Source organism: Salvelinus alpinus, chromosome 3 (genome assembly GCF_045679555.1).
Source record: "Salvelinus alpinus chromosome 3, SLU_Salpinus.1, whole genome shotgun sequence".
Lineage (NCBI taxonomy): Eukaryota > Metazoa > Chordata > Actinopteri > Salmoniformes > Salmonidae > Salvelinus > Salvelinus alpinus.
The window spans coordinates 32,967,762-33,256,119 of NC_092088.1; the positions used below are offsets into that span (position 1 = coordinate 32,967,762).

Here is a 288,358-nt window from a genome sequence, read left to right on the forward strand (position 1 = left end):
TCTGTACAGCACTTTGAGATATCAGCTGATGTAAGAAGGGCTACATAAATAAATTTGATTTGATATTGTGTAGAGCTTATTTATATATTTTGTGATATGAATACCGAATATGTCTACTTCACCATCAGCCCATTTTATAGGTAAGCTGCAAGGTAATGTAAACATTTTTAAGGATCCAATACATAATAATTAGGTTTAAGTCCAGAGAGTCCAGAAAAGTTATCTACATCTTCAATGAGACATTGCAGGGATCTAGCTTGCGGACTTAACATAAAACTTGAGTCATAGGCATACATGGACACCTTTGTTTTAAGCCTTGGATTTCTATTCCTCTAATGTTGTTATTGGATCTGATTTTAATAGCTAGCATTTCGATGGCCATAACGAATAGATATGGTGACAGCGGACACCATTGTTTAACTCCTCTTGACAATTCAGAACTCTCTGAGTGTAACGATCGTCCTGGGAAGAAGGTGACCAAAACGCAGCGTGGTAAGTGTTCATGTTATAATTTAATTGAAACTGAACACTAAACAAAATAACAACGAGGAAGAACGAAAACGAAACAGTTCTGTCAGGAATATTGTTGTCTCTGATTGAGAACAAAACAGAAAACAACTACCCACAAACACAGGTGGGAAAAGGCTACCTAAGTATGGTTCTCAATCAGAGACAACGATAGACAGCTGCCTCTGATTGAGTACCACACCCGGCCAAACACATAGAACTAGACAACATAGAACACAACATAGAATGCCCACCCCAACTCATGCCCTGACCAACCAAAATAGACATAAAAAGGATCTCTAAGGTCAGGGCGTGACACTGAGAAGTAGCCGTTATTTACTATTATACACCTGTGGTTGCTATACACTATTTTTTACCCATTTTATAAGAGAATTACCGAAACTGAAAAGAATCCAGGCATTTATAAATAAAATCCAGTCTGACTTTATCAAATGCCTTTTCAAAATCCGCTATAAACACCATTCCTGGCTTCTTATATGTTTCATGATGTTCTATTATTTCTAGTAGTTGTCGTATATTATCTCCAATGTATCGTCTGATCAGGATGAACAATATCTGGTAAAACCCTTTAATTCGGAGTGCTATGCATTTTGCTATGCATTTTGCTAGTATTTTTGCATCACAACATTGAAGTGTAAGGGGCCTCCAGTTTTTTAGATAGACCGGATCTTTATATTTGCCATCTGGGTCTTGTTTTAATAATAGAAAAATCAGACCTTCCTGCTGAGTACCTGACAGACTACCATTTCTATAGGAGTAGTTAAAACAATCTAAAAATGGTGCTTTTAGTATATCAAAAAATACTTGATATACCTCTACCGGTATGCCATCAAGCCCTGGGTTTTTTCCAGACTGAAAGGATTTAATAGCCTCAAAAAGTTCTTCCTCGGGGGCGGAGCTAGCATGTTGGAGTGAACGGCTGCGTGTGAGAGGCTCCTGCAACTTCTTTGCGAAATAATCTAACTTAACCTACTTTATGATACTTTTTACAACAAACGTTTCTTTCTAATACAACATCGTAACTTTCTGTGTAAAAATGCCGAGTAATAAGCGACCAAAGGACAATAAATCCACATCGGAGGCCTACTCCACACCAAACAACGAGACAGACATGGCGGAAGGCACAGGCAACAACGTGACACTTAAAGAACTTACCCAGGCTTTGGGAGAACTACGTGTTGCTTTAGCTGAGGATCTTAAGGCTACTATTGCTGAACTGGACACCAAAATCGAGGGCACCATTCGAGCGGTCGCTTCGCAGGGCCAGAGTATTGTGGACCTTGAGAGGGCTTCTGAATTCAGCGCTAGTAGGATCGACGAGTTAGAGAAGCTGTGCTCGTCACTACAGGGTACTGTGCAGAGGCTTTCTGTGAAAGTGGTCGACCTGGAGGGCCGTTCCAGACGTAATAACCTTCGCGTTGTTGGTCTGGCAGAGGGGGTAGAGGCGGGCTCTCGCCCCACCGACTTCTTCGCCAAGCTATTGAAGGATGCAATGGGATCGGACGTTTTGGCTTCGGACCCCCAGCTGGACCGTGCACATCGCGCCCCTGTCCCAGTGCCTGGACCGGGTCAACGCCCTCGCCCAGTAATCATCTGTTGTCACAGTTTCAAGACCAAGGATCTTATCCTGCGCGAGGCCCGAATGAGGGGCAACCTGTTACATAAAGGGCACCCCTTCCGTGTCTATGATGATTATGCGCCCGATGTGGCAAAGGACCGTGGCGGCTACAGAGATGTCATGGCCAAACTCTACAAACTCCATCTTCGCCCAGCCTTGCTCTTCCCTGCAAGACTAAGAATTACCCCGCCCTCCGGTGAGAAGATTTGGCTCTCCTCGGTTTTGGACGCAGAGAAGTTTATCCGGGAACATACGCCAATCCCCCGTACAGGTTAGAGTGCCTTGTCATTGTGTGTTAGGGTCTGCTCATGGAATCGAATCCATACTAAACCATAATGGGTGAAACCGTATTGAACGGTCTCAACAAGGGCTACCGAACATGTAAGATGCTGTGGAGGGCGGTCTTGGCTCTCAATTAAAGTCACTTTCATTCTGGCTGTGTTCAGAGCGATGCCTATTTAGGATGCCTTCCAGGTTTGATCATTGACACTTTCGGATGAATGTACTTATATTCCCCCCATTTTTTTTTTTTGTTTTTTTTTGTTTCGTCATTTATTTTTTAATTCTTACATTTATTGTTATTACAATACCATTTATTTAAAGCTTGCAGGGGACTGGGGGTGATGGTGGGGAAGGGGCAGACACAGACACCTGGATAGCAAGTTGATGTTTTGTGCCGTTCTGCCTTTGATATAGCCGAGGGCCGCTCTCCCGATTAGATCCCTACCAGCCCTCTGTAGTGTCTAGGTAGGTGTGCGTACATATAATTATTATTTGTACTTTATAATTATTTTCTCTTAGCATTTTACTATTATGTATGTGTATATTTTAAATTAGTGTAGATTATTACTCTGGGGCATGAATGTTTCTGTATGTATGGGTATGTATGTGTATATGCGCATATGTATATATGTATGGGTGTGTGTGTGTGTATATGTATATATATATTTTTTTAAATATATACCTTTATATGTATTTTTTGGGGATGTGTGTGTATGTGTTTGTATGTATGTATGTGTGTGTGTGTATGTGTATGTATATATATATATATGTGTGTATATGTATGTATGTATGTATGTATATGTGTATGTGTATGTATATATATATATATATATATATGTATATGGGTAAGTATGTGTATGTGTGTGTATGTATACATGTATATAACCTTTTTATTTATTTATTTTCTGACTGGGGGATACGTTTAATTTAGAAAAATTCTTGTTTCCGATCTAACCCACAATATGTAAATGTACGGCTGTCTAAGTTGGTTGCTGATGGTTCATGTTTAGACCGGCAGTGCTTAGCAAAATAATCTTGTGATGCTATATCTTGCTTATCTCAGGGATAGATAGACCCAAGATGCCGCTTAAGTGCGCAATATGTTTAGGTTGCAACTTATTCTCTTTAGGTTTATTAGATGCTAATTGGACACTTTATTCGCGGGAGCCTCCTCAGTTCATATGTTAGTAGAAGTTCTAGGATAGTGAGAGGTGAACGTACAGTTGGGATTTTATTTTTGTTTCACCTCTTGTTCGAGGTCGCGCCGTGCTTTTTTGGCATCGGCCAGACAATGTGTTTATTATTTTTATTTTTATTTTATTTTCTCTCCTATTTGTGTATGTCTGTTAAAGGTGGGTTGATCGGGGGGGTAAATAGTGGGGAAAGTAGGGGAACAGGGTGGGAAGTAAAGGGGCTTGCAGGGGGGGAGGGGCTGGTTGGATACTGCTCGGGTGTAGCTGCTACATATGCTGATCGTGATGGTTTGGTGCGCTTTCTTACCTTTTTATTGAGTTACAAGTTATGCAGGCCACCATAGGAACTACAAATGAGAGGGGGGCGGGGCTCACATTCACTTCCTGGAATGTCAAGGGCTTAAACGAACCAATTAAGAGAGGCAAGGTCCTAGCCCACTTGAAAGCACTCTCGTCTGATATCATATTTTTGCAAGAAACCCATCTGAAAAATAATTCTCACAGCAGACTTAAATGTAGGTGGGTGGGGCAAGTGTATCACTCTAACTTCTCTGCCAAAACGAGAGGCACAGCGATTCTGGTACGGAAAGGAATTCCCTTTCTACATAAAACCACTATTGTGGATAAAGAGGGTCGTTATGTGATCGTAATAGGAGAGATCCACTCTACTTCTGTAACTCTACTAAATATCTATGGGCCAAACATTGATAACCCCTCTTTTTTCAAAAGAGTCCTTGCCCTGATTCCAGATATCTCCCATACTAACCTGATCATTGGAGGGGACCTTAACTGCGTGCTAGACCAATATTTGGACAGATCCTCTACCCGGCGAACCCCCACCTCCTATTCAAGTGAATTCTTGAATACCTACATAAAGAATTCTAACTTATTTGATATATGGAGGATCACTAACCCTACGGGTAGGGAATACTCCTTTCACTCTCATGTTCACAATGTTTATACTCGAATTGACTACTTTTTGGTTGATGCTAAACTACTCCCCTATACCTGTAATGTGAAGTATCATGATATTATAATCTCGGACCACAGTCCACTCACCTTCTCCCTGAGATTGGGTGACATGGTACCAAACGAGAGGGTCTGGAGGTTAAATCCTCAGCTCCTCACAGAACCAACATTCTGTGAACATCTTAAAGACCAAATAACATTTTTCTTTGACACCAACGACAACACAGAGACTTCCCCAGCATTACTGTGGGAAACACTTAAGGCTTATTTGAGAGGCTGTATCATCTCCTATCAGACTGCCAGGAGTAGGCAAAACAAGGGAAAATTGGTAGAACTGGAGAGACAAATTCACTTACTGGATAGGGAGAATGCTAGACATCCATCTATGGAGAAACATAAAAAAATTACCTCTTTAAAATTTGAATATAATCAGACTCTCTCAGCTAAAATTGCTAAATCTTTTCTCTACGCCAAGCAAAAATATTTTGAGTTTGGTGACAAACCACACAAATTACTCGCCAGACAACTTCGAAAAATTGTGAGTGACCGAATGATTCACAAAGTTAAATCTGCATCTGGGGAATTACTCTCTTCCCCCAAAGACATCAATGACAGATTCCGTCAGTTTTATGAGACTCTATATACATCTAAAGCCGATTCTAACCCCTTAATTATGCAAAACTTTTTGGATGACTGTGATCTTCCTGCCCTGAACCAGGAAGATTCTAACTTCCTGAATAAGGAAATATCTCTTGAAGAAATTCGAGAAACAATCAAAACTCTAAAGAGTGGCAAGATCCCGGGCCCAGATGGATACCCGGGTGAATTCTATAAAACATTCAGCAACATGCTCTCTCCCTACCTGCACAAAATGTTGGTTCAGTCCAGAGAGGATGGAGCTCTCCCATCTACTTTGGATGAAGCATTCATTACAGTTATACATAAGAAGGGTAAAGATCCGGAAGAGGTAGGGTCGTACAGACCAATATCCCTCCTCAATACAGACCAAAAGATTTTAGCAAAAACCCTGGCTAACAGGCTTAGCACTTTAATTGGCAAACTGGTCCATTCGGACCAGACCGGCTTTATCCCGAACAGAAACTCATTCTTCAATCTCAGGCGCCTCTTCAACATTATGTATTCTCAGAGGTTACCAAACGTAGACCTTGCCGTTATATCTCTTGACGCCGAGAAGGCTTTTGACCAAGTTGAGTGGTCCTATCTATTCAAAGTCCTACAGAAATTTAATATTGGAGATGGGTTCATAAATTGGATCCAGCTTTTATATAGGAACCCCTGTGCGAGAATACTCACTAACCAATCATTGTCGCCCCGATTTAACCTCTACAGAGGGACAAGGCAGGGTTGTGCGCTGTCGCCTATGCTCTTCGCCCTAATCATTGAACCTCTCGCTCAGACGATTAGATCTGATGCAGCAATACACGGCTATAATACTAAAGATACTCTAAATAAGATTTCCCTATACGCAGATGACATTCTCCTCTATGTAACAGAACCCCAAGCTAGTATTCCAGCTATCCTTGATGTGATTAATTTGTTTGGTACCTTCTCGGGATACAGAATAAATTGGAACAAGAGTGAATTAATGCCCATACGGTTACAAAACACCTCCTGGCTAGAACATCTTCCACTTAAGTTATCTTCAGAAAAATTTACCTATCTAGGAATTGTAGTTACCAAACAATATTCCTTACTATTTAAAGAGAATTTCCCCTCGCTGATGCAAAAACTAAAGACAAACATACAATTTTGGAGAACTCTCCCAATTTCTCTGCTCGGAAGAATTAATGCCATTAAAATGGTCTTCCTCCCACAACTGCTCTACCTATACCAGAACATCCCAGTATTCATACCTAAATCCTTTCATAAACAACTGGACTCAATTATCAATCCTTTCATCTGGGATTATAAAACACACAGGATAGGTAAAAAACACCTCTGCAAATCCAAGATGGAAGGAGGATTGTCTCTCCCAAATTTTATATTTTATTATTGGGCCGCTAACCTCCGTGCGGTTACGTTTTTGCTGGATGACGCACGTCCGTCACCCACCTGGCTTAGTATGGAGCGGGAGGAGTGTCACCCCTTCTCTATTGGTGCTGTGATTTTGTCGCCTGTCAATCTGGAGAGGTCACTTTATCGTAACAATCCTATTATACATTGCACAGTCCGAATCTGGAAGCAAATTAAAACCCACTTTGAGCTTAGACCAATGTCATTCATGCTCCCTGTTGCCAGGAACCCCTCCTTTGCCCCCTCCAACCTTGATAACACCTTTGAGCAATGGGGAGAGTTGGGGATAAGTACCATAGGGGATTTATATATAGAAGGGACCTTTGCTTCCTTTGAGTTGCTGAGGGAAACTTATAATCTTCCCAGAAGTAACTTTTTCAGATACCTACAAATCAGAGACTATGTTAGGAAACACCTCCCAACATTTGGGAACGCTAAGCCTTCCATGTTTGACGGATGCATAAAAACATCCCCCACCGCAGACAAACTGATATCTCGTTTATATGATTCTTTTCAATCGGTTAGCACACCCTCTACAGATGCCATTAAGGCAAAATGGGAGGAAGAACTAGGGACTGACATTTCGATGGCAGACTGGGAAGATAGCTTGGAGTATATCCACACCTGCTCCATTAACTCCAGACATCGGCTCATACAATTCAAGGTATTACACAGATTACACTATTCCAAAACCAAACTGCATAGGATATTTCCTGATACATCCCCTATGTGTGATAAATGTCAGGCTGCACAGGGTACACTTCTCCACTGCTTTGCCCTATGCTCTAGCTTGCATGGTTACTGGTGTGGAATTTTTAGGATCCTCTCTGAAGTTCTGGAGACTTCAATTGACCCAGACCCGCTTCTGATAATCCTGGGAGTGTCTGATTCCCTAATCGGACTAACCAACCCCCAAAAACAACTCATCTCTTACAGTCTCATTTCGGCAAAAAAACTAATCTTGTTGTTCTGGAAAAAGAGGGAAGCGCCCACTACCAAATTATGGCTCAGCGAATTGGCAAACACTGTACACTTAGAAAGGATTAGATATATTCTGAACAATAAATTATTAACATTTGATCAGATCTGGCAGCCTTTCCTCTCTTACTTGGACCATTCGGCGCTGTGAATTTGTACTTTTTAACGCACTCTCCATTGTAATATTTTAATCCACCTCTGGGCAGCACGTGCTGGCACCGCCACCCGAGCAGCGGGGAGGGGTATAAGGGGAAGGGATAAAGGGGGGGAGGGATAAAGGGGGGGAATAAGGGGGGGGTGACACCCACCCTCTTTCTTTCTACCTGTCCTTGTTTTGTATGTCTTGTTTTGTAATAATTGTTTTGTACCCAGAACTCTGGATCTTTTTATTTCTGTCTGCTCTTTTATGTTTAGTTAAAAATTGTATACCTGCCTTTCATACCTATACACCATGCCTGTGTGTGTTCAATAAAAAATATTTGAACAAAAAAGTTCTTCCTCTGTAATTTGGCCTTCGCACTGATCTTTCTGTACATTTGTTAATTTTCAATTTTTTCCATTATTTTGAAAGAATTCCTTACCGTAATCTTCATTCAGTGAGAGAGGATGAGACGGAAAAGAGAACATCTGTAAGGTATTGGGTGTCGGGAGTGTGAAGTCAGGCGCAGGAAAACAGACAGTTCAATATAATGCTCCTTTAATGCATTCACGGTGAACCACGGCCACCCCACTAAACACTGGGTGCTCAAAATAAACTGCCCCAGACACGGGGAACGAAAACAGCCCAGCACTATACACGAACATAAACAAACATGTACGTCTGAAACAAACACCAGGCTTACAATAATCAATCCCGCACAAAGAAACGGGTGGGCCGGCTGACTAATAAAGCCCAACTAATTACAACAAACTCAAAACAGGTGTAATCAATAAACACATAAAGAGGGGGAGAAAAGAATCAGTGGCAGCTAATAGGCCGGTGACGACGACCGCCGAGCGCCACCCGAACGGGAAGGGGAGCCTGCTTCGGTCGGAGTCGTGACAACATCTGTCACGTTCTGACCATAGTTCTTTTGTGTTTTCTTTGTTTTAGTGTTGGTCAGGACGTGGGCTGAGTGGGCATTCTATGTTGTGTGTCTAGTTTTCTGTTTCTATGTTTGGCCTGATATGGTTCTCAATCAGAGGCAGGTGTTAGTCATTGTCTCTGATTGGGAACCATATTTAGGTAGCCTGTTTTGTGTTGGGTTTTGTGGGTGGTTGTCTTCTGTCTTTGTGTCTATGCACCAGATAGGACTGTTTCGGTTTTTCACATTTGTTGTTTTTGTATTTTGTAGTGTTCACGTTTATTGTCGTTATTAAACATGATGAACACTAACCACGCTGCGCTTTGGTCCTCTCCTTCGTCCACAGAAGAAAGCCGTTACAGAACCACCCACCAAAAAAGGACCAAGCAGCGTGGTAACAGGCAGCAGCAGCAGCAGCAGCAGCAGCGATGTCAGGTCTCCTGGACATGGGAAGACGTTCTGGACGGAAAGGGTTGCTACACATGGGAGGAGATCCTGGCTGGAAGGGATCGCCTTCCATGGGAACAGTTGGAGGCAGTCAGGAGAGCGGAGGTAGCAGCTAAAGGGAGCCAGCGCTTTGAGGGAACATGTCTGGCAAGGAAGCCCGAGAGGCAGCCCCAAAAATGTATTGGGGGGGGCACACGGGGAATGTGGCGAAGTCAGGTAGGAGACCTGCGCAAGCTCCCCGTGCTTACCGTAAGGAGCAGAGGATGGAATCAGAGCAGTCGGCGAAATTGAGGTATGAGTCGGAGAATGTTGAGGAGTTATTGGACAGATTGGAGGAGAGTGAATGGAGGGGAGATTATAAGACATTCGAGGAGTTGTTGATAAAATTGGAGGAGAGTGAAGAGAGAGAGCTGTTGATTTGGCGTAGTATGCACGTCATTCGCCCTAAGGAGCGTGTTAGCTGTGTGATGCCACATGTGTCAGTTCATAGTGCTCATCCTGAAGCATGTGTTGAAGTTCCGGAGCAATTGATGCCGGCTATACACACCAGGTCTCCAGAGTACCTTCACAACCCGGGGTGTTCTGTTCCTGCTCCCCGCACTCGCCCAGAGGTGCGTGTTACCAGTCCGGTACCACCAGTTCCGGCACCACGCACCAGGCCTACTGTGTGCCTCCAGAGTCCAGTGTGCCCTGTTCCTCCTCCCCGCACTCGCCCAGTGGTGCGTGTCCCCAGTCCGGTACCACCAGTTCCGGCACCACGCACCAAGCCTCCTGTGCGTCTCCAGAGCCCTGTACGCCCTGTTCCTGCTCCCCGCACTCGCCCAGTGGTGCGTGTTCCCAGCCCGGTACCACCAGTTCCGGCACCACGCACCAGGCCTACTGTGCGCCTCAGCAGGCCAGAGTCTGCCGTCTGCCCAGCGCCGCCTGCGCTGCCCGTCTGCCCAGCGCCGCCTGCGCTGCCCGTCTGCCCAGCACCGCCTGCGCTGCCCGTGTGCCCAGCGCCGCCTGCGCTGCCCGTCTGCCCAGCGCCGCCTGAGCCGCCCGTCTGCCCAGCGCCATCTGAGCCGCCCGTCTGCCCAGCGCCATCTGAGCTGCCCGTCTGCCCAGCGCCATCTGAGCCGCCCGTCTGCCCAGCGCCATCTGAGCCGCCCGTCTGCCCAGCTCCATCTGAGCCGCCCGTCTGTCCAGCGCCATCTGAGCCGCCCGCCAGTCAGGAGCTGCCGGAGCCGCCCGCCAGTCAGGAGCTGCCGGAGCCGCCCGCCAGTCAGGAGTTGCCGGAGCCGCCCGCCAGTCAGGAGCTGCCGGAGCCGCCCGCCAGTCAGGTGCTGCCGGAGCCGCCCGCCAGTCAGGAGCTGCCGGAGCCGCCCGCCAGTCAGGAGCTGCATGAGCTGCCCTTCAGTCATGAGCTGCCCTTCAGTCATGAGCTGCCCTTCAGTCATGAGCTGCCCTACAGTCCGGAGCTGCCTTTCAGTCCGGAGCTGCCTTTCAGTCTGGAGCTGCCCTTCAGTCCGGAGCTATCTCTCAGTCCGGAGCTATCTCTCAGTCCTGGGCTATCTCTCAGTCCTGGGCTATCTCTCAGTCCTGAGCTACCTCTCAGTCATGAGCTACCTCTCAGTCATGAGCTACCTCTCAGTCATGAGCTACCCCTCAGTCATGAGCTACCCCTCAGTTCGGAGCTGCCCCTCAGTCCGGAGGAGTTTCCTCAGTCCAGAGGCGCCCCTCAGTCCAGAGGCGCTCGTCAGTCCGGTGGGGCCCTTTATTAGGGTTCCCAGGCCAGGGTCGGCGGCGAGTGTCGCCTCTCAAAGGACGTCAGTGAAGCGGACAAAGACTATGGTGGAGTGGGGTCCACGTCCAGCGCCAGAGCCGCCATCGCGGACAGATGCCCACCCAGACCCTCCCCTATAGGTTCAGGTTTTGTGGCCGGAGTCCGCACCTTGGAGGGGGGGGGGGGGGGGGGGGTTTGGTACTGTCACGTTCTGACCATAGTTCTTTTGTGTTTTCTTTGTTTTAGTGTTGGTCAGGACGTGAGCTGAGTGGGCATTCTATGTTGTGTGTCTAGTTTTCCGTTTCTATGTTTGGACTGATATGGTTCTCAATCAGAGGCAGGTGTTAGTCATTGTCTCTGATTGGGAACCATATTTAGGAAGCCTGTTTTGTGTTGGGTTTTGTGGGTGGTTGTCTTCTGTCTTTGTGTCTATGCACCAGATAGGACTGTTTCGGTTTTTCACATTTGTTGTTTTTGTATTTTGTAGTGTTCACATTTATTGTCGTTATTAAACATGATGAACACTAACTACGCTGCGCTTTGGTCCTCTCCTTCGTCCACAGAAGAAAGCCGTTACAACATCTGCCTAAAATATTTAGATCCCTCTTTTAAAATATAATTCGGAGAATCATAGATGACTCCGTCTTCAGTAATGAGTTTCTACAAATTATTTTTGTTAGCGTTCCTGTATTGGAGATTCAGGAAGAATTTTGCGCATTTTTCTCCATATTCCATCCAATTTGCTTTATTTTTGTAATAGATTACATTAGATCATTCTTGAATAAGTTCCTCAAGTTCTTTTTTTAACTTATTTTGTATCTCTGTAGTATCTTTTTTATTGCTATCTACCTGTACTATTAGTTCATCGATTTCCCTTGTTAGTCTTGTTTGCTGAACCTATATTATACTGGAAAAATTCAGTTATAAATGATTTTGTCTTAGTTAAAAATAAGTTGTTCTCCAGTAAACTTTGATTAAATTTCCAATATCCCCGTCCATGTGGAAAATCTATAAGAGTTATGTCAATGCCAATTAGATTATGATCCGATCGCATTCTGTCTCCTATTAAAACTTTTTTAACCTTTGTAGACAGTACAGTGTCCTGTTGCGCTCTCTGATGACGTCTCTTTCTCGTAATGTCAACGCTAACGTTCCACCTTCTCTTCTTTAAAGACATATTGGGTTGGCTTGAAAGCAATTATGTTTGCAAAAACCCAGACAGACATGGAAACAGATTACTGACGTTAGTTTACCATACAACTGGTTAACAGTTTTGCGGAGGAAGTCCCTTTCTTCTTCCAAAGCCTCCATTTTGATCTTCATCTTCAGTATCTAAATGTTCATCTTTTCAGTTGTATGGTCAGAGGGACTTGACACAGACACAAAAAAATCAAACAAAGGGTATTTGTCAAAACTTTATAAGATATTCTACAGAACAATTGTTTAAAGACGGCATTAAACAATGCAAACACATTGACCAAAAGATGAGGCAGGACTTGGTTGTCCTAGGGAGGGAGTCTGACCTCCTTGTTCTAAAGGGAGAAACAAAGAGAACAGTCAAGCTAATGTCAGCCAACAGATGATTGGTTACAGCAGGGATTCCCAACCACAAGTCTGTGGACCCTCCTGCCCATTTTATAGTTTATAGCCTGGCTGATGCACAGATCGGTGATACACACAAACAGGTCAGATAGCCATTCTTTCCTAAGCAATATTCAAAACTAGAACCTAAAAGGGTTCTTCGGCTGTCCCCATAGGAAAACCCTTTGAAGAACCCTTTTTGGTTCCAGATATAACCCTTTTTGGTAACCTAATAGGGTTCTACCTGGAACCAAAAAGGGTTCTCCTAACCTTTTTTCTGAGTGTAGGCAAACAGTGTTTTATGCTACATTACATAAATCTTATTAATTATAATGTAATAATAGATAAGGTATATATATACAGCATAAAACCTTATAAAGCACACCAAAGATATGTGACACTCAGTTGAACTCCTTTTCAGGTCTCCCAAAATTGTGAATTTTTTTTAAGAAAAATTGTTTTTGAAAAGTTTTACCTTCCTTTACTTTTGTGTCTCTCTGTTGACAGTATACCTATTAGGTTGAATTAATTCAACAATTTCATATCAACAGCCTAAGCCAGGTTAACTTCTAACGAGTCAGAAACCCGGATCCGGGAGCACCCCCCACCCCCCACCAGTAAAAAAGCTGAATAGCATAGCTAGCATAGCGTCACAAGTAAATAGTAGCATCTAAATATCATTCAATCACAAGTCCAAGATACCAGATGAAAGATCCACTTCTTGTGAATCCAGCAATCATTTCTGATTTTTAAAATGTTTTACAGGGAAGACACAATATGTAAATCTATTAGCTAACCACGTTAGCAAAAGACACCATTTTTCTTTGTCCACCATTTTTTCTCTCCACCAGTAGCTATCACCAATTCGGCCAAATAAAGATATTGATAGCCACTAACCAAGAAAAAACCTCATCAGATGACAGTCTGATAACATATTTATTGTATAGGATAGTTTTTGTTAGAAAAATGTGCATATTTCAGGTAGAAATCATAGTTTACAATTGCACCCACCATCACAACTCGACTAGAATAAATACAGAGAGCAACGTGTATTACCAATTTACTCATCATAAAACATTTCATAAAAATAGACAAAGCATAGCAATGGAAAGACACAGATCTTGTGAATTCAGACAATATTTCAGATTTTCTAAGCGTTTTACAGCGAAAACACAATAAATCGTTATATTAGCATACCACATGTGCAAACGTTACCCCAGCATGAATCAAAGGCAAGGGGAGCGATAACGTTATGATCACCAAAATATATTAATTTTTTCACTAACCTTCTCAGAATTCTTCCGATGACACTCCTGTAACATCATATTACAAAATACATATAGAGTTTGTTCGAAAATGTGCATATTTAGCCACAAAAAAACGTGGTTATACAATGAGAATACTAGCAAAACTGCCCTGAAAATGTCGGGCGCTATATTTGAGAGTGATCTAGTCTAATCGATAGCTAATCATAAACTTGACAAAAAAATACAGGGTTGACAGGAATCGAAAGACAAATTAGTTCTTAATGCAATCGCTGACTTACATTTGTAAAATTATCCTTACTGTGCAATACCGGGTCCGCCAAGCGAAGCTACACATAACAAAATGGCGACATATGCGTTTAAAATTTTTCTACAGAACAGCGATTTATCATCATAAATAGTTCTTACTGTGAGCTGTTCTTCCATCAGTATCTTGGGCAATGTATCCTTTCTTGGGTCTAATCTTCTTTTGGTCGAAAGCTGTCCTCTTGTCCGTCGAAATGCCCACTAACGTTCGACCGGGACCCCGAAACGTGCCCGGTGCTTCAATGTGCATCACAAAGCAATGCCTCAAAATCGCACTAAACGGATATAAATTGCTATAAAACGGTTTAAATTAACTACCTTATGATGTTTTTAACACCTATAACGAGTAAAAACATGACCGGCGATATATAAGTGGCTAAACCAACGCTTGGAAAGAGAGAGAGTCCGACGTCCATCTTGCGTGAGGCGCAGCAGGAAAAGAACGGTACATCCGGTCTTTTCTGTTTTATACTGGCCCTGATTGCGCAATCGACTCCATTCAAATTGTCACCTCTTACTGACATCTAGAGGAAGGCATGGGCAGTGTTTGTATCCTCATAGGATTTACAGGGACTTTAAAACTGACCTGGGACCAGAGGCCAAAATGTCTGAAATCTCACTCCATATCAGGAAAAGTGCTGTAGAATGAGTTCTGTTTCACTCAGAGACATAATTCAAACGGCTATAGAAACTAGAGAGTGTTTTCTATCCAATAATAACTATAATATGCATATTGTACGAGCAAGAATTGAGTATGAGGCAGTTTAATTTGGAGACGATAAATGCTAATGTTGAAACAGCACCCCCTATATTGAGAAAAGGTTATAATGTCTTTTATTTTTTTCACAAATATCATTTGCAAGCTTTGTAAATAGCCACTAGTGACTAGTCCACATTACATGGTAGGATAAATCAATCAATAGCAGTTTTCTGCACATTTTCTACTGCGCGCATGTAACGCTCTAGGTGTCGGGGTGTGTGTGGAATCAGACGCAGGAACAGCAGAGCTTCAATACGTTGAGTTTAATTCCCAACCCGTAAACCAACAATGTCCAAACCGGACTACTGGGTGTCAAATAAACACCTGTCTTCAAACATGAAGACAAAACCATTACACAAACACGAACCACTCCCGAAATCCAAAGAAACAGACGAACAATCCCGCACAAAGAAGCAGACAGGCTAGCTGACTAATAAAGCCACCCTGATTGCCAATTCCCTCAAACCAGGTGATACACATAAACACATAAGGAGGGGGAGGAAAAAGAGTCAGTAGCAGCTAGTAGGCCGGTGACGACGACCGCCGAGCGCCACCCGAACGGGAAGGAGAGCCTGCCTCGGTTGAAGTCGTGACAGTACCCCCCCTCTGACGCGCGGCTCCCGCAGCGCGCCGACACCGGCCTCGAGGTCGACCCGGAGGACGAGGCGCAGGGCGCTCCGGATGGAGGCGATGGAAAACCTTTACCATAGATGGATCCAACATGTCCTCCACTGGTACCCAGCACCTCTCCTCCGGACCGTACCCCTCCCAGTCCACGAGGTACTGCAGGCCCCTCGCCCGGCGTCTCGAGTCCAGAATGGCCCGTATCGTGTACGCCGGGGACCCCTCGATGTCCAGAGGGGGAGGAGGGACCTCCGGTACCTCACCGTCCTGCAGGGGACCAGCTACCACCGGCCTGAGGAGAGACACATGAAACGAGGGGTTAATACGATAATAGGAAGGGAGTTTTAATCGATAACACACCTCGTTTATTCTCCTCAGGACTTTGAATGGCCCTACACACTGCGGCCTCAGCTTCCGGCAGGGCAAGCGGAGGGGTAGGTTTCGGGTCGAGAGCCAGACCCTTTCCCCCGGTACAAACACGGGGGCCTCACTGCGGTGGCGGTCAGCGCTCCTCTTCTGCCTTCCAGTAGCTTGTTGAAGGGACTCCCGGACGGCCCTTCAGGTCTCCTTGGAGCGCTGTACCCACTCCTCCACCGCAGGAGCCTCGGTCTGGCTCGGATGCCATGGTGCCAGGACCGGCTGGTACCCCAACACACACTGAAAGGGGGACACATTAGTAGAGGAGTGGCATAGTGAGTTCTGGGCCATCTCAGCCCAGGGAATGTATCTCGCCCACTCCCCTGGCCGGTCCTGACAATACGACCGCAGAAACCTACCCACCTCCTGGTTCACTCTCTCCACCTGCCCATTACTCTCGGGGTGATACCCGGAAGTCAGGCTGACCGTGACCCCCAGACGCTCCATGAACGCCCTCCACACTCGGGACGTGAACTGGGGGCCCCGATCAGAAACAATATCCTCCGGCACCCCGTAGTGCCGGAAGACGTGAGTGAATAAGGCCTCCGCAGTCTGTAGGGCAGTAGGGATACCGGGCAACGGGAGGAGACGGCAGGACTTAGAAAACCGATCCACAATTACCAGAACCGTAGTGTCTCCCTGAGAGGGAGGCAGATCGGTCAGGAAGTCTACAGACAGATGAGACCATGGCCGTTGTGGAACGGGGAGGGGTTGCAACTTCCCTCGAGGAAGGTGCCTAGGAGCCTTACTCTGAGCGCATACCGAACAGGAGGAGACATAAACCCTAACGTCTCGAGCTAAGGTAGGCCACCAATACCTCCCCCGAAGGCTCCCCACTGTCCTCGTCACCCCAGGGTGACCCGAGGAGGGTAGGACATGAGCCCACCGAATCAGGCGGTCCCGAACACCAAGCGGTACGTACTTACGGCCCGCCGGACACTGAGGAGGCGCGGGTTCCGCCCGTAGCGCCCGCTCGATGTCCGAGTCCACCTCCCATACCACTGGCGCGATCAGCCTCGAGGCGGGGATGATGGGAGTGGGTTCAGTGGTCCTCTCCTCCGTGTCGTAAAGGCGGGACAGTGCGTCTGCCTTTACGTTTTTTGAACCGGGTCTACAGGACAACGTGTACCTAAACCGGGTGAAAAACATGGCCCACCTTGCCTGACGTGGGTTCAGTCTCCGAGCTGCCCGAATATACTCCAGATTCTGGTGGTCGGTCCAGATGAGAAAAGGGTGCTTAGCCCCCTCAAGCCAGTGTCTCCACACCTTCAGAGCCCTGACCACCGCTAACAACTCCCGATCCCCCACATCATAGTTACGCTCCGCTGCACTGAGCTTACTAGAGAAGAAAGCGCAGGGGCGGAGTTTTGGTGGCGCACCCGACGCTGTGATAGCACGGCACCCACCCCAGCCTCGGAAGCGTCCACCTCCACTATGAATGCTAAAGAGGGATCCGGATGCGCTAACACGGGAGCCTCCGTGAACAGAGCCTTCAACCTGTTGAAAGCTCCGTCCGCCGGCGCTGACCACCGCAACCTCACCGGACCCCCCCTCAGCAGTGAGGTAATGGGAGCCGCTACCTGGCCAAAACCCCGGATAAATCTCCGGTAGTAGTTGGCAAAACCCCAAAAACGCTGCACCTCTTTTACCGTGGTCGGAGTCGGCCAATTACGCACGGCCTTTATGCGGTCACTCTCCACCACCACCCCCGAGGTGGAAATGCGATAACCCAGGAAGGAGACGGCTTGTTTGGAAAACACACACTTCTCAGCCTTGACGTATAAGTCATGCTCCAGCAGTCTGCCAAGCACTTTGCGCACTAGAGATACATGCGCGGCGTGAGTAGTTGAGTAGATCAGAATGTCATCGATATACACAACTACCCCCTGCCCGTGCAGGTCCCTGAGAATGTCGTCTACAAAGGATTGGAACACGGCTGGAGCATTCTTTAACCCATACGGCATGACGCAGTACTCATAGTGGCCCGATGTGGTACTAAATGCGGTTTTCCACTCGTCTCCCTCCCGAATACGCACCAGGCTGTACGCGCTCCTGAGGTCCAGTTTTGTAAAGAACTGCGCTCCGTGAAATGATTCCACCGCCGAAGCGATGAGAGGTAGTGGGTAACTAAACCCCACCGTGATGGCATTTAGACCTCTATAATCAATACACGGACGCAAACCTCCCTCCTTTTTCTTCACAAAAAAGAAACTCGAGGAGACGGGTGAGATGGAGGGCCGAATGTACCCCTGTCCCAGAGATTCCGTGACATATGTCTCCATAGCCAACGTCTCCTCTTGGGACAAAGGGTACACGTGACTCTTAGGAAGCGCAGCGTTAACCTGGAGATCTATCGCACAATCCCTACCCGGTCGATGTGGTGGTAATTTCATCGCTTTCTTTTTACAGAAAGCGATTGCCAAATCGGCATACTCGGGGGGAATGCGCACCGTGGAACCCTGGTCTGGACTCTCCACCGACGTGGCACCAATGGAAACTCCCAGACACCTTCCAGAACACTCCTCTGACCACCCCTGGAGAACCCCCTGTCTCCACGAAATATTGGGATTGTGCCGGGCCAACCAGGGAATATCCAGCACCACTGGAAACGCAGGCGAATCGATAATGTATAGACTGATACGTTCCCTATGATTCCCCTGCGTCACCATGTCCAGGGGAACTGTGGCCTCCCTGACCACCCCTGACCCTAATGGCCGGCTATCTAGGGAGTGCACGGGAAAGGGAGAATCTATCGGCACAAGCGGAACGCCCAACTCTCGGGCGAGTCCGCGATCCATAAAGTTCCCAGCTGCACCTGAATCGACTAGTGCCCTATGCTGAGAAGAGGGGAAAAAATCAAGGAAAAAAATTGAGACAAACATGTGACCGACAGGAGGTTCTGAGTGAGTTTGGTGCTGACTCACCTGGGGTGATCGAGAAGCGTCCCGCCTGACATCTCGACTCCCAGACAGACCCCCCCAGCACCGATCGGCCGTGTGTCCTCTCCGACCACAGTTGGTGCAGGGGAGGCCTCGTCCTCCGATACCCCTAGGCGCGGCCCCTCCCAACTCCATCGGGATGGGAGCCGGGGCGCTGGGTGGTGGAACGCACAGGACCCTCTCCGAACGCCCGCGGGCAGCCAGCAGATTGTCCAGTCGGATGGACATATCGATAAGCTCATCCAACGACAGAGCGATGTCCCGACACGCTAGCTCCCTACGGACGTCCTCCCGGAGACTACACCGGTAGTGGTCAATAAGGGCCCTGTCGTTCCACCCTGATCCCGCGGCCAAGGTCCGGAACTCCAGCGCGAAATCCTGTGCGCTCCTCCTCTCCTGCCTTAGATGAAATAGTCTCTCACCCGCCGCTCGGCCGTCTGTGGGGTGGTCGAACACGGCACGAAAACGACGGGTAAACTCCGGGTAGTACTCCTTCGCGGAGTCCGGGCCATTCCAGACTGCGTTGGCCCACTCCAGAGCACGACCCGTTAGGCAGGAGACGAGGACACTCACCCTCTCCGCTCCCGAGGGAGTGGGGCGAACAGTGGCCAGGTATAGCTCCAGTTGGAGTAAAAACCCCTGACAACCTGCCGCTGTTCCATCATAATCCCTCGGGAGCGTAAGACGGAGCGCGCTGGAGCCGGGGGATGGAGAATCCTGGGGAGGGGGAGCCGAAGGTGGAGAGAGGAGCCCACTCCTCTCCCATCGCTCCATTCTCTCCATCATTTGGTCCATGGCGGATCCGATCCGATGGAGGACGGTGGTGTGGTGGAGAACCCGTTCCTCCATCGATGGGAGAGGGTTAGCTGCTGCTCCTGCTGACTCCATGATGGTGCGGGATTCTGTAACGCTCTAGGTGTCGGGGTGTGTGTGGAATCAGACGCAGGAACAGCAGAGCTTCAATACGTTGAGTTTAATTCCCAACCCGTAAACCAACAATGTCCAAACCGGACTACTGGGTGTCAAATAAACACCTGTCTTCAAACATGAAGACAAAACCATTACACAAACACGAACCACTCCCGAAATCCAAAGAAACAGACGAACAATCCCGCACAAAGAAGCAGACAGGCTGGCTGACTAATAAAGCCACCCTGATTGCCAATTCCCTCAAACCAGGTGATACACATAAACACATAAGGAGGGGGAGGAAAAAGAGTCAGTAGCAGCTAGTAGGCCGGTGACGACGACCGCCGAGCGCCACCCGAACGGGAAGGAGAGCCTGCCTCGGTTGAAGTCGTGACAGCGCATCCTTCTCCGACATGCTCACATGAGCAAAACCACATTAAATTATTTCTACAACTTTTCCATCAAATACAATTTAACGAAAAAAAAACAACTAAATAATAACCCACGAAACTCAATTACGGCATTGTTTGTCACAGGTTATAAAAAAACGGCAAGAATTTGCATAACTCATCTGACAAATGGCAAAATTGCCATACCTGATCATTCTGTAAAAGTAGATGCTTTCACTGTGCCGAGGTGTGTGATGTGGGGTATAAGGAAGTGATACTGTAAATCACTAACTGTAAAAAGGTGGCACCAGGGAAAGGCAGAGTTACTGGTTATTTATTAATTCAGTTTCTTTCGAAACACACACATACTCAGAACCTGTCTGGAGGGAGGTGTATCAGGGGAATGTCAACGTGTAACATGAGAAGGCATACGGTAATCGACTAATTCAATTTCCGTAAAGTACATAACCTAAGAGACAGCTGACCGAGGCAAATCCCCAGTTGGTTAGGCCCACCTGTGGCCTAATTCCAAAACATCTTGTGAAGTTCCCAGTCTGTCAAAGGGCTCATAAACGCAGTGGCATTCAGATGCACGTGGCACTGCTGTTCCTGTCACTGCCCATATGCCCTCATTCCAGGTTAGCCTACTGTTAATCAACCTGGTTAGACTGATGCCCTTTGGAGTGCCATGTTGGGGTACCATACACTGTATGGATAAGCTTATTGGGTGGGTGAAGGGTGGGGTTGTCAATGGGATTTGATCATGTCAGTCTGAATCAGGCTTTGTGAAGGAAAAAGAGGCAGCTGTACATTTGGCATGTCTTTACTGGTTGCACATTCACACACCATTTGCAGCATGTGTGTACGCAATTCACTACGGCTGTCATTGTCAGCATATAGGCCTATAATTGGAACATCCTGGCATCGACATAACTCTCATACTCAGATGGACAGGCTCACACACACACACACACACACACACACACACACACACACACACACACACACACACACACACACACACACACACACACACACACACACACACACACACACACACACACACACACACACACACACACACACACACACACACACACACACACACACACACACACACACACACACATAGTGCTGTACACCAGATGCACACCACACACACACATTTTCAGACCTCTTACACTGGATGTATTGCTGAGTGTGAGTCGAGAATGATATGCTCCCCGTGAAACACAGACATAGTGTGAAATGTTGTAGTTATTTTGCTCACTGCCATTTGCTCATGCAAAATGTCACCCAAAGTGTAATTTTACTCTAAGTGTCCTAAATATTGATTTCATAACACATTAAATAGAATAACCATTGTGCATTCTTAGAATTCCTGGTCCAGCTCTAAATGACGTTCAGCTTATAAAGGCTTAAAAAAACGTCATAATGCCTTCATAAAGCACTACATAAATGTGTTACAAAGCATCTTTAACCGTATGTCATGCTATATTAAGGGTTCATAAATGTGGCATAACTGTGTGACATAATCATCAATGTCAAATATGATATAAACATGTGCTTTATAAAGGGTTGTGCTGAAGGATGGCATATGTTCTGAAGTGATGTCATGTTAGTCACATTACACCCAATCTCGTTCTCAGACAATTCCTCCCAAATGCAAGGTTGGTCTGATGGACCAACGCATAAAAGTTGGCCTTCATTAGTTAGGGTTATGTTTAAAATAACATTTTAAGAAGATGAATAGTGGAAATTGGCAGGATTTAGCAATAATTATGACTTTTTGACTGTGTTAAGTAGTGACGATGTCAAATCCTATAGAATTCTATGGTCCCTCCCACTAAGGCCAATTTTGAATAGCCTGGGGACAACAATACAACTAGAAACACTTACCTTGAAGAAAGCCCCCAACCTATAAGAAATTGAAAGTTGCTTTCTTCCCGGAACCAAGTTACATTTTTTTCAGTACACAAACACACAAATAACAAAAACAAGCCATAATGAATCTCAAATATAGAATATATTTTGATTTGTTTTCAATGTTTTGGTTACTACTGTAACCAAAATCATGTACTACGGTACATGTACAGTACATTTACAATGTAGAAACAAAGAAAAGCCCTTGAATGAGTAGGTGTGTCCAAACTTTGGACTGCCTTATATCATATGATGCTGTACTTTATTTAACCTTTATTTAACTAGGCAAGTCAGTTCAGAACAAATCATTATTTACAATGACAGCCTACCAGGGAACAGTGGGTAATCTGCCTTGTTCGGGGGCAGAATGACATATTTCTACCTTGTCAGCTTGGGGATTCGATCCAGGAACACTTTTGGTTACTGGCCCAATGCTCTAGGCCACTAGGCTACCTGCAACCCCAACAAGTCAGACCCATTTGGTCATTCATAACGCACACATAAAGGCTTAACGATTTAAACACGAATGTATTAACACAGTGCATTATCACTAACAGATAAAATAAATAAACATTAAACACATGTTTAAACCATACATTTCCATTTATACTTCCGGATCACAGAATTTCTGACATTTTCGAAATAAAAGTGCCCCACGTAATAGTAGAGAAGTGTCAATAACCAAAATAATTGTCTAAACATTAATAATGATTCACATCTGTTCATATTTAAGTGACATTTGCATTAAATTTAAAACATGTTCCGAGGTCAAATAAATGCCCCCGATGCTAATCACTGTACAGTATATGGAATACATTTTGATTTAGAGCAAGAACTACTGTGGGAGCCGCAGTAAAAGTATTAAAGGGATTATTCAATAGGGTAATAGAATGTATATATGGTGTCATTTCATGGGGTACGGAGTGATGCTGGCCTTTTACTCCACCCATTACATTTACTCCACCCATTACACCACCCATTACTAACTGCAGTACAGAAAATCCACTAACCAAACAATAGTCCAGGGCATGCTCACTGATTAAAAGGGCAAATACACCAAATAAATTAACTTCTCACATTTTTCCCAGACCTCAAAAGTCATCCCCTTATGCGTTTTAAGCATTATTGTGAACACAGCACATCTAAATGCTGTTGTTGTTCAATAAAAAAAGTTTGACTTTTGACAACACTTTAGAGTGGGGGAAGTTGAGGTCAGGCCCAATACTGACTATGCACCCAATAGGGAAAGAGATTGGGCCATCCTAGAAGTGGTTTAGTGAAATATAATATAATATATAACATTTTGCAGATGCTTTTTTCCAAAGGGACTGTGTGAATACATTTTTACGTATGGGTGGTCCCGGGAATCAAACCCAATATCCTGGTGATGCAATGCTCTACCAAGATGCATGACAGGGTTATACATGCTTTGTGAAGCCTCAATTTAATATGATTTATAAGTTCTAGAATTAAGCTGTGCTTACGCCACCCTTTTTTAAAGAACAGGTTTATGTCATATTTGACATAGTGGATTTTGTCACATTTGACACTGGTGGTTAAGTCACACAGTTATGCCACATTTATGAACCCTTTATAAAGCATGACGTAGAGTTATAGATTATTTGTAACACATGCATGTTGTGTTTATGAAGGCTTTAGGAAGCCTTTATAAGCTGCACGTTATTTAAAGCGAGACTGAATTCCTTAGAAAGCCGTTATAAACATGGAGAGCTCAATATTAAAGAGTCTCTTACACTGGTGTTAAAGATGCTGACATATGCCTATACAAACTGACACTCAATTACTCAAACCACACACACTGGCCTGACAAGTGACACCCACACACAAACAAAAGCCTCAAAGGGTTCAGGGGCAGGTAGATATAAATAGTGCTCCTCTTGACGGCTCAGTCACTGGAGGACAGAGCAATCCACGCTCTCTTGTGACCCAGCCCCCTGATCCTTCCAGAGTGCTCGGGAAGTCACCCTTGTGTCTGACCCCAGAGCTGACATTTACGCTCCCTAACCCATACACGGAACAAGGCACATGCTTCTCAGGGTATGAGTACAGTGGGGTGGGGGAGGGATAGATGCCATGCTCCCTCCAACCAACTCCCCCAACTACCATGCCTTGGCATCAGATACAGGGGTATAAAAGCTTGGGTAATAATACTTCTGCTGGTAAGTTGCAGTTATCCTTTTCTGGGGAAGAGGGATAGGAGATACAGAAGGAAGGAGGACAGACAGTCATACATACAGGAGTTTGTCATGAAGGGCCATACGCAAGTAAATCCTTTGTAAATCAGTTGTTCCTCAAAAGAAAAGTACACCATTGGTTTGATTAAAGGAACAATATTTTTTCTGTTTTCTGCTTCTTCAACCTTCTCTTGTTTTATCACTTTATATGTCCTATCTCTTTGCTGCTTTTCACTCTTTCACAGGAAACACTTGTGAAACATCAACGGCACCTACAGAGGCAAAGGGATGTTGTCGCATACAGGATGAAGAAGTTGGCAGCTAAGCAGGTTGACTTTACAGTAAGTCAATGATTGTCTGGTGAATGTCTCTCGACAGATGCTTGAAGAACACTTGTTGGCATCCTATTCTATTTCATTTAGATTCAGAGCTGGGGTGAGTTCCATTGCAATTCATTCCAATAATTTTTATGGAACATTATGTCTGAGGGATAAGGAGTTTTGGGAGATGGTGAAATAGACCTACAAATGCGTTGAATTGCAGCAATGGTTTTAAAGGATTTCCAAAGACGTCATAGTCACTTGCCACTGTGAATCTGTATCTTTAAAAATTGTATTTCCATTGGACTGCTGTCAAATGTAGTCTAATTATGATTGTTTTTTCAAACTGCTAATTCTGATCATTTCACATGACCACTCCCCCACTTCAGAAGAAGACCAATGCACTGAAGGAGAAGATTAAGAAGAAGTATGAGGACATGAAGAGGGTTCTGGATGAGGACCTGCGAATCACGCTGACCCAGCTGGACATGGAGTATCAAGCCACAGAGTGCACCATTGAGGACAGAATAGAGCGCTGCTACCACCTCAGTCAGGAACTTGACCAGGAGATAGCCCAGATCAGCACCCAAATGGAGAAAGAGCAGTCAGACGACAAGGTGAAGGCCGTCTGAACATAACATAGGGACATTCTAATTTGACTCACGTGCCTGTAACTTTCACATAAAGAGTGTGACAGCAAGTTATGCACACTTACTTCAAGTTTGGATTTGGCCCATAGAAGCAGGGTTGGAGTCGTTTCTGAATTCAATTGCTGATCAAATTCAATTATTGATTTAAATTCTTATTAAATAGTCCCCAGGTTGCAGAATAGAAATTCCAGTATAGGAAACAGAATATAATTACACGAAGAAGCTTTCACCCTACATGAATGTTATGTTCGTACGAAGTCCTGATATTCATATTCGACCTACCTTGCAAAATCTAAAAGTTATGCTAGGACGCTACAATCTACATGGGTGTCAATGGAGAGGCTAATTTAGTCCAACAAATGAAACAAATATTTGATAGCACTTTATAATATCTTCACATAATAAAGCACTTAAAATGGATAGGTAAATAGTTTATTCATATTTTAGGAATCATTACCCCCACATTTGTAAATGTTAGTAACCTGGTTATTCAAACCTTTATAAACAACTTTTAAAGTATTTAATAAGTTGTATAACATAGGTCTTTAAAAAACATTTACTAATCATTAGTTACATATTTTTGTGTGGCCCTATCTAAAGTGTGGGATATTTATACTTTATAAATACTTTTTGTGTGACGATTGTAATTTCTCACAAAAAGCTGGACATGCCATTGGTAGATCTCAGCAGTACAGGATGCTCCTTAAGGTCTCAAAATGGCCCCTAGAACATACCAATGGTTAACCTTTTTCTGCCTGTCCGTTCGAAAATCAGAAACATGTTTCCAGTGGTTGTCACATCAATATCTCTGTGCTGCAATCACCAAATTGTTCATAAAACCCCTCTTTTGATAGGTTAAATTATGCATTAATAATATATGATTGGAGGTTAAATTATGCATTAATAATATATGATTGGTTTAGGGGTTAAGGGGCGGGAATTAGCCTCAACACGAATATTGCTCATTTGAGGCTGCTGCCACAGGGAGGCGCTTCTCCCCCCCTTCGATTTGACTTTGGCAGCTCCATCATTCAAATGTGGACAAAAATATTAAGGTAAGAAACTGTATGTAATTCGTTTTTATGTTAGTAATGATAATATTTACATTTTAGTCTGTTTTTTCAGATTGATTAGATGAGTCTGTGAAATGAACTTTTGATGCCTGGTGAGCTAACTATCTTTACCAAGCCAAGTAGTAGAATCAGCTTGAATATGAGTTGACAATTTCTGAGGTAAAAGTTAATATTATCTGATCAATGACATCGATATTTTTTTAAGTACATGAAATGCTTTAAGAAGCTTTGTGAAATCTTCTCAGATAATGGTAGCTATGTAGCTAGATTGCCAGCTAGCCACCTAACTAGCTATGATGGTTAGCTAGCCTGTGTTGTTCAAGTCAGTCACCCAAAACAAAGCAAGGTAGCCTACTTGATGTTAATGTTTACTTTGATAACTACAAAATAAAATGCATTTGTCAATAGGTGTTAGAGCTAGAAACTAACTGGCTAGTGATTATACAGTACCTTCAGAAATTATTCAGATCCCTTGAGTTTTTCCACATTTAGGTTACAGCCTAACTTTTTTAACATTTCTAAAAAACCTGTTTTCACTTTGTCATTATGAGGTGTAGATTGCTGAGGAATTAAAAATAAATCTATTTTAGAATACGTCTGTAATGTAACAACATTTGGAAAATGTCCAGGTGTCTGAATACTTTCTGAAGGCACTGTATTGTGTCCATAGCTAGCCTGCTAAAAGGGAAAGTGTTGCTGTGAAGAAAAATTGGATGAGCACATTTTAATAGTCATCCCCTGCTGGCTGTATATCATTAGGTGTCTGTTTATCTGTGATATGAATCCTATAAAATATTAAGCCTTCTGGCTGTTGATTCCAAGAATTAATGTAATGTTATAGCCTAAACCTACTTATAATAGCTTAGAAATAATGGCTTTGGTGGTCAGCTTGGTAACTAAATGTTCCTGGTCTAGCTGGTTTGTGACTGCTACTTATACATACATTATCATATTATTTCAGTTATGGACTATCAGATATACAATTATATGGCATGTTTTCTCAAATGTTATAGTGAAAACCTTTGTATAATAACATGAAACATTGTCACCATGCAATTGATAACTTGTGGATACAATATTCAATTTCATTGATGATTCCCTTTTTTATGTACTGAAGTGTATTCTGAATATAACTTTATGTCAATCTCACTCTATTCTTTGGAGGGGTTGTCACTGATTTACATTTGAAATGTTAATGTTCATTGTTTGAGTTTTAGAAATGGACAGCAGAGACCATTACCAGCGGATATTACAGTCCCTGTCCATGAGGATGAGGACACTGACGGCAGATGAACTACGGGTCATTGCTTCGGGAATGCCTGCAGGATGAGGAGGACCATGAAGGCACGGCTTTCTTAGAGGAAGATGCCCATGATGCTGAGCTACTCAGTGAAGAGGAGAATGAAGAAAATGAGATCAAGAATTCAGAGGAAGTTGAGGAGGCCTCTCAGCCAAGCTCTTCAACTGGAAGGTAACTATAAAATGTGTTACTGATATGTATTATCAGGCCTTTATACAGTGCCTTCAGAAAGTATTCACACCCCTTGACCTTTTCACACCCCTTGACCTTTTGTTGTGTTACAGCCTGAATTGAAAAATAGCAATTAAATAGATATTTTGAGGGTCACTGGCCTACACACAATACCCCATAATGTCAAAGTGGAATTCTGTTTTTCAAAATTGTTACAAATGTTTAAAAAAATTATGCTTAAATATCTTGAGACAATAAGTACTCAACACCTTTGTTCTGGCAAGTCTCAATCAGTTCAGGAGTAAAAATGTGCTTAACAAGTCACATAATAAGTTGGACTCACTCTGTGTGCAATATTATTGATTTAAATTATTTTTTGAATGACTACCTCATCTCTGTACCCCACACATACAATTATCTTTAAGGTCCCTCAGTCGAGCAGTGAATTTCAACCACAAAGACAAGGGAGGTTTTCCAATACCTCGCAAAGAAGGGCAACTATTGCTAGATGGGTAAAAATAAAAAAGCTGACATTGAATATCCCTTTGTGCATGCTGATTAAACTTTGAATGGTTTATCAATACACCCAGTCACTACAAAGATACAGGCATCCTTCCTAACTCAGTTGCCAGAGAGGAAGGAAACCGCTCAGGGATTTCACCATGACGCAATGGTGACTTTAAAACAGTTACAGAGTTTAATGGCTGTGATGGGAGAAAACTCAAGATGGATCAACAACATTGTAGTTACTCCACAATTCTAACCTAATTGACAGTGAAAAGAAGGAAGTCTGTACAGAATAAAAGTATTTCAAAACATGCATCCTGTTTACAACAACGCACTAAAGTAGTACTGCAAAAAAAATGGCAAAGCAATTAACTTTTTGTTCTGAATACAAATTGTTATGTTTGGGGCAAATCCAATACAACACATTACTGAGTGCCATATTTCCAAGCTTAGTGGTGGCTACACCATATTATGGGTATGCTTGTAATTATTAAGGACTGGGGAGTTTTTCAGGATAAAAAAATAAATGGAATGGGTAAAGCACAGGTAAAATCCTATAGGAAAACCTGGTTCAGTCTGTGTTTCACCACACTGACTTATTGTCCTGCTGAAAGGCACCTTTCAGCAGGACAATAACTTCAAAAACAAGGCCAAATCTACACTGGAGTTGCTTTCCAAGAAGACAGTGAATGTTCCTGAGTGGCCGAGTTACGGTTTGGAATGAAATCTACTTGAAAATCTATGGCAAGACCTGCAAATGATTGCAATGATGAACAACCAATTTGACAGAGTTTTAAGAATTATTAAAAGAATAAATCGGCAAATGTTGCACAATCAAGGTGTGGAAAGCTCTTAGAGACTTACCCAGAAAGACTCGCAGCTGTAAAGTCGCTGCCAAAGATCAACTCAAACTGGACCCTAAACTCATCGAGATGGAGAGGGCGCATAGGAATGGCTCGTTCTTCCTGATGGACTGCCCAGTTCTATAGTGGTGAAACTGCTCGGGTTCAAAGACAAGGAGATTTTCAGGAGAGTCAAGTGTCTGAAGGGAACCAAAATCTTCATCAATGAAGACTTTCCCAAAAATGTGTGCCTCAAAAGAAAGGAACTGCTGCCATAATGAAAAAAGGCAACATCGCATACCTGAAGTATGATCTGCTGTGGATAAAATATTTACTGCCCTTAGTGGCGCAGTGGTCTAAGGCACTGCAGCTCAGTGCTAGTGGTGTCACTACAGACCCTGGTTTGATTCCAGGCTGTATCACAACCGGCTGTGATTGGGAGTCCCATTGGGCGGCGCACAATTGGCCCAGCATTGTTAGGGTTTGGCATATTTTTAGATTAATCCAAAGCGTTTGGCACAGTTAATTTAAATTGCATTATTATGGTTTTCACGATTATACATATAATTGCTTATATAGTTAGGTTTTTGATAGACAACAACTTGTTCATGCAAACGGCTGTGCATCTACCAGGGCCAAGATATCCTGTGGTGTGCCACAAGGTTTGATAATTGGACCTTTGTTATTCTTAATCTATATCAATGACCTTTCTGCTGTGTCTTCTACCATATTTCACATTCTCTTTGCTGATGATACTAATTTGATTTTATCACGCAATAATTATGATTCACTAATTAATGAAACCACCTCAGGTATGGCCAAATTTTTCAATGGTTCAAGATAAACAAATCATCTTTAAATGTAAAAAAGATTCACGTTTTGTCACACCCTGAACATAGTAAGCTGTTGTTCTCTATGTTTGTTGGGGCGTGATGGTGACTTGGGTGGGTTATCTAGGTGAATTTGTATGTCTATGGTGGCCTGATATGGTTCCCAATCAGAGGCAGCTGTTTATCGTTGTCTCTGATTGGGGATCATATTTAGGCAGCCATTTCCCTTTTGTGTTTGTGGGATCTTGTCTATGTTTAGTTGCCTGTCTGCACTATTTGTATAGCGTTTTGTTAGTTGATTTTGTTGTTTTTGTTCAGTGTTCATTCATTAAAGAGAATGTACGCATACCACGCTGCACCTTGGTCTCTCTCATACGACGATTGTGACAGAAGATCCCACCAAAATTGGACCAAGCAGTGTGTACAGGAGGAGTGGACTTGGGAGGAGATCCTGGATGGAAAAGGACCCTGGGCGCAGGCCGGGGAGTATCGCCATCCTAAGGAGGAGATAGAGGCAGCAAAAGCAGAATGGCGACGATACGAGGAGATAGCTCAACGGACCAAGCACGAGAGGCAACCCCAATAAAAATGTTGGGGGGGGGCACATGGAGCAGTTGGCGGAGCCGAGGAGTGAACCAGAGCCAGTCAGGGAGTTGAATGAGGAGCTCGACGCAAGATTCCGGAGAGAGGTGCTGGCATTGAGAGCGCTGCAGAGCGGGTGTGCTGAGGTGCGTGTCATCAGCCCGGTGCCACGCATCAGGTCTCCAGTGCGCCTCCACAGTCCAGTACGTCCTGTGCCTCCTCCCCGCACTCGCTCTGAGGTGCGTGTAATCAGCCCGGTGCCACCGGTACCGGTCCCACGCATCAGGCCTCCAGTGCGCCTCCACAGTCCAGAGCTTCCGACGACAGTTCCCAGTCCAGAGCATCCGGCGACAGTTCCCAGTCCAACTTACCTACCTTCTCCATTTTCCACTTGCCTCCTCCATTTGTGTAGTGCTGCAATCAGTTGGTTGTAAGTTTGGATTGAGCAGATATTCTCATATATTTTCGCTAACTGCATATGTGACATAACTCCTCCGTTTGTATTTATAATATCATTAATAAATCTAATACAATTGTACTTTTTTTAACATGAAGTATGTTTTTTTATTAATCAGTATATTTGTGTTTAATCATAACATTTGTTGAAATCTTTTCTGGAGGATAAAACTGAAATTGTAACCAGCTTTGCATGGCTTGTTTAAAAAGGCAATACTTTCAACAAAATTTCTTTTTCAATTAGTCGGAAATGAGAAGTTGTAATCTGTACGAAGGCAAAAGGCCATTTTTGAATGAAGAATGGACCTTAATAATCTACTGGAGAGCCATTTGGGGTTTAAGTATAATGTATGTATGAGTGAAGCGTTGAGTGAGAGGTTTAAAGCTTAAATATTAAATAATTTTAGCCCCCCAAACTCATATTCATTATATAAATAGGCACATTTAATTTTGTCTGGCTTAGCATTCCAAATAAGACTGCGCAAGGATCCAGATTGTGGACTAGTCATCGGCATACATTGACACTTCTGTTTTTATCCCCTGGATTTCTAACCCCTTGATGTTCTTGTTGGATCTCATTTTAATATCTAGCATTTCAATGGCCATAATAAATAGATATGAAGACAACAGACAGTCTTGTTTTACTCTTCTTAAAAGCTCAATACTTTCTGAGTAACCATTATTTACTACAGTGGCTTGCGAAAGTATTCACCCCCTTGGAATTGTTTATTTTTTTTGCCTTACAACCTGCAATTAAAATTGATTTGTTGGGGGTTTGTATAATTTGATTTACACAACATGCCTACCACTTTGAAGATGCAAAATATGTTATATTGTTATACAAACAAGAAATAAGAAAACAGAAAACTTGAGTGTGCATAACTGTTCACCCCCCCAAAGTCAATACTTTGTAGATCCACCTTTTGCACCAATTACAGCTGCAAGTCTCTTGGGGTATGTCTCTATATCCTTGGTACATCTAGCCACTGGGATTTTTGCCCATTCTTCAATGCAAAATTGCTCCAGCTCCTTCAAGTTGGATGGGTTCCGCTGGTGTACAGCAATCTTTAAGTCATACCACAGATTCTCAATTGGATTGAGGTCTGGGCTTTGACTAGGCCATTCCAAGACATTTAAATGTTTTCCCTTAAACCACTCGAGTGTTTGTTTAGCAGTATGCTTAGAATTATTGTCCTGCTGAAAGGTGAACCTCCATCCCAGTCTCAAATCTCTGGAAGACAAACAGGTTTGTCTCAAGACTTTCCCTGTATTTAGTGTCATCCATCATTCCTTCAATTCTAACCAGTTTCTCAGTCCCTGCCAATGAAAAACATCCCCACAGCATGATGCTGCCACCATCATGCTTCACTGTGGGGAAGGTGCTCTCGGGGTGATGAGAGGTGTTGGGTTTGTGCCAGACACACCATTTTCCTTGATGGCCAAAAAGCTACATTTTAGTCTCATCTGACCAGAGTAACTTCTTCCATATGTTTGGGGAGTCTCCCACATGCCTTTTGGCGAACACAAAACATGTTTGCTTATTTCTTTCTTTAAGCAATGTCATTTTGTCTGGACACTCTTCCGTAAAGCCCAGCTCTGTGGAGTGTATGGCTTAAAGTGGTTCTATGGACAGACACTCCAATTTCCGCTGTGAAACTTTGCAGCTCTTTCGGGTTATCTTTGGTCTCTTTGTTGCCTCTCTGATTAATGCCTTCCTTGCCTGGTCCGGGAGTTTTGGTGGGCGGCCCTCTCTTGGCAGGTTTGTTGTGGTGCCATATTCTTTCAAAAAAAAATTATATTGGATTTAACGGTGCTCTGTGGGATGTTCAAAGTTTCTGATATTTTTTATAACCCAACCCTGATCTGTACTTCTCCACAACTTTGTCCCTGACCTGTTTGGAGAGCTCCTGTTTGGAGAGATCTTATTTAGGGGCTTCATAGCAAAGGAGGGTGAATACATATGCATGCACCACTTTTCTGTTTTTAATTTTTTACTTGTATTTTTTGAAACAAGTAATTTTTTTCATTTCACTTCACCAATTTGGACTATTTTGTGTATGTCCATTACATGAAATCCAAATGAAAATATATTTAAATTACAGGTTGTAATGCAACAAAATATGAAAAACGTGAAGGGCGATGAATGCTTTTGCAAGGTACTGGTTTTTACATCTGGGGTGGCTGTACATACAGTGTTTGTCAGAAGTTTACATACACCTTAAAATGACTTGTGCATGACACAAGTAATTTCTCCAACAATTGTTTACAGACAGATTATTTCACTTATAATTCACTGTATCTCAATTCCAGTGGGTCAGAAGTTTACATACACTAACTGTTGACTGTACCTTTAAACAGCTTGGAAAATTCCAGAAAATGATGTCATGGCTTTAGAAGCTTCTGAAATGCTAATTAACATCATTTTAGTCAATTGGAGGTGTACCTGTGGATGTATTTCAAGGCCTACCTTCAAACTCAGTGCCTCTATGCTTAACATCATGGGAAAATCAAAAGAAATCAGCCAAGAAAAATAATTGTAGACCTCCACAAGTCTGGTTCATCCTTGGGAGCAATTTCCAAATGCCTGAAGGTGCCATGTTCATCCGTACAAACAATCGTACGCAAGTATTAACTCCATTGGACCACGCAGCCGTCATACCGCTCAGGAAGGAGACGCGTTCTGTCTCCTAGAAATGAACATGCTTTGGTGCGAAAAGTGCAAATCAATCCCAGAACAACAGCAAAGGACCTTGTGAAGATGCCGGAGGAAACAGGTACAGAAGAATCTATATCCACAGTAAAACGAGTCCTATATCGACATAAGCTGAAAGGCCACTCAGCAAGGTAGAAGCCACTGCTCCAAAATTGCCATAAAAAAGCCAGACTACGGTTTGCAACTGCACATGGGGACAAAGATTGTACTTTTTGGAGAAATGTCCTCTGGTCTGATGAAACGAAAATGTAACTGTTTGGCCATAATGACCATCATTATGTTTGGAGGAAAAAGGGGGAGGCTTGTAAGCCAAAGAACACTATCCCAACCGTGAAGCACGAGGGTGGCAGCATCATGTTGTGGGAGTGATTTCCTGCAGGAGGGACTGGTGCACTTCACAAAATAGAATTATGAAAAATTATGTGGATATATTGAAGCAACATCTCAAGACATCAGTCAGGAAGTTAAAGCTTGGTCGCAAATGGGTCTTCCAAATAGACAATGACCCCAAGCATACTTCCAAAGTTGTGGAAAAATGGCTTAAGGACAACAAAGTCAAGGTATTCGAGTGGCCATCACAAAGCCCTGACCTCAATCCTATAGAAAATTTGTGGGCAGAACTGAAAAAGCGTGTGCGAGGAAGGAGGCCTACAAACCTGACTCAGTTACACCAGCTCTGTCAGGAGGAATGGGCCAACATTTACCCAATTTATTGTGGGAAGCTTGTGGAAGGCTACCCGAAACGTTTGACCCAAGTTAAACAATTTAAAGGCAATGCTACCAAATACTAATATAGTGTATGTATACTTCTGACCCACTGGGAATGTGATGAAATAAATAAAAGCTGAAATAAATAATTCTCTCTACTATTATTCTGACATTTCACATTCTTAAAATAAAGTGGTAATCCTAACTGACCTAAGACAGGGAATTTTTACTCTGATTAAATGTCAGGAATTGTGAAAAACTGAGTTTAAATGTATTTGTTAAAGGTGTATGTAAACTTCCGACTTCAACTATATCTCACTTGGTCAGGGTTTTTCAACATCCATATACCCATTAGTTCTAATGTATCCATGATCTTTGTTATCTTCTTAAATCTTCTTTTAGCCATGTAAAAATGTATATTTTTTTATGATCTGCTTATGCTAAGCAATTATAACTTGCTATACTTACTTACCATAATGATACCCAAGTTTCAATTAAACTTACCACAACCAATGTTTTTAAACTTACCATTAAAAAGCACCATGATGATTAAGTGTCCATATAGCTTTACTAGAATAACTTGCACTGTTAAGCATACTGTATCTGCAACTTTGTAAACCTCCAATTGTCCTAATATTCCACCCACTAAAACCTCCCCGAATATCTAGGTCTGTTGTCACTAAGACCATCAGACCATCTCCCCGACTCATGATGCACCTTTGCGTCCTAAGGCAAACCCTTGGTCGCCAATTGGCGTTGGCCAGAGGGAAATATGGGCAGTCCTATGATAACATAAATATCTATGAGGATGCTTAAAAAGAGCTAACCAAATATCATGGAAAACAGTCAGAAAAAAATAAATAGTAACAATAATAGAAAATATTTATATAAATAATAACAGCACAATGCATGCTCATATTTGAAAGTCATCTCAGCCCAGCCTGCTCAGTTCATTGGATTCAATTGTTTGACTTTTTTTTTTAAACCTAAACAACCTAAATATGTCACAAGACCAGTCCTTTTTTAAATGTTCATTACAAGCAAGACATATTTCATGCAGTCCTCATTATATCCTGTTGTATTCCGACAAGAAGGGAAGATGGAAAAGGAACATAGATTCTAATGGCCACTAATGATTGCAAGTAAAAATACGTCTTAGGCATCACATTATATCCTGTTGTATTCCTGTTGTATCGTGCCATGGCTGTGCCAGAGCCGACTGCAAGCCAACCCCGGGCACTCCCTTATGGGAAGGCATACCCAAGTTTAACTCACAATCGATTCCGACACAGCCACGGCACGACAGCCAAGAACACTTGCAGTACTGACAATCCAGAGTGAGGAAAACTGTAAAACCAACCCTCTCTCCACCCACACACATTTAGTTTTTATTCCAGGGTCACCTCAGCGGTTTTACACCTTGTCCTATATCATTACTATCAAGGATATAAAAAGGTAGCATAAATAGCTTATATAGAAATATATAATATACCTTTCTCTCGCTTGGAGAAGTGCTTCCATAAGCCAATTTTTGTATTAGTTCTACCGTTAACTTTAATCACTTTATCCCAGTGTTAACCAGCCCGCCAAACACTAGAGACAACAACCCTAATCCATCAATACCTAATCCATCCATTTGCCGGTGTGTATTGGAAGAATAATCATCCTGTACATGTTTTATGTTGAGATAAATTTTTTAAATGTAAAAGGGTAGTACCAATTATTTTAGGATCGTATAGGCCTATTCCAATAAAGGACATAGGCAGGTTTTAATTAGATAATCCTTTATCCTAGCCCTATAATTAATCTATTCATATTTATGAAGTTTTATCTTAAAAGCTAATTGTTCCGATTCACATCGGCAAAAAGGTGCCGCACCATATAACAGCTTTTAAGTCATAATATACCCTCATATTAAACAAAAAAAAACGACCTTGGCATTTCTAAATGTACAATCTTCAAATTAAATACCTAAAAAATTATAAAGGAAAAAAAAGGTCAGCCTTACCCATCCTCGCCTTCCCCTAAATCAAAACCTAATATTACGTCCATATAGTCCAAAGTTCCATATTGCCTGAATAGAAAAAGGATAAGTTCATCATACCCATTCTGCATTACCATAAATCCAACCTTATTCTAAGTCCACATAGTCCATGGTTCCTAACTGCATGAATAAAAAAATATATATTAAAAAGGCATTCATGCAAAAAAAGTTTTTGTAAAAATCAAATGAATCCATATTTGTACTGTGTAATGCGGTGCAAATATGTATCAGGGACTACTTCAACAGGAGATGGCTATCGCTCACAGCCACGTTGTAATCTTTGACTCCTTGAACATTTGGTTGTTTACATATAATTTATCGACCACAAGACAAACATGCTCTGCTCTGAGCCTTTTGAAAATGGGGTACAGGTCACATCGTCTCTCCACTATTTCATGAAATTGTTCATTATTAGAGAATGGGGTTTTCTTCAATTCCATACCCTGTTTGTAACAATTTTCATTTTGTAGTGGGTTAGCATAGTTACGATCGGACAGGGCCTTCCCTCTGCACTGCCACCGAATGGTGAGCTCTTTGAAAATCATTTGTTTCCACCTGTTCGTACGTCATCTTGAGATTGCTTTTCATGAACACCTTGACTTTTTCCTCCATTGACTGATAGTTTTCATTTTCATCCTCCTTTATTCCCATTATAACAATATTATTTTTCATACTTCTGCACTTTAGATCAAGTAATTCGGCTTTCATTGTTTTATTTTCATACTGTAGCCTCTCTGTAGTGTCATTTAGGGAGTCCACGGTAGTTTTCAAAATCGTATTTTCCGCTTGTATTTCTTCCATCATTTTACTACTGTAATGCATTCCTTTGGCCTCAACCTTCCCCAGTAGCCCAGGCAATAGATCCAGTTTGTTTCACTGATCGCTCTGTCCATAGAACCACTTTAAGGTGTACACTCCACAGAGCTGGGCTTTATGGAGTGTCCAGACAAAAAGCCATTGCTTAAAGAAAAAAATAAGCAAACACGTTTGGTGTTCGCCAAAAGGCATGTGAGAGACTCCCCAAACATATGGAAGAAGGTACTCTGGTCAGATGAGACTAAAATTGAGCTTTTTGCCCATCAAGGAAAAGGCTATGTCTGGCACAAACCCAACACCTCCATCACCCCGAGAACACCATCCCCACAGTGAAGCATGGTGGCAGCATCATGCTGTGGGGATGTTTTTCATCGGCAGGGACTGAGAAACTGGTTAGAATTGAAGGAATGATGGATGACACTAAATACAGGGAAAGTTTTGAGACAAACGTGTTTGTCTTCCAGAGATTTGAGACTGGGATGGAGGTTCACCTTCCAGCAGGACAATAATCCTAAGCATACTGCTAAAGCAACACTCGAGTGTTTAAGGGAAAACATTTAAATGTCTTGGAATGGCCTAATCAAAGCCCAGACCTCAATCCAATTGAGAATCTGTGGTATGACTTAAAGATTGCTGTACACCAGCGGAACCCATCATACTTGAAGGCGCTGGAGCAATTTTGCCTTGAAGAATGGGCAAAAATTCCAGTGACTAGATGTGCCAAGCTTATAGAGACATACCCCAAGAGACTTGGAGCTGTAATTGGTGCAAAAGGTGGCTCTACAAAGTATTGACTTTGTGGGGGTGAATAGTTATGCACGCTCAAGTTTTCTGTTTTTTTGTCTTATTTCTTGTTTGTTTCACAATAAAACATATTTTGCATCTTCAAAGTGGTAGGCAGGTTGTGTAAATCAAATGATACAAACCCCCCAAAAAACAATTTTAATTCCAGGTTGTAAGGCAACAAAATAGGAAAAATTCCAAGGGGGGTGAATACTTTCACAAGCCACTGTAACTGCCCCACACAAAGTAATACGTTTGATTAGTAGTCTATCAAAGTAATCAGACCAATTATTTCACTAAATGTAACTTTCACTATATGTAACTGCTTTGCTTTAAATAGTGAAATAAAACTTTTTAAACTTCTTCAATTTCCACCAAAATACTTTGAAAGAGCTAAAGCAAGCCCCACAACTTTACTTGTAAAAGTTACCATCTAGTTATTATAATTATTAATTATAATGTTATTCATATTGTAATAATTATTTCCTACTTTTTAGGTGAGACTTGCAAAGCAAAAGGTCTGACTTTAAATCTTCGTCATACTTCTGACTTTTTATTATTATTATTTAGCACGCTACTCATCTTACACCGTTTAAGCTAGAAATGCTGTTCGAACTTTAAAACGTGTACACTGGTCAGGACCAGTGTGCTAACATATAACTTTTTAAAATCTTTTATAGTTTTTAAGTTATACATTTTTTGGTCCTTCTTTTTGTCCTCCATCGACATCCTGGCATTTCCTCAACATTCTAAAGGCCACATTATGACATCATAATTTAAACTTTCCATTAACTGTAAATGCAACAATGCAACTTTTGACACAAATCAGCTACTTTGTCCATTTGGCCAACAATTTAGACAATCAACTGTCATTTTGACCACTCCCCCAACAAGACAGACAAAAACCTAGAGTGTATGGAATATTCATCTAATTCTCTGCTTTTCAAATCTGAAAGCAGATTAGGAATACATTCTACCAATCAATAGATATAGCTGTTTTAGTAAACCATCAACTGCTCTTTATAGATGCAAGTCATGTCAGAAGCTAGCAGATTCATGACAACAACAAACAAACATGTATTTAACTCGGCAAGTCAGTTAAGAACAAATTCTTATTTACAATGACGGCCCACACCGGCCAAACCCGGACGACGCTGGGCCAATTGTGCTCCACCCTATGGGACTCCCAATCACGGCCGGTTGTGATACAGCCTGGAATCGAACCAGGGTGTCTGTAGTGACATCTCAAGCACTGAGATGCAGTGCCTTAGACTGCTGCAGTGACATCTCAAGCACTGAGATGCTGCACCACTCGGGAGACTTACCAACAACAGCTGCAAGTTTTGAAGTTCACTTTCCTTGCTTTGTCTAAAAAAGTTTTGTAGGTGAGAGTGCAGTATTTGTTTAGTTTCAAAGCACTAATGTTTGTTAGCAAGTTTCTCACACTGGCTTTAGCCATGAAGGGAGCAGTCCTGCCAAGGCAACTGTTGCCTAGAAACAACTGCCTCGGACAACAACTGCCACGATCACTTCTGATTGCACTTCTTTCAGTTTTCGCACGCAACAACTGCAGTTTAGACACTGACCACAACCACACAACTACTGAAACACACAACTAGTGACCACAACCACAGCACTACTGAGCACAACTATTAACCACAACAACACAACTACAGACCATAACTAAAGACCACAATGACTGACTACAACTACTGATCACAACTCCTCACCACAACTACTGACCACAACCACACAACTACTAACCACAAGAACACAACTACAGACCATAACTAATGACCACAATGACTGACCCCAACTACGTACCACAACCACACAACTACTGACCATGACCACACAACTACTGACCACAAGCACACAACTACTGACTACAACTACTGACCACAACAACAGAACTACATACCATTACTACTGACCACAACTAATGACCACAACAACTGAGGACACCTACTGACCATGCAACTATGAACCATACAACTACTGAACACAACCACAAAACTACTGACAGACCACACCTACTGACCACAACAGACCACAACTACTTGGTGTAAGATGTGTTAGCTGGGGCTGGGGCAAAAGTGTGTTACCAATCAGGCCACAGAGTACTGGAGTTTCCCATCCCTGGTCTACAGTGTCACCTGAAATGTAATTTTAGGAGTGCCTATCTTTGTGGTAAGCCTACCGTTTGTAAAACACAAAAAGAAAGATGGCCGGTCCGGACCAAAAAAAGACGTCGGCGTCGGTCCGTGCTTACTGGGGTGTAGCCAACCAGGTCACCCGCAATGGAATTTTATGATTGCCCATCCATGTGGTAGACCCACAGTTTGCTAAACAGGCCGTTGCATTGGCTTTATTAGTCCTGATTCCAGTGACTAATCAATTTGGCTATTTAAGGTCTGAATATCAGCTACCCAACTTTATCAGGAAGAGTTATCCAGAGCCTATTTGCAATGTGTTCACGCAGCGGGAAATACAGAAGTATTGTATTTTCGTTATGATCAGCTCATAAAATTGTATTGATACAAACTGGAAACCACTGATCATTTAGTACATGGGATGAAACTCCTGGACAGCAGTTGTGAGTAGCCTGACTGTTCATTCCATATTGTCCATTTTACTTTGACCTGTCCTGTTTTTGGGATATGTGACTTGTTTCAGGAAACTAGGCGTATGTCGTACATCACTACTTCACAGGAGAGCCATTTGAACATTTTTATCAATGTTTTTTGGCAGAAAAGCCTTCTGGAACATGTGAACTTTCATGTGCCTTAATAACAAACTTGTATGCCATCTGTAAACACAAATATATATTTTTTAATTACGAGCCTAGTTGGTTTAGCAACAGAAAAAGTCAGCAACCTTCCCGCTAGCCATAATTGACTGAGATAATGAGTGGGCTGGACATGCCGAGAGATGAGTTCGGATTGGTCTGCCATGTAGCTCGCTTCTGTCTATAACATGAGCTGGTCAGTATGTGTAGGTAATCATTTCTAACTCTGCTTTTTTGAAAGATATCAGGTAGTAGAACTGCATAAGAGTTGCTCTCCACTTTTTCGAGGACCGAGTTTTGAAATCAGTGTTATTTGAATTTGATAGCTAAGGAGATGGAGAAAATTCTGGCCTTTGATTGTAAATATGCAGACGGAGTCGAAAAGAGAACACACAGAAGGCTGTTGTATAAAACGTCTCCGGATTACATCTTCAAACTAAGGGCAACCATGACATCCGTGACAGAGAGGGAGAAGCGAAGCGTCCATCCATGTATAGTTGTATGTATGTTTCTAGCTAAGATAGTCTAGCTAGAAACATATTCAGATATTACATGTTTCTAATTTAGTCAGAAAGTTGTTTTAATTTCAAGTTAAAGTGTACTGTTAGCTAGCTAGCTAACGTTAGCTGGCTGGCTCACTAGCTAACGTTATATGTATGATCTGTTATACACAGTTATATATATTATTCATATATCAGAGTCATTTGCATTGCTAGTTATAGCCTAATGTTAGCTAGCTAACATTGAACCTGGTTGGTTAGCTACCTGCAGATTCATGCAGGGTAGTAATGTTATGGGTTGTTATGTTATGGTTCATTGTTTAGCTAGCTACCTACATGTCTAAAAAAAAAAGACTACACTATGCAACTAACCATTTCAATAGAATGTTAATAATTTCATTGCAATAACTGTCGATAGACACAGCTGGTAAATTACTGACGAATTAACGAACGCTCAACACCCTTTGAATATGGCAGGTGTCAGTAAACGTTGGCAAAAAAGCGTAATTAAATTGTTGTCTGCAGGACAGTTGCAGTAACCAACTCTCTGGAAAACATAAAAACAGTCAAATGGTCAGAGTGAGCTGTTCTCTCATTTGTGTCGGGATGTAGCTAACAAGGTAGCCAACCATAGCCAGTTACCTTGGGTGCTTGACTGCTGTTAGGTCAGAACGCTCGGATCAACCCTACTCCTCGGCCAGAAAGTCCAGTGTGCGCTCTGAACGCTCCGAAAGCGAAAGACTCTGAATTTACAAACTGACAATCTGACAACACTCTGAGTTTATGAACGCCCAGTGCGCTCTCTGAGCACACTCTGGCACTCGAGATGAAATGTACAAACACACACGTAGTATAAACCAGCCTTTAGTCTTGAAGTCTTTGGTTGCTTAATAGATGGCCTCACTCTGAATCCTTAAATAGATGGGTGGGGATAAGGCTTCAGAGGGTGTGAACGATCCTGAATGAGTGTAGACACAGAAGAGCACTCAAGTAGGTGTACCAAAACATTCAAGGGCCATTTCCTCAAGAGTGAGATTACAAGTTTATCAACTTTCAAAGCAGATTTACTTTCCCATTGTTCCTCAACTCTAATGTATGATATACTATTTTCTAGCTCTGTTTGCTACATAAGACCGAATCGAGACGGTTGGTCACATATTGCTAAAGGCCTGTTTTGTCTGCATGCTGTTGTTCACTGATTGATTTGCAGCACTCCTGAGACGATCCACGGCCCGGAACCTCCTGAAACGGTCCACTGTCCGGAACCTCCTGAGACGGTCCGCTGTCCGGAACCTCCTGAGACGGTCCGCTGTCCGGAATCTCCTGAGACGGTCCGCAGTCCGGAATCTCCTGAGACGGTCCGCAGTCCGGAACCTCCTGAGACGGTCCGCAGTCCGGAACCTCCTGAGACGGTCCGCAGTCCGGAACCTCCTGAGACGGTCCGCAGTCCGGAACCTCCTGAGACGGTCCGCAGTCCGGAACCTCCTGAGACGGTCCGCAGTCCGGAACCTCCTGAGACGGTCCGGAGTCTCTGGCGACGTTCCGCGGTCCGGAGTCACCGGCGGCGGTCCGGAGCCTCCGGCGGCGGTCTGCGGTCCGGAGCCTCTGGCAATGATCCACGGTCCGGAGTCTCCGGCGACGATCCACGGTCCGGTTCCACGGAAGCGGAGGGATCAGCTTGCGGAGCGGGGGCTACGTCCCGAACCGTAGCCGCCACCGAGGACAGATGCCCACCCGGACCCTCCCCTATAGAGTCAGGTTTTGCGGCCGCACCTTTGGGGGGTGGGTACTGTCACGCCCTGACCTTAGAGAGCCTTTTTATTTCTCTATTTGGTTAGGTCAGGGTGTGATTTGGTTGGGCATTCTAGTTTGTATATTTCTTTGTTGGCCGGGTATGGTTCCCAATCAGAGACAGCTGTCTATCGTTGTCTCTGATTGGGGATCATACTTAGGCAGACTTTTTCCCCACCTTAGTTTGTGGGATCTTGATTTTGTTAGTTGCTGTATAGCCTGCAGAACTTTACGTTCGTTTTGTATATTGTTGGTTTTTGGTGTTCATTTTAAATTAAAGTAAGATGTTCGCCTACCACGCTGCACCTTGATCCAATCCATCTTTCAACGAGTGTGAGAAGGAGATTAACTTTTTATGATCTTTCTCCATTTCTTTGCTCTGATAGCCATGAGCCTGCAACTCTCATCTCTCCAGTTTTGCACTTTGTAATCTATTTCCTTAGAATCATAGCCGTGCGAACTGTTCCGGAGGAGCTGTATCACCCCTAATAAATTTGCCAAAGTTATAGAATTACTGCTATCTGTTCAGAAAGAAATGAAATAATTTAGAATAGCCTACTACACCATGAGAAGGCCTATAATTTAGCCACAGAGGATCGATCAATCTCTCTTTAAAAAAATAATCTGTCTCATAACCCCTTACATCCATGTGTTTCAAATCTCCTTTAACGTTGGTGGCAGCTCAGTTGCCACTAGTTTTAGTTTTACAAAACACTTCATTTTAACAAAGAATTAGCACACAATACAGAGGATGTTTAAGAAAATACAGTACATTGAACATAAGTGACTTTTCCACCAAAACCAAAGTGTGGATTGCAGTCACTTAGAGCAGTCTAATCTCGGCTAACACAGAACTAAAATATTGCGTAATTTGTTCAGCTGCGTGATTACATTTTGGGTCCATAGGTGTTAGAAATTGGGAGTTCCGGTTTGCGAAGTCTTCATCCTTAGGAAAATGATGCTCTTCCTCATGTCCTTGCAACAGTTATTTCACAACAGTTTTTGTGAATAAAATGTTCTATATGTCCCCTTTGATACTGTCCCCATTGATACATTTTAGGCTATTTTGAGATCTTAAGGTACACCAGGTACTGCTGGAAAGTCTACCAATGGCATATGCATCTTTTTGTGAGAAATTACACTGGTCACTGAAAATATTTATAAAGTATTTATAAAGTATAAATAGCCCACACTTTTGATGAGGCCACACAAAAAGATTTAAATCATTATATTAGTACATGATTTATAAGAACCTACATCTTATGAATGGAGTAATGATTAAGTTATTATATAAAGTGCTACCAAATATTGTATCTAAAAACTACTTACAAAAATCTGTAGTTAATAAATGATTCCAGTGGTTGATGTTCAGGCAGAAGTTAAATGTGGGCCCTTATGCTTTGTCATCATTGTTAGTGAATGAGTGTAAATGTCTGGAAAATCACAAGCTATATAATGGAAAATCACATATATATTAGTGAATGCTACCAAAGTGCTACCAAAATGGGGACCTAAAGCTAGCTGACAAGCTAGCTAAAGGATGGCAGTAGTGGCGGATGTTGCTGTGTGCTCATTGAATGGCAAGGCAAGGGAAGCACATATCATGTTTTAAATGTCCTTCTTACTGGTGGGAGCTAGCATTCCGGTAGAATTGGGAACCAGCATGGATCCTATTTGGTAGATTTGATTGAATCTGGATGCAATAAACCAATATAACTTTCAGATTGATTACGATTTGATCTCTGGCCTCTAACTGCTTTGTAATCTCCATACAGGATGTGGAAACGGAGAGAAGGTATGTATCAGGAAACACATTTTTTGGTTACAATTTGGAACTTTTATGAACACCTCTTTCCATGACATAGACTGACCAGGTGAATCCAGGTGAATGCTATGATCCCTTATTGATGGCACATTTTAAAGCCTTGAGAAAATTGAAACATGGATTGCGTATGTGTGCCATTCAAAGGGTTAATTAATGGGCAAGACAAAAGATTTAAGTGCCTTTGAACTGGGTATGGTAGTAGGTGCCATGCGCACCGGTTTGTGTCAAGAACACAACCATGGGAAGCATTGGAGTCAACGCTTTCGACCCCTTGTAGAGTCCATGCCCCGACGAATTGAGACTGTTCTGATGTATTTGATAACATTGCACCTATTCCGCTCCATCCATTACCATAAGCCCAATTAAGGTGCCACCAACATCCTATGGAATATTTTTTGGAATGTTTGTTTCAAATCGCCTCTGTGTTTTTATTTTATCTGAGCAGCAGCTACTTTAAAAGTAATGCATATGCAGAACATTATATGGTTGTTTAGCTATGGGGAAGAGGCGTCCTGTGTGACGGGGTGGGACAATCTAGTCAATTTATTAATAGTGTGTACACTATTTATAATGTATTGTATATTTTATATTGTATTGTATATCTTAATGATCCTGACCAAGTATCGGCCATCTTGAGTGAAAATTGATACATAAAAGGAAACAACCTATAATAAAACTTCTCATAAGACATTGTAAAGGCTCTAATCTTGGCAACCCAGAACCAAATCTTGCATGAGCACTGGTTCTAGGATGTTGAGATTGGTGCAGGCGGCAGAACCAGGGCGGATCTTCTTAATGCTTACTTACTTATATTGCTTGTTTACTGTGCTTATTCATGAAAGTTATCATAACGTGTTACCCATTTTTCTGTTAGTGTTGTTTGCTGTGTGAGTATGACATCACATTTTATGTATGTTTTTGCATGTGTACCACAATGGTCAAATAAACCTACATCTAAGAGTAGCTGTGTGTGTATGTACCAATTCCTCTGCTTCCTTGTCTCCAGAATAGCAGAGACGATGAAGGCTACGGATCCAGAATTGCTTCAGGTGGATGAATTTAAGAATGAACAGCTCTTGAGTTTAACCATCAACCTCCTGCTTTTCATCCGGTCCCAGGTTCCTGTCACCAAGAAACTATTTCAGAGCTGTGAGTTCAATATCAATTTATTTAAAGATCCTGTGCAATCACTTTTATTACATTAAGTGTTCATTAAGCCACAAGATAAAGATTTATAAACACTTTTCAAAATATATTTTCCTCCAAAATAGATTTACAATCTGAAAACATTTTTTTAACTGAAATGAATTGATTGCTTTTACGCTGGGAAAGTGGGAGGATATTGTCCAGGACCACAGCTGTGGTTCATTCACTTTTTCAGCCATGCTGTTGGCACCTAAACATCGTAAATGAGTGTACTAACCATCAAACATTGTTGTGGAATGTTGTAATTCACGTTGGCGTCAGCAATGTTTTTTGGACATGATTTTTCCCCAAAATAATTTAACTAGCTTTATCCTCGTATTTTGGTCGTTTGGGGAGCTTTGAGTTGTCGCGTGTATTACGGTTGTTGTAGTCGGACAAAACAAGTATGTAATGGATATGGGCAATTGTCCTGATACTATAAGAATCCTAGTATTTTTTGTTATTATCAGGGAAAAAAGTAATTTCCATGTGCCAGTGCAAATCTTTCAATCAAGTGCGAGGTGCTACGTGGTCTAAGTAACTCAATTGTCTAGTTTGCCTGTCTGTAAAAAGATCCTGTTGCACTGAATGGATAGAGAAGTGTCTCCTCTCATATTTCAGCCTGTCATTTAGATTGCTACTGCCTCCTGTAAGCCTGCTACTATGATAAAACAGGACGTTTGCTAGCATAGTATCTAACAAGCGTGGTGAGGGTAGGGAAAAAACTTAATTTACCCCAAAATTTGGTTATTTTGACCCAGCAGTGGATTGCTTTTTACTCTTTTGCTGGGTTATTGTTATTCGTGTATTTTTGACCCAGCGGTGTGGTTATTTCTTACTTTATTGCTGGTATAAAAAAAAAGTGAGTCTAGATTTTCTAAAGGTAGCAATCCGTCTAACAACAACAATCAATTTTAGAACATTACTACACAGTCTATGAAATTCTTAAATTGACATATGGCCAAGCATGACAAATTGTAGATAAAATGTAGAGGTGATTGTCAGTTTCCTCTACAGTCTCATTCTGAACGTCGCATAATATGGGATTCTGCACGGACCCGGGTCCCACCAATGAGTTCGTACCACACCAATCTTAGTTGATTATTTATTTACTAGAAAGCTAAAATGATGATAAAAGATACACATACACAAAAACACAGTCTAGGCTATTGATTAGAACTTAGTATAACGGGCCAACACACCAAAATGGGGATTTAAAAGAGGGAGAAAAAGAGAAAGTACACGAGAGAAATATACATTTGGGTGCATTTGTCAGCTTATTTTAATCCTAGCCTTGCCCCGAACTGCTGCTCTTATGGGTCAGAATATAATGATGTAATTACGTGTTGGAGGTCTCAGAGGGGAAGCTCCGCGTGAGTCTTCTTTGAGGCTTCTCAAGGACGCACTTCTCCGGCGCAACTCTCTGGTTGTCCTCACGATGTCAGTGTCCTTTTGGCTTAGTGGTCTGATTCCTCACCCTTGCTCTGGAATGGGTCTTCTGATGACAGACAGCTCTGTAGCTCAGAGCTCACAGCGTAGGAATGAAACAGTGTAGATACCACGATTCGATGGAGAGTGGAGGCTAGGTGGTCCAGCTTGAATTCACCCGCTTAGACACAGCTACTCATCCGTAGCATGGGTAGAAAAAAGAGTTATTTGTCCTTGTGTTGCGTTTTGTGTTCGTTGACTTTTTAGACCATGGCTGCAGCTCGGGTCACTTAGTCTGATATGTTAATTCTTAACTCACATGTCTTATAGCCTCGGGTCAGAAGTGGGCGTAACCGCCTTTAGGGCAATTCTCTGGGCGTACCAAGTTAAGAGCCAAGGTCTAGATTTTACTCAAATCCAATTTTAGACAACTAACTTGACATTTTCCACACAACGTACAATGTATAAACATCAAACATATCCCAGGAAAACTCTTAAAGTTACAATGTTTTCGTAATAACGTCATCTATTAACCTTTAATAACAAAACAAAAATGACATACATTTTCATATTCCATCTATCGTCATGACCACCATTGTGGCTGACGGAAACCATTGTTCTAAAGTCCCTTTATTGCATGTTTAATGTTCTGTGGCTGGTTCTCCATAGTGAGACGACAAAGGAATGTTGTCTGTGGCCTAAGATTTACCATGGGCGTGAGGGATCATAAAACCCCCACATCTTCAGAACCCTAGATCTCTCCTCCTCTGTTGGGGGTGAGAGAATCTGTAGGGTTGTGGTCTCCTGTAACCTGACCTGATCAGGACAGTCATGACAGGGCAGACAAAATGGATAAAAGTGGATTAACATTTGAGACACTACTAATTTCTATATGTAGCTTCCTGAACTCGGCACACTGGGGGTGGGAGAAACACTCTCATGACCATGTCCTGTTTGTATCTGGGCAGTCGGGGACAAAGGCATAACGTTAACACAGTTTAAGTGGAGAGTCAAACTGGATAGCCTAAACTTGGATGTACAATTTAGACACTCCTTTCATTTCAATATAATGTTAAAGTAACTGTCTCCATCCAGACTGAGACTAGCTAGCCAGCTTACTAGCTAACTCAGAAACAATTAGGCTATAAAATCCACCATAAAAACATGAGTTATAAGCTTGCCAACTAGCTACAACCATGTTAAATTAACTCAGAGACAGGGAATAGGCCTAGCTAGCTTAATATAATATATAGCTAGCTAGCCAAACCGTATGAGAAACCTATTTAGAGCTAGTTAGCTAGCTAGCTAAACTATCTAGCTAAGTTTGCTAGCTAGCTTGCTCGATAAGATTATCTAACATTGTCAATGACTGATATAATATTTAATTATGATTATTTAATCTGAATGGATAATTAGTAATGTTAGCTTGCTAGTTTTTTACTCACTGTTTTTGGTCAGCCACAATGCCTTGCTCAGTTGTCTGTCGAAAACTAATTCCACTCAGCACCGGTGTTGTGCTGAAAATCTCCCCCCTGACGGAATTCTCCCCCCCACCTTCTAATTTCCTTAATTTGTGGCTAAAGTCAAATACATTCTGTGGCACACATCAGAGTCAAATACTTTCTATAGAACAAACTTTGTCAGGATAGGCAGCCAAAATTAATAATGAATGTATGTGTCTTATATTAAACATAGAGGGAGCAAAATGTTGGCAAGCAATACACATTTCAGAACAACTATGGCTGAATTATTATCCTTATACTTTCAAAAATACTAGTCGAATAAGACTTGGGAGAGATGACAAATTTTGAGATTTATTTAAAGACTAATTGTCAGATGTGTGCGTACTGGTAGCGAAGTCAGGTGCAGGAGAGCAGAGATTTGTGAACAGGCGCACACTTTATTTAGGCAAAAGTGCAAAACGCGCAAAATAGTCACAAGAATTATGTTTAACAATAAACATCTTCGTGAAAAATAACACGGAAAAACAAGCCAGTCTGGCGCGTGAACAATACACACGTAACACAGACAATCTTACACCAAGACATGATGGGGAACAGAGGAATAAATACATGTAGATTGGCACGGGGCGCCCCCATGTGTGGACGGGCGCGGTCAGTGAAGAGGGGGTTCGCCCATGGCGCCATACAAGGTAGATCCACCATATTCACTTGAAACAAATAGCCAAACCGAAAACTGCAGACAAAAATACTTTCTGCTGCTAAGATCAGTGAAATGTTAGCTAAACGGACAACGGAGTGAAGAGTAGACATCTCAACTAGCAAGCAAGTCACAGCAATGAACGCGAAGGGGGGGGAGAATTCTGTCAGGGGGGAGATTTTTGGCCGACGAGATTAGGTAAATTGAGAAAACACTGTCTTTAACCTCAATGTCAATTTCTTTTTACATTGCATTGCTGTTTTTAGCTGTAAAGATTATGTATTTGGGATGTTTTCAGTGTATTTTGAACGCTTTAGACAATGTGATTAATCACAAGGGGAAAAAAGTGTGCACTAAAATTACAAAAAGTGAACTTGAGTTAACTGATTAACTTGGACAGCCCTAGTTTGTTTGTATTTCCTTTGTCTGGTTCCTTTGCTCCTGCTTTGATTGTGTAATTGCTTGGTCTTATAATGCTTTTTACCACAAATTTGAAAATGTTCTAATCTGAGAATCCTGAAATGCTGGGAATCCTGAGATTCATGTTCATTCCGGAAATGGTATTTAAAACCATAATGTAGCGATCTTCGCTATATGAGCCCAGTACAGTTCCCACCAAGTGGTTTAATCCTATTGGTGTGATGCCTATGGTATTTGCTTTTCATGCCAGCGACCCTGCCCTGCCGCTTTCCTGCCCTGCCGTTTGCTACATTGGTGTCTGAAGTGGGATGGTGGCTGTGAGGCAATTGGAATGCACAGCCCAGATGTGTGAGGAGGCTGAGTAGTCTAAGCAAAGGGACATACAGTGGGGAGAAGAAGTATTTGATACACTGACGATTTTGCAGGTTTTCCTACTTACAAAGCATGTAGAGGTCTGTAATTTTTATCATAGGTACACTTCAACTGTGAGAGACGGAATCTAAAACAAAAATCCAGAAAATCACATTGTATGATTTTTAAGTAATTAATTTGCATTTTATTGCATGACATAAGTATTTGATCATTTACATTTACATTTACATCACCTACCAACCAGTAAGAATTACGGCTCTCACAGACCTGTTAGTTTTTCTTTAAGAAGCCCTCCTGTTCTCCACTCATTACCTGTATTAATATGTATTTAATTGCTCAATTTATGTGTGTTTTACTTAGATGCCTCTGACGTTGTACTTGACCCTACCACTGCCCACCCGAAACTTATAATTTCCCCTAAGGGTGACTTGGCAGAGTACACGGACACCTGGCAAGAAGTCCCAGAGAACCCCTCACGCTTCGACACCACCCTCAACGTCATCAGCCGGCAGGGCTTCCGAGAGGGACGTCACTACTGGGAGGTACAGGTAAGTGGGAAGACCTACTGGGAGATAGGTCTCACCTACCCAAGCATCCCACGCAAGGGCCGCGAGGAGGACTGCTGGCTGGGCCGTGGAGATGAGTCTTGGGCAATGGAGTTCTTTAATGGGGACTACACAGCATGGCATGACAGGGTGGCCCATGCGCTCCCTGTGGTGGCCGGACAGCACTTCACTCGCATCGGTATTTACTCCAGCTTCCCCGGGGGCCTGGTGTGCTTCCTGGGGGCCGACACCATGACCCCTCTCCACTGTTTCTATGTCGCCACCTTCACCAATGTCCTCCACCAGGCTGTGTGCCCCGGGCACGACAATCAGGGGTCCAACTGGAAGCCCCTTAAGATTTGCGATGCCTCACGCTCTGCCCCTACCCTCTGATGGAGGACAAATGCCAAGGGTGGAGGGAATGGGGGTGGTATATAACTTTTGTCATGTGTTTTTTTTTGTGTTATGAACCATGCACACCAAGTCAGATTATTTTTCTGCACACCTGGCCTAACTGTCTGGTGCTGCAATCTTATGTCCGCTTCCAATCCAAACAAGTTTGTGTATGTGTAAAAAAAATCGTATAAAAATTTCCAGGAGCATGAAACATCCACCTAATGTTGAAACATTTGTTTCTACACCCTTCGGACTTTGTGTGCAGGCCCTTAGGCAAAGTTTTCATTTAGCTAAATTGATTTATTGTAAATCCAGGATTAGCATGTGTATGCAACGTCTGTACGACAAAAATAACACACTATTCGTTTTACAATACAATTCTTCATGTTTAATACAATGAAGTAGTGTTGTCACGACTTCTGCCGAAGTCGAAGCCTCTCCTTGTTCGGGCGGTGCTCGGCGGTCGACGTCACCGGTCTTCTAGCCATCATTGATCCATTTTTCATTTTCCATTAGTTTTGTCTTGTCTTCCTACACACCTGGTTTCAATCCCATTCATTACCTGTTGTGTATTTAACCCTCTGTTTCCCCTCATGTCTTTGTCAGAGATTGTTTTATGTTCAGTATTCGTGTTGTATTTGGTGCGCAACGGGTCCTCGTACCCACTTTGTTTCATTGTATTTCATGGTTTTGGAGTTATGTGTTTTAAGTTAATAAACTACTCCCTTCCACCAAGTTTTGATTCTCCTGCGGCTGACTTCCCTGCCACCTATACACACGACTGTGACAAGTGTTTACATAGTCATTCCTTTGATGTGAAGTAATTTAAACATTGTGTTGCCCCAGATTCAAAAGGAGCCATTAGTAAATTCACAATATTTCATTTTTTAGGGAATTTGTCTTCCTTTTCTATATAATAATTTTTCCATTTTTCTTTTCAAAATATATTCCTGAGTACAATAGCATTTAAACCTGGAAAGCATTTAAAATATGATTTCCCCCTTCAATTCCATTCCAAAACAAGTGGAGCAAACACTCCTTTTAGTACAGGTTGGGCACCACATCGCTGATTCATGTGTCGAGAGGATTCAAGGGTGCCATCTGTGTGATTGAAAGGTATGTGTTGAATGGGTAACATGTCTACTCGGTTGCCACAGTTCACTACTGTGGCTTATAGAATTATTTTGTAATCATGAAAAAATAAAATAAGTTGCCGACCCAGCAAATGTTCTGGGTCGGTAAAATAACATATATTTCACACAGCCTGTCGACAAAGATCCGATCAAATGTGATATGAAGAAGAGGCAAGTATCACCACCAACACATGAACGCAGAAATGAATTTGGAGAGATTGTTTTGTGCTCAGCTACGCTACACGTGCAAAACTGCATTCTCGCCCAAATGGCACAGTGTCCCACTGTGCCTGAATCATCCCTGAATTTTTAGACCGCTAGGTCAGTGTGTGGATTAGTCAGTCTCGTCAGTTAGTCGGTCTGTCAGTCTGTGGTGGTCATTGGCGGTCAGTTGAAATGCAGTTATTTTGTCAGCATGGAGACTACGCAGGGGATCTGCTTTTTCTCGCTGAATCATGGGTCCCCGGAGCAGGACTCGAAGCTGGTGGCCACCATGTAGTTGACACGTGTGAGGATCTGCATGATCTCCAGCTGCTTGCCAAACTCATTGAGGACATTGCAGAGTGCCTGAACAAACCAGGAGCCGCGCCCAGGGTTCCTCCACGAGTAGTACCCTACTCTCTCCAATTGGCACTGATGTCAGCACACGCGCACACACACACACACACACACACACACACACACACACACACACACACACACACACACACACACACACACACACACACACACACACACACACACACACACACACACACACACACACACACTCTACAAGCACACACACAACCACGTTTCCAGCCAGAGTTTTAATGCGAGTAAAGTCATAACATTTAAAAAGAATCATGACAGCTGTGATGGAAACAGGATTTTTTGTACAATTTTATAAATGCAGACAGATAATTTGATTGTTCGTCATGGTGGGATCTTTTTGTGTCAGTAAAATGTATTCTTTATGCGCGAATATGGCTATAATAGCCATCATATCAAAGTAAATGTGGAGTCACGTGATGATATGGTGTGTGGTTCTACGACTCAGGAAATCATGCATTTTATTAGGCTACAGAAGAAATAAAATATTATGAACTTCACAGGGTGGTGAAAGTGCACGGTGATGAGCTTGATACTCCTTTCCAATAAATATTGAGGGTCTTATTCTGGTGACATGATGAGTGATGCTTGACTGCCACTTGACAAATAATAATATTCTCGCTCTTATTCATAATGATCTCATCATGAAGACTAGCCTACCTGCACTGTATCTATGAGCTGTTGGCTAGACCGCAGGAGCCAAGACCAGAGTAGGCACATTTGCTATTTAACACAGCTGTTTTTTTGACAAAACTATTGGTAGAGTTGAAAATGCGTTTGAAACACATTGAACTTATTCAGTACATGAAAACTTAAGCAAATTGATTGATTTTATATCTGAAAAAAGTCAGTTTGGTGAAAACACACCACTGGTGGGAAAATTTGAACATTTTGTTTATGCAGATTTGAGAACTGTATGTTGTGTTAGGTTTCTACTGTAGCTCACTGTATGTATGGAGTAGAGGTCGACCGATTATGATTTTTCAACACCGATACCGATTATTGGAGGACAAAAAAAGCCGATACCGATTAATCGGACGATTTATTAGAATTTTTTTTTTTATATATATATCATACACACACACATTTTTGTAATAATGACAATTGCAACAATACTGAATGAACAATGAACACTTTTATTTTAACTTAATATAATACATAAATACACACACACACAGCTCTGAAGTGACAATGATACTGAAGAGTCTACTTAGGAGACAAATACTCTCAACTGTTTGAATAAGAATAGAGTTTAAGTTACTTGTGATGAATGTTGAAAACAAAAACTTTAATTTCTATATGCAGGAAATCCTATTTTAATAATGGGCATGGTAAGAATTGACAACCAAAGTGCGAGTTATAATTCCCATGACACCTTCTAGCAAAATCTGAAAAGCGGTTCCTTCATTTATTCCATAGGATATTTTTAGATTCACTTAAAATAAGGTCTGTGTTTCGTGTAGGCTTACACCACCGTGCCAATTTTATAACTGTGTAGATATCCATAGGACAAGGTAACTCTGATCAATATTGGCTAAATATAAGCGAAGATAAAAAAAATTGTAGAGTGGATTTATGAAAATATGTTGACAAACGTTACCTTATCCTAGTGAGATTTACACGGGTATCAAAACGTTGAGGCGGTTTAAGCCTGCACGAAACACAGACCTTATTTGAAGTAGATCAAGACATTCTCTATGGAAGACATGAACGGTAAAATAATGAAGGAACCCCTTTCAAGTTCAGCGGCAAGTTATTACAGGAATTATAACGCGTCGACTATTTCTCTCTAAACCATATACCTTTGACTAATCCGGAAACTATCACCTCGAAAACAAAAAGTTTATTCCGTTCCGTATTTTATCTAACGGGTGGCATCCATGAGTCTAAATATTCCTGTAACATTGCACAACCTTCAATGTTGTCATAATTACGTAAAATTCTGGCAAATTAGTTCGCAAAGAGCCAGGCGGCCCAAACTGTTGCATATACCCTGACTCTGCGTGCAATGAACGCAAGAGAAATGACACAATTTCACCTGGTTAATATTGCCTGCTAACCTGGATTTATTTTAGCTAAATATGCAGGTTTAAAAATATATACTTGTGTATTGATTTTAAGAAAAGCATTGATGTTTATGGTTAAGTACACATTGGAGCAATGACAGTCATTGATTGATTGTTTTTTATAAGATAAGTTTAATGCTAGCTAGCAACTTAGCTTACTGCATTCGCTAACAGGCAGGCTCCTCGTGGAGTACAATGTAATCAGGTGTTAGAGCATTGGACTAGTTAACTGTTGCAAGATTAGATCCCCCGAGCTGACAAGGTAAAAAATCTGTCGTTCTGCCCCTGAACGGGCAGAACGTTCCTAGGCCGTCATTGAAAATAAGAATGTGTTCTTAACTGACTTGCCTAGTTAAATAAAGATTAAATAAAGGTAAAAAAATAAATCGGCGCCCAAAAATACCGATTTCCGATTGTTATGAAAACGTGAAATCGGCCCGATTAATCGGCCATTCCGATTAATCGGTCGACCTCTAGTATGGAGCATACTATATTTGTGTGTATTCCTTATAACAGTGGACATGCAAGGTACTAATTTCATAACTTTTATGGTGTTCTACTCAATTGTGCTTATGTAGCTAGCCATATTCTATTATATCTGTAAAACAATGCTAATTGCTTCAGAGAAGTATTGGCTTGTGTTGTCTTTTGAAGATATCATGGCCCTATGACCATGGCTTGTTTTCATTTGGCCTGTTTAGCATAGCTCAGTTCTTCCCTGCCCTGCCCCCTTGTGGAGCTCAACAGTTACTGTTTCTTACTGTTAAATAACTCATATTTGTGATTATGTCAAGGCAATTTATTATTTTTATAGCAGTGTTATTATGTTCTTTGTTATATTGTTTTATTGCTATATCCTGATATTGTATTCTAATGACTAATAATTCCTCTTTATACTGTACATTCAGAAACCATAATTTGCCAATATCTTAACTGGAACTGGACATCATTCGAACTGATGATTGATGCCAGCTTTTGTATGCTAGTGTACACTCCTTAACAGTTTTACTGGATGAAAACACAGCAAGAAAACATATAGGCCTACATGTAATAATCGTCTATTTTATTGAAGTATTGGTGGTGGTTGAACAACAAAAACTTGTTTTACTGGAGGGAAAAAAGCTGCAGGAAAAGACTGACAACTTATGAATATGCATAACCCATATTCATGCAGTGATTGAACAACAACTGCATTTCCAACCCCCCACCTATAAAGGCATAAGATCATGGCAGGTCACCTGTCAAGTCAGTCAGTCAGTAATTGCTGCAGATGTGCTCAATAGTGCTTGAGCATGTGGTATTCCCAAAGCATGGTGAAACACATAGAGGTGTGTCACAAGCTAAACACATGTACTTTGTCAACCTCCTCTGCTTCCTTCTCTTGGTGCCAGACAGGCAGACTTTGCAGTGACAATTCTGTGCAGTGAGGCGTAGGGGATTGTCTGCAGCAGGACGGCACCTAGTGGATGAACGCCGAGGGGTGTGGTGCTCCTCCAGCAGCTCTCTCATTAGGTTTTCTCTGTACTTTTGGTATGTAATTACTTTACCTATGGGAGAGAGGGAGTGGGGAGGATGAATGAGGGGAGATGATGATGAGGCAGTGGGTAGGTGGGTGAGATATTGTCAATATAATTGCATAATGGAACGGTATGTGATTTTTATGTGAAATGTACGTTCAATTACAAAAAAGACATTGTTCGGTAATCATCTCACCTGTTAGTTGGCGGTGAACTATGTGGCCATTTAGGGCAGCAGTGTCGATAACATGGAAAAAAATATTATTGTAGTACTTGGTCGTTTTCTGAGCGCATTCCACAAAGCTGTTTATCATGTCCACCTTATCCACTGTCCCCATTTTGAGGTTATAGTCAAGCACACAGTCTGGTTTGATCTTTCTTTCTTCCATCAAGTGGTCCACCTTCCCTGTGGCCGACATGGTTGCTGTATGGACAGTGGAGAGGACATGGACGTCTTGTTTGTCATGCCACTTTACTGCCAGCTGTTGACAGTTTTCCTTGAACTCCACCTCCTCTCTCTGCATCTTCCTGCATCCGAATGCCGGCATCCCCTTCCTGTTTGACCTGACTGTGCCACAGGCCCCTCTGCAGGTAGCTAACCAACCAGGTTCAATGTTAGCTAGCTAACATTAGGCTATAACTAGCAATGGAAATGGCTCTGAGATACAAATAATATTATTACACAGATCATAGCTAGCTAACAGTACTCTTTAACTTGAAATTAAAATTACTTTCTGACTAAATTAGAAATGTGTAATATCTGAAAATGTAGCTAGCTAGACTCTCTTACTCGTATACATGGATGGACGCTTCTCCCTCTTTGTCACGGATGTGATGATTGCCCTTATTTTGAAGATTTATTTCAGAGACAGGTGTTTTATACAACAGCCTTCTGTGTGTTCTCTTTCCGACTCTGTCTGCATATTTGCAATGAAACACCAGAATTTTCTCCATCTCCTTAGCTATCATACTCTAATTCCACTGAATTCTCCAGAAAGTGGAGAGCAGCACTTATGCAATTCTACTATGTGATATCTTTTTTTTTTTAAGCAGCGTTAGAAAGGATTACCTACACATACTGACCAGCTCATGCTATGGACAAAAGCGTGCTACATGGCAGACCAATCCGAACTCATCTCTCGGCATGTCCAGCCCATCCATTATCTCAGTCAATCATGGATAGCGGGAAGGTTACCTAAGTGTATGTAAACTTCCGACTTCAATTGTATGTTCGACAATTTAACTTGAATGAGACAATTATATCCAGTCAGTTGAGATTTGCTGGATATCATAAATATGGCCCGTAGTTACACTAAAATAACACGTTTTGCCCTTACATCGAATACTTTCTTTAAAAAAAAAATAATACTTACGATTCTTCACCACTAGAGGTCACTGATTGCACAAAGCTGAACTCGAACGAGATTACAGAGGGGCGGGATTTCCATCGCCCAAGACGGAGGAATTTCAACATGACACAGGAAAAACAAAATGAATGCTTTCCCTTGGTTAGCTTTATCATCTCGTGCACAGCTAGCTGTTCTTATACTGTTCCAAGCACACAACAGGATCATTTACACTACGGGAAGGGGTTTACTATTGACGTCTCACATTCAACCCATTCGGCATTTTCTTTGCTAGCACTATATTACCGCAAAGCACGGTAACATAAAAAGAGATACGCCTGTGGCCAACCCACGCTGTCTAAGCGCGATAGACGATACACGTCTGGCATAATGGACTATATCTGAAATTTAACAACTCATACTACTCTGACGTCATCAGATACACCACACCGGGGACAACTTCTATGGTTACACAGACACAACAAAATCCTGCCTATGGCTCTATTCGTATACAACGCAGTCTGTTTGCCTAGTAATTTATATATATACTTAATACAACAGTAACGTCTCGTTCTATCTTAGACTCCTCGCACAGGGGCATCAATTATGTCATGATGTGACGATCATTAAAGTGAAGACTGTTATATTATCAAATCAATTCTCTATGTGTAATTATTACGTGATTAAACTAATCATGTAAACATTAATTACCTAGGAAGTCGGGGCACCACAGGAAACTTGTTTAATGTAACTCTTCATATATTTTCATATTTTATTGATTATAGTCAATTAATGTATTATTACCTCATCAGTCCTTCTGAACGTTGTAATTCTTTATAGTCTGCACGAACCATACTTTATTGATGAATCAGGAATACACAAATAGGCTCAATTATTTATTTACTAATTAATTAAACAATTACAGAATATACAAATACATACTAACATTATACAGTAAATAGTCTCTAGAAGACTAACAAAACAGGACAGTTTGGTTATAACACCATGGCGATTTCAGAGAGAGGACAGGGGAGGAATGGAGACAAAGAAGTTACTCTATCGGACATTGGGAAATACAAAATCTTAAGCACTCCAATAACCGCTCATTTGGTAAAAGGAATGCAATTTACATATTTACGATTGAGCTGTCATTGATCGTCCAAATCCTTTGGTCACGGAGATGTTGAGTGTACGACTCTGGTTCGACCACCAGAGATTGCCATGTCCTTATACACCTCAGTCTGCTGGTAGTAGATACTGATAAAATCTGTCCAGACCTACAGAGGCAAATTTGCCCTTCAAATCTGCATCACACTGCAAATCAATTATCTCTAGCTGAATTTCGACCGGCAGATCAGAAGCTTTAACTGTGAAAGGTGAGCGAAAAACTGAAAATTCTGTCTCAAGTTCACCAAATACCTGAAAACGTTTCTCAAACTCCCGCAGTAGTCCTGCAATTTTGTCTTTGTACCGTTTCATGTCCGCATCAGGTCTGGTCACACACACATCTCTCAGACAGGGGAAATGAGCAGGGTTGCCATTTGCCAGTTGCATCTCCCACAAAGTCAGCTTCAACTTAAATGCATGTATGTTGTCAGAAAACTGTGTGACAACTTTTTTGCGGCCTTGCAACATTTTGTTCAGATTGTTCAAGTGTTCAGTAATATCAACCAAGAATGCAAGGTCCCGTAGCCATTCCTGAGATTGTAATTCCAACACCGGTTTTCCTTTTTTCTCCATGAACTGTCCGATTTCCTCTCGTAGATCAAAGAAATGCCTCAGCACAGCGCCTCGGCTTAACCATCTCACTTCAGTGTGGTATGGCAGGCTGTGGGTAATGTTGCTGTCGCTGAGAAGTTTGTCAAACTGACGATGGTTCAGACCTCTGGACCGGATGAAATTTACAGTGCGAACAACCACCTCCATGACGTGGTCCATTTTCAGCGACTTGCAACACAATGCCTCCTGGTGCAAAATACAGTGAAATGTCCAGAAACGATCTCCTCCATTAAGGGCTTGAACTTTGTCTTTGAACTTTGTCGCGACACCTGCTTTCTTTCCGACCATGGATGGCGCGCCGTCTGTAGCCAGGCTGACAGCGCGGGACCAGTCCACTCCAACTCTGTCCAATGCAGCAACGACAGAGCCGAAAATGTCCACGGCTGTTGTGGTGTCCATCATTGGCACCAACTCAAGAAACTCTTCAGTAACAGTCAATGTCTCATCAACTCCTCGAATAAATATGGCCAGTTGGGCCACGTCTGTGATGTCAGTGCTCTCGTCAATTGCCACGGAAAATGCAATAAATGACTTGACTCTCTGTTTCAATTGACTGTCTAAATCTGCCGATAGTTCCGAAATCCTCTCTGCTATAGTATTCCTCGTCAGGCTAATATTGGCAAAAGCTTGTCGCTTCTCGGCACATACAAGTTCAGCCGCCTTCATCATGCATCGTTTAACAAAGTCACCGTCGGAATACGGCTTCGATGCTAATGCTATTTCGCTAGCAATTAGGTAGCTGGCTTTTACCGCTGCTTCACTGACTTCTCGGCTCTGGATGAAAGTTGACTGCTGTTTCCTCAGACCCGCCAGCAATTCGTTAATCTTATCTCTTCTCAGTTGTCCTTGCAAGCCGTCATATTTTTCGCTGTGATGAGTCTCGTAGTGGCGTCGAATATTATATTCCTTCAATACCGAAACTTGTTGCAAACACACCAAGCACGAAGGTTTTCCGTGCATCTCTGTAAATAAATAGGACGTGGTCCATTTTTCTTTGAAAATTCTACACTCCTTATCTACTTTTCTCCGTTTGGATAACGACATTTTGGCTAATGAGGTATTAAGGTATTAACAACGTCGTAACAAGCAGCAGATGGCGCATTGATACCGTCTGCTGTTTTCAGTCTGTCTCAGTGATGCAGCTTGTCTTCTACTCTGATGGAAAGAGTGCGCCCCTTAGCGGATAATCCATGAATTGCAGCGAATTAAAAATATTAATTCCATGTCTTTTATGCATTTTTTCCACTTTCAAATTATCCTGCGGGCCTGATCGAACCTCCTTGGGGGCCGGTTCCGGCCCGCGGGCCGTATGTTTGACACCCCTGGTCTATAGAGTGGTAGATTTCTTAACCATTTGTAACGTATTCAGCTGGCGCTGCACGTAACTGGTCTAATATGTTAATTATTCAGCAAGACCTTTTACACACTTGGGGGAAAAGGGCGTTCCATTACGTTTGGCATAATGTCTGTGCACACGTGGGCGTGGTTACTGACTGGGAAACTTTACATGAAAAACCACTTTCTCATTTAGAAGACTTAAGTCACAGTTCTATCTTTTCAAAAGTATTCTGATACTTAATCATTCATTTTATACAACATGCAGATGCAAACCTCATAATTGAGAAGAGTAGATAAACAGAGATACAGTTATGTGGTTCTACTGTCTTTCATGATGTCACAACATAAAAAAACGAATTCGACACAAGGGTTATTTTAGTCTCCAATGACCATTTCCAGCATTGCCCAAAATATAAATATTGTTTCATTCTCCATTTTTGGGATGTTGGAGTCTTGGTGGGAAAAGATCCTTTGTTCTACTGGGAAATCTCTGTAACAAAAAGGCTGTTTCCCCACCACTACTGCCTGGCAAGGAAAGGTATTTCCGACCATCATAAAACTGGCCAACAGCCCCAGGAGAGGTTGGGGGTGGGGTTCAGTTCTTTGCCTAGCCGGCATCTTTAATCTCCAGCACAGGACTGGCAAGTCATGACACCTCTCAACTACACCATTTTTCAATTCTTCATCAACCCACAGGGATTTAACAGTTTTTACAGTAATTTTCTTAATGGGTGCATGCTTATTAGTATCTGGGATATGCAATTTCATAAATGTGTCAAGTGCAGCGGCTGGTTGCCCGTCATTACACACCACGGACCAAGAAATATTATTCACATCAACAACATCACTGCAAAAAGTCAGCTCTTAAGAAAAAAAAATAAAAAAAAGCAATAAAATGAGGAGAATATGATTTAAAATAAGCAAAATGATCTGCCAACAGAACAGGAAAATTTCACTTGCCAAGATTTTTTAAAACAAGTAAAAATATCTATTCTCAAAGAACGCACAGATATCTTATAACTAGTACGGCCAGACTAAAAACAAGTAATTTGTCTGGATACAATAGAAAAAATGTAAAAATAATTTTTCAACATGTAGGAAAATGTGGATACATTTAGCAAATGCTAGTGCCATCATCTTGAAATAAGGCTATATGTTTAGTAAATATATCTTAAAACCAGTACAGCAACACTAAAAACAAGTACATTTGTCTAGACACAATTTGCTCTATGTTGGAAAATGTGCTTAAATTTGCTATTGCAATCGTCTTGAAATAAGGCCATATACCCTGGAATTAACAGAAAAATAGCATATTGTGCATAAAATAAGTAATCCTGACTAAGATAAATGTACTTGTACTAACAAGGCACAGTTTTATGGAGTGCTCAAAAAGGTAATGAAGCCACCGCTGCTGGATAAAGGTAATTACTGGCTCTGTTGACAATGGAGAATCCCATGAAAGTATTCATATTTGTTTAAATAACTGGCTGCAGTAAATCAAATGAGACTATTTTAGTTTTTAACAGTGAAGCACTCAATCGCCTTGATGAAGGCTTTACCAGACATGTTCCCATCCCCTGTGGCTCCAACAAAGAAGTTAGGACATGCAAGTGAGGCTATGCTTCACATCCTTGAGGTAAGAAATGTGTGCATGTATTAGAATGTTCATATTACTTGACCATAACATACAAAAGCAGTGTGAATAGTTTTTGTGGTCATATTTGTTTTTCTCTTCGTGTTTGTGTCAGTCTGCAGAAGATCCCAACATCTTTCTTCAGGCAAGACCACTCTTCAGCCCTGTCGTGATCGTCTGCAAAACCAACTGCAATCTGGCCATTGGAACCATGCCTGTGGTGACCTTCCCAAAAGAGAACATCTATGCAAGTGTGACGTATCTCATGGCGTGTTATTACGCCTTTCACCTCACATATCCTAAGTTCATTGCGACACTCCTCTCTGTGCTGCAGACAGAAGTCCTCTCGGACCCCATCCAAGACCGGGACATGACTTCTTCATATAAAAAGGCTATGGCCGAGTGGAAAAAGTTCATTACTGACTAGGGTTGCACAATAAAAAATAAATAAAAATCCGGTCCCGATAACAGAACTGTGTGTATCGACCGATCCGAGAACCGATCCGATAACCTTAATAAATAGACAGGGCGTTTGTTGTTTTTTACAAGGTCCCCCAGCGGGTCTTCAGTTCAGGTACGAAGCGGGAGTTCCCTCGATCGAGGTTCCGCCGGAGTTCATCCATAACCTGACACACACAGACAGACAAAGACAGAGAGAGTCTTACACTATCTAGCTGGAGGCGTAGGAAGCATTAGTCTGGTTACTACCAGACTGAATTCTCGCGAGCTCACTGTTTTACATTTGCCCGAAGTAGTTTACCCCCGTCCCTGCTATGGCTTCTCACGCTGCTCAGGTCTGGTGTTAACCAGGCTAAGAAAGCATAGGCCTACTTAAAATGAATACATTTGCTTACATGATCCAGTTCTCTGAAGCAGGGATACGCTTGAAGTATCTTGGTAGGCCCGTCCTGCTCCTTAGTAGCATCAGAGTCGATGAAGGCCCGTCTTGCTTGAGGTCCAGGAGCTGGGAAACATCCTTCTGGTTGGGTCTGGCCTTGGTTTTGTACATCTCCTGTAGAATTTTATAATGTCTCGCCTGGTTCTGTAGGCTCTCAGTAGTTTCTGATGCCAGAAAACATAACAAACCCGACCAATTAACATTTAAAAATGTAGACTGAAATTAAGACCAATGTTTCCGCTGGTACTACCACCCCAAACCTCTCATTCCACAGGAAACACTGAAGACTAAATAGTCACTTTGTTTCTAGTCCCTCGTTTAGAGTAGTAGTAGAAGTTGCATTTACTATCCACTATCCACTATTTAAATGTGTGTACTTACCACCCAACTGTTCAACCTCTGGGGTGCTGCATCTAGATTGTGGGGATCTCTCCAAGATCAAAGTTGAGGAGGTGGACTCGTCAGTCTCATCAGTGGACATCTCCTGGCTGCTCTGAAAGTTAAGGCTTCGTGGCCTCTTTCTTGAAGGGGTCGCTCCCTGCTTCTTTTTGGCGGTTGTCACACTGAATCCTTTTCAAAAGCTGCTTCTTCACAGATTCCTAACAAGCAACAAATTGTTTGTGTTATAAATCACATTTAACAAAATCAAATCCAGAAATGAAACGATACAAGCAGACACATGTTTCCATGATTGATCTGGATGAAGCACATCCCTCCTATTTTGAGTGTCAGATGTTTGCACTTTGGCTGCCAGGTATCCAACAGTGCTGTGTTTGGAAACATGTGTTGAATACCTGAGTAGTGACTTACCCACTCAGCTCCACTGGTTGCAGATCTGTCCCACAGCATTGGGTAGTAGTCTATGAAACGCTTCGCCATTACAGTGAGTTCACGGCTGCATGGATACTGGAAGTCATCCCCTGCCGCTCTCTTAATGGAAATCATGCTTGTTACTGTATTCCTGATTAATCAACAGCGAAGATCTTTGGAAAGGATATAGTCTCCTTCTTGTCCAGCACGCTGTTTTTCAAAAAAGGTACTTTTTGATTGCTCCAACTCTGTGTCTGTGTATAAGACATACTGTTGGCTGACAAGCTGTACGGTTCTGGTGGCACCATGTTGGTCTCTTGGGTTTGGAGAGGGGTGGGGGGATGGAGAGTGGAAGGGGGTAGAGGAGGAGGGAAAGGGCAGCCGAGCGGAAATGGAGGAAAACTCGCCTCCCTGCGGACCTGGCATCCTTTCACTCCCTCCTCTCTACATTTTCCTCTTCTGTCTCTGCTGCTAAAGCCACTTTCTACCACTCTAAATTCCAAGCATCTGCCTCTAACCCTAGGAAGCTCTTTGCCACCTTCTCCTCCCTCCTGAATCCTCCTCCCCCTCCCCCCCCTCCTCCCTCTCTGCAGACGACTTCGTCAACCATTTTGAAAAGAAGGTCGACGACATCCGATCCTCGTTTGCTAAGTCAAACGACACCGCTGGTTCTGCTCACACTGCCCTACCCTGTGCTTTGACCTCTTTCTCCCCTCTCTCTCCAGATGAAATCTCGCGTCTTGTGACGGCCGGCCGCCCAACAACCTGCCCGCTTGACCCTATCCCCTCCTCTCTTCTCCAGACCATTTCCGGAGACCTTCTCCCTTACCTCACCTCGCTCATCAACTCATCCTTGACCGCTGGCTACGTCCCTTCCGTCTTCAAGAGAGCGAGAGTTGCACCCCTTCTGAAAAAACCTACACTCGATCCCTCCGATGTCAACAACTACAGACCAGTATCCCTTCTTTCTTTTCTCTCCAAAACTCTTGAACGTGCCGTCCTTGGCCAGCTCTCCTGCTATCTCTCTCAGAATGACCTTCTTGATCCAAATCAGTCAGGTTTCAAGACTAGTCACTCAACTGAGACTGCTCTTCTCTGTATCACGGAGGCGCTCCGCACTGCTAAAGCTAACTCTCTCTCCTCTGCTCTCATCCTTCTAGACCTATCGGCTGCCTTCGATACTGTGAACCATCAGATCCTCCTCTCCACCCTCTCCGAGTTGGGCATCTCCGGCGCGGCCCACGCTTGGATTGCGTCCTACCTGACAGGTCGCTCCTACCAGGTGGCGTGGCGAGAATCTGTCTCCTCACCACGCGCTCTCACCACTGGTGTCCCCCAGGGCTCTGTTCTAGGCCCTCTCCTATTCTCGCTATACACCAAGTCACTTGGCTCTGTCATAACCTCACATGGTCTCTCCTATCACTGCTATGCAGACGACACACAATTAATCTTCTCCTTTCCCCCTTCTGATGACCAGGTGGCGAATCGCATCTCTGCATGTCTGGCAGACATATCAGTGTGGATGGCGGATCACCACCTCAAGCTGAACCTCGGCAAGACGGAGCTGCTCTTCCTCCCGGGGAAGGACTGCCCGTTCCATGATCTCGCCATCACGGTTGACAACTCCATTGTGTCCTCCTCCCAGAGCGCTAAGAACCTTGGCGTGATCCTGGACAACACCCTGTCGTTCTCAACTAACATCAAGGCGGTGGCCCGTTCCTGTAGGTTCATGCTCTACAACATCCGCAGAGTACGACCCTGCCTCACACAGGAAGCGGCGCAGGTCCTAATCCAGGCACTTGTCATCTCCCGTCTGGATTACTGCAACTCGCTGTTGGCTGGGCTCCCTGCCTGTGCCATTAAACCCCTACAACTCATCCAGAACGCCGCAGCCCGTCTGGTGTTCAACCTTCCCAAGTTCTCTCACGTCACCCCGCTCCTCCGCTCTCTCCACTGGCTTCCAGTTGAAGCTCGCATCCGCTACAAGACCATGGTGCTTGCCTACGGAGCTGTGAGGGGAACGGCACCTCAGTACCTTCAGGCTCTGATCAGGCCCTACACCCAAACAAGGGCTCTGCGTTCATCCACCTCTGGCCTGCTCGCCTCCCTACCACTGAGGAAGTACAGTTCCCGCTCAGCCCAGTCAAAACTGTTCGCTGCTCTGGCACCCCAATGGTGGAACAAACTCCCTCACAACGCCAGGACAGCGGAGTCAATCACCACCTTCCGGAGACACCTGAAACCCCACCTCTTCAAGGAATACCTAGGATAAAGCAATCCTTCTGCCCCCCCCCCCCCCTTAAAAGATTTAGATGCACTATTGTAAAGTGGCTGTTCCACTGGATGTCATTAGGTGAATGCACCAATTTGTAAGTCGCTCTGGATAAGAGCGTCTGCTAAATGACTTAAATGTAATGTAATGAAAGGGGGTGGTAGTGGGACTGAAATAACAGGTCCCAGAGGAGGTGCCTGGTCTACACAGGTCTGATTCTTGACCCTGTATAAGACATACATTTATTCAATGGTAATTATAAAGGCAAAGAACACCACAATGTAACAACAACCTAACAGCAAACACCAAAACAACTACATCTTTAGATACATGTATTGTAATGATGGCCAGGAAATGCTTCTTTGATAACAGGAAACACTGCCTGCATGGTTAGATTAAATGTCTCCCAAATGTCAAAATCTAACATTACCTCATTTTCACCATGGGAAAATCTCCAAATGGTTCTCCTTCTGAAGAAGTGCTCTGGCCCGGGAAAGAGATCAAGTAAATCCTCCTTAGAGAGGCTGGGAAGCATGTCTGCGCTTATATTAGCAGCTGAAAAACACATTTAACCACTTGGTAAATAGTTGTCAGGTTGATATAGGTTATGAGACATTAGCATACTGTCTGTCTTCCCTTTCCAGTTAATGCAGGAATGATTTACCAAGCTAGCTAATGTTAGCTAACAAAATTAGATTACCGGTATATCATTAACGTTGACGTTAATTACTTTAAACCAAAAGATAGTGCAAGCTAACGTTAACGCTAAATTGTCACCCATATTGAAAATCTTAGTTACGTTAATCTTTGCTTGCCTAGCTGAGATTGTAGATAATGACTGACACCGTCGATAATTGAGCTTCGCCGTCTTTTGGCCCTTTCTATTTATTTTCTATTGTCAATAGAAAGGGCGCCAAAGACGGTGAAGCGAAATAATCGTTTTATTTACACCTTATTAACACTATTTCTGGCAATAAAGCCCTATCAATCTAACCAAAGTTCTAGTGTTTTCAATGAATGGCCGTTCGTGCAGTTATTAACTGCTAACAGATAACGTTATCTAGTTAAAATTAGCATGCTAACTTGGTTTACCAACTTTCCAATTCAAATGAACGTTAGCTAAAATTAGCTTGCTAAGGAGAAAGGTAGACGGGTATAAACAAATTAACATTACCTTTCAATACTGCGTTTGATATATGATCCATGCCAGGATATGTGTCATCCATTCCATCTTCATTCATGGTTTTGCTAGATGACTCAAAGATTTGGACCACCTTTGACTTTTTTTTTTATAGGCCTCCCTTATGTAGCTAGATAATGTGATGAACATATGTCACTTAAGTAATATCACACAAGAGGGAGTGCTGAATATCAGCACGGCTGTGATTCGGTCGTACGTACGAGGCTGCAGGCCGAGTGCGGAAGAGAATAATATTCAGTATAACAGCACGACCTCGAGTGTGATACTGCTTCTTTACAACAGTTCTTCAAGCGCCATTTATTAGCTAACAGTAATAAGCGGCAAAATATTATGATTTATTTAATCATTTATTTGGCTCTGCCAACACACATAGTTCCACAACTGGACTGGGACTGGACTGTTGCGAAGCACCACATAAACATTTTCCTGCACACTAGCTTGCTACTTTGTGTAGGTCTACACGTTACCGTCCTGACGACCATTCATAATTTAACTCAAATGTTATTTGTGGAAATATGTTCATCTCTGCGATGCGAAGTTTGTTACAATCTAAGATAGATAACGATCGTTAATGTTATTAACGGTTATTAGAACACCTGTAAAGCGGAGTGATACGTGTATAGTTTAATGTCCCAGTGCTGTTCTCTACTCCAATACTTGGTCGTATTATAAATACTTGTGAACATCATTTTCAGTTCTTTCCGGCCTTTTCATCGAAAGCAGTGGGAACGTTTTACTTGCGTTTGCTTTTAGTAATGTTTAAGATGCTTTGGCGGTGCGTTATCTGCTGCCTTTTTATGACTTTTCATTGAAACTGTTATTGAGCCAATAGATTGCACAGTCACAGCTCTGCGTTCTGGTTGCTCGGATACACAGAGGAATATAGAGTGTACAATTCCTTATATCATCATGTAAAGAGAAGACACCTTCAACACCTACTTGAAGGCACCCGACCAGGTGAACAGCCATCGGAGAAAAGCCAAGTACCACCGGAACAAGTAAGTAGCTAGCTAGAATTTGTTTTTGTTTTCTGGATGTTAAAAAATGATTTAATGAATGGACGATACACGGACCAAAGTCATACTGTCCATAGGCTATTCGATAATTTTAGTTATAATGACTCTTATGGCTAAAGCTGGGTTAATGTGAAAAGAATCAATGATAAATGGGAACAAAACACTTAAATAGCTCTATTGGTGAAACTATATACAATTTCAAATAATAATCTGTTTCTTTGATATGTGGTACACAGGACAACATTCAACCCGATCAGCTTCTAGCTAACTCCAGCATCACTGATCAGCAACTCCATACACCTGACTCAGATGAAGGGCAAAGGGGCATTGACCAACATGGAGCTGTCACAGTGCAACAAGTAAGTTACTCTGTTGGTGGTAATCTACTGAAATTGACCATATTTTTTTAAGTACTTGGCTATACTAATAGCATTCATAGTCCTGTCACAAACATTATACTTGTCATGAACTAGTAATGTCCAGCCTGCACTTGCATTCCATTTGGTCATTATCTGTCAGGATACTGCATTCAATGTCAACTTTTTATTAGGATCTGACAACATATGCCACTGCTTTTGTGATAAATGCCAGAGCCAAGCATCGTCTCTCATAGGTAAGATGCTTTTTCTGAACAGAGCACAGCATTTGGTTAGTTACATTATGCAGAGCATTTTGTAATGGTTCAGTGATGGTTGAGTTAATTCTTAGTGCTAGGTTGTCCGCCTTACTATTGTTGATCCCTTATGTCCTTATGTTAATGAATATGTATAAGTATACATGATGGTGTGTTCCAACCTCCATGATTGATGACATCTCTCTCTCTCTCTCTCTCTCTCTCTCTGTCTCTCTCTCTGTCTCTCTCTCTGTCTCTTTCTGTCTCTCTCTCTCTCTCTCTCATTTTCAGAAAGGTGTAAATGACATTGGTGCTGGGGTACAGCAGTACCAGTCATATTACTGGACAACCTATTGGACAACCTCAGGAAGCAGATGGAGGGAGTGCTAAAGAAGCATTCAGAAAGCACATCAGGTCTACTTGAAAAAGATGCAATGGATATATGTGACAATTTCATTGGGCCTTTTGCTGGCGTTGCAACAACATTTAGACAGGACAGTGTTATTAAGAAGCAGTTTAGCTGTTTGGACGCAGAGGAAATTCCAATTGCTTAAACCTCGTGGCTTCCCCCTCTCTCTCACTCTGTCCTACACTCAGGTTCTGTTATCTCAGGCAATAAATTCCTGGCGCAGACTTTCTCCCCCTGGTAATACAGAGAGAGAGACCACAGAGAGAACACCATAGACCACAGAGGGATTTCACTTGGCCAAACTCCTAAATCCCCAACATGGGAGTTTTAAACAATATGTCCACCTTTGAGAGTGTGGAAATGGTCCGTGTACACTAAAGGGACAGTTATGTTGAGTGTGTTTCATTTGGTGACCTAATGAAGGACAGGAAACACGCATAACTATATCTCTGAATGTGTAAATTTCTCAATTATGGGGTTTGCATCTAATTCTTGTATAAAATAATTGAGTAAAGATTCAACTATTTGTGAAATGATGTAATGTGATGTTAACCTTTTAATTTGAGAGAATTGAATTCTCTGTAAAGTTTCACTAGTCGCGGCCACGCCCCCGTGAGCACAGACATGATCTGGCATCATGAACCTCACTTTTCTATAGTAACGAATAAAACCCACTCCTGAGAAAATCCTCTTCAGACCACGCATACCTCAGTGTAAGCTGAGGTGGCACAGGTTTGAGTACCAAGACTAAGCAAAACCACAGCTGGAGCTGTGATTGCGAATAGTTGAGTACCAAAACTAGAAAACTATACCACGTGGAGCATTGGCTACACGGCTGGAAATGGTTCAACTCTGAGACTATCGATCCCTACAGAATAAGAGCAAATCTTAGATACTAATTACTAGTCTGCAGCTAGAAATGATGTAAACCTGGGATGCGAATACCGACAACCGCCGAAACATCTACTCTTAGAACAATGGACGCCTGACATATTCATAACAACAGACACTATCAGGAGCCGCCGATAGACCTACAACCACTCTCCGATGAACCGACTCCAGCAGACGGACTGACGATTCCAACAGAGAAGATCACAATGACATATGGGCGTAAATATATTTATTGCAATTATTCCCGAATGAGTTGAGAACACCACTCTTTGTAGCCTGGGTCGGTTGTTGGTATTCAGGTACTAAAGCGTCTAGGGTGAAAAAGTTTAATGAAAAAAGTTGAGCGAGGAAAAAACTAAGACATTGGTAAATGTGTTAAATTGCAGACTTTTTAAAATTTAAACGGTTATTAAAAGTAAAAAAAGAAAAGTTTGGCAGGTAGCCAATTTGCAACAGATAAGCCAGATAGGCCTATCTGGATTTTATGATTATAATGGTCATAAGGCTTCTTGACAGTGTCATAAAGTGTATCTTCAAAATACAATGGGGGGGAAAAAACAGCAACAACAAGGTGGCGACACGCATCTCTGCATGCCTTGCAGACAGCTCAGCTTGGCTGTCAGCCCACCACTTCAAGCTAAACCTCGACAAAACAGAGCTGCTCTTCCTCCCAGGAAGGCCTGCTCACTCCAAAACTGCTGCATCACTGTTGACAACTCCACGGTGTTCCCCTCCCAAAGTGCAAAGAACCTTGGCATCATCCTGGACAACACCCTGTCATTCTCTGCAAACATCAAAGTAGTGACTCGCTCCTGCAGGTTCATGCTCTACATCCCTCAAACTCAAATCTAGACCTTGAAGCCAGTTCCACTGCTTGTTTTCATTGTTCCCCTCTAATCAGGGACAGATATAGGCCAGGCACCACCTGGTGTGTGCAATTAATTATCAGGTAGCACAGACAACCAGCAGGCTCCAGATCTCGTAGGGTAAGATTTTAATACATCTGCTCCACAACATCAATAGAGTATGACCTTTCCTCGCACAGGAAGTGGCGCAGGTCCTAATCCAGGCACTTATCAGCTCCCGTCTAGACTAGTGCGCCTCTGTTGGCTGGGCCATCAAACCCCTGCAACTTATCCAGAATGCCGCAGTCCGCCTGGTGTTCAACCTTCCTAAGTTCTCCCATGTCCACCCGCATCATCTTCAAGACCCTGGTGCCTGCCTATGGAGCAACAAGGGGAACTGACCCTCCATACCTTCAGGCTATGCTCAAACTTTATATCCCTACCCGATCACTCCGTTTTTCAACAGGACAATGACCCAACACTCCTCCAGTCTGTATAAGGGCTATTTTACCAAGACGGCGAGTGATGGCGTGCTGCATCAGATGACCTGGCCTTCACAATCCCCGGACCTCAACCAAATTGAGATGGTTTTGGATGAGTCGGACCACAGAGTGAAGGAAAAGCAGCCAACAAGTGCTCAGCATATGTGGGAACTCCTTCAAGACTGTTGGAACACATCCCAGGTGAAGCTGGTTGAGAGAATGCCAAGAGTGTGCAAAGGGTGGCTATTTGAAGAATCTCAAATATAAAATATATTTTGATTTGTTTAACACTTTTTTGGTTACTACATGATTCCATATGTGTTATTTCATAGTTTTGATGTATTCACTAATATTCTACAATGTAGAAAATAGTAAAAAATTAAGAACAACCCTTGAATGAGTAGGTGTTCTAAAACTTTGACCAGAAGTGTAGCTGAATAAAATAGAAATTATATTTTCTCCAAATTATTTCCAAGGAAGTGCGCACATGCAGCTATTCTGAGTTGAGCAGTTAACAAAGAAACAGGTCCTTCTATATGCTTAATTTAGAGTTATTTATGCAACTTTAGTTGTGATAGAAACGTTGGGCTGTTCTTCCAATGTATGTCACCTTCCGCTCACCTGCAGCTAAGAGTTAGAATATCTCCCCCTAGTGGTAGTGCTAAGTATACAAGTATATTAAAGCAAATAAATAATATTTTTGTGAACAAACTTTGATTCCAAAATATGGAAATGTTTAGAATCTATAGCAGGACATTGTTGTTGTAAGGTTAATAATATAAGCCAGATAGACCTATCACGTACATGACTATACTGTATGCCAGTCATAAGTCCCAAAGAAGATGTTTTGTCCTGCTCCTGCATTCATCCCAGTCATCAGTGACAGAGCATTGGGCTAGGCACATATTTGACATCAATGTCTGTACAATTTCAACAGTAATAAAATGGCTATTTTATTTTATTTTTATATAACATACTATTAAGTAGAATGGAATGGGTTGCCTTGTGTTGTAGGATTTGTCGGCTTTGATACTCTTATGTAGGTGTCATAACCAGCCATAACATTTTACAATATGTCACAACACGCCTAAATATTTGTCATGACAGTGTTATAACAATGTTATGACAGATTATGTCAGCTGTTATGACATGGTTTATGACCGTGTCATAAAGTGTTACCCATATATTTTATATAGGGTATATTTTTTTCACATCTTTGATGTACACAAGTATTTTGGTGAGTTGATCCTCTGTTGCAGCACCATCAATAACAGTTCAGATGCATGTTTATTCTAACACATCGTTTTTGTACCGTGCATAGAACTGCTGCGATTAAGCATTACATTTGTTATTACTTGAGTAGATGCTGAGAAAAAAAAAATAAATCTCAGTAAATGCATTCTGCTTTAATATTGTCAAAAGGTCTATGTCATCGTTATTGAACATATTCAGTAGGTCCCATATGAAGAGTTTAATTCCAAAATGCTATATATACATTTTATGACATTTCTGTAAATTAGCTTTTATTGATTAAAGAACTTATGAAAGAGATTGGTGTGTTTTTCACCATCGAATCCGCTACAAGACCATGGTGCTTGCCTACGGAGCTGTGAGGGGAACGGCACCTCCGTACCTTCAGGCTCTGATCAGGCCCTACACCCAAACAAGGGCACTGCGTTCATCCACCTCTGGCCTGCTCGCCTCCCTACCTCTGAGGAAGTACAGTTCCTGCTCAGCCCAGTCAAAACTGTTCGCTGCTCTGGCACCCCAATGGTGGAACAAACTCCCTCACGACGCCAGGTCAGCGGAGTCAATCACCACCTTCCGGAGACACCTGAAACCCCACCTCTTTAAGGAATACCTAGGATAGGATAAAGTAATCCTTCTAACCCCCCCCCCTTAAAAGAGTTAGATGCACTATTGTAAAGTGGTTGTTCCACTGGATATCATAAGGTGAATGCACCAATTTGTAAGTCGCTCTGGATAAGAGCGTCTGCTAAATGACTTAAATGTAAATGTAAATGTAATGTAAATGAATCATGGCATAGGTTTGTTCAATGACAGACATGTATTTGTTTGAAATGTATCACTTGATAGTTTCTTTTCAGACATTTCAATATACTTTGTATCCCTCATTTACCCAAGTGTTTCCATTATTTTGGCAGTTTCCCGCCTCACTATCAGAGGAATAAATAGTACTGCTAGATTTAACACAGTCAAATGTGAGAAATAACGACATTTTTAATAAAGAACTGTACAAATGCTACAATTGTGAGGTCAATATTTTTTTTGACTATTCTAAACAATGAATCAACACAGTAATATGAGATCTGTATGTAAAATATTTACATTTGACATTTGTCATTTAGCAGATGCTCTTATCCAGAGCGACTTACAGTGAATGCATTCATCTTAAGATAGCTAGAGGAGACAACCACATACCAGTCAAATATACGGGATATGAACATTCCATTCCAGCTAAACAATGTATATCTAGAGTTTTGCAACAAAACCCATTTTAATAAACATAACATCTATGAAATGGAAATCAGAGAACAGTAATATTTTACATACACCTGAAGGTACCCATAAGCAATCAGTTCTGATGAAAAAAGACAAATGTGAAAAATGTGTGGATATAGCGTTGGATATAGCTCTTCATATATACCCTTACATATGTATGTACCTTATAACAATAAGCATTTGTGCCAAGGTTCAGTGATTGTCATTGAAGTTGGTGCCAGATGATTTGGGATTCTATGCTGGGGATGTTGGCCTGTGTCAGGATGCTGACGTTGGTCTGTCGATCCTCCCTCCTGTATCTTCCTTAAGATCTTTTGCTGCTGACACTCCAGTTTTTGAAGGTGCCCTTCTGTATGTCACCCATGTCTCACAGCCGTTGAGATGGTTGGTATTATGACAGCCTTTTACACTATGAGTTTTGTGTTGGTCCTGAGGTCATGTTTTTTTAACACATGCTTTGTCAGTTTTCCAAAGGCTGTGCTGATGCAGCATCTCCTGTGCTGTATTTCTTCCTCAATGGTGACTTGTTGAGGAGAGATGGCTGCCGTGGTAAGCAAAGTGTTCCACATTGTCAAGTGGTTCACTAGCAGTCACCTACTGTCAGATGTGATGGTTGTCCTGGGGCAGGCTGGGGGAGCACCTTTTTTTCTGTATTTTCAGGTTGAGTCCCAGACTCTTTGGTGATTGTTTTGAGCTTGTCAGGGCACCCAAGGATTTCTCAGAGCACATCTCAACTGATTGAATCAAAGGCTTTGGTCAGGTCGATCAATGCCACGTACAGTTCCTGATAGGTTTTTTTCTTCAATTAACAGACGCTTTTATCCAAAGCGACTTACAGGAACAATTGGGGGTAAGTGCCTTGCTCAAGGGCTCATTGGCAGATGTTTCACCTAGTCGGCTCAGGGATTTGAACCGGCGACCATTCCGTTACTGGCCCAACGCTCTTAAGCGTTAGGCTAGCTGTTCTTGTCTCACAGCAAAGATCATTGTGCCTCGTGAAGGTTTCCCGGAGAGTGTTATCAGCATAGGATGCGATCAAGTACAGTCAGATCCCAAATTATTGGCACCCTTGATAAAGATTAGCAAAAAAGACTGTAAAAGAAATAATATAAATACGGATCTACATTGTTTGCAACAACAACAAATAGAAAATTTGATTCGTTTATACTAATACAATTGCTCAGAGAAATATATTTTGCAGTCAATTAACCATTTCTTTGTGGATTTTGATATGTGCTTGGGGTTATTGTATTGCTGGAAGATCCACTTGCAGCCAAGTTTCGGACGAGGCAACCAGGTTTTTGGCTAAAATGTCCTGGTACTTGGTAAAGTTCATCATGCCGTTGACACCAGGACCAGTGGTCGCCATTGGACTCTGGAGCAGTGAAAACGCATTCTCTGGAGTGATGAATCACGCTTCACCATCTGGCAGTCCGACGGACGAATCTGAGTTTGGCGGATGCCAGGAGAATGCTACCTTCCCGAATTCATAGTGTCAACTGTAAAGTTTGGTGGAGGAATAATAGTCTGGGGCTGTTTTCACGGTTCGGGCTAGGCCCCTTATTTCCAGTTAAGGGAAATCTTGACGCTACAACATACAATGACATTCTAGATTATTCTGTGCTTCCAACTTTGTGACAACAGTTTGGTGAAGGCCCTTTCCTGTTTCAGCATGACAATGCCCCCATGCACAAAGCAAGGTGGTTTGTCGAGATCGGTGTGGAAGAACTTGACGGGCCTGCACAGAGCACTGACCTCAACCCCATCGAACACCTTTGGGATGAATTGGAAAGCCGACTGCGAGCCAGGCCTAATCGCCCAACATCAGTGCCCATCCTCACTAATGCTCTTGTGGCTGAATGGAGCAAGTCCACCCAGCAATGCACCAATATCTAGTGGAAAGCCTTCCCAGAAGAGTGGAGGCTGTTGATTGATTTTGGATTGAGATGTTCAACGAGCAGGTGTCCACGTACTTTTGATCATGTAGTGTATCTGTGCTATCGTGGCGGTCACGCAATTGCATTCAGCCAAGAGTCGTTCACAATCTAGTCCAGTTGCGGCCCAAACTAATCCTTCTTCAAAGTTATCAATAAATAATAATATTTGTATGCCTAGCAATCACAAATGTACATTGTTTGAAGCACACTTGTATAAGTCTCAGTCACAATTGACAGCTCCAATAAGCCCCCTATGGTGAACGAGAGGCTTGAAAAATCGTTAGTTAGTTCATCATTTGCCTGTAGGGGTCCTGCGTACTCTGGGCATTACTGAATCAAATGAAATAAAGAAGTTGAAATATTTTGACTGAACAAGTTAAAGATGCACTTTGCAGAAATCGCTATGCAATTTCCTGGTTGCTAAAATTCTAATAGTTGGCCTAATTTCAGTTTATGTTATGAAACAAGCAAGTCTAGTGTAGAGAATCATTGTACCATCTAAATTGCTGTGAAATAACTTTTCCATACCTAAAATATTGGTGGTGTAAGCTGGTGTACAAAAACGAAAGTAGAAGATGCAAAAACAAAACCTGAGAACATGAAGCAAAGAAATAGCTCTGTCTACCCCTTCTTAGACTTGCTTTTAATGAGAATGACAGATCTATAACACACATTTATATGTGAATTTGGTCAGGTTGTCCAAAAAGTTACATATTGCAGCTTTAAAAAGTCAGTAAAAAGAGCCAAACTTCCCTTCACTAATTTCCACAGTGATTTTCACATGTTGCTTGCAAACGTATTTACAACACTGAAATTAAACATTTGTATACAAAAAAATATTGGTTGAAGCTGGTGTACAAAAACGAAAGTAAAAGATGCAAAAAAGAAACTTAAAACAGGAAGCAAAGAAATAGCTTCTTAGACTTGCTTTGAATGAGAATGACAAATCTATAACCAGTAGTGTAAAGTACTTAAGTAAAATTACTTTGAAGTACTACTTAATTCGTTTTGGGGGTATCTGTACTTTACATTACTATTTGTATTTTTGCTAACTTTCTGTACTACATTCCTAAAGAAAATAATGTACTTTTTACTCCATAAATTTTCCCTGACACCAAGAAGTACTCGTTACATTTTGACAGGAAAATGGTCCAATTCACAAACTTATCAAGAAAATATCCCTGGTCATCCCTACTGCCTCTCATCTGGCGGACTCACTAAACACAAATGCTTTTATTGTAAAGGATGTCTGAGTATTGGAGTGTGCCCCTGGCTATCAGTCAATAAAAATAGTGCCATCTGGTTTGCTTAATATAAGGAATTTGAAATGTTTTTTCTTTTGATACTTAAGTACATCTTAGCAATACCATTGACTTTTGATACTTAAGTATATTTAAAACCAAATAATTTTAGACTTTTACTCAAGTAGTATTTTACAGGGTGACTTTCATTTTTACTTGAGTCATTTTCTGTTAAGATATCTTTACTTTTACTCAAGCATGACAATTGAGTATTTTTTACACCACTGTCTATAACCTACATTTCTATGTGAATTTGGTCGAGTCCCCCAAACAGTTACATATTGCAGCTTTAAAAAGTCAGTAAAAGGAGCTGAACTTCCCTTCACTAATTTCCACAGTGATTTTCACATGTTGCTTCCAAACTTATTACAACGATGAAATGAAACATTTGTTCACAAAAAATATTGTCCTCACATATTAGCATAATTTTTTATATTGTAAATCATAGGAATTAGCCGACTTGAGTGTAGTATTCCTTTAATTAACTAAAGCTAGTATCACATTATAAGATATCATATTTCATAAAACCAATTATTTCAACAATTCATCTTTATTTTTATCTTTAAATAATTGTTTATCTTTATAGTATTGAAATGATGTGCTATGCTGCTATATAGATATTTTTGCACATCATATTATTGCCTCTAAAATGTATACGACTTCAATGACTAATACATAAAGTAAAGCATTCACCACCTTTTATTGTTGATTCATTTCATGAAATTACTGGAAATCAATGTATTTTTTTTACTCAAAATGTGAACACGAAAACTGTCCTTAAAAATCACAAAATTATAGAGCTCATACAGTACAAATCATGAGTAAATCAGGCTTACAAAATAGGTGTATCTTTAAGTGACATTTATTACACATTGTCAATCGTTCCCTCTGCGTGGACATGTGGGTGTGTTCTTTGTTTATCTCACACCCATGTCTCATCTTGGGCCCAGGTTTAGGGGGACCTTAGCTGAGAAGAGGTTTTTCTTGCTGTGGTGGGACTGTGTCAGATTTGTGTCTTTTGGTGCCACTTTCAGGTAAAAGTGCAACTGTAATGAGTAAGAAAATAGAACATTGAGTTTGAGGGACAGACTTGCAAAACCGAATGAAATTAAAGACATCCTCCGGAACTTTGACAACTAGTAAGTTTTTTTTTAAACCTCCCGCTTTGGTCTGGATGTGTCAATGTGTAGTTCATACATGCATAATCTATGAGCAGAATTACTGTTTTACCTCAATTAGCCACAAAATCCCAGGTTTGAAAGTTACTGTTCACTGGAAGCTGTGCAGCGCAATTTTCCCTACATTTTCCTCCACATGGGCCAGCCCCCTAGCAATTCATTTTCTAGCCAATGAGCTTCAGCCCCATGCCATTTGAGTGACAGCTAGCAAGATGCCCACACAGCAGAGTCAGACAGAGAGATCAATGACGTGGTGCACATATCTGCAAATATGTGATGTAGTACGCAATTTTTGGTGACCATTTTTGACTTGTGAGTTATACTTTCAGATCTACTGGCTAAAAAGTGTACAAAAGTACAGGAGGAACTCTTTAAACAAAAATTGTTTTAAGGCTGATATCATGCCTAACATTTGAATAAACTCTCATTCTCCTCTCACACAGTCTCACCTGTATAGCCTCAGCAGGTCCCACTGTCACCGTGCTGGTAGAGGGCAAGTATCCTGATGCTGATGCTGTCACAGTGTAGGTGCCTGGTAACAGCAATCTGAAGTAATCTCCATCCACACCTCAAAGACAACATACAAGTAACATAGGTTCAGTGTACACTCCTGAAAAATACAACAGCTTGTGGCTGCCATGACAGCCTGAGCTAAGGGTATGGCCACATTGAGATTTTGTGTACAAAAATTGTGGATGAAACCAATGCTTTTTCAATGGCAATCATCTGTCAACGGAGATGATTGTCCGACAATGTCTGCAACTCATCTGCAAAAATTGAGATAAGCTGAACTTTTGACAGACAATGATATACATCATATACTGTACACGATTTCATCGGTGTTCATGAATCTCAGTATGGCAATTAAAAATAATTAGGTCCTACTTGAATTTGTCCTCAAAAGATGTGGTTATTATGGAGAATGCCCTGTTAGAACAAAAGTAGTGTAGACACTGCATGTTTACTCAAAATCTTTACTCCATATTCGGGTGGTAGCTCGCGTTCGCTCACGAAAGCCTGGGGAAGTTCATAATGGAAAAGTATGAAAGGAGTGCATATTGCCAGTGGCTCTTAGCGAGTGGTTGTGCGTGGAAACTATTTTTCAAAAACAGCCACCCTGTCCATCCCTCGTCCTCCGCAAATTATCATTCTAGAGTAAGCAACTTGACTGTGCTAGGATAGCTAGAATGCTTCTTATTTATTTTTACATTTGGAAATTGTTTTTAATTTTATATAATTTGGTAAAACGCCGCACTCTAAAAAAATTTGCGTTAAAAACAAGCCAAGTTGGGATATTTGGTAACCCAGCGCTAGATAAATATTGGACAGAACACACGCTGGGTTAGTTTGACCTAGCCAGTTGGGTTGTGTGAATAACCCAACATTTTGGGTTGTTGGGATTATACAAACATGGGTTAATATAACCATCATTTGTTTTTTTCCACTTTCATGCTGGGTTAGCATGAAATAATCCTTAGATTATTTTCAGGAGGCCAAAAAAATATGCAGACAATTACATTGATAGAAGCCACAATCTATCTGAAATATTAAAATTGATCTACCCCCTCCAAAAAAACATATTTTATACAGTACCAGTCAAAAGTTTGGACACACCTACTCATTCAAGAGTTTTTTCTTTATTTTGTACTATTTTCTACATTGTAGAATAATATTGAAGACATAAAACTATGTAGTAACCAAAAAAGTGTTAAACAAATGAAAATATATTTTATATTCTTCAAAGTAGCCACCTTTTGCCTTGATGACAGCTTTGCACACTCTTGGCATTCTCTCAACCAGCTTTAGCTGGAATGAGTTCCCACATATGCTGAGCACTTGTTGGCTGCTTTTCCGTCACTCTGTGGTTCAACTCATCCAAAACCACCTCAATTGGGCTGAGGTTGGGTGATTATGGAGGCCAGGTCATCTGATGCTGTAACGGTTTTCTTCTTGGGATGAAGGAGAGGACCAAAATGCAGCGTAGCCAGTGCTCAACATGTTTAATTAAACAATAACCGTGAACACTTAACAAATAACAAAATAACAAACCGTGAAAACCGAGACAGACCTATCTGGTGCAGAACACAAACACAGAGACAGGTAACAAACACCCACAAAAGCCTACTGCCTATGGCTACCTTAAATATGGCTCCCAATCAGAGACAAATGAATGACAGCTGTCTCTGATTGAGACCCAATCTAGGCAGCCATAGACATAACTAGACAACCTAACAAACACTATCCCATACACATACAACACCCATAGACTAACCAAACACATACAACATACAATGCCCACCCCAACTCACGCCCTGACCAACTAAACATAATCAAAATAACATAAAAATAGGTCAGGAACGTGACAGATGCAGCACTCTCCTTGGTCAAATAGCTCTTACACAGACTGGAGGTGTGTTTTGGGTCATTGTCCTGTTGAAAAACAAATGATAGTCCCACTTAGCGCAAACCAGATGGGATTGTGTATCAGATGGGACTGTGTATCGCTGCAGAATGATGTGGTAGCCATGCTGGTTAAGTGTGCATTGACTTCTAAATATATCACCTACAGCGTCACCAGCTAAGCACCCCCACACCATCACACCTCCTCTATGCTTCACGGTGGGAACCACACATGTGGAGATCATCTGTTCACCTACTCTGCGTCTCACAAAGACACGGTGGTTGGAACCAAAAATCTCAAATTAGGACTCATCAGACCAAAGGACAGATTTCCACCGGTCTAATGTCCATTGCTCATGTTTCGTGGCCCAATCAAGTCTCTTATTATTATTATTGGTGTAGTGGTTTCTTTGCAGCAATTCGACCATGACGGACTGACTCACAGTCCAGACAGCTGATTTTGAGATCTGTCTTTTACTTGAACTCTGTGAAGCATTTATTTGTCCCGCAATTTCTGAGACTGGTAACTCTAATGACCTTTACCTCTGCAGTAGAGGTAACTCTGGGTCTTCCTTTCCTGTGGCGGTCCTCATGAGAGCCAGTTTCATCATAGCGCTTGATGGTTTTTGCGAATGCACTTGAAGAAACTTTCAAAGTACTTTGAAGTTTCCGGATTGACTGACCTTCGTGTCTTAAAGTAACGATGGACTGTCGTTTCTCTTTGCCTATTTTAGTTGTATTTGCCATAATATGCACTTGGTATTTTACCAAATAGGGCTATATTCTGTATACTATCCCTACACAACTGATTGGCTCAAACGCAAGAAATTCCACAAATGACCTTTTAACAAGGCACACCTGTTAACTGAAATGCATTCCAGGTGACTACCTCATGAAGCTAGTTGAGAGAATGCTAATAGTGTGCAAAGCTGTCATCAAGGCAAAGGGTGGCTACTTTGAAGAATGTAAAATATATTTTATTTGTTTATTAACACTTTTTTTGGTTACTACTTAATTCCATATGTGTTATTTCATAGATTTGAGGTCTTCATTATTAAACTACTATATATATACACAGTACCAGTCAAAAGTTTGGACACACCTACTCATTTCAGGGTTTTTGTATATTTTTGATATTTTCTACATAGTAGGGCATCTATAAGCCTCATGAAGCTTCTAAACTATCAGTGTTCAAGAATAACATGTGATAACTATACAGCAAAACAGATGAACAGGAATGACGTTTACTCTCACAGGTGGCCAGAAATAACTACCCGCTGGATCATATCTCAATAACTCAGCATCAATAACCCAACCTGGCTCTTTTTAAATAAAACATCCCAACTAAGTGGCCCAATGCTTGCATGTGAGTAGCAGTTATTGGCTGTTACGTTTCGAATTTCTGCCTTTGTTTGAAGGTGCTTATCTTGTTATGGCTTTTGGGGGCAGTATTTTGACATCTGGATGAGAAGCATGCCCAAAGTAAACTGCCTGTTACTCAGGTCCAGAAGCTAGGATTTGCATATTATTGGTAGATTTGGATAGAAAACACTCTAAAGTTTCCAAAATTGTTAAAATAATGTATGTGAGTATAACAGAACTGATATGGCAGGTGAAAACCTGAAGAAAATCCATCCAGGAAGTGGGATATTTTTTATGTGTGTAGTTTTCAATTGAATGCCTAAACAGTATGTGTTGGGTTAGGACCCAGCTTGCAGTTCCTATGGCTTCCATAGATGTCAACAGTCTTTAGACATTGTTTCAGGCTTGACTTCTGAAAAATGAGACCATTTTCTAAGTGGACTGTAGAATGAACCAGAGCTAGTTTGCGCGTATGACCGATTGCGCGCCCTTCGTTCTTTTTCCTTTCTATTGAATACGCTATTGTCCGGTTGAAATATTATCGATTATTTAGACAATAGACAACCTGAGGATTAATTCTAAACATTATTTGACATGTTTCAACGAACTTTACCGGTACTATTAGGATGTATTCGTCTGCATGTTGTGACCGCCATTGAGCCAGTGGATTACTGAAGAAAACGCACCAAGATAACTGAGTTATTGGGAAATAAAGAGGGACTTTATCAAACAAAACAAACATTTATTGTGTAACAGGGACTCTTGTGACTGCAACCATATGAAGATCATCAAAGGTAAGTGATTCATTTTATCGCTATTTCTGACTTTCGTGACTCCTCTACTTGGCTTGAAAATGTTTGTATGCTTTTGTATGCGGGGAGCTGTTCTCAGATAATCGCATGGTATGCTTTCGCTGTAAAGCCTTTTTGAAATCTGACACAGGAGCTGGATTAATTAACAAGAAGTTTATCTTTAAGCTGATGTATAACACTTGTAACTTTTATGAATGTTTATTATGAGTATTTCTGTATTTTGAATTTGGCGCTCTGCAATTTCACCGGCTGTTTTGGAGGTGGGTCGCTAGCGGAATGCCTGCGCCAGAGAGGTTATTCCGGTTGTTGGGAGTGGCAAATGCATTTTCTTTTTCATTTGCATGAATATATGCACATAACATAAATGGGATCATCATCAAACTGTGGGATGTGACAACTAATGGGGAATTTTGTTCCGGTACGCTGATCTTTTGTCTCTGATCATTTGGACAAATCACGGTTTTGCTGGTGGTCGCATCTTTGGAATTTCGGAAGTGGAGGGGACATTTGGCCTATATACTTTCCCGAAACTTGCAGAGGCAGATCCTCGTTCTAGTATATTTTCTCACACAACTTCCCCAGAACGTAATCGAGCATCTGACACAAATACGAGATTTTAATTCAGGGTTTTCAAATTTAACACCTCACCTACGTGTGTGTGTGCTAGTTATTTATTTACCACAGTGCAGAACCTAGCATACACTCTTAGAACAAAAATATAAATGCAACATATAACAATTTCAACTATTTTACTTAGTTACAGTTCATATAAGGAAGTCAGTCAATTTAAATTAATTAATTAGGCCCTAATCTATGGATTTCACGAGACTGGGAATACAGATATGCATCTGTTGGTCACAGATACCTTACAAAAAAGGTAGGGGTGTTGATTGGCAAACCAGTCAGTATCTGGTTTGACCACCATTTGCCTCGTGCAGCGCGACACATCTCCTTCTCATAGAGTTGATCAGGCTGTTGATTGTGGCCTGTGGAATGTTGTCCCACTCCTCTTCAATGGCTTTGCGAAGTCACTGGATTTTGGTGGGAACTGAAACACGCTGTCTTAAACGTCGATCCAGAGCATCGCAAACATGTTCAATGGGTGACATGTCTGGTGTTTGTATGCAGGCCATGGAAGAACAGGGACATCTTCAGCTTCCAGGAATTGTGTACAGATCCTTGCGACATGGGGCCATTAATTATTATGCTGAAACACGAGGTGCTGAATGGCACGAAGGGGTCTCAGGATCTCGTCACGATATCTCTATGCATTCAAATTGCCATAAAAAAATGCAATCGTGTTCATTGTCCATAGCTTATGCCTGCCCATACCAGAACCCCACTGCTACCATGGGCCACTCTGTTCACAGAGTTGATATCAGCAAACCATAAACACTGTCTGCTATCTGCCCTGTACAGTTGAAACCGGGATTCATCCGTGAAGAGCACAGTTCTCCAGCGTGCCTGTAGGCATCGAAGGAGAGCGTTTGCCCACTGAAGTTGGTTACGACACCGAACTACAGTCAGGTCAAGACCATGGTGAGGACGACAAGCATGCAGATGAGCTACCCTGAGACAGTTTCTGAAGGTTTTTGCAGAAATTCTTCGGTTGTGCAAACCCACAGTTTCATCAGCTGTCCAGGTGGCTGGTGTCAGACGACCCTGCAGGTGAAGAAGCCGGATGTGCATATCCTGGGCTGGCGTGGTTTACACGTGGTCTGCAGATGTGAGGCTGATTGGACGTATTGCCACATTCTCTAAAACGACATTGGTGACGGTAGAGAAATTAACATTAAATTCTCTGACAACAGCTCTGATGAACATTCCTGCAGTCAGCATGCCAACTGCATGCTGCCTCAAAATCTGTGGCAATGTGTTGTGTGACAAAACTACACATTTTAGAGTGGCCTTTTATTGTCCCCAGCACAAGGTTCACCTGTGTAAGTATCATGCTGTTTAATCAGCTTCTTGATATGCCACACCTGTCAGGTGGATGGAATACCTTGGCAAATGAGAAAGGTGCTCCAAAGCTTTTTACTGTCATTCTTTATATCATTTATCTTTGTTTCATAGTATATATATTTTTTTTTTTAGCTTAGTCACAAGCTTTCTTAATTTGCAGTACGTTTGCCAATCAGTTGGGCTGCCAGACTTACTTGCCATACTTTTTACCTCATCCTTCTCAACCAGACAATTTTTTAATTCCTCATCAATCCACAGGGATTTAACAGTTTTTACAGTCATTTTCTTCATGAGCGCATGCTTATTAGTGACTGGAATAAGCAATTTCATAAATGTGTCAAGTGCAGCGTCTGGTTGCACCTCATAATTCACCACAGACCAGTGGGGATGGTGTCGCGGGGTGATGAGACATAGCATTTTCCTTCATGGCCAAAAAGCTCAACTTTAGTCTTATCTGACCAGAGTACCTTCTTCCATATGTTGGGGGAGTTTCCAACATGCCTTTTTGCTTATTTTTTTCTTTAAGCAATGGCTTTTTTTCTGGCCACTCTTCCGTAAAGCCCAGCTCTGTGGAGTGTACGGCTTAAAGTGGTCCTATGGACAGATACTCCAATCTCCGCTGTGGAGCTTTGCAGCTCCTTCAGGGTTATCTTTGGTCTCTTTGTTGCCTCTCTGATTAATGCCTTCCTTGCCTGGTCCATGAGTTTTGGTGGGCGGCCCTCTCTTGTCAGGTTTGTTGTGATGCCATATTCTTTCAATTTTTTATAATGGATTTAATGGTGCTCCATGGGTGGTGCTCCATGAGTTATAACCCAATCCTGATCTCACATAGCGTTTTTCTTGATGGCCAAAAAGCTTAACTTTCGTCTCATCTGACCAGAGTACCTTCTTCCGTTGGTCTTCATGGTGCCGCTTGCTTGGTGGTGCCCCTTGCTTAGTGGTGTTGCAGACTCTGGGGCCTTTCAGAACAGGTGTATATATATACTGAGATCATGTGACAGATCATGTGACACTTAGATTGCACACAAGTGGACTTTATTTAACCAATTATGTGACTTCTGAAGGTAACTGGTTGCACCAGATCTTATTTAGGGGCTTCATAGCAAAGGGGGTGAATACATATGCACGCAACCACTTTTCCGTTTTTGAATTTTTAAAACAAGTTATTTTTTTCATTTCACTTCACCAATTTGGACTATTTTGTGTATGTACATTACATGAAATCCAAATAAAAATCTGTTGAAATTACAGCTTGTAATGCAACAAAATAGGAAAAAGTCCAAGGAGGATAAATACTTTTGCAAGGCACTGTAGGAAACAATTTTAATACTTGTAACATTAATCTCTAAGCTGATGACACAGTTTTGTATTCCTGTGCCACCTCAGTGCAGCAGTCCATTTGTGAACTTCTGCATGACTTTGATTCAATTCAGAAATCATTTACAGATCTTATTCAAATAAAATAAAATGTAATTTGTCACATGCACCGAATACAACAGGTGTACAGTGAAATGCTTACTTAGAAGCCCTTAAAGATATACTTCTCCTTAATGCAACCGCTGTGTCAGATTTTTAAAAAATGCTTTACGGAAAAAGCACACCATGCAGTAATCTGAGTACAGCGCTGAGGCACCAAAACAAGCCATACAGATACCCGCCATGTTGTGGAGTCAACAGAAGTCAGAAATAGCATTATAAATATTCACTTACCTTTTATGATCTTGATCGGAATGCACTCCCAGGAATCCCAGTTCCTCAATAAATGTTTGTTTTGTTCGATAAAGTCCATGATTTATGTCCAAATACCTCCTTTTTGTTTGCGCGTTTAGTTCACAAATCCAAATTCAAGAGGCACAGGCACTTAGTCCAGACAAAAAGTTAAAAAAAGTTATATTACAGTTTGTAGAAACATGTCAAACGATGTATAGAATCAATCTTTAGGATGTTTTTAACATCAATATTCAATAATGTTTCAACCGGACAATTCCTTTGTCTTTAGAAATGAAAAGGAACAGAGCTCACGCTCACCGGCGCGCGCCTGATTTAGCTCATGGCGTTCTGCCAGACCCCTGACTCAAACAGCTCTTATTCGCTCCCCCTTCACAGTAGAAGCCTGAAACAAGGTTCTAAATACTGTTGACATCTAGTGGAAGCCTTAGGAAGTGCAATCGGACAATTACACTGTATATTGGATAGGCAAAGACTTGAAAACCTACAAACCTCAGATTTCCCTCTTCTTGGTTGGATTTTTTTCTCAGGTTTTTGCCTGCCATATGAGTTCTGTTATACTCACAGACATCATTCAAACAGTTTTAGAAACTTCAGAGTGTTTTCTATCCAAATCTACTAATACTATGCATATCTTAGCTTCTGGGAAGGAGTAGCAGGCAGTTTACTCAGGGAACCTTATTCATCCAAGCTACTCAATACTGCCCCCAGCCATAAGAAGTTAACTAGTCCTGAACATCTCTAAAAGCATTGTACAAATCATTCCCTAAGTTCTACCTCAAATAAATCTGATCATGAGTAATGTGGCTGTTGAGATAATTGAGGAGACTAAATTACTTGGTGTTACATTGGATTGTAAACTGTCATGGTGAAACAACATATTGATTCAATGATTGTAAAGTTGGGGAGAGTTCTTTCTGTGATAAGGAACCTCAAAGCAGGCTCTAGTTTTATCTTATTTTGATTATTGCCCAGTCATATGGTCAGATACTGCAAAGAAGGACCGAGAAACTTCAGCTGGCCCAGAACAGAGCGGCATGTCTTACTCTTCACTGTAATTGGAGGGCTAATATCAATACTATGCATGCCAGTCTCTCTTGGCTAAAAGTTGAGGAGAGACTGACTGCATCGCTTATTGTTTTTATAAGAAACAATGTGTTGACAATTCTAAATTGTTTGCAAAGTCAACACAGCACTAACACACACACTTACCCAACCAGACATGTCACCAGTAATAATTATAATAATTCAATATTAAACAGATTTTGGCAGTAGGCAGATTTTACAATAGTCATGTAATGGTAACTAACCCACTTTTGTACATCGCGCAGTTCCGTACAATTGACCTTATTTAGCGCCCAAAAAACGTAATACTTCCAGGTCAACTGTAATATGACCACCATTGTAAAGCCCAATTTCTCACCTTTCCAACAAAATCAAAGACGAGAACGCCACGCTGCCCGTCTCTGCATGATTTTAGTAGGTAATGGAGCTTCGCCAGGTCTTTTTAAAACGGCTACTGAGTGATAGTAGCGAAGGCTACTTAGTGATAGTGAAAGGGGGAGATATGTTGTGAAGAGAAACTGCTTTTTCACCCGATTTGTCCAACTTATCAACTCTAAAATGTAAATAAAACACTATAAAGAGTTTATATAATATCTCATTGCATACCTGTTTGAAGGTTTGTGTCGAATTTGATGAGGCGTTTAGGGCTGCGCTAAAGTTAGCTTCACAAGTAAACTGCGGCTGTCGCGACTTTTGAGATTCATGATGGCTCGCAATAATGACGCAAAAAATGTACCATGATTGAATTAACCACTGTATTGATGAACTCACATGTAATTCACTTAAACTCACCATTTGATTATGTCTTGATAAATAAATAAATACAGTTAAATAAACAATATTAACATAAAAAAGAAATAACTAACAACAGTTGTAACACCAACTCACCACTGTCCTCTCTCTCCAATGACATATGCAATACTATTATGTTGGATTACATGGAAATGTTATTCACATTTGTGAGTCCATTTCCTTGGAACTATGTTAATAAATCATGTTGCATGAACACACACATTTATTTTTTTTATTTTTTTTTTTTTGACAGGAAATGTCTGGAAAGGGAAAGGCCCAACAAGAGCCCAAGAAAAGGCGCCACTACACTGCCGAACAGTTACAGGCTGCTGTCAAGGAGGTGAAGGCAGGGAGGAGCCTGAGGGAGATGGCTCGTGAGTTCGGTATACCTCACACCACTCCTCAGGACTACAAAAAATATATATATGCCAATGCCCCTCACCAAAACCAATCACCTCAGATGAGGAGGCCCAGCTGCTATCCTATATCCTGTGGATGGCCAAACATGCCTTCCCTCTCAGCAGGACAGTCATAAAGCTACTTTCTCTCGAGATCCTCAAGGAGAGTGGACGCACCACCACCGTCAACTTAGAGTGGGGTCTTAGTGACAACTGGTGGTCGAGATTCACGGATCGCCACCCTGAACTGTCCAGCAGGATCCCAGACACCTTGGAACGGGCCAGGGTGCATGGGGCAACTCATGAGGCAATCGAAGTCTTCTTCAATATCTACGAGCCTATCTTCAATAAGTACGGGTTTGAAATTAAGCCTTACCCCATCTTTAACTGTGATGAGATGGAGTTCGAGGAGAAGCCCAAGTCCAGGGAGCGGGTGCTGGTGTAGAAGGGCAGAAAGCATATTTATCAGCAACAGAACACCACCAGGGAGCACATCACTGTGCATGCTTGTGTCAGTGCAGCGGGTGAGAAGATCCCCCCATTTATCACCTTCCCCCACTGCCTCCCGAGTACTGCCTACTCCCTGGAGGGTCCCAAGGATGCCCTTTATGGAGTTTCCCCCAAGGGCTATAAGGATAGTGAGCTCTTTATGAAGTGGCTGGCCTTCTTTGTGAAGCATGCCCCTGTTGAGAGGCCCCTTCTCCTCATAATGGATCAGCAGGAGACGCATACATCCAGGGACGTGGTCAGGTTCTACCAGGAGAACATGGTGGAGGTGGTGTTACTGCCATCACACACCACCCATGTGATGCAGCCACTGGACATCAGTGTCTTTGGCCCCCTGAAGTCGGTTTTCACCACCAACGCGGCACGCTTGGGCCTGGTGCGGGGGGATGTTGTCATTCGCAAGAAACACTTTTCTGTCATGCTGCACCAGGCCTACCCCAAGGCGGAGAGAGCAGTGAAAATATCAAGGGTGAGTTCAGGAAGGCCGGGATTTTCCCCCTGAACCGGAAGGCCTATGACCACACCCAGATGGTGAGGATCGCAGTGGCCCCCACAGCACCAACCACCGCGACCCCCACCTCCGCCCCCACAGCAGCGACCCTGGCGGCTCCTACAGCAGTGAACACTGCAATTCCAGCAGCATCAACCCCATCCCCTGTGTGCTGTCCCACCTGCAAGCAGGTCACCCCAATCAACCACCTGGTGGCTGCAGGCGTTGTCTCAGCGAGACTGGCAAACGTCCTGATGCCTCGTATCTTGGCAAACAAGTTTATTCAGCAGCAGCCGACCATGAAGCGCAGACTTCCCCTGCCAGCTCGGGTCATCACCGCTAACGACTTCAATGAAATGCTCATCAAGCAGGACCAGGAGAAGGACAAGGAGGATGCAAATCAGAGGAGGCAGGAGGACCTGCACAGGAAGAGGGGGGATCTGCAGAGGAGGAAGCTAGAGTTGCAAAGGAAGAGAGAGGAGAACAAGAAACGCATGGCTGAGGTGCAGGTAGCAGACCTCGCTAGGGGGCACTGTGCCATCTGCCGCAACATCGAGCCACCGATTGGTCAGGACAAGTGGGTGCAGTGTGAGTTCTGCCTGCTCTGGTTCCATCTCCAGTGCCTGGATTTGGAGGTGGTGCCAGAGGTGGTGCCAGAGGATGACTGGTACTGTCCCAAGTTCAGCCTCAACAAGGAGCTGTAGAAAGAAGAGCCCCCCTGACCCCCCACACTGTCATCAACGGAACATTTAGTAAATCGTTTTGTAAATAGTTTTTTTTGTACAACCAATATGTTTTTATTCACCTCTATGCTTTTTTTCCAATCAGTTGTTTTATTCCTATCAGTTATTCCAATAGATTTATTGCAATCAATTGTTTTATTACAATCAGTTATTCCAAGAGATTCATTCCAATCAGTTGTTTTATTACAATCAGTTTTTTTGGGAGGCATTGGATCAGTGTTCTCGTCGCGCCTCCTGTCAGTACCTGTTTACAGGGAAGCAAATGGTCCCAAAACATTTCATAGTTCATAACTATAGCAGTTTGGTGACATGATGTAAAGGGTCACCACTTTGGTCTTTTAGGGAGTCCCCGTTCATTTTCTTCACTTGAACAGAAAGAGGCATGCAGGAATGCCGCATCTCATTTTGGATTAGAGCATGTCATGTGAAAATGAGTTTAATAGGTAGCAGACGTGAGAATTTAGGACATGCGCTATTGCACACATGAGATTTCACACTTAAGTTATTGAACACACAGCACTCAAGAATAGGTTGGCACAGCAAAGGTATTTCAAAACATTAACACAGCAAAGGTGAGTGAAAAAAAACGAAAGCTCTGTCAGCAGGTTTGCTTGTGTAAATGCAGATCAGAGGTTGGCACAGTTGTATTCTTTTTAAGATTCTGCACATCACAGTCTTATGCAATTCATTATTGATTGATTCATTGTTTGTGTTATTGATGACCACATTGCAATTAGCACCCTACTCATGAAATATTAGTTTAATATTAGCCATGCGAGAGAAGGGCTACCCCTGGTGGAAGGAGGCTGTACGGCACAAAATAAGTAGTGACACGTCACAATGTAACATACCGCGTCAGAGGGGTCCGTTTTTTCATCTTTTCCCGAAAACTATTTGTGCATTACCATGTCAATTAACGCTGAATCGAAACTTAGTTCACACCCCGGATTTTGATGAATGTATGCTTCTCAGAAGTAGTTTTCACATGTCCGAACTCAGAATCAAATATGCTTCCCAAAAATACCATGGTCGCAGTGGGATAACGTTTATTTTTATTAGTGCCATAAGTTAGCCTGATTTCAGATGTGTTCATGTAAACAAGATTATTAGGGAAATCCTTCTTGCAGAGCCTGTAAATGTTTTAATCAAACTGTGATATTCACAATAATCGCATTATTGTGTGCATGTAACCATACTCATTGAGACTCAGTTTGAAGGACCTACATGTAACATTATAGCCATAAATTCGATTTCTTCATGGTGTTTTGAAGGACACTGCTGCGAAATGCCAAAAATGGCTTACTACTGCTTCTTACCTTATCATAATATCAGTTACAAGGAAGAAGATTTGTATTGCTGACGTTTTTGCTATTGTTGTCTACCTTCTGAATGAGAACCAATCCTAATTCAGGAAGTTGTACACACAACAACAAACGGGCCATATATTTGCTAAATGCTTATTTGCTTTGAAAAACCCCCAATTAGCAGTGTTGCGCAGCATTGTTTTGACTTTCTATTCCTTTGCAACTAGTGGTATGTATCTGAAATGTGATGCTAGTAAATGTTACATGCTACATATAGAATACATAATTGAAACACTACAATCTCATGAAACACAAAGGCTATTTAAGGTAACATAAAGAATAAACACCCAGTTCAAAAGATTATTGTCCCCAATTTATTCAAAGTGTCTTGTTGTATTCTATTGTTAAATTATGGAAATTATATCTGTAGTTGACTAAGATCTGTGCAGACGTACTTACTAGTAAGCCTAAAAATGTTGGTATTGCTCAGGGTTTTTAGCTGGTTGTACGTGCTTTTGTGAGAAAAACATGTCTCCACTGATGTAAAATGGTTTCTCTGCCCCTCTTACCAGTGGTCACATCGTGGTTGATACCAGCTACTGAAATCTCTGCGTTGCCGATTGGGTTGTTGTTGTTATCATACACCATTCCTTTGATCCCATGATGCACCTGGAGAGGGCGCAAGGACAGTTTACTGAACCCCCCCAATAGTGCAAGAAAACAAACCTTTGCTTTTATAATACTACACCTTAGAGCTGGGCGATATGGACTAGAAGTCATATCATAATACAACATTTTTTACCATTTTGCTCGATAACGATAAATACAACGACATACAGTGCATTCGAAAAGTATTCAGACCCCTTACCTTTTTCCACATTTTGTAACGTTACATCCTTATTCTAAAAAGGATTAAATCTAATTTTAAAAAATCCTCATCAATCTACACAATACCCAATAATGATTTTTTTTTGCAAATGTATTAAACATAAAAAACAGAAATACCTTATTTACGTAAGTATTCAGATCCTTTGCTATGAGAATCGAAATTGAGCTCAGGTGCATCCTGTTTCCATTGATCATCCTTGAGATGTTTCTACAACTTGATTGGAGTCCAGCTGTGGTAAATTCAATTGATTGAACATGATTTGGAACGGCACACACCTGTCTATATGAGATCCCACAGTTGACAATGCATGTCAGAGCAAAAACCAAGCCATGAGGTGGAAGGAATTGTCCATAGAGCTCTGAGACAGGATTGTGTTGAGGCACAGATCTGAGGAAATGTACAAAAAAATGTCTGCAGCATTGAAGGTCCCAAGGACACAGTGGCCTCCATCATTCTTAAATGGAAGAAGTTTGGAACCACCAAGACTCTTCCTAGAGCTGGCCGCCTGGCCAAACTGAACAATCGGGGGAGATGGGCCTTGGTAGGGGAGGTGACCAAGAACCTGATGGTCACTCTGATAGAGCTCCATAGTTCCTCTGTGGCGATGGGCGAACCTTCCAGAAGGACAACCATCTCTGCAGCACTCCACCAATCAGGCCTTTATGGTAGAGTGGCCAGACGGAAGCCACTCCTCAGTAAAAGGCACATGACAGCCCGCTTGGAGTTTGCTAAAAGGCACCTAAAGGACTCTCAGACCGTGAGAAACAAGATTCTCTGGTCTGATGTAACCAAGATTGAACTCTTTGGCCTGAAAGCCAAGTGTCATGTCTGGAGGAAACCTGCTACCATTTCTACGGTGAAGCATGGTGGTGGCAGCATTGTGCTGTGGGGATGTTTTTCAGTGTCAGGGACTGGGAGACTAGTCAGGATTGAGGGAAAGATGAGTACATAGAGTTCCTTGATGAAAACCTGCTCCAGAGCGCTCAGGACCTGAGACTGGGGCGAAGGTTCACCTTCCATCAGGACAAAGACCCTAATCCCACAGCCAAGACAACGCAGGAGTGGCTTCGGGACAAATATCTGAATGTCCTTAAGTGGCCCAGCCAGAGCCCGGACTTGAACCCGATCGACCATCTCAGGAGAGACCTGAAAATAGCTGTGCAGCAACGCTCTCCATCCAACCTGACAGAGCTTGAGAGGATCTGCAGAGAAGAATGGAAGAAACGTCCCAAATATAGGTGTGCCAAGCTTCTAGCGTCATACCCAAGAAGACTCGAGGCTGTAATTGCTGCCAAAGGTGCTTCAACGAAGTACTGAGTAAAGGGTCTGAATACTTATGAAATGTGATATTTCAGTTTTTTGTTTTTATAACTTTACAAAAACTTGTTTTTGCTTTGTCATTATTGGGTATTGTGTGTAGATTGATGAGGGGGGGGGGAAGACTATTTAATACATTTTAGAATAAGCTGCAACGTAACAAAATGTGTAAAAAGTCAAAGGGGTCTGAATACTTTCTGAATGCACTGTATATATTTCTTGATGCACAGTTACTTTCCATTAGCGCCAGACATCTAGACAATTTTTTTTCCAGCGCTAAGGAAACAGATGGTATGATTCAAGAAAAAAGTTGTCTATTTCATCTAACACAGGGCTGCCCAACCCTCTTCCTGGAGATCTACTGTCCTGTGGGTTTTCAGTCCAACCCTAATTTAACACACCTGATTCTACTAATTAGCTGCTCAACAGGAACTAAACTAGCTGAATCAGATATGCTAAATTAGGGTTGGACTGAAAACCTACAGGACAGTAGATCTCCAGGAAGAGGGTTGGGCAGCCATGATCTAACATATCCATGGAATACATGATTGATATTTTGATGTGCAACCTGTTAAAATGGGATCCAGAATTATCAGATTTATTTTGGGCTCTTTACAGATGAATTTGCCTAAATTTTTTTGTGCAAATTGGCCTAGGCCTATACTACTTAATTCACCACCTGAGTGGGAACTCAAAATACTTAACTAGAGAGCTAACTCTAAATATGATCTTGTTGCTAGATAGCCATGTAATTGATAAATGTTATCAATAAATGTAATGTCCAACCAAGACCTTCCAGCGCTAGGCATAGGCTTCTTGATGTATTCACTGCAAATGGGACCATTTGCTCTGTGGGCGCAACAAAACCATACTACATAGCCTACTCCAATTGTGAATGGTTTTGCTCAATATTGAGGGTTGAGAAATAAATGATATACCCACAGAAAGCTGATACTCTCCTCTCTTTAACAATCACATCAGTAGTTGCTTTAAAACTGTTTTTCCAGCAATTGCATTTTGAAATGCGCAACGACCATATGCTTGTGCTTATGCCTCCCGAGTGGCGCAGCGGTCTAAGGCACTGCATCACAGTGCTAGAGGCATCACAACAGACCCGGGTCTGATCCTGGGCTGTATCACATCCGGTCGTGATCGGGTTAGGGGAGTGTTTGGTCAGGGTAGGCTGTCATTGTAAATAAGAATTTGTTCTGACTTGCCAAGTTAAATAAATGTAAACATATTTTTTATAAAAATACAAATCTGAATGCATCTCTCCCTCTGTTCTCACAGAGACAGGAAGTGAGAGTGGCTCGGTCACACAGCAGCCAGCAGCGAAACAGCGACAGGAAGATACTTTCACAGCAGGAATCAATATAATGCACATTACTGTTGACCAAATAATAGTTTTACAAAAAACAAATCTGTAGGAACGTTGTTTAGCATAATCACTGACAATTACTGACCTAACCAAAATCTACTGATACTGTGCTACAGTGTGTGTGTGTGTGTGTGTGTGTGTGTGTGTGTGTGTGTGTGTGTGTGTGTGTGTGTGTGTGTGTGTGTGTGTGTGTGTGTGTGTGTGTGTGTGTGTGTGTGTGTGTGTGTGTGTGTGTGTGTGTGTGTGCGTGCGTGCGTGCGTGCGTGCGTGCGTGCGTGCGTGCGTGGTATGGAGAGAGAGATTAGAGAAAGTACCTGCTCCAGGAAGGAGATCAGTGCCTCTCTGTTGCCCAGCCATTCTCTTGACAGGGCTGATGCCGGGGGGAACTTGTCACAGCTGAGTTCCAGAGTGATCTCAAAGCAGTTGGTGTATAGGTAGTTAAAGTCCTGCATTCCTGTGGAGAGACACAATACTGTTAAAGTGAAGGTACATTGAACACATCTACACAAAGATTTTTCTATGCTCTTTTTTCATCATACTTTTTAAATGATTTGGGAACAATGGGTACTTTAGAAAGAGATTAATCACAGATGAATGTTAACATGCACACCACCCCCATCTATTATACTGTACATTCCCCTCCATATGTATTTGGACAGTGAAGCTAAATTGTTTAATTTGACTCTATACTCCGACATTTTAGATTTGAGACATAATGTTTCATATTAGGTGACAGTACAGAATGTCAGCTTTTATTTGAGGGTATTTTCATCTGTTTTACCATTTAAAAAATGAAAGCACTTGTATGTATCTAGTCCCATATGAAGAAGTCATATTGTGTTTGTATAAACTCATTTATAGTGTATTTAACACTAGAACTGCTAAGCGGTCATTTTGACTGATCATGATTATCATTTTTTTTCTCACTTTTTTATTTTTTAACTCACGCACCCCTCCGTCCTTTAATTTTCCTAAATAAGTCTATATAACACACTGCCATTGTTAGAATCTTAATATCACAAACAGAACTTGTTTTAGGAGGGCATAACCAGTTTTAGGAGGGCATGTCATTTTTTGGGAATGGTTTTCACCAGTTGCCCCTCCTTCTTCCAAAAGTAGGGCCTGCTCCGCTCCTTCAAATAAAAAAATGATTGGTCACATACACATACTTAGCAGTTGTTATTGCGGGTGTAGCGGAATGCTTGTGTTCCTTCTTCTGGCAGTTGAAAGTGCAGTGCCCAGCTGATAGTCCCCCTAACAATTTCATCGAAAACTAAACCTAAACTATATCGAGTCCAATTTCACACATAAAACAACAGATTAAATAAATTAAGTAAAGTATGATGGGGAGAATGGGTGAGTTGATGAGCAGGGGAAGCGAAATAAGCATAATTATGTAATCACCAGTTGTGAATGAAGGACAGGGCGGGCCATCCTATTGTGTTGATCCATTCTAATTATAGGCCTAATTTTAAAATGTTATGTACCCTATATTTACTTCACCGAATCAAAGCAGTCTTATCAGTATACTCTGGTCTGCTGCAATGTCTTCACTTCACTGTCATTGGAGAACAAGTTGCTTGTATAGAAAACAAGTCTGGCCGGCACCATGAACAAAGTGACGCAAAATAAAGCACCTGCACAGCCGTTGTACTCCACAACAGTGCTGAAGAATGACAAGACAACTGGACACAATCTAGAGAAAACAGGACACTATTACGCACTACAACCAAACGAAGGTATGTCAAAGTGGGTCAAGCAAGTGAAAGTTATGAAAATTGTGTCAAGGGATAACAGCTAAATTAAATCCAAATGATGCCATTGCATGAAGATGCACACAAGCACGAGCTGACAATTTTTAACTGCTCTCATATTGACACTTATATTCATTATAATGCCATTATTGCTTTTGTGCAGAGTTGCACTATTTATGAAGGCCACTTGGCACTTTTAATGATGTTTAGGCTACTGGTGTTTTCATCTATTTACCACGCGTCTTTTGACCGTGCTTCTTGGTGGTTGGGGTATTTTTTATTTTATTTTGTCTTTATAGAAATAAGCTGTTACCATGTTCCAACGCATATGCTTTCTGTTTCAAAGTAGTGAACAAAGGAACTCCACAAATACAACATGTGTTTTTACATATAGCCTACAGTAACATAAACTAATGAAAATGCTATTGTGTTATTTGAAATAAAATCCATATCGTATTCTAATGTTACCCAAGGCCTTCATAAACACAACCGAATGATAATTGTTGCTGTAGCATATATGAAATAAATTAATTACACTGTTAGACCGTTGCAGTCAGAATTACTGCTCATTAGCTTGAAGGGGGGTCAATCGATGCCTGGCAGTTCTAGTGGTAAGGTGTCAAAAGTTTAGTATTTGGTACCATATTCCTTGCACGCAATGACTACATCAAGATTGTGACTCCACAAACTTATTGGATACATTTGTGGTTTGTTTTGGTTGTGCTTTGGGTTATGTTTTGTATCGGTAATACAGTATGTAATACTATGTAATACAGTGGCTTGCGAAAGTATTCAACCCCCTTGGCATTTTTCCTATTTTGTTGCCTTACAACCTGGAATTAAAATAGATTTTTGAGGGGTTTGTATCATTTGATTTACACAACATGCCTACCACGATGAAGTTTCAAAATATTTTTTATTGTGAAACAAACAATAAAAAATAAAATAAAATGGAAAACTTGAGAGTGCATAACTATTCACCCCACCTAAGTCAATACTTTGTAGAGACACCTTTTGCAGCAATTACAACTGCAAGCCTCTTGCGGTATGTCTCTATGAACATGGCACTGGGATTGTTACCCATTCTTCAAAGTTAAACTGCTCAAGCTCCTTCAAGTTGGATGGGTTCCGCTGGTGTACAGCAATCTTTAAGTCATACCACAGATTCTGTCTGGGCATTGACTAGGACATTCCAAGACATTTAAATGTTTCCCCTTAAATCACTTGAGTGTTGCTTTACCAGTATGCTTAGGGTCATTGTCCTGCTGGAAGGTGAACCTCCGTCTCAGTCTCAAATCTCTGGAAGACTGAAACAGATTTCCCTCAAGAATTTCCCTATATTTAGCACCATCCATCATTCCTTCAATTCTGACCAGTTTCCCAGTCCCAGCCGATGCCAAACATCCCCACAGCATGATGCTGCAACCACCATGCTTCACTGTGGGGATGGTGTTTTCGGGGTGATGAGAGGTGTTGGGTTTGCACCAGACATAGCCTTTTCCTTGATAGCCAAAAAGCAAAATTTTCATCTCACCTGACCAGAGTACCTTCTTCCATATGTTTGGGGCGTCTCCCACATGCCTTTTGGTGAACACCAAACGTGTTTGCTTATTTTTTTTCTTTAAGCAATGGCTTTTTTCTGGCCAATCTTCCATAAATCCCAGCTCTGTGGAGTGTACGGTTTAAAGTGGTTCTGTGGACAGATACTCCAATCTTCACTGTGGAGCTTTGCAGCTCCTTCAGGATCATTATTGGTCTCTTTGTTGCCTCTCTGATTAATGCCCTACTTGCCTGGTCCGTGAGTTTTGGTGGGCGGCCCTCTCTTAGTAGGTTTGTTGTTGTGCCAAATTCTTTCAATTTTTTTTACATTGGATTTAATCGGATGTTCAAAGTTCCTGATATTTTTTATAACCCAACCCTGATCTGTACTTCTCCACAACTTTGTCCCTGACCTGTTTGGAGAGCTCCTTGGTCTTCATGGTGCCGCTTGCTTGGTGGTGCCCCTTGCTTAGTGGTGTTGCAGACTCTGGGGCCTTTCAGAACAGGTGTATATATACTGAGATCATGTGACAGATCATGTGACACTTAGATTGCACACAGGTGGACTTTATTTAACTAATTATGTGACTTCTGAAAGTAACTGGTTGCACCAGATATTATTTAGGGGCTTCATAGCAAAGGGGGTGAATACATATACACACACCACTTTTCCGTTTTTTAATGTAATTTTTTTTGAAACAAGTTATTATTTTAATTTCACTTCACCAATTTGGACTATTTTGTGTATGTCCATTATATGAAATCCGAATAAAAATCAATTTAAATTACAATATGTAATGCAACAAAATAGGAAACACGCCAAGGGGGATGAATACTTTTGCAAGGCACTGTACTTGTAGTATTGGTCACCACCTGGATGTAACAGTGACATGCCAATTAGCTAACGTTGCGACAAGCCAGTGCAAATGACCAGTGCAACGGTGTTGTATAGAGGTTCTTGCCGTCATGAGTTGCTTCCCACCGGGCAATGGTTGCTTCCCACCGGGCAACGGTTGCTTCCCACCGGGCAGAGGTTGCTTCCCACCGGGCAGCGGTTGCTTCCCACTGGGCAGCTGTATCACATGTCGCCGGCGGTAGCTAACGTGGCCAATTTCCCAGGTAACAAGGGACGTAACTGAGACATTTGTAACGTTCCCGTTAAGTCTTCCAGAAGTACTGAATGTCATTGGACATTACAGGCACATTCATAACATTTCTAATAAGCAGTGGTTAGAGGTATAGAGGTTATAAATATCCGGTCGCTACACAGCCATTATGGGAACATTAAAACCGTTCCTTGGTAGTCCATGAAAGGTTCTGAATATCATGTTATTTTGGAGATATCCTAGGAACATTTCGTGACATTAGATTTATAGCTATGGTATGTCTTCATATAACGTTACAATTGGAATGATAGAAATACATTTTGGAACGTCGTCTGTAAGTCAAGTGGTGGTACACTTGTGACATTGTCTTTCTAAGTGTGTAGGATTTTTAAAAACATTCTAATTAAGTACTTTAGATGTTCTGAATGTCAGGACACTTTGGTGACATTGTAGTAGTATTTGTAACGTTACCAGAAGGTTCCTGAAATGTACTGAATGTCTGGTCACTTTGGCAATATTTCACATAACATTCCCAATGACTCTAGTAGAAGTTGTGAATGTCAGATCCCTAAATGTCAGGTCAAATTCGGGACATCGTAGTAACCCAGCTAAGAAAATGAAGTTCAAGGACGTGACCACAAAGTTATTTTAGTCCCCACATAAGTCATGATAAGGTTATTGTGAAACATGCCTTGTACGTAGCTGTGGTGTCAGCTGACAAAAGTTACCGCCCAAGTGTCCCAAGTCTTTTCATGACGTTAAAATGTCATGGATCTTAAATAGCTAAATAACGTTAGTAACATAAGAGATGTCATTGAAACTTCCCTGAACGTGCATGCTGTTACGTACCTTATTGGTACTGCAGGTACCCACTGACGAAAGTTACGTTCCCAGTGGTTACCAGAAACTGCATTTTGTGGGGCTCTCAATGTACTTTCTGACGTTTAACACGTTATGCGGTTGACCTAAAAAATTATGTTTTCATGAAACGTCTCCTAGATGCACCTGTGTTGTCAGTTGACAAAGGTTATGTCCCAAGTCTCTTCAGGACGTTGAAATGTGGGGGACCCTGAATAGCTGAATATTGTTATTTAATAACGTTATAAGAGATGTCCCTGAAACTTCCCTGAACGTACATACTGCTACGTACCTTATTGCTACTGCAGGTACCCACTGATGAAAGTTACGTTCCCAGTGGTTACCAGAAACTGCATTTTGTGGGGCTCTCAATGTACTTTTTGATGTTTAGTTACATTTGGAGGTTGACATAAAAAGCATGTTTTCATATAACGTCTAATTTCAGAATGTTAAAGAGCCGTGCATAGTTATCTAACTTTGCAATGACTATTATAATAGACATTATGGATCATTGTCGGGAAGTTCTTTGGAGGTTCTGAATGTCAGGACACTTTTGTGATATTTTAATAGTATTTGTGACGTTCACAGAAGATTCCTGAAATGTACTGTTGGCAGGTCACTTTGGCAATATTCTACATAACATTCCCAATGAGTCCAGTGAATGTCAGATCACTTTTTGGATATCCAAAGAACATTTAGGAATGTATATTGTGAAGGAATGCCTTTCGTGCCTTTGAAGCAGAATAGCAGAACTGTTTAATCAATTGATGACAAAACCTGTTTCCCTGTGTGTAACCCATTTGGTCTGTTTTGATCATCCTGTATGCTGTCTTGTTGAAGAACGACGTGCCCTCGATGTAATTTTCCTTGCACACAGGGCCTAGCTTTCTTGACACAAATGGGTCTCGGCTCCATGATGTAACCCATGCTGAAATCATCATTCTGATCTAAGTGCCCTCATCAGCCATGTTCCATCAATGTCAATACAGAGATACTTTGACTCACCACTGTGGACTGTGTACCCATCATCTCCATTCATTCATGTTTGTATGCTTACATTATTTGCATATCTTGTAATAAATCCAGATTCAACCTTTCCGCATTTTCCTAGTGAAGATGATTTTACTTTATCACAAGCATGGCCCAATGCTGAGCAAATCACCTTTATTAGAGAGCAGCAAAATCAAAATCATCAATATGGAAATAACCAGCTGGAGGTTCGTTGGCTGATGCTGTTGAACAGGCCATTCAAGGCAAACAGAGGTTATTCAAAGTGGATATCTACCCTGAGCTTTGAATATCACTCCATGACAGACATCCCAAAATATTAGGGCCAGCATACTTGTGTTTGGAGTAAAGGAAGTGGATCCAGCTCTTCCCTCCCGCAATGTATTTTTCCATAATTTTACCGATTTAATAAATGTATGGAAATTCATCATGTAATTTTGACCTCAGTATAGGCCTACAGTGGTTTCTCCACTAAAGGTTTAGCTATTATGCTGTGGTACTTAGAGGTAATTTATGGTTGGTACGGTACCCTGCGTCACCCCTTCATTGCTCCAGACCAGCGCAAGGGGGAGTTAGAGCACTGATTATGCTTTTGGGTCCTACTGTGTCTCTAACAGAAAATGAATGGGCGACATAAACCTAAATAGAAACTGATAATTGTACACGACTTCAGTATTACTTACTAAACCTGTTGTTACACTAAGGTTTTTATTATTTTATTTTGTTAGGATAATTTTGCTCTTAGTGTAATAGTTTAGCCCACTGCTGACCAGTCACATTGTACAGTGCCTGAGTGGTGCAACAGTCTAAGACACTGCATAGCAATGCAAGCTGTGTTGCTACAGATGCTGGTTCAATAGCTGTGCCAGCCTCAACTGGGAGACCAATGAGATGACTGTAGGTTTTTGGTTTCTCTCCCTCTAAAACAGAAATGAATCATTCTAAATAACAAACTGGCTTTATTTACAAATGAGTAACAATGTCTCACCCCATGTTCAAGAAAGGCCTTTTTCACACTCATTTTACGTTATTTTTTAAACTAAGAGATTATTATTATTAATTTAGAATTATTTGAAAGCCCCTTGGATATTCTGACAGATATATTATTAACCGTCTTATTAGCAGGACAATATATATTGGTCACGTGGCTCCCGCGTGCTTTCCAGTTTTCCAGCTGTATCCACTGAAAGCGCTCAAGGTTCAAGGCACGAGGACAGGGGGACGGGATGGGCCGCGCACAGAAGACGGACCTAGCCCATGGGGTAGGGAGGAGGAAGGGAAAGGGGGGGTGGTCCCCCACCCCGCCACACTGGGTAGCACAGAGCAACACTTTAAGGGGCATTGCACTAATAATGGCGCTGACGAGGGAAACGTTCCCGCTGTTCTTAGTGCCAGTCTGCACGTTCAAACTAAAACAATGTAACTAATAGTGGCATCTTTACGCTTTCGTTAATAAAATAATGATACAAATACTCTTTCAAAATGCCGATGTTTATTTAGTTATGGATCCATAACGAATTACAATGGGAATAAATATCACTGAATTACAGAAATACCCTACAATCCTCCAATCTTCTATGTGTAATTATTGGCGGAGAGTCAAGTCATATTTTTCGATATACTGTAGGCCTACCGTAGGCGACATGAGTCTCACTAGTGTTGAGTAATATGCTGTTAATTAAAAGTGGTGTAGGTCTTACATATTTAAAGATCATATTGACGTTAGAAGCAATAGGATTTGAAGCAATAGCCTACAACTATTTTAGCACCGTTTTGCGTTGCAGTGAGACAAGCATGGAGACTGGTCTTGATAAATCAATGAGATTTCTATTTTGACTGAATCTCCGTTTGGGTATTGGTTAGACTACAATTATGGTGTAGAAATGTTATGCTCTTAGTGTAACATTTATTTACATCATTTCTTGTCACGGACTCCACAAACTCCACAAACTCCTGTCACGAACTCGGACACCTCCTGCGCCTCGATTTTCTGGGTGATTTAAATATGGACTGGCTTTCATCAAAATGCCCATTCAAGAAAAAGATTCAAACTGTAACTAGCGCCTGCAATCAAGTTAATGTTATCAGCCAACCTACCAGGGTAGTTACAAACAGCACAGGAATGAAATCATCAACATGTATTGATCACATCTTTACTAATGCTGCAGAAATGTGCTTTAAAGCAGTATCCAAATCCATCGGATGTAGTGATCACAATATAGTAGCCATATCTAGAATAACCAAAGTTGCAAAGGCTGGGCCTAATATAAAGTGAGTGTGGAAGAGGTGAAACAAATTGTTGTCTGTCAACAATGACAAGCCACTAGGGTCTGACAACTTGGATGAAAAATTACCGAGGATAATAGCGGATGATATTGCCACTACTATTTGCCATATCTTCAATCTAAGCCTACTAGAAAGTGTGTGCTTTCAGACCCGGAGGGAAACAAAAGTCATTCCGCTACCTAAGAATAGTAAAGCCCCCTTTACTAGCTCAAATAGCTGACCAATCAGCCAAATAGCAACCCTTAGTAAAGTTTTGGAAAAAATAGTTTGACCAGATACAATGCTATTTCACAGTAAACAAATTGACAACAGACTTTCAGCATGCTTATAGGGAAGGATATTCAACAAGCACAGCACTTATACAAAGGAATGATGGGAGAAAAGGATGATAAAAAGATTGTGGTGGCTGTTTTGTTACACTTTAGTGCGGCTTTTGACATTATCGATCATAGTCTGCTGCTGGGAAAACATATGTGTTCTGGCTTTACACCAGCCTGCAATATTGTGGATAAAGAGTTACCTGTCTAACTGTAACGGTCCTGACCTGTTTTATGTTGTTTTTGTATGTGTTTAGGTCAGGGCATGTGTTTTGGGTGGGCAGTCTATGTTATCTGTTTCTATGTTGGTTGTGGTTGCCTGGTATGGCTCTTAATTAGAGGCAGGTGTTTTGCGTTCTCCTCTAATTAAGAGTCATATTTAGGTAGGGTGTTCTCACTGTTTGTTTGTGGGTGATTGTCTTCCGTATCTGTGTTATGTCTTGCACCATACGGGACTGTTCGGTTGTTCGTGTCGTTTCGATGTAGTCTGTTCCTGTCCGTAAGTGTTACGTTTAATTATGTAAGTTCATGTTCAGGTTTCGTCTACTTCGTTTTCTTGTTTTGTATTTTTGAAAGTGTTTTGTTTTTCCGTGTTGCCATCATCGTCGTTTCAAATAAAGATATGGCCTATTTCCCTACTGCTGCATTTTGGTCTGATGATCCTTCTCTCCTCTCCTCGTCCGAGGATGAGGAGAGCGACAGCCGTTACAGAATCACCCACCACGCTAAGACCAAGCGGCAAGGGAATGCTCAACAGAGCAACAAGGATTCCTGGACTTGGGAGGAGATCCTGGATGGTAGAGGACCTTGGGCTCAGCCAGGGGAATATCGCCGTCCCAAGGAGGAGTTGGAAGCAGCGAAGGCTGAGAGGCGCTGGTATGAGGAGGCAGCGCGTCGACGCGGTTGGGAGCCCGTGAGTCAGACCCAAAGATTTCTTGGGGGGGGGCACACGAGGAGTGTGGCAAAGCCGGGTAGGATACCCGAGCCAACTCCCCGTGCTTACCGTGGAGGTAGAAGGCGTCGTACTGGTAAGACACCGTGTTATGCGGTAAAGCGCACGGTGTCCCCAGTACGCGTGCTTAGCCCAGTGCGGGCTATTCCACCTTGCCGCACTGGGAGGGCTAAGTTGGGCATCGAGCTGGATGTCATGAAGCCGGCCCAACGCATCTGGCCACCAGTGCGTCTCCTCGGGCCGGCATACATGGCACCAGCCTTACGAATGGTGTCCCCGGTTTGCCAGTATAGCCCAGTGCGGGCTATTCCACCTCGCCGCACTGGTAGGGCTACGGGCACCATTCAACCTGGTAAGGTTGGGCAGGCTCGGTGCTCAAGAGCACGTGTCCTCCTTCACGGTCCGGTAGACCCGGTGCCACCTCCATGTACCAGTCCTCCGGTGGCAGCCCCCCGTACCAGGCTGTCTCTCCGGGTTCTCTCTCCAGCTGTTTCCTCCTCTCCAGCGCAGCCAGTGCCTAGACCACGCACCAGGCTGTCTCTCCTTCTCCTCCCTACAGAGCCGTCCTGCCATGACCAGCCAGAGCTGTCCTGCCATGATCAGCCAGAGCCGTCCTGCCATGACCAGCCAGAGCCGTCCTGCCATGACCAGCCAGAGCCGTCCTGCCATGACCAGCCAGAGCCGTCCTGCTATGACCTGCCAGAGCCGTCCAGCCAGGACCTGCCAGAGCCGTCCAGCCAGGACCTGCCAGAGCCGTCCAGCCAGGACCTGCCAGAGCCGTCCAGCCAGGACCTGCCAGAGCCGTCCAGCCAGGACCTGCCAGAGCCGTCCAGCCAGGACCTGCCAGAGCCGTCCAGCCAGGACCTGCCAGAGTCCCTCAGCCAGGACCTGCCAGAGTCCCTCAGCCAGGACCTGCCAGAGTCCCTCAGCCAGGACCTGCCAGAGTCCCTCAGCCAGGACCTGCCAGAGTCCCTCAGCCAGGATCTGCCAGAGTCCCTCAGCCGGGATCTGCCAGAGTCCCTCAGCCGGGATCTGCCAGAGTCCCTCAGCCGGGATCTGCCAGAGTCCCTCAGCCGGGATCTGCCAGAGTCCCTCAGCCGGGATCTGCCAGAGTCCCTCAGCCGGGATCTGCCAGAGTCCCTCAGCCGGGACCTGCCCCTTGTCCCGGTGCTGCCCCTTGTCCCGGTGCTGCCCCTTGTCCCGGTGCTGCCCCTTGTCCCGGTGCTGCCCCTTGTCCCGGTGCTGCCCCTTGTCCCGGTGCTGCCCCTTGTCCCGGTGCTGCCCCTTGTCCCGGTGCTGCCCCTTGTCCCGGTGCTGCCCCTTCTCCCGGTGCTGGCCGTTCATTTAGGGGATGTTAGTTTTAGGGTGGTCATTGGGAGGGGAAGACAGAAGCGGGGAGTGACTATGGTGGTGTGGGGACAGCGTCCAGAGCCGGAGCCACCACCGTGGTCAACTGCCCACCCAGACCCTCCCCTGGACTTTGTGCTGGTGCGCCCGGCGTTCGCACCTTGAGGGGGGGGTTCTGTAACGGTCCTGACCTGTTTTATGTTGTTTTTGTATGTGTTTAGGTCAGGGCATGTGTTTTGGGTGGGCAGTCTATGTTATCTGTTTCTATGTTGGTTGTGGTTGCCTGGTATGGCTCTTAATTAGAGGCAGGTGTTTTGCGTTCTCCTCTAATTAAGAGTCATATTTAGGTAGGGTGTTCTCACTGTTTGTTTGTGGGTGATTGTCTTCCGTATCTGTGTTATGTCTTGCACCATACGGGACTGTTCGGTTGTTCGTGTCGTTTCGATGTAGTCTGTTCCTGTCCGTAAGTGTTACGTTTAATTATGTAAGTTCATGTTCAGGTTTCGTCTACTTCGTTTTCTTGTTTTGTTTTTCCGTGTTGCCATCATCGTCGTTTCAAATAAAGATATGGCCTATTTCCCTACTGCTGCATTTTGGTCTGATGATCCTTCTCTCCTCTCCTCGTCCGAGGATGAGGAGAGCGACAGCCGTTACACTAACAGAACACAAAGGGTGTTCTTTAATGGAAGCCTCTCCAACATAATCCAGGTAGAATCAGAAATTCCCTAGGGCAGCTGTCTAGGCCCCTTACTTTTTTCAGTCTTTACTAACGAGATGCCGTTGGCAGATGACTCAACATTATACATGTCAGCTACTAAAGTAACTCAAATGACTGCAACAGTTAACAAAGAGCTGCAGTTAGTTTCAGAATGGCTGGCAAGGAATAAGTTCAAACCTTACTAATGACATGCCACTGGCCTTGAGTAAAGCCAGTGTGTCTATGTATGTGGATGACTCAACACTATACATGTCAGTTTCAGAATCGGTGGCAAGGAATTTTCTAAAACTAAAAGCGTTGTATTCGGGACATCATTCACTAAACCCTAAACTTCAACTAAATATTGTAATAAATAATGTGGAAATTGAGAAAGTTGAGGTGACTAAACTGCTTGGAGTAACACTGGATTGTAAACTGTCATGTTCAAAACATATTGATACAACAGTAGCTAACATGATACAGATCAGACTATGAGAGGCACACAGTACTACATAGAGCCATGACTAAATGGAACTCTATTCCACATCAGGCAACTGATACAAGCAGTGGAATCAGATAAAAAAAACAGATAAAAATACACCTCATGGAACAGCGGGGACTGTGAAGCAACACAGACATAGGCACAGACACATGCATACACACACGATAACATACGCACTATGCACACACACATACATGGATTTTGTGTTTTAGATATGTGGTAGTGGAGTATGGGCCTAAGGGCACACACTTAGTGTGTTGTGAGTTCTGTAATGAATGTATTGTAATGTTTTTAAAATTGTATAACTGCCTTAACTTTGCCAGACCCCAGGAAGAGTAGCTTCTGCCTTGGCCTGCACACTGCCCTGACCTCAACCCCATCTAACACCTTTGGGAGGAATTGGAACGCCGACTGCGAGCCAGGCCTAATCTCCTACCTCACTAATGCTCGTGGCTGAACGGAAGGAAGTCCCCGCAGCAATGTTTTAACATGTAGTGGAAAGCCTTCCCAGAATAGTGGAGGCTGTTATAGCAGTAAAAGAGGGACCAACTCAATATTATTGCCCATGGTTTTGGAAGGAGATGTTCTACGTGTCTTTGGTCACATAGTGTAGCAGGCATAAAAGTGTATCCATCTCGGTCCGAGCTGGAAAAAACAGGTGCAATGGATCATGGCCATTGCATTTAATTACCATGGTATTGCCCTGAATTAGGTTGAAAATTTGCTTAATGGAAACTACAACTCCCTTCAGCCCAGCGTCCCACATAGTCCTTGTGGGGTTAATTTTGAAAGTTACGTTCCCCAGCAAGAAATCTATAAATTGTCGCTCAAACAGAAGGGTGAACTAACAAGAGTCGCTGATAACAACCAAAACGAAATAGGTGGGGTTCATTTTGAAAGTTGCATAAACACACAGGCTAATATAAAAATACTAAAAAGCAATGGACTTTAAGTTGGAAGCATTTGTGGAAAACTCTACATGGGCGATGCTAGATAAATGTACGAAGGTGAATCATTGCAAAGCATTATACATCAGAGCTGCACATGCCGATTAGAAAGGAGTAGTCAGAGTTAATCTATACTGCTTTGATGGTGGAGGAAATCCTTCCTGAGAGGGAGGATGATGAAAAGCATCCTACGAGTGGTAGAGTACACCCCGTAGACGTGCAACTGCAAGAGATTGAACTAAAGGCAAAATGGGAACAACAGAAATTAGAGCTCGAGCACAAGGAAAGGGAAAGAGAATGTGCAGCCAGATTAAAACAAGAACAAGAAGAGTGTGTGCATGCCATTCAATAAAAAGAGATGGAGCTGGAACCGAGACAAAGGGAGATAGGTCTGGAATCACTCCGAATCAAGTCAGGCCATCCTGCACCCTCAACAGTTTGATCTTGGTCGGAACAGCCGGCTTGTACCACATTTCAACGAAAAGGAGATGGATGTATATTTTACTCTGTTTGAGCGGAATGCCACATCCCTAAAATGGCCATGAGATATATGGTCACTGCTCCTCCAATGTGTTCTTGTGGGAAAAGCCCAGAAAGTGTACAGATTATGACACTTTTAAAGCTGCTATCCTTCGGTTTACGAGTTGGTCCCAGAGGCATACAGACAACAGTTTCGTAATTACAAAAGACAGAATCACAAAGCCATGTTGATTTTGCAAGGGAACAAGCATGTCTTTATGCCTGGTGATGTGGTTCTCAAGAGGTCAAGGACCTTGAGGATTTAAACACTAATACTTCTCGAGCAGTTCAAGAATTGCCTTCACAAAAGGGCTGCTACCTACATTTATGAGCACAAGGATCTCACTCTTGAGAAAGCTGCAGTTACAAACGACCTTCTTAAAGAAAGCACCAAGTAGTTATCCTTCCGGACAAAGCAATCAGTGGACACCCCCATGAGTGTCTTTCAGAACCCCTCCTAAAACCCCACCTGTTTCGTTTTGGTTGTTGTCGGTGACTCTTTGTTATTTCCCCCCTGTTTGAGTGACATTATTTGATTTTCTTGCTGGGGAACATAACAAAAAATATTACTAATGGAATTCAAGTAATTGAACCGACATCAGTCAATTAGTTGTTTAATAACCGATCATTCTCTGGTGTCATACTTAATTACACCAATAGAAAATACACTTAGCGACAGAATTTTGATAATGAACAGAGTACATCTTCTGGCCCCGAAATGTATTAAATACGTAAACGAAAAAATCTAAACCATAGAAAACTCTAAAGAAAACATGTCTCCTAGTTGTATTCTGTCCTTCATGTCTGAGCCACAATGACAAAACCATTGATGCCATTCTTCGTGATCTTCTTCTTTTAATGGTGTGATTAATAGGAGTGGCAGCCATATGGGTTACATTTTCCAACTGGACGATTCAACACAAAGCTTCCTCAACACCCTTTTTCAGCCAAACTTTTTTAGTTTTTCTCCTGCGTTTTTTCCCGGCGAGATGATTTGAAAGCCATTGGAATCTCTTCAGTAACATCTAGTCCAGACTCTAAAGTGACCATTTTAGATTGTTCTGAATTCAATAGCGCAAATGCCACCAAATTGGTTAGTTCTTATGTATTTTCAAACGCTTGCACAGAGGTAAATTACGTTGTGCCTGTCTGTAGTTTCAGGTGGCGATATTGGGGTTTAACTTCTTCTTAATAGGGGGCGCCATTTCCACTTTGGGAAAAAATAGTGCCCAAATTAAACGGGCTCGTACTCTGTTCTAGATCATATGATATGCATATTATTACAATTGGATAAAAAACACTCTGAAGTTTCTAAAACTGTTTGAATTATATCTGTGAGTAAAACAGAACTCATTTGGCAGGCAAACTTCCAAACAGGAAGTGAAAATTCTGAAATGGGTCTCTGTGAAAGGCTTCGCCTATTCAATTGCCTTGTATTTATGGATATGTATGCACTTCATACGCCTTCCACTAGATGTCAACAGGCAGTAGAACGTTGAATGAGGTGTCTAGCCTGATGTGGGACCGAATGAGAGCTTTTGGAGTGACAGGTCAGCCATATTGGCAGTACCTGGCTACGCACTAGGGTCTGTCACATCGTTTTCTGCAATGCGTTAGGTAGACACGAAGAAATGCTCCGTCTGGGACGTTATTGGATTGATTTCTGAAAAACATCCTAAAGATGGATTATCAACTGAGTTTGACCAGTTTATTCGACTATTATTATGACTTTTTGAATTTTTCGTTCATGCGTAAAATTTTCATGGACACGTGAGCTCCACTATGCTAGCCAAAGTTGCTAATTCGACAGAGGAAATGGACATTCTAAAACAAAACAACGATTTATTGTGGAACTAGGACTCCTTGCACTGCATTCTGATGAAAGATCATTAAAGGTAAGAGAATATTTATGATGTTATTTCGTATTTTTGTTGAATATGTTGACTCCAACATGGCGGAGAATGGCTGAGCGCTGTCTCAGATTATTGTAGGCTGTGCTTTTTACTAAAGTTATTTTTTTTAAATCTAACACAGCGGTTGCATTAAGAACCAGTGTATCTTTAATTATATGTCCAACATGTATTTTTCAGCAAAGTTTATGATGAGTTTTTCTGTTAGATTACGTGACTGTCAAAAATTTCTCCGGACAATTTGGAGCATTTTGGCGCCATGTTCACAATGTAAAACCAGGATTTGTAGCTATAAATATGCACATTTTCGAACAAAACATAAATGTATTGTATAACATGATGTTATAAGACTGTCATCTGATGAAGTTGTTCAAAGGTTAGTGAATATTTTTATCTCTATTTGTGGGTTTTGTGAAAGCTATCTTTGCGGTGAAAAAATGGCTTTGTGTTTTGGGCTATTGTGGTGAGCTAACATAAATATATGTTGTGTTTTCGCTGTAAAACATTAAAAAAATCGGACATGTTGGCTGGATTCACAAGATGTTTATCTTTAATTATGTGTACAACATGTATTTTTCATAGATGTTTTATGATGAGTATTTCTGTATTTCACGTTGCTCTCTGTAATTATTACGGCTGTTTTGGAGCCATTTATGATCATGGCACCAATGTAAAACCAGGATTTGTAGCTACAAATATGCACATTTTCGAACAAAACATAAATGTATTGTATAACATGATGTTATAAGACTGTCATCTGATGAAGTTGTTCAAAGGTTAGTGATTATTTTTATCTCTATTTGTGGGTTTTGTGAAAGCTATCTTTGCTGTGAAAAAATGGCTGTGTTTTCTTGGATATGGTGGTGAGCTAACATAAATATATGTTGTGTTTTCGCTGTAAAACATTAAAAAAATCGGACATGTTGGCTGGATTCACAAGATGTTTATCTTTCATTTGCTGTATTGGACTTGTGATTTCATGAAATTATATTATATGATATTCCCTGTGGCGCTAGGCTAGGCAATGCTAGTCAGCGTTTCTGATGAGGAGGATCCCGGATCCGGGAGGGTGGGTCGGTAAGGTGCTTGATATGATGAAATCATGAACATTTACAAAGATGGTCCTTTCTGTCCGCAAGACCAAACTTTAGCTTAACGACAAGAAGGTTGAGCTATCATCAAAAGGAAAACATCCAAAGCCTAGGAGGCTATGGAGAGGCTACATGCAAGAGGCAAAGTCTGATCCCCTCACAGCTTGAAGACTGGGATTTGGAGACTGATGGAGGTGGTGTCGGGTTACAATAGGCCCAGGCCAAGGCGGAATATGCTCATTCTACTTTTTTGTAAGACCAAGAAAACATATAAACACTTATTATATAGTAATGTGTAGTATTGTGTGATAATAATATTTATGATCTATATCAAGGTTTAGTAATACACATTAGTGTCATAGTTTAATATCTAATATTAACTTCTTGAGAATACAGGGGGTGCTATTTTCCCATTAGCATAATTTGCTCTACAGATTAAACTGCCTCTTATTCAATTATTGCTCTTACTATATGCATATAAATAATACCATTGGAAAGAAAACAATCTCTAGTTTCTAAAACCGTTTCAATTTTGTCTCTGAGTGATACACAAGTCATTTGACAGCACTTTCCCTGACCAAGAAGTAGAATGCAAGAAGTCTATGCTCGCTTCAACGCTCTGCCTATATATGGTCATGACCCCTATGACCAGAAACACACTTCATTCGCCTTCCTCTGGGTGTCAAGAGGACGTCAGAGGAGAAATTCTTTGTTTATCTGGTACTGACGTGAAATAAGACCTATTTCTTTGGCGTGACCGACAACTTCCGGTTTTCTGATTCGCACGAGTTGGAGCTGCGATTGTGTACTGTTTTGCTGGCGTTATGGATGAAAACTATCTCCGTGTCGAATTTTGTTTGATACATGTGACCATATCATCGTAATGTATGTTTTTTCAATATAGTTTAATCAGATTATTTGAATTTTTTCGGGAGTTTTGTGGTGTTCCGTTGTCTGATTTTATTTACGTTTGAGAGATCCGTGCCACTCGACCAGTACCTGTGCTAAATGGAGTGGGAAAGGAACAATTCTGAACGGAACCAACGACTCATCTTGACAAAGGACACTTTGATCAACATTCTGATGAAAGATCAGCCATAGTAAGACCCAATTTACGATGTTATATCATATCTGTTGTGCATGTGAACTGGCCGTGGGCGCCTAGCCGAATCTGCCTGGTATAGCTATGCTAATTTAGCGCTACATTTTGTTTTCGTTATAAAACATTTAATAAATCTGAAATATTGTTTGGATTCACCAGATGTTGGGCTTTCAATATCTGTACGCTGTGTATTTTTCTGAAATGTTTTAAGATGAGTAATTCGTTATATGACGTTGGTCTCTGTAATTGTTCTGGCTGGGTCAGCACTATTTCAGATTGCAGCTGCAATGTAGAACTGTGATTTATACCTGAAAAATGCACATTTTTCAAAAAAAAAACTATGCTATACCATAAATATGTTATCAGACTGTCATCTTATGAAGTTGTTTCTTGGTTAGTGGCTATATATATTTTTATTTAGTCGAATTAGTGATAGCTACTGACGCAGGAAAAAACTGTTGGGAGTAAAAAAAATCGTGTCCTTTGCTAACGTGGTTAGCTAATAGATTTACATATTGTGTCTTCCCTGTAAAACATTTAAAAAATCTGAAATGGTGGCTTTATTCACAAGACCTGTATCTTTCATCTGGTGTCTTGGACTTGTGATTTAATGATATTTAGATGCTACAAGTTACTTGTGACGCTATGCTAGCTATGCTACTCAGTGGGGGGGGGGGGGGGGGTGCTACCGGATCAGGGTTGGTGACTCGTGAGAAGTTAATAGCAGCATAATTAACTTTAATATGTTTGTGTGTGTGGGGGGTGGCTTGGTTGCAGGTTACAAGCAGATGAGAACCATGCTCATTCTGCTTTTTTACTACTGTTAAGGCCTTAATGCGTTCAATATTATGAACCTAGGGTGATTGACAGGCTAAAGACCACCTAAAAAAGAGCGAGCATTGTGCTCTTTAAGGATGTGCCCTTTACTAATGACTTTAACAGATCATTTTTACCCTTTTAAAAAGAGTTCTCAGCTACACATCTCAGATTTAATGGTCAACGGGTTATGAACCTAGGGGTCCCATGTGCACATAATCACCACATCTACACAACATGCTTAATGACTTGTGCCCAGAAGTGTCTTCAAACACATTAGTTTCTGCTTATGAAGCAATAAATTATTGACGGGCTAAAGGTCACCTAAAAAGATCATTGTACCCTTTAACAATTTGCCATTTACTAATGGCCTAAACAGATACATTGTACCCATTTAAAAAGAAGTTAATGTTCCCTCTCAGTCCAGAGGCATTGCACACTCCTTAAAGAACAACAGAACACAAGCCCTGAAGACATAACATCTATGGAATCCTTGAATACTTTATTCTCCATGGAGCATTTTAAAAGTGAGTTGAATATTCAATATTATGTTTGTATATAGATATACAGTTGAAGTCGGACGCTTACATACACTTAGGTTGGAGTCATTAAAACTCGTTTTTCAACCACTCCACAAATTTCTTGTTAACAAACTATAGTTTCGGCAAGCCGGTTAGGACATCTACTTTGTGCATGACACAAGTAATTTTTCCAACAATTGTTTACAGACAGATTATTTCACTTATAATTCACTGTATCACAATTCCAGTGGGTCAGAAGTTTACATACACTAAGTTGACTGTGCCCTAAAGCAGCTTGGAAAATTCCAGAAAATGATGTAAAAAAATGACATCATGGCTTTAGAAGCTTCTGATAGGTTAATTGACATCATTTGAGTCAATTGGAGGTGTACCTGTGGATGTATTTCAAGGCCTACCTTCAAACTCAGTGCCTCTTTGCTTGACATCATGGGAAAATCAAAATAAATAATTTAAGACCTCAGAAAAAAAATGTGTAAACCTCCACAAGTCTGTTTCATCCTTGGGAGCAATTTCAAAAAGCCTGAAGGTACCACGTTCATCTGTACAAACAATAGTACGCAAGTATAAACACCATGGGACCACGTAGCCATCATACCGCTCAGGAAGGAGACGCGTTCTGTCTCCTAGAGATGAACGTACTTGGTGCGAAAAGTGTAAAGAACAACAGCAAAGGACCTTGTGAAGATGCTGGAGGAAACAGGTACAAAAGTATCTATTTCCACAGTAAAACGAGTCCTATGTTGACATAACCTGAAAGGCCGCTCAGCAAGGAAGAAGCCACTGCTCCAAAACCGCCATAAAAAGGCCAGACTACGGTTTGTAACTGCACATGGGGACAAAGATCTTACTTTTTGGAGAAATGTCATCTGGTCTGATAAAACAAAAATATAACTCTTTGGCCATAATAACCATCGTTATGTTTGTAGGAAAAAGGGGGAGGCTTGCAAGCTGAAGAACACAATCCCAACCTTGAAACACGGGGGTGGCAGCATCATGTTGTGTAGGTGCTTTGCTGCAGGAAGGACTGGTGCACAAAAAAGATGGCATCATGAGGGAGGGAAATTATGTGGATATATTGAAGCAACATCTCCAGACATCAGTCAGGAAGTTAAAGCTTGGTCGCAAATGGGTCTTCCAAATTAACAATGACCCCAAGCATACTTCCAAAGTTGTGGCAAAATGGCTTAAGGACAACAAAGTCAAGGTATTAGAGTGGCCATCACAAAGCCATGATTTCAATCCTATATAGAATTTGTGGGCAGAACTGAAAAAGCATGTGAGAGCAAGGAGGCCTATAAACCTGACTCAGTTACACATTAGCTCTGTCAAGAGGAATAGGCCAAAATTCATCCAACTTATTGTGGGAAGCATGTGGAAGGCTACCCAAAACGTTTGACCCAAGTTAAACAATTTAAAGGCAATGCTACCAAATACTAATTGAGTGTATGTAAACTTCTGACCCACTGGGAATGTGATGAAAGAAATAAAGCTGAAAAAAATCACTCTCTACTATTATTCTAACATTTCACATTCTTAAAAAAAAGTGTTGATCCTAACTGACCTAAAACAGGGAATTATTACTAGGATTAAATGTCAGGAATTGTGAAAAACTGAGTTGAAATGTATTTGGCTAAGGTGTATGTAAACTTCTGACTTCAACTGTACATTAAGGCTGCTATGTAATAATTGTTTTCTTTGACATTTGTTTTTTCTTTTAAATGAGGACTAGTTATCCATTGAGCAATCGCCATTGTTTTTATTCATACGGTTTGTAGACAATAGATTATGCCCTCTTATACTCTGTTTTAAACTCTTTTTTATTTCAAAACCTTAGACTACAAACTATGATTAGAAACTATGATCAACTATGATCAAACTATGACGTCATGTCTGTGTGTGAGTAATGATCTATTAAGTAAATAGTGTAATATTACTATCTTTCTCTCTATCTCTCGCTCTTGCTCTCACTCTATCTTTCTACGACCTCTCTCAATGTATACCAATGTTTAAAATAGTTAACAAGATTTCTCTCTGTCTCTCGCTCTCTTTCTACGACCCCTCTCAATGTATACCAATGTTCAAAATAGCTAACAGTGTTTCAATATGTTGTCTTGCAACAGTTCTGAAAGAAAATGACATTAATTTTGGGGGAGAATTATTAATATAATGTCTTTCATAGAGGGTTTGACATCTTTGATAAGTTTATGTAATAGATAATATGTTATTATTTCAGGTTACCCTCAGTTTCCACAGGTAGTTCTCAAGTCCTTGATTGATGAACAACCTGACGATGAATCATCCAACAATTAAAAAAACAAGATATGTCAGAGGTGAGTCACATTTAAATACATTGACTGATCTCTCTCTCTGTATTTATCTATTTCTCTCCCCCCCTCTCTATATACTGTACCAGGCAACAAAAAAAAGAAAAGACGAATGACATTGACTTCTGAGTGTTGAACTGTTGTCCACTCTATAGCCACGCTGGTTATTATCTGACCCTGCTGATCATCTATGAATGTTGGAACATCTTGAATAATGGTAAGGCTTCAAGGGGCACCCAGCACAGCCAGCAGAGGACTGGCCACCACTCTGAGCCTGGTTCCTCTCCAGGTTTAATCCTAGGTTTATAATTTCCAGGGAGTGTTTCCTAAATGCCGTGATTCTGCATATGCATATGCATTGATTTGTATTTGTATTTATTTATTTAACCTTTATTTAACTAGGCAAGTTAAGAACAAATTCTTATTTATATGGTTTGTTCCTGGGACGTCCATAAGGACATTTAAAAGACGCTCTTAGAAAGAGCCTGGAGGTTTTTGTCTAGTTCCTGATGGTCTCAAAAAAGATTGTACCCAGGGCATGCACACCTCAGTATCATTACACAGCACCCGTTGTTACTGTTGCCAAGCCCTACAAGGCCCTGATTGGTGAACCACTGATCCATTCACATCTCTTTGTCTGTTGGCAATGTTATGGACACCCACACACAAACAAACAGTGCTTTTAATAACATATACTTGCGAACATTAGAAACAGTTTGAACTTAAACTTGTTCTCTGTCTCAAGACCAGTTGGACATGATTATTTCCTGTAACAGATTCTGCATCAGCCAATTACAAATATTGACGTAGTTGGACATGATCAAACACTTTTTCATGAAAGCGTCCTTAATTAACAGAAGTCAAACTGTCATGACTTCCGCCGAATTCGGTCCCTCTCCTTGTTCGAGCGGCGTTCGGCGGTCGACGTCACCGGCCTTCTAGCCATCGCCGATCCACTTTTCATTTTTCATTTGATTTGTCTTTGTCTTACACACCTGGTTTCAATTCCCCAATTACTTGTTCATTATTTAACCCTCTGTTCCCCCATGTTTGTTTGTGAGTGTTTGTTTGTTTTGTAATACGGTCCGTTATTGTGGCTCGAATATTTTGTGATGTATTTGTGGAATCTTGAGTAAATACGTTTATTACTCATATCTGCTGTCCTGCTGTCACGTCCTGACCATAGTTCTTATGTGTTTTGCTTGTTTAGTGTTGGTCAGGACGTGAGCTGGGTGGGAATTCTATGTTGTGTGTCTAGTTTGTCTGTTTCTGTGTTCAGCCTAATATGGTTCTCAATCAGAGGCAGCTGTCAATCATTGTCCCTGATTGAGAATCATATATAGGTGGCTTGTTTTGTGTTGGGGATTGTGGGTGGTTGTTTCCTGTTTCCTGTGTTTGTGTTCTGCACCAGATAGGTCTGTCTCAGTTTTCACATTTATTGTTTTGTTGTTTGTAGTGTTCACATATTCTTTATTAAATTATGTTGAACACTAGCCGCGCTGCGTTTTGGTCCTCTCCTTCATCCCAGGAAGAAAACCGTTACAGAACCACCCACCTAACCCGGACCAAGCAGCGTGGAAACGGGCAGCAGCGACAGCAGCAGCGGTACCAGGAGGAATGGACATGGGAGGAAATCCTAGACGGTAAAGGACCCTGGGCAGAGCCAGAGGAGTGTCGCCGCCCCAAAGCGGAGCTGGAGGCAGCGAAAGCGGAGAGGCGGCATTATGAGGCGCTAGCAAGGCAGAGCGGCTGGAAGCCCGAGAGGCTCACCCAAACATTTATTGGGGGGGGTGGCTAAAGGGTAGTGTGGCGAAGGCAGGCAGGAAACCTGCGCCCACTTCCCATGCTTACCGTGGAGAGCGGGAGTACGGGCAGACACCGTGTTATGCGGGAGAACGCACGGTGTCTCCTGTACGTGTGCATAGCCCGGTGCGGGTTATTCCACCTCCCCGCACTGGGCGGGCTAGATTGAGCATTGAGCCAAGTGCCATGAAGCCGGCTCAACATATCTGGCCTCCAGTACGTCTCCTCGGGCCGGTGTACATGGCACCAGCCTTACGAATGGTGTCCCCGGTTCGCCAACACAGCCCAGTGCGGGTTATTCCACCTCCCCGCACTTGACGGGCTACGGGGAGCATTCAACCAGGTAAGGTTGGGCAGGCTCGGTGCTCAAGGGAGCCAGTACGCCTGTACGGTCCGGTATATCCGGCGCCACCTCCCCGCCCCAGCCCAGTACCACCAGTGCCAACACCACGCACCAGGCTTCCAGTGCGTCTCCAGAGCCCTGTTCCTCCTCCACGCACTCTCCCTGTGGTGCGTGTCTCCAGCCCAGTACCTCCAGTTCCGGCACCACGCACCAAGCCTCCTGTGCGTCTCCAGAGCCCTGTACGCACTGTTCCTTCTCCCCGCACTCGCCCTGAGGTGCGTGCCCTCAGCCCGGTACCACCAGTGCCGGTACCACGCACCAGGCCTATAGTGCGCTTTGAGAGTCCAGTGTGCCCTGTTCCTGCTCCCAGCACTAGCCTTGAGGTGCGTGTCTCCAGTCCGGTACCACCAGTTCCGGCACCACGCACCAGGCCTACTGTGCGCCTCAGCAGGTCAGAGTCGGCCGTCTGCCCAACGCCGCCCGCACTGCTCGTCTGCCCAGCGCCATCTGAGCCATCCGTCTGCCCAGCGCCATCTGAGCCATCCGTCTGCCCAGCGCCATCTGAGCCATCCGTCTGCCCAGCGTCATCTGAGCCGCCCGTCTGTCCCGAGCCGTCAGAGCCGCCCGTCTGTCCCGAGCCATTAGAGCCGCCCGTCTGTCCCGAGCCGTCAGAGCCATTCGTCAGTCAGGAGCCGCTAGAGCCGTCAGTCAGTCAGGAGCCGCTAGAGCCGTCAGTCAGTCAGGAGCCGCTAGAGCCGTCCGTCAGTCAGGAGCCGCTAGAGCCGTCAGTCAGTCAGGAGCCGCCAGAGCCGCCAGCCAGTCAGGAGCTGCCAGAGCCGCCAGCCAGTCATGAGCCGCCAGCCAGTCATGAGCCGCCAGCCAGTCATGAGCTGCCCTCCAGTCATGAGCTGCCTTCCAGTCATGAGCTGCCTTCCAGTCATGAGCTGCCCGCCAGTCATGAGCTGCCCGCCAGTCATGAGCTGCCCGCCAGTCATGAGCTGCCCTCCAGTCATGAGCTGCCCTCCAGTCATGAGCTGCCCCTCAGCCCGGAGCTGCCATTAGTCCGGAGCTGCCCTTCAGTCCAGAGCTGCCTCTCTGTCCGGAGCTGCCCTTCAGTCCGGAGTTGCCCCTCTGTCCTGAGCTACCTCTCTGTCCTGAGCTACCTCTCTGTCCTGAGCTACCTCTCTGTCCTGAGCTGTCTCCTCTATCTAGGGGGGACCTTTGTGAAGGTTCCTAGACCAGGGTCGGGGGCGAGGGTCGCCACTCAAAGGACGCTAAGGAGGGGGACAAAGACAATGGTGGAGTGGTGTCCTCGTCCTGCGCCGGAGCCGCCACCGCGGACAGATGCCCACCCAGACCCTCCCCGTGAGTTTTAGGGGTGCGTTCGGAGTCCGCACCTCAGGAGGGGGGTACTGTCACGTCCTGACCATAGTTCTTATGTGTTTTGCTTGTTTAGTGTTGGTCAGGACGTGAGCTGGGTGGGAATTCTATGTTGTGTGTCTAGTTTGTCTGTTTCTGTGTTCAGCATAATATGGTTCTCAATCAGAGGCAGCTGTCAATCGTTGTCCCTGATTGAGAATCATATATAGGTGGCTTGTTTTGTGTTGGGGATTGTGGGTGGTTGTTTCCTGTCTCTGTGTTTGTGTTCTGCACCAGATAGGTCTGTCTCGGTTTTCACATTTATTGTTTTGTTGTTTGTAGTGTTCACATATTCTTTATTAAATTATGTTGAACACTAGCCGCGCTGCGTTTTGGTCCTCTCCTTCATCCCAGGAAGAAAACCGTTACAGCCGCTAGGTGTAAACCTGGTATGTGAGGATTTTTCCAAATAGATTGAAACATACTATAAGAACATTCTGTACAAAAAACTGACTGAAGAGGTGTGTTCTGGGTTAGGTTTGTTTGCTTTACGATGCACATTATTCAGTCAGGAACCCACCTAACCCGGACCAAGCAGCGTGGAAACGGGCAGCAGCGACAGCAGCAGCGGTACCAGGAGGAATGGACATGGGAGGAAATCCTAGACGGTAAAGGACCCTGGGCAGAGCCAGAGGAGTGTCGCCGCCCCAAAGCGGAGCTGGAGGCAGCGAAAGCGGAGAGGCGGCATTATGAGGCGCTAGCAAGGCAGAGCGGCTGGAAGCCCGAGAGGCTCACCCAAACATTTATTGGGGGGGGGTGGCTAAAGGGTAGTGTGGCGAAGGCAGGTAGGAAACCTGCGCCCACTTCCCATGCTTACCGTGGAGAGCGGGAGTACGGGCAGACACCGTGTTATGCGGAAGAGCGCACGGTGTCTCCTGTACGTGTGCATAGCCCGGTGCGGGTTATTCCACCTCCCCGCACTTGGCGGGCTAGATTGAGCATTGAACCAAGTGCCATGAAGCCGGCTCAACATATCTGGCCTCCAGTACGTCTCCTCGGGCCGGTGTACATGGCACCAGCCTTACGAATGGTGTCCCCAGTTCGCCAACACAGCCCAGTGCGGGTTATTCCACCTCCCCGCACTGGACGGGCTACGGGGAGCATTCAACCAGGTAAGGTTGGGCAGGCTCGGTGCTCAAGGGAGCCAGTACGCCTGGACGGTCCGGTATATCCGGCGCCACCTCCCCGCCCCAGCCCAGTACCTCCAGTTCCGGCACCACGCACCAAGCCTCCTGTGCGTCTCCAGAGCCCTGTACGCACTGTTCCTTCTCCCCGCACTCGCCCTGAAGTGCGTGCCCTCAGCCCGGTACCACCAGTGCCGGTACCACGCACCAGGCCTATAGTGCACTTTGAGAGTCCAGTGTGCCATGTTCCTGCTCCCAGCACTAGCCTTGAGGTGCGTGTCTCCAGTCCGGTACCACCAGTTCCGGCACCACGCACCAGGCCTACTGTGCGCCTCAGCAGGTCAGAGTCGGCCGTCTGCCCAACGCCGCCCGCAAGCGCCATTTGAGCCATCCGTCTGCCCAGCACCATCTGAGCCATCCGTCTGCCCAGCGCCATCTGAGCCATCCGTCTGCCCAGCGCCATCTGCGCCATCCGTCTGCCCAGCGCCATCTGCGCCATCCGTCTGTCCAGCGTCATCTGAGCCGCACGTCTGTCCCGAGCCGTCAGAGCCGCCCGTCTGTCCCGAGCCATTAGAGCCGCCCGTCTGTCCCGAGCCGTCAGAGCCGTTCGTCAGTCAGGAGCCGCTAGAGCCGTCAGTCAGTCAGGAGCCGCTAGAGCCGTCCGTCAGTCAGGAGCCGCTAGAGCCGTCAGTCAGTCAGGAGCCGCCAGAGCCGCCAGCCAGTCAGGAGCTGCCAGAGCCGCCAGCCAGTCAGGAGCTGCCAGAGCCGCCAGCCAGTCAGGAGCTGCCAGAGCCGCCAGCCAGTCAGGAGCTGCGCCTAACTCCTCTACACCAGCTACACACAGGCATTATTACACAAACTGCACGATCTGCTAATCAGAGTTACTAAAACACATGCAAAATTTCAGCTGGATGAACATCTCACAGCGAGCCTGGCTACTGGTAATAAAAGACTTCAGGACTACTTACTAAAACTGTTGTTAGACTAAGGTTTTTATTATTTTATTTTGTTTGGACTATTTCCACTCCCGCCCAGTCATGTTGTACAGTGCCAGAGTGGCACAGTGGTCTAAGACACTGCATACCAGTGCAAACTGTGTTGCTACAGATGCTGGTTCAATATCTGTGCCGTCCTTGACTGAGAGACCCATGAGATGATTGTAGGTTTTTGGTTTCTCTCCCTCTGAAAACAGAAATAAATCATTCTAAATAACAAACTGGCTTTATTTACAAATTAGAAACAATGTCTCACCCCATGTTCAAGAATGGCCTTTTGCTCGCTCATTTTACGTTATTTGAAAACTAAATCATCTCCAAAATATAGTTATTTTTTAAACAAAGCGATCATTATTATTCATTTAGAATTATATAAAAGCCCCTTGGATATTCTCACAGTTATATTATTATCCACGTTATTAGCAGGACAATATATATTGGTCATGGCTCCCGGTGGGGCACAATGGGATTGCTGTCACGCCCTGACCTTAGATATCTCGGTTTTCTTTATATTTTGGTTAGGTCATGGTGTGACAAGGTTGGGTACGCTAGTTTTTGTATTGTCTAGGGTTTTTTGTATGTCTAGGGTTTTTGTAGGTCTAGGTGATTTGTATGTCTATGGTGGCCTGATATAGTTCCCAATCAGAGGCAGCTGTTTATCGTTATCTCTGATTGGGGATCATATTTAGGTAGCCATTTCCCTTTGGTGTTTGTGGGATCTTGTCTATGTGTAGTTGCCTGTCAGCACTCGTTTGTATAGCTTCACGGTTTGTTTAGTTTGTTCAGTATTCATTATTTTAATAAATAAGAATGTAGGCATACCACGTTGCTCCTTGGTCCGATCCTTATAACGAACGTGACAATTGCCTTGCAGTTCTCTAGCTGTATCCACTGAAACAGCGGTGGGTGTGCGAGGTTCAAGGCACGAGGGCTGGGGGCACGGGATGGGCCGCAGAGCCACGCACAGAAGACGGACCTAGCCCATGGGGAAGGGAGGAAGGGGGAGGGGGGTGGACCCCCACCCTGACCCACTGGGCAGCACAAAGCAACACTTTAAGTGGTATTGCGCTAATAATGGCACTGACTAGGGAAACGTTCCCGCTGTTCTTATAACCAGTCTGCACGTTCAAACTAAAACAATGTAACTAATAATGGTGTGAAAAATGCCCCTTAGATATGAATTCGGGGGGCAGATCTTATTAAATATTAAAGCATTAGACCTCTCATTAAAGGCTTTACTCAAAAGTTAAACTTAAATCCGAACTGGATTTAATGAAAATTACATGAAAAGCACACATTTGTAAATCCCGAACTCTAAAAGTAATTGGAAACCTTACAAAACCTTGAAAACAGGTTTTCAAAAACTTGTTGCCCGATTAGCAGGACAATAGACAATAGACTCTTTATAGCCCTGCTACTTAAGGTGTGAACACCCCTTAAGGTGTGAACACTTCTTATGGCTGCAATCCCGTTAACGGGATCGATATGACAACAGCCAGTGAAAGTGCAGGGCGCCAAATTCAAACAACAGAAATCTCATAATTAAAATTCCTCAAGCATACATGTATCTTATACCATTTTAAAGATAATCTTGTTGTTAATCCCACCAAAGTGTCAGGTTTCAAATAGGCTTTACAGCGAAAGCACCACAAATGATTATGTTAGGTCACCACAAAATCACAGAAAAACACAGCAATTTTTCCAGCCAAAGATAGGAGTCACAAAAAGCAGAAATAGAGATAAAATGAATCACTAACCTTTGATGATCTTCATCAGATGACACTCATAGGACTTCATGTTACACAATACATATATGTTTTGTACGATAAAGTTCATATTTATATCCACAAACCTTAGTTTACATTGGCGCCATGTTCAGAAATGCCTCCAAAATATCCGGAGAAATTGCAGAGAGCCACGTCAAATAACATAAATACTCATCATAAACTTTGATGAAAGATACATGTTTTACATAGAATTAAAGATACACTTGTTCTTAATGCAACCGCTGTGTCAGATTTCAAAAAGCTTTACGGCAAAAGCACAATATTCAATAATCTGAGAAAAGCGTTCAGCCACAAAAGGAAGCAATACAGTTACTCGCCAAATTGTGCAGTCAACAAAAATAAATAGCATTATCAATCTTCACTTACCTTTGCTGATCTTCGTCGGAATGCACTCCCAGGACTCCCACTTCCACAAGAAATGTTTGTTTTGTTCGGAAATGTCCATCATTTATGTCCAAATAGCTATTTTTGTTAGCGTGTTTGGTAAACAAATCCAAAGTCAGGAAGCGCGTTCACTAAAAGCAGACCGTAACAGTCAGTAGAAACATGTCAAACGATGTATTGAATCAATCTTTAGGATGTTTTTAACATAAATCTTCAATAACGTTCCAACTGGAGAATTCCATTGACTTCAGATGTGTGATGGAACAGAGCTCCCTCTCATGTGAACGCGCATGGTCAGAGCATGAACAGGTCATGGCAGACCTGACTCATTCCTGTCTCATTCGGCCCCACTTCACAGTAGAGGCATCAGACAAGGTTCTACAGACTGTTGACATCTAGTGGAAGCCATAGGAAGTGCAAGCTGATCCATATCCAACTGTGTATTCGATAGGCGATGAGTTGAAAATCGACCAACCTCAGATTACCCACTTCCTGTTTGGATTTCTTCTCAGGTTTTTGCCTGCCATATGAGTTCTGTTATACTCACAGACATCATTCAAACAGTTTTAGAAACGTTAGAGTGTTTTCTATCCAATACTAACAGTAATATGCATATATTTTTTGCCTATCCATTTCACACACATCCATGTGATCTTACGGAAAAAAAGATAAAGAAGGTCTATAGAACATTCAAGTTTAATTTACACCCGAGATTCGAACTTGGTGCAAACTGCAATAATTACCAGTAGCCAGGCTCGCTGTGAGATGTTCATCCAGCTGAAATTTTGCATGTGTTTTAGTAACTCTGATTAGCAGATCGTGCAGTTTGTGTAATAATGCCTGTTATCAGTTTCTATTTAGGTTTATGTCGCCCATTCATTGTCAGTGAGAGACACAGTAGGACCCAAAAGAATAATCAGTCATAACCCCTTGCGCTGGTCTGGAGCAATGAAGTAGTGACGCAGGGGAGCGGTCTAAACCACAAATGACCTCTAAATCCTGCAGCATAATCGCAAAACTTCTAGTGGATCAACCACTATAGGTAACCTAGTCAAATAATTAACATCCAATCACAATATTCGTTACTCTCTCGCGGGAATTCCACTAGCAGTCCGTATATAGCCAAACGTAGCTGCTGCTCATGCCGTTTGCTCAAAAACTGATAAATGGTTAAAAAAGTAAGGCCCGCGTGCATAGAGACACATACCAGCTCTACTGGTAGTACTGATACTACCAGCAGTACTACACCTGCACCTGTCGACGATACAAGTTGTTCTGCTTCCACGAGCACATCCAAAATTAGCATCAGTAACTCATTTGTTGTTAGCCCAGCTAGCATGGACACTAACCGTTGTGAATCTGATGCAGCCGAAGAGCTACTGCCTCCTTACCCATGAAAACACCAAACATCAGACAGGGAACGTTGGACCATCGAAGAGGCGCAAATTGATTTGGGGTTCACTTTATATTGGGAGTAGTGCCTTTCCTCAGCCACAGTGTGTTATATGTGCAAAATAACTATCTCACAACTCGATGAAACCTTCACTCCTGTGCAGACATTTAGAAACAAAACATGCCAATTTGAAAATAGTTTTTTTGAGCGAGAATTAAGACGACTTTCGAGTAGTAAGACATGTATAAAAGCAACAGATACCATTAACAACAAGGGGCTAGAAGCGTCTTATATGGTGAACTACCGAGTGGCTAGGACAGGCAAGCCCCATGCTATTAAGGAGGACTTAATTCTTCCTGCTGCCGCGGATATGGCTGGAACAATGCTGGGGGAAAAGGCCCAAAAAACTATACAGACAATGCCTTCATCAAACAACACTGTTTCACTACGCATCAGTGACATGGCAGGATATGCTTTGAAACAATTACTGCTTGCATACAAGCCAGTGAATTCTATGTGTTACAGTTGGATGAGTCACCAGACTTGGCAGGCCTGGCACAGCTCCTGGTATATGTCATTTACTTTTATGGAGGATCAATTAAGGAAGACATCTTCTTCTGCACACCACTGGAAACCAGGACAACAGTAGACAACATCACAAACCCGGATCCGGGATCCCCCCCATCAAAAAAGCTGACTAGCATAGCCTAGCCTAACGCCACAGGGATATCATATAATATAATTTTCATGAAATCACAAGTCCAATACAGCAAATGAAAGATAAACATCTTGTGAATCCAGCCACCATTTCCGATTTTTAAAATGTTTTACAGCGAAAACACAATATGTATTTCTATTAGCTAACCACAATAGCAAAAGACTCAACCGCATATTTTCACAATTTTTCTACCGCATAGGTAGCTATCACAAAACCGACCAAATAGAGATATAATTAGTCACTAACCAAGAAACAACTTCATCAGATGACAGTCTTATAACATGTTATACAATAAATCTATGTTTTGTTCGAAAAATGTGCATATTTCAGGTATAAATCATAGTTTTACATTGCAGCTACAATCACAAATAGCACCGAAGCAGCAAGAATAATTACAGAGAGCAACGTGAAATACCTAAATACTCATCATAAAACATTTATGAAAAATACATGGTGTACAGCAAATGACAGATAAACATCTTGTGAATCCAGCCAATATTTCAGATTTTTTAAGTGTTTTACAGCGAAAACACAATATAGCATTATATTAGCTTACCACAATACCAAAACACACAACTGCATTTATCAGCAGCAAAAGGTAGCGATCGCAAAAAAACAGCAAAAGATATAAAATTATTCACTAACCTTGACAAACTTCATCAGATGACAGTCCTATAACATCAGGTTATACAATACACTTATGTTTTGTTCGAAAATGTGCATATTTAGAGCTGAAATCCATGGTTATACATTGTGAAAACGTAGCAACTTTTTCCCAGAATCTCCAGATATATTTCTGACACTCACCTAATCTGACCAAATAACTCATCATAAACTTTACAAAAAAATACATGTTGTACAGCAAATGAAAGATACACTAGTTCTTAATGCAACCGCTGTGTTAGATTTTTAAAAATAACTTTAGTACGACATACAGCTTACGTTATAGTGAGACAGCGCCCGCAATGAGGGCGGAAAATAGGAATAAACATTTTCCACAGAAATACGAAATAACATCATAAATGGTTCCTACTTTTGCTGAGCTTCCATCAGAATCTTGTACAAGGAGTCCTTTGTCCAGAATAAATCGTTGTTTGGTTTTAGAATGTCCTCTTCGCCTGTTGAATTAGCAACCTTAGCTAGCGAAGTGGCGCGAAGATGTCCATCTTCACCAAAGAGAACGGAAAACGCCAAAACTCCCGATAAACGTTCAATAATCTGATAAAACTATATTGAAAAAACATACTTTACGATGATATTATCACATGTATCAAATAAAATCAAAGCCGGAGATATTAGCCGTCTATACCGAAAACTTTTCAGAAGCCAATGCAGATGTCCTTCCCGCGCCTTGCTAGACAAAGGAAATTGGGGTCACGTCATTCCAAGAGCTCTTGTTCGACCTCAGATCAAGCTAGACACCCCATTCCACCTCCCACTGCCTGTTGACATCTAGTGGAAGGCGTATGAAGTGCATGTATATCCATAGATTTCAAGCAAATTAATAGGAAGGCCCTGGAACAGAGCCTCGATTTCAGATTTTTCACTTCCTGACATCCGTTTCCCGAAACAGATGACATAAACAACTGGATTCGTTATCCCGTTCATGACCTGCCTCCAGTCCATTTACCACTATCTGAACAAGAGAGCCTCATCGAAATTGCAACAAGCGGTTCTGTGAAAATTGTATTTAATCAGAAGCAATTGCCAGAGTTCTGGATTAGGGTGTGCTCAGAGTATCCTGCCTTGGCAAATCGCGCTGTTGAGACACTGATGCCCTTTGCATCCACATACCTATGTGAGAGCGGATTATCGGCCCTCACTAGCATGAAAAACTAAATACAGGCACAGACAGTGTGTGGAAAATTATTTAAGACTGAGACTCTCTCCAATACAACCCAACATTGCAGAGTTATGTGCATCCTTTCAAGCACCCTCTTCTCATTGACCTGTGGTGAGTTTTTCACAATTTTCGATGAACAAATAAGGTTTTATATGTAAGATGGTTAAATAAAGAGCAAACTTATTGTCACTTCCCACGAGCCGGGTTGTGACAAACTCCCACTCATTCTTATGTTTAATAAATGTATTGTATAGTGTGTGTGTGGCAGGCTTACAATGATGGCAAAAAACAACATTTGAGAGTGCGCTGACCCTGGTGCTAGAGGGGGTACGCAGCTGGAGGTTGAATGATTGAAGAGGTACAGGACTATAAAAAGTTTGGGAACCACTGCAGTCTTGGGGGTGCATGCAAAGAGTGAAAATCTTACAGCTGAAATACTATTCAGATGTATTTGAAGAGTTTTGAGAGTACTCCTTTCTTATTTTCTTTACTCAACCAGTACATCCACTCAAATAAATGGAGATGCTTCTTTAAACCTTTTTTGGTCCGATTCTCCCTTAGCCTCCAGACCTGCCCCTTTATTGTCTACCACGCTCTTTCAATGTGTTGTGTGTGTGTGACATCACGTGAAGATCAACATGGTTGTTTATGTGGTTGACTGTCTGGTGATTGTAACCCAGCCTATTCAGAGACCTGACATATGCTCTCCAGCAGTCACTCAGAATGGTGGAACCTCTTCGCAAATGTTGTCTGATGTTTCCTATGAAAAGTTGTTCACCATTTTAAGAACTGGGCGCCGTCTGTTGTGTTCGACCTCCATCATCCCAAACACCTAATCCCGTCTTCTTCATGTTGGACCCATCCTTCTGCAATTGTACCTAAAGATAGGAACAAGTTATTTTGTGACAGGGAGTTGGCCAGTGGTTAGTCACGCCTTGTAATGGCGGGGGATCAGTAAATCCATGGGAATTAGCATAATGTCACTTATGACACAAGCCAAGGTCTGATGGGTGAAGTTGTATAATGTTGAAATACCCAAAACTTGATCCTAGGAAACATCACTGATGATGTGTCCAAGAGCACAAAGATGTATTTATCAAATAATTTAGTATATGAAATTGGCAAGCCCTCTATTTCTTTAATCCATATCAGTGTATCCACTGAAGAGTACTTTAAAAAGGCAACTGATTACCATAAGTCAAATATATCAACAAATTATCTCTCAGCTCCCAAGCCCAGATAATGGATGTTAATACATCAAAATAGATAATGCTATACATTTCTCTTGTGCGAGAACTTTTGAATTTTTGGAAGTTTCCAATTTGGACACTCTTCCTCTTGAACCTCCTCAGGGCTTTATTGCAGACCTTCTGAGATGTAAGACAAATGTTAGTGATATGAGAGGTCTTGAGTGTCCCAGGGAAGCATGACTCTCAGCTTCTACATGGGGGGGGGGGGGGGGGGGGGGGGGGGGGCAACAAAATCAACTCTCACTTAGGGTGACACTGCTCCTGTCTCATGTGGAAATACACTTTAATGGAAGTTGTCACAAAATAACTGAGTTTGAGTTTGTCTGTTGTTCCTATTTGAACTGAGATGCACAGTAAACATTGTAATATTTGATAAAACATTCCAACTATATTTAGTCAGCAAAACAGGCATTTTAAAATTCAAACAAATTGAGTAATCAAAGTAATAACTGACACATTGATTATCAAAACAGTTGTTTGTTGCAGCTCTAAAAACAGTACTCAAAACACATTTGTAAAAGCTTTTGCTTCATTTGACTGAATAGTGTAGGCTCACAAGAATAATACATTAGGGCAGCAGCAGTGGTGCAAGCCTCTCCAGTCGCGCCATGCTGCCCTTCTCGACCTGCCACCATGACAAGTAACCTAAATACCTGTGGGAGACACTGGTCGGGATGGGTGGCAAAGCAAGCTCAATGTTGAAAATCTTGGAGAGACCCTTTAAGCTGTCCAGTAAATAAGTATCCCAAAAGACTGATTATTAAAAACACCCTTTTGCATAAAGTTTTGTAAGTGAGCAAAATGTTCCTCAGAGTGAATATAGGTAAACAAAACTGGTGGGGTTTTCAGAGTCAAAATTGCTCATTATTCAGTGTTGATCGACAACTGTAACAATCACAATGCACCTCTCTCCTCTGAACAGTTGATGTTGAGATGTGTCTGTTACTTGAACTCTGTGAAGCATTTATTTGGGCTGCACTCTAAGGTGCAGTTAACTCTAATGAATGTATCCTCTGCAGCAGAGGTAACTCTGGATCTTCCTTTCCTGTGTCGGTCCTCATGAGAGCCAGGTTCATCATAGCGCTTGATGGTTTTTGCGACTTCACTTGAAGAAACTTTCAAAGTTGTTGACATTTTCCGTATTGACTGACCTTGATGTTATCAAGTAATGGTGGACTGTCATTTCTCTTTGCTTATTTGAGCTGTTCTTGCCATAATTTGGACTTGGTCTTTTACCAAATAGGGCTACCTTCTGTATACCACCCCTACCTTGTCACAACACAACTGATTGGCTCCAACGCATTAAGAAGGAAATCAATTCCACAAATTAACTCTTAATAAGGCACACCTGTTAACTGAAATGCATTCCAGGTGACTACCTCATGAAGCTGGCAACTGTTAAGGATACAGCATGTTCTGGTTGTAAATGCTAATAAAAAATAAACTAAATATTGAGTGGTTGACGCTTGCTCCAGATGTGCAGTGGAGAGAGCAGTCTGTACACCTTCCACGAAAGATAATCACAGAATTTACATCAAATTGCTTGTTCCTGTGTAGAAACATTGTAATTACAATACTTTTCTTTATAACATTGTAATAACTGAAAGTGCGATATACCCTGCCAAATATTTAATAATATTGAAAGTACATAGTGTAATTACTAAGGTGCTGTAACAAACGTTTTCCTAGAATAAGATGGATTCCCATTGACCACAACTACATGTACTGTATTGGGTGTCTGTATCGTTGTAACATAGTAACTACATAGTAATTACATGAGTAATTGATGATGTGTTTCACTTCACATTAAGTTGATTGTCCCTGTGTATAACATTGTAGTTATGATACTTTTCTTTATAACAACATTGTAAGAACTGACATTTTGATATATCCTGTGAAATATAATATTACGTAGTAATTACTGTACATGTAACTACTATAAGCCATGCATTTAATATTGTAAGCCATGCATTTAAACTTGTCATATAACCCCCTATTCCACCCAATATACAACATCATGGGTTGAAACACTCTACATTGGTCATACAACTGTTTTAGATCTATATTTTGCATATCATTTAAATGTTTATAAGGAGTCTTTGAGATGTTTTCAAAATAAGTGGTCCAATATTGAACTATTATGCAGCACTTTACTTGTGATTGAATGGGATACTGATACACCTTTTTGTTGAGAATTGCCAATATGATAACTACATACATTTTATTCTTGTTACAGGATCTTTCTTTATACAACAGAAATGCTTGCCAGACTGCGGGTCATGGAGAACCCTGATATTCGGAAGCTTGTATTGCCCTCTGGAATACCTGCTACCGTCGCTGATCTTAGCTCAATTGTGCCAGAGACGGCTTCAAGGGGATTTTAGTCTACAGTACATGGACAGTGAATTTGGAGATCAGTGCTTTTCCTTGACGGACACTGATGACATTAAGAACAAACCCTCGGCACCGACCAGTATCGATGCACGTCCCTGTCCTGTGACACTGTGATATGGTCCTCTCCACTTTGTTTCCTCCAATACTCACTACGTCAACAGTGTGTCACTACATCAGAGTGCACAGCTGAACACTGTATGCTGGAAACACTTGGTTTGTTATTATTACTAAAACATAACCAAACTTTGATAAACATATATACCAAACTTCTTTTTGCATGGGTTCTGTGACGCGGTTAGCTTTTAACTTCTACTTGCTACTCATCCCGGATCCGGGAGCACCCCCATCAGTAAAAAAGCTGACTAGCATAGCCTAGCATAGCGCCACAAGTAAATACTAGCATCTAAATATCATGAAATCACAAGTCCAAGACACCAGATGAAAGATACACATCTTGTGAATCCAGCCATCATTTCTGATTTTTTAAATGTTTTACAGGGAAGACACAATATGTATTTCTATTAGCTAACCACGATAGCAAAAGACTCAACTTTTTTCTCTCCACCATTTTCTTACTGCATAGGTAGTGTTCACAAATTCGACCAAATAAAGATATAAATAGTCACTAACCAAGAAAAAACTTCATCAGATATTTATTGTATAGCATATGTTTTGTTCGAAAAATGTGCATATTTCAGGTATAAATCACAGTTCTACATTGCAGCTGCAATCTGAAATAGCGTCGATGCAGCCAGAATAATTACAGAGACCAACGTCAAATACCTAAATACTCATCATAAAACATTTCTGAAAAATACACAGCGTACAGCAAATGAAAGAACAACATCTTGTGAATCCAGCCAATATTTCAGATTTTTTAAGTGTTTTACAGCGAAAACACAATATAGCATTATATTAGCTTACCACAATAGCCAGAAACACAAGCAATTTACCAGCAGCAAAGGTTAGCGATCGTAACAATCCAGCAAAAGATATATAATTTTTGACTAACCTTGATAAACTTCATCAGATGACAGTCCTGTAACATCATATTACACAATGCATATAGGTTTTGTTCTAAAATGTGCATATTTAGCGGCACAAATCGTGGTTATACAATGTGATTAGTAGCAACATTTCAGGCAATCTGGCCGGCGCCATCTTGGAGAGGCACCTAATCTAATCAATAAATAATCATAAACTTGACAAAAAAATACAGGTTGGACAGCAAATGAAAGATACATTAGTTATTAATGCAACCGCTGTGTTAGATTTTTAAAATTAACGTTACTAGACATACAGTGTGCGTTACAGCCAGACCAGTGCCGAAATTAATGGCGGACAAATCATTTTAAATTTTTCCACAGAAATACGAATTAACATCATAAATAGCTCTTACTTTTTGATGAGCTTCCATCAGAATCTTGGGCAAGTTGTCCTTTGTCCATAATAATCGTTGCTCGGCTGTAGAACGTCGTCTTCAACCGTGTAATTAGCAGCAAACATTAGCTATGTGGCCACGACATGCCCAAATCTTCAAAACGCAATACAAAGGAAATTCCGAAAATCGCAATATACTCACATAAACTGATATAACTCGGTTTAAAATAACTTCGTTATGATGTTTCTAACACCTATATCGAATTAAATCAGAGCAGGATATATCTAAGGCCGATAACGTGAGCTTTTCAGAATGCCATCCTGAGGTCCTCCTTTGCGCCATGACGAAGGTTGAAAAGAGTGCACCCCCCATTCCATGGGCCTTTATATGGTCTCAGATCTGCCTAGAAACTCCATTCCAATTCTCATTGGTTACTGACATCCAGGGGAAGGCGCGTGCAGTTCATGTCGACCCATAGGATACATACAGAGTATTAAACTGATCCTAGAACAGAGTCTACATTTTCAGATTTCGCAGTACCTGTCAGGAATTTCGCTGCCAAACGAGTTCTGTTTCACTCAGAGAAATAATTCAAACGGTTTTAGAAACTAGAGAGTGTTTTCTATCCAATAGTAATAATAATATGCATATTGTACGAGCAAGAATTGAGTACGAGGCAGTTTAATTTGGGAACGATATTTTACAATGTGGAAACAGCACCCCCTAGATTGACAAAACTAGGGACGCTATTTCTTGTCCCAGAGTCCCGCTTAACTGACAGGTTAAAGTCTGCTTGAAAGAGCCACTAACCTAGCTAAGCTGCTAACGTTAGCCGTCAAGCTAACGAAGTTGGTTCCAGATGAGTTTTCCAATGGAGCCCTCTTTGTCTAGAAAAGTAAATGAACAGTTCCATACGCTGTAGGAGATGTATCTACTACGCTTTGTTTCGGGACAAACTGGATCACTCAGAGTTCCAATGCCACAACTGTTTGCTTGCCGAAGATTATAGGCTTAAGGTGGCTTCCTTGATCACGCAGGTCGCCAGCCTACGTAAGAAACTGGCGAATGTTTACCTTATCTGTGCCGGTGGCTGGACGGAATTCGCGCAAGCAATTCCGTTATTCCGACTGGCCGGTGTTGCCCGGAGTCCGTTTGCCAGGGAAGCCTCTCCTCGTGCCTCTCCTCCCCCATATCTGATGGCGGAGACGAAGGAGCACAGCAAGAGGAGCATGGCAATAAACGATGGTCGTATGTCACGAGCCGTGGAAGCTGAAGACAGTGGTCTCCCGCAAAGTTGTCTACACTCCCAATGAGAGGCCCGGAGCGGATACAATCAATGAATAGTTTTGCTGCCCTGGAGCCTGATCTTCCTGCACCTTCGTGGGATACCTGTGTCTGCGGCCGCTGTGCCTACTCCTACTCCTTCCCCTATGATTCGAAATCGACATCGACAACCTTCTGTTCCTGCTCTACAACGAGCGGGGCTTCTCCATCTATCAGAGGCCTGCATCAACCTTGAAGCGTGGGAGTGTGCGAAATTCCTCGTCCTTCTCGCCAGCCGTGATTTTGGGCAGCTCCATGGTAAGAACTTTTACTGTTCCTGGTGCAAAAACAATGTCCTATCCATGTGCCTATGAACCAGATTTATGCTGTTGTCACTGTAGGAAGTCCACTGTGTGCAGCTCACCCTACACTAACATAAATAAACATGAGGTTGTTTATCTACTTCTGCTAAGCTTCTCAGTAAAACAATGAAAATAAGCAAGCATCCCAGAAAAGTGCTCAAAATAGCCCACATTAACATATATAGCTTAAGAAACAAGGTTAATGAAATTAATAACTTGCTAGTAAGAGATGACGTTCATATTCCTGAAGCTCACTTAGACCAGTGGTTCCCAAACTTTTTATAGTCCTGTACCCCTTCAAACATTCAGCCGCGTAACCCCTCTAGCAGCAGGGTCTGCGCACTTTCAAATGTTTTTTGTTGTTGCCATCATTGTATTCCTGCCACACACACACTATACGATACATTTATTAAACATAAGAATGAGTGTGAATTGTCACAACCCAACTCGTGAGAAGTGACAAAGAGCTCTTATAGGACCAGGGCACACATAATAAAAATAATCAACAATTTTGCTCTTTATTTAACCATCTTACATATAAAACCTTATTTGTTCATCGAAAATTGTGAAAAACACCACAGGTTAATGAGAAGGGTGTGCTTGAAAGGATGCATATAACTGCAATGTTGGGTTTTATTGGAGAGAGTCTCAGTCTTAAATAATTTTCCACACACAGTCTGTGCCTGTATTTAGTTGTTCATGCTAGTGAGGGCCGAGAATCCACTCTCACATAGATACAGTATGTGGTTGCAAAGGGCATCAGTGTCTTAACAGCGCGATTTGCCAAGGCAAGATACTCTGAGCGTAGCCCAATCCAGAAATCTGTCAGTGGCTTCTGATTAAATACAATTTTCACAGAACCACTTGTTGCAATTTCGATGAGGCTCTCTTGTTCAGATATCGGTAAGTGGACTGGAGGCAGGGCATGAAAGGGATAACAAATCCAGTTGTTTGAGTCATCTGTTCCAGGAAAGCACTTGCGTATTTGCGCACCCAACTCACTCAGATGCTTTGCTATATCACATTTCACATTATCCGTACGCTTGAGTTCATTTGCACACAAAAAATAATATAATGATGGAAAGACATGTGTGTTGTCCTTGTTAATGCAGACAGAGAAGAGCTCCAACTTCTTAATCATAGCCTCAATTTTGTCCCGCATATTGAATATTCAGTGGTTTGCGAAATTATTAATTTCCTATTTTGTTGCCTTACAACCTACGAATAAAATGAATTTTTGGGGGGTTTGCATCATTTGATTTACACAACATCCCTACCACTTTGAAGATTAAAAATATGTTTTATTGGGAAACAAACAAGAAATAAAACAATGAAAACTTGAGTGTGCATAACTATTCACCCCCACAAATTCAATACTTTGTAGAGCCACCTTTGCAGCAATTACAGCTGCAAGTCTCTTGGGGTATGTCTCTATAAGCTTGGCACATCTAGCCACTGAGGTTATTGCCCATTCTTCAAGGCAAAACTGCTCCAGCTCCTTCAAGTTGGATGGGTTCCGCTGGTGTACAGCAATCTTTAAGTCATACCACAGATTCTCAATTGGATTGAGGTCTGGACTTTGACTAGGCCATTCCAAGACAATGTTTCCCCTTAAACCACTCGAATGTTGCTTTAGCAGTATGCTTAGGGTCATTGTCCTGCTGGAAGGTGAACCTCCGCCCCAGTCTCAAATCTCTGGAAGACAAACAGGTTTCCCTCAAGAATATCTCTGTATCCATCCATCAATTCTGACCAGTTTCCCAGTCCCTGCCGATGAAAAACAAGAGCCTCTCGGTGGATGCTGCAGTGTACCCAAGTGGCATCGGGAGCAACTGCTTCCACGCGGGTTACCACTCCACTATGTCTCCCTGTCATGGCTTTTGCACCATCATTACAGATACCAACACATCTTGACCACCAAAGTCCATTTGATGTCACAAAGCTGTCCAGTACTTAAAAAATATCCTCTCCTGTAGTCCTGGTTTCCAGTGGTTTTCAGAAGAGGATGTCTCCCTTAATTGACCCCCCAAAAACGTATTGGACACCAGGTGCTGTGCCAGGCCTGCCAAGTCGACTTTTGTTGACTTTTCCAGCTGTAACGCATAGAATTCACTGGCTTGTATGCGAAGCAGTAATTGTTTCAAAACATATCCTGCCATGTCACTGATGCGTAGTGAAACATTGTTGTTTGATGAAGGCACTGTCTGTATAGTTTTTTGGGCCTTTTCCCTTAGCATTGTCCCAGCCATATCCGCGGCAGATTTGATTTGCACTTTTTGCACCAAAGTACGTTCATCTCTAGGAGACAGAACACGTCTCCTTCCTGAGCGGTATGACGGCTGTGTGGTCCCATGGTGTTTATACTTACGTACTATTGTTTGTACAGATGAACTTGGTACCTTCAGGCATTTGGAAATTGCTCCCAATGATAAACCACACTTGTGGAGGTCTACCACTTTTTGGATGATTTATTTTTGTTTTCCCATGATGTCAAGCAAAGAGGCACTGAGTTTGAAGGTAGGCCTTGAAATACATCCACAGGTACACCTCCAATTGACTCAAATGATGTCAATTAGCCTATCAGAAGCTTCTAAAGCCAGAACATGTCGTTGTGAGGTCAGAGCTTTCGGATCAACCCTATTTAGTGACCAGAGCGTCCGGTGTGCGCTCTGAACGCGAAACACTGCATTTACGGACAATCTGACAGCACAGTTGCAGTCACCAACGCTCTGGATAACATAACAGCCTAACCAGCTCTGCTAGGGCGAGTAATGTTTAGTGAGCTGTTCTCTCTCAAATGTCTGGAAGTAACTGGCAAGTTAGTACAGCACGCTCGGATCAACCCTTAAAGAGATGGGTGGGGCTAAGGCTTAAGAGGGTCTGAACAATGCTGAATGGGTGTTAGCAAAGAAGGGCTCTCCAATAGTAGTACCAAAACATTGAAAGACTTTTGTCAAAGCGAGTTTACAAGTTGATCAACTTTTAAAACAGAATTACTTTCCCATTGTTTTCTCAAATGCAGTGTATGATATAGAATTTTGTAGCTCTGAGTCTTTAATTTTATCCAATGTAAAAAACAGAACTTAAAATGTTGCTACATAAGACCGAATGCAAGTTGTGAGTCACAAATGTACATTGTTTGAAGCACACTTTTATACGTCTCAGTCATAAATGACAGCTCCAATATGCCCCCCATTGTGAACAAGAGGCTTGTAGAATCATGATTCTTCAAGTTTTTAGATAATCATTCACCGGTAGGGGGTGGTCCTGCGTGCTCTCGGCATTAGTGAATCTAAAGAACGAAATTAGTCAAAAGATCCGAACATCCCATCACTAAAAGCCAGTAACTTTATGATCAAATGTTATCAATGTACCAGCAACCATAATTTTTCATACATTGGTCATCACACTTTGATCTGGGTTCATCCAAATATCAATACAGGACCTTTTAAACTCACCTTTGGACAGAGAGTACCAGCTGGCTCCATTGGTGATCCCTTCATCAAAAAAATCTCCACAGTTCCACCCCTTATGCATCCAACTGTGGGCATACGAATACGTCCTGGCCAACTGTAAGTACACAAAGACACATGTTTCAACATGTGCTATAATGTGACTGAGCTTTTTTTAATGCACCCGTACCTTTTTGAATATCTTGTCATCTGGGGTTGTGGCGTATGTGGTCTTGCCTCTGATGCGGGGGTCTCTTGACTTGTCAAAGGGGTAGTTGGCCACCACTGCCCCACCATGCAGGTTAGCAGACAGAACAAAGTTATAGTTCTGCATCCACTTTATCACTGCCAGTGTCTCCAGTTCAACCTGTAGGAGGCCAATGAGAGAGTATATATTATTTTTTTAATGTATACTCAGCTTGTATCAGACAATTTAACACTCAGTACTCAAACAAGGTATTGAAAAAAACTTGGTTAGTGTAAGATTATTTAATTTTTAGTTGTATTTACTTTATTACAAGGTGTGCTTGATGAAATCAAGAGCAACTTTATAAATTGTTCATACTTATTATTATTATTATTTTTCACTTTCCTCCGGAAACTGTAGAGCCAAAACCTTAAAACTAACAACAAAAACTCTAAAACGTCTAGATTGCCACTGGTCAATGTGCTTGAAAAAAAAACGTTTTTGCTAGTACTTATACTTTTCACACTAAAACCATAATGCATTAATCCCAATGCATTTCAAAGGCCATAGAGTTGAATGGTAAACATGTCCACTGTAATTATCCTTCAACCGTTTAAGCTAGAAACGTCATTCACACTTTAAAATGTGCAGACCGGTCTGGAATAGGATGTTTGTATACAGCTTTTTGATACCATTTATATAATTTTTCAACTTTAACCATTTTAAATTAGCATTAAAGCTCCATAGACTTCAAAGCCAATTTTGGATTCGCCACTGCTTTTGAAGCATTTTAGCTACAAACACCAACACAATGTCAACATTTGCAGACTGACTCAAATTCAATTGCCTTTCAAAAGATTGTTGATACTATTTGTACTTTTTAAACTACAACCATTTTACATTTTCATAAGAGCTCCATAGACTTCAAAGGCAAACTTTAAAGGAGATGTTTGCTTTTTTAACCACCTATAGTTGATGTCCACGCCCCTGTGGAAATCTAATTAGCATAATAATAAAAAATCAACATCAAAATCGGTCAGTTGAAGGTAGAGGTATCAGATTTTTTGCCTTGTCGCTCTTCCGTATCTGTGGTGAAAGGTGGCAAAGCTAGAGCGGTGTTTGTCAGACCATGAGACATCCGAAAATCGGTCTTCCCTCGAAAGAAAACATCTGTAGCATCTGAACAGTTTGGGTTACACACTAATATGACACAGTACAGTAAGACTCTCACGAACACGTACATGTCGGTTGTTTTGCTCTAGGACGCCCACCAGCCTCACAAGACTAGTCTGAAGGTAGCCGGGTACCATTTTAAAAGTGAATGGAAGAATTGTATACATGGAGATAGTTTAGTGCCCAAAATAAGGGATTAAATACATGTAAAAAAAGTTTCCTGATCATTCTTATTTCTCTCAGACAGCCACTTAAAGAACAAATTTCCTTTAGATTATTTTTTATTTTTTACTATCTGTTTATCCATGTATGAAGCTGTTGTTCAATGTGTTTCTATTGGATAATAACACTAAGGCCAAATTCAATGTTTCATGATATAATTTTTTGATAACTTAAGGGGTCCTAAAATTCTAAATCAAATAGCTAAATGATCCTTGGTATGACCATCTTAAAACAATTCAATATGTTAGCTTAGTAGAACCCAAAAGAGTCTAGCCTAGCTGGTTAGCTGCCTGCTGTCTGACAAAAATCACTATTTCAGTAGTTCTTCAAAGTAGATAAGGCATACTTTTAAGAATGCTAACAACTATCAATCAATTAGATGTATTGTCAGGTAGAGATACCTAAGCAACTGTTCTTTAGCTCTCTCGTTGTCTCTCTATCGCTTTTCCTGTCCGTGTGTCTGCCAGCCCCACAGGCTTGCCCAGGTAAGAACCAACAAGAATAGGTCATTGTAGTTAATTACCACGTTTTCTGCGCTTAAAGGGTGACTGCACTTTCTGATTTGGCCTCATTTTATATTTGCTAGCGGCCATGACTGAATTCAAACGTGAGTTGGTTTTGGAAAGTGGTTCAATGTCTCTTGTGTGTGTTTGCAGGTGGAAAGAGTTAGACAAATTATTTCGACAATTAGCTTCAGCCAGCTGGTGTGCGACCGTGGAGATATTGGTTTGACTTTGGATATCCTATCTCTGGGGCTAGTTAGGGGCGGTCAATAAATTACACAATGTAAATGAGACAATATTTTCATGTTGCACACCTTTTAGTTTTTCCATTAAATGCTTTCAATATTTGTACGGGAATTTTTAGGTCAATTAAATTTGGAGCCATTGAAGTTTTAACATAATTAACCGTTGGTCTTAACTAGCCCAAAGTCAATCAAATTTACCACGGGCATTATGGTTGGGTCGCGTGCAGCTGCACTCTGAATTGATGATTACTTGTGTAATGCCAGATGTAGGCATGTGGGAAGGATTGAAACAAACCCAACCTTCATTTACATTGTGATGCAGTAATGACCACAGGTCTCACTAAACTCTGTTTTGGATGAGACTGACATGACCAAAGTTATCCTATTTACACTTTGTAGTAAATTTTGAAGGTAGAACAAGTGTTTCTGACACACCGATGAGGCTGTTTTCTAAATGAGAAGTTGTTTTTTAGGGGCAGTTGCTCTTTAACTATGGTGAGTTGGACGACATGTCCCAGAGAGAAATCTCTACATTGAGCTCACATAAAAAACTAACTAACAAAATGGATTTCAAATAAGTGAACCGTCATCGGTCAATTAGTTATTTAAAAAACAAAAAATAAACTTTTGCTTAATTACACAGCACTACAGAAATAAATAAATAAAAAATTGGGGGGGGGGGGGGGGCATTTGTTCATGTTTTTTCAGAGCCCCCATATACTACACAACAAGGATGAAGAAAGAAAAAAAAAGTTACTAAAAAACAAGTAAAATCGCAAGAAGTTTACCCGTTTATCTCAAAAATATTGATTTGGTTTGTTGTGACTTTAGGCTAATTTATATTCAAGATCATTTACTGATTAATTACTGAAAAAATTAATTGATTTGATTGATTTGATTAATGTGGTTATCCTAACCAAATTAATCTAAGAGGTGCACTATTAAGGGTTGGATATAGAGAAACTCTTGAATTAACTCTATCAGTAGTTATAATTAACCGTTATACCATTAATTACTATATCAACAATATAATCACATTCAATTTGACTATATTCTCATTCTGAATAGCCGATAAGCTCTGGAGCTGTAAAAACCAAGTCACTCGCAAATGGCTTCAGTTTCACAAATAATTAATTCAAGGTTTTATTAACTAAATTAGGTAGTTAAAAGATACCATACAAAGGCAGGGTACAGGGTCTTAAATATGAATGGCTGCTGTACTGCTACTCAACCAAAATACAAAACTAATAGCATTGATTTTGGGACAAATCATTCACTAAACCTCAACTACATCTCGTAATGAATAATGTGGAAATTGAGCAAGTTGAGGTGACTAAACTGTTTGGAGTAACCCTGGAATGTAAACTGTCATGGTCAAAACATATTGATACAACAGTAGCGAAGATGGGGAGAAGTCTGTCCATAATAAAGCGCTGCTCTGCCTTCTTAACAACACTATCGACAAGGCCTAGTTTTGTCGCACCTAGACTACTGTTCGGTAGTGTGTTCAGGAGCCACAAAGAGGGACTTAGTAAAATTCCAGTTGGCTCAGAACAGGGCAGTATGGCTGTCCTATAAAAGTACACAGACATGCATGTAAATCTATCATGGCTCAAAGTGAAAGAGAGAGACTTCATTACTACTTGTTTTTGTAAGAGGTGTTGATAAGCTGAATGTACCGAGCTGTCTGTTTGAAGTACGGACACCCATGCATACCCCACAAGACATGCCACCAGAGGTCTCTTCACAGTCCCCAAGTCCAGAACAGACTATGGGAGGCGCACAGTACTAGATAGAGACATGACTACATGTAACTATATTCCAAATCAGGTAACTGATGCAAGCAGTAGAATCAGATTTTTTTTGAAGGTAGGCCTTCAGAAACATTAAAAAATACACCTTATGGAACAATGGGGACTGTGAAGAGACACACACAAAGGTACAAACACATGCATACGCATACATTGTGATATTGTTGTATGGTGGTGTTGAACATTTTGTATTGTAGATATGTAGTGGTGTAATAATGTGATATTATGTACTGTTTTATCTTTAGTTTCTTTTGTAATGTAAGTGCTTTAATATGTTTGCACTCCAGGAAGAGTGACCACTAACAAATACAAATACAATTGCACATTCACAGGATGTTTTTGAATGATATGATCTTACAAATTGAAAGAGGAAATGAAAAATGTTACAGGGTAATATTACTTGTATGTCGATGTTGCCTGTCCAGTTGGATTACGTTTGGATGGGATGAAGCCATGGTAGAGCCGGGGGAAAAGGCAGTGTTGTCCAAGTTTCTCTCTGAGTCCGGGAAAGCAAAGTCTATGAGAGCTCTTCTAAGCAGTAAATTCTTCCTCTGATCCCAGCTGGGATGGATTGCGAATTCAGTCATTTAGTCTTTAATGCAAACAGTGAGTTTCACAGGATAATTTCTGGGATGATTGCTTCTGTCTGAGTAGGATAGGAAAAGTACATAAGTGTTTTGTCGATAGGAGTTTGGTTTCCAAGGAGAGTTAGGTCATTCGTTCCTCATGGCATGTCCGCACCCCGAAGAAACTTGATCCGCCGTCTGTTAGCAAGTCCTGTAATTTATAGAGATACTCACAGAGGGCGGGTCAACATGTTTCAAGCAAAGCACCATAGTCCCTGTGGCTAAGAACACTAAGGTAACCTGCCTAAATGACTACCGACCCGTAGCACTCACATCTGCAGCCATGAAGTGCTTTGAAAGGCAGGTCATGGCTCACATCAACGCCATTATCCCAGAAACCCAACACCCACTCCAATTTGAATACTGCCTCAACAGATGCACAGATGATGCAATCTCTATTACACTCCACACTGCCCTTTCCCACCTGGACAAAAGGAAGACCTATGTGAGAATGCTATTCATTGACTACAGCTCAGCGTTCAACACCATAGTGCCCTCAAACCTCCTCACTAAGCTAAGGACCCTGGGACTAAACACCTGAACTCCCTCTGCAACTGGATCCCTCTGCAACTGGTGGTAAGGGTAGGTAACAACACATCTGCCACTCTGATCCTCAACACGGGTGCTCCTCAGGGGTGCGTGCTCAGTTCCCTCCTGTACTCCCTGGTCACCCTTGACTGCACGGCCAGGTACAACTCCAACACCATCATTAAGTTTGCCGATGACACAACAGTGGTAGGCCTGATCACCAACAACGATGAGACCGCATATAGGGAGGAGGTCAGAGATCTGGCCGTGTGGTGCCAGGACAACAACCTCTCCCTCAACGTGATCAAGACTAAAAAGATGATTGTGGACTACAGGAAGAGGAGGACAGAGCACCCCCCATTCTCATCGACGGGGCTGTAGTAGAGCAGGTTGAGAGCTTCAAGTTCCTTGGTGTTCACATCACCAACAAACTAACATGGTCCAAGCACACCAAGAGAGTTGTGAAGAGGGCACGACAAAAGCTATTCCCCCTCAGGAGACTGAAAAAATTTGGCATGGATCCTCAGATCGTCAAATGGTTCTACAGCTGCACCATCGAGATCATCCTGACTGGTTACATCACTGCCTGGTATGGCAACTGCTCGGGCTCCGACCGCAAGGCACCACAGAGGGTGGTGCGTACAGCCCAGTACATCACTGCGGTCAAGCGTCCTGCCATCCAGGACCTCTATACCAGGCGGTGTCAGAGGAAGGCAAAGACTCCAACCACCCTAGTCATAGAGTGTTCTCTCTGCTCTAAATACAGCCACAGGTACACCTCCAATTGACTCAAGTGATGTCAATTAGCCTATCAGAAGCTTCTAAAGCCATGACATCATTTTCTGGAATTTTCCAAGCTGTTTAAAGGCACAGTCAACTTAGTGTATGTAAACTTCTGACCCACTGGAATTGTGATACTGTGAATTATCAGTGAAATAATCTGTCTGTAAACAATTGTTGGAAAAATTACTTGTGTCATGCACAAAGTAGATGTCCTAACCGACTTGCCAAAACTATAGTTTGTTAACAAGAAATTTGTGGAGTGGTTGAAAAATGAGTTTTAATGACTCCAACCTACAGTGAGGGAAAAAAGTATTTGATCCCCTGCTGATTTTGTACGTTTGCCCACTGACAAAGAAATGATCAGTCTATAATTTTAATGGTAGGTTTATTTGAACAGTGAGAGACAGAATATCAACAAAAAAATCCAGAAAAACGCATGTCAAAAATGTTATGAATTGATTTGCATTTTAATGAGGGAAATAAGTATTTGACCCCTCTGCAAAACATGACTTAGTACTTGGTGGCAAAACCCTTGTTGGCAATCACAGAGGTCAGACGTTTCTTGTAGTTGGCCACCAGGTTTGCACACATCTCAGGAGGGATTTTGTCCCACTCCTCTTTGCAGATCTTCTTCAAGTCATTAAGGTTTTGAGGCTGACGTTTGGCAACTACGAACCTTCAGCTCCCTCCACAGATTTTCTATGGGATTAAGGTCTGGATACTGGCTAGGCCACTCCAGGACCTTAATGATGCTTCTTACTTGAGCCACTCCTTTGTTGCCTTGGCCGTGTGTTTTGGGTCATTGTCATGCTGGAATACCCATCCACGACCCATTTTCAATACCCTGGCTGAGGGAAGGAGGTTTTCACCCAAGATTTGACGGTACATGGCCCCGTCCATCGTCCCTTTGATGCGGTGAAGTTGTCCTGCCCCTTTAGCAGAAAAACACCCCCAAAGCATAATGTTTCCACCTCCATGTTTGACGGTGGGGATGGTGTTCTTGGGGTCATAGGCAGCACTTCCTCCTCCTCCAAACACGGCAAGTTGGAGTTGAGAGCCAAAGAAGCTCCATTTTGGTCTCATCTGACCACATGACACGTTCACCCAGTTCGTCCTCTGAATCATTCAGATGTTCATTGGCAAACTTCAGACGGGCATGTATATGTGCTTTCTTGAGCAGGGGGACCTTGCGGGCGCTGTAGGATTTCAGTCCTTCACGGCATAGTGTGTTACCAATTGTTTTCTTTGATGACTATGGTCCCAGCTGCTCTTGAGATCATTGACAAGATCCTGCCTGTGTAGTTCTGGGCTGATTCCTCACCGTTCCTCATGATCATTGCATACTTCACGAGGTGAGATCTTGCATGGAGCCCCAGGCTGAGGGAGATTGACAGGTCATTTTGTGTTTCTTCCATTTGCGAATAATCACAGCAAACTGTTGTCACCTTCTCACCAAGCTGCTTGGCGATGGTCTTGTAGCCCATTCCAGCCTTGTGTAGGTCTACAATCTTGTCCCTGACATCCTTGGAGAGCTCTTTGGTCTTGGCCATGGTGGAGAGTTTGGAATCTGATTGATTGATTGCTTCTGTGGACAGGTATCTTTTATACAGGTAACGAAACTGAGATTAGGAGCAGCTAACACCGGTAATGAGTGGTGCTCCTAATCGCCGTTCGTTACCTGTATGAAACTGACAGGCCTGTGAGAGCCAGAAATCTTTTTGATTGAGAAGGGGTCAAATACTTATTTCCCTCATTAAAATGCAAATCAATTTATAACATTTTTGACATGCATTTTTCTGGATATTTTTGTTGTTATTCTGTCTCTCACTGTTCAAATAAACCTACCATTAAAATTATAGACTGATCATATCTTTGTCAGTGGGCAAACGTACAAAATCAGCAGGGGATCAAATACTTTTTTCCCTCACTGTAAGTGTATGTAAACTTCCGACTTCAACTGTATGAAACCCCTATTACTACTACTACTACCTGTCACGCCCTGGCCTTAGTATTCTTTGTTTTCTTAATTATTTTAGTTAGGTCAGGGTGTGACATGGGGAATGTATGTGTTTTTTGTAGTGTCTAGGGTGGTTGTAAGGTTTAGGGGGTTTATTAGAGTAGTTGGGTTTATGTTTAGTATAGTAGTCTAGCTGTGTCTATGGTTGAGTGTAGGTATCTAGGAAAGTCTATGGTTGCCTGAATTGGGTCTCAATTAGAGACAGCTGGTTATTGTTGTCTCTGATTGGGAGCCATATTTAAGGCAACCATAGGCTTTAGCTGTTTGTGGGGAATTGTCTATGTCGAAGTGTTTTGTGTCAGCACTGAGTTTTGTATAGCTTCACGGTCGTCTGTTCTGTTTGTTGTTTTGTTTTTCCTTCTTTAAAATAAAAGATGTACTTTCCACGCGCTGCGCCTTGGTCCTCTCTCAGTCCCGTTGACGATCGTGACACTACCATTACTACTGCCGTCACTACCAACACCACTACTACTATTATTTCACAACGATAAATACTTTATGACTTGCAAGCATGCACATTTACTACAGGAATGTCAATTTCTTCACCTGATATTATTAGATTTTTTTAAAGCTATGAACACAAAACCAACATTTAAATGTGCAGATCGCCCCAACTTAGATTGCTTGAAAAAAAATGCGGGATATCATTTATACTTTTGAACGAAAACAATATTTTAAATGAATACCAAAGCATTTCAATGGAAATAAAAGGGTCATACACTTCAATAGACAAACATCAACAATTCTAGAAAAGTTTCCTTTTGAACTATTGAAGCTATCCACACCAAACCACATTTAAAATGTGCAAACTGACCCAACTTAGAAGCAAAAATATGTATGCAAGCTATGTATACTTTTTGAACTATAACCCATTTACATGTGCTAGTATACAAACTTCAAAACATTTAGGCTATCCTAACTTCAAATTCTTTAAATTAACTTTCAAAGCAGAATTGCTTTCCCATTGTTCCTTAACTGCAGTGTACGATGTACCTTTATCCAATGTAAAAAAAATAGACTGTGTGTTCACAGTTTCGTTCAGGAATATGGAGGATTTATGTAGAAAAGATGAGAAAAAAGTCAATTTAACATGTATGGTCTATCAAATCTAAATGAATTTGAGTGACATCTCCATCAATACCCACATAAAGACAACTAGAGCAGCCTTTTTTATTTAATACTGAAGGAGTGGAGGGGTTCTACTAAACTAACATATGGAATTGTTTTAAGATGGTCATACCAAGGATTATTTAGCTATTTGATTTTGAATTTTAGGACTCTTTTAAGTCTAAAGAAATATATAATATATATATTTGTTTTTAACTTCTCTGGGGCAGGTGGGACGCAAACGTCCCACCGGCCAATAGCCAGGGAAAATACAGCGCGCCATATTCAAATAACATGATATAAAAATCAAACTTTCATTAAATCACACATGTAAGATACCAAATTAAAGCTACACTCGTTGTGAATCCAGCCAACATGTCAGATTTCAAAGAAGCTTTTCGGCGAAAGCATAAGATGCTATTATCTGATGATAGCACATCAGTAAACAAACAGAGTAGCATATTTCAACACTGCAAGCACGACACAAAACGCAGAAATAAAATATAAATCATGCCTTACCTTTGACGAAATTATTTTGTTGGCACTCCAATATGTCCCATAAACATCACAAATGGTCCTTTTGTTCGATTAATTCCGTCGATATATATCCAAAATGTCAATTTATTTGGACCATTTCATCCAGAAAAACACAGCTTCCAACTTTCGCCAAGTCACTACAAAATATATCAAAAGTTACATGTAAATTTACCAAAACATTTCAAACTACTTTTGTCATACAACGTTAGGTATTTTTAAACGTTAATAATCGATCAATTTGAAGACGGGATGATCTGTGTTCAATACAAAAAGAAACCAAACTGACGCAACTTTTTTCATAACGTGACTCTCTCCAATAATTTACTTCATGTGACCCTCATTTACGATAGCCCTACTTCTTCACTACACAAAGGAATAACCTCAACCGATTTCCAAGGACTGGTGACATCCAGTGGAAGCGGTAGGAACTGCAAGCAAGTCCATTAGAAATCTGGGGTCTCTAAAAAAACTAATTGAAAAGACAGTGACATCAAAAAAATACAAATTCTGAATGGTTTGTCCTCAGGGTTTTGCCTGCTACATAAGTTCTGTTATTCTCACAGACATGATTCAAACAGTTTTAGAAACTTCCGAGTGTTTTCTATCCAAATATACTAATCATATGCATATCTTCTATTCTGGGGATGAGTAGCAAGCAGTTGAATTTTGGTATGCTATTTTTCCCGAAAGTGAAAAAGCTGCCCCCTGCCCTCAAGATTAAACTACCTTCAGACGAGTCTTGCAAGGCTTCTGGGCGTCCTAGAGATGTACATGTTCTTGAGAGTCTCTCCTTTCCATAGAGAGGTCATATCAGTGTGTAACACACAAACAGTTTGGACGCTACAGACAGAAGTTGGCAGATTGGTGTTACCGACTTCAGATGAGTTCCGTGACGCTTGTGGGGGTTGTAAAGTAAAACGGAGAACACCATCATGTTCTTGAGAGTCTAGTCTTTCCAATAAATTGTCATATTATCATACCTTGTGGGATTGGTAATAATCTGAAAAGATTTAGGGAGTTGCATTGCTTTAGGATTTGGTCAGGTGGTTTAAGCATGTCCCAGTTTACGTCACCTAGCAGAACAAATCAGACTTAGTGTTAGGGGCCAGGAGAGAGCTCCTGGGCATTTAGGGTACAGGCCATTTAGGGTACAGGCCGGTGCTAATGGTGGACGATAACACCCAGCAACAGTCAACAAAGATTAATTTGAAAGTTTAATGCTTAAAACCAGCAAATCAAATTGTTTGGGGACAGATTTTGGTGGTCTCTTTTTTTCCACAGGCAAAAGGAGGTCGTTAGCTATATCTCATTCAGTTTCAGCCAATGGTCCTTTACGACGTCCAAACAAAGTTGTCATATGGCTGTTGGATTTTGGAGATTGCGAGGAGGATATCCTATGCGCCAAATGAGTGCATAGCATTTGTCCTTTCACAGAATAAAACATGAGCCAACCTGCTGCTCTGTAGTGTTGGGGCACTGATTGAAGGCTTATCTGATGATAAGTGTTCAGTTTCCTTTCACAGCAGGTTCTGATCAGTAATCATCAAAGGCCTGGTAGTGGGATCTTGGACAATTCGACCCAAACATCGATGTTAAGTTCTTGCACGGTCCACGTTCAGTCCTCCATTTTCATTTCGTGTTGGTTGGCTCCGCAGCTAGAGGCTGCAAGCTCCTCAAACAGTGGTTGATGTGTGGAGTGAAAGTGTGGAGTAGCCTACCCGCATGAGTGAAACAAACCTGCTATTCGAGCGCACTGTTCCTGCCTATTTGATAATGGGCCATTCTAAATGTAAACTAATTTTAAATATTAGTAAAGACAAGATTAAATTGAGAAGAGTCTGATGGGTGAAAATATGATCACTTGATGAAGAAAAGCAAGCTTTTTTTGCGACTTCAAATCATCAATGCATTGGGGGTGGCAGGTAGCGAAGTGGTTAGAGCTTTGGGCCAGTAACCGAAAGGTTGCTGGATCGAATCCCTGAGCCGACAAGGTAGAAATCAGTCGTTCTGCCCCTGAACAAGGCAGTTAACCCACTGTTAACCCACTGTTCCCTGGTAGGCCGTCATTGTAAATAATAATTTGTTCTTAACTGACTTGCCTAGTTGAATTAAGGTTACACATCAATAGCCTATAGTTACATCATGCCGCACATATTTCTATGGTTTGTTTCATTCACAACTAAAGTTGCCAAATAACTCTAAATCTAGCATATAGGACCTGTTTCAAATGATCCCTTTTACACTCAACATAGCCACTTCATATGCGCACTCTTGCTCCGGAATGGTAAAAATAACCTTTCTATTTTATTCAAACTAGTTCAATTATATTCTTCTTACTATAAAATCATATAATACAAAATAATGGCATGGGACTTATAAGCATAGCTTTCTCTGCAAAAATAACAAGCCTATTAGCCTATTATTAGACTTTTTAAAATGTAAATGTTCCAAAGGTGCGCAACAGCAGCTTGCACTGTATTTCATGACCGACACAGCCCTAGCCAGGCGCACCGGTTTGTTTCAAGAACTGTGACACTGCTTGGTTTTTCACTCTCAACAGTTTCTCATGTTTATCAAGAATGGTCCAGCACCCAAAGGACATCTAGCCAACTTGACACAACTGTGTGAAGCATTGGAGTAAACATGGGCCAGCATCCCTGGGGAACGCTTTCGACACCTTGTAGAGTCCATGCTCTGACGAATTGAGGGTGTAACTCAATATTAGGAAGGTGTTGCTAATGTTTGGTATACTATACTTTTCTAAAGAATGTCTTCGGTGAGGTAATTCATATTACTGAGAAGAAATAGGAAAACATTGGGAGCCATGCCATTCTGAAGAGGTTTTGTTCTACCTGTAAGATTTATGGGAAGATTGTTCCATTTAATTAGATCTGCTTTCATATTCTTGAGTAATGGGATACACTTATCTTTATATATATTTGTTGTTTGTTGTCACTTATTAAGCATCCTATGTATTTTATATTTGTTGTGGTCCACTTAAAGGATTGCTGTAGATCATGAGTTATTTTTTTTATTTTTCCTATTGCCACTATTTGTTTTTTTCCCACGTTCATTTTATATCCTGTAATTGTGAAGGTTTGTATTTTTTCTTCATTTACATATTTAATATATCTTGGGTTTGTTCATTCTCCATATTCTGTTACTTAATGTATTTTCTGTTGGCGTAATTAAGCATTGCCATCTGTCTAAAGTAAATTTGACAACATGATAATGCAACACAGTCTCACATTCAATTCGCACATATATGTACAAATTGTATTTCAGCAGATTTCGTGCGTTTTTGTGCGACAAGACACGAATTTATGTGCTTCTTAATTCGTGCGAAAAGACACAAATTTAACCAGTAGGCTACACAAGCCTTTGCAACAACCATATAGACGCGATAATTTGTATTTCATTTTTGTTCTTCTTAATGGCTAATTCAACGTCATGAATATACAGAAATATTGTCTTTGTTTAACCATGTTTTAAAATGTGTCGTTGTATGCCTATATGTACTGTTTTAGACTTGCTGAACAGAATTTTTGAGAAAAGACGCACATTTACGTGCGACTTAATTCGTGGGAAATATTGTTTTATTAATGCCAATGCTGTTTTCTGTGCTTGATTTCGCTTAATACTTTGGATACTGGTGCACTTGTAATCAGAACGCCTTTTTGTCATGTAGGCAACCATACACGATTTTCTTCATAACCCATTTCATATTTCGTGGAGCCTAAATTACACAATTTCTTCATAATGCATGTATTACATGTTAATGTAAAATAATGAATTATGTTGGCTTACACTTATGGCCTTTCCAAGGCCTTTCCATACCTTAAGGGAATATTTTAGCACTCGCCATATGGTTAGTGAGAAACGCCACTTTGCAAATGTACGGTCCCTTACTAAACGTCCTGCAACGTTTCTAAAATTTGCGGACGGCGTAGGGCCGTGCGCGGGGGAGAGATCTTTCAGGAAGTCATCAAACGAAATCTCTCGGACGTTCGGTTTCCGTTTTATAAAAATAATACATTTTGGTCATTTTTCCGCAGTCTCGGAAATTCCCACTAGAGGGAAAATAAATAATATTGCAAATGCACAAGCACATTGCAAATGCATGTGGCCTTTTCTCCTAAACGGAAAATATTTCGAAGACGTAATGGACAGTTGGCCCCGAACAAGATGGCGTCGAGGCCTCAACGCTTTTTGAGTTATGGCCATTTTTCTGGGATTAAAGGTCAAAAACGCAAAGTAGGGTGCTAATTTGACCGCTTCACGTCAAAGTACATAAGCATACGGTGTCAGGAAAAAAAGAACCAGCCATTTATCTATCGTAATTTAAGAGAAATCGTACATTGACAAATTGGTAATGTTCACAAAAAGGAGTAAAAAAAATAAAAATTACAGATCCAGTTGCAGTGTGTTCAGACATTTTTTTTTTAAGTGGGTCTCGAAGCTCTGCCAGAATTCTGTGATTTTATTAATAAAATGCAGTGCTAGCTGCGCCACCAGAGTCTCTGGGTTCGCGCCCAGGCTCTGCCGCAGCCGGCCGCGACCGGGAGGCTAGGCCAATTGTCCGTGGGGCGACGCACAATTGGCCTAGCGTCGTCCGGGTTAGGGAGGGTTTGGCCGGTAGGGATATCCTTGTCTCATCGCGCTCCAGCGACTCCTGTGGCGGGCCGGGGGCAGTGCGCGCTAGCTAAGGGGGCCAGGTGCACGGTGTTTCATTGGTGCGGCTGGCTTCCGGGTTGGAGGCGCGCTGTGTTAAGAAGCAGTGCGGCTTGGTTGGGTTGTGCTTCGGAGGACGCGTGGCTTTCGACCTTCGTCTCTCCTGAGCCCATACGGGAGTTGTAGCGATGAGACAAGATAGTAATTACTAGCGATTGGATACCACGAAGTGCTTAAAGACACACAAAGCCTGCAATGGCATTGCCATTATCTCCAGGCCGTGCCGAGTTCAACGAGATGCCCCGCTTGACCGTAGCTCGCTCGGTCTGAGTGCAGCGACAGGGACAAGAAGAAGGACCCAAATGACCCTTTGACCTCAATTTCATATTTTTTTGCTTTTGGGAGACAGAGAGAGAACCGTTAAGGTTAGAAGCACAATTTGACCTCAGGAACGTTCCTAAGGTCCTCCCGATCTGTGCAAGCCTAACATTGACCGTGTGGCATTAACCCTTAACAGTTAAAAGAAGGTGTTTACATCAAACAGTTTACAATGACATCTCACCCCATAGGAACACATTGCCTGCACCCCTAAATTCAACCTGAAGCCTATGTGGGTTATGAATGTCTTATGAACCTGTCTTCAATGACAATCCATCAAGCCACTATGAGGTCTACCTGTGTTGATTCTAAGCTTCCTGGAGCAACCGGAAGTGATAAAATCACCCTAAAAGTGTTTTGCCATACCCAACCAGCAGTTTGTAATATATAGTGCATTCAACCCTGTGTAAATCAGTCAGTTCTTAACGTATGGACTTAAAACTCAGGATTCTGTAAAAGAATACGCCGATCAGGATATGTATTTACTTATAGCTTCCTGTGCCAACCGGAAGTGCCTTAAAATGGGGTCATAGGTGCTATTTCGAAGGTTTAAAAAAGTCAGATCTTTCCAAAACTTTAAATGTGTGAATCGGTCAACCCTCATCAACTGTAAATCAGTAATTTCTCTAATAAGATGTCAAAGAAAAGCTCTCTCTCACACACACACACACACACACACACACACACACACACACACACACACACACACACACACACACACACACACACACACACACACACACACACACACACACACACACACACACACACACACACACACACACACACACACACACACACACACACACACACAGCAAGGATGGAGTGAAAAAGTATGGTGCTTAAAGACACACAGAGCCTTAAATGCTTTTAGGGGGGATCCAGACTTCCATACCCGCTCTGGGAGCGCTATACTACCGCCCCAAATCAATGGGTGCTGGCCTGAGTGATTTATGGAGGTTTTCAAAAAATATTCTGTTTTTTCTTCTGGAAAATATTTTATGTTTTTTCTTCTCGAGTCAATGGCCTGAGTGATTTATGGAGGTTTTCAAAAAATATTCTAAGTCCAAACTTTTCGTGCACCTGGTATTTTTTGGGGGTAACCAGGCGTCATTTTTCAAAACGGTTGAAATTGCTTTTAGGGGGCATCCAGAGTGTCACATGACCGGATGAGGTAACTATTCTTGTTCTTCTTGTAACTTTCCGGTAGGCTAGAAGCTTTCCGGTGTTTTGCTGCTCGACACAGGTCGACGCAGGTATTGCACTTGATTTATCGTTATCGTAACCGTAGGTGCAGCCAAGTGGAAATACGAAAGCTTTCTAGCTATTTCGCACTGACGGTAATTTGAACACAAGAACGTTTCTAGTGAAAAGGTGCTTACACTCAGAGCCATGTATTTACACTCAGCCACCCTAGCCTTATTACAGGTTAACGTTTTGGTAATTTTGGTTGGCCAACAAAATGTAAGACTACAATGACTGCATACGTTCCCCAAATGTTATACGAAAAAAAAAAGTTTTGTTATTGATGGACAATGGCAAGGCTGCCATTGTATTTTCAGTTACATTCTGGTCAATAAAAATGGTTTACACGTGTATTTTTTAAGAAATACATGGAACTACAACCGAATAAAACACCATTAACCATCATGCATTGCTTACATTCATTCTATACTGAAAAGTCTGTTCAGAAAAATCGAAAACAGTACATATAGGCATAAAACCACAATGTTTTAATAGGGATTAAAAAAAGACAATATATATATAACCTCTTATGGTTATATGGTTAAAAAAAGACAAAATATCTATATATTCATAACGTAAAATAAATAAATACAGGCGATCGCGTCTATGGTTGTTGCAACGGCTTGTGTGTCGCCTACTGGTTAAATTCGTGTCTTTTCGCACGAATTAAGTAGCACAGAAATTCGTGTATTTTCAAACGAATTGAACCACCCCAAAAATGCACAAAAACGCACGAAATCTGCTGAAATACATTTTGTACATATATGCGCGAATTGAATGTGAGGCTGGGCTGGATAATGCTGGCAAAGTTGTTTCCTACTAAATATTTGACTACTTTAGCAATGTAATTGTATCTCCAGGCACTATTGTGTAATTTAGACAAAACAGAATGACTGGGTTTATCATCAATTTAGGGCACCATTATGGCGCCGCCTGTAGAGGGCGGCTTGAGAACGTTCATAACAATGGCATGACGCGACTGAGTGACGGAGGTGCAACCTATGAATAAGCATAAGTGCTGATTAAATGATCCCCCTACTATGAACTAAGTTTATAATGATCCGATACCACTATGTCATGGATTTTTGAACCCAGTAAATTGTTCAGAGAATTTTTGGATAGCTTTTCTTACTTTGAGAAACAAGGAGTAGTCTTTTGTAGTTGGGAATAGTAATCTCAAGGTTAATTACTTGTAGAGATTACCTCTTTGGAGGTTCCTTGAATTTGCCTTTTTTTATTGCTACAGTATGTGTGTGTGCATTTGTATATATAAATGGGAGTGTGAGGGAAGAGTGAGGGATGGTGAATATGTGTAGGTAATATGTTGGGCGGGAATGAATGAGAATGGATGAGTAAGTCAATGGATGGATGGGTGTAAGTGTGTCTGAGAGGTAGGGAGGGAGGGAGGGAGGAAAAAGATGGGAGGTTGGCTTGGGTGGGTAAGGGTGGGCAAGGATGAGACTGAATGAATGGAAAAAGGATATATGGGCGATAGTTGTGTATTTTATTTCACAATTGAATTCAGATTAGGACCAACAATGATAAGAAGGGTGAAGAGGTTGATTTCATTTAGAAAGAAAATACTGTAATGATGAGTTTGTGTTATGGTTATTTATCAGTGTTGGCGCTCATGTTTTACAGGTTTTTATGATTCACTTTTAGATTTTACTTTGTTAAAAACCTCTTAAGGATCGGACCCTTTTTTTAAATTTTTGCCTAAAATTACATAAAATCTAACTGCTTGTAGCTCAGGACCTGAAGCAAGGATATGCATATTCTTGATACCATTTGAAAGGAGGGGTCACTGATCCCGTAGAGGTTAATGATAAAGAGGGTGAAGAAATTGATTTTAATTTAGAATAACAATAGTGTAATGAGTTTGTGTTATGCCTATTTATCGGCGTTGGCGCTCATGTTAATAATTTGACCGTGCGCCTTGCGGGTTGATACCATTCCTCTTTTACGTTTTACTTTGCAAAAGTAAACTGTTACGGGAGTGTTTTATTTACTATAACTCTATTACTAATCACATTTATTGTAAGGGAAACTAACTCATGATACGCGTTGCAGTAGGCCTTTAGAATAATGCAAAACATATCGTTGACTCTATCCAAGTTGATGAGCGAAAGGGAAACAAACAATGCCAGTCAGCCTGCGCAGCCGACCCAACGAAACTACTCCTAAACTATACCGAAAATAATTTCACACATAATAAGACAGCCTATAGAGAAGATTAAATTGACAAAAGTTGATTTGTGACAATATTATCAGTGGTCAAATCATACATGAAGAGATGGGCGCACCTTGTATTTGACAGATGCAGGGAAAGGAGCATCACTTTATGCAGGTAAAACATTTTGATGTCTATATAGTATCAGAAAGGTCATATTCTTCAGTTTCTACCTTTGTCAAATAACTCTCAAAATTCAAGAGGTACAGCTTCATTTCCAAATGTTCACAAGAATATCTGCGCTGTCCATGCATTCAGCACATGACTACTCGCTCGGCACATTACTCTGGCTACTAAGCAAAGACTGGTAACATGATAAGCTTAAAATATGCTATTCTGTTTTCTTTTAAATATATTTTCTTATTTTCGCAATTTTTCTTTAGACCTGCCAAAACAAAATTATAATTGTGATAGACTTTTGTTTTTACTTGTAGCCTAAAATAAAGTAATGTAAATGTTATTATGCTCTTAGAAATAATTGTTTTTTAGTATTTTAATGTTACCTAAGACCTTTATGAACACAACAAATGTATTATTTTTCAGATAGCATATATTAAATATATTTATTAGACTGTTAGATTGTTGATGGGTCTTTGGCTGGAAGTGTCGAAAATTGGCTTTCGGACCACATTTTTCACTTGGACGTTGTAGAATTAAACAATCCTTGACTCTATCTAAACAAATAACTATTGTTGTTCTATTTTTAGATGTATATATTTCCACAAATATTTATTCATGCAATTCATGCTTTATATTTGTTTATGCACTATTTATCAAGCGTTTGTTTTCATGTTTGCGCATCTTATGGGTTGATATGCATCTGATGCATCTGTATGCTAAAGGTGTAGCCCAGCAACATGAAAGGCCAGGCGATTGTAGTGTTAATAGCATCATTGGTTTGATTGTGTGATAATATAAATGTTTTCTAATATGTGGAAATTGACAATTCACCTCACACTACACACTGTAGTAATAAACAGGAATTTACCACAACAAGCAACATACAGTGGGGAGAACAAGTATTTGATACACTGCCGATTTTGCAGGTTTTCCTACTTACAAAGCATGTAGAGGTCTGTAATTTTTATCATAGGTACACTTCAACTGTGAGAGACGGAATCTAAAACAAAAATCCAGAAAATCACATTGTATGATTTTTAAGTAATTCATTTGCATTTTATTGCATGACATAAGTATTTGATCACCTACCAACCAGTAAGAATTCCGGCTCTCACAGACCTGTTAGTTTTTCTTTAAGAAGCCCTCCTGTTCTCCACTCATTACCTGTATTAACTGCACCTGTTTGAACTCGTTACCTGTATAAAAGACACCTGTCCACACACTCAATCAAACAGACTCCAACCTCTCCACAATGGCCAAGACCAGAGAGCTGTGTAAGGACATCAGGGATAAAATTGTAGACCTGCACAAGGCTGGGATGGGCTACAGGACAATAGGCAAGCAGCTTGGTGAGAAGGCAACAACTGTTGGTGCAATTATTAGAAAATAGAAGAAAATAGAAGAGGTTCAAGATGATGGTCAATCACCCTCGGTCTGGGGCTCCATGCAAGATCTCACCTCGTGGGGCATCAATGATCATGAGGAAGGTGAGGGATCAGCCCAGAACTACACGGCAGGACCTGGTCAATGACCTGAAGAGAGCTGGGACCACAGTCTCAAAGAAAACCATTAGTAACACACTACGCCGTCATGGATTAAAATCCTGCAGCGCACACAAGGTCCCCCTGCTCAAGCAGGCGCATGTCCAGGCCCGTCTGAAGTTTGCCAATGACCATCTGGATGATCCAGAGGAGGAATGGGAGAAGGTCATGTGGTCTGATGATTCAAAAATAAAGTTTTTTGGTCTAAACTCCACTCGCCGTGTTTGGAGGAAGAAGAAGGATGAGTACAACCCCAAGAACACCATCCCAACCGTGAAGCATGGAGGTGGAAACATCATTCTTTGGGGATGCTTTTCTGCAAAGGGGACAGGACGACTGCACCGTATTGAGGGGAGGATGGATGGGGCCATTTATTGCGAGATCTTAGCCAACAACCTCCTTCCCTCAGTAAGAGCATTGATGATGGGTCGTGGCTGGGTCTTCCAGCATGACAACGACCCGAAACACACAGCCAGGGCAACTAAGGAGTGGCTCCGTAAGAAGTATCTCAAGGTCCTGGAGTGGCCTAGCCAGTCTCCAGACCTGAACCCAATAGAAAATCTTTGGAGGGAGCTGAAAGTCCGTATTGCCCAGCGACAGCCCCGAAACCTGAAGGATCTGGAGAAGGTCTGTATAGAGGAGTGGGCCAAAATCCCTGCTGCAGTGTGTGCAAACCTGGTCAAGAACTACAGGAAACGTATGATCTCTGTAATTGCAAACAAAGGATTCTGTACCAAATATTAAGTTCTGCTTTTCTGATGTATCAAATACTTATGTCATGCAATAAAATGCTAATTAATTACTTAAAAATCATACAATGTGATTTTCGGGATTTTTGTTTTAGATTCCGTCTCTCACAGTTGAAGTGTACCTATGATAAAAATTACAGACCTCTACATGCTTTGTAAGTAGGAAAATCGGCAAAATCGGCAGTGTATCAAATACTTGTTCTCCCCACTGTATAACAACTTTCCTAATAACAACACACACAACAGTCACAGTGCCTGCTCTATCTGAGTTAAATATAAAAACTATTGATGTCGCAGGTTAAAAAAGGAACTAAACTCATCAAAAAAAGAAACGTCCTTTTTTCCGGACCCTGTCTTTCAAAGATAATTCGTAAAAATCCATGTAACTTCCCAGATCTTCATTGTAAAGGGTTTAGGTGCGTTTATCGTCGAAGGAATGAGCGTTACACCAAGGCCTGTACTCTGGAGCGGGATCAATTTGGAGGTGGAGGTTCCGTCATGGTCTGGGGCGGTGTGTCACAGCATCATCGGACTGAGCTTGTTGTCATTACAGGCAATCTCAACGCTGTACGTTACAGGGAATACATCCTCCTCCCTTATGTGGTACCCTTCCTGCAGGCTCATCCTGACATGACCCTCCAGCATGACAATGCCACCAGCCATACTGCTCGTTCTGTGCGTGATTTCCCGCAAGACAGGAATGTCTGTGTTCTGCCATGGCCAGCGAACAGCCCGGATCTCAATCCCATTGAGCACGCCTGGGACCTGTTGGATCGGAGGGTGAGGGCTAGGGCTATTCCCCCCAGAAATGTCCAGGAACTTGCAGGTGCCTTGGTGGAAGAGTGGGGTAACACCTAACAGCAAGAACTGGCAAATATGGTGCAGTCCATGAGGAGGAGATGCACTGCAGTACCTAATGCAGCCGGTGGCCACACCAGATATTGACTGTTACTTTAGATTTTTACCCCCCCCCCCTTTGTTCTGGGACACATAATTCCATTTCTGTTAGTCACATGTCTGTAGAACTTCTTCAGTTTATGTCTCAGTTGTTGAATCTTGTTACATTCATACAAATATTTACACATGTTCAGTTTGCTGAAAATAAACGCAGTTGACAGTGAGAGGACGTTTCTTTTTTGCTGAGTTTATATAAACCGGGACTTTGTTGGGGTTCAAACCGGTTCATAATTTTATTTTGCTAGTCGGAACAGTGGAAAGAAAGTAAAAAAATAGTGGTTCTGTTCAGAAAGAAACTGTTGGAAAAAAAGTTGGGTTCCATTCCCTGGTCTTAACCCCATGTATTCTTCCGCTACTCGGTCTTGTGGTTGATCTGCAGGGCTGTCTGGAACATACCTGATGCTCCCAGTTATCAGGCAGGGGCAGGTGATGGTTCCGATCATTAGTCTTCTCGTAGTAGTACATGAGAGCGTTCAGGTCTGGAAAATTTCGGTTCAGGTCCACCTCCCTGGAGTTGCCTCGCCCAACTAGGTAGCCATTGAACTCAGGACCCTGATGGACAAACAGAAGAAAATTCCTATGAGGTTACACTATATCTTAAAGTCCTATTTCAACTGATGTTCCCCTGGTAAGAGTGATTACCTTCACTAGGGTAGGGGGCACTATTTTTACCTCCGGATGAAAAGCGTTCCCAAAGTAAACTGCCTGCTACTCAGGCCCAGAAGCTAGGATATGCATATAGATTTGGATAGAAAACACTCTAAAGTTTCCAAAACTGTTAAAATAACGTCTATGAGTATAACAGAACTGATTTGGCTGGCGAAAACCTGAGAAAAATCCATCCAGGAAGTGGGATTGTTTTATGTTTGTAGTTTTCTATTGAATGCCATTACAGTATCCATTGACTTAGGACTCAAATTGCACTTCCTATGGCTTCCACTAGATGTCAACAGTATTTAGAAATTGTTTCAGGCTTGTATTCTGAAAAATGAGAGAGTAAGACCACTCTGAATGAGTGGACCCTACAGTGTCCCAGAGGTTTTTAATGCGCACGACAGAGAGTGCGCCTTTCTTGTTTACCTTTTATATTGACGACGTTATTGTCCGGTTGAAATATTATTGATTATTTAGGCTAAAAACAATCGATTATTTAGGCTAAAAACAACCTGAGGATTGATTATAAACATCGTTTGACATGTTTCTACAAACTTTACAGATACTATTTAGATTTTACGTCTGCCTGTTGTGACTGCGTTTAAGCCTGTGGATTACTGAACAAAACGCGCGAACAAAACGGATGTTTCTGGATATAAACAGGGACTTCATCAAACAAAACAAACATGTATTGAGTAAATGGGAGTCTTGTGAGTGCATTTAAAAATAAAGGAGAGCCGGAGCTCAGATGCTAAAATATTTAATTTACCAACGTTTCGACAGGCAAGCTGTTTTCATCAGGGTACAATCCTTACCAACGTTTCGACAGGCAAGCTGTCTTCATCAGGGTACAATCCAGCATCACATAGGTGTGCGTTTCTTTTTCTTCTAGATTAGTCTTGTGAGTGCAACCATATGAAGATCAAAGGTAAGTGATTAATTTTATCGCTATTTCTGACTTGTGTAACTCCTCTACTTGGCTGGTAACTGTTTGTAATGATTTGTCTGCTGGGCGCTGTTCTCAGATAATCGCATGGTATGCTTTTGCCGTAAAGCCTTTTTGAAATCTGACCGTGGTTGGATTAACAAGAAGTTCATCTTTAAACCAATGTATAACACTTGTATGTTTTATGAATTTTTATAATGAGTATTTCTGGTTTTGAATTTGGTGCTCTGCATTTTCACTGGATGTTGGCCAGGTGGGACGCTAGCGTCCCACGTACCCTAGTGAGTTAAACAATGGGTACTTTATGGTTTTACTTTGAATAATTTCAAACAATCAATAATTATCAGTACTATGGTCAGTGGTGTAGTGCTCTTTTTTTAGGTGCCTAAGCACTAAGTCAACATTTAGAGCATAAACATTTTAGGCCATACACACCAGAAAAGCTGGTGAAACCCTATTGTATTTGTCGGCGTACACTATTAGGGGTTCAGCAGTGAAGCTGGTGAAACTGTATTGTATTTATGGGATTCTGTAAATTGATGCACAAATACTACTTGGTCAAATGGTGGCGCTATAAACAGACTTTAAATTCAAAAGGTCAGCCGACTCCTCGTTCAACCTAGAGTCTTGGAATTTGGTACATATGTTTACCGAAAGGTACAAGTTTGCCTCTAGGACCAATGACGTCACCGTGATGGATTATCTGTTTTGAAAATAGTATAAATTATTCTACATTTTTAAACAACATCTCCTCAGACACCAATAAACCATTTTCTCCCAAACTTGCTGTACAGCATCTATAGACCAAGATATTGAAATGTATTATAAAATAAGTTGATATCTTAAACGTCATGGCCGCTGTGAGCCAATGAAGTTGAGTGAGTTTGGGCCTGACAATTCAAGTCACTCTTGGAGGGAATAGAGCCCCCTGCTGGCCATGCATCTCAATACTCTACAGTGTTTCCTGAAGTGTGCACAGGTCCACTACCCACATGGATTGAAAAGTATAACATTGGTGTGAGTACCAGAGATGAAGTCAAGACCGTACCCCTTTAGATCTAGACCAAGACTATATTTTCTCAGACCCAGACCAAGGACAAGTGGATCGAGACCATGACCAGACCAGTTTAAATGGGTAAAAATAAGATCCAGTGGAGTAATTTTAATTGTATTTTTTTATTTATCCTTTATTTAACTAGGCAAGTCAGTTAAGACAAAATCTTATTTACAATGATAGTCTAGGAACAGTGGGTTAACTGCCTTGTTCAGGGGCAAAATGACAGATTCTTACCTTGTCAGCTCAGGGATTCGATTTAGCAATCTTTCGGTTACTGGCCCAATGTTCTAACCACTAGGCTACCTGCCGCCACTCAAGTAAACTTGAGTAAAGTATAGCTCTGTACAGTACAGTTCAGTACAATATAGGTCAGTTCAGTAAACTATAATTCAGTACAGTAAAGTACAGTATAGTACAGTAAGGTACAGTACAATAATGTACAGTTCAGTACAGTATAGTTCAGTACTGTATAGTTCAGTACAGTACAGTTCATTACAGTATAGTTCAGTACAGTAGAGTATAGTTCAGTACAGCACAGTACAGTATAGTTCTGTACAGCACAGTACAGTATAGTTCTGTACAGTACATTACAGAGCAGTAAAGGACATTACAGTACAGAGCACATTATAGTAAAGTACAGTACATGGCTCAGAGGCTTAGTGACTTAGTCTTGAAATATATGCCAACCCATGGCGGCCTGGGTTCAAATCCTATCAAGACCTACTGCCTCTTTCAGATAGACATCGCTAAACAGTGAGGGATTGTTGTTGTCCTTGAACCAAATTGTATGACTTCTAAAATAAGGCATAATGTTTGAGAAACTATAAAGCGCGAAACGGTCGGAAAGGCGAAAAGGGTGAAATGGGCGAAAAGCTCCGAACCAGGACCCAGACCAAGGACCAGTGTATAGAGACCATGTCCAGACCCAGACCAGTTTAAATGGGGAAAATGCAGCATGCAGCAACTACTCTTCCTGGGGTCCATATAAAACGTACAAATACATGACAAAGTACAGAACAGTAATAGACAAGAACAACATAAGATATTACATTAAATTAAAATGTAAATAAGAGTTACACACAGAGTCTACAAAACATTAGTAACACCTTTCCTAATATTGAGTTGCACCCCCTTTTGCCCTCAGAATAGCCTCAATTCGTTGGAGCATGGAGTCTACAAGGTATCGAAAAGCATTCCACAGGGATGCTGGCCCATGATGACTCCAATGCTTCCCACAGTTGTCAAGTTGGCTGGATGTCCTTTGGGTGGTGGACCATGTTCACCAAGGTCAGGGTAGCATCCTCACTCCCCCTCTGGGCCTTATAGGCAAACTGTAACAGGTCCAGTTGATCTGCTATGGAAAGGGCAAGGTGCTTACTAACAACCCTTTCGATGCATTTGGCCAAAAGAGGCGTGAGGGCCACAGGTAGAAAGTCATTTGGTGATTTAGCCTCTGACTTCTTAGGCACCGGTACAACGATCGACACCTTCCAGGATTTTGGCACTGTGCAGGTGGTCAGGGTCAGGAGTTGAAACAGTCGTGTGAGTACTCCCTTGAGCTGGTCAGCGCAGACCTTCAGTACTTTGCCCCGTAGTCTGTCTGGGCCCGGTGCTTTGTGTGGCTTAATATTTAACAAGCATGAGGCCACCTCATTCTCTGTTATCTGGACAGGAGAGGATATGGCGATACTCACATATTTGTTTACATTTGTCTTTAAAATCGACGGTATCAAATCTTCCATAAAAACATTTTAGGTCGTTTACAAAGGATGAACAGTCTGACATATTATTGTTCTCTCTTGTCCTTTCTCTTCCCATCATTGTATTAAGTCCTTCCCATGCTTGTCTTAGATAGCCAGTACAGAACCTCTGCTCCACTTTATCCTTGAAGTCCTTTTTTGCTTTCCATATTTTTGACCTGAATTCATTTTCTTTCTCTTTTACAGCATCAGTATCTCCTTTCAGGAATGCAAACATCCTTTCATTGAGGCACATTTTCAAGTCCTTAGACACCCAGGGCTTGTTGTTGGGAAATACTCTGACAGTTTTCGTGTTAATGTCAGTATCCTCACAGAACTGGATATATGAGGTAATGCTGTCTGTCAACTCGTGGGGATCCCTGAGTCAAAGAACACCTCCCAGTCGGTGACGTCAAGGCAATCCTTGAGCTCCTCCCTGCTGTCCTCTGTCCATACCTGAATGGATTTCTCTACAGGTTTTTCACGTTTCACCTGCTGCCTGTATCTCGGTAGGAGATTGATAAGGTAATGGTCTGTTTTCCCGATGGGTGCTCTGCACACTGCCTTGTATGCGTCCTCTACGTTGCCATAACAGGATGCGAGTTGAGCGAGTTGGACAGGTGACGTACTGTTGCAGAGTGGGGAGGTGCGCGGAGAGGGAGAGCATATTAAAATCCCCTAGCACAAATACTGGCTGGTCAGTTGATCGTGAAAGTGCAGCACTGAAACAGTCTGTAATCCTGTCAGCAGCTTCCTTATTGATAGGTCCAGGCACATAGACCAGAATAATGGTAATTTGTCCAAACATGCGTGGTAGATAGAATAGCCTGAATGATACAACGAGAATCTCATAGTCTCCGGTGCACACTTGTTCAATCACATTACACTGCGTGGCCCAAGTATTGTCTAAAAAGGTGCATAGCGCCCCGCCTATTGATTTATGTGACGTTGTTTTGTCTCAATCTGCTCTAATGACAGTGTATCCATCAATGTTCACATCAATATTAACCTGCTTGAGCCACGTTTCTGTAAAGCAGATTAAATTACTTCTCCTAAAGTCCTCTTCAAATTTAGCCCTTGCCGCTAACTCATCCAGTTTGTTATTTAATGACCGCACATTTGACAGGGTGATCAACGGGAGCGGGTGATGGCATCCCCGCCTCTGTAATCTGTTCCTGATGCCACCTATTGAGCCTCGCGTCTTCTTAGTTCCCCTTTTTGACTTTGTAGAACAACCATTAGGCAAGGCAATGCTGTTTTGGACAGTGTGAGCTTTATCTTCGGAAAGAGAGCAGAAACTTACGGGAGTAGGTGATGGTGGTTGATTTACTCACTGAATCCATACAACCTCGGGTAGTGATTGTAAAGTTTTCCGCATATTACAGCGGTTAGGATTAAGGTCGTCAAACATGCCACGAACAATACACTTTTAAACTTGCGACGCACTTAGATTTAGACAAGTGTGACAAAACTAAACAAAATTTAACAATATAACTATAAACAAACAAACAATTCATGCAGGTGAGCTCAGGGTCTGGCAGCAGTGCTGAGAGTAGAAGCAGTGTAAAATCAAAGGGGGGTCAATGCAAATAGTCCGGGTGGCCATTTGATTAATTGCTCAGCAGTTTTATGGCTTGGGGGTAGAAGTTGTTATGGAGCCTTTTGGACCTAGACTTGGCACTCCGGTACCGCTTGCTGTGTGGTAGCAGAGGGAACAGTCTATGACTTGGGTGACTGAAGTCTTTGGAAAAAAATTGGGCCGCCTAGTATATAGGTCCTGGATGGCAGGAAGCTTGGCCCCAGTGATGTACTGGGCTGTACGCACTACCCTCTGTAGAGACTTACAGTCGGATGCCGAGCAGTTGCCATACCAGGCGGTGATGCAACCGGTCAGGATGCTCTCGATGGTGCAGCGGTAGAACTTTATGAGGATCTAGGGACCCATGCCAAATCTTTTCAGCCTCCTGAGGGGGAAAAGGTGTTGTCTAGCCCTCTTCACAACTTTCTTGGTGTGTAGGCCACTAGGCCATGCCTCTGGATGAGCATTTTCATGTTTCCTTATGGCCTTATACAGCTTGTTGAGTGCAGTCTTAGTGCCAGCGTCGATTTCTGGTGGTAAATAGATGGCTGCCAAAAATATAGAAGAAAACTCTCTTGGTAGATAGTGTGGTCTAGAGCTTAACATGAGGTACTCTACCTCAGAAGAGCAATACCTCAAGACATTCTTGATATTAGACATCGTGCACCAGCTGTTATTGACAAATAGACACACACCCCCACCACTCATCTTACCAGACGTAGCTGTTATATCCTGCCGATGCACGGAAACCCAGCCAACTGTGAATTATCCTTGTCGTCGTTCAGCCACGACTCTGTGAAACACAGTTTTTAAATGTCCCGTTGGTAAGATAGTCTCGAACGGAGCTCATACAGTTTATTCTCCAGTGATTGCACGTTGGCTAATGGAATGGATGGTAGAGGTGGGTTACGGTGACGAATTCGGTGACGAATTCTCACAAGGCAACCTGATCTCCACCCTCTGTATTTCCTTATTTTCTTCATGTGAATGACAGGGATTTGGGCCTTGTCTGGGAGCAACATTATGTCCTTCACATCCAGTTCGAGGTGAAAAGCCATAACAAGTGAATTTTTCAATAACACATGATCAATAACATCAAAGGCTGTACTGAAATCTAACAATACAGCACCTACTATCATCTTATTATCCAAATGCATTTTAGTCAATTATCAGTCATCTGAGTCAGTGAGGTACAAGTTGATTGTTCTTTAAAAAATAGCATTGTATTTCTTCAAACACAATTCTCTCCATCATTTTACTAAGAACATGCAGCAAATTGATTGGGCAGCTGTTAGAGCCAGGAAAGAGTGCTTAACTATTTTTAGGTAGCAGAATTACTATAGCTTCCTAACCACACCTATGGACACAAACACTCTTTTAGGCCTTGGTTAAAGACATGGCAAATAGGGGTGGCAATACAGTCCGCTACCATTCTCAATAGGTTCCCATCTATGTTGTCTATAACTGGTGGCTTATCATTATTGATGGATAACAACTGTTTTTTCACATCTTCATTATTAGAGGGACCTATGTACCAATTTCTAGGACTCTAGCTCACATGTGGTGAGGGGCATGAGCTTTGCAATTTTCCCATTTCAATTGCTTATTATAGCACCACCATGTGGCTAATTCACATGTCATCTGATGCAGAGAATAGCTACTCAAACATTGTTTACATTTTGAGCCATATTTTCTCAATTTACAATGATACCAATAGACAATGTATTTCAGGCAAACCATGAACCAGATTTTGTCTTTTACGTGCTGACATATAAAACTGTTAAGTGCAAATCTAACCCTTTTAGGTACTGTATCAAAATAAGGTGACGACAATTAGGCTGCAGGAGATGAGAATTACAGGAAACATTTTATTAGGTTTATTTTATTTTATTTCATTCATTTTACCAATGTTGCTTGCTAAATTATTGCAGTTGTTCCAATAGATAGACAGTACATCGTTGCTCTATGAATCACTGACCCTGGATAAGCTAGCGACTGGGCTAACATGGCTAACCTTTTAGGTCAATAATATGTGACCAACTGGCTCAAATCGGTCTTATGTAGCAAAATTTGTAATTTAGTTTTTTACATTGGATAAAAGTAGAGACTAAGAGCTACAAAATGGTATATCATACACTGCATTCTTGAGGAGTAATGGGAAAGTAATTCTGCTTTGAAAGTTGATAAACTTGTAAACTGACTTTTGAGAAAATGGCCTTTGAATGCTTTGGTACCTGGTGGAGAGCTCTCCTTTGTCTACACCCATTCAGCATTGTTCACACCCTCTTAAGCCAGCCCCACCCATCTCTTTAAGGATTCACCTGTGAGGTAATGTGCTAAACAGTGAGTAGTGTAGTAAAGATTAAGACTAAAAGTGGTAAAAGTAGTAGCATACAATAAGGAAAAATTCCAGTTCAACTGAAAGTTTCCAGATAAAAATATTTTATAAATATTAGATGACACTTACCCAGACACTCTTGTCTAAATTAATGAGTCATGTGAAAGAAATGCTATAACCCCCAGCCACATCTTGCCAAGTGGATGGGTCTCTACAGAAGGTGTAAACGGTACAGCCTATAACGACTTCCGCCGAAGTCGGCCCTTCTCCTTGTTCGGGTGGTGTTCGGCGGTCGACGTCACCGGCTTTCTAGTCACCACCGATCCATTTTTCAGTTTCGTTTTGTTTAGTCTGTATTACACACACCTGGTTTCAATTCCCCTATCATGTTCCCTATTTAACCCTCTGGCATACATTTCTGTTCTGTCCGTGATTGTTTGTTTCGTTAGTGGTTGTTGTTGGTGCATGTGTGTTTGTTATATTCCCTATGAGGAATTGTTGCTTGTATTTTGAGTAAACGCCATTGTTTTGCTCAACACCTGTGTCCTGCGCTTGACTCCGCTACATCTCTGCACACAAACCCTGACACAGCCAAATGGTTACTTGCATAGTAGCAATATCAGAAATAGATAGTGACAATAAATAAAATAATATACAGTATGTAAAAGAACAATATCAATAACAACATCAGTGATAGATGAGGTAGTTATATGCATACAATCAGGGGTAAAGTGGCTGAGCAGCAGGATAAAAAAAAGTAGTAGCAGCAACGTATGGCGTGTGCGTTAGGAGAGAGTCATTTGAATAGAGGCACTGCAGATAGTTCTGATGACTGGTCCGTCCAAGCCACGCATGAAAAAGGGAATCTATATTCGGAGAGCCTGTTTCGGTCCTGCCCTTGACTTTGGTGCAGGGCATGTGATGTCCGAAGCCTCTTTGTCGCAAAACTCCCTGATCTTCTCATAAACATACGTTTGTATAGCTCTGTCCAGTTCAGGTGGTGCATGTACAGGCAGATGATCAATGGGAGGGAGGATGTCAGCGTTGCGCAGCAGCTGGAACCTGGTCACGACTGAGTCCAAAGACTCCTTGGCGACAGTAACACCAGGCTCCAGAACATTGAAGCTGTAAAACAGTAAATAACAAAAATAATTTAGAAGACATTACATCCTTGCACAACATCAATTCACCTCCTAAGTTTAGATAAGAAGAATAACCTCATACAATGCAATGAAAATTATATTCACCTGAAGTGCTGGTACTGCTTGCACTGTGGCAGCGGCCTGAAGTACGGAGTCAGGTGTTGTTGCCAGCCATAGCTTTCCACCAGCACCGTACCATCCTTTTTTTTCGAATCCAAGATGGTGCAGCAGTCGGACATGTGATTGTCTTGTCCCGTCTTGTTCCATGTAAATAGTTGATCTCATCGTTTGTTTTGTATATATTTTAATCTCACTTTCCACCTACAATCTAAATATACTTTCCTGCAACACGCCCCACCCAATGTGGTACGGATCTGCTATTTTTATACGTTATAACTGGAACCTCCATCAGAAGCTCGCCAGCTAACTAGCTACTAGCTTGTAGTCACTGTAAGCCACGGCTAGCGGTCTAAACCTTTAGCTCGGTCACCGGCCAGCTTTAGCTCAGTCAATACCTGCCAGTCTGCACAGCGCGATATCGGACTGCTTTTCTCCACCACATCACTGGATTCCTGCCGCAAGCTCTGGGCCAGTACACCTGAACATCGCAGCTAGCTAGCTGCAATCAAGTGGATACTGCTGGCTAATGCCTCTGTCCCAAAGCAAGCACCAGTTATCCTTGAGCTAGCCTTGAGCTAGACCCATCTCCTGGATAGCCGAAGAGGTATACCCACTAATTCGTGGGCTACAATACCTCTTTTGCCAATTGGCCTGGACAATTTATTGCCGACACGGAGCCCCGCCAATCAATCACGACTGGTCTGCTGACATAATCGTCCGATGTGGTTTCAACAGGCTTTTCCATTGCATTGTCACCGAAGACCCATCTGCTAGCCCCGGCCCGCTAGCTTTCTGAACGCAGTGCCTCCCGCTCGCCTAGCATAGTAGCGACTACCGAATGGCTCCCGGACTCACCTATTGCTGCTCATTGGACCCTACGATCACTCGGCTACACATGCCTCTCTCTAATGTCAATATGCCTTGTCTTCTGCTGTTTCGGTTAGTTACAGTTTATTTCACTGTAGAGCCCCTAGTCCAGCTCAACATGCCTTAGATAGCTCTTTTGTCACACACCCCACACATGGGGAGACCTCACCTGGCTTAGCTGGTGTCTCCAGAGATGCAAGCTCTCTCATTGTCACTCAATGCCTAGGTTTACCCCCACTGTACTCACATCCTACCATACCCCTGTCTGTACATTATGCCGTGAATCTATTCTACCACGCCCAGAAATCTGTCCCTTTTATTCTCTGTTCCCAACGCACTAGATGACCAGTTCTTATAGCCTTTAGCCGTACCCTTATCATACTCCTCCTCTGTTCCTCTAGTGATGTAGACGTTAACCATAGTCGGTGAAGAAATGGTGCATGTAGTTGATGACTGCCTGTGCATTGTCCGTGCTGGATGACATGCCTTCATCAATCAAGTAGTTGACTTGTTGTGGTTTTCCTTCACAGCAGACACCAAACAAGTAGATGGGACCTGGCTGCATAGAGTCAGAAGAATAGTGCACCTGCAAACAACAAAATAACATTAAGATAAATTAAAATTAACTGTCACACCCCTGTCAGTCTGTCTTTACACAGCTCGAAAAGCATTTGCCTGCTTCCCACATATGTATATTTTATATTTTGTGTGTGTGTATCTATCATCTATGTCCTTAATCAGTATAAAATAGGACATATTGCTTACTTGTTGAGCAAAATCAAAGCTGTAAAGCATTCCTGATGTCTTTGCTTGCTGGTTCAGTAGTGCCCCCAGAGACAACTGCAGGTCTTGACAGGTGGTCTTGCAGTCAGCAACCATCTTCTGGTCGACAGACCGCTCACTCTGAACAAGTGCTTGCTTGGGCCAGCTCTCTTTTTGATGGGAGGCATTAGACCATTCTCCTTTTATGACTGGTGGAGGAGAGTCAGGCGTGTTCTACTGATGCTGAAAGACAAATTCCAGATACAAATATTTTTGCATTATTATACAATAGATAGCCGTAATCACCATCAGACACACCTGGCTAACTTGATAGGTCATGTAATCATCTGGCGAAGTGGAGTCTTTTGTTTAGACTTGTAGCTAGGTAGCTAAACAATGAACCATAATCCAAATCCATAGAGTACTACCAATACAAACAGATTGTCATAGCTAGGTTCAGTGTTAGCTAGTTAGCTAGCTAACATTAGGCTATAACTAGCAATGCAAATGGCTTTCTGAGATAATATTACTCCACAGATCGTACACGTATGCTAGCTAGCAAGCCAGCCATTTTACATCAGCTAGCTAACAGTACACTTTAACTTGGGGTATTTTGTGTAGACATTGAGCTAGCTAGTTAGCTAGCTAAACAATGAAATACAAACAGATTGTCATAGCTAGCTACAGTTAACCAATTAAGTTCAATGTTAGCTAGCTAACATTAGGCTATAACTAGCAATGGAAATATATTTCTGAGATAGCATTATTCCACAGATCATACAGGTAATGTTAGCTAGTGAGCCAGTCACATAACATCAGCTAACTAGCTAACAGTAAGCTTTAACTTGCAATGAAAACAACTTTCTGACAAAATTAGAAACGTATAATATCTGAAACTGTAGCTAGACTCTTACCCATATACATGGATGAACGCTTCACAGCAGACTGCAACCCCTTTCATTAAATAAGACGTCCTGTGTCGTTTCCGTTTTGTTTGAACAGCTTGCTTGGCACGTTGTGTCAAGTCACTGTGGTTCACATCTTCTGATTCATTTTCAGAATCAGAGAGAGCCAGCATGGTACGATCGTCCTCCTGATAGTAGTCCATCACAACTTTTTCCCACTGACCCTTGTCGATAGCGGCTGATAAATTCAGGGCAGCAATGTTATTAAGAGCAGTAGCAACACATTTGCAGTTCTTCATGGTTAACGTTATATCTTTAGAAATAACTGCAGTAGAAAGGATTATCTACTCATAACGAGCAGTTTATTTTATAGACAGAAGATGCTACACGGCAGACCAATCCGAAACTCATCTCTCGGCATGTCCAGCCCATTCATATCTCAGTCAATCATGGCTAGTAGGAAGGTTACTGCCTTTTTTTAGGCTTGTAATTTAACAACTTTATTTGTATTTACAGATGGCATACACGTTTGTTATTAAGGCACATGAAAGTTCAAATGTTCAAGAAGGTATTTCTGCCCAAAAACGCAGTTTGATTTATTTCTTTTATAAAAAGAATTCAAACGCCTCTCCTATGAAGTCATGACTTGCGACATAGACTAGATTTCTGAAACGAGTCAAATTGTGGTCAGTGGTTTAAATTAATAGTTGTGGTCATTAGTTGTGCTGTTGTGGTCAGGTGTCGTGTTGTTGTGATCAGTAGTTGTGTGATTTTGGTCAGTAGTTGTGGTCATTAGTTGTAGTTAGTAGTTGTGTGGTTATTGTCAGGTATGTGGTTGTGGTCATTAGTTGTGTGGTTGTGGTCAGTAATTGTGGTTATTAGTTGTGGTCAATAGTTGTGGTTGTGGTCAGTAGTTGTGGTCAGTAGGTACAGTCAGTAGTTGTGGTCAGTAGCTGTGTGGTTGTGGTCAGTAGTTGTGGTCAGTGATTGTGATTATTTGTTGTGTGATTGTGGTCAGTTGTCATTGTCAGCAGATATGTGGTTATGGTGATTAGTTGTGGTCAGTAGGTATGGTCAGTAGTTGTGTGGACGTGGTCAGTATATATGGTTGTAAGTTGTGGTCAGTAGTTGTGTGGTTCTGGTTAGTAATTGTGGTCAGGAGTTGTGGTCAGTATTTCTGGTCAGTAGTTGTGTAATTGTGTGGTTGTGGGCAGTAGTTGTGTGGTCAGTCATTGTGTGGTTGTGGTAAGTAGTACTGTGGATTTGGTCAATAGTTCTATGGTTGTGGTCAGTAGTTGTTTGGATTTTGTCAGTTGTTAGTTATATGGTTGTGGTCAGTAGTTGTGTGGATGTGGTTAGTAGTTGTGGCCAGGAGTTGTGGTCAGTATTTGTGGTCAGTAGTTGTGTGGTTGTGGTCATAAATTGTGGTCAGTAGATGTGGTCAGTAGTTGGGTGGTTGTAGTCAGAAGTGCATTGTTGTTGTCAGTAAATGTGGTCAGTGGTTTTGGACAGTAATTGTGGTCATTAGTTGTTGTCAGTAGTTGTGTGGTTGTGGCCAGTAGTTGTGTGGTTTTGGTTAGTAGTTGTTGTCAGGAAATGTTGTCAGTCGTTTTAGTCAGTTGTTGTGGTCAGTAGGTATGGTCAGTTGTTGTGTGGTTAGTAGTTATATGGTTGTGGTCAGTAGTTGTGTTTTCAGTAGTTGTGTGGTTGTGGTCAGTAGTTGTGTGGTTGTGGTCAGTAGTTGTGGTCAGTAGTTGTGTGGTTGTGGTCAGTAATTGTGGTCATTAGATGTTTTCAGTAGTTGTGTGGTTGTGGTTAGTAGTTGTGGTCAGGAGTTGTCGCCAGTAAATCTGGTCAGTAGGTGCGATGTATTTAGTAGCTGTGGTGATTATGGGTGGTCAGTAGTTGTGTGGTTGTGGTAAATAGTTGTTGTCAGTTGTACTGTGGTTGTGGTCAATAGTACATGGTTGTGGTAAGTAATAGTGGTCAGTGGTTTTGGTCAGTGGTTGTGTGGTTGAGGTCAATAGTTTTGTGGTTGTGGACAGTAGTAGTGTTGTCAGTAGTTGAGTGGTTGAGGTCAGTAGTATGTGGTTGTGGTCAATATTTGTGTGATGTGGTCAATAGTTGTATTATTCAATAGTAGTGGTTGTCAGGAAATATTGTCAGTTGTTTTAGTCAGTTGTTGTGGTCAGTAGGTACGGTCAGTTGTTGTGTGGTTAGTAGTTGTGTGGTTTTGGTCAGTAGTTGTGTTTCAGTAGTTGTGTGGTTGTCGTTAGTAGTTATGTTCAGGAATTGTGGTCACTAGTTGTGGTTAGTAGGTATTTTAGTAGTTGTGTGGTCAGTATTACGTGGTCAGTGGTTTTGCTTAGTAGTTGTGGTAATTAGTTGTGTGAGTGTGGTCGGTAGTTGCTGTCTTTAGTTGTGGTGAGTAGTTGTGTGGTTCAGTAGTTCAGTGGCTGCGTTGAGACAATGAATTATCAATGACCCAAGCCCAGCTCAGCTAATCCCTACCATTATGACGCAGAGTTGTCATAATGCTTCAGAAGATTTACATTACACCAGGGGAGTCGGTCGACACAATATAAGTAACCTACTTTATGTCCCTTTAACTTCCCTGAATGTTTATACTGATCCTACTGCTATTTTATGCAGTAATCATTATGCCTGTGAACCAGATTTATACTGTTAGCACTAAGCTGGTGTGCCCTAGGAGGAAGTCCACTGTGTGCAGCTCACCCTGTACTAACACAAAGAACATGAGCACATCTACTGCTGATCATCTTCCCAGTAAAGCAAGAAAAGCAAGAAAGCATCCCAGAAGAAAAGTGCTCAAAATAGCCCACGTTAATTTTAACAATATAGCTTAAGAAACAAGGTTCATGAAATCAATAATTTTCTAGTAACAGATGACATTCATATTCTGACTATCTCTGAAACTCACTTAGATAATACCTTTGATGATACAGTGGTAGCAATACAAGGTTCTGGTGGGAAGCTGCTATAGACCACCAAGTGCAACAGTATCTGGATAACATGTGTGAAATGCTTGATAATGTATGTGATATCAACAGAGACATATATTTTCTGGGTGATTTAAATATTGACTGGCTTTCATCTAGCTGCCACCTTAAGAAAAAGCTTCAAACTGTAACCAGTGCCTGCAACCAGGTTCAGGTTATCAGTCAACCTACCAGGGTAGTTACAAACAGCACATCAACATGTATTGATCACATATTTACTAATGCTGCAGAAATTTGCTTGAAAGCAGTATCCAGATCCATCGGATGTAGTGATCACAATATAGTAGCCACATTTAGGAAAACCAAAGTTCCACAGGCTAGGCCTAATTTAATGTATAAGAGGTCATACAATAAGTTTTGTAGTGACTCCTATGTTATTGATGTAAATAATATCTGTTGGTCTGTGGTGTATAATGAGGAGCAAACAGACACTGCACTTGACACATTTATAACATTGCTTAATCCAGTTACTAATAAGCATGCACCCATTAAGAAAATGACTGTAAAAACTGTAAAATCCCCGTGGATTGATGAGGAATTGAAAAATTGTATTGTTGAGAGGGATGACGCAAAAAGTATGGCAAATACACAGTCCCCAAGTCTGGCAGCCCAACTGATTGGCAAACGTACTGCAAATTAAGAAATCATGTGACTAAACTAAATAAAAAGAAACTGTACTATGAAACAAAGATCAAATAAATAAAGAACGATAGTAAAAAGCTTTGGGGCACATTAAATGAAATTTTGGGGAAAAAAGACAACTCGGCTTCATCATTCATTGAATTAGATGGCTCATTCATCACAAAGCCCACTGACATTGCCAACTACTTTAATGACTTTTTCATTGGCAAGATAAGCACATTTAGGAATGACATGCCAGCAACAAACACTGACACCAGACATCCAAGTATATCAGACCAAATTATGAAAGACAAGAATTGTACTTTTGAATACTGTAAAGTCAGTGTGGAAGAGGTGAGAAAATGATTGTTCTCTGGCAACAATGACAAGCCACCGGGGTCTGACAATTTGGATGGAAAATTAGATGGTATTGCCACTCCTATTTGCCACATATTAATTTAAGCCTACTAGAAAGTGTGTGCCCTCAGGCCTGGATGGAAGCTACAGTCATTATTTTGTAAATTTTACTAACGACATGCCACTGACTTTGAGTAAAGCCAAAGTGTCTATATATGTGGATGACTCAACACTATACATGTCAGCTACAACAGCGATTGAAATGACTGCAACACTTCAGTGGCAACGAATAAGTTAGCCCTAAATTTTTCTAAAACTAAAAGCATTGTATTTGGGACAAAACATTCACTAAATCCTAAACCTCAACTAAATCTTGTAATAAATAACATGGAAATTGAGCAAATTGAGATGACTAAACTGCTTGGAGTAACCCTAGATTGTAAACTGTCATGGTCAAAACATATTGATACAGTAGCAGCTAAGATGGGGAGAAGTCTGTCCATAATAAAGCGATGCTCTGCCTTCTTAACAATACTATCAACAAGGCAAGTCCTACAGGCCCTAGTTTTGTCACACCTGGACTACTGTTAAAAAGACTCAGGAAAATTACAATTGGCTCAGAACAGGGCAGCACGGCTGGCCCTTGGATGTATACAGAGAGCTAATATTAATAATATGCATTTCAATCTCTCCTGGCTCAAAGTGGAGGAGAGATAGGCTTCATCACTGCTTGTATTTATGAGAGGTATTGACATGTTGAATGCACTGAGCTGTCTGTCTAAACTATTGGCACACAGCTCTGACACCCATGCATACCCCACAAGACATGCCACAACAGGTCTTCTCACAGTCCCCAAGTCCAGAACAGACTATGGGAGTCACACAGTACTACATAGAGCCATGACTACATGGAACTCTTTTCCACATCAAGTAACTGATGCAAGCAGTAAAATTGGATTTAAAAGAAGCACCTTATGGAACACCAGCAACACAAACATAGGCAAAAACACATGCATATACTCATTATACACATGTATTTAGTACTGTAGATATGTGGTAGTGGTGGAGTAGGGGCTTGAGGACACACAGTGTGTTGTGATATCTGTGAATATAATGTTTTAAAATGGTATAAACTGCCTTAATTTTGCTGGACCCCAGGAAGAGTAGTTGCTGCCTTGGCAGCAGCTAATGGGGATCCATAATAAATACATATGGCAATGTCCCCAGTCACTGCCCTGGGATATTTTTTTAGACCAGAGGAAAGAGTGACACCTATTGGCCCTCCAACACCACTTCCAGCAACATCTGGTCTCTCATCCAGGGACCAACCAGGACCAACCCTGTTTAGTTTCAGAGGCAAGCCATTAGTGGGACGGAGGGTGGTATGCCCTTTTTTATCTTCCTCTCGCCCCCTTTTACCACTCTACTTCTCTCTCTCTCTCAGTGTGAAGGCTGTGTATAATAAGCCCCACAACACTCTCATGGCCATCAATGAACAGGACAAACTGTGTTGGTGGAAGAACACCCACAGACCGGGCATACCTACTGACTGGCCTCAGTTCCAGGTGCAACGCACACACACACACAGCGGGCTAATGGAAGTTGATGTGGCCTAATGGAGTGTACTGTAATATGGGATGATGCAGATTTCAACCCCTTTGTTATTGTCAGAGTTAGTCTAATGTAGTGACCAGTGTTACAAGATAATGTAGCAGACTGTTTAACTTCTTTGATATAGGGGGCAGCATTTTCACTTTTGGATGATTTGCGTGCCCATAGTGAACTGCCTCCTACTCTGTTCCAGATGCTAATATATGCATATTATTATTACTATTGGATAGAAAACACTCTGAAGTTTCTAAAAATGTTTGTATGTCTATGAGTATAACATAACTCATATGGCAGGCAAAAACCTGAGAAAAAATCCGGATATTTTGGAGGCATTTCTGAACATGGCGCCAATGTAAACCGAGATTTGTGGATATAAATATGCACATTATCGAACAAAACATAAATGTATTGTGTAACATGATGTCCTGTGAGTGTCATCTGATGAAGATCATCAAAGGTTAGTGATTAGTTTTATCTCTATTTCTGCTTTTTGTGACTACTATCTTTTGCTGGGAAAATGGCTGTGTTTTTCTGTGGCTATGTACTGGGCAAACATAATTGTTTGGTGTGATTTCCCCGTAAATCCTTTTTGAAATAAGACATGTTGGCTGGATTCACAACATGTGTAGCTTTAATTTGGTGTCTTTCATGTGTGATTTCATGAAAGATTGATTTTTATAGTAATATATTTGAATTTGGCGCGCTACATTTTTTCTGGATTTTGGCGCTACCGTCCCACCTATCCCAGAGAAGTTAACAGGAGTTTATGGTCCTACAATGTTACCATTATTAGAGACTGCTGGAGGTGTCATAACTCTGTGATGATCTGAAGGATCAGGTTACACTGGGTCCGCGCTACAGCATGCTCTCTCTCGTAGAGGGGGAGAACGGGAAGTCGGCTGTTTTATGGTCGGTCATAAAATACGCTGCCACTATGCTCTGTAGTGTTTGAGAATGGAACGTAAACTGTGGAACACAGAGAGACACTTGGACATCAAAAGTTGGAATAATTAAACAATATTTCTATTTTTGAGAATGTGGGAGTGGTCCGTGGACACTTAAGGGACAGTCATAACGAGTGTGTTTCATTTGGTGATCTCATGTAGGACAGGAAACGCACATAATTGTATCTCTTAAAGTGTACATTTCCCAGCTGTCAGGTTTACGTCTAAATATAGTGAAATGTATGTGATTAACCTGTTTGGGATAGAGGGCAGTATTTTCACGTTCGGATGGAAAGCGTGCCCAGAGTAAACTGCCTGCTACTCAGGCCCAGAAGCTAATATATGCATATTATTAGTAGATTTAGATAGAAAACAATCTGAAGTTTCTAAAACTGTTTGAATGATGTCTGTGAGTATAACAGAACTCATATGGCAGGCGAAAACCTGAGAAAAATCCAACCAGGAAGTGGGAAATCTGAGGTTAGTAGGTTTTCAAGTCTTTGCCTATCCAATATACAGGGTAAATGGGGTCATAATGAAGGGGGAGCGAATAAGAGCTGTTTGACTAAGGGATCTGGCAGAATGCCATGAGCTAAGTCATGCGCGCTGCCGTGAGAGCGAGCTGCGTTCCTTTTCATTTCTAAAGACAAAGGAATTGTCCGGTTTAAACATTGTTGAAGATTTATGATAAAAACATCCTAAAGATTGATTCTATACATAGTTTGACATGTTTCTACGAACTGTAATAGAACTTTTTTGACTTTTCGTCTGGACTTTCGTCTGGACTTGCCTGCGCCTTGTGAATTTCGATTGGTGAACTAAACGCGCAAACAAAAAGGAGGTATTTGGACATAAAGCTGAACTTTATCGAACAAAACAAACATTTATTGTGGAACTAGGATTCCTGGGAGTGCATTCTGATGAAGATCATCAAAGGTATGTGAATATTTATAACGCTATTTCTGACTTTTACTGACTCCACAACATGGCGGGTATCTGTATGGCTTGTTTTGGTGCCTGAGCGCTGTACTCAGATTATTGCATGGTGTGCTTTTGCCGTAAAGCTTTTTTGTAATCTGACACCGCGGTTGCATTAAGGAGAAGTTTATCTTTAATACTATGCATAACACTTGTATGTTTTATCAAAGTTTATGATGAGTCTTTCTGTAAATTGATGTGGCTCTCTGCAAATTCACCGGATGTTTTCGAGGCACAACATTACTGAACATAACGCGCCAATGTAAACTATGATTTTTGGATATAAATATGAACATTATCGAACAAAACATACATGTATTGTGTAACATGAAGTCCTATGAGTGCCATCTGATGAAGATCATCAAAGGTTAGTGATTCATTTTATCTCTATTTCTGCTCTTTGTGACTCCTCTCTTTGGCTGGAAAATGGCTGTATGTTTTGTTGTTACTAGGTGCTGACCTAGCATAATCGTATGGTGTGCTTTCGTTGTAAAGCCTTTTTGAAATCGGACACGATGGTTAGATTAACAAGCAGTTAAGCTTTAATTTGGTGTATTGCACTTGTGAATGTATGAAAGTTAAATATTTCAAAAAAATATTTTTGAATTTCGCGCTCTGCCATTTCAGCGGATGTTGTCGAGGGGTTCCGCTAGAAGTTTTAAACATGAAACTATTTGTGAAAAGATGTAATGTGATGTTAACTTTCTAAATGAGAAAATATGAGTTTTCATATGAAGTTAACCAAATCTATGGCCACAATCACGTGAGCATAGACATTACGTCGGCGTCATGGAGCGCCCTTTTGTCAGGAGTGTATGAAACCCACTCCTGACGAAATTTACATTAGACCTGAAAATATGGAGCTGACGCTACATGTTGAAATGGTTAAGAACTACAACTCTATAGGCCCAGAAGACCATACAGCGTGGAACATTGGCTACACGGCTGGACATTGTTCAACTCTGAGACTATAGATCACTACAGAATAAGAGCAAATCCTAGACGTAGAATTACTAGTCTGCAGCTGGAAATGATATAAATCGAGTATGAGAATACCGACAACCGCGGAAGCATCTATTCTATGCAACAAACATCTGTACTCCTGACATATCCATTACAACAGACACTATCCAGAGCCGCTGAGAAAGTGACTACTACGAAAGACATTGTGACTTCTGGGGAATTTAACCAGAGACTCTCTGATGAACTGACTCTCCAGCAGACGGACCGGCGATTCCAACAGAGAAGACAAAAACAACATACAGGTGTAAATATATACATTGCAATTATTCTCGAATGAGCGGCCGTTCTTGTGCAAAAGATTAGCATTTCAAATAATATAATTATCAACTGTGTGTAGTAAATCCATTTTGTCTCTTCCATGCCGTCATACCGGTTTAGCCCACTAGGGACTTATCAATGCATTGTGCTAGTAACCAATATATACTGTTTGCTTGTTATATATTTCTGTGACTAGTATGTTAGTAAATAAATAATTAGGCCAATTTGTATATCGCTGATGCATCATTTAGGCTAGGGTTTGTGCAGATATGCAATGGTTTGCGACATTCAGTAATGAGAACTGATGAACTAATGATACATTAATAGAAGACTAATAGAGAAATAGAAATAGAGACTCTATCGGGAAAAAGAGACTCTATAAATATGTTCCCGTGGTGCCCCGACTTCCTTGTTAATTTAAATTACATGATTAGTTTAATAACCTCTTGTCACTATAGGGGGTGCTGTTTCAACTTCGACATTTATCGTTCCCAAATTAAACTGCCTCGTACTCAATTCTTGCTCGTACAATATGCATATTATTATTATTACTATTGGATAGAAAACAATCTCTAGTTTCTAAAACCGTTTGAATTATGTCTGTGGATGAAACAGAACTCTTTCTGTAGCGAAATTCATGACAGGAACTGCGAAGGTCTGAAAACGAGGCTCTGTTCTCAGATCAGTTTAAAGCTCTGTATGTATCCTATGGGTCGACATGAACTGCACCCACCTTCCCCTGGATGTCAGTAACCAATGAGAATTGGAATGGAGTTTCTACGCAGATCTCAGACCTTATAAAGCCCCAAGGAACGGCGGGAGCTCTCTTTTTGACGTTCGTCATGACGCAAAGCAAGACCTCAGGATGGCATTTTGAAACGCTCAGTTATCGGCCTTAGATATATCCGTCTGTAATTTAATTCGATATAGGTGTTAGAAACATCATAACGAAGTTATTTTAAACCGAGTTATATCAGTTTATGCGAGTATATTGCCATTTTCGGAATTTCCTTAGTATTGCGTTTTGAACATTTGGGCATGTCTGCGCCACATAGCTATTGTTAGCTGCTAGTTCCAAAGTTGAAGAGGACGTTTTACAACCGAGCAACGATTCTTTTGGACAAAGGACAACTTGCCCAAGATTCTGATGGAAGCTCGTCCAAAAGTAAGAGCTATTTATGATTTTATTCCGTATTTATGTGGAAAAATTAAAAAGGATTTGTCCGCCATTATTGCGGCACTGGTCTGGCTGTAACGCACACTGTATGTCTAGTAACGTTAATTTTAAAAATCTAACACAGCGGTTGCATTAATAACTAATGCATCTTTCATTTGCTGTCCAACCTGTATTTTTTAGTCAAGTTTACGATTATTTATCGATTAGATTAGGTGCCTCTCCAAGATGGCGCCGGCCAGAATGCATGAAATGCTGCTACTGATCACATTGTATAACCACGATTTGTGCTGCTAAATATGCACATTTTCAAACAAAACCTATATGCATTGTGTAATATGATGTTACAGGACTGTCATCTGATGAAGTTTATCAAGGTTAGTCCAATTATATATATTTTGCTGGATTGTTACGATCGCTAACATTTGCTGCTGGTAAATGCGGTTGTGTTTCTGGCTATTGTGGTAAGCTAATATAATGCTATATTGTGTTTTCGCTGTAAAACACTTAAAAAATCTGACATATTGGCTGGATTCACAAGATGTTGGGCTTTCATTTGCTGTACGCTGTGTATTTTTCAGAAATGATTTATGATGAGTAATTAGGTATTTGACGTTGGTCTCTGTAATTATTCTGGCTGCTTCGGCACTATTTCAGATTGCAGCTGCAATGTAGAACTGTGATTTATACCTGAAATATGCACATTTTTCTAAAAAAACATATGCTATACAATAAATATGTTATCAGACTGTCATCTGATGAAGTTGTTTCTTGGTTAGTGGCTATTTATAACTTTATTTGGTCGAATTTGTGATAGCTACTGATGGAGTAAAAAAACTGGTGGAGTAAAAAAACTGGTGTCTTTTGCTAACGTGGTTAGCTAATAGATTTACATATTGTGTCTTCCCTGTAAAACATTTTAAAAATCAGAAATGATGGCTGGATTCACAAGATGTGTATCTTTCATCTGGTGTCTTGGACTTGTGATTTAATGATATTTAGATGCTAGTATTTACTTGTGACGCTATGCTAGGCTATGCTAGTCAGCTTTTTACTGATGGGGGTTCTCCCGGATCCGGGTTTGGGAGGAATTAGAGGTTAATCACATAATAATAATTACACATAGACAATTGATTTGATAAAAGAACAGTCTTCACATTTAATGATAGTCCAGACACAACAGAGGGTAATATACTGGACCGGCATGCCTTGTTATTCGATGAAGTTTAATATCTTTTAGGTGTTAGAAAATAAAAGCAAAAAAGGGAAGAAAGAGGTGAAGGCACAGCAAGGCACAATAGAGGAGAGCATGTCTCCATCTGTCTTTATGACCTTATGCTACAGTACAACTCTATGTTAGTGATCCTAAGTAGTTGGAGTCATTCAGTACTCACCATCACATTTACTTTTCCTCAGCCAACAAGACAAGTAACGAACAGCAAAATCACTAGCCTATGTCAATCTACTATTGTAGAAAAGTTTAGGCTACCTATTCTATTGGTCAGCTTTTTCTGAATACTTTCCGAATGCACTGCATGTATGACTTTGAGACTGCAAATAATATTGGAGATATGGCCAAAGAGTAACTAATACCGACAATTAAGGTAAGAATAGATATAGCTATAATGTTCTACTTCTGTTTGATGAAACTGTCACATAATTATGCTATTGTATGTACATATAGAGCATTGGTTTGAATAGCTAGCTACGGTTGAGAGGTTGGTTTGATGCGCTATAAATGTTTGTAGCTTATCTCACTTGAATTTAAATTGTGGATATGGGTGAGATAACAAAACTATATTGTGGGTTAGTCCCATTTTGCCATACCTCAAAAATCACATGGTTGTCACACCTCCCTTGGAGGTTGGAGAATGTTGTATTGCAAAAATGATTCGAATTGTCCGCTGGTTCCCAGAGGCAAGATTACAATTGGACGTTACATTTCAAGAACCTGTCCCCTACTCACCTGTAGAAGGGGTGTTATGTGCTTCACCGTTTTCCATCTGGGTAGATGTTGCTTTCAAGTGCTAGTGTGGCCAACAGACTGCGATTTATATTTATTGAAATTGAAAGTGGATTACGCTGGTAAAGTGAAATGTCACAACATCTTCTAGATCGCTCTGGTGACAAATATACTTTTTTCCTTGTCTCCATTCGTCCACATGGCTGCTGGATATGCTTTTCTACCAATGAAAATGTTGTGAAGTTTACCCATTATTTCGTTTTTGTTAAGACCAAAAAAATGGAGGCAATGGGAGAACATATTCAAGGAAGTAAATACATTTAAACAATGTTTAAAAAATGATGTATTGTTAGCTAGATAGCTGGCTATGTTAGGACACTTTGTAGGCTAACTCAACTGAGCTGCTAGCTAGTTAGCTAACTTTACACACTGTTTAGCAAAGTGAATTAAATGTCATCAGCTAGCTAGCTAACTTTTTATTAGCTAGCTATCTTATTGTAATCATTGAAAATTAAAAACACTGTCTCCTATTGTGTAGATAAGAGGTTGAAATTGCAGCCCCAGCTGTCAGTAAAGGGAAAGTGTAGGCTACTGGATAGCCTAGGCACAATCGGCTTCCTAAGCTAGCTAGGATAGGCGCTGTTACTTTTGTGGGAGGATATTCCCTAGAGGGGAAAACTTTGAGGACAGAGATATAATAGCAACATAATATTCAGTGCTGTCTAATTTGAGTATAATGAAGCCTGTTTATTCGAGATGTTTTCTGTCCTCGGATATGGAAAGCTGTGAAAGCCTGTTTGCAGATGACGTGAGAGGTCTCAAGGAATGTCCCAAGAGACTAAGGGTTATACAGTATGTGTAGGCTTACCTACGTTTGCAAATGTTATATATCAGTGGAGCAAGGTTGGCCACCGCTGGTATGGAGTTTTTTTTGTTCACCTGAAATAATGCTTTCGTAATAATAGCCTACTTGTTACTACTCAATTATCTATTGTTGTTTAGACTAAGAGATCAAATCCTTATATACTAGTTAGCTTATTTGTACATTTTGAAGTGAAGTGTTGATTAAACTATTATTCAAAATTAACTAGTGTCAAATGTTGCTTAATCACATATCACAATACTGCAATAAAAAGGGGAAGGGTTCTGTCTCTAATGTGTCTGTTTTTCTGTGTTGTATTCTCAAAATGTGATCAAATCAAATCAAAGTTTATTTGTCACGTGCGCCAAATACAACAGGTGTAGACCTTACAGTGAAATGCTTACTTACAGGCTCTAACCAATACTGCAAAAAAGGTATTAGGTGAACAATAGGTAGGTAAAGAAATAAAACAACAGTAAAAAGACAGGCTATATACAGTAGCGAGGCTACATACATACACCGGTTAGTCAGGCTGATTGAGGTAGTATGTACATGTGATATGGTTAAAGTGACTATGCATATATGATGAACAGAGAGTAGCAGTACCGTAAAAGAGGGGTTGACGGGTGGTGGGTGGAACACAATGCAGATAGCCCGGTTAACCAATGTGCGGGAGCACTGGTTGGTCGGCTCAATTGAGGTAGTATGTACATGAATGTATAGTTAAAGTGACTATGCATATATGATAAACAGAGAGTAGCAGCAGCGTAAAAAGAGGGGTGGGTTGGGCGAGGGACACAATGCAAATAGTCCGGGTAGCCATTTGATTACCTGTTCAGGAGTCTTATGGCTTGGGGTTAAAAACTGTTGAGAAGCCTTTTTGTCTTAGACTTGGCACTCGGGTACCGCTTCCATGCAGTAGTAGAGATCTGAAGAAGAGAATAGCTAAACTCACACATTGTTTACATGCTGAGCTATATGTTCTCAATTTAAAATGATACCAGTAGACAAACCATATACCAGATTTTGCACATGTCTTTTTAAGTGCTGACATAAAATTGTTTAGTGCAAATCCAACCCTTGTAATTTAGGTACAGTATGAAAATAAGGAGACATTTATGCTACAGGAGATGAGCATTACAGGTAACATTTTATGAGGTTAATTTTATTTCATTAATTTTAGCAATGTTATTTGCTAAAATATTGAAGTTATTCCCATAGATAGACAGTACATGGTTGCTCTATGTTTCACTGACCCCGAATAAGCTAGCGACTGGTCTAACACAGCTAACCTTTCAGGTCAATAATATGCTGATTTTATTAAAATGTTGTTGGCTTTATAATCGTGAGGGAAATTGAACTAGCTAGTAGTTTGTTAGTTATACCTAGCTAGCTTACAAGGTTAGCTGACTTCTCAAAATGAAACTCATTGTGGCTAGCTACTGTACTACTTGTCTTTACAGCCAAATATCACTTCAGAAATATATTGACATGGTGTAATGGCTGTCAAAGTCGTTCTCCTCCTCAGACGAGGAGGAGCATGGATCGGACCAAGATGCGGATTGATAATTGTACATGTTTAATGTAAATAACAAGAAAACACTACAAACTACAAAACAACAAACGTGACATACCTCAAAACAGTCCTGTGTGGTCCAAACACTGACACAGGAAACAAACACCCACAAAAGCCTACTGCCTATGGCTACCTTAAATATGGCTCCCAATCAGAGACAAATGAATGACAGCTGTCTCTGATTGAGACCCAATCTAGGCAGCCATAGACATAACTAGACAACCTAACAAACACTATCCCATACACATACAACACCCATAGACTAACCAAACACACACAACATACAATGCCCACCCCAACTCACGCCCTGACCAACTAAACATAATCAAAATAACATAAAAATAGGTCAGGAACGTGACACATGGCCAGCGTTGTACACCATTTGTGATCCGTTTCAGAAAGCTAGGCATATGTCGCACGTCACTACTTCACAGGAGAGGCATTTGAACGTAAACATTTTATTTTTTAATCAAAATTCGGTTTCATTTGCAGAAATAACTTCTGGTACATGTGAACTTTCATGTGCCTTAATAACAAACTTGTATGCCATCTGTATATATGAATACAACATTTTAATTACGAGCCTAGTTGTTTAGCCATGTAAAACGGCAGGAACCTTCCCGCTAGCCATGATTGGCAGAGATAATGGATGGACTGGACATGCTGAGAGATGAGTTCGGATTAGTCTGACGCTTCTGTCTATAACAGGAGCTGCTCAGTGTGTGTAAATAATACTTGCTTCTGCAGCTTTTTTGAAAGATATCATGGAGAACTGCAAAAGTCTTGCTACTGCTGCTACTGCTCTCAACAACATTGCTGCCCTGAACTAAGCAGGCGCTATCGAACCAAGATCAGTCGGAAAAAGTTGTGATGGACTACTTTCTGGACAACAAAAGCTGTTGAGAAGCCTTTTGGACCTAGCTCTGACTCTGAAATTGAATTAGACGATGAGTAAATCCCTCATTTGAAGTAAAAACTTTTGAATTGAACCAGACATTGTAGAGTCTTCTGATGACATTCATGGGGAAGAAACGTTGATCAACAGTGTTGTTTTCACGGAAGTTGAACAAGTTTTGAAATCAGTGGAATTTTCTAATTTTGTCAGGAACTCGTTTTCATTGGAAGTTTAAGCATAATGTTAGATAGCTAGCTAATGTTAGCTGATTGGATTGCAAGCTAACGTTACGTGTATGATCTGTGTAGTAATATTATACTTATCTCAAAAACCCATTTGCATTGCTAGTTATAGCCTAATGTTAGCTAGCTAGCTAATATTAAACCTAGTTGGTTAGCTTTAGCTACCTGCAGATTCATACTACAGCATTTCATGCATGGTCGCTAGATATGACCATCGGTTTGCATTGCTAGTACTGCAAATTGTATCTGTTTCATTAGTTGACATTGTAACGTTATTTGCTAGCTATCTAGCTTGCTAGCCAGACTCCCGGGTTCACGTCTTTTCCGAGCAGCCCAGCTATGGTGCAAGTTGGCTAGCTGGCTAGCTAACTCATATACCTTGACAACACTAACCCTCAACTAGCCTAGTCGCTAGTTGAAAACATAAACGGAAAGTCAAATTCTCTCACAATTATAAAGCCAACAAAATGTTAATAAAATCAGCATATTATTGACCTTAAAGGTTAGCTGACCAGTCACTAGCTTATCCAGGGTATGTGATGCATATACAGTACATGGTTTCTCTATGGGAACAACTACAATCATTTTGCGAGCAACATTGCTAAAATGAGTTAAAATCAATAAAATAAACCTCACAAAATGTTACCTGTAATGCTTATCTCCTCTAGCTTAATTGTCATCTCCTTGTTGTCATACTGTACCTAAATTGCATGGTTTGGATTTGCACTGAACAATTTTATGTCAGCACTTAAAAGGCATGTACTGTACAAAATCTGGTATATGGTTTTCCTCATATACTGTACATTGTTTACTGGTATCATATTAAATTGAGAACATATAGCTCAACATGTAAACACTGTGTGAGTTTAGCTATTCTCTGCTTCAGATGACAGATACGGCCCATAAGGTTAGTAATGCCATCATACTGTAGGCCTATGGCTGCATTGGTGATGCATGCCATATGATATGCTGCTAAATGTTTTCACATAGCTGCTATACAGAGAAATAAAACAGATTGGAGATCTTACAACTAGATAAAAAGGAAATGTTCATTTGAGAATACAATACAGAAACACAGACACATTAGAGACAGAACCCCTTCCCTTCTTTGTTGCAGGACTGTGATATGTGATTAATCAATGTTGACACTAGTTCATTTTGAATAATAGGTTAACAATTACAACATATTTAAACACGTCAGCATCCCGGAGTCGCCTCTTCAATGTTGATATTGAGACTGGTGTTTTGCGGGTACTATTTAATGAAGCTGCCAGTTGAGGACATGTGAGGCGTCTGTTTCTCAAACTAGACACTCTAATGTAGTTGTCCTCTTGCTCAGTTGTGCACGGTGGCCACCCACTTCTCTTTCTATTCTGGTTAGAGCCAGTTTGCGTTGTTCTGTGAAGGGATTAGTACACAGCGTTCTACGAGATCTTCAGTTTCTTAGCATTTTCTCGCATGGGATAGCCTTCATTTCTCAGAACAAGAATAGACTGACGAGTTTCAGAAGAAAGTGCTTTGTTTCTAGTCATTTTGAGTCTGTAATCGAACCCACAAATGCTGATGCTCCAGATACTCAACTAGTCTAACGGCCAGTTTTATTGCTTCTTTAAATCAGCACGACTGTTTTCAGCTGTGCTAACATAATTGCAAAAGTTTTCTAATGATCAATTAGCCTTTTAAAATGATAAACTTGGATTAGCTAGCACAACGTGCCATTGGAAAACAGGAGTGATGGTTGCTGATAATGGGTCTCTGTACGCCAATGTAGATATTCCATAAAAACATCTGCCGTTTCCAGCTACAATAGTCATTTACAACATTAACAATGTCTACACTGTATTTATGATCAATTTGATGTTATTTTAATGGACAAAAAATGTGCTTTTCTTTCAAAAACAAGTGACCCCAAACTTTTGAACGGTAGTGTAAGTTAGTTGTAAAAATGTAAAACGCTAAAAGCATTGTATTTGGGACAAATCATTTACTAAACTCTAATCCTCAACTAAATCTTGTAATGAATCATGTGGATATTGAGCAAGTTAAGGTGACTAAACTGCTTGGAGTAACCCTCGATTATAAACTGTCATGGTGAAAACATGTTGAAGCAACAGTAGCTAAGATGGGGAGAAGTCTGTCCATAATTAAGTGTGGCTCTGCCTTCTTAACCCTCTAGGGACTGGAACTGGAGAATCTTTTCATTATGTCCTACCACAAAATGATCTACCCTATCCAGTAGCCTACACTCCCTTTAATGACAGCTGTATCTGCAATTGTATCCTCTTCCATGGCTGTTATCAACAAATGCATTTACAATGATTACATCAAGATAGCTAGCTAATACGAAGTTAGCTAGCTGATGACATTTAATTCACATAGCTAAACAGTGTGTAAAGTTACCTAGCAGCTCAGTTGAGTTAGCCTACAAACAGGCCTACTGTAGCCAGCTAGCTAGCTAGCTAATAATATGTCGTTTTTTAAAACATTTTAAACATGTATTTACTTACTTGAATAGGTTCTCCCACTGCATCTGTTTTTTGGGTCCTTACAAAAACAAAATAATCGTCAATCTTCTTAATACTTTAGGTGGTACCGAATTGCAGGAATTACAGCCATGTGGATGAATGGAGACATGGAAGAAAAAATGTGTTGTGACGTTTGACTTTACCAGAGTAATCCACTTTTAATTTCAATAAATACAAATCACAGACTGTCGGCCACACTTGATAACTTGAAAACTAGCCCTTGAAACTAGCAAAGGCAACAACTAGCCAGACGGATAACAGTGACACACATAACACACAGCACCCCTTCTATGGGCGTGTGGAGGGAGGGTTCTTGAAATATAACATCCAATCAAACTGTTTTTGCAACACAAAATTCTAAAGGTGTGACAAAGACGTGATTTTAGAGGTATGGCAATGCGAGACTAAGCTACCCAGTGTGTGGGTTGGTAACACTTACATTGGTTGCTCAACTAAAGGTTTTGAGATTATGCTGCAGGATTTAGAGGTAATTTGTGGTTTAGTGCGGCCCCCTGCGTCACTGCTCCAAGGGGGAGTTAGAGCATTGATTATGCTTACTGGAAAATACTCTTTCAAAATTAATGGAAGAGGCAAGTGGACGGAGAAAAGACAGCATTCAGAGGTCAAGACAGCGCTGCTCTGAGACAAGCATTGGTCTTGATAAATCAATGAGATTTTTAATTTCACTGAATCTCCATTTGGGTATTGGTTAGACTACAATTAGAGTGTGGAAATGTTAGGATTATTTTGCTCTTACTGTAGTACTGTAGCCTACTCCAGACCGGTCAGGTTGTACAGCGCCATTATGGGCTATTAGCAGGACAATAGATGCTTGCCAAGAAGGAGGGTAGGGGGAGAATTGTATCGTCAAATGTATTTCTTAGTTAGGTTCGCTGTATCACAAACGGCCGTGATTGGGAGTCCCTTAGGGCGGCGCACAATTGGCCCAGTGTCGTCCACGTTTGGCCGGTGTAGGCCATCATTGTAAATAAGAATTTGTTCATAACTAACTTGCCTAGTTAAATAAAGGTTATGTTGTACCATGCCATATTTTCCTGACGGAAACCCAGAGGGTTTCGTTTTCCGTTGTTCTTGGAATAGAAACACCATAATATTTATCAAATTAATTAAGCTACATTTCTTAAAATCATTCCCAAATACTATGTTCTTACAAAAAAAGATTTTAAATTCTCTAGTACAGCCAATATTGAAGACTATCAAATGCTTCTCAAAGATGTCCTTTGGTGGTCAAACTAGCACTAACTAGCATTAATGTCAACACTGGTTGATAATCAAATAACGTGCCATAGAATTCTGCAGCGGCCCGCATGGTGTGCTGCAGTATGACGCAACTTTTACAGGAAGAACCACTGTAGGGCTGGTATGTACGAAGTCATTATGAATTTAAAAAAAATCTTGACATACTCTCCAGATGTTTGTTATTCTTAGATGGTGAGTGTAACGTGTTGAATTTCATGTTGTATAATTACACAAAACCTGAATAGTTCCATGATTGATATTACTGTACATTGTTTTTTATTGTTGTGAGTGCCCTTTTCAATGGTGCACACTTCCGTCTCCCCCTGTATTCCCCCTCATAAACATCACCTGCCCCTCATAAACATCCCCTGCCCCCCTTACCTCTTGCCGCCTACAGTAGCGATGTGGAAGAGGTAGCTTACTGTAAAATTGTCCCATGAAAATCAATCAATGTAATTTAAAACAGTTGAGTTTATATGGTTACTGACAGTGTATTATAATGGCATTCCTTCATTATATTGTGATATATATGCATTTCAGTCATTTATGAACGTTTTGTCTTGTAACGTGTGCCTATTGTACATGTAAGATAGCTACTGTATTTTATACTGTACGCTACATCGTCATTGGGGTAGCATGGCTATTCATGTCCACTTTCGATGTGAATTTGTACTTTGCAGAGGAGTTGGCATATAAGGGCACCACAGCATTTGTTTATGGATGTTTTTCCTGTCATTATCAGAGAAGAAAATATAAACACCAACCCTGATCCTTTTGGTCATATGTAAGCTGATCAAGGCAATCTACACCGGTCACAAATGCAGCTGCCACTGTATTGAAGCCATTGGATGCAGTTTATCATAGTGCATTTTGTATCAGAATGTAGACTGGACCTTGTTGAAGTCGTAGATCGTTGTATTGCGCTCTTTTTGTCTATAAAGCCCCCTTGCATAAACTTCCGACATACCTTACCTCATTGTTAACCTATAGATGTACGGCCTACTGGACCCGGGCTAAGGGATTGCTAAATCTGGAGGTCCACTGACTTGGGGAAATCTGCTTTTAGTTTTTTTGCACTTACACCTACAATACACTTAAACATTTGAGAAATTGGTGCCTCTAGGGAGAGCTCTACAACTAACCTTATTCAGCTTATCAACCAGCTAATTATGGGAATCATGTGTGCTAGATTAGGGTTGGAGTGAAAATCTACAGGACGGTAGCTCTCCAGGAACAGGGTTGGAGATCCCTGCTATAGGGCATTTCAGATGGTTGTTAGGGGACCTTTATACTGAAGAATGTAAAATGTTCTTTATTATTGTGTTTTGCTTTTTGTGTGTTGTGTATTATAACATGTATTTTAATGTGTATATGAATGTGTAGTTTAATGTGTTTATTGTATTTTGATGTGTATTGTGATATTATACAGGGCTTATCTGGAAAAGAGATCTTGGTCTCAGTATTGACTCCCTGTCAAAACAAAATGTTAAATCATATTTTTAAAGTTATTTTACTGTAACAGTTGCTTGTTTTCCATTTCACTTGATTAAAAGCCTTCAGTAGGCTACCCTTACCCTACTGGTTCAACAGCAATACGTTGTCGTGTGTCTTTTATATCTTGGCCATGCAGCCATGTAGCCATTCCATAAAACGTATTTAAATCATCCATTCGTGTGAGAGCCTTGAATTTAAAATATACTGCACATCCTAAAATATATACATCCTAAAATATATACCTGCATACTTCATTTAACTTGTTCAAGTATCCATCCCCATTTCCAAAGAGCGGTTACCAAAGATGCGCTCCTCCAAATGTATTTAAATTACTCAGTCCTATAATGCAGTATCAATGGTAGGCCTAGGCTATATCTTGCTTACTGAGAATGTGCCTCACACATAAAATGACATTTACTGGAGCCTAGTATTTTTTTATTTTAGGAGAAGTGCATGTAGGACATACTCATTGAAGCCAATTACAATGTTGACTGCCAACACTTCAAACATATTGAGCACAAACTGGATATTTTTTTTGACTGTTGCTATTACTCGTTACTGTAGCCTATACTATTAAATTATCTGTCATATCAATCCACAATGGACTAAGACGAGAATATTATGTGCCCCAGCCGAATTGGAGTAGATGCCAACGCAAAGACCGTCAATAACCTACAGAACTTGAGACAACCACATGCAATATTAAGCCTTAAAACACTTTGATTGGCCAGTGAGTAACCAGCCCTCGTCACATCTACAACTAATTTATTCATCAAAATCTAGCCCTTTTGCACCACCGCCAGCTATTGTGCTCATAATATGAAAAAATAAATAGTTCTGACACACCCCTGGACCTTTAGCGCTACCACCAGCGCTAAGATTTACCATTGTTAAAAGAGCCCTCAGAGCAGGCGAATACACAGATTCTACCGATGAAATTAAAGTGTGCTCGTTCTAGCTTGTGGTGAGGAGATTTTGGATGTTTATGACACAATGTATTGTTGTTAATATAGTAATGACTATATACAGTGGCAGAGCTAGGTGAATTGCCCATTAAAATATGTATGTATGTACAAACACAGAACAGCAGTGTCTTCACTTATAACTTTGGTTGACATGCCCAAAAAACGCACCCAGTGAGAGACAGCAGGACAGGTGTATAGTTGCAGTTAAAATGATTGGCACCCTGACACTTTACAATGAGTGCAATGGAGCAGAATGTTCTGTTTTTTCTTTTCAAAATTGGGTGAATGGATATTTTTACCCTGTATGCACCTGCAGCTTACCACAGGTGAGATAAATTACGCAGTAAACGATAATCAGTTGCCTCCAACCAGTATTTTGAATTAAATAATTTAGTCCAGGTCATTGTTTGACTTTGAAGTGGAATACATGTGTGAACACCAAACGTTTTTTCAAATTCAACTTATTTTAAAAGAAATAGTGAATGCTGCAAGGGTGGCAATATATTTTACCACAACTGTGTCACCCAGAAAACTTTCCTAACGGAACTTTTACTATATGGATTCAGTGTATTTTCTGTGTCAGTTGTGCCTCTGCTAAGGATTTCAGCTATGGTCAAAAACTATTTTATAAAAGAAAAATCTTAAGCTAAGAAGGGGGATACTTTTTGACTTTGACCAATGCTGTTTATTTCTTGCTGTGGCCTACAATTCTGAGCTTCCAGAATTACAACAGTGAATTCTAGGCTATAGTGATATGGATTGTAATATGTCACTGGACAATGACAATGTTTCCACTTTAGTGGTAGATGTTAGCAACAGATGACGTGGTGTTCTAATTCAAACAATTTAAGTTGTTATAGCAAATAGCAAATAAATGCTAGTGTCACTAAAAACTGAGAAGGTGGTAATGAGGAAAAGTATAGGGATAGGTTTCCACACAGACAACATTTCCGAACACACTTCTATGGAAGGACCACCTCTGCAAAATCATGATTAGTCTAAATAAACCGTGACGCTATCCAGTGTATCATAAAAATTGTTTCTCAAAATACCAGACAGATTTAACATTGTCATTTATTTAACATTTTGTGCCAGTTTCCCGGACACAGATTAAGCCTAGTCCTGCATTTAATTGCTAAGCCTCTCTCGTGGACAAACTATGTAAACATAAATGGTACTGTAGAATCTGTCAAGAGACTATGGGATACATCGGATAACGAGCAGCAGTTGTTCCGGTGCTTGGGCTTTTTGTCAATTGTTATTTGGAAGTATCAGGATAGTGCGAGGGTGTTTTTTAAACTGGGGATGTGGATACGCCGCAAGGCTATTTTTCCCACAGCAGACACTTTAAATATCGAACTTAGCCATGCTTGAAATATCAAACATTGCCGTAGCCAGTTGGCAAGCATGCGAAAATGTCTCTTTTGCCAATCATTTTTAAAGAACAACTGCCCCTAAAAACCAACTTCTCATTTAGAAAACAGCATATATGGCATAGATATGAGTCAGAAACATTTATTTTACTGTCAAAATTGACTACAAAGTGTAAATAGGATCATTTGGGTCAAAAAATCAGTCTCATCTAAAACAGAGTTTTGTGAGACTTGTGGTCATGACTGCATCACAACATAAATTGTAATCATCAATCAATTGCAGCTGCACATGACCCAATCGTAATGCCTGTTGTAAATTTGGCTGTGAGTTTTCGTTTCCGAGGGTGGAGACCTCTAACACGGCTCCCCCTAGAACTTAATCGAGCATCTGACCAAATTATGCAAGATTTTTGTTCTGGGTTAATCATGACAGTCACGAGAGACTAGTGTGTTCACAACATCAATAGAACTGATGAACATCACAGTCAGTACCTGGTTGGCAGCCACTTCATAACCATCTGGGTTCATGGTAGGCAGGATGTGGATGCGCGTGTCATGGATGAGGCGTGTGATCCTCTGGTTTCCGGCCCGGTATTCCTCACACAGGAACTGGGAGAGCTGGATCAGCAGCTCCCGACCTAGCACCTCGTTCCCGTGCATGTTCCCCACATACTTGAACTCGGGCTCCACTGAAAAACAAGAGTCAGGTGGCTGGAGGTCAGGAGGGCTAATTAATGAAAAGGTCATAGATGCTCACATCCCCTTAAAGTGCTGTGTATGTAGAAAACTAAAACAAGCAACCCCTCACCCCAACACTACCCATTAACCCTCCCCGGCTACTCAGTCTGCCACTCTATTTCTGCAGTTTTGTTTTTGTCAGAACACTGTGGAGCAAGGGCAAATGTTAGCGCCCGTTGACCCTGTTAGATGTTTAGAGAACTGGTGTGTGTGTTAAGCCACATATTGTCATGTTCTAACGCCGTTCTTCAGTAGAATCCATCCCTTAGGCCTTTCACTCTGACACAGCAGCATTTGATCAAGTGAGTTGTTGAACTGACAACACAGTATCTCTTGAATGTAATATTGATTCAATAGAAACACAAAGAGTACATCAGCCAACAAAAGACAAAGAACAAGTGACATGATTAGATTATTTAGCTAGTGTCACCTGTTTTATGTAGGTAAAATACAAACTTATTAGGTTAGCAACTTACCATGATAGATGTTTACTCCAAAAGGAATTGGATTACTTTATTACTTCACCCTATGGTGGGTAAAAAGTAGCTTTCTACCCACCAAAGGGTGGACAGATCTCCAGTTCTCCTTATGGGAATTGAGCCCTAACTTTTTCCGACAGATATGCTGCTAAAAAAGTAGCTTTTTACCCACCATTGTTATGTTGGACGATGTTGGAGACTGGAGAGCACTTGCAGCAAGCACAATTGCAACTTTGATTGTCTTCTAACATTGCAAGACAGTCAAGTGAGTTTTAATATTGTGAGTTTTAATATAATACTGCTGAATGGCTAAATTGTAATGTGAATGTAGTGCTATGTATGTATTTTTATATCTGTTATGTATTTTTCTTTTGTTTAATTTTTGGACCCCAGGAAGAGTAGCTGCTGCCTTGGAATTTACAGTACAATATCAGGTATTTCTACAGCTGCACCGTTGAAAGCATCTTGACTGGCTGCATTACTGCTTGGTATGGCAACAGCACCGCCCTTGATCGCATGCCGCTACAGAGGGTGGTGCGGACAGCCCAGTGGGGCAGAGCTCCCTGCCATCCAGAACCTTTATATCAGGCAGTGTGAAAGGAAAGCCCGGAAAATCACTAGACTCCCACCCAAGCCATAGACTGTTCCCTCCGATTCCTCACGGCAAGCGGTACCAGTCTATCAAGTCTGACACCAACAGGCTCCTGAACATTATTATTATTTTTTCACTGTCTCTATACACAATCACAGGACTCTACGCACTCATGCTCACTGGCACTCCAACACACACATAACATGCACTACAGAGGGTAGTGCGTACAGCCCAGTACATCACTGGGGCCAAGCTTCCTGCCATCCAGGACCTACAGTATATACTAGGCAGTGTCAGAGGAAGGCCCAAAACATTGTCAAAGACTCCAATCACCCAAGTCATAGACCGTTTTCTCTGCTACCGCATGGCAAGCAGTACCGGAGGGCCAAGTCTAGGTCCAAAAGGCTCCTTAACAGCTTCTACCCTAAAGCCATAACACTGCTGAACAATTAATCAAATGGCCACCCGGACTATTTGCATTGACCCCACTCCCACCTTTGTTTTTACACTGCTTCTATTCCCTGTTTATTATCTATGCATAGTCACTCTACCCCTACCTACATGCACAAATTACCTCGACTAACCTGTACCCCCGCACATTGACTCTGTACCGGTACCCCCTGTATATAGCCATAGTATTGTTATTTTATTGTGTTCCTTTTGTTTAAATATTTTTTTTAACTTTTGTTTATTGAGTAAATATTATCTTAACTCTATTTTTTAAAACTGCATTGTTGGTTAAACAAGTCAATGCCCCATAATTTATTCTCTGTCCACAGTTCCTGTTTTTCAGTTCTTTCACCGTGTCATGGAACACTCACACATCCCTCAATTCTACTAAAAGAGGCCTTTCAGCAAAAAAAATGCAAGCTCAGCCCTGGTTAAAAGTGTTACCACAGGAACTCCCAGCTGTCAAGCTTTTGTCACAGTGGCGGGTGGTGTTAAAAACAGGTATATCACTACATTTGTCAAACTGCATCCATTTTGGATAGTAATTGTTTATTATTAACCTATTTTACTTAAATTGAGTCTTTAGAAAATAAACAAACAGCCAAACATGCTCACAATAAATGCTGATTCAGTTGTGGTCCACAACAAGCCTATTAGCAAATAGAAGTACAGTGGACTATTTCTCCTATACTAAGCACAATATGTAGAAATCACTCCGTCATTGCCTGGTTGCTAAAATTCTGACATTTCTGTTTATATGACAAAACAAGAAATGTATAGTGTAGAGAATCATTGCACCATCTAAACCACTGAAAATCATATTTCCTTTAGACCTATTCCATGGACTATCAGTTTTCCAAAACACTAAATCACAGCACAAAATAAAACTGCTTCAAATTAGAGAGTCAAATAATGAGTTTACATTTCATCTCACCAGGAAAACCCACAATATATGCCATTTCAAAAAATATTCTCACTCTTCTTTTACGATATACAAAGAAACAAAACAAACTAATAAATATACCTCTTGAGTTTGAAAAACATGAATTTAGTACAAGAGATTCGCACAATTATCTTGCAATATCCTACCCACAAAACTAAGGACCTGATACTCAATTGTTTATGCATTTGTTGTAATTAAAGACTTGGTAAAAAAATTATGTGAACTTGAAATCATGTTTATAACGTTTGTTACTCTCATCGATTAATTGTTCCTTGAGCACTACATTATATCCTTTAGGCAAGAATTTGCAGGAATTGCAATATACTTCATATGAAGTGTTACAAATTCAATACAGTTACATATTTAACAATAACGGTAGGACCTCAGTGAAAATAACACATCAGGAATAGCGTGTTTGGAAGATTAAAATCCTTAACTTTGAATATAAATTAACTTAAAACTTGCATCAAACATTTGTGGAAAATACAGTGCTGTAAAGGGTGTGTGTTGGTGGCAGGGAAGTCTGGCGCAGGAGAACAAACTTGGTGTAAGTGGAGTCGTTAAATAAGTGCACACGAAACTCCAAAAAACAAAATATACAAAATAACAAAAGTGGGTACAAAACCTGTCACACACCAACACAAAACTTGCACATCACATACAATCAAACAATCTCCGACAAGGACATGAGGGGAAACAGAGGGTTAAAAACACAACATGTAATTGATGAGATTGGAACCAGGTGTGAAGGAAGACAAGACAAAACCAATGGAAAATGAAAAATGGATCAGTGATGGCTAGAAGGTCGGTGACATCGACTGCCGAACACCGCCCGAACAAGGAGAGGGACCGACTTCGGCGGAAGTCGTGACAAGTGCAATAACATTAATTTTGTAACAATTAAGCCAGATACTAAACTCAGCAAAAAATGAAAAGTCCCTTTTTCAGGACCCTGTCTTTCAAAGATAATTTGTAAAAATCCAAATAACTTCACAGATCTTCATTGTAAAGGGTTTAATAAACACTGTTTCCCATGCTTGTTCTAATAACCATGAATAATTAATGAACATGCACCTCTGGAACGGTCTTTAAGACACTAACAGCTTACAGACGGTAGGCAATTAAGGTCACAGTTATGAAAACTTTGCATTATCTCTTTCGACACGATAATTGGAGAAGCCTGGTGGCTGAACCGATTCCGACAACTTATCCCGAGAGAGCCATGTTTCCGTTGAAACAGAGAATGTTACAATCTCTGATGTGTCTCTGGAAGGCAGCCCTTGCTCGCATTTCATTTCATCTACCTTGTTGTCAAGAGACTGGACATTGGCTAGTAGTGTACTCGGGAGCGGTGTGCGATGTGCACATCTACAGAGCCTGGCCAGATGGCCACTTCTTCTGTCCCTTCTGTGGCGTCATTACTTGGGTCGCCTACTGGAATTAGCTCCATTGTCCTGGGTGGTGGTCCAAACAGAGGATCCGCTTCGGGAAAGTTGTATTTCTGGTCGTAATGTTGATAAAGTTGACGTTGCTCTTATATCCAAATCAAATCAAATTTATTTATATAGCCCTTCTTACATCAGCTGATATCTCAAAGTGCTGTACAGAAACCCAGCCTAAAACCCCAAACAGCAAGCAATGCAGGTGTAGAAGCACGGTGGCTAGGAGAAACTCCCTAGAAAGGCCAAAACCTAGGAAGAAACCTAGAGAGGAACCAGGCTATGAGGGGTGGCCAGTCCTCTTCTGGCTGTGCCGGGTGGAGATTATAACAGAACATAGCCAAGATGTTGAAATGTTCATAAATGACCAGCATGGTCAAATAATAATAATCACAGTAGTTATCGAGGGTGCAGCAAGTCAGCACCTCAGGAGTAAATGTCAGTTGGCTTTTCATAGCCGATCATTAAGAGTATCTCTACCGCTCCTGCGGTCTCTAGAGAGTTGAAAACAGCAGGTCTGGGACAGGTAGCACGTCCGATGAACAGGTCAGAGTTCCATATCCAATAGTTCTTCCTGGCTGTATGTAATATGACATTAAAAAAAAGAAAATACTGCAAAGTTTCCTAAGGACTAGAAGTGAGGTGACCCTCTCTGTCGGCGCAATCTTGTACATAGCACTGGTGGTCAGTAGTTGTGTTATTGTGTTAGTAGTTGTGGTCAGTAGTTTAGGTCAGTGTTCATTCGTTTTTGTAAGCAGGTGTGTGGTTCTGTAGTTGTGGTTAGTAGTTGTGTGGTTGTGGTCAGTAGTTGTGTTCAGTAGTTGTAGTCAGTAAAACATGTTGTGTTCAGTAGTTGTGGTTCAGTCGTTGTGGTCAGTAGCTGTGTGGTTGTGGTCAGTAGTTGTGCTCAGTAGTTGTGGTCAGTAGTTCTGGTCAGTAGTTGTGTTGTTGTGGTCAGTAGCTCTGGCCAGTAGTTGTATGGTGAGTAGTTGTGGTCAGTAGTTGTGTAGTTCTGTTGCAGGTTCTTTGGGCCCTACTGTATGGACTTGGTCAGTAGTTGTGGTAAGAAGTTGTGTGGTCAGTATTTGTGGTCAGTAGTTGTGTTGTTCTGGTCATTTGTTGTATAATTCAGTAGTTTTATGGTCAGTAATTGTGTTCAGTAGTTGTGGTCAGTAGTGTTGGTCAGTCGTTGTGGTCAGTAGTTTGTGTAAGTAGTTGTCTGGTTCATCAGCTGTGGTCAGTAGTTGTGTTGTTGTGGTCAGTAGTTGTGTAGTTATGGTCAGTATTTGTGTGATTGTGGTTAGTAGTAATGGGTTAGTAGTTGTGGTCAGTAGTGGTTCGTAGTCGTGGTCAGTAGTTTTCGTTATGGTCAGTAGTTGTCGTCAATAGTTGTGTGGTTGTGGTCATTAGTTATGTGGTTCAGTAGTTGTGTGTTGTTGTGGTCAGTAGTTAAAGTGAGTAGTTGTGGTCAGTGGTGGTCAATTTGTGTTAAAAGTTGTCTTGTATTTACAGTGAATGGAACGTTAGAAGTTACGATGTCACAATGGGGATATTTCAAATGTTGAGTAAATCCTGTTCAAGGAGATGGAGGACAAAATAAAGAACAAAAGTTTTATCGTTTTATAAAGTATAAAATATGTCCAAAAGTTATATACAAGCAACCAGTCTGCATGTTTGAAAATGTTAACAGTGTTTCTTGCTTAAATGGTGTAGCGTGCTAAAGAATAAGAAGAAGTATGTCAATGTTTCAAGTGGGGGCTTTTGCTTCGCAAGCCCCACAATATTGAAATCCAAGAAATACAACAGGATTTCACCAGCTTCAATGTTTGAACCCCTAATAATGAATCAGAATAAACACAATAATGTTTTACCAGCTTCACTGCTGAATCTCTAATAAAAATGAACCAGAAGAACCAAAGTATTCAAATTTTGGTTCAGGCACAACACCACAAATCCCTCACTGTGTAGGGCTGTCTATCTGAAAGTGTCAGGATTTGAACCCGAGTTGACATGGGTTGGCATGAACTCAGAGAAATGATAGTCAAAGCTTTTATTTCAGGCTATTTACCAAAAAATAAGTCCTGGATGCTTTGCTAGCAATAAAAAAACAAGAAATCCACATGGGCCGACCACTTGGATCCCGGTCTGCATAACTGTGCAGCGCCCATCATTGTTGGCTCAATTACCAAAATGTTTTATTGTTATCAGGAAATATTCCAAAAGTACGGAATTCAGCTCTTGTGCTGCCACTCCATAAGGACGGGGATAGTAGTGATCTTAATAATGAATTGCCCCATTTCAAGGCTTCCTTGTCTAGTTAAGATTCTTCGATCCCTGATAAATGTATAACTTTGCTCTTTTTTATATGAGAAATCTATTTTGAATGTAAACCAATCAGGGTTTAGGCCTGGGCATAGCACTATTACATTTAACTAGGCAAGTCAGTTAAGAACAAATTCTTATTTACAATGACAGCCTACCCAGGCCAAACCCAGACCGATTGTGCATCACCCTATCGGACTCTCAATCACAGCTGGATGTGATTGATGTGAGTGATGCCTCTTGCACTGAGATGTGGTGCCTAGACCACTGCGCCACTCTGGAGCCCTAAAGTAACCAAATCCCTTACCTAACCGTAACCATTTTAAATGGCAACTTCGATTGGGTAGGGATATCCAAAGGATCTTGAATAGCAGGTAACTGTGACTGTTCATCATCTGAGAGCTGTATCCATGAATACTGGGCAGGGGACACAAGATAAGAGAGACTGGTGTGAGAAACAGACAGTGGCCTGACCATGGAATCAGGAACTGGAATACTATTATGACATAGCCTGACAATAGATCACAGAAAAAGGTTATTTTCTGATGGAAATGTTGCTGCTCTCGGATCACCATTTGACCATACCTGACGTAGAGTCTTGAAATGCTGTGCATAGTTCCCTCTTCTCACAAGGAAAACATTTGCCTCAAGGACCCACAAGGTCTGCCATGATGGATTTTCTGCCATTTAGAACTTTTTCAAAACACTTAAATGACATCTCCTCCAGAACAACAGGGCCGATCCGGATTAAACGTGATATATGGCATCTATGGACCAATGTGTTTCAACACAATATTTTCCAGATTAGTATGTCAAACAACTGACCAATAAACATTAATGCGGTCATGGTCTGGCACATAAATGCATATAAATCAGACACAGATATTTGTATTGTAACCAAACTTGGTACACATGTTCCAAACCGTGTCAAGAGTCAACATATGCAAGCACATTCAGATTGACCACACGGTGGCGCTACAACAGGAACATGTTTATATCTCTTGATCTGTTTGACTCAGTGTTTAAATTGTAAACCTTTGTGGTTATTGTGTTGTTGTGCTTCCCATTTGAGGTCTGGATTGTGATTCCTAGGATTTTTGTGTGGTGTCAAAATCTTACTAATTGTGGTAACTACCTCTTTTGCTATTCAAAGGTTATTCAAAGGTGCTGTCAGGAGAAACACTTTCACTTCCAAGGCTACAGATGGAGAGACGGAAAAGTTTGTCATAAGGTGGCTGGAGCTTGCACCAGACAGAGACGGAGGCAGAGCAGAAAAATAGACCCAGAGAGACAAAAATACATTTACAGAGCATTCGGAAAGTCTTTCTACATTTTCTTACGTTACAGCCTTATTCTAAAATGGATACACATTTTACAAAATGTCTCATCAATGTACACACAATACTTCATAATGACAAAGTGAAAACAAGTTTGTAGAATTTTTAACAAATAATAAACAAATAAAAAACAGAAATACCTTATTTACATAAGTATTCAGACCCTTTGCTATGAGACTCGAAATTTAGCTCAGGTGCATCCTGTTTCCATTGATCATCCTTGAGATGTTTCTACAACTAGGAGTCCACCTGTGGTAAATTTAATTGATTGGACATGATTTGGAAAGGCACACACCTGTCTATATAAGTTCCCACAGTTGACAGTGCATGTCAGAGAAAACACCAAGCCATTGGGTCGAAGGAATTGTCCGTAGAGCCCCGAGTCAGGATTGTGTTGAGGCACAGATCTGGAGAAGGGTATAAAAATATTTCTGCAGCATTGACGGTCCCAAAGAACACAGTGTCCTCCATCATTCTTAAATGGAAGAAGTTTGGAACCACCAAGACCCTTCCTGGAGCTGGCCACCCGGCCAAACTGAGCAATCGTGGGAGATGGGCCTTGGTCAGGGTGGTGACCAAGAAGCTGATGGTCACTCTGACAGAGCTCCAGAGTTCCTCTGTGGAGATGGTTGTCCTTCTGGAAGATTATCCCATCTCTGCAGCACTCCACCAATCAAGCCTTTATAGTAGAGTGGCCAGTTGGAAGCCACTCCTCAGTAAAAGGCACATGACAGCCTGCTTGGAGTTTGCCAAAAGATACCTAAAAGACTCTCAGGCCATGAGAAACAAGGTTTTCTGGTCTGATGAAACCAAGATTGAACTCTTTGGCCTGAATGCCAAGTGTCACGCCTGGAGTAAATCTAGCACCATCCCTACGGTGAAGCATGGTGGTGGCAGAATCATGCTGTGGGGATGTTTTTCAGTCGAAGGGACTGGGAGACTAGTCAGGATCGAGGGAAAGATGAACGGAGCAAAGTACAGAGAGATCCTTGATGAAAACCTGCTCCAGAGCGCTCAGGACCTCAGAATGGGGCAAAGGTTCACCTTCCAATAGGACAACGACCCTAAGTACACAAACAAGACAATGCTGGAGTGGCTTTGGTACAAGTCTCTGAATGTCCTTGAGTGGCCCAGCCAGAGCCCGGACTTGAACCCGATTAAACATCTCTGGAGAGACCTGAAAATAACTGAGCAGTGACGCTCCCCATCCAACCTGACAGAGCTTGAGAGGACCTGCAGAAAAGAATGGGAGAATCTCCCCAAATAAAAATCAAATCAAATCAAATTGTATTTGTCACATACACATGGTTAGCAGATGTTAATGCGAGTGTAGCGAAATGCTTGTGCTTTTAATTCCGACAATGCAGTAATAACCAACAAGTAATCTAACCTAACAATTCCACAACTACTACCTTATACACACAAGTGTAAAGGGATAAAGAATATGTACATAAAGATATATGAATGAGTGATGGTACAGAACGGCATAGGCAAGATACAGGTGTGCCGAGGTTGTAGTGTCATACCCAAGAAGACTCAAGGCTGTAATCGCTGCCAAAGGTTCCTCAACAAAGTACTGAGTAAAAGGACTGAATACTTATGTAAATGTGATATTTCCATTTCTTTTTTTGAGTACATTTGCAAAAGAATATATAAATGTTTTTGCGTTGTCATTATGGGGTGTTGTGTGTAGATTGATGAGGGGGAAAAAAACATTTGATCCATTTTAGAATAAGGCTGTTACGTAACAAGTGTGGAAAAAGTAAAGGCGTCTGAATACATTCCGAATACACTGTAGATACACACATACAAACATGTAAGGCAGAGGTGGGCAACTCCAGTCATCGGGGTCTGATTGGTGTCACACTTTTTCTCCATCCCTAGCAAACACAGCTGATTAATCAAATTGCATTCTAAACTGAAGATCATGATTGTAATATTTATGTTGTGGAGAAATGACCAGGCAGGAGACGGGGAGTACAGTTAGTTTCGTTTAGTCAAAAACCCCTCATGCTCTACAGCCCCCGGCCCAATAGTGGCAATCTGCATTTCCTATTAGGTGTAGTAACATATCACTGCCGTATTACATTACTGCTTAGTAACAGCATAGTAACTAATCTAAACAGATGTAGATCACAGATGCTACAATGATTAGGTAATTATTGGAGTCAGGCTGGTAACTCTAATGAACTTATCCTCTGCAGCAGAGGTAACTCTGGGTCTTCCTTTCCGCTGGCGGTCCTCATGAGAGCCAGCTTCATCATAGCGCTTGATGGTTTTTGCGACTTGAAGAAACTTTCAAAGTTCTTGAATTTTTCTGAACTGACTGACCTTTGTGCAAAGGGTGGCTACTTTGAAGAATATCAAATATAAAATATATTGTGATTTATTTAACACTTTTTTGGTGACCACATGATTCCATGTGTTATTTCATAGCTTTGATGTCTTCACTATTATTCTACAATGTTGAAAATAGTACAAATAAAGAAAATCCCTGGAATGAGTAGGTGTGTCCAAACTTTTGACTGGTACTGTGTATGTGACTTGTTTCAGGAAACTAGGCGTATGTCGAAAGCCACTAATTCAAATGAGAGGCTTTTGATAGTTTTTTGTAATTCCATTTATAAATGCATTTTTGGGGCAGAAATGCCTTCTGGAACATGTGAACTTTCATGTGCCTTAATAACAATGTGTATGCCATCTGTAAATACAAATAAAATGGTTAAATTACAAGCCTAGTTGGTTTAGTCATGGAAAAAGTCAGCAACCTTCCCGCTAGCCATGATTGGCTGAGATAATGAATGGGCTGGACATGCCGAGAGATGAGTTCGGATTGGTCTGCCACGTAGCACCTTCTGTCTATAACATAAGCTGCTCGGTATGTGTAGAAAATCCTTTCTACATGGAGAGCTGAATTTTTTTTCCAACTCTTCTCAATAACATTGCTGCCCTGAATTTATAAGGCACTATCAACAAAGGTCAGTGGGAAAACATTGTGAATGACTACTTTGTGGAGGATGATCATGCCATGCTGTCTCTCTCTGACTCTGAAAATGAATCAGATGATGAGGAAATCCCTGATTTAGGTAAAAACATTTTCATTGAACCAGACATTGTGGAGTCTTCTGATGACAGTGATGGGGAAGAAACAGCAATCAACAGTGTTGTTGTCATGGAAGAAGTTGACCTTGTTTTGAAATCAGTGGAATGCCTGGTGGAAGCAGAGTATGATAAGGAGATTAATAAAATTCTGGAGTTTGATTGCAAATGCGGAGGGAGTCAAAAAGACAATACAAAAGGCTGCTGTATAAAACACCTGTCTCCAGATTACATCTTCAAACTAAGGGCAACCATGGCATCCATGACAGAGACGGAGAAAGATCTGATGATTCTTATGGCATTGCACACGGTCAGTGTAAGAGTCTAGCTACATTTTCAGATATTATACATTTCACATTTTGACAGTCATGTGTAAAGACTGACAAGGATGTGACAATTCATTTTTATGTCTCTAATGTTCTTTTGTTGTTGTTTGCAGGCGCACTATCCTGACTGTATTCAGCCAGATCCCATCTACTTTTTAACAAGAACTAGTTTGTGCTCTGGGACCTACTTTTTTAACAAGAACAAGTATGTGCTCTGGTATTGTGCCTGCCGGACCATCCACAAGATCCACCACAGTCTGGACCTTCACTTCCTGATCACAGGCCACACCAAGTTTGCCCCTGACTGGTGCTTCGGCCTCATCAAGCCGCGCCTCAGAAAGACCACAGTGAACAAGTGATTGCTTGTATGGTGAAGAACAGCACTGTGACAGGGGTTAAAATCCCAGGGGTTAACACTACTGTTCAGTCGGGTGGTCAGGTGCCACAAAGAAAGTTACAATTGGTTCAGAACAGATCAGCACAGCTGGCCCTTAAATGTGCCCGGGAGCTAACATCAATAATATGCATGTAAATCTCTCATGGCTCAAAGTGGAAGAGACTTGCTTTTGTAAGAAGTGTTGACATGCTACTAGCACCCAGCTCAGACACCCATGCAGACCCCACAAGACATGCCACCAAAGGTCTCTTCACAATCCCCAAGTCAGGAACAGACTATGGGAGACGAAGAGCACTACATAGAGCCATGGCTACATGGAACTCTATTCCACATCAGTTAACTGATGCAAGTAGTATCAGATTCAAAAAACAGATACAAATACACCTTATGGAACAGCAGAGATATAGACACACATACACATGATAAGACCTACACTCTAGACACACGTACACATGGATTTATTGTAAATGTGTGATAGTGGAGTAATGGCCTGAGGGAACACAATAAAGTGTATTGGATAAAGTCTTATGAAATGTAATGTCAAGTAATATTTTAAACTGTATATAACGGCATTAATGTTGCTGGACCCCAGATAAAGTAGCTTGGCAACAGCTAATGGGGATCCTTAATAAATACATATACAAATCCCACAGCTAATTGGACTGGAGGATGGTACGATGCTAGTGGAAAGCTATGGCTGGCAACAACACCTGACTCCGTACTTCAGGCCGCTGCCACAGATCAAGCAGTACCAGCACTCCAGGTGAATATATTCTTAATATCTAAACTTTATGTTACGCAAGGTTGTAATGTCTTGAAATGTTTTTTGTCTGTTTTCCTGTTTTTACAGCCTTGATGCTCTGGAGCCTGGCGTTGTTGTCGCCAAAGAGCATTCGGACTCAGTCGGGACCAGGTTTCAGCTGTTGCGCAATGCTGACGTCCTTCCTCCCATAGATGGTCTGCCTGTGCAAGCAGCACCTGGACTGGACACAACTAGACAAACTTATTTGAGAAGATCAGGGAGTTTTGCGACAAAGAGGGCATTGACATCACATGCCCTGCACCAAAGTCAAGGGCAGGACAGAAACTGTCTCTGTATTCTGTGCATGTGACAAATAAACTTGTATTATTTACACAATCATTCAAAAGTTCAGGGTTACTTAGAAGTTTACTTGTTTTTGAAAGAAAAACAAATTTTTTGTCCATTAAAATAACATCAAATTGATCAGAAATACAGTGTAGACATTGTTAATGTTGTAAATGACTATTGTAGCTGGACATTTTTAATAGAATATCTACATAGGCGTACAGAGGCCCATTATCAGCAACCATCACTCCTACGTTCCAATGGCACGTTGTGCTAGCTAATTCAAGTTGATCATTTTTAAAGGCTAATTGATCATTAGAAAACTTTTGCAATTATGTTAGCACAGCTGAAAACTGTTGTGCTCATTAAAGAAGCAATGACACTGGCCTTTTTTAGACTAGTTGAGTATCTGGAGCATCAGCATTTGTGGGTTCGATTACAGGCTCAAAATGGCCAGAAACAAAGCACTTTCTTCTGAAACTCATCAGTCTATTCTTGTTCTGAGAAATGAAAGCTATTCCATGCGAGAAATTGCCAAGAAACTGAAGATCTCGTACAACGCTGTGTACTACTCCCTTCAAAGAACAGCGCAAACTGGCTCTAACCAGAATAGAAAGAGGAGTGGGAGGCCCTGGTGCACAACTGAGCAAGAGATTACCTTACATTAGACTGTCTAGTTTGAGAAACAGACGCCTCACAAGTCCTCAACTGGCAGCTTCATTAAATAGTACCCGCAAAACACCCGTCTCAATATCAACAGTTAAGAGGCGACTCCGGGATGCTGGCCTTCTAGGCAGAGATGCAAAAATAAAGCCATAAATAAAGCCATCTCAGACTGGCCAATACAAAATGTTTAATTAAGACGGGCAAAAGAACACAGACACTGGACAGAGGAACTCTGCCTAGAAGGCCAGCATCCTGGAGTCGCCTCTTTTACTGTTGATAAACTTGGATTAGCTAACACAATGTGGCATTGGAACACTGGAGTGATGGTTGCTGATAATGGGCCTCTGTGCGCCTATGTAGATATTCCATTTAAAAAATCAGCCATTTCCAGCTTCAATAGTCATTTACAACATTAACAATGTCTACACTGTATTTCTGATCAATTTGATGTTATTTTAATGGACAAAAAAATGGATTTTCTTCAAAAACAATACAATTTCTAAGGGACCCAAACTTCTGAACGGTAGTGTATATAGTGTGTGTTTACCAGAGACGACAATGTGAAGAACAATATGACCTGCACCAAAATCAGATTAGGATATAGGTCAAGGACTAGATAAAGTGTATATTTTTACCTGGAGTTTTTCCTTAGTGTAAGCTACTACTTATTGTAAGGTTTTACACTACTTTACATGGCCTCACATGTGAATCCCTAAAGAGATGGGTGGGGCTAAGCGTTAAGAGGGTGTGAACGATGCTGAATCGGTGTAGATATGGAAGAGCTCTCCAGTAGCTATACCAAAACATTCAAGGACCATTTGCTCAAAAGTGGGGTTACAATTTTATGAATTTTCAAAGCAGAATTACAATCCCATTGTTCCTCAACTGCATTATATTATATACTATTTCATAGCTCTGAGTCTCTACTTACATAAGACTGAATTGAGGCAGTCGGTCACATAGTCGCTCTGGATAAGAGCGTCTGCTAAATGACTTAAATGTAAATGTAAATGTATGCAGCAGCTAGACGTAAACCACTAGATGCTGTTTTTCATTGTGACCTTAGGTTTATTACTTGTAACAATTGTGTTTTGTATCCAGAAGTGTGTTGGGCCTTTTTGTATGTAAGGAGAGAACAGCATTTTATTGTGTTCATCTACAAAGCCCTCATGTAAAACTTCCTATGTATCTATCATCATTAATAGGGGCTCCCAAGTGGCGCAGCGGTCTAAGGCTGTGCCACGCGCCAAAATCAATTTAGACTTCCAAATTACCAAACCCGATCTCAGGCTTGGATAACACTGGAGGCCCATTTGGTCTCCACAGAGTGGGGTAAAGCTGCTTTATGTTATTTTTGCACCCTTTATGTTGAACAATTTAAAGAGCTTTCTGAAATGAGATGTTCTGGTCCCACTTGGGCAGTTCAGAGTAATGATCAGAGACCTCTATGCTGATAAACGTTGTCTGTTTTCCTTAATAAGTTTTTACATTTTGAATATTGTATATTGTATGTGTTTGATGTATTTATGCAGTGCTCATCTGTAAAAGAGACCCTAGTATCCGAATGACTTCCCCATCAAAATAAAGTTTAAATTAAACAAATACTTTACTGTACATTACTGTACTGTAACTACTGTACTGCATATTACATTACTGCACTATACTGAACTGTACTGATCTATACTGTGCAATACTTTACAGTACTAAACTGAACTAAACTGTACTATACTGTACTTTGCTATACTGTGCTGAACAGTATACTACTGCACTGTCCTGTCCTGAACTATACTGAACTGTACTCAACTATACTGTACTGAACAATATTCTACCTTACTGTACTGTACTTTACTGTACTGAACTAAAATGTAGTATACTGAACTATATTCAAGTTTACTCTAATGGATCTTGTTTTCCCCCCATTTAAACTGGTCTTGGTCTGGTCATGGTCTCGATACACTGGTCCTTGGTCTGGGTTTCAGAAAGTCTGGGTCTGGATATAATGAGCTTTGGTCTTGACTTCATCGCTGGTACACACACCAATTTGTGACCGCCCGGCTCAAATCGGTCTCATGTAGCAAAATTGAAATTGTGTTTTTTACATTGGATAAAATTAGAGACTCAGAGCTACAAAATGGTATATTATACACTACAGTTGAGGAAAAATGGGAAAGTAATTTTGCTTTGAAAGTTGATAAACTTGTAAATTCACTTTTGAGAAAATGGTCTTTGAATGTTTTGTTACTACTATTGGAGAGCCCTTGTTGGTCTACAACGTTTCAGCATCGTTCACACCCTCTTAAACTTCAGCCCCACCCATCTCTTTAAGGCTTGAATCGAATGTACTAACAACAGCAGTCAAGCATCCAAGCTAACTTGCTAGCTACTTCCAGACATCTAAGTGAGAGAGAACAGCTTACTGAACATTACTCGCCCTAAAGGAGCTGGTTAAGATGTTATGCTATCCAGAGCGTTGAGTGCAACCATTGACTGTGACTGCAACTGTGCTGTCAGATAGTCTGTTTGTAAATTCAGAGTTTCGCATTCAGAGCGTACACCGGACACTCTGGCCGATGAGTAGGGTTGATCCCTCGTTCTGACCTCACAACGGCAGTCATACACCCAAGCTAACTGGCTAACATTGGCTAGCTTTCTAGCTACTTCCAGACACATAATGAGAGAACACCCGACTCTGATCATTTTACTCGCCTTAGCAGAGCTGGTTAGGCTGTTTTCATGTTATCCAAAGTGTTGGTGACTGTAACTATGCTGCTGGCAACAATTTAATTACGCTTTTTTGCAGACGTTTACTGACACCGGACATATTCAACGGGTGTTCGTAAATTCATCAGTTATTCTATGCTCTCTGGCACACTCAGACGAGAGTGCTCTGAAATCATATTAGATGGCCACATTGAATTTATGAATGGACCTGAAATGGTTACTTGCATAGTGGAGTATTTTGTTAAGACATGTAGCAAGCTAGCTAGCAAGGTAAACAATGAACCATAATCCCAACTACAGGTAGCTACCAACCAGGTTCAACGTTAGCTAGCTAAGATTAGGCTATAGCTAGCTAAGCAAATTGCTCTGAGATACGAATAATAAGGCCATACACGTAACATTAGCAAGCTAGCTAGGTAAACAATTAACCATAATCAGAACTCATGACATTACTACCCTGCATGAATCTACAGGTAGCTAACCAACCAGGTTCAATGTTAGCTAGCTAAGATTAGGCTATAGCTAGCTAAGCAAATTGCTCTGAGATACGAATAATAAGGCCATACACGTAACATTAGCTAGCTAGCTAGGTAAACAATTAACCATAATCACAACTCATGACGTTACCACCCTGCATGACTCTGCAGGTAGCTAACCAACCAGGTTCAAAGTTAGCTAACTAACATTAGGCTATAGCTAGCCAAGCAAATGGCTCTTTCTGTCAAAATTAGAAACATGTAATATCTGAAAATATAGCTAGCTAGACTATCTTACCCATATACATCATTCATGGTTGGACGCGTCTCCTATCGGATGCCATGGTTGCCCTTAGTTTGAAGATGTAATCCGGAGACAGGTATTTTCTCCATCACCTTAGCTATCATACTCGAATTCCACTGATTTCAAAACTCAGTCCTCCAGAAAGTGGAGAGCAACACTTTTGCAGTTTTAATACCCAATACATTAAAAAAAGCTGCGTTAGACAGGATTACCTAGACATACTGGCCAGCTCAAATACACAGAAGCATGCTATATGGCACACCAATCCAAACGTATTTCTCGGTATGTCCAGCCAACTCATTATCTCTGCCAATCATGGCTAGCATGAAGGTTGCTCTTCTTTCTTTGGCTAAACTGTATTCGTATTTACAGATGGCATGCAAGTTTGTTATTAAGGCACATGGAAGTTCACATGTTTGATAAGGCAATTCTGCCAAAAAATGCATTTTGATTTTTAAAAAAGTTTACGTTCAAACAGCTCTCCTGTGAAGTAGTGACCCGCGACATACGCCTAGTTTCCTGAAACGGGTCACATTTTATACATTTCAAGAACATTTTTAGAATATTGAGAGGCATGGCCAGCAGGGGGCTCCATTCCCTCCAAGAACAACTTGAATTGTCATGCTCAAACTTCATTGGGTCACAGCAGCCATAATGTTTAAGATATCAACCTAATGTATAATGCATTTAAAGATCTTATTTTACAAGTCATAAAATGTGGTTCAGGTATAACAACATAACAACAACAATCTCTCATTGTCTAGCTAGAGCCTCTTTGGGATAGGCGTACCGCTAGCGCCCGACCTCGACAACATCCGGTGAAATTGCAGAGCGCGAAATTCAAATGACAAAAATCGTAATATTAAACATTCATGAAAATACAAGTGTCATACATCATTTAAAAGCTTAACTTCTTGTTAATACAGCCACTTTGTCAGATTTCAAAAAGGCTTTACGTCAAAAGCACCCCATGCGATTATCGGAGGACAGCGCCCCGCACACAAAAGCATTACATACATTTCCAACCAAGCAGAGGCGTCAGGAAAGTCAGAAATAGCGATAAAATAAATCACTTACTTTTGAAGATCTTCATCTGGTGGCAATCACAAGGGTCCCAGCTACATAACAAATGGTCCTTTTGTTCGATAAAGTCCTTCTTTATATCCCAGAAAAGTCAGTTTAGTTGGTGCGCTTGACTCAGTAATCCACCGGTTTCCCTCATTCAAATGCATACAAATGAATCCCGTAAGTTACCAATAAACTTCTTCCAAACAAGTCAAACAACATTTCTAATCAATCCTCAGGTACCCTAATATGTAAATAAATTATCAAATTTAAGAAGGAGAATAGTATTGTCATTACCAGAGATAAATAACGAAGTGCGCGCCCCCACCGGAACACGCTACAAACACTACTGCCAAAATGGGAGCCACTTACAAAAACTACAAATTCTAGCTAATTTTTCAAAAAACAAGCCTGAAACTCTTTCTAAAGACTGTGGACATCTAGTGGAAGCCCTAGGAACTGGAATCTGGGAGGTATTCCTTTTATATTCCCATTGACAGCCATTGTAATCAGTGGTAAACTGAAAAAGACAAATTCTGGATGGATTGTCCTCAGGTTTTGGCCTGCCATATCAGTTCTGTTATACTCACAGACATTATTGTAACAGTTTTGGAAACTTTAGAGTGTTTTCCATCCAATACTACCAATTACATGCATATCCTAGCTTCTGGGTCTGAGTAACAGGCAGTTTACTTTGGGCACCTCATTCATCCAAACTTCCGAATACTGCCCCCTATCCCGAAGAAGCTCTAGGGAAGCCTTTCTGAAACCAGCAGGATTTGAACCCGGGTGACTTACAGTAATCCATGCATATATTATTTACATTTGTGTTGTCGTGAGAATCAAAACCACTTTCCTGCAATGCTTTACCAACTGAGCTACAGAGGACAATCATGTGGGTAGTGGATAAGTGCACACTTCAGGAAAACATGTAGGGTATTGACATGCATAGCCTGCAAGTGGCTCCAATCCTCCAAGAGCACAAACATAGACTTACAGTATATTTGGCCCAGCCATAGATGTACTGTATTGTACTGTACTCTACTCTACTGTAATATGCTCTACTGTACTATAATGTACTGTACATTACTTTGTTGTACTGAGCTATACTGTACTGAACTATACTTTACTGTACATTATTGTATTGTATTTTTAAAATGTTGAATTGATCCTTAATTTAACCTCTAGGCAAGTCAGTTAAAAACAAATTCTTACTTACAATGACGGTCTACACCGGCCAAACCCGGACGACGCTGGACCAATTGTGCGCCGCCCTATGGGATACCAATCATGGCCGGTTGTGATACAGCCTGGATAGTTCAGTTTAGTTCAGTACAGTAGAGTATAGTTCAGTAAAGCACAGTATAGTAAGGTACAATTGTAGACTGCCATTGTCAATAAGAATTTGCTCTTAACTGACTTGCCTAGTTAAATAAAGGTAAATTAAAAATATATACTGTACTTTGCTGTACTCTACTGTTATGAACTGTACTGAACTATACTGTACTGCACTTCACTGTCTTGTACATTATTGTTCTATACCTTACTATACTGTACTGTACTGAACTATACTCTACTGTACTGTTCTATACTGAACTATACTGAACTGTACAGAACTATACTGTACTGCACTTCACTGTACTGTACACTATTGTACTGTACTGTACTGAACTATGCTGTACTGTACTGTACTGGCCGGTGTGCCCTAAGAGGAAGTCCACTGTGAGCAGCTCACCCTGCACTAACATAAAGAACATGATCACAACTACTGCTGCTCAACTTCCCAGTAAAGCAATGAAAGCAAGTAAGCATCCCAGAAGAAAAGTGCTCAAAATAGCCCACGCTAATATATGTAGCTTAAGAAACAAGGTTAATGAAATCAATAAATTTGCTAGTAACAGACGTTCATATTCTGACTATCTCTGAAACTCACTTAGATAATACCTTTGACGATGCAGTGGTAGCAATACAAGGATATAAGATTTCTAGAAAATATAGAAATGCCAATGGTGGAGGTGTTGCTGTTTATAGACAGAACCACATTCTTGTAAAGATTAGAGAGGATCTCATGTCAAATACTGTTGAAGTAATAAAGCTACAGGTTGATCTGCCTCACCTAAAGCCCATTCTGGTGGGAAGCTGCTATAGACCACCAAGTGCTAACAGTCAGTATCTGGATAACATGTGTGAAATGCTTGATAATGTATGTGATATCAATAGAGAGGTATATTTTCTGGGTGATTTAAATATTGACTGGCTTTCATCAAGCTGCTCACTAAGCTGCCCACTAAGAAAAAGCTTCAAACTGTAACCAGTGCCTGCAACCTCAACCTACCAGGGTAGTTATAAACAGCACAATAATGAAATCATCAACATGTATTGGTCACATCTTTACTAATGCTGCAGAAATTGAAAGCAGTATCCAGATCCATCGGATGTAGTGATCACAATATAGTAGCCATATCTCGGAAAACCAAAGTTCCAAAGGCCGGGCCTAATATAGTCTATAAGAGGTCATACAATAAGTTTTGTAGTGATTCCTATGTTATTGATGTAAAGAATATCTGTTGGTCAGTGGTGTGTAATGAGGAGCAAACAGACACTGCACTTGACACATTTATGAAATTGCTTATTCCAGTTGCTAATAAGCATGCACCCATTAGGAAAATTATTGTAAAATCTTAAATCCCTGTGGAAAAATTGTATGGTTGAGAGGGATGAGGCAAAAGGAGTGGCAAATAAGTCCGGCTGCACAACCGATTAGCAAACTTATTGCAAATTGAGAAATCATGTGACTAAACTGAATAAAAAGAAGAATAAACTACACTACAAAACCAAGATAAATGAAATAAAGAATGAAAGTAAAAATCTTTGGAGCACCTTAAATGAAATTCTGGGAAAAAAGGCAAACTCATCTCCATCATTCATCACAAAACCAACTGATATTGCCAACTACTTTAATGATTTTTTCATTGGCAACATTAGCAAATTTACGCATAACATGCCAGCAACAAATGTTATGAAACATGCCAGCAACAAAATTATGAAAGACAAGCACTGCCATTTTAAATACCGTAAAATACCGTTAAATACCGTAAAGTGTGGAAGAGGTGAAAAAATTATTGTTGTCTTTCAATAATGACAAGCCACCGGGGTCTGACAACTTGGATGGAAAATTACTGAGGATAATAGCGAACGATATTGCCACTCCTATTTGCCACATCTTCAATTTAAGCCTACTAGAAAGTGTGTGCCCTCAGGCTGTGAGGGAAGCAAAAGTAATTCCACTACCTAAGAATAGTAGAAATGGTGTTTGACCAGATACAATGCTATTTTACAGTAAACAAATTGACAACAAACTTTCAGCATGCTTATCAAGAAGGACATTCAACGAGCACAGCACTTACACAAATGACTGATGATTGGCTGAGAGAAGTTGATGATAAAAAATATTGTGGGGGCTGTACTAAATAGAGCCATGACTACGTGGAACTCCACATCAAGTAACTCATGGAAACAGTCAAATTTGATTTAAAAACAGATTAAAAAAAAAACACCTTATGGAACAGCGGGGACTGTGAAGCAACACAAACATAGGCGCATACACACACACACACGATAGCATACGCACTATACACACACGTACACATGGATTTTGTACTGTATATACAGTAGGTGGTAGGGGTGGAGTAGGGGCCTGAGGGCACACAGTCTGAATGTATTGTAATGGTTTTAAAATTTTATAAACTGCCTTAATTTTGCTGGACCCCAGGAAGAGTAGCTGCTGCCTTGGCACCAGCTAATGGGGATCCATAATAAATACAAATGCAAATACTCTACTGAAGTTTACTCTACTGAATCTTATTTTTACCCATTTAAACTGTTCTTGGTCTGGTCGTAGTATCGATCCACTGGCCCTTGGTCTGGGTCTTACAAAGTCTTGGTCTGGGTCTGGATGTAAAGGGTGACTTCATCTCTGGTACTCACACCTATTATATAGTTTTTAATCTATGTGGGTAGTGGACCAGTGCACAATTCAGGGAACATTGTATTGAGTATTGAGAGGCATGGCCAGAAGGAGGCGCCATTCCCTCCAAGAACGACTTCAACTGTCAGGGCCAAATTCCCTCAACTTCATTGGCTCACAGCGTTAATGCCGTTTAAGATATCAACTTCATTTATAATGCATTTAAATATATTGGTCTATAGATGCTCTACGGCAGGTTTCGGAGAGATCGGTTGAGTGATTTCTGAGGATATGTTGTTTAAAAATGCTGAAAAAGCTCACAATTTTCAAAATGGAGGATGATCCATCATGGTGACATCATCAGTCTTAGAGGCAAATATGTTCCTTCGGTAGAGAGGAACCTTTGAACCAAATTCTGAGACTCTAGGTCAAACGATGTGTTGGGGCTGACCTTTTGAAATAAAATGTTGTGTATAGGGCCACCATTTGGCCGAGTTGCACCAGATGTATTTGTGCACTGACTTAAACCATCCCACCAAGTTTGGTCTCTGTAGATCGTACCATTCAAGAGCTATAGCTCTCTAAAGATTATTATTGTTTTCCAATCTTAACAATTATAATAGGGTTCCATCGGGGAATGGACCCCTAATGAACCAGAAGAAATACAATTGTGTTTCACCAGTTTCACTGCTTGAACCCTAAATGGATTTGAACTGACAAGGTTTAATACAGCTTTGCTTAAGTTGTATTCTTCCAGAATAATTTTGTCGATTTTTTATAATATTTTTTAATGAATGTTGAAACGCAGGAATAGTCCCAAATTGAGCATATGCAATTTGCAATGTGTTTTATTATTTTTCACAACAGCATGCAACTTACCGCTGTCAGACTATGCTGTGCGTGCATCTCGGTAGATGGGCCAGACATCTGGTCCGACCTGGGGTTTGGAAATTGGGACATAACTTTTTTAGAGCAATTTGGGCCTTTGAAGGCGTTTGTCAGCGGTTGAAGTAGTTGCTTCGACATTGGGACGTGTCTTTCTCTGCTTCTTGCCATCTTTTAAAAATGTCAAAATCCTCTTCTACTCTACCAACCAAACGAAAACATCTGGGGCTGGTTTCACCATTTGGGCGTTAAAAAGTTGGTCTTAAATGCTAGGTCGGACGAAGCTAAGTCCGACTTTGGGATCAGAATTTACACCTGTTGCACCAACTCCAAAAAACGCTTGTCGTAGCTAAGTCCAGTGTAAGAAATGCTTTAATGAGATTTGATGCTTCATAATGATGGTTGCTCGGCAGCGCCCATTACTAGGCTGTTACCATTCTGAGGCATGTCGCTACGACAATCACCTCGCAAAGCCCACCACTATGCATGCATGTTTTCTTAACCACAACTGGATGGGTCAATCAATAATTACTGTGGGAATGAATATCACAGAATTACGAAAACATTGGAATAAAGTAGGCTAATGCCATTGAAGGAATGTATCATACATATTGTTGCTTACTGAAACTACCAAAGTCATCCAAACATTTAAAATAATTTAAAGCAATAGCCATGTGCGGTCAACAATAATTTCAGCACTGTTAAGATTGGGACAGATACATCAATCAATATGAGATTTTTGTTTTCACAGAATGTACGTTATGATATTTGGCTACAATTAGGCTGGGAAAATGTCAGGCAAATTGAGGTGAATGTTCATGATGATAATCTTTTGTCTAGTTTGCTCATCTAACAGTGTTATAAGAACATTTTGCCAGCATGTTAGCTAGCTATGTAGCCTACGCTAGACTAGTAAAACAGGTTTTGCTCTTCTCTCGCATAGTATCCTGACCAAAATCCCTTGACTTTTCTGAAAATCAATCAATGTGATTTTGTTTCACTGAATCGCTGTCTGTATGTTTGGTTATTTGATCTCTCGCTGGGCAAATAAGTGGAAGTGGCAGCTCATCTATTTGTTTGCTAACATCTGATCAGACATATTTAGCATGCTATGTAACATAAATCAAGTGTATTATTTGCAATTGACTCGCACATAGGCCACTCAAAAAGCCCGCTGAGGTCATGAAATACGAACACTAGACTCATCCTTTTGAAAATATAAATTGATATGATTTTCTGTGCATATATCAATTTAACACCCGACATCTGCTTGTTTGTTTCAATATCTGGGGTTTTGCATGTGCATTCATTGATTGATTGATCTTATGCTACACAAAGATAAATAACATACATATTTCTAAACTAATCCAATCTGTTAGTAGTTGTACTTATTGCAGCCGTTACTGAGATGGTTTAGGTAGTCTGATTTATCAACCTTCCCTACCTTGACAGTTATTCTGAATTCAGGTTGCGGATGACTTAGTTCCAATTGTTGGATATCATCACTCTGGCTGGATTCCAATAGAAATTACACATCAATTTGCAAGCCAGCATAATGTCACTTACATGCCTGATGTGGCCAGCGAACCATGAGTTTCAGACCACTGTATTAGGGTAAAACTAGGCTGTCAAAGTAAGTTATTTTGATATATGTGATGTATTGTCATAAAGTGTTACATTTTAATGATAACATATTCACTTAGGCACTCACTTGGGGAAGACCACAGGACTGAATGCCATCAAATGTCACTAAAAAACACTCATGGGTGGTACAGTAACTCTACAATTGACTCGAAAGACACATTGGGAAATATACAAATAAAGATTTACAGCCTTCATAGAGGGTTCTATGAAGAACCTTTAGAACACTGCAGACACTAGGCACTCCATATAATGAGTTTGACACCTTTGCTTTAGAGGATGAAAGGGTTCTTGGTAGAACCCTTTGCAGAGGGTTCAAGGAAGAACCCTTCATAGAGGGTTCTTGGTAGAGCCATTTACAGAGGGTTCTATGAAGAACCCTTCAAACGGTTCTATAGTACCAAAAAGGTTTTCCCTATGGGGACAAACTGAAGAACCCTATATGGTTCTGTTAAGGAAATATTTTTCTGAGTGCAATTACCAGTTTTGAGCAGTTCAGTGATAGTTCAAACTACAAGAAAACAATATCAAAAGCTATGTGAATATTGCATTGTGAAAAGCAGATACTAAGATTGAATATGTATGCAAATTGAAAGAGCGATCCCATACCAATTTTTTAAATGTTATTTTATACATTTTAGATACATTCCAACATATGTGACCCACGACTTGGATTTGGTCCTATGTAACAACATTTGAAATTATGTGTTTTACATTAGATAAAAGTAGAGACTGAGCTAGAAAATGTTATATTATACACTGCAGTTGAGGAACAATGAGAAAATAATTCTGCTTTGAAAGTTGATAAACTTGTAACCCCACTTTTGAGAAGATGGCTCGTGAATGTTTTGGTAAGCGTACTGGAGAGCTCTTCCTTGTCTACACCCACTCAACATCGTTCACATCCTCTTAAGCCTTAGCCCCAGCCATCTCTTTAAGGATTCAAAGTGTAGTAAACGACCAAAGATTTTAAGACTAAAAGTGGTGAAAGTAGTAGCAAAAAGTAGTAGTAAAAATATATATCCTAATCTGATTTTGGTGCAGGTCATGTGGTTCTTCACATTAACGTCTCTGGCAAACATACACACAATGTCAAATAAAATCAAAGTTTATTTGTCACATGCACAGGACACTAAAGGTGTAATGTTAGGTACAATGCTTTCCTACTGAGCTTTGTCAATAGCGCTATTAACTTCAGGGTAGCAATGTTGAGAGCAGTAGCAAAAACATGTTCAGTTCTTTGTGATATCTTTCAAAAAAGCTGTAGTTGACAGGATTACCCACACATACTTAGCAGCTCATGTTATAGACAGAAGCATGCTACATATCAGACCAATCTGAACTCATCTCTCGGCATGTCCAGTCAATCCATTATCTCAGCCAATCATGGCTAGCGGGAAGGTTCTGTATTTTTCTGTGGCTATACCAGCTAGGCTCGTTATAATTGTATTCATATTTACATATGGCATACAAGTTTGTTATTAAGGCACATGAAAATTCATATGTTCCTGAAGGCATTTCTACAAAAATAACTTATTTTGATCAAATAAAATAAAAACTTTCAAATTCCTATGCAAATTCCTATTCCTATGAAGTAGTGACGTGTGACATATGCCTAGTTTCTTGAAACGGGTCACATATATTTCGGAATGCATTTATGAATGTATATCACAATATATTTTAAATGCATTGAATGCATGAATATGTATTTAATGTATTTCAAAATACATTCTGAAATACATTATTGAAATGTATTTAAAGATATATTTTGTCAATATATACAGTATATACGTAACAGTGAAATGTTTGGACACACCTACTCATTCAAGGGTTTTTCTTTATTATTACTATTTTCTAAACTGTAGAATAATAGTTAAGACATAAAAACGATGAAATATCACATATGGAATCAGTCTTGAAGGAGTTCCCACATATGCTGAGCTGCATTTCCTTCATACAGTGGTAAATTCATCCCAAACCATCTCAATTGGGTTGAGGTTGGGGGATTATGGAGGCCAGGTCATCTGATGCAGCACCATCACTCTCCTTCTTGGTCAAATAGCCCTTACACAGCCTGGAGGTGTGTTTCGGGTCATTGTACTGTTGAAAAACAAACGATAGTCCCACTAAGCGCAAACCAGATGGGATGGCGTATCACTGCAATATGCTGTGGTAGCCATGCTGGTTAAGTGTGCCTTGAATTCTAAATATATCACCACAGTGTGACCAGCAAAGCACCAGCACACCATCACACCTCCTCCTCCATGCTTCATGGTGGAAACCACACATGCAGATATCATCCGTTTACTTACTCTGCGTCTCACAAAGACACGCCGGTTGGAACCAAAAATCCAAATTTGGACTCATCAGACCAAAGACAGATTTTCACTGGTCTCGTGTCCATTGCTCATGTTTCTTGGCCCAAGCAAGTCTCTTCTTATTATTGGTGTCCTTTAGTAGTGGTTTCTTTGCAGCAATTCGATCATGAAGACCTGATTCACACAGTCTCCTCTGAAGAGTTGATGTTGAGATGTGTCTGTTACTTGAACTCAATGAAGCATTTATTTGGGCTTCAATTTCTGAGGCTGGTAACTCTAATGAACTTATCCTCTGCAGCAAAGGTAACTCTGGGTCTTCCTTTCCTGTGGTGGTCCTCATGAGGGCCAGTTTCATCAAAGCGGTTGATGGTTTTTGCGACTGCACTTGAAGTTTTCCAGATTGACTGACCTTCATTTCTTAAAGTAATGATGTACTGTCGTTTCTCTTTGCTTATTGAAGAAGTTCTTGCCATAATATGGACTTGATATTTTACCAAATAGGGCTATCTTTTGTATACCACCCCTACCTATCACAACACAACTGATTGTATCACGCCTTAACTTCTTATGGCTGGGTGCAGTATTGAGTAGCTTGGATGAATAAGGTGCCCAGAGGTGCCCAGAGTAAACTGCCTGCTCCTCAGTCCCAGTTGCTAATATATATATATTATTAGTATATTTGGATAGAAAACACTCTGAAGTTTCTAAAACTGTTTGAATGATGTCTGTGAGTATAACAGAACTCATATGGCAGGCAAAAACCTGAGAAAGAAATCCAACCAGGAAGTGGGAAATCTGAGATTGGTCGATTATCAACACAGCCCCTATTGAAGATACAGTGGGATAATGGTCATGTTGCACTAAGGCTTTCACTAGATGTCAACCGCCTTTAGAAACTTGTTTGAGGCTTCTACTGTCAATGGAGGCTGAATGAGAGGGGATTGAGTCAGAGGTCTGGCAGAGTGCCAGGAGCTGGTCACGCGCATTCACATGAGAGGTAGCTCCCGTTCCATTTGCTTTTTCTGAAGACAAAGGAATTCTCCGGTTGGAACATTAGTGAAGAGTTATGTTAAAAACATCCTAAAGATTGATTCTATACATCGTTTGACATGTTTCTACGGACTGTAACGGAACTTTTTGACATTTCGTCTAACTAGGGAACGCGCTTCTTGAGTTTTGATTTGTTTACCAAACGCGCTAACAAAAGTAGCTATTTGGACATAAATGATGGACATTATCGAACAAATCAAACATTTATTGTGGAACTGGGATTCCTGGGAGTGCATTCTGATGAAGATCATCAAAGGTAAGTGAAATTTTATAATGTCTTGAGTCAGCGCTCAGAGCCCAATCAAGACACAAATATAGACACACTTTTTACCCCTTTTTCTCCACAATTTCATGTTATCCATTTGGTAGTTACAGTCTTGTCCCATTGCTGCAACTCCCGTACAGACTCGGGAGAGGCTAAAGTTGAGAGCCATGTGTCTTTCGAAACATGATCCCGCCAAGCCGCACTGCTCTTGACACACTGCTCGCTTAACCTGGAAGCCAGCCTCACCAATGTGTCGGAGGAAACACCGTAGAGCTGGCGACCGAAGACAGCCTGCATGTGAGTTGCTAGAGTGTGATGGGACAAGGACATCCCAGCTTGCCAAACCCTCCCCTAACCCAGACGATGCTGGGCCAATTTCCCGCAGCCTCATGGGTCTCCCAGTCGTGGCCAGAAATATATATTGTTATTAAAATGTATGGCAAATATAACAAATTGGCCAATTCGTTTTGTAACAAAATGGTGACTGTCTTAACAATTAAATGTTAGTAGACGCTCTGGTATCACATGCAATTATGTCAGTCTTATTAAGACTGCAGCACTGGCAGTGTACAAGCTTAACATTTAATCACAGAACACAACATAACACATGCATACACAGACACACACAGGATAACATACACACTATACATACACATGGATTTAGTACTATAGATATGTGGTAGTGGTGCAGTAGGGGCCTGAGGGCACACAGTGTGTTGTGAAATCTGTGAATGTATTGTACAGTTTTTAAAATTGTGTAAATTGCCTTTATTTTGCTGGACACCAGGAAGAGTAGAATGGGGATCCATAGTAAATACAAAATACAAATACATGAACTGGCATGACAATCTGTCCCATAGGAGGCCAAAAGCACTAAGACAAGGCCATGGCCCCAACAAGCCTGCCTTCAAGGGCTGCCGCTGCGACTATATATTTTGTAAAACATATTTTTTATTGTACTTAACATATACCAAAAGCATACCATAAGCACTAACATGCATTTAAACATATTTAAAAAAATTGACTACAAATATGAGACATTATTGGTCATTAAGTGATTCCATGTATTTTATGTGCATACGACAAATAAACCAACAAACAAACTTGACAAGAGGATTTTGCAACTGATGTCCAACGGGCAGATTTTAACATGTACTGGGTTATTCCACGAAATGAGTGCCTTTTTCTTATATGTTATGTAGAAATGATGCACCAATATTGAATTTGAAAAGTCTGTTATATGAAATTATGTGCCCTTTAATATAGACCACATGGTGAATTCAATAAATCAGATTTTCAATATGAATAAAAACTTACTAAAGTGCGAAAATTCTGCACCCTCTGTGACTTCTAGGAGTAATTTAACCCACTAACCCCCAAAAATAACACCATTTACCATCCACTGTAGAGCCGTATAATACCACTCCTTATACAATAGGTCGGTCTAATCCTAAATGCTGATTGGTTAAAACCGCATTCCAGCTGATGTCTATTCTACAAGTTACCACCAGCTAAATGCCTATTTACTCTGTTCCATCTGACTGCGCAATCCACTGTCTCATCAGCCAAGCAATTTATAAACTTGATTTTCACTATGAAAAGCATCTAGACATTATCTCACATTTCTTTTAGACAAACATTTAGTTTTCAACAGCGGAGATTTGTATAAACCTTGCTGTCTGTCACGCCGACATTTGCAACATTGTTTCAATATTGAAAATCTATCTTCAGCTGCCCCATAGTAATGAACGTGTCGGGAGTCGGAACGAGAAAGACAGGCAGGCAGCATTTCTCAGCCAGTCGAAATCATGATCCAGCATAATTATTTGGATATATACAATGAAATGTCAATTGATAAAAGGCAAAACAAAATGAAGTGCAGCTCGTTTGCAGTCTTACCAGCTTCACTTTGAAGTGATTGTGTTATCTGTGTTGTTGGCTAGCGCCTCTGAACCACAGTGTCCTGACGAGTGAGCAAATGTTCTATGTCAGGCAAACTCGTGCATCATTAGCTCATTGTTATGGATGTATCCAAATAAATGTCACTAGAAAACAGCTTAAACAAATGCAACCCCCCCCCCCCAAACCACCCCTCTTTTTACGCTGCTGCTACTCTCTGTTTATCATATATGTGTCACGTCCTGACCATAGTTCTTATGTGTTTGGCTTGTTTAGTGTTGGTCAGGACGTGAGCTGGGTGGGAATTCTATGTTGTGTGTCTAGTTTGTCTGTTTCTATGTTCAGCCTAATATGGTTCTCAATCAGAGGCAGCTGTCTATCGTTGTCCCTGATTGAGAATCATATATAGGTGGCTTGTTTTGTGTTGGGGGTTTGTGGGTGATTGTTTCCTGTCTCTGTGTTTGTGTTCTGCACCAGATAGGTCTGTCTCGGTTTTCACATTTGTTATTTTGTATTTTGTATAGTGTTCACGTATTCGTCTCTTTGTTTATTAAATATGTTGAACACTAGCCGCGCTGCATTTTGGTCCTCTCCTTCACCAATGGAAGAAAACCGTTACAATATGCATAGTCACTTTAACTATACATTCATGTACATACTACCTCAATTGGGCCGACCAACCAGTGTTCCCGCACATTGGCTACCCGGGCTATCTGCATTGTGTCCTGCCACCCACCACCCGCCAACCCCTCTTTTACGCTACTGCTACTCTCTGTTCATCATATATGCATAGTCACTTTAACCATATCTACATGTACATACTACCTCAATCACCCTGACTAACCAGTGTCTGTATGTAGACTCGCTACTTTTATAGCATCGCTACTGTATATAGCCTGTCCTTTTACTGTCTTTACTTACCTATTGTTCACCTAACACCTTTTTTGCACTATTGAACCTGTAAGTAAGCATTTCACTGTAAGGTCTACACCTGTGGTATTCGGCGCACGTGACAAATACACTTTGATTTGATTTGAAATGCAGCTACTTTGCTGTTATTCTGGCTGTACTTTTTGACGTACTGTAAATTAGCTGTAGTTGGCAAGCTAGCAAGCAAACAGGCTTATCCTGCTATGGCAACGATTAATATGCCTTTTGCGTCTGTTATTTTGTTAGCTAGATAATAAACCAAGGGAAGAAATATAATTCGCAAAATACAACTAGCTAGCTACTGTTTGTATAAAACAGCTACATTTCAGTTGTGTCACCTAGTCCTTCGCTAACATTAGCTAGCTAGCTATGTTGCTAACGGCAGACTGGCAGAATGAGATGGTCCCCCAAAAGGTGCCTCATTTGCACTGAGATGTCACTTGAAATCCAGCAATTATCAAGACAAATTCAATTCTACATTTTAACTACATTAATATCGTCCTACTTATTTACCTTGGTTCTCCTCGGTCAACATTGACTGTCACTGCACTTTTGTCCTCAATGTTGCTCAATAACATGTGAACCAGTGAACGTCTTTTTTTTGCTGAGTAACATTACTACAAATTCCTACACGTGGGTATTTAATGACAATTTCAACAGCTGGATACAAATTTAAACTTAAAGTGCCCACCCAAATCCGATACTGTTTTTACCCGACCCAAGGATTTTGAATTGAACATGGCTCGTGTGCTAAGTGATATTATCAGCAAAAAAACAAATCATTTTTGTCAAATACCTCCAGAAGAAAGTCATGCTCAAGAAATCTGTGAGGTGTCCTATCTGTGGCCACAAGCAGAAAATGATGCGTGCAAAATGGATACATATAGTAAGTTAACGTTACAACTAGTATTGATTGGCCGAGAGAACTTTGAGAAAGCTTGAAATGAGGAGTACTGTAAGAAATGTTTGAATATGTAATTGTACAGTGAATCTAACTTTCATCTTGAGCTGGTATGTAGCCTAGTTAGCTAGTCTCATAGGTTTTATGCGTGTACACTGCTGGGCCGAGCTGACATTGACTCATATGTCATTTTACCAGCCCAAATTTTTTTTTTTTTAAATGGAGAAAAATCTAAGCTTTCCAGTGGCCAGTGTACTTCATAATTGTGTCTGTGCTGCTTGAGAATTTTGATTTCCAGTCTTTCTACAAGGGCTCAAGCTCCTCTGACACTCAGGACTGCGAGCCTGTGTAGAGCGAGTGAAGAGCTTAGGAGACGCACCCCTTCTGGTCTACCTTTGGCCTGCAGCCTACCACTCAAGATGTTTCATCTGTCTGGAAAGCTGTTGTTCTCCTTTTTCCAACAATGTGGATGTATTCCTACTGCTACTGAAAAAGTTAATTGATAAGCATAGTAGAATGGAATTGAATGTAATAGAATTACTTAGCTTACGTTCCATTTCGATTATCACTTAGTGTTATCGTGCACCTCTGTCTGAGTTAAATGTGCATGTTTCCTTGCAGGATTTGTAGAAACAAGGAGGCATCATCAGACTCCTACTGCTCCATCCAGAAAGATTCAATGTTTAGCCATTCTCTCGTTCCACTTACGAACTGCGTAACATTTCTTTATCGGTAGGTTAATGAATTTGACAAACTAAGAGTTTTGGATAATTACATTTTTAGAAAGTGGTTCACAGGGGCTGCATTACCCAAAAGGGCTTTCAAAAATCCCTAACACTTTTTTGTTTTGTTTTTACACTGGGATGGCATCATGCTTCATCGATGATTAAATAGCTGGGCTAGTGGTAGACCTGGCAAGGTAAAAAAAAATACATACTTTTGACCACTGTTTGTAAATAGCAGTTACCCACAGAAAGTCCATGCTCTTTCAACACCCTATAAAATTAAGCATAACAAAAGAGCACTCTCTGATAAGTAATTACATTTTAGTTAGTGTTCCGTGGCATAGGCTTGTACAGAAGTGGAACAAAGTATAGCGAGTAGGTCTCTCCAGGCTGAAGAGAATGTGGTTTAAGGGCAAGTTAAGTTTGTGTGTCCAAAAACTGGGTCTCAATGAGTTGAGTCTTGGGCCTATCGTGGGTTTCATTTATATAAAAAAAGATTTGGGATTCTATTGTCATATGCTATTGATCTGATTTGATAATTATTTTGTGGCAATATTGCAGATTTGTACGGGGCTACACTTGAGGCAAGTTGATATGATAGAGGATGCCATTGCACGGAGCTCAAAGAACCTGACAAGAATGACGAAATGCCTGAGAAAGGTGAGAGGTGCATTGTCATTGTTACCGTTGTCGATCAACACAGAATTATAAGTAATTTTATCTCTGAAAAAAACACCAGTTTAGTTTACCTATATTCACTCTGAGAAAATGTTTGCTCACTTAAAAACTTTATGTAAAAGGGTGTTTTTAATCATCAGGCTTTTGGGATATTTCATGTGTTATTTACTGGACAGCTTAAAGGGGCAGTCCAAGATTTTACACAATTAGCTTGCTTTTCCAACCATCCCAACCAGTGTTTCCCACAGGTATTTAGGTTACTTGTCATGGTGGCAGGTCGAGAAGGGCAGCATGGCGCGACTGGGGAGGCTTGCACCACTGCTGCTGCTCTAATTTATTATTCTTGTGAGCCTACACTATTTAGGCAAGTAAAGTAAAAGCTGTTATGTTTTGAGTACAATTGTGATTTGAGTGCCGTTTTTAGAGCTGCAACTAACACCTATTTTGATAATCTGTCAATTGTTACTTTGATTACTCAATTTGTTTGAATTTTAAAAAGCCTGTTTTGCAGACTGATTATTTGGCTGAATGTCTTATCAAATATTAAAATGTTTACAGTGCATTACAGTGCAAATGGAAATAACAGACACACTCAAACTCAGTTATTTTGTTACAACTTCCATTAACTTCTTGACGCTAGGGGACAGAATTTAATTTAATTTTTAATAACGTTCCCAAGGTAAACGGACTATTTCTCAGGCCCAGATCATAGAATATGCATATCATTTACAGATTAGGATAGAAATCAATCCAAAGTTTCCAAAACTGTCAAAATATTGTCTGTGAGTATAACAAAACTGATTTTGCAGGCGAAAACCTGAGGAAATCCAACCCGGAAGTGCATATTTTTTTTATCCCTGTTTCATTGCCTGCCCCTCTTCCATTTAAAGGGGTATCAACCAGATTCCTTTCCCAATGGCTTCCTCAGGCTGTGACCAGGCTTTAGACATAGTTTCAGGCTTTTATTTTGAAAAATGAGCGAGATTTTTAAAAACGAGTCAGGTGTCCTTTGATTAGTTCCTGCGCACGAGAGGGGTAGCTCGACATTTTCTTTCTCCCTTTTATTGAATAGGTTACCGTCCAGTTGAAATATTATCGATTATGTATGTTAAAAACAACCTGAGGATTGATTATTAAAAACGTTTGACATGTTTCTACGAACATTACGGATACTTTTTGGAACGCGCAACCCAAATGGCGTTTTTTTGTTATAGAACTAATATTTATCGAAAAAAAATAACATTTATTGTGTAACTGGGAGTCTCGTGAGTGCAAACATCCGAAGATTATCAAAGGTAAGCGATTAATTGTATTGCTTTTCTGACTTTCGTGACCATGCTAATTTGGGGCTAGCTGTTCTTACTGTTTTGTCTAGTGATTGATAAACTCACAAACGCTTGGATTGCTTTCGCTGTAAAGCGTATTTTCAAAATCTGACACGATAGGTGGATTAACAACAAGCTAAGCTGTGTTTTGGTATATTTCACTTGTGATTGCATGATTTTAAATATTTTTTGTATTATTTTTGAATCTGATACTTTTTGGAATTTTCTTCTGCCTTTCAGGACCGGAACGAGCATGTGGTTTTCTGACCACAACGCGCAACCCAAATGGTGTTTTTTTGTTATAAAACTAATATTTATCGAACAAAAAGAACATGTATTGTGTAACTGGGAGTCTCGTGAGTGCAATCTTCCGAAGATTATCAAAGGTAAGCGATTAATTTTATTGCTTTTCTGACATTCGTGACCAAGCTAATTTAAGGCTAGCTGTTCTAGCATTGATTGATACACTCACAAACGCTTGGATTGCTTTCGCTGTAAAGCATATTTTCAAAATCTGACACGATAGGTGGATTAACAACAAGCTAAGCTGTGTTTTGGTATATTTCACTTGTGATTCCATGATTATAAATATTTCTAGTATTATTTTTGAATTTGGCACTCTGCAATTCAGCGGTTGTTTAGGAAAATGATCCCATAATCGGGATCTGTGCGCCAAGAAGTTAAATTAAAGTGTATTTCCAAATGAGACAGGAACAGTGTAAACTCAAGACAATTTGGGACCCTAAGTGAGATTTGATTTTGGTGTCCCTTCTATAGAAGTTGAGGGTCATGCTTCCCTGGGACACTAAAGTCTTATATCACTAACATTTGTTTACCTCTCATTATTGAAGGTCTGCAACAAAGCCCTGAGGAGGTTCAAGAGGAGGAAGGGTTTCCAAATTGGGTCAAGTTATCTAGTAACATTCATTAGCTGGGCTTGGGAACTGAGAGATAATTTGTTGATATATTTATCTTATGGTAATCAGTTGCCATTAAAAAGTACTCCTCAGTAGATATACTGATATGGGGGAAAAATAGAGGGCTTGCCCATTTTATATACTGAATTATTTGATAAATACATATTTCAGTGCTCTTGGACACATCATCAGTGATGTTTCCTAGGATTATGTTTTGGGTCTTTCAACATAATACGGCTTCACCATCAGATCTTAGCTTGTGTCATAAGTGACATTATGCTAGTTTCCATGGATTTACCTCGCTATTTCAAGGCGTGACTAACCACCTTCATAAAACAACGATATGCACTTGTTCCTATTTTAAGTACAATCCTGGAGGATGGCGCTAACATGGAGAAGACAGGGTTGGGTGTTTGGGATGATGGAGGTCAAACACAACAGACCGCAATGGCGGAATACCGCTCACAGGCAAACTTAATCCCTATCATCAGACGACATGTGCAAAGAGGATCCAACATTCTGAGTGACTGCTGGAGAGCGTATGTCAGGTCTCTGAATAGGCTGGGTTACAATCACCAGACAGTCAACCACACAAACAACTTTGTGGATCCTCACACAGGATGTCACACACAACACACTGAAAGGGTGGTGCAGACAATAAAGGGGCGGTTCTGGAGGCTAAGGGTTTTTAATTTAAAGAAGCATCTCCATTTTATTGAGTGGATGTACTGGTTGGGTAAAGAAAATAAGGAAGGAGTACTCTCTCAACACTTCGAAGACATTGGATCAGTATATTGGCATGCCTCTAGAGGAAATGTTTTGTCAAAACCATTCCAAGCTGTAAGATCAGACATTGTTTGTCACAAAAGTAGGGTCAATGTTATCTTTCAAATTAGTGTGTTTCATTCTTTTGACAGGGTTATACGCATGTTTTGTTGCTATCAGTGTTTTTTGGGTCACTGCAAAAATGTTTTTGATATCACATGAAACGTGAGACTATGGATTCCATTGCTTCCAAACATATCACTGTCTGATCAACAGGCTATGCACCAACCCTCGAAAGTGTATTACGAAACTGCACCTACTACAATCAGAAACACGTTATTACATAGTAACTACATATGAATTACATGATTAAATCAAAATGTTTTTCACTTTACATTAAGTTGCTTGTTCCTGTGTAGAAACATTATAACAAAAACATTGCTGTAACAAAAATGTTCCTAGATTGAGATGGATTCCCATTGATCACAACTACTAGTACTGTATTGGGTGTCTGCCATCGTTGTAACATAGTAACTACATAGTAATTGTATGAGTAATTCACAGTACGTTTCAATTTACATTAAATTGCTTGTCGCTGTTAAGAAAATGTGTAATTACAATACTTTTCTTTCTAACTAATAATTACTGAAATGTTGATATATACCGCAATATATTTAATAACAATGAAAGTACATAGTAATTACACTTAAAGGTGCTGTAACAACATTCTTCCTAGATTAAGATAGATTCCCATTGATCACAACTACAAGTACTGTATTTTTTTATTTTGCCTTCTTTTAACTAGGCAAGTCAGTTAAGAACAAATTCTTATTTTTAATGACGGTTTAGGAACAGTGGGTTGTTCAGGTGCAGAACGACAGATTTTTACCGTGTCAGCTCGGGGATTCGATCTTGCAACCTTTCGGTTACTAGTCCAACACTCTAACCACTAGGGTACCTGCCATATTGGGTGGCTGCCATCGTTGTAACATAGTAACTGCATAGTACTGTAATTACATGAGTAAGTCATAATGTGTTTCACTTTACATTAAGTTGCTTCTTCCTGTGTAGAAACATTGTAGTTATGATACTTTTCTTTATAACAACATTGTATTAACTGACCTTTTGATATATCTTGTGAAATATGTAATTGCATTGAAAGTACATTGTAATTATACTTACAGGTGCTGTAACAATGTTCATCCTACATTGAAGTGTATTTTCCCAGTGATTGAAATAAAAAGGTTTACCCTACTGTGTTTCACTTTACTTGAAGCTGCTTGCTCATGAGTACCTACATTAACATTATACAGCACATTATATTATTTTGAACAACATTTCACTTACATTACACCTTTTAAGACAGAGAAATAAACCCAAAATCCCTTTTCAAAGGCAGGTACATAGTATTTACAAAGGTTATACCATTATGTGCTTCACTTTACATTAAGTTGCTTGCTGCTGGGTAGGTGCATTATAGTTGCATGCAGATCCATTGTAAATACTCTTACATTTAATTCAGTACATCCTTTAAGCCAAATAATATGGAAATAAGATAACTGAAGCTGTAGTTAATGATAGGGTGTGCGTTGTTACACCAGCTGACTGAGTCCTAGTCTAGCTTATTTTGGTGGTAGTGATTTATGTAGTTACATGTAACAAGGTTAAATAATAGGATGCATTGTTAACATGGCGCTATACAGAAGACTGCAAAAGTGTAATTACAAAACATGTTAGTTACATTTGGAATAAGACATCTAAATATATCATAAGTAATTACACATGTGGAATAACCTCCGACAAGCTGATTTGTAATTACATGTCCTTGTTCCACTAATAACCTATACCACTTAACCCTTATTACACTGTAATTACATAGTATTTACATAGTAATTACATGTAACTACTATGATATAAATACATGTATTACTATTTAGTTACATATTAATTAATGTACACTTAATGTAAAGCGTTACCAAGTGGGTATATCAGAAGAACTCTTAAATGAAAACCAATCAAACAATGTTTCCATCCAACCATTTTATATGAATAAAGTACCTGTTGGATAAAAAGAAAATAACGTCAGGCCTGAAACAGTATAATTGTCGATAACTTTCCAAATGTCGACAAAAAAATATATAACTCATTTTTTAGTCTGTGAAACAGATCATATTACAAATGTCAGTGGAAACGCTAGGTTGTGCATTTGTTGATAGAATAACCATCAAGCTTGCCGTCACGCAATGCTATGTTGTGTGGTCCTCCCACTACTAATTGGAAAAGCATACAGTTTATTAGGCTACAGATTCAATCATTTATGATGAACTTCACAGGGTGGTGAAAGTGCACGGGGAGGAGCATAATGCTCCTTTCCAATAAATATCAAAGGTCTTCATTTTATGCTGGAGCTATAATGATCGGTGCTTGGCTGCCAAATGACAAATAAAAAATGATCTCGCTCTTATCCATCATCTCATCATGTAGCATACCTTGAAGGAGGTGAGTAGCCATACGTTAACCAAACATCACAAGCCCTATCTAAAGCCGTAAAGGTAAGAATGGACCACTCACTTGCTTCGTGGATGCCTGGGTTATCACTGAACTCCAGTACATAGAGGTGGCGTCCCTCCACACTGCGCCCAATGCTGTAGATCCGTGTGATGTATGGGCACTCACTCTGCACTACGAACAGGGCCCGCACTAACTCCTCATAGCGGTGGTGCTGGATGTCAGATGCCCAGGCTACGGTCCCATTTAGGCCAATGAGAAGGGCCCCGAGCCAGACAATATTCCACCCCAGCCACATGGTCACTCACTGTAGCAGGGAATTGGAGATGAGTTGAGCTTCCCTTGACTGCCAACCCCTCTCTTCGTCTGACTGCCTTAGTGCCTATGTCTCTCACTTATTCTCTCTGTTCCTCTAACTTTGTCTCTCTCTCTCTCTGTTTTCTGCCTCCTCCCACGAGCGCCCTACACCCCCACACTGAAGAGCAAATAAGGACAGCCCCCTCTCTCTTTGTCTTGTTCCCTTACTCTCTCAACTGCCTCTTTCCTTTGGTCCCTTGTCAAGTACGTGCAAGTTGCTTCACTGGCATTAAGTGTACATAAGAGGCTGTCTGGTTTTACTATGTCAGTACCCCCTCCTCCCTCCCCCCTCTCTCTTCGCTTCATTATTCCTCTCTTGCCAAATGTGGGGGTTTAGATTGACAATAACTCCTGGCAGGGGTTTGTTCTCTCTGCCACTGACTACAGTAAAACAACAAACATATGTAGTAGGAAAGGGAGACAGAGTGGGTGTGTGTGAGAGAGAGAATGATACCTAACTCACATATGTTACTTGAAACATTTATTTGGAATTGTTTATTTGGTCCCCTTTCAAACAGTCACATTTTTACCACATTCTTGTCAGCATTCACCTTTTATAACGCCATTGCTTTCTGCAACTGAGCAAGAGTAATTCAACTTTGACCCTCTTGTTGCAATCGTTGTCATGGTAACCTGATATGAGAGCAAGCCCTAAAACAAACTTAAATGGACGGCTTTCATTTCTTAACATTCACATCCGTAAGTTAGCGGCTCGCCATACTTGGAAATCTTTTGTAAATAATTACCTTGTAGTGTTCCTGTTATGGTGAATAAAAAGTTGGCTCCAGTTAAATTCAAACTTTGTCAGATATGTTCTGATAATTATATGAGCTGGTTAGCCAGCTAGATAGCTAACAAGCTAACATAAATCAAATCAAATTTTATTAGTCACATACACATGGTTAGCAGATGTTAATGCGAGTGTAGCGAAATGCTTGTGCTTCTAGTTCCGACAATGCAGTAATAACCAACAAGTAGTCTAACCTAACAATTCCACAACTACTACCTTATACACACACACAAGTGTAAAGGGATAAAGAATATGTACATAGATAGCTAACAAGCTAACAATAAACCGAAACATTGTCTAGAGTCTAGAGAAAGTTGCTTTTAGTTGCCTGGCTTGCTAGACTGACATATTGAGTGCTTGGAACTACAAGGTTCTATCGGCATTTTTGTCAAAATGTAGTTATTGACATAGCCTTGTTCTGTTTAATTTTCTCTACCTATATAGTACTCTAAATACCCAAATTCATGTTGTTAAGTTCAAAATAATACAAGATAAAAACTGCTGACACCATTCAGAACTTTAAAGCCATTTATCTCAGAATCATCTTTTTTCTGGTAGAACCTCAATATCCTATATTTAGCTTGCGACTATAAGGTTCTACTGATGAGTTTTTTGCTGCAAAAAATAGAGCAAGTAACGTTGCTATTTGTACTAGGCTGCTGCGATGTCAGACTGATGTTTTTGTGTTTATACTTTTCATAATGACGAGGACAAGTTTGGTCATGATTTAATGCGTGCCAAAGACAGTAAGATGTGAGGTGACGTTTATACTGAGGGGTTGGCAGGACTTTTAAAGACATTACCGTGATCATGACTAGGTCGGTCGCAGGAAGTAAAAGTAGCGTCTAGGTGTATGAGAGGGAAAGGGAGAGAGATGAGACACAGGTCATGTGCCCTACTCCCTCTCTTTGTAGGGGGTTGGTCATTCTTCGATTGCATTGGCTTTTGGGCATGGCATTTTGGAAATAAAATAAACCCCCCCCCCCCATTTTCTTAAATAGAGGCCACAGATTTTCAAGTATAAGGTCATTATCCCTTTTAAAAAATAAATATGATTGATAATTCTGCTCACAATGTCATTAACCTTCATGTAAATGTAAAGTCCCCTAAACGTGGTTCTGGTACTGGTTCCGACCTTCATTTTTGCCAATAAATCAATCTGTGGACACGTAGATTGAAATGGCTTGCATTGAGCGACATAGGCTGTGCCACATAGGCTGTGAAATCTGAAACCCCTTGAAGCTGGGATGTCCCTCCTACCATTTCATTTGTTATTCCGACTGTCCATCAACTCCTGGCTGAACCTTACTTCACAGCCACTGACAGCAGGAGAGAGTGCTTTAATCACTGTAGCACATTCAGAGATCGATTTATAGACATTCATCTAAAATAATTAATAGATTTTAAACAAAAAACACTTTCTGCTTTTCATAGATGGACAATATTCAAATGAGATGAAAGGCGAGTTCCTAACGAGTTCAGGAAGCCAAGCTAGAGCTCTTTTAGGCGTTCACAGTGATGGGGGCAGAAGTTTTGATCAAGAGAGACCTTTAGAAAATATGCACTTTCTCTAACAGTAAACATACAAATATGTATTTTACAGATATAAGGAAGGTGAAATCTTATAATTAGTCATTTTATAATTTGATTATACTATATTTAGAAAGCATATAAGTCATTTCAAGCCTTATTCATACAGTTTTGTTGAATAGGAAATAAATCGTATAAAATATTTCATATTTTCATATTTTTATAATATTTGTACTGTGTACTTGAGCTTGTGTCCTCAAAAGAGACTACACCTCAGCAATTTATAGCTATTTTACCAGAACGGGGAGATTTTAACCATTTTTGGAGTATACCGCATTACTAGATATTGTTTATGGCCCTCTCATGATAGATAATTACTTTTGGGGATTACATAGATACATTTTCAATTACATTTAGTTACATTTAACTTTCATTTCAATGACAATGACACATGGATTTAGATTTACCAAATGATTAACGCAATCCCAAAATGTGTGACATACTAAAAGGGTGTGATTACTCTAAAAACATTCAATAAAGACCCCTCCCCAATAACTGTTTGCCCTGGAGGGTATTCTCAAGGTCCTCACAACCTTTGTAATAAGTGATTTTCAAGGCAGTAAAACCAATTACATAAAACTTAGGATGAAATATTAGGTAAAGGTATTTTAATAGCCATCTTTTATTGATCCATGCAATATATTAAATATTTTCTTTCTACTATTCAAAATAATAGATAGATGTCTCTAAATTCCCTCAAAATATCACTACAACTCTATTCATCACTATTGGGACATGCCAGTTTGATTGTCCAAAGAACTTTCAACAATGCATAGAAATAAAGTTTTGCAGTATAAGTGACCTACATTATGTTTATTAATTAATCAAATCAAATGTATTTATATAGCCCTTCTTACATCAGCTGATATCTCAAAGTGCTGTACAGAAACCCAGCCTAAAACCCCAAACAGCAAGCAATGCAGTTGTAGAAGCACGGTGGCTCGGAAAAACTCCCTAGAAAGGCCAAAACCTAGGAAAAAATCTAGAGGAACCAGGCTATGAGGGGTGGCCAGTCCTCTTCTGGCTGTGCCGGGTGGAGATTATAACAGAACATGGCCAAGATGTTCAAATGTTCATAAATCAACAGTTTAATATAAACAAAAACATGTATTATGTGTAACTATTTGCCATTTAAAGTTTTTTTCATGGTTGCAAAGGCGAGGGACATAAAATCCCCCAAAATCGAAGAATGACCAGGGTTGTTTTAGCAATACCACCCCCCTCTCTTCAAAATACATTGATGCCTCCATCATTCATTAACTCTGGTGTGACCACAAACAGTGGATTTTGTGTCTACCCCCACTTCTGGGAAAAACAGCTTTACTGATCCAAAGGTTCAAAGAGATCAGTGCCAATTCCCAACAGAGGTGTACGCACGCACGCACGCACGCACACACACACACACACAGTGGTTTCTGTCAATCAACCAAGAGCCTATAAAGCTGGGACTGTCTGTCAATGTCTTCAGTCACTCATCCACCACATGGGGCATCATTTATCAACCATGTGTACATTCCTCATTAAATTCTGGAGTACCGTGTGCAACAAATTAGTGGGATTTAGGGCATGTAGATTCAGTCTATCACCGTGTTTTATCACTGGGGACAATTGTCGTACACATCACTGCATTTTGTATAGTTCTGTTGGCTGGGAGTCTCTGACTACCAGAAGGGCCCCTCATTGGGATACAGCATACTTTTTGTATATAAAGCAGTTTTTCAGAGACTCCCCCACTACCTCAGCTCACGTATTAATTGGAGATCCAGCTTTCAGACCAGCTCTTTGGACTGGCTGGTTCTGGAGGTTCCGCGGGTCTCCTACTGACCTGGGGGAGAAATGCTTTTATTTTTTTTGCCTCCAGCTCATGAAATAGCCTTCAGGTCACCTTGAAATTAGACTTGCAGGTCTCCATTGGACAATTTAGATTGAGTTTAAGGAAGGTTTCTTGGCAATTTCTCACATGGAATAGCCTTCATTTCTCAGAACAAGAATAGACTAATGAGTTTCAGAAGAAAGTACTTTGTTTCTGGCCATTTTGAGCCTGTAATCGAACCCACAAATGCTGATGCTCCAGATACTCAACTAGTCTAAAGAAGTCCAGTTGTATTACTTCTTTAAATCAGAACAACAGTTTTCAGTTGTGCTAATTAGGCTTTTAAAAATATAAACTTGGATTAGCTAACACAACGTGCGATTGAAACAGGAGTGATGGTTGCTGATAATGGGCCTTGGTACGCTTATGTAGATATAAGTGACCCCAAACTTTTGAACAGTAGTGTACATACAGTACCAGTCAAAAGTTTGATACACCTACTCATTCAAAGGTTTTTCTTTATTTTTACTATTTTCCACATTGTAGAATAATAGTGAAGACATCGAAAGTATTAAATAACACATATGGAATCATGTAGTCACTAAAAAAGTGTTAAACAAATCAAAATAGATTTTATATTTGAGATTCTTCAAAGAAGCCACCCTTTCCCTTGATGAAAGCTTTGCTGTCTGCAGCATTGAAGGTCCCCAAGAACACAGTGGCCTCCATAATTCTTAAATGGAAGAAGTTTGGAACCGCCAAGACTCTTCCTAGAGCTGGCCACCCGGCTAAACTGAGCAATTGAGGAAAAGGGCTTTGGTCAGGGAGGTGACCAAGACCTCGAAGGTCACTCTGGCAGAGCTCCAGAAAACCTCTGTGGAGATGGGAGAACCTTATAGAGTGACAATCATCTCTGCAACACTCCACCAATCAGGCCTTTATGGTCAAGTGGCCAAATGGAAGCCACTCCTCAGTAAAAGGCACATGACAGCCCGCTTGGAGTTTTCCAAAACGCACCTAAAGGACACTCAGGCAATGAGAAACAAGATTCTCTAGTCTGAGGAAACCAAGATTGAACTCTTTGGCCTGAATGCCAAGCATCACGTCTGGTGGAAACCGGGCACCATCCCTACGGTGAAGCATGGTGGTGGCAGCATCATTCTGTTGGGATGTTTTTCAGTGGCAAAGACTGAGAGACTAGTCAGGATCGAGGGAAAGATGAATGGACCAAAATACAGAGAGCTCCTTGATGAAAACCTGCTCCAGAGCACTCAGGACCTCAGACTTGGGCGAAGGTTCACCTTCCAACAGGACAACGACCCTAAACACACAGCCAAGAAAATGCTGGCTTCGGGACAAGTCTCTGAAGGTCCTTGAGTGGCCCAGCCAGAGCCCGGACTTGAACCCGATCGAACATCTCTGGAGAGACCTGAAAATAGCTGTGCAGCGACACTCCACATCCAACCTGACAGCGCTTGAGAGGATCTGCAGTGAAGAATTTAGGAAACTCCCCAAATACAGGTGTGCAAAGCTTGTCGTGTCACATCCAAGAAGACTTGAGGCTGTAATCACTGCCAAAGGTGCTTCAACAAAGTACTGAGTAAGGGTCTGAATACTTATGTAAATGTCATATTTCATTTTTCATACATTTGCAACCATTTCTAAACACAGTTTTTGGTTTGTCATTATGGGGTATTGTGTGTAGATTGAAGAGGAAAAATATCTGTGTCCCCTTCTTTTTGCCCAAAGTTTCATTTAAGGTGCTCCAAAGCTTTTTACTATCATTCTTTATATAATTTATATCATCATCATAATGGTGGACGGAAGAGAGGGTGGTGCGGCAGGTGCCGCTTCTCATAGGAATGCTGTTATTTTATCTAAAACATCAGGTGTACGCCGACCCCAGCTAAGTAAATCATGCAAAGAGTTAAAGCGCAATTATGTGTTTTATCTCCAGTACTTTGCCATGATTCTCAGTTATGTAGCTGCTCTACTGATAATCTCAGTGCATCCTTGCTGGGATGACACAAATCTACTGCCGGAGAATACCAACACCAAACACATTGATTCACCGTTCCACGGGAGTGGACATTACACAGCATACCATAATGTTCTGAATAATGGCCAAGTCTACCTCGCTCCCTATTCCACTGAACCACTTAGGCGTAACAAACACAAGTCCAACATTTATCGGAAACTGTTAAACTACCTGTTCACTACCCTCCTGCTCTCCGGGGATGTGCAACTCAACCCTGGGCCTAACATCACCGAGCCAGCGATACTCACCGGAGTGGAAAGCAGTGGATGGCCTCGTCCACTGATCGTCGCCGCTGTGGAGGTGGGTGAGTGCTATGGTCCCATGGTTTCTCTCGACTCACCCGGCTCTAGGATAGATTTTGACTCTTCAAACATACCCAAGTCGCTATATGCGATCCCTGACTCTGCTTCTGGTACGCAAGCTGTTTTAATTAGTTACCCGCATCCAGTGCAGGCGGGAGGGATTGTTAATTGCGCTACCGAACTGCCCCTAATCAAAACTAAACAAAACGTCAGAAAACACCGAAAATTTTACTTTTTTCAATGTGTTAATCACTCTCGAGTCATCTGGGACCCACGAGCGAAGCCCAAGGGACTACTAGGGGGGCACTTGAACATTCGTAGTGTCATTCCAAAAAGTGATCAAATTCAACATCTACTCACAGACTCCAACCCTGACTTCCTCTGCCTCTCAGAGACATGGCTCCATAAAAACTCTCCATATGCTGCTTTGATTGTGCCTGGCTACAATGTTTTCAGGAGAGACAGGATTGAAGGAAGAGGAGGGGGTGTGATGATTTACATTAAAGAACATATCCGATGTAAACAAATTGAGTGGTCATGTGATAATGAACTAGAATGTATTGGCCTGAACGTTACACTGTCTCCCCAAATGTATTTTACCCTTATTGGAATGTATAGGCCACCTTCCACCAAAAGAGTGTTTTTTGATCAGTTTAATAACATGCTTAGGGAATGTGATTTTGGGAAAGAGGTCATCTTAATGGGAGATTTTAATATAAATTATGAAGACAAGTCTTGTAGGAAAACCCTCAAACGGATCACTAATACTTTTGACCTTACACAGCTAGTTAAAGGACCAACCAGGGTGACTTGTTGCTCTAAAACACAGATTGATTTGGTGTTTAGTAATAAACCAGAGAGAGTGACTAAATCATTCAATATGGTTACTGGGCTATCTGGTCATAATCTGACACTTATAGCCAGAAAGCTGTCTAAGAGCAGGTTTAACCTCTCTACTGTTAGAAAGCCGGATCAACTAAGACTACCTACCTAAGAGTGAATTAAACTATTTTGAAAATGCAATTAAGGAAATTAACTGGAAGGATCTCTTGTCCTATACAGACGTGGAAGCTGATAGTCAGGTTTTTCTATCCACAATCCAGACTACAATAAATGGTTTCCTAAAGAAAATCAAATCCAAACCTGGCCAAAAGAGTACTCTTCCTTGGCTAAATGGAGAAATCTGGAAATTGATGAAAGAACGAGATTATGCTCTAAAAATAGCCCTAAGATCCAAATTAAAGCAGGACAGACGTAGGTTTACCATGTTGAGAAATAAGGTGATGAAAGAAATCAGACAGGCCAAGGAAAACTTTTTTATTAACATAATTGGTGAAGCAAAGGGAAATTCTAAATTGATCTGGGAGAATCTAAAAAAGCTAACAGGGAAAGACCATAGTAACAGTGCAAAAAGACTAGAAATCATGGTGAATAACAATCTAACACAGGATGCAGTCGAAATAGCAATAGCCTTCGATTCCTACTTTATTGACTCTGTCAGGGTACTGACACAGAACCGCTCCACTGGTTTCTTGGGCTCAGTGCTTGTGAATGACGCTCAACCTGTCTTCGTCATAAGGGAGGTTTCTGAGTCAAAGGTGAATAAGGTGATTAGCTCACTAAAGAACTCTAAAGACAAAGATGTGTTTGGGCTGGACTCTACCTTTCTTAAAAACTACAAAGAGTCAATCATTGGCCCCATTACTAAGGTCACCAACACATCTATTGGTCTGGGGGTATTTCCAAGGGTATGGAAGTCGGCCATAATAACGGCCATCTTTAAATCGGGCGACCCTGCTGATGTGAGTAACTACAGGCCCATTAGTATATTACCTGTGATGTCAAAGGTTGTTGAAAAGTGTGTACCAGAACAACTGATTGCCCACCTCAACAACAGCCTCTTCACATTACACTCCATGCAGTTTGGCTTCAGAGTGAAACACTCCACAGAAACGGCCAACTGCTTTCTTCTGGAAAATGTGAAGTCCAAAATGGACAAAGGGGGCGTTGTTGGGGCTGTGTTTCTGGACCTAAGAAAGGCTTTTGATACTGTTAACCATGAGATTCTCATCACAAAATTGTCCAAGTTCAACTTTTCTCCCGATGCTTTGAGGTGGATGAAATCATACCTTGAAGGCAGAACTCAGTGTGTCAGAGTGAGCAATGAGCTGTTGCCCACTCTTAGCTATGATGTGGGCGTGCCCCAAGGGTCAATACTGGGGCACCTCCTGTTCAGCCTGTACATTAATGATCTGCCTTCTGTCTGTACTGGGTCTGAAGTTCAAATGTATGCAGATGATACAGCGATATATGTGCATGCAAAGAGCAAATAACAAGCTGCACAAGGACTCACTACTGTAATGGTCCAGGTTACAATGTGGCTCAGTGACTCGTGTTTGCATCTCAATGTGAAAAAAACAGTTTGCATGTTCTTCACAAAGAGGGCAACAGATGCTACTGAGCCAGATGTCTATGTGTCAGGGGAGAAGCTCCAGGTGGTATCTGATTTTAAGTATCTTGGCATCATACTTGATTCCAACCTCTCTTTTAAAAAGCATGTGAAAAAGGTGATTCAAATAACCATATTCAACCTAGCTAATTTCCAATTTATACGAAATTGTTTGACTACAGAGGTAGCAAAACTGTACTTCAAATCTATGATACTCCCCCACTTAACATACTGCTTGACTAGTTGGTTCCAAGCTTGCTGTACAACATTAAAACCTATTCAGTCTGTCTACAAACAGGCTCTCAAAGTGCTTGATAGGAAGCCCAATAGCCATCATCACTGTTACATTCTCAGAAAGCATGAGCTCCTGAGTTGGGAAAATCTTGTGCAATACACCGACGCATGTCTTGTATTCAAGATCCTAAATGGCCTGGCTCCCCCTCCACTCATTATTTTTGTTAAACAGAAAACCCAAACATATGGAAGCAGATCCTTAAGGAAAAGCACCTTTAGTAAATCCGCTTTCTCTGTGAGAGCTTCCCATGTCTGGAATACAATGCCATCAGACACACATAACTGTAACACATATCACACTTTCACAAAATGCATGAAGACATGGGTAAAGGTCAATCAGGTTTGTGAACATAATCCCTAGCTGTGTATTGTCGCTTTCCATGTTGTCTGTAGCTTGTGAGGTGTGGAAACACTTTGTTGCTTTTATTAATATTATCTTGCTGCTTTTTGTTATATGTTGCTCTGTCTGTATGCTATGTCTTGCTTGTCCTATGTTGCTCTGCGTGTGCTCACTGCTCAATGATTGTCTATAGTGTAATTGTTTTTAATAACCTGCCCAGGGACTGCGGTTGAAAATTAGCCAGCTGGCTAAAACTGGCACTTTTACTGAAACGTTGATTAAGGAGAAGCATATCTTTAAATCTGTGAATAACACTTGTATCTTTTATCAATGTTTATTATGAGTATTTCTGTGATTTGATGTGGCTCTGTGCAAATTCACGGGATGTTATGGAGGCAAAGCCAAATGTAAACTGAGGTTTTTGGATATAAATATGAACATGATTGAACAAAACATACATGTATTGTGTAACATATTGTCCCGGGAGTGTCATCTGATGAAGAATATCAAAGGTTAGTGATTAATTTTATCAATATTTCAGCTTTTTGTGACTCCTCTCTTTGGTTGGAAAATCGCTGTATGCTTTCTGTGACTAGTTGCTGACCTAACATAATGATATGTTCTGCTTTCGCCGAAAAGCTTTTTTGAAATCGGACACTGTGGTTGGATTAACGAGAATTTTATCGTTAAAATGGTGTCTAATACTTGTATGTTTGAGAAAATTGAATTATGAGATTTCTGTTGATTGAATTTGGCGCCCTGCAATTTCATTGGCTGTTGGCGAGGGTTTCCGCTAGCAGTCCTAGACAGGTTAAATTCTCTAGTACAGCCAATATTGAAGGCTATCAAATGCTTCTCAAAGATGCTCTCTGGTGGTCAAACTAGCACTAAACTAGTAAAAATGGCTGACAATTAAATAACGTGCCATAGAATTCTGCGGCAGCCCGCAAGTTGTGCTGCAGTATGATGCAACTTTTACAGGAAGAACCACTGTAGTTGAAATAAACATCTGCGTTTTGTATTTTTTTATCATTGTTTTATCAACGAAAGCATAAAGATGTTGATGAACAAATACTGTATATGCGTCTATATGCGTGTTACATGGTCCAGTTACAGCTTCTTCTGAAAAAGTAGAAACCAGTTTATTTTTTTGCGTGCACACGAGACAGTGGAAGAGCAATTCTTACACTATTGTTTTAAATTCAATCACTCTCTTCTTCTTTATACTCATCATTGTCACGTTCCTGACCTGTTTTCCATTGTTTTTGTATTTGTTTAGTATGGTCAGGGCGTGAGTTGGGGTGGGCAGTCTATGTTATTTGTTTCTTGTTTAGGTTCATGGTTAATTAGCCTTATATGGTTCTCAATCAGGGGCAGGTGTTTGACGTTTCCTCTGATTGAGAACCATATTAAGGTAGGCTGTTCTCACTGTTTGTTTGTGGGTGATTGTCTTCCGTGTCAGTGTTTGTACCACTGACACGTTTGTCTAGTCTGTTCCTGTTCGTGCGTTCTTCGTTTTATGTAAGTTCTCATGTTCAGGTCGGTCTACGTCGTTTTTGTTATTTTGTAATTTATTCAAGTGTACTTCGTGGTTCGTCTTGTCTAATAAATTCATCATGTATTCATCACCCGCTGCATTTTGGTCCGATCCTTGCTCCTCCTCGTCCGATGAGGAGAACGACTTAGACGCCCGTTACAATCATTCAGTTAATTCATTTAAATTGTAATACATTTAGTGACTCCCGTAGCAAAGTTTAAAAACAGACGGATTTGTGAAATTGCTTTATTCAACATTTTCCGGTTGCATGATGTTTGGTGATCACAGAATCAGTAGGTGTAGGCAAAACCATAAACAAATAGGTAAACTGTGATATGACTAAAGAGTTAATCAGGGTGTTTTTTTCCCACAAATAGACAGGTATTTTCCTTTCCATGGTGGCAAGATCTTAACTATTTTTTGCTAACTTTCTATAAAAATGTATTGGAGTGAGATCATTTCTTCTTTCGGGATATGTATACCAAGTATGTCCACATCCTTGCCAGTACATTTTATTGGTAAACGACACGGTAATGTAAAAGCAATATTTTTTTGTGATCCAATACGTAATATAGTAAGTAAAAAAAATCTAACTTGCAACACGCATCTGATTATTCATTATGAATAGGATTTATTTTATTTATTTTGTTTACATTCTTCATTGTAACCACAATGTCACATTGAACACACACAACATGAGGAGATTAACTTGGTCAAAACAGTCAAAATATTTCTTTATTAAAGACTTCTTCACATCAGCATAGAAGTACTCCGTGTTTCAGGAACTCACTTCAAGAACTCACTTTCGAAAATCTTCAGTCTACATGTCAAGTGTAATTCCTCTCTCCAGGACCACCGCCAGCATATTTTTTTTATTGTGCCTGATGCAGGACTCTAGTGCCAGTGAGACTCTCGGACTGAAAACACCTCCATTAATTTACGAAAAGATAGTCAATTTGTGCCACAGTTTAGACTACCGCTCTAACTCCCCCTTGTGATAGTGTAGTGCATTGACAGAACAAGCAATCTGCCACCATCTACCACAAACTCAGAACTACAAAATGGTATATCATACACTGCAGTGGAGGATGGTGGCTTGAAGAATTGAGGAGGATGGGTGACCCACGGTATAGACGCGGAACACACGGAGACCACAAAGTGTGTTTCAAAAAGACTAATTATTTTGACCTAAAGCATTTAATAAAGACATGTATAATACAATATTATGGGGAATGGGATTGAGAAGGCTACTTACACAGTGTTGGAAAGGGATCACAGCAGTGATTGAATGAGGGTATGAGGCATGAGTTGAGGGGTCCAGAGACTTGACCAGTGCAGGACAGGATTTTACTGGGAAGACAAAAAACAATAACACAAGACACTACCCAGTTAGACAAAAGAGCTAAGAATGAGTTAGTCCAAACAAGGAGTAATATATTTGATGTGTAATAATGTGATTGTGCATGTGATTGACTCTACATACAGTAATGAGAGAAAATTGATAGGGGTACTCACAGTGCTTGGAAGGGAAACATTCAATGTGCCAGTAGATGAGCGGGCACATGAGACGTCATGGCTTCAGTTCACGTCAGGAGAAAGTTGACAATGGTAGTGGAGTCGAGTAGTCATCTCCTCTAAATCATGGAACATGATACAAATAGAAGATACATTCAATTATAGCTGCGCCATCGTAGATTTGGACAACGAGTTTCTCTATGAAGTTACATCTCAAAAGTCGTAAACAGACTGCGCATCTCGCCAACTTGACACATCAAAGTAGCTCAAGAACATTCCTGAATAAAGCCCTGATCATCACTGACAACTGCAAGCAGACTGGAGTTCTCCTTTTTACCTCCTGGGGCATGGAGTTTTTCCTTATATATTTTTTTACTTAACTATGCAAATCAGTTAACAACAAATTCTTATTTACAATTACGGCCTAGGAACAGTGGATTAACTGCCTTGTTGATAGACAATAGAACTCACAGTGCTAAACTTGCATTATGCATGTTTGCATCATGCAGGCCTATGCAACTGTCGGCCTTATAAAAAAATGACTCAGGTGATAATTTTGGATTAAAAACTGTCAGAGTCTAGGTGATGTGGGTATGGCGGAGTCAGGCGCAGGACACAGAGATGATTAATAATAGTAACTTTATTCAAAAATAATCTTCCAACAAGGAGAACAAAAATCCAGAATCACATAAACGAGACAACTGACAACAATAAACAAGCACAAAACCATGATGGCTCCAGAGGGTTAAATAGGGAAATATTTCACACGGGAAATGGGAAACAGGTGTGTACAATACAGACAAAACAAATGGAAAAAGAAATGTAGATCGGTGGAGGCTAGAAAGCCGGTGACGTCGTGACAGTACCCCCCCCCCTCCCCTTGACGCGCGGCGACACCGGCCTCGGGGACGACCCGGAGGACGAGGCGCTGGACGATCCGGGTGGAGACGGTGAAATTCCTGCAGTAAGGAAGGGTCCAGGATGTCCTCCACCGGCACCCAGCATCTCTCCTCCGGACCGTACCCCTCCCACTCCACGAGGTACTGAAGGACCCTCGCCCGACACCTTGAGTCCATAATGGCTCGCACAGTATACGCCGGGGCCCCCTCGATGTCCAGAGGGGGTGGAGGAACCTCCCGCACCTCAGACTGCTGGAGCGGACCAGCCACCACTGGCCTGAGGAGAGACACATGGAACGAGGGGTTAATACGGTAATCAGGAGGGAGCTGTAGCCTATAACAAACCTCATTCAGTCTCCTCAGGACTTTAAATGGCCGTGGACCCAGCTTCCGGCAGGGCAGGCGAAGGGGTAGGTTTCGGGTCGCGAGCCCGAAACCTGTGATGGCGGTCGGCACTCGCCTTCTGCCGCCTGATGGCCCGTTGCAGGCGCACATGGGCAGCGTCCCATGTTTCTTCCGAGCGCCGAAACCATTCGTCCACCACAGGTGCTTCAATCTGGCTCTGATGGAACGGTGCCAGGACCGGCTGATAACCTAGTACATATTGAAAAGGAGATAGAGGAGTGGCGGAGGGAGTTTTGGGCCATCTCTGCCAAGGGGATGAAAGCTGCCCACTCCCCCGGCCCGTCCTGGCAATAGGACCGCAGAAACCTACCCACATCCTGGTTAACTCTCTCCACCTGCCCATTACTCTCGGGGTGAAAACCTGAGGTGAGGGTGACCGAGACCCCCAGGCGTTCCATAAACGCCCTCCAGACCCTAGACGTGAACTGGGGACCCCGATCAGAAACTATATCCTCAGGCACCCCGTGGTGCCGGAAGACGTGGGTGAACAGGGCCTCCGCAGTCTGTAGAGCCGAAGGGAGACCGGGCAAAGGAAGGAGACGGCAGGACTTAGAAAACCGATCCACAACAACCAGGATCGTGGTGTTTCCCTGTGACGGAGGAAGATCCGTCATGAAAAACACCGATAGGTGTGACCACGGCCGTGGAACGGGTATGGGTTGTAATTTCCCTCTGGGCAGGTGTCTAGGTGCCTTGCACTGGGCGCACACCGAGCAGGAGGAAACATAAACCCTCACGTCCTTAGCTAAAGTGGGCCACCAGTACTTCCCACTAAGACAGCGCACTGTCCGACCGATGCAAAGATGACCAGAGGAGGGTGACGTGTGAGCCCAACAGATAAAACGATCGCGGACATCAGACGGAACGTACAGACGCCCAACTGGACACTGGTTGGGAGTGGGCTCTGTACGTAACGCCCGCTCGATGTCCGCGTCCACCTCCCATACCACCGGTGCCAGCAGGCAAGAAGCCGGAAGTATGGGAGTGGAATCCGTGGACCGCTCCTCTGTGTCATACATCCGGGACAATGCGTCTGCCTTAGCGTTCTGGGAACCTGGTCTGTAGGAAAGGGTGAAAACAAAACGGGTGAAAAACATGGCTCACCTTGCCTGACGAGGGTTCAGTCTCCTCGCCGCCCGGATGTATTCCAGATTGCGGTGGTCAGTCCAAATTAGGAAAGGGTGTTTAGCCCCCTCAAGCCAATGCCTCCACGCCGTCAAAGCCTTGACAACAGCCAACAGCTCCCGATCACCCACATCATAGTTTCACTCCGCCGGGCTGAGCCTCTTCAGGGAAAAAAGCACAGGGGCGGAGCTTTGGTGGCGTACCCGAGCGCTGAGACAGCACAGCTCCTATCCCAGCCTCGGATGCGTCCACCTCTACTATAAATGCCAAAGAGGGATCAGGATGAGCCAGCACGGGAGCCGAGGTAAACAGAGCCTTCAGGTGACCAAAAGCCCTGTCCGCCCCAGCTGACCACTGCAGTCGCACCGGTCCCCCTTTTAGCAAAGAGGTAATGGGAGCCGCTACCTGACCAAAGCCCCGGATAAACCTCCGGTAGTAGTTGGCAAACCCTTAAAACCGCTGGACCTCCTTAACTGTGGTGGTAGTCGGCCAATTACGCACAGCTGAAATGCTGTCCTTCTCCATCTCCACCCCTGTCACGGACAGGCGGTACCCTAGGAAGTAGACGGACTGTTGGAAGAACAGACATTTCCCAGCCTTGACGTACAGGTCATGCTCCAACAGTCGACCAAGTACCTTGTCCACCAGGGACACATGCTCTGCGTGTGTAGCAGAGTATATTAGAATGTCATCTATATACACCACTACACCCTGCCCGTGCAGGTCCCTGAAAATCTCGTCTACATAGGATTGAAAGACTGATGGAGCATTCATCAACCCGTACGGCATAACAAGGTACTCATAGTGCCCTGAGGTGGTACTAAATGCCGTCTTCCACTCCTCCCCCTCCCGGATACGCACCAGGTTGTAAGCGCTCCTGTGATCCAATTTTGTGAAGAAGCGCTCCCCGTGCAATGACTCTGTCACACTGGCTATGAGAGGCAGCGGGTAACTGTACTTCACTGTGATCTGATTTATACCTTGATAGTCAATACAAGGGCGTAAACCTCCATCCTTCTTCTTCACAAAAAAGAAACTCGAGGAGGCAGGTGAAGTGGAAGGCCGAATGTATCCCTGTCCCAGAGATTCGGAGAACATATGTTTCCATAGCCGCCGTCTCCTCCTGTGACAAAGGATACACGTGACTCCTGGGAAGTGCTGCGTCTACCATGAAAATTATCTCACAATCCCCCCGTTGATGGGGTGGTAATTGAGTCGCCTTATTTTTACAGAAAGCGAGAGCCAAATCGGCATATTCAGGGGGGATGTGCATGGTGGAGACCTGGTTTGGACTCTCCACCGTAGTTGCACCTATGGAAACACCTACACACCTCCCTGAGCACTGACGTGACCATCCCTTGAGAGCCCCCTGTTTCCACGAAATAGTGGGGTAATGATCGGCCAACCAGGGACGCCCAAACACCACAGGAAACGCAGGTAAATTGATCAGAAAGAGATTCATTCTCTCCTTATGATCCCCCTGCGTTATCATACATGGTGGAGCTGTGACCTCCCTGATCAGTCCCGACCCTAAAGGACGACTATCTAAGGCATGTGCGTCAGGACTACCGGGCATGATGACTCCTTGCTGTCCCCAGTCCACCTGGCCTTGCTGCTGTTCCAGTTTCAGCTGTTCTGCCTGCGGCTATGGAACCCTGACCTGTCCACCGCACGTGCTACCTGTCCCAGAGCTGCTGTTTTCAACTCTCTAGAGACCGCAGGAGCGGTAGAGATACTCTTAATGATCGGCTATGAAAAGCCAACTGACATTTACTCCTGATTATTATTTGACCATGCTGGTCATTTATGAACATTTGAACATCTTGGCCATGTTCTGTTATAATCTCCACCCGGCACAGCCAGAAGAGGATGGCCACCCCTCATAGCCTGGTTCCTCTCTAGGTTTCTTCCTAGGTTTGGCCTTTCTAGGGAGTTTTTCCTAGCCACCGTGCTTCTACATCTGCATTGCTTGCTGTTTGGGGTTTTAGGCTGGGTTTCTGTACAGCACTTCGAGATATTAGCTGATGTACGAAGGGCTATATAAAATAAACTTGATTTGATTTGATGTACAGGGAGTGGCACAACAACAGGAACCATAGGGATCCCTAATCTAATTGCAAATGAACGATCAATAAAGTTCCCAGCTGCACCTGAATCTACTAGCGCCTTGTGCTGGAAATGCCGGGAAAACTCAGGAAATTCTATACATAAACACATGTGCGAAACAGGAAGCTCTTGGTGAGTCGGGTGCCTACTCACCTGGGATGATCCACCAGTGCCCTGCCTGCTGCCTCGACTCCCTGGAGAACCTCCCCAGCACCGACCAGCAGTGTGCCCTCTGCAGCCACAGGTGGTGCAGGGAAAGGCCCCGCCTCCGGTCCCCCTCATAGCAGCACCTCCTAGCTCCATCCGCGTCGGATCTGAGGTGCTGGGGGATGGAACTGACGGACCTTGATCCGGACGTCCGTGGGACGCCAACAGGTTATCCAGCCTGATGGATAGGTCCACCAGCTGGTCAAAGGTAAGGGTGGTGTCCCTGCAGGCTAGCTCCCTACGAATGTACAATACAGACAAAACAATTGGAAAAATAAATGTAGATTGGTGGAGGCTAGAAAGCCGGTGACGTCGACCGCCGAACGCCGCCCAAACAAGGAGAGGCACCAACTTCGGCGGAAGTCGTGACAAAAACGTATAGGCAGCCTAGCCAGCCCAATTTTTAATATAATCAACATTTGATCACATTCATATTTTCTCCTGACACACAAATGGTCTATAAATACATAACGTTACCAATTAGTTGCCCTGACCAGATGGACAGGGCGCATAGGCTGTATGCAGCTACTTTTATTAGTAGCCTGGAGTTGATCAGACGGAAAAATTGTCTCGTTTTCATCCCATACAGCATGTCAGATTTCTAATGTTTAGGTGTGGCCTAGTCTGCTGCAACATTTATGTCATGAGTTTTTGCTTGTGTCTGTCAGGAGTGATTACTGTCCGGAGTGATTACTGTCCGGAGTGATTCGATTAAAGAGAGAGGTTGAAGCAGCACATTTTTAATCTCTCTTTAAACTAACTTTTAATGGATGATGCGATGGAAGCTATCAAATCATTAGGAATTGTTTTCGACATCGCAGAAAAGATGTTCAGCATTTAAAGAATCTTAACTTGCAAAACAGGCGGCTTGATTATAGGCTCCCTGTTAACCAGCTATACATTTGATACAAGTTGGTATTGAACGCCCTCACCTTTTCCCCTCACCTTTTCATCCTTCTTCATGAAACTGATCTCAAGCAGAGGTCGACACTCGCTTTAATTCGCACCTTTTCCGTGTACCCCAGAGAATGAAAGGGGTTCTTCAACAAAAAGTCCATAACATTCTACCATTCTGGCAGAGAAAACTGCACACTCGCGCTGGTAGCTAGCTAGCTACTGAAGATAGCAAGGCAAATTTAAATAAATTGCACTAACTGGACACAAAAATAAAGTTCTAAACCCAAGAAAACAATGAAAAATATACCTCCTCCATCTCCTGCAATTTTAAAAAACGAATTTGAATTGAATAATGTCCCAAAAATGCTCAACTATCACTTTTCACTCTTAATCTCTATCCATAAATGTCTCCAAGCTTCTCAACACATAGAACCCCCATAATGGTCTGTGGCACAATCCCAATACAACACACTAGGTTCATTCTCTGATTCTACATCTATGATTGGATGGAGAACATGCCAGTTCATACTACAAAATCTTTGATTGGTTGGAGGACATCCTCTGGAAGCAGTCATAACTACCATGTATGTCTATGGAAGGGGGTGAGGGCCGCCAGCCTCCTAGGTTTTGCATTGAAGTCAATGTAGCTAGAGGAGGATGGAAGCTAGCTGTCCTCCGGCTACACCATGGTGCTAGCCCAGACAGTGCTGTTGAAGTTACTGTCGACCTTCATTGTATTTTAACCAATTATTTGGTGAAATATGGATATATTTAGTATAGTTTTATCTAAAAAGGATCACTTTTTTATGTTTCAGTATTTTTTTTCTTCATTAAATTTCACTGAGGAGGATGGTCCTTCCCTTCCTCCTCTGAGGAGCCTCCACCGATACACTGCATTTTTGAGGAACAATGGGAAAGTAATTCTGCTATGAAAGTTGATAAACCTGTACACTCACTTTTGAGAAAATGGCCTTTGAATATTTTGGTACCTACTGGAGAACTATCCATTGTCTTCACCCATTCAGCATTGTTCACACCCTCTTAAGCCATCCCCACTCATCTCTTTAACGATTCACATGTGAGATCATGTGCTAAACAGTGAAAAATAGTAAAATAGTAGCCTACAATAAGGAAAGATTCCAGGTATACAGAAAGTGTCCAGGTAAAAATATTTTATAAATATTACATGACGCTTACCCAGACACACTAAATCGATGGGTCATGTGAAAGAAATGTTATAACCCCCAGCCACATCTTGCCAAGTGGATGGGTCTCTACGGAAGGTGTAAAAGGTACAGCCAAATGTGACTCGATTCAGAAAACTAGGCGTATGTCGCAAGTCACGACTTTACAGGAGAGACGTTTAAATGTAAAACATATTTTTTTATCAAAATGCATTTTTTGGCAGAAATGCCTTCTCGAACATGTTAATTTTCATGCGCCTTAAATAACCAACTTGTATGCCATCTGTATATATGAATAAAATTGTTAAATTATTAGCCTTGTTGGTTAAACCACAGGAAAAGCTAGCAATCTTCCCACTAGCCATAATTGGCTGAGATAATCAATCAATCAAGTTTATTTTATATAGCCCTTCGTACATCAGCTAATATCTCGAAGTGCTGTACAGAAACCCAGCCTAAAACCCCAAACAGCAAGCAATGCAGGTGTAGAAGCACGGTGGCTAGGAAAAACTCCCTAGAAAGGCCAAAACCTAGGAAGAAACCTAGAGAGGAACCAGGCTATGAGGGGTGGCCAGTCCTCTTCTGGCTGTGCCGGGTGGAGATTATAACAGAACATGGCCAAGATGTTCAAAATGTTCATAAATGACAAGCATGGTCAAATAATAATCAGAAATAAATGTCAGTTGGCTTTTCATAGCCGATAATTAAGAGTTGAAAACAGCAGGTCTGGGACAGGTAGGGGTTCGATAACCGCAGGCAGAACAGTTGAAACTGGGACAGCAGCAAGGCCAGGTGGACTAGGGACAGCAAGGAGTCATCATGCCCGGTAGTCCTGACGTATGGTCCTAGGGCTCAGTTCCTCCGAGAGAGAGAAAGAAAGAGAGAAGGAGAGAATTAGAGAGAGCCAAGATGTTCAAAATGTTCATAAATGACAAGCATGGTCAAATAATAATCAGGAATAAATGTCAGTTGGCTTTTCATAGCCGATCATTAAGAGTTGAAAACAGCAGGTCTGGGACAGGTAGGGGTTCCATAACTGCAGGCAGAACAGTTGAAACTGGAACAGCAGTAAGGCCAGGTGGACTGGGGACAGCAAGGAGTCATCATGCCCAGTAGTCCTGACGTATGGTCCTAGGGCTCAGGTCCTCCGAGAGAGAGAAAGAAAGAAAGAGAGAAGGAGAGAATTAGAGAGAGCATACTTAAATTCACACAGGACACTGGATAAGACAGGAGAAGTACTCCAGATATAACCAACTGGCCCTAGCCCCCCGACACAAACTACTGCAGCATAAATCAAATCAAATCAAATCAAATTTTATTAGTCACATACACATGGTTAGCAGATGTTAATGCGAGTGTAGCGAAATGCTTGTGCTTCTAGTTCCGACAATGCAGTAATAACCAACAAGTAATCTAACCTAACAATTCCACAACTACTACCTTATACACACACACAAGTGTAAAGGGATAAAGAATATGTACATAAAGATATATGAATGAGTGGTGGTACAGAACGGCATGGCAAGATGCAGTAGATGGTATAGAGTACGGTATATACATATGAGATGAGTACTGTAGGGTATGTAAACATAAAGTGGCATAGTTTAAAGTGGCTAGTGGTACATGTATTACATAAAGATGGCAAGATGCAGTAGATGATATAGAGTACAGTATATACATATGAGATGGGTAATGTAGGGTATGTAAACATTATATTAAGTGGCATTGTTTAAAGTGGCTAGTGGTACATTTTTACATAATTTCCATCAATTCCCATTTTTAAAGTGGCTGGAGTTGAGTCAGTATGTTGGCAGCGGCCGCTAAATGTTAGTGGTGGCTGTTTAACAGTCTGATGGCCTTGAGATAGAAGCTGTTTTTCAGTCTCTCGGTCCCTGCTTTGATGCACCTGTACTGACCTCGCCTTCTGGATGATAGCGGGGTGAACAGGCAGTGACTTGGGTGGTTGTTGTCCTTGATGATCTTTATGGCCTTCCTGTGACATCGGGTGGTGTAGGTGTCCTGGAGGGCAGGTAGTTTGCCCCCGGTGGTGCGTTCTGCAGACCTCACTACCCTCTGGAGAGCCTTACGGTTGTGGGCGGAGCAGTTGCCGTACCAGGCGGTGATACAGCCCGACAGGATGCTCTCGATTGTGCATCTGTAGAAGTTTGTGAGTGCTTTTGGTGACAAGCCGAATTTCTTCAGCCTCCTGAGGTTGAAGAGGCGCTGCTGCGCCTTCTTCACAACGCTGTCTGTGTGGGTGGACCAATTCAGTTTGTCCGTGATGTGTACACCGAGGAACTTAAAACTTTCCACCTTCTCCACTACTGACCCGTCGATGTGGATAGGGGGGTGCTCCCTCTGCTGTTTCCTGAAGTCCACAATCATCTCCTTTGTTTTGTTGACGTTGAGTGTGAGGTTATTTTCCTGACACCACACTCCGAGGGCCCTCACCTCCTCCCTGTAGGCCGTCTCGTCGTTGTTGGTAATCAAGCCTACCACTGTAGTGTCGTCCGCAAACTTGATGATTGAGTTGGAGGCGTGCATGGCCACGCAGTCGTGGGTGAACAGGGAGTACAGGAGAGGGCTCAGAACGCACCCTTGTGGGGCCCCAGTGTTGAGGATCAGCGGGGTGGAGATGTTGTTACCTACCCTCACCACCTGGGGGCGGCCCGTCAGGAAGTCCAGGACCCAGTTGCACAGGGCGGGGTCGAGACCCAGGGTCTCAAGCTTGATGACGAGTTTGGAGGGTACTATGGTGTTAAATGCTGAGCTGTAATCGATGAACAGCATTCTCACATGGGTATTCCTCTTGTCCAGATGGGTTAGGGCAGTGTGCAGTGTGGTTGCGATTGCGTCGTCTGTGGACCTATTGGGTCGGTAAGCAAATTGGAGTGGGTCTAGGGTGTCCGGTAGGGTGGAGGTGATATGGTCCTTGACTAGTCTCTCAAAGCACTTCATGATGACGGAAGTGAGTGCTACGGGGCGGTAGTCGTTTAGCTCAGTTACCTTAGCTTTCTTGGGAACAGGAACAATGGTGGCCCTCTTGAAGCATGTGGGAACAGCAGACTGGGATAAGGATTGATTGAATATGTCCGTAAACACACCAGCCAGCTGGTCTGCGCATGCTCTGAGGACGCGGCTGGGAATGCCGTCTGGGCCTGCAGCCTTGCGAGGGTTAACACGTTTAAATGTTTTACTCACCTCGGCTGCAGTGAAGGAGAGCCCGCAGGTTTTGGTAGGGGGCCGTGTCAGTGGCACTGTATTGTCCTCAAAGCGGGCAAAAAAGTTGTTTAGCCTGTCTGGGAGCAAGACATCCTGGTCCGCGACGGGGCTGGTTTTCTTTTTGTAATCCGTGATTGACTGTAGACCCTGCCACATACCTCTTGTGTCTGAGCTGTTGAATTGCGACTCGATTTTGTCTCTGTACTGGGACTTAGCCTGTTTGATTGCCTTGCGGAGAGAATAGCTACACTGTTTGTATTCGGTCATGCTTCCGGTCACCTTGCCCTGGTTAAAAGCAGTGGTTCGCGCTTTCAGTTTCACGCGAATGCTGCCGTCAATCCACGGTTTCTGGTTTGGGAATGTTTTAATCGTTGCTGTGGGTACGACATCGTCAATGCACTTCCTAATGAACTCGCTCACCGAATCAGCATATTCGTCAATATTGTTGTTGGACGCAATGCGGAACATATTCCAATCCGCGTGATCGAAGCAGTCTTGAAGCGTGGATTCAGATTGGTCGGACCAGCGTTGAACAGACCTGAGCGCGGGAGCTTGTTGTTTTAGTTTCTGTTTGTAGGCTGGAATCAACAATATGGAGTCGTGGTCAGCTTTTCCGAAAGGGGGGCGGGGGAGGGCCTTATATGCGTCGCGGAAATTAGTATAACAATGATCTAGGGTTTTTCCAGCCCTGGTAGCACAATCGATATGCTGATAGAATTTAGGGAGTTTTGTTTTTAGATTAGCCTTGTTAAAATCCCCAGCTACGATGAATGCAGCCTCAGGGTGTGTGGTTTCCAGTTTACAAAGAGTCAGATAAAGTTCGTTCAGGGCCATCGATGTGTCTGCTTGGGGGGGAATATATACGGCTGTGATTATGATTGAAGAGAATTCCCTTGGTAGATAATGCGGTCGACATTTGATTGTGAGGAGTTCTAGATCAGGTGAACAGAATGACTTGAGTTCCTGTGTGTTGTTATGATGATCACACCACGTCTCGTTAATCATAAGGCATACCCCCCCGCCCCTCTTCTTACCAGAAAGATGTTTGTTTCTGTCGGCGCGATGCATGAAGAAACCAGCTGGCTGCACCGACTCCGTTAGCGTCTCTTGAGTTAGCCATGTTTCCGTGAAGCAGAGCACGTTGCAATCCCTGATGTCTCTCTGGAATGCTACCCGTGCTCGGATTTCATCAACCTTATTGTCAAGAGACTGGACATTGGCGAGTAGTATGCTAGGGAGTGGAGCGCGATGTGCCCGTCTCCGAAGCCTGACCACGAGACCGCCTCGTTTGCCCCTTTTACGGCGTCGCACAGGGTCGCCGGCTGGGATCAGATCCATTGTATTGGGTGGAAGGCAAAACACTGGATCCGTTTCGGGAAAGTCATATTCCTGGTAGGAACGATGATGAGTTGACGTTAATCGTATATTCAGTAGTTCCTCCCGACTGTATGTAATGAAACCTAAGATTACCTGGGGTACCGATGTAAGAAATAACACATAAAAAAACAAAATACTGCATATTTTCCAAGGAACGCGAAGCGAGGCGGCCATCTCTTTTCGGCGCCGGACTAGTCTCCAGCATAAATACTGGAGGCTGAGACAGGAGGGGTCAGGAGACACTGTGGCCCCATCCGATGATACCCCCGGACAGGGCCAAACAGGAAGGATATAACCCCACCCACTTTGCCAAAGCACAGCCCCCGCACCACTAGAGGGATATCTTCAACCACCAACTTACAATCCTGAGACAAGGCCGAGTATAGCCCACAAAGATCTCCACCACAGCACAAACCAAGGGGGGGCGCCAACCCAGACAGGAAGATCACGTCAGTAACTCAACCCACTCAAGTGACGCACCCCTCCTAGGGACGGCATGAAAGAGCACCAGTAAGCCAGTGACTCAGCCCCTGTAATAGGGTTAGAGGTAGAGAATCCCAGTGGAGGGGAACCGGCCAGGCAGAGACAGCAAGGGCGGTTCGTTGCTCCAGAGCCTTTCCGTTCACCTTCACACTCCTGGGCCAGACTACACTCAATCATATGACCTACTGAAGAGATAAGTCTTCAGTAAAGACTTAAAGGTTGAGACCGAGTCTGCGTCTCTCACATGGGTAGGCAGACCATTCCATAAAAATGGAGATCTATAGGAGAAAGCCCTGCCTCCAGCTGTTTGCTTAGAAATTCTAGGGACAATTAGGAGGCCTGCGTCTTGTGACCGTAGCGTACGTGTAGGTATGTACGGCAGGACCAACTCGGAAAGATAGGTAGGAGCAAGCCCATGTAACGCTTTATAGGTTAACAGTAAAACCTTGAAATCAGCCCTTGCCTTAACAGGAAGCCAGTGTAGGGAAGCTAGCACTGGAGTAATATGATCAAATTTCTTGGTTCTAGTCAGTATTCTAGCAGCTGTATTTAGCACTAACTGAAGTTTATTTAGTGCTTTATCCGGGTAGCCGGAAAGTAGAGCATTGCAGTAGTCTAACCTAGAAGTAACAAATGCATGGATTAATTTTTCTGCATCATTTTTGGACAGTAAATTTCTGATTTTTGCAATGTTACGTAGATGGAAAAAAGCTGTCCTTGAAACAGTCTTGATATGTTCGTCAAAAGAGAGATCAGGGTCAAGAGTAACGCCGAGGTCCTTCACAGTTTTATTTGAGACGACTTTACAACCATCAAGATTAATTGTCAGATTTAACAGAAGATCTCTTTGTTTCTTGGGACCTAGAACAAGCATTTCTGTTTTGTCCGAGTTTAAAAGTAGAAAGTTTTCAGCCATCCACTTCCTTATGTCTGAGACACAGGCTTCTAGCGAGGGCAATTTTGGGGCTTCACCATGTTTCATTGAAATGTACAGCTGTGTGTCATCCGCATAGCAGTGAAAGTTAGGTAAAATATATAGTGAAAACAATAGTGGTCCTAAAATGGAACCTTGAGGAACACCGAAATGTACAGTTGATTTGTCAGAGGACAAACCATTCACAGAGACAAACTGATATCTTTCCGACAGATAAGATCTAAACCAGGCAGAACTTGTCCGTGTAGACCAATTTGGGTTTCCAGTCTCTCCAAAAGAATGTGGTGATCGATGGTGTCAAAGGCAGCACTAAGGTCTAGTAGCACGAGTACAGATGCAGAGCCTCGGTCTGACGCCATTAAAAGGTAATTTACCACCTTCACAAGTGCAGTCTCAGTGCTATGATGGGGTCTAAAACCAGACTGAAGCATTTCGTATACATTGTTTGTCTTCAGGAAGGCAGTGAGTTGCTGCGCAACAGCTTTGTCATTTTTTTTTGAGAGGAATGGAAGATTCGATATAGGCCGATAGTTTTTTATATTTTCCGGGTCAAGGTTTGGCTTTTTCAAGAGATGCTTTATTACTGCCACTTTTAGTGAGTTTGGTACACATCCGGTAGATAGAGAGCCGTTTATTATGTTCAACATAGGAGGGCCAAGCACAGGAAGCAGCTCTTTCAGTAGTTTAGTAGGAATAGGATCCAGTATGCAGCTTGAAGGTTTAGAGGCCATGATTATTTTCATCATTGTGTCAAGAGATATAGTACTAAAACACTTAAGTGTCTCTCCCGATCCCATGCCCTGGCAGAGCTGTGCAGCTAAGCCCTGGAGGAATACGCAGATTTAAAGAGGAGTCCGTAATTTGCTTTCTAATGATCATGATCTTTTCCTCAAAGAAGTTCATGAATTTATTACTGCTGAAGTGAAAGCCATCCTCTCTTGGGGAATGCTGCTTTTTAGTTAGCTTTGCAACAGTATCAAAAATAAATTTTGGATTGTTCTTATTTTCCTCAATTAAGTTCGAAAAGTAGGATGATCGAGCAGCAGTGAGGGCTCTTCGATACTGCACGGTACTGTCTTTCCAAGCTAGTCGGAAGACTTCCAGTTTGGTGTGGCGCCATTTCCGTTCCAATTTTCTGGAAGCTTGCTTCAGAGCTCGGGTATTTTCTGTATACCAGGGAGCTAGTTTCTTATGACAAATGTTTTTCGTTTTTTAGGGGTGCAACTGCATCTAGGGTATTGCGCAAGGTTAAATTGAGTTCCTCAGTTAGGTGGTTAACTGATTTTTGTCCTCTGACGTCCTTGGGTAGGCAGAAGGAGTCTGGAAGGGCATCAAGGAATTTTTGGGTTGTCTGACTTTTGATGCTCCTTGGTTGGAGTCTGAGCAGATTATTTGTTGCGATTTCAAACGTAATAAAATGGTGGTCCGATAGTCCAGGATTATGAGGAAAAACATTAAGATCTACAACATCTATTCCATGGGACAAAACTAGGTCCAGACTATGACTGTGGCAGTGAGTAGGTCCAGAGACATGTTGGACAAAACCCACTGAGTCGATGATGGCTCCGAAAGCCTTTTGGAGTGGGTCTGTGGACTTTTCCATATGAATATTAAAATCACCAAAAATTTGAATATTATCTGCTATGACTACAAGGTCCGATAGGAATTCAGGGAACTCAGAGAGGAACGCTGTATATGGCCCAGGAGGTCTGTAAACAGTAGCTATAAAAAGTGATTGAGTAGGCTGCATAGATTTCATGACTAGAAGCTCAAAAGACAAAAACGTAATTTTCTTTTTTGTAAATTGAAATTTGCTATCGTAAATGTTAGCAACACCTCCGCCTTTGCGGGATGCACGGGGGATATGGTCACTAGTGTAACCAGGAGGTGAGGCCTCATTTAACACAGTAAATTCATCAGGCTTAAGCCATGTTTCAGTCAGGCCAATCACATCAAGATTGTGATCAGTGATTAGTTCATTGACTATAACTGCCTTTGAAGTGAGGGATCTAACATTAAGTAACCCTATTTTGAGATGTGAGGTATCACGATCTCTTTCAATAATGGCAGGAATGGAGGAGGTCTTTATCCTAATGAGATTGCTAAGGCGAACACCGCCATGTTTAGTTTTGCCCAACCTAGGTCGAGGCACAGACACAGTCTCAATGGGGATGGCTGAGCTGACTACACTGACTATGCTAGTGGCAGACTCCACTAAGCTGGCAGGTTGGCTAACAGCCTGCTGCCTGGCCTGCACCCTATTTCATTGTGGAGTTAGAGCCCTGTCTATGTTAGTAGATAAGATGAGAGCACCCCTCCAGCTAGGATGGAGTCCGTCACTCCTCAGCAGGTCAGGCTTGGTCCTGTTTGTGGGTGAGTCCCAGAAAGAGGGCCAATTATCTACAAATTCTATCTTTTGGGAGGGGCAGAGAACAGTTTTCAACCAGCGATTGAGTTGTGAGACTCTGCTGTAGAGCTCGTCACTCCCCCTAACTGGGAGGGGGCCAGAGACAATTACTCGATGCCGACACATCTTTCTAGCTGATTTACACGCTGAAGCTATGTTGCGCTTGGTGACCTCTGACTGTTTCATCCTAACATCGTTGGTGCCGACGTGGATAACAATATCTCTATACTCTCTACACTCGCCAGTTTTAGCTTTAGCCAGCACCATCTTCAGATTAGCCTTAACGTCGGTAGCCCTGCCCCCTGGTAAACAGTGTATGATCGCTGGGTGATTCGTTTTAAGTCTAATACTGCGGGTAATGGAGTCGCCAATGACTAGGGTTTTCAATTTGTCAGAGCTAATGGTGGGAGCCTTCGGCGTCTCAGACCCCGTAACGGGAGGAGTAGAGACAAGAGAAAACTCGGCCTCAGACTCGGACTCGCTACTTAATGGGGAAAACCGGTTGAAAGTTTCTGTCGGCTGAATGAGCGACACCAGTTGAGCATTCCTACAGCATTTCCCTCCAGAAGCCATGAGAAAGTTGTCCGGCTGCGGGGACTGTGCGGGGGGATTTATACTAACGTTAGTATCTGTACTTACTGGTGGCACAGACGCTGTTTCTTCCTTTCCTACACTGAAATTACCCTTGCCTAACGATTGCGTCTGAAGCTGGGCTTGTAGCACAGCTATCCTCGCCGTAAGGCGATCGTTCTCCTGTATATTATGAGTACAGCGACTGCAATTAAAAATAATAAGTGGGCTGGACATGCTGAGAGGAGTTCGGATTGGTCTGCCATATAGAGGGCTTCTGTCTATTTGAGCTGTTCAGTCTGTGTTGGTAATCCTGTCGAACTCAGCTTTAAAAATGTTTTATTGTGTAGTGGAGGTGCATAAGTGTTGCTCTCCGCTTTCTGGAGGATCAAGTTTTGAAAGGGGGTGGAATTAGAGTATGATAGCTAAAGAGATGGAGAAAACACCTGTCTCCAGATTACAACCGTGGAATGACATTCATGACAGGGATACGCATCCATCATGCATGATGATGACACGGATACTAGGAGTGGTGGGTAGGAGTCAGGCGCAGAGAGCAGAGGGTTCAGTGATTTGTAGATTTATTTCTCCGGCACAAAACGGTCACGCCAAAATACAGGGCGCATAAACACTGACCAGCCCAAACACAGGGCAAACGATCCGGAGAACAATGAAAACACATCCACAACCGACAGAGAACACAAATAATCCCGCACAAACCTAAGCGGGCCTAACAGGCTTAAATAGACCAAAAATCAAGAAACAAAAAGGAACAGATGCAACTAATAAGACTAAACTAACAGAAAAGGAAAAAGGGATCGGTGGCGGCTAGTAGACCGGCGACGACGACCGCCGAGCACCGCCCAAACAGGCAGGGGGGCCACCTTCGGTGGGAGTCTTTTGGCTGATCCATTTGTGGTTTCAGGGTGGGTGAAAACAGAGTTGGGTGCTGTGGAATTGGTGAGGGTACCCAGAAGTGATCTTGTGATAATTGTTTGTTTCTTCTGGTCACAGGGAGAAGGCGTTCAGCGTGAAACGAATGTGGGCAAGAAACGTGAATTGTTTTGTTCTCAAGGAAAGGAGTGATGGGGGAGTAGTAAAACTGGGGGAGTAGTAAAAGTTGACCAACTGAAGGGGAAGATTCCCGGTGTTTGTGATGCTTGTCGATTGGTGCGACACAGGTGGCTTGAGTGATGAAACAGAAGAGTCATTGTCTGTTCTTTTGAGATTTGATGTTGAGTCTTTGCCCGACAAAGTGATATTAGGATATATAAGTTATTCTGTACGAGCTTTTGTGCCGAATACGTTACGTTGTTACAGGTGTCAAGCTTTTGGGCATGTGGCGGCAGTGTGTCGGATGGAGGTTCCTAGGTGTGAGAAGTGTGCAGTAGGGCATGAGACAAAGGAATGTGTAGCACTAGGGAAAGTAGTGTAATGTGTTAATTGTAGGGGTGCCCATGGGGCTGGGGATCAGAAATGTCCCATTCGAGAGAGGCAGGTTGAGGTTTCCAGGGTTAGAGTAGTGCAGAAGTTGTCAAATGCTGAGGCAGTGAAGAAAGTAGAGGAAGATGGGTCAAGGGGGAGGGATCCTGAGAGGAGCGGTGTGAGTAGTAGATCTGTACCAGTACAGAGGGATAGGCCAACAAGTGATACAGTGGGGCAAAAAAAGTATTTAGTCAGCCACCAATTGTGCAAGTTCTCCCACTTAAAAAGATGAGAGAGGCCTGTAATTTTCATCATAGGTACACTTCAACTATGACAGACAAAATGAGAAAAAAAATCCAGAAAATCACATTGTAGGATTTTTTATGAATTTATTTGCAAATTATGGTGGAAAATAAGTATTTGGTCAATAACAAAAGTTTATCTCAATACTTTGTTATATACCCTTTGTTGGCAATGACAGAGGTCAAACGTTTTCTGTAAGTCTTCACAAGGTTTTCACACACTGTTGCTGGTATTTTGGCCCATTCCTCCATGCAGATCTCCTCTAGAGCAGTGATGTTTTGGGGCTGTTGATGGGCAACACGGACTTTCAACTCCCTCCAAAGATTTTCTATGGGGTTGAGATCTGGAGACTGGCTAGGCCACTCCAGGACCTTGAAATGCTTCTTACGAAACCACTCCTTCATTGCCCGGGCGGTGTGTTTGGGATCATTGTCATGCTGAAAGATCCAGCCACGTTTCATCTTCAATGCCCTTGCTGATGGAAGGAGGTTTTCACTCAAAATCTCACGATACATGGCCCCATTCATTCTTTCCTTTACACGGATCAGTTGTCCTGGTCCCTTTGCAGAAAAACAGCCCCAAAGCATGATGTTTCCACCCCCATGCTTCACAGTAGGTATGGTGTTCTTTGGATGCAACTCAGCATTCTTTGTCCTCAAAACACGACGAGTTGAGTTTTTACCAAAAAGTTATATTTTGGTTTCATCTGACCATATGACATTCTCCCAATCTTATTCTGGATCATCCAAATGCTCTCTAGCAAACTTCAGACGGGCCTGGACATGTACTGGCTTAAGCAGGGGGACACGTCTGGCACTGCAGGATTTGAGTCCCTGGCGGCGTAGTGTGTTACTGATGGTAGGCTTTGTTACTTTGGTCCCAGCTCTCTGCAGGTCATTCACTAGGTCCACCCGTGTGGTTCTGGGATTTTTGCTCACCGTTCTCATCATTTTGACCCCACGGGGTGAGATCTTGCGTGGAGCCCCAGATCGAGGGAGATTATCAGTGGTCTTGTATGTCTTCCATTTCCTAATAATTGCTCCCACAGTTGATTTCTTCAAACCAAGCTGCTTACCTATTGCAGATTCAGTCTTCCCAGCCTGGTGCAGGTCTACAATTTTGTTTCTGGTGTCCTTTGACAGCTCTTTGGTCTTGGCCATAGTGGAGTTTGGAGTGTGGCTGTTTGAGGTTGTGGACAGGTGTCTTTTATACTGATAACAAGTTCAAACAGGTGCCATTAATACAGGTAACGAGTGGAGGACAGAGGAGCCTCTTAAAGAAGAAGTTACAGGTCTGTGAGAGCCAGAAATCTTGCTTGTTTGTAGGTGACCAAATACTTATTTTCCACCATAATTTGCAAATAAATTCATTAAAAATCCTACAATGTGATTTTTTGGATTTCTTTTCCTCATTTTGTCTGTCATAGTTGAAGTGTACCTATGATGAAAATGACAGGCCTCTCTCATCTTTTTAAGTGGGAGAACTTGCACAATTGGTGGCTGACTAAATACTTTTTTGCCCCACTGTATATGTTTCAGTAAGATTAGATTTTTTGCATTTCAAATCAAATTTTATTAGTCACATGCGCCAAATACAACAGGTGTAGACCGTACAGTGAAATGCTTACTTACGAGCCCCTAAAAAACAAGCCAGTTAAAACAAAATAAGAGTAAGAAATAAAAGTAACAAGTAATTAAAGAGCAGCAGTAAAAAAACAATAGCGAGACTATACACAGGGGAGTACCGGCACAGAGTCAATTAGTTTAGGTAATATGTACATGTAGGTAGAGTTATTAAAGTATATGCATAGATAGCAACAATCGAGAGTAGCAGCGGTGTAAAAGGGGGGGCAATGTAAATAGTCTGGGTATCCATTTGATTAGATGTTCAGGAGTCTTATGGCTTGGGGATAGAAGGTGTTTAGAAGCCTCTTGGACCTTGACTTGGCGCTCCGGTTCCACTTGCCGTGCGGTAACAGAGGGAACAGTCTATGACTAGGGTGGCTGGAGTCTTTCACAATTCTTAGGGCCTTTCTCTGACACCGCCTGGTATAGAAGTCCTCATTGGCAGGAAGCTTGGCCCCAGTGATGTACTGGGCCGTACGCACTACCCCCTGTAGTGCCTTGCGGTCGGAGGCCGAGCAGTTGCCATACCAGGCAGTGATGCAACCAGTCAGTATGCTCTCGATGGTGCAGCTGTAGAACCTTTTGAGGATCTGAGGACCCATGCCAAATCTTTTAAGTCTCCTGAGGGGGAATAGGTTTGGTTGTGCCCTCTTCACGGCTGTCTTGGTGTGCTTTGACCATGATAGTTTGTTGGTGAGTGTGACACCAAGGAACTTGAAGCTCTCAACCTTCTCCACTACAGCCCTGTTGATGTGAATGGGGGCGTGCTCAGTCCTCTTTTTCCTGCAGTCCACAATCATCTCCTTTGTATTGATCACGTTGAGGGAGAGGTTGTTGTCCTGGCACCACACAGCCAGGTCTCTGACCTCCTCCCTATGGCTAGGGCTGTGCTCAGAGTATCCTGCCTGGATAAATTGCGCTGTTAAGACACGGATGCCCTTTGCAACCACGTACCTACGTGAGAGGATTCTCGGCCCTCACTAGCATGAAAATTAAATACAGGCATAGACTGTGTGGAAAATTATTTAAGACTGAGATTCTCTCCAATACAACCCAACATTCCAGAGTTATGTGTATCCTTTCATTCACACCCTTCTCATTAACCTGTGGTGAGTTATTCCCAATTTCTGATGAACAAATAAAGTTTTATATGTAAGATGGCTTAATAAAGAGCAACATTATTGTTGATTATTATATTACACTGCTCAAAAAAATAAAGGGAACACTTAAACAACACAATGTAACTCCAAGTCAATCACACTTCTGTGAAATCAAACTGTCCACTTAGGAAGCAACACTGATTGACAATAAATTTCACATGCTGTTGTGCAAATGGAATAGACAAAAGGTGGAAATTATAGGCAATTAGCAAGACACCCCCAATAAAGGAGTGGTTCTGCAGGTGGTGACCACAGACCACTTCTCAGTTGCTATGCTTCCTGGCTGATGTTTTGGTCACTTTTGAATGCTGGCGGTGCTTTCACTCTAGTGGTAGCATGAGACGGAGTCTACAACCCACACAAGTGGCTCAGGTAGTGCAGCTCATCCAGGATGGCACATAAATGCGAGCTGTGGCAAGAAGGTTTGCTGTGTCTGTCAGCGTAGTGTCCAGAGCATGGAGGTGCTACCAGGAGACAGGCCAGTACATCAGGAGACGTGGAAGAGGCCGTAGGGGGGCAACAACCCAGCAGCAGGACCGCTACCTCCGCCTTTGTGCATGGAGGAGGAGGAGGAGCACTGCCAGAGCCCTGCAAAATGACCTCCAGCAGGCCACAAATGTGCATGTGTCTGCTCAAACGGTCAGAAACAGACTCCATGAGGGTGGTATGAGGGCCCGACGTCCACAGGTGGGGGTTGTGCTTACAGCCCAACACCGTGCAGGACGTTTGGCATTTGCCAGAGAACACCAAGATTGGCAAATTCGCCACTGGCGCCCTGTGCTCTTCACTGATGAAAGCAGGTTCACACTGAGCACATGAGCACATGTGACAGACGTGACAGAGTCTGGAGACGCCGTGGAGAACATTCTGCTGCCTGCAACATCCTCCAGCATGACCGGTTTGGCGGTGGGTCAGTCATGGTGTGGGGTGGCATTTCTTTGGGGGGCCGCACAGCCCTCCATGTGCTCGCCAGAGGTAGCCTGACTGCCATTAGGTACCGAGATGAGATCCTCAGACCCCTTGTGAGACCATATGCTGGTGCGGTTGGCCCTGGGTTCCTCCTAATGCAAGACAATGCTAGACCTCATGTGGCTGGAGTGTGTCAGCAGTTCCTGCAAGAGGAAGGCATTGATGCTATGGACTGGCCCGCCCGTTCCCCAGACCTGAATCCAATTGAGCACATCTGGGACATCATGTCTCACTCCATCCACCAACGCCACGTTGCACCACAGACTGTCCATGAGTTGGCAGATGCTTTAGTCCAGGTCTGGGAGGAGATCCCTCAGGAGACCATCCGCCACCTCATCAGGAGCATGCCCAGGCGTTGTAGGGAGGTCATACAGGCACGTGGAGGCCACACACACTACTGAGCCTCATTTTGACTTGTTTTGAGGACATTACATCAAAGTTGGATCAGCCTGTAGTGTGGTTTTCCACTTTAATTTTGAGTGTGACTCCAAATCCAGACCTCCATGGGTTGATAAATTTGATTTCCATTGATAATTTTTGTGTGATTTTGTTGTCAGCACATTCAACTATGTAAAGAAAAAAGTATTTCATAAGAATATTCCATTCATTCAGATCTAGGATGTGTTATTTTAGTGAGCAGTGTATTATTTGTGCCCTGGTCCTATAAGAGCTCTTTGTCACTTCCCACGAGCTGGGTTGTGACAAACACTCACTCATTCTAATGTTTAATAAATGTATTGTATGGTATGTGTGTGTGTGTGGCAGGCTTACAATGATGGCAAAAAACTATATTTGAGAATGCGCTGAGTCTGACCCTTGTGCTAGAGTGGATACGCAGGTGGAGGTTGAATGTTTGCAGGGGTACAGGACTATAAAACGTTTGGGAACCACTGTAGATGGTAGGGTATTTGTTTATTTTCAAGCAAAGTATAAGGGAGTTATACTCCAGTCTAGTAGGTGGCAGTAATGCAACATTTATTGGATGCTAACCGCCGTTAAACATCCTCGAAGAAGAAGCAACAGCAGCCGCTTTTGACTCTTATGACATAGCTAATATTACCACTTTGTTTCATTTTAGCGTGGAACAAAAATACCGGTAGCTAATTACTCTAGAAATGAATTACTATCAACGGTGTTTTATATCTTTCCGTTATTTATTCTAGATGGTTGTATTCAGCTAGCTAGTAACGTTAGCTAACGCGTTAGTGAAATAGTTTTGACAGGACAGCTTTAGCTAGTTCGCTTACGTTATCTAACTAGCTACTTTGTTTACGTCTTGCTTTGCGAACTTCACCTGGCAAGCTAGCCACTCCGGTCCACTGTGGAACTAGGACACCGGATAAACGACATGGTTGTGGGCATATAGGCATATCCAACAATTGTATTGTTCTGTCAGCCTTCCTGCCTTAGTAAGTTAAAAGTTGCAGAGTTGTTGGAGCGCTAGAGAAGGCCTTTACTAGCATGACACTATCACACCTGATAAAACTGATACATTCTGATTGAACTGATCAACTAGACATGGTCTTAAGTCGGAAGCGTCATAGCTGAATCTGTTGTGTTAGTGCAGGGCTGAAAAAAAGTCCTGCACACCAGTTGGAGACTACTCCAGAGGCTTCACAGCAAATGGCACGTGAAAGTCATTCTGTCCAGAGTAACTGAAATATTACACTCACGAGCCCTCCACAGCTGAGAGGGATGGAGAAAGTCCCGGTCAAACAGAGCCAAGTGTGTGGGCTGTGGGAGCTGAAGGAGCAGTTGGGGACCGGAGGGTTTGGACACGTTTACCTGTACCAGCACCTGGTGAGTCCGGATCATATTACTACACACATACACATAAAGCCATCTGGAGATGAAAGTCTCAAACAACATTATCTTCTGAGATGCTCAGCAGGAATGCAACGTGTGTGTGTGTGTGTGTGTGTGTGTGTGTGTGTGTGTGTGTGTGTGTGTGTGTGTGTGTGTGTGTGTGTGTGTGTGTGTGTGTGTGTGTGTGTGTGTGTGTGTGTGTGTGTGTGTGTGTGTGTGAAGGAGACATCAGAGAAGATAGCAGTGAAATTGTGTCGTCTGGAGCTGAACTCAAAGAACAGAGAACGCTGGAGTAGAGAGATACAGATTATGAAGAAGTGAGTGTCACACCTACACATCTAGTAATAACCACACAAACACTGTCAGAACTGGGTTCAAATACCATTTAAAATGATTTCAAATACTTTAGCTCTACTTGCCTGCTGCACATATATCACTCCAGTGTAAATTGCTGCATTGTAATTACTTCGCAACTATTGGCCTATTTATTGCCTTACCTCCTTAGGTCATTTGCACACACTGTATACAGATTTTTCTATTGTGTTATTGACTGTACGTTTATTCATCCCATGTATAAATCTGTGTTGTGTTTGTCGCATTGCTTTGCTTTAGCTTGGCCAGGTCGCAGTTGTAAATGAGAACTTGTTCTCAACTGGCCTACCTGGTTAAATAAAGGTGAAATGAAAAAAATGGAACCAATAAAACCTCAAAGTGCAAACCCAGCTCACCTGGCGCTCCAGAGAGGTATCCTACAAAGCAAGCTAGATCTACTCAGGGTTTTCTAAATCTAACCAGCTTGACATTCAGGCTGCATCCGTAGTACGACGGTGGATATTGTGTTATTTCATATTTTTGATGTCTTCACTATTATTCTAAATAGTAAAAATAAAGAAAAACCCTAGAATAAGTAGGTGTGTCATAACTTTTGACTGGTACTCTGTGTGTGTGTGTGTATATATATACACCGAGAGTACCATATATATATAATTTTTAAATTCTCCCCAATTTCAATCTTGTCTCATCGCTGCTACTCCTCAACCTGCTTGGGAGGTGAAGGTAGAGACATGCTTCCTCCGAAGCATGACCCCCTCCCCCCCAAACCGCGCTTCTTAACACCTGCTCGCTTAACCCAGAAGCCAGCCGCACCAATGTGTCTGAAGAAACACCGCTCAACTGACGACCGGGGTCAGTCTTTCTGCCACAAGGAGTCGCTAGAGCACGATGAGCCAAGTAAAGCCTCCCCTGACACGGACAACGCTGGGCCAATTGTGCACCACCCTATGGGACTCCTGATAACGGCTGGTTGTGATACAGCCTGGGATCGAACCCGGGTCTGTAGTGACGCCTCTCGAACTGCGATGCAGTGCCTTTGACCACTGGACCACTCAGGAGGCACTGTGTGATGTATCTATATTTTTTAATTACACAAAACATTTGATTAATAAAATAATTCATCATTCGTCTTCCTCAAATAAAGGGAATGATGACGCAATCTTTGCAAGAGGGAGGGAATCTGATTGCATTGGTTCTCAACTCGCTGCTCAGTCATTTCATTCAGGGTAAGTGGAGTTAGCTGAGAGTTAGCCTTCCCCGGAGCAGGTTTGTTCTGAAGGATTGCTAAAAGGTGAGCCACTTTCGTATGATCGGTTATCCTGAGTTGAACTCAGCGTTGACCAAAGTTACCTTGCTAACTCGTCAAACTTGCTTTGTAGGATACCCCTCAAGCTAGTTAAAGCAAATGCAGAAACTATTTAAAAAAAATGTATATTAGTATTTGAACCCAAGTCTAATAACTATAACTACAAATACTTACTATAGGGGAAGCCATTTTTAATTCAATCACTTTATGACAACACCCCTTCTTGATTTGAACGAAACCTCCATACATATTTGCCCATTGTAGAAGTGCGCAGAAAGTTACTTTTTTGGCCTCAATACCAAAACATTTGAGAGAAAGCTGCTCAAAGATTACCTATTTATCATACCATACCATGAGACATCCATGTCTTCATCATTGGAAAATATAAACGGTTGAGATTGATATAATTTAAAAGCTTACAAACAGCTTTGTCAAACTATTTTATAATATCTTGAAAAAAAGATTTATAAAAAAAGATTTAAAAAATTTACAAATTTACGCTGGATTGTGCCCACTATCGGTTGAGACACCACATGCTCTTGTTGTCATGTTTTGGCTGATAAATGTACTAAAATGGGAATAAAATTTAAATTTCAACTTTCAAATTATGCCTTTAGCGTCCAGTGCCCTTGGGCTGAATATAATAATTATATTTCCCTTCTCTCTGCGTGCTGCTTGCACCGAAGTACCTCTTGTTCGATATGGCTCTCCGTCACATGTTCGGGTCTTTTGTGGCGTAGCGGTCTAAGGCACTGCATCTCAGTGCTAGATTCGTCACTACAGACATCCTGGTTCGAATCCAGGCTATATCACAACCGGCCGTGATTGGGAGCCTCATAGGGTAGCGCAGAATTGGCCCAGCTTCATCCGCGTTTGTTCGGTGTAGGCCGCCATTGTAAATAAGAATTTGTTCTTAACTGACTTGCCTAGTTAAATAATAAAAAAATTAAAACATGAGGTGTACGACTTGTTTCTTGCCTTACGCTGGGTATGATTCACAAGTGATAATATATAATTCACAAGTGATAGGCTAATATTGTCACCCATCAGACTATTCTTGATTTAATCTTGTCTTTACATATACTAAATAATATGTGTAAAGTTTTGATTTAGAATGGACAAGTATCATGCAACGGTCTTGAAATGGGGGCAGAGGGAAAAAATACATGTTTTCTATGCACTTAAATAGCAAATGGAGGACGTTTTTCCTGTTTCATTTTAATGCCAGTCAGGTAGGCTATACTCCTCTTGTAAAGATAAGCAATGTGCTTAATATTAGGAAGTTGAGAAATAAATACAGTAGACCTAGCATATAGAAGGCTGATGGGATCCTCTTTATAATAGAGGCCATCACACTGTTTTCTCACACAATTGCATAGCCTATAGAAATGTTGCGCAACAGGAGCTCATGTGCTCTCATGAAGTGTATGATTAGATTTTCGATTACATTTGCTTTGATGTCAGAGTGATTAGAGGGACAATAGAGTGCTGAGTACCAGGCAGTTAGCAAGTTTGGTTGGCTACTAATGACCATCAGCAACATCAGAGCTTGGTGAAGCCTAATTACCGTCACCTAAATGGTAACATGGAATTTGCCTGCCTTCATGACTCGTGACAGCTGGTAGTATGGTCACTGTAACAGACCTTGTCTGAAGGCTAATATCCATTCCATGAATTCTATTTCTGATTGAAATATCACCCACCCTGTATAATTTACCTTAAAAGTAAAAAACAATCAATTTCTTTTATGAATACATTTTATTTCCAAGAAATTGTCATAGTTTGACAACTCTGTAAGCTTTCAAATTAAATCAAACTGAACCCTTTATATTTTCCAGTGATGAAGACCATAGATGTCTCATGGTATGGTGGGAAATGCAAAATGGGTCAACTTTGAGCACATTTTGTCTCCTGAATGTTTTGTCATTCAGGTCCAATATGTCACTTTCTGACAACTTCTTCCATTGGCAAACATGTATGGAAAGTTTTGTTTAAATCTAAAGGGATGCTGTCAAAAGGGGATTGAATTCAAACAGATTTACTCCATAGAAGCATAAACACAGGGATCTGTCACCTTCTCTGTCCTTTTCTCCTGTGTCCTACTTCCTTGTCTTGTCTCCTCGACTCCTGACTCCTATCTTGTCTCCTTGCCTCTTCAGGTTGAGCCATGATAATGTGGTGAGAGCCAGGGAGGTTCCAGAGGAGATGAGTTCCATAGCGCTCAATGACCTGCCACTACTGGCCATGGAGTATTGCTCTAGAGGAGACCTACGCAAGGTACACGCACATGCACACACACATACATACACACACTTGCAGTGATGCCATGTGTACAGTACCTTCAGAATGTATTCATACCCCTTGACTTTTTCCACATTTTATGTTTTTAGAATTGTTTACAAATTAATAAAAAATGAAAAGCTGAAATGTCTTGAGTCAATAAGTATTCAACCTATTTGTTATGGCAAGCCTAAATATATTCAGGAGTAGAAATCTGCTTAACAAATCACATAATACATTGCGTGGACTCGCTCTGTGTGCAATAAACATGTTTAACAACTACCCCATCTCTGTACCTCACACATACAATTATCTCTAGGGTCCTTCAGTCGAGCAGTGAATTCCAAGCACAGATTCAACCACAAAGATGAGTGAGGTTTTCCAATGCCCTCCCCAAAGAAGGGCGCCTATTGGTAGATGTGTAAAGAAATTTAAAAGCAGACATTAAATATCCCTTTGAGCATAACGCAGTTATTAATTACACTTAGGATGGTGTATCATTACACCCAGTCACTACAAAGATACAGGCGCCATTCCTAACTCAGTTGCCGGAGAGGAAGGAAACGGCTTAGAGTTTTCACCATGAGGTCAATAGTGATTTTAAATCAGTTACAGAGTTGAATGGCTGTGATAGGTTAGTATTGTAGAGTTTTCTCCTAAATGACAGTGAAAAGAAGGATGCCTGTACAGAATAAAAATATTCCTAAACATGCATTCTGTTTGAAATAAGGCTCTAAAGTAATACTGCAAAAAAATGTGGCAAAGAAATTGTATTTTTGTCCTGAATACAAAGCGTTATGTTTGGGGCAAATCCAACACATCACTGAGTACCACTCTTCATTTTTTCAAGCATGGTGGTGGCTGTATCATGTTGGGTAGACTTGTCATCGGCAATGACTAAGGAGTTTTTTGGGGGATGAAAAGAAATGGAATAGAGCTAAGCACAGGCATCATCCTAGAGGAAAACTTGGTTCAGTCTGCTTTCCACCAGACACTGGGACACATTCACATTTCATCAGGACAATTACCTAAAAAAACAAGGCCAAATATACACTGGAGTTGCGATGCTCCTGAGTGGCCTAGTTACAGGTTTCACTTAAATCGGCTTGAAAATCTATTGCAGGACTTGAAAATGGCTTTCTAGCGATGATCAGCAACCAACTTGACAGAGCTTGAAGAATTTTTATCAGAATAATGGGCAAATATTGTACATTCCAGATGTGCAAAGCTCTTAGAGACATACCCAGAAAGACAGCTGCCAAACGTGATTCTAGCATGTATTGACTCGGGGTTTAATACTTATCTACTCAAGAATTAGTGTTTTATTTTCCATTATTTTGGGGGAATTTACATTTTTCTTCCACTTTGACCGAGTATTTTGTGTAGATCGTTTACCAAAAATGACATTTAAATCCACTTTAATCCCATTTTGTTGCACAACAAAATGTGGAAAAAATCAAGTAGTGGGAATACTTTCTAAAGGCAATGAATTGTATGTGACTGTTCCTGATCCCTGTAGCTGCTGAACAAGCCAGAGAACTGCTGTGGACTGAAGGAGAGTCAAGTCCTGTCTCTACTCAGCCATGTTGGTAAGCTAGCCCCTTATAGTGAAATACACTCGTTCATTCTAGAGGTTGCTTTCCAGGGGTGTATTCATTAGTGTACACCAAAGCAAAATGCTTTGCAACAAACTTTTTTTTTTTTTTCAAACAAGTGCTGCTTATTGGGTAAAGGTATATTAGTCCCTCTGTTTTGGCCCATTTACTTCTGTTTGGTTCCAGTTGAGGTTGGTACATTGATACTTTGCAAGCACCATTTGGGAGTTTCTTTTCATTTTAGATAATGTATCATTATTGTACACACAGGGTCTGGTATCCAGTACCTCCATGAGAATAAGATCATCCACAGGGACCTGAAGCCTGAGAACATCGTACTGCAGGAGACCAGTGGGAAGGTGAGTGCACACACACACAAACAGGTATTTGGAGACTCAAATAAGTATTGGTGCTGTCCATCTCTCCTCCCTATCTTTCCCTCTTTCCATTTATCTCTCCTCTAGTTTGTCCATAAGATCATAGATCTGGGTTACGCTAAAGACTTGGACCAGGGCAGTCTCTGTACATCCTTCGTCGGAACTCTGCAATACCTGGTGAGACCAAAACGTTTTTTATACACTGACAATATATTCTTTTGAATCTATTTCCAATGGGAATCATGTGTTACGTGTGTGTGCGTGTTAGGCTCCAGAGCTGTTTGAGAATAAGCCCTATACTGTGTCAGTGGACTACTGGAGTTTTGGGACCATGATCTTTGAGTGTACCTGTGGCTTCCGCCCCTTCCTTCACAACATGCAGCCGGTTCAGTGGTGAGTGAGTGAGTGTCTGTCTGTCACAAAAACAGAAGGCAAACAATTGTATGTTCTTGTAGAACCAGTAAAAGTGTGTTTGTGTGTGTGTGTGTGTGTGTAGGACCAGTAAAGTGCGCAACAAAGGTCCAAAGGACATCATGGCTGTAGAGGATATGAATGGAGAAGTGAGATTCTCTACACACCTACCCTACCCCAACAATCTGAGCAGGTACACATGCACACACACGTCACTCATAGTGGTCCTGTATGGCTCAGTTGGTAGAGCATGGCGCTTGCAACGCCAGGATTGTGGGTTTGATTCTTTGGGCCACCATGCATGAAATGTACAGTACCAGTCAAAAGTGTGGACACACCTACTCATTCCAGGGTTTTTCTTTATTTTTAATATTTTCTACATTGTAGAATAATAGTGAAGACATCAAAACTATGAAATAACCCCAAAAAGTGTTAAACAAATCAAAATATATTTTATATTTGAGATTCTTCAAATTAGCCACCCTTTGCCTTGATGACATCTTTGCAAACTCTTGGCATTCTCAATCAGCTTCACCTGGAATACTTTTCCAACAGTCTTGGAGTTCCCACATATGCTGAGCACTTGTTGGCTGCTTTTTCTTCACTCTGCGGTCCAACTCATCCCAAACCATCTCAATTGGGTTGAGGTCAGGTGATTGTGGAGGCCAGGTCATCTGATACAGCACTCCATCACTCTCCTCCTTGCTCAAATAGCCCTTACATAGCGTGGAGGTGTGTTTTGGGTCGTTGTCCTGTTGAAAAACAAATTATAGTCCCACTAAGCGCAAACCAGATGGGATGGCGTATCGCTGCAGAATGCAGCGTGTGTGTGCATGTGTACCATGCTGGTTAAGTGTGCCTTGGATTCTAAATAAATCACTGACAGTGTCACCAGCAAAGCACCATTTCACCACCTCCTCCGTGCTTCACGGTGGAAACCACACATGCGGAGATCATCCGTTCACCTACGTCTCACAAAGACACAGCGGTTGGAACCAAAAATCTCAAATTTAGACTCATCAGACCAAAGGACAGATTTCTACCGGTTTAATGTCCATTGCTCGTGTTTCTTGCCCCAAGTAAGTCTCTTATTCTTATTGGCGTTATTTAGTAGTGGTTTCATAAGCAGCAATTCGACCATGAAGGCCTGATTTATGCAGTCTCCTCTGAACAGTTAATGTTGATGTCTGTTACTTGAACTCTGAAGCATGTATTTGGGCTGCAATCAGAGGTGCTGTTATCTCTTATTAACTTATCCTCTGCAGTAGAGGTAACTCCTGGGTCTTCCTTTCCTGTGGCGGTCCTCATGAGTGCTAGTTTCATCTTAGCGCTTGATGGTTTTTGCGACTGCACTTGCGGAAACTTTCAACGTTCTTTCATTTTTCCGCATTGACTGCCCTTCATGTCTTAAAGTAATAAACTGTCGTTTCTCTTTGCTTATTTGAGTAGTTCTTGCCATAATATGGACTTGGTCTTTTACCAAATAGGGCTATATTCTGTATACCACCCCTACCTTGTCACTACATAACTGATTCTCTGAAACGCATTAAGGAAAGAAGTTCCACAAATTAAGTTTTAACAAGGCACAACTGTTAATTGAAATGCATTCCAGGTGACTACCTCATGAAGCTGGTTGAGAGAATGCTGTTGTGACTTTACTTTAACATGAATCTAATTAATGTTATTGATCTAATCAACCAGCTATGTTTAATTGTTACCCAATTTTAAATTAATCATGTAACAATTAACTCATTAGGATCTGGGGCACCACGAGAGTGATTGTTTAAAGAGTTACCATCTCCCAAATTAAACTCTAAAAAGGTCTTTGTCTATCACATCTTTAAACAGTCAACTTATTAGTCATAACCTCGTATCATATCAATCTGAACAGTCGTAACCTCCTTGCATCTGCAAAAACCTGAGCCTTGCCTTTGATTCAGCACTACACAAATTGGTTTAATTATTTATTTACTAGCTGATTTAAATGGTAACACAGGATAAACATACACACTTGATACGTTAAAAACAGGTCCCTAGCAGACTGACAACAATATGGCTGCTTGTTACAAAAGAGATTGGGAGAGAAGGACAGAGACACTTAACATTGGTACGTTTTAGAAACTACCCTCACTTACAGTAATCATATGCTTTGCTCACGAACCACCGCCCTCCTTGAGTAAGTAATCATTCATGTATTTATGTGAAATGTCTTGGTTCGCCGGATCTCTCTCGGTTGACAGAGCCGCCTTGTGAAGGGAGTTGGGCATTTTTGCGGCACGCTTGTAAGGCTCTGATTGTCAAAAATGGTTCCGACAATGTCTAATACTGTTGTCCTTCTTTGTATATGTCCGGTATCTGGTGACTTGTCTTGTAGTCCTGAACAGAACTACTTAGTTTATTTTCCTTCCATTCGCTCCTGAAGATGCTTCTTTGAAGATTGGCTAGCCAGCCAGGTCGATAGTTCCCAGTGGGGTGATGAGAGTATTGTAATACGATGGTTTGAGCAGAATAGTAGGATGGTGAATTCGGTTTTGAATATACTTTAGCTGCCCTAAGTAATCAGCCGTACCAGTGATTGTCCAGGAGGTGAGTTTACCTCGTGTTGAGATTCAAAGTTCAAACAACTTTAAACGTGTAGCGTGTTAATTCTTAACCCATCATTTTGTTCGAAATTGTGTTTTTATCAGGCTGATACGCTCTCTGACCTCACTCGGGCGTGACTTGTCACTAGAAAGTTTATGTAAAACAATTATTTATTTTCAGTCCCTCCACGATTCCGCGATTCTGCGATCGCATAATTCAAATCAAAATCAACATATCTGCGCATATTATGCGAGAGCTTGCAATTTTGACCAATCCCCGCACTTTTAGCACATAAAAGGGTCCAATCAAAGCAGGTTTGTAATTTTAACCAATTACTGCACTGTTACCGTGGAAAATGGCCCAATCCAAAAACACGTCAACAAAGTTTTCTCCCTGGCCTGTCAGCGTATTCACGTGCTAAGATGATGGGTGATTTGTTGATGGCTGACAGGCAGTACAATGAACAGAAATCAATCTCATTTGCCAACAAAAATAACAGCTAACGACCATGCACAACAATTTCCAAATGTTTTTGGAAACTAGAGAAAGTCGACAATCAACAGTCACTTCGAATCAGCAAAGCATATGAGAATGTCAGAACAGTTCCCACAGCAGCGGCAGATCACCATGACTGAATTGGTAACAGGGAAGACTGTGGCAAGCGCTGAAAGACTCAAGGAGAGTGGCGTTTTACTCAAACTTTTACTCCGCTAACGTTGGCTTTAGCAGGGTGGTCGCCACTCTGCTCTCCCCAGTCTGTCTAGGGAGAGCGCTGCTCAAAGCAATTTGTCAGCTTTGCCGTTTTAAACTCTCTGTATAACTTAATACAGATCACGAAAGCACAATCTTACTGAATTTTTTTGAAATGGAATAGTACATATCAGCCAGAACTCTATTTTTATGTTTTCTGTTCTTTATCTCCCCTACGACCCTTTCAGAAAACATCTCTTTTTGGGGGGGGGGGGGGGGGTTGCATCTCATGTTGAATGCAAGCCCCAAGACTGATGGATAGGTGTGTGTGTCTGTTAGTGGATTATGACAGAGCAGTATTCACGTTTGAACATGTTAGAGTTTCGGCAGGAAAAGTCACTTTCCTTTGGTGAATTTGGAGAGGGAGACCTGAATCTTCTCAACTTGATTTACAACAGGACATGAGTTGTTAATTCCCACAAGTCCCCCCTCGATCTGACCTATTTGGATCCTCACAGGACAGTCATGACAATGACAAGAGTGTGCAAAGCTGTCATCAAGGCAAAGGGTGGTTACTTTGAAGAATCTCAAATTTATTTTGGTTACTACATGATTCCCTTTGTGTTATTTCATAGTTTTGATGTCTTCACTATTCTTCTACAATGTAGAAAATAGTTAAAATAAAGAAAAACCTTTGAATGAGTAGGTGTGTCAACTTTTGACTGGTACTGTATGCGCATGACTAAGTTGCTATGGATCAAAGCATCTGCTAAATGGAATGTACAGTATATTATTGCATTATATTAGCAGCAGTTTTCGGAACTTGTGATCCCGTCTATTTAAAATGTAGTTTTGTTTTTGCTCAATGCGTTACCTTTTTTATGTGAGGAAAATGTTACTTTTTTGTGTTTGTCTGTGTGTAGGTCCCTGTTAGAGCCAGTGGAATCTCTTCTACAGATGCTGTTGCTGTGGGACCCTGCGACAAGAGGAGGAGTGACAGACCGAGACACACACACACCCTGTTGCTACACTACCCTACAGAACATACTCAACATGAAGGTACACACACACTACAATGCTTGAAAACAATTTAGCAAGTGGTTGCGGCGCTAGCAAATTCAGCCTGAATGCAAGGGACTGTTCAATCTTATTAATTGGATAGTAACATGAGCCTCTGGAGGTTATTTCCTTTTAAATTGATGTGACTAATATTCTTGTCAAACAAATCCATATAATTATGCATATGTGTGCATTCTAGGTGATGCATGTGTTGGACATGACGTCGGCCCAGCTCCACTCCTTCGTCCTTGGCAATGAGGAGGGGTTACACTCCCTGCAGCAGCGTGTGGAGACACACACCCACACACACATCCCTCCGCTCAGCCAGGAGCTGCTGTTGGAGACTGGAGTCTCCCTGGACCCCCGCAGACCACCAGCACATTGCCTCCCTGATGGACCGGTACAAGCTCGTGCGTCCACACACCAGACGGGTTCAAATACTATTTAGGTTATTTCAATTACATTTTACATTAACATTGTTGTCATTTAGCAGACTCCTATTTACAGCGATTTACAATTAGTGCATTCATCTTAAGATAGCTTGGTGGGACGGCCATACATTTCAGTCATAGTAAGTTAAAAAAAAAAAAAAAAAAAAAAAAAATGTATCTATGTAATCTAATTTGGAAGCAAGTAGTTAAGTATCGGAATCTATTTGGAAATACTCAAATGCACAGTATATACAAATATTTAAATACTGTCATGCATTTGAAACAGGTCTGTTTGGTATTTTAAATAATGTTTTGGAAATAAGAATTAGAACATTTCAAATAGTACGCTATTTATAGGAAAGTATTTAGAAATACACCTAAAATAAGTATTTAAAAATATAGCCGCAAGCAGCAATGAATGGAGTTTGGATGACAGAAAGGACACAAGATCAGTTAGATGACAAAGCAAGCACTCTGCACATAAAGATCGTTTCTACATGATAATCAGTGAAAACTTTACCATGTTTATCTCTCAATACCAGAAGGATGACACAAGTGAAGTTTAGTCTAGTGCTGTAGATTGGCTGCAGCAGGTAATCATTCTTAGTCATGATTTCATGTATTGAGTTTATATATCAATTCAGGGGTCAATTTGACTAATGGTTTATGTTAAGATATTCTTTTTGCATTAGTGTATTGCAGTGGCCGTCGGTGATGTTTAAGATGATGGAAGACAATTGCTTTTTTTTATGAGCATGGCATAATTTCTATTACAGCATACTGGATGACTGTCATTTTCATTCTATTCACCCAGCTCAATGTAACATCGATAGGTTTAGGCCAAAACATGATACTTCAATTGTCCCTATACCCGTCGTGATGTTTCTACAACTAAGCCTATGAATGAAAGTTTACAACGCAGGTGCACAGGTCAAGACAAATTTGAGTAATCAAGGTGACAGTGACCAAAGGACACATTTCCACCGGTCTAATGTCCATTACTTGTGTTTCTTGGCCCAAACAAGTCTCGTCTGATTAGTGTTGTCCTTTAGTAGTGGTTTCTTTATAGCAATTTGACCATTCACACAGTCTCCTCTGAACAGTTGATGTTGAGATGTGTCTGTTACTTGAACTCTGAAGCATTTATTTGGGCTGCAATTTCTGATGCTGGTAACTCTAATGAACATATTCTCTGCAGCAGAGGTAACTCTGGGTCTTCCATTCCTGTGGCGGTCCTCATGAGAGCCAGTTTCATCATAACGCTTGATGGATTTTGCGACTGCACTTTCATGTTTCTTCAAATGTTCCATATTGACTGACCTTCATGTCTTAAAGTAATGATGAACTGTTGTTTCTCTTTGCTTATTTGAGCTGTTCTTACCATAATATGGACTGGAATCTCAAATATAAAATATATTTTGATTTGTTTAACACCTTTTTGGTTACTACGTGATTCCATATGTGTTATTTCATTGTTCTGATGTCTTCACTTATTCTACAATGTAGAAAATAGTAAAAATAAAGAAAAACCCTTGAATGAGTAGGTGTCCTTAAACTTTTGACCGGTAGTGTACACACACCCACATCAAATCACTCACACACACACATTGACATGTTTTCATTTCTCTCTAGCGAGGCTGGGACAGCGCCATAGTCTACCTGTTTGATAAGAGTCTGACTAAATACTCTGGACCTTTCACTGCCCGACCCCTGCCTGACAGCGTCAACTTCATAGGTAGGCATCACAACTACACAACCGCATAGGTAGGCATCACAACTACACTATCCTATAGGTAGGCATCAAAACTACACAACCCTCTAGGTAGGGCTTGGCGATTATGGCCAAAATATAATTTCACTCTATTTTTTCACATTTTTTGCAGTATTTAATGTTTTTGAATAATAAAAATTCTAAATTTTGCTTTGAGTAGTGCATGACCCTAGGGTGACAACACATACATTCAAAGTGATTTCAATGGGTCTTCCTCCATTCTGATTTGTTTTATATTGTTCAATTTAACAAATGTTCTGCATTTTCGTATTTGTTTTCCTGCTCATTTGAGATCATCTCCACACTGCCGCGTAGGGCTACACGATATTGGCAAAAAATCTCAGCCTGATTAAAAAAATAAAATAATAATAATAATAATAAAGTTTTTACCAAATGTTGCAGTTGAGATTTGACTTTCGATTTAGATTAAAACACTTGGGTGAGCTATTGAAGTCATGGAAATATGATTATTTTAATTCTATAGTTAGAATATAATAGTAGGCACTTTGAATACTCTCTTTGACATGACAATGAATTAAAGTGCCAGGGAGGAGTTATTGTGACACGGTAGGAACCAAAGTGTTGGTCAATGTTTCCTACGAGACCCTATAGTCTTTGGCTACATTAAATGTTTTCTCTTAGCTACTTCATGTAGGTAACTTATTCCTGCTTCGCCTAATCCTCTTCTGTTTAGAAGATACTGTTACACAAACAACATGCTGATTTAGGCCTACACCATAACTGGTATCAGGCTGTATTAGCTAGCTATGTTTGCTCCGACTTAGTACATTTATTAGCTAGCCAGTTAACTAGCTATTAGCATTTGCGGCTAACGTGATTTAGGCACAACATGCTTAGAAGAGACAAACTAGCTGTTTGCAGATATTGTAATTATAGAGGTCTAGTGGATTTATAGTAAGACGCAAAGTGGAAACGGCATGGTTGTCATCAACATTGTTGCATGTTCTGCATTGACCACCAACAACAACATGCGCTCCTTGAGTAACAGGGGGCGGGGCTTGATCTGTGTAGAAAGCGTATATTATAAAAATGTACGTTACACACGGCGTATCACATTTAACAAACCAAACATTAAAATACCACTATAGAAGATAAAGTAAAAACCCAAACTGGTCCTTGCATCAATAATTGTATATTGTAAAATACGGTATACCACCCAGCCCTACCTCCTAGGTAGGCTTCACAACAACACAACCCTATAGGTAGGCATCACAACTACACAACCCCATAGGTAGGCATCACAATTTAACAATTCCATAGGTACTGTAGGCTTAAAAATCTGCCAAGACTATCACTATATGCTCTTCCCAATGTGAGTATTCCTTGATGCAGGGTAAACATTGGGAAAAGCTAATAGCAAGTCTGGACAAAATTAAATTCTGTTAACCTTATCCCCAGGCTATTGACAAAGTGCAGATACAGTAAATGTCTGGGAACGATATTACAATTCTGTTGATGTCTGTAAGCAGGAAGTCGCCCTGCTATGTATGATGATGGCATATTGCTGCTGTGTCTAAATGTGAACTGTTCCTCGCTGTGTGTGTGTGTTAGTGAGGGAGACGAAGACCCAGCTGCCTCTTGCTGCTCTAAGGAAGGTGTGGGGAGAGGCGGTTAGCTATGTTTGTGGTCTGAGAGGGGACTACAGCAGACTGTACCAGGGACAGAGAGCTGCCATGTAGGTACACACACACACAAATGCGGCACAGACACACTTGTACACACACATAGGCATGTCACAAACACACACACACGCTTGCCTTTCTGCCCTCACTCTCATCCTTGTGTGTGTGTGCACATGTAGGTTGAGTCTGCTGCGCTACAACACCAACTTGACGCGGTATAAGAACGTGTTGTTTAGCCAGTCTCAGCAGCTCAGAGCCAAACTGGCCTTCTTCACCACCAGCATACAGCAAGACCTACAGCACTACGACCAGCAGAGAGACACTGGCATCTGTAAGCTGTGTGTGTGTGTGTGTGTGTGTGTGTGTGTGTGTGTGTGTGTGTGTGTGTGTGTGTGTGTGTGTGTGTGTGTGTGTGTGTGTGTGTGTGTGTGTGTGTGTGTGTGTGTGTGTGTGTGTGTGTGTGTGTGTGTGTGTGTGTGTGTGTGTGTGTGTGTGTGTGTGTGGTACTGACTGTTTTCTGAACTCTGACCAAACCTGTAGCCTCTGAGAAGATGCTGAAAGCCTGGCAGGACAATGAACAGAAAGCTGCTGCCTTTACACAGGTACTATACTATAGTTTTGTATGACAGCTGTCTACACTACCGACAGCTTCTGCTAGCATGTATTGGACTGTGAGAGAAGCATTTGATGGCATAGCTTTGGTGTGTGTTAGGTATCAGAGGTGGGCTATCTGGATGAGGAGATAGTGTGTCTCCACTCTGAGATTGTGGAGCTGCAGAGGAGTCCGTTTGCCAGGAGACAAGCTGACATCATGGAACAACTGTAGGTGTCTCATAATTCTACAGTTTTTTAAACTATTCCCATGAAATGGACAAAGTATCGTTTTGTAAATAAATATGTGTGTGTTGTTTCAGGGAGGAGAAGGCCATTGAACTTTACAAGCAGCTGAAGGCCAAATGCAAGAGTGAGTAGAACCACTTCAGCACAATACTGATCTAGTATAGGCTGGTAGAGGTGTGTCTGTGTGAGAATGTTGATTCTCATTAGCTATACTTGTTTTGTGTGGGTGCGTGTGTGTGTGCGCAGGTCCAGACCCCCCTCATGGCTACAGTGACAGTTCAGAGATGGTGAAGACCATTGTCCAGACAGTCCAGAACCAGGACCGAATCCTTAGAGACCTGTACACACACCTTAGGTACACACACACACGCCTCAAGTACACCTACACCCTTCTCTCTTTCTCCCTCCCTCTAGTAAGCCAACACCCTTTTCTCTTTCTCTCCCTCCGTCTCCTTCCCTCTAGTAAGATCTTGGAGTGTAAGTGTCGTATTGTAGCATTGTTTCCTAAGCTGGAGGGGGCAGTGGAAAGCATCAAGGCAGCAGAGGCTGCAGTCATGACTATGCAGATGAAGAGACAGAGAGAGTTCTGGCACCTGCTCAAGATTGCCTGTGTAAGTAAACGCGTGCACAAACACACAACTCCTGTTTATAGGCACACAGCCCAACAAACACCAGCAGTACAGTGTTATTAATGTTGTCATCAGTTGTCTTTACATGTTTGGGAAGGTTACTTTCTAAATGTAATCCATTAGTAACTAGTTACCTGTCCAAAATCGTAATCTTTAGGATTATCCAAACTTTGTAACATAATCTGATTACTTTCAGTTACTTTCGGATTACTTTCCCCTCGAGACATAAGAAGACAAAAAGGACACATCAAACACATTTTGTGTGTCATCATAGTGGTCTCTGACTTGTGGTCAGACTCGCTCAATGGAACAAACTTAAAATAGCGCCTTTTTTCAATGCT

At 41.6% G+C, this 288,358-nt stretch overlaps 4 protein-coding genes and 2 long non-coding RNA genes across 8 annotated transcripts in view; 3 read left to right on the forward strand and 3 right to left on the reverse strand.

Annotated features, from left to right (window-relative positions):
* The first annotated feature begins 24,129 nt into the window (after window positions 1–24,129).
* LOC139570576 (zinc-binding protein A33) lies at window positions 24,130–52,126 on the forward strand. The gene is made up of 6 exons (XM_071392541.1): window positions 24,130–24,276; window positions 24,432–24,527; window positions 24,896–25,123; window positions 44,836–44,855; window positions 45,892–46,034; window positions 50,811–52,126. Exons 1-6 carry the CDS (start codon window positions 24,259–24,261, stop codon window positions 51,386–51,388), a joined length of 1,083 nt encoding a protein of 360 aa, XP_071248642.1. The 5' UTR covers window positions 24,130–24,258; the 3' UTR covers window positions 51,389–52,126.
* On the forward strand, window positions 27,369–45,984 carry LOC139570577 (IgA FC receptor-like). Its single transcript, XM_071392542.1, has 2 exons — window positions 27,369–27,700; window positions 42,480–45,984. The coding sequence occupies exons 1-2, from the start codon at window positions 27,519–27,521 to the stop codon at window positions 43,105–43,107; spliced, it is 810 nt and encodes a 269-aa protein (XP_071248643.1). The 5' UTR covers window positions 27,369–27,518; the 3' UTR covers window positions 43,108–45,984.
* A 4,101-nt stretch (window positions 52,127–56,227) lies between the features above and the next one.
* LOC139570578 (uncharacterized) lies at window positions 56,228–58,422 on the reverse strand. Its single transcript, XR_011674111.1, has 2 exons — window positions 56,895–58,422; window positions 56,228–56,728 (listed from the first exon to the last, which is right to left on the reverse strand). It is a non-coding gene; the product is annotated as an uncharacterized lncRNA (long non-coding RNA).
* A 20,030-nt stretch (window positions 58,423–78,452) lies between these two features.
* Window positions 78,453–236,424, reverse strand: cpn1 (carboxypeptidase N, polypeptide 1). 2 transcript variants are annotated; one of them, XM_071392563.1, is made up of 9 exons: window positions 236,004–236,418; window positions 197,218–197,414; window positions 161,872–162,027; window positions 140,036–140,212; window positions 139,852–139,963; window positions 96,632–96,771; window positions 93,303–93,402; window positions 79,620–79,738; window positions 78,453–79,038 (listed from the first exon to the last, which is right to left on the reverse strand). In XM_071392563.1, exons 1-9 carry the CDS (start codon window positions 236,236–236,238, stop codon window positions 78,928–78,930), a joined length of 1,347 nt encoding a protein of 448 aa, XP_071248664.1. In that variant the 5' UTR covers window positions 236,239–236,418; the 3' UTR covers window positions 78,453–78,927. The 2 variants fall into 2 exon arrangements, with proteins under 2 accessions (XP_071248664.1, XP_071248665.1); XM_071392564.1 differs by lacking the exon at window positions 161,872–162,027 and having other exon boundaries at window positions 236,004–236,424.
* On the reverse strand, window positions 168,816–179,014 carry LOC139570587 (uncharacterized). Its single transcript, XR_011674119.1, has 3 exons — window positions 172,683–179,014; window positions 171,036–172,503; window positions 168,816–170,913 (listed from the first exon to the last, which is right to left on the reverse strand). It is a non-coding gene; the product is annotated as an uncharacterized lncRNA (long non-coding RNA).
* A 34,829-nt stretch (window positions 236,425–271,253) lies between the features above and the next one.
* LOC139570579 (inhibitor of nuclear factor kappa-B kinase subunit alpha-like) overlaps window positions 271,254–288,358 on the forward strand; it is a 17,908-nt gene continuing 803 nt past the window's right edge. The window contains exons 1-18 of one of the 2 annotated variants that reach the window (XR_011674112.1): window positions 271,254–272,063; window positions 272,292–272,386; window positions 275,868–275,985; window positions 277,508–277,577; window positions 277,854–277,942; window positions 278,048–278,137; window positions 278,229–278,353; window positions 278,457–278,564; window positions 282,568–282,703; window positions 282,903–283,103; window positions 284,767–284,869; window positions 286,478–286,601; window positions 286,728–286,879; window positions 287,089–287,150; window positions 287,261–287,370; window positions 287,463–287,512; window positions 287,635–287,743; window positions 287,856–287,999. Coding sequence is in view for 1 of the 2 variants with exons in the window: in XM_071392544.1 (XP_071248645.1) it covers window positions 271,959–272,063; window positions 272,292–272,386; window positions 275,868–275,985; window positions 277,508–277,577; window positions 277,854–277,942; window positions 278,048–278,137; window positions 278,229–278,353; window positions 278,457–278,564; window positions 282,568–282,703; window positions 282,903–283,103; window positions 284,767–284,869; window positions 286,478–286,601; window positions 286,728–286,879; window positions 287,089–287,150; window positions 287,261–287,370; window positions 287,463–287,512; window positions 287,635–287,743; window positions 287,852–287,999 (1,995 nt within the window). In the remaining variant the exon portion in view is untranslated. Of the gene's footprint in view, window positions 272,064–272,291; window positions 272,387–275,867; window positions 275,986–277,507; window positions 277,578–277,853; window positions 277,943–278,047; window positions 278,138–278,228; window positions 278,354–278,456; window positions 278,565–282,567; window positions 282,704–282,902; window positions 283,104–284,766; window positions 284,870–286,477; window positions 286,602–286,727; window positions 286,880–287,088; window positions 287,151–287,260; window positions 287,371–287,462; window positions 287,513–287,634; window positions 287,744–287,851; window positions 288,000–288,358 lie in introns of both variants that reach the window. The other variant, XM_071392544.1, reaches the window with a different exon arrangement.

Coding starts and splice junctions, on each gene's coding strand:
- LOC139570577 (XM_071392542.1), top strand. CDS start 27,519: ATGAACTACGGGTCATTGCTTCGGGAATGCCTGCAGGATGAGGAGGAC. Junction 27,701..42,479: donor CCAAGCTCTTCAACTGGAAG/GTAACTATAAAA, acceptor ATTGATTTGCAG/CACTCCTGAGACGATCCACG.
- cpn1 (XM_071392563.1), bottom strand. CDS start 236,238: ATGTGGCTGGGGTGGAATATTGTCTGGCTCGGGGCCCTTCTCATTGGC. Junction 79,739..93,302: donor CAACCACGATGTGACCACTG/GTAAGAGGGGCA, acceptor GTTGTCTTTGAG/GTGTGGATGGAGATTACTTC. Junction 79,039..79,619: donor GACCTGCTGAGGCTATACAG/GTGAGACTGTGT, acceptor TACTCATTACAG/TTGCACTTTTACCTGAAAGT.
- LOC139570576 (XM_071392541.1), top strand. Junction 24,528..24,895: donor CTAAGCAGGTTGACTTTACA/GTAAGTCAATGA, acceptor CCCCCACTTCAG/AAGAAGACCAATGCACTGAA. Junction 44,856..45,891: donor GATGTGGAAACGGAGAGAAG/GTATGTATCAGG, acceptor CCTTGTCTCCAG/AATAGCAGAGACGATGAAGG.